The 277,462-nt window shown below is 39.0% G+C and overlaps 8 protein-coding genes across 27 annotated transcripts; 3 read left to right on the forward strand and 5 right to left on the reverse strand.

Moving 5' to 3' along the window:
• Positions 1-56,804: 56,804 nt before the first annotated feature.
• muc15 (mucin 15, cell surface associated) lies at positions 56,805-65,676 on the reverse strand. The gene is made up of 4 exons (XM_058628502.1): positions 65,602-65,676; positions 61,505-62,369; positions 60,258-60,428; positions 56,805-58,292 (listed from the first exon to the last, which is right to left on the reverse strand). The coding sequence occupies exons 2-4, from the start codon at positions 62,349-62,351 to the stop codon at positions 58,174-58,176; spliced, it is 1,137 nt and encodes a 378-aa protein (XP_058484485.1). The 5' UTR covers positions 62,352-62,369; positions 65,602-65,676; the 3' UTR covers positions 56,805-58,173.
• Positions 65,677-94,306: 28,630 nt separating this feature from the next.
• fibinb (fin bud initiation factor b) lies at positions 94,307-98,482 on the reverse strand. The gene has a single exon (XM_058630244.1). It carries the CDS (start codon positions 98,007-98,009, stop codon positions 97,383-97,385), a length of 627 nt encoding a protein of 208 aa, XP_058486227.1. The 5' UTR covers positions 98,010-98,482; the 3' UTR covers positions 94,307-97,382.
• Positions 98,483-102,560: 4,078 nt separating this feature from the next.
• bbox1 (butyrobetaine (gamma), 2-oxoglutarate dioxygenase (gamma-butyrobetaine hydroxylase) 1) lies at positions 102,561-119,521 on the forward strand. 2 transcript variants are annotated; one of them, XM_058629193.1, is made up of 8 exons: positions 102,561-102,716; positions 103,599-104,019; positions 104,820-104,934; positions 114,827-115,025; positions 115,877-115,982; positions 116,149-116,345; positions 117,194-117,360; positions 119,004-119,521. In XM_058629193.1, the coding sequence occupies exons 2-8, from the start codon at positions 103,615-103,617 to the stop codon at positions 119,162-119,164; spliced, it is 1,350 nt and encodes a 449-aa protein (XP_058485176.1). In that variant the 5' UTR covers positions 102,561-102,716; positions 103,599-103,614; the 3' UTR covers positions 119,165-119,521. The 2 variants fall into 2 exon arrangements, with proteins under 2 accessions (XP_058485176.1, XP_058485177.1); XM_058629194.1 differs by lacking the exon at positions 102,561-102,716 and adding an exon at positions 102,782-102,939.
• A 2,730-nt stretch (positions 119,522-122,251) lies between these two features.
• Positions 122,252-168,977, reverse strand: madd (MAP-kinase activating death domain). 17 transcript variants are annotated; one of them, XM_058629197.1, is made up of 36 exons: positions 168,517-168,977; positions 161,440-161,636; positions 159,019-159,660; positions 156,308-156,611; positions 155,418-155,549; positions 155,213-155,326; positions 155,015-155,095; positions 151,457-151,513; positions 150,450-150,622; positions 150,079-150,314; positions 149,812-149,968; positions 149,594-149,697; positions 149,304-149,509; positions 148,751-148,998; positions 148,361-148,500; positions 147,697-147,798; positions 142,467-142,575; positions 142,140-142,326; positions 141,773-141,923; positions 141,284-141,487; positions 139,875-139,925; positions 138,153-138,256; positions 137,959-138,042; positions 136,864-137,019; positions 136,275-136,395; positions 135,556-135,618; positions 134,254-134,374; positions 133,697-133,802; positions 133,467-133,577; positions 133,032-133,139; positions 131,682-131,846; positions 131,529-131,601; positions 131,240-131,346; positions 128,744-128,813; positions 125,912-125,958; positions 122,252-124,380 (listed from the first exon to the last, which is right to left on the reverse strand). In XM_058629197.1, exons 2-36 carry the CDS (start codon positions 161,496-161,498, stop codon positions 124,267-124,269), a joined length of 5,007 nt encoding a protein of 1,668 aa, XP_058485180.1. In that variant the 5' UTR covers positions 161,499-161,636; positions 168,517-168,977; the 3' UTR covers positions 122,252-124,266. The 17 variants fall into 17 exon arrangements, with proteins under 17 accessions (XP_058485180.1, XP_058485179.1, XP_058485178.1 ...); XM_058629196.1 differs by having other exon boundaries at positions 137,962-138,042; positions 148,751-149,004; XM_058629195.1 differs by having other exon boundaries at positions 148,751-149,004.
• Positions 168,978-170,692: 1,715 nt separating this feature from the next.
• nr1h3 (nuclear receptor subfamily 1, group H, member 3) lies at positions 170,693-182,583 on the reverse strand. Of its 2 annotated transcripts, none has more exons than XM_058629164.1 (11): positions 182,510-182,583; positions 180,128-180,315; positions 178,181-178,263; positions 177,185-177,427; positions 176,290-176,556; positions 175,984-176,189; positions 175,270-175,449; positions 174,681-174,780; positions 174,135-174,248; positions 173,558-173,652; positions 170,693-173,259 (listed from the first exon to the last, which is right to left on the reverse strand). In XM_058629164.1, exons 3-11 carry the CDS (start codon positions 178,221-178,223, stop codon positions 173,113-173,115), a joined length of 1,395 nt encoding a protein of 464 aa, XP_058485147.1. In that variant the 5' UTR covers positions 178,224-178,263; positions 180,128-180,315; positions 182,510-182,583; the 3' UTR covers positions 170,693-173,112. The 2 variants fall into 2 exon arrangements, with proteins under 2 accessions (XP_058485147.1, XP_058485148.1); XM_058629165.1 differs by having other exon boundaries at positions 180,123-180,315.
• On the forward strand, positions 182,362-186,555 carry arl14ep (ADP-ribosylation factor-like 14 effector protein). 2 transcript variants are annotated; one of them, XM_058629167.1, is made up of 5 exons: positions 182,362-182,586; positions 184,088-184,283; positions 184,577-184,705; positions 184,841-184,881; positions 185,394-186,555. In XM_058629167.1, the coding sequence occupies exons 2-5, from the start codon at positions 184,140-184,142 to the stop codon at positions 185,620-185,622; spliced, it is 543 nt and encodes a 180-aa protein (XP_058485150.1). In that variant the 5' UTR covers positions 182,362-182,586; positions 184,088-184,139; the 3' UTR covers positions 185,623-186,555. The 2 variants fall into 2 exon arrangements, with proteins under 2 accessions (XP_058485150.1, XP_058485149.1); XM_058629166.1 differs by lacking the exon at positions 182,362-182,586 and adding an exon at positions 183,317-183,521.
• A 3,559-nt stretch (positions 186,556-190,114) lies between these two features.
• On the reverse strand, positions 190,115-193,060 carry LOC131459719 (gonadotropin subunit beta-1-like). The gene is made up of 3 exons (XM_058629782.1): positions 192,595-193,060; positions 191,455-191,638; positions 190,115-190,359 (listed from the first exon to the last, which is right to left on the reverse strand). The coding sequence occupies exons 2-3, from the start codon at positions 191,611-191,613 to the stop codon at positions 190,162-190,164; spliced, it is 357 nt and encodes a 118-aa protein (XP_058485765.1). The 5' UTR covers positions 191,614-191,638; positions 192,595-193,060; the 3' UTR covers positions 190,115-190,161.
• An 8,113-nt stretch (positions 193,061-201,173) lies between these two features.
• On the forward strand, positions 201,174-204,485 carry kcna4 (potassium voltage-gated channel, shaker-related subfamily, member 4). Its single transcript, XM_058629216.1, has 2 exons — positions 201,174-201,500; positions 201,779-204,485. Exon 2 carries the CDS (start codon positions 202,368-202,370, stop codon positions 204,477-204,479), a length of 2,112 nt encoding a protein of 703 aa, XP_058485199.1. The 5' UTR covers positions 201,174-201,500; positions 201,779-202,367; the 3' UTR covers positions 204,480-204,485.
• The last annotated feature ends 72,977 nt before the right edge of the window (positions 204,486-277,462 follow it).

Raw genomic sequence — 277,462 nt, forward strand, 5'->3', positions numbered from 1 at the left:
GCTATGGCAACACTGCAAAGTCAGATATTTGTGACAAAAAAACAAACTGCTACAACTTTGCGAATCTGAGTCCAATCTGAACCAAACTTGCTGTGATTGATGATAGTCTGGCCCTGAAGACACCTATATGAAAATATTCACTTTCAAAAACAGCGCCTCCTGGTGACAGCAGACACTATGACACCTGATATTTGAATGAACTAGTCCTAGAGTTTTTGTGCGATCACCTTGAAAATTGGTGAGGTCACTGTGAACAAGTTGCCGAGCATAAGTTCCTGAAAGCTTTTTAAAATGTCGCTCGGTGTACGAGATAGGGGGCGCCAAAGTTGGCATTGATCCATATTTTTCACAACAAGAGGCGAAACTCTTACAACCCGTAAAACTTGTCCTCCTGAGGAGCACGTTGAATGTACATGCACGAAGCTTGGTACTCACGCGTTCCTTAGGGCCAGACGGTCAAAAAAGTCAGCGTAGCCGAAGCTCTAAAACTAACAGGAAAGCCGCCATCTTGGATTGAAAGTACATTTTTGGCAGATTTTGGCCATTTCGCACCAATGGTATGTGAACGCACTTGTCATAGAGCTTTTATGGGATCACCTTCAAACTAGGTGAGGTCACTGTGGACAAGTTGAGGATCTAAAGTTATTAAAAGTTTTTCAAAATGTCGCATGGTTTTCGAGATAGGGGGCGCCAAAGTTGGTGTTCATTCATATTTTTCTCAACAAAAGGCAAAACTCTTATAACCCCAAAAACTTGTCCTCCTGAGGAGCACGTTGAATGTACATGCACTAAACCTGGTACTCACGCGTTCCTTAGGTCGGGACGGTCAAAAAATTCAAAGCAGCCTATGCTCTAAAACTAACAGGAAAGCCGCCATCTTGGATTGAAAGTAAATTTTTAGCAGATTTTGGCCATTTCGCACCAATGGTATGTGAACGCACTTGTCATAGAGCTTTAATGGGATCACCTTCAAACTTTGTGAGGTCACTGTGGACAAGTTGAGGATCCAAAGGTATCAAAATCTTTTCATTAAGTATCACGGCGAACAAGAAGAAGGGCGGCAAAGTTGGCGAAAATCACGATTCCTCGCAACACACAACAATCTCTTATAACTTTGCCATGGAAGGTCAGCTATTAACCAAACTAGTGACAATCGATGATGGGCCCTTGCTAAAGATGTCTATGCAAAAACTGTACATTTTGAAAACATCGCCTCTTGGTGGTGGCAAACACTAGGAAGTCTGGTATTTCGCAACACACAACAAACTCTTATAACTTTGTGATTGAAGGTCAGATCTTAACCAAATTTGTGATGATCGATGATGGGCTTTTGCTGAAGATGCCTATGCAAAAACTGTAAATTTTGGAAACAGTGCCACCTGGTGGTAACAGAAAGTACAAGTTCACAATTTCCCTGATAACTTTAACAAATTTCCTTGTATCAAACTCAAAATTTGGGAAAACATTCAAAACACATGGTAGATGATGCGTGCCTAATATGATAACAAATTGTTCAACAGTGTTGCAATGACAACACTGCAAAGTCAGATATTTGCGACAAAAAACAAACTGCTACCACTTTGCGAATGCTATTCCAATCTGAACCAAACTTGCTAGGATTGATGATAGTCAATCCCTGAAGATGCCTATATGAAAATATTCACTTTCAAAAACAGTGCCCCCTGTTGACGGCAGACAATATGACGTCTGGTATTTCGCTACAACAACAAACTCTTATAACTTTGCGATGGAAGGTCAGATCTTAACCAAACTAGTGACGATCGATGATGGGATCTTGCTGAAGATGCTTATGCAAAAACTGTACATTTTGAAAACAGCGCCTTCTGGTGGTAACAGAAAATACAAGTTCGCAATTTCCCTTATAACTTTAACAAATTTCATTGTATCATACTCAAAATGAATGAAAACATGTAAAACACATGGTAGATGATGCTTGCTGAATATGATAACAAATCGTTCAATGGTGTTGACATAAGAACACTACACAGGATCCACTCTACTGAGTTGTTCCTCAGTGCAGTAACCTTTGTTCGCCACATGATGGAGGCATTTGCCTACAAATCTATCAAATCTAACATTTACAGTTTCTCATGCTGCTCTGAAAGGGAAAGATGGGGCAAAAGGTACTGCAAGAGTGGCCAAGGAAAAAAAAAACAGGGAAAATGGGAAGAGAGAAAAAGTAACAGAGGGAAAAAAGAGAAAATGCAGCTTCAATTCTGATACCATCAGTTGTTTTTCACAAAAATAACAACTTATAGACGAAATCACACTGTTAGACCTCAGACCTCAGACCCGCCCTGAACATGTCTGTAAAGGATGACCTCCTTACAGGAAGTACAACTCCCGAAACAGGAAGTAAAGTCTGACATTCTCCGATCCACACGAAACTTGTTCTGTAAGTCAAGGTACCTTCCCTAAACACGTTTACGGACACGCCTTTCACCCAACAGGAAGACGGCCATTTTAAAAGGACACGCCTGACATTGCGCGGGGATGCAGCTGAAAATAACCAGTACCACAAGCGGTGAATGAACGGAAGATGAGGAAGAGGACTCGCGCTGCGACGTGGACGCACGGGGACTCGCGAGCCGTCAAGCTCGAACCCGTCAATTACCGCTTGCGGTACTAGTTCTTCTTCTTCTTCTTCTTCCGCCTACCAAATGAATCGCCTTTTTGAGGCCCTGAACATGCCCCAAAACTCACCAATTTTTGCAACCGCATCAGACCTGGTGTAAATTTACGTTTATTAGTGTTTGGGGGAATGTGCGTTAAAAAATGAAAGTGGGCGGGGCAAATAACTGCTCCACCCCCTAAAACGCGTGGGCCTGAGAAGCACGTTTAATGTACATGCACGAAACTTGGTACACGCGTTCCTTAGGTCGGGCCGGTCAAAAAAGTCAGCGTAGCCGAAGCTCTAAAACGAACAGGAAAGCCGCCATCTTGGATTGAAAATTCATTTTTAGCTGATTTTGGCCATTTCACACCACTGGTATTTGAATGAACTTGTCCTAGAGCTTTAATGGGATCACCTTTAAACTTGGTGAGGTCACTGTGGACAAGTTGAGGAACTAAAGTTATTGAAAACTTTTTAATAAGTATCATGGCGTACGAGAAAGGGGCCGGCAAAGTTGGTGAAAATTAAAATTTTTCGCCACAGGCAACAAAACTCTTATAACTTTGCAATAGAAGGTCACATCCCAACCAAATTAACTAGGGTTGATGATTGACCATTGCTGAAGAAGTCTGTGAAAAAACCGTACATTTTTAGCACAGCGCCTCCTTGTGGTAACAGAAAATACAGAAAATACACAATTTCGGTTATAACTTTTACATAGTTAATTGTATCAAACTCAAAATTTGTGAAAACGTTCAAAACACATGATAGATGATGCATGCTTAATATGATAACAAATCGTTCAACGGTGTTGCCATGGCAACACTGCAAAGTCAGATATTTGTGACAAATAAACAAACTGCTACAACTTTGCGAATCCGAGTCCAATCTGAACCAAACTTGCTTGGATTGATGATAGTCCAGCCCTGAAGACGCCTATATGAAAATATTCACTTTCAAAAACAGCGCCCCCTGGTGACAGCAGACACTATGACGCCTGGTATTTGAATGAACTAGTCCTAGAGCTTTTGTGCGATCACCTTTAAACTTTGTGAGGTCACTGTGGACAAGTTGAGGATCTAAAGTTATTAAAAGTTTTTCAAAATGTCGCATGGTTTTTGAGATAGGGGGCGCCAAAGTCGGCGTTCTTTCATATTTCTCACAACAAAAGGCAAAACTCTTACAAATCGTAAAACTTGTCCTCCTGAGGAGCACGTTGAATGTACATGCACAAAGCTTGGTAATCACGCGTTCCTTAGGTCCAGACGGTCAAAAAAGTCAGCGTAGCCAAACCTCTAAAGCGAACAGGAAAGCCGCCATCTTGGATTGAAAGTACATTTTTGGCAGATTTTGGCCATTTCGCACCAATGGTATGTGAACGCACTTGTCATAGAGCTTTAATGGGATCCCCTTCAAACTTTGTGAGGTCACTGTGGACAAGTTGAGGATCTAAAGATATTAAAAGTTTTTCAAAATGTCGCATGGTTTTCGAGATAGGGGGCGCCAAAGTTGGCGTTCATTCATATTCTTCACAACAAAAGGCAAAACTCTTATAACCCCTAACACTTGTCCTCCTGAGGAGCACGTTTAATGTACATGCACTAAACTTGGTACTCACGCGTTCCTTAGGTCGGGACGGTCAAAAAATTCAAAGCAGCCTAAGCTCTAAAACAAACAAGAAAGCCGCCATCTTGGATTAAAAGTACATTTTTAGCAGATTTTGGCCATTTCGCACCTATGGTATGTGAACGCACTTGTCATAGAGCTTTGATGGGATCACCTTCAAACTTTGTGAGGTCACTGTGGACAAGTTGAGGATCCAAAGGTATCAAAATCTTTTCATTAAGTATCATGGCGAACAAGAAGAAGGGCGGCAAAGTTGGCGAAAATCACGATTCATCGCAACACACAACAATCTCTTATAACTTTGCCATGGAAGGTCAGATATTAACCAAACTAGTGACAATCGATGATGGGCCCCTTGCTAAAGATGTTTATGCAAAAACTGTACATTTTGAAAACATCGCCTCCTGGTGGTAACAGAAAATACAACACATTTCACAATTTCAATCACAATTTCGCATATAACTTTTACAGAATTTATTGTAGCAAACTCAAGATAGGAGAAAAAATTTAAAACACATGGTAGATGATGTGTGCAGAATATGATAACAAATCCTTCAACGGTGTTGCCATGACAACACTGCAAAGGTTTCACTCAAAACTCTTATAACTTTGCGATAGAAGGTCCTTTTCCAACCAAATGTGCTAGGGTCTCAAGATGGACCATGGCGGATGAAGTCTATGCAAAAACTGTACATTTTAAAAACAGCGCCTCCTGGTAGAAACAGAAAATACAACAAATTCACAATTCCCTTATAACTTTTACACACTTCTTCACATCATACTCAAAATTTGTGAACAAAAACAAAACACATTGTAGATGATGCGTGCCTAATATGAGAAGAAATCGTTTAACGGTGTTGCCTGGCAAAAATGCAAAGGATTACCTAAACTGAGCGATTCAATTATGCAATACCATTTTTCGCCACATGATGGAGGCATTTGCCTACAAATCTATCAAATCTAACATTTACAGTTTCTCATGCTGTTCTAACAGGGATTGGTGTATCCACTTGAAACTTGATATGTGAGACCTCAGACCCGTCAGGAACATGTCTATAAAGCAGTAATGCCAAAGTCAAATACACGGGGGGCAAAAATAAAAAAAGTGGAGGGCTGGGCTGGTTCAATGTTTATTAAAACTTGCAATTATTGCACATATTGAACCAATACCAATACCAATACCACAGCCTATATTGCACTTAATCATTAAATTAAATTAAATTAAATTAAATTAAATTAAATTAAATTAAATTAAATTAAATTAAGAAACAGGAAGTAAAGTCTGACATTCTCCGATCCACACGAAACTTGTTATGTAAGTCAAGGTACCTTCCCTAAACACGTTTACGGACACGCCTTTCACCCAACAGGAAGACGGCCATTTTAAAAGGACACGCCTGACATTGCGCGGGGATGCAGCTGAAAATAACCAGTACCACAAGCGGTGAATGAGCGGAAGATGAGGAAGAGGACTCGCGCTGCGACGTGGACGCACGGGGACTCGCGAGCCGTCAAGCTCGAACCCGTCAATTACCGCTTGCGGTACTAGTTAGGGTTCGAGCAACTTGGTTGCAAGAACCCTATTGAAATCGTAAGAGTTATTCTTCTTTTTATTCTTCCGCCTTCCAAATGAATCGCGTTTTTGAGGCCCTGAACATGCCCCAAAACTCACCAATTTTTGCATCTGCATCAGACCTGGTGTAAATTTACGTTTATTAGTGTTTCGGGGAATGTGCATTAAAAATTGGAAGTGGGCGGGGCAAATAACTGCTCCACCCCCTAAAACTTGTGGGCCTGAGGAGCACGTTAAATGTACATGCACGAAACTTGGTACACGCGTTCCTTGGGTCGGGACGGTCAAAAAACCTAGGCAAGCCTAAGCTCTAAAACGAACAGGAAAGCCGCCATTTTGGATTAAAAGTTCATTTTTGGCCGATTTTGGCCATTTCGCACCATCGGTATTTGAACGAACTTGTCCTAGAGCTTTCATGGGATCACGTTCAAACTTGGTCAGGTCACTGTGGACAAGTTCAGGAGCTTACGATGCTTATGGTTAGTTCAAATGTCGCATGGCGTACGAGAAAGGGGCCGGCAAAGTTGGTGAACATTTTTATTTTTCGCCACAGGCAACAAAACTCTTATAACTTTGCGATAGAAGGTCACATCCCAACCAAATTACCTAGGGTTGATGATTGCCCATTGCTGAAGAAGTCTGTGAAAAAACCGTAAATTTTTAGCACAGCGCCTCCTTGTGGTAACAGAAAATACAAAAAGTACACAATTTCGGTAATAACTTTTACATAGTTAATCGTATCAAACCCAAAATTTGTGAAAACAATCAAAACACATGATAGATGATGCGTGCTTAATATGATAACAAATCGTTCAACGGTGTTGCCATGGTAACACTGCAAAGTCAGATATTTGTGACAAAAAAACAAACTGCTACAACTTTGCGAATCTGAGTCCAATCTGAACCAAACTTGCTAGGATTGATGATAGTCCGCCCATGAAGACGCCTATATGAAAATATTTACTTTCAAAAACAGCGCCTCCTGGTGACAGCAGACACTATGACACCTGATATTTGGATGAACTAGTCCTAGAGTTTTTGTGCGATCACCTTGAAAGTTGGTGAGGTCACTGTGAACAAGTTGCCGAGCATAAGTTGCTGAAAGCTTTTTAAAATGTCGCTCGGTGTACGAGATAGGGGGCGCCAAAGTTGACGTTCATCAATATTTTTTACAACAAGAGGCGAAACTCTTACAACCCGTAAAACTTGTCCTCCTGAGGAGCACGTTGAATGTACATGCACAAAGCTTGGTACTCACGCGTTCCTTAGGTCCAGACGGTCAAAAAAGTCAGCGTAGCCAAACCTCTAAAGCGAACAGGAAAGCCGCCATCTTGGATTGAAAGTACATTTTTGGCAGATTTTGGCCATTTCGCACCAATGGTATGTGAACGCACTTGTCATAGAGCTTTAATGGGATCACCTTCAAACTTTGTGAGGTCACTGTGGACAAGTTGAGGATCTAAAGATATTAAAAGTTTTTCAAAATGTCGCATGGCTTTTGAGATAGGGGGCGCCAAAGTTGGCGTTCATTCATATTCTTCACAACAAAAGGCAAAACTCTTATAACCCCTAACACTTGTCCTCCTGAGGAGCACGTTTAATGTACATGCACTAAACTTGGTACTCACGCGTTCCTTAGGTCGGGACGGTCAAAAAATTCAAAGCAGCCTAAGCTCTAAAACGAACAAGAAGGCCGCCATCTTGGATTGAAAGTACATTTTTGGCAGATTTTGGCCATTTCGCACCAATGGTATGTGAACGCACTTGTCATAGAGCTTTGATGGGATCCCCTTCAAACTTTGTGAGGTCACTGTGGACAAGTTGAGGATCCAAAGGTATCAAAATCTTTTCATTAAGTATCACGGCGAACAAGAAGAAGGGCGGCAAAGTTGGCGAAAATCACGATTCCTCGCAACACACAACAATTTCTTATAACTTTGCCATGGAAGGTCAGCTATTAACCAAACTAGTGACAATCGATGATGGGCCCTTGCTAAAGATGTCTATGCAAAAACTGTACATTTTGAAAACATCGCCTCTTGGTGGTGGCAAACACTAGGAAGTCTGGTATTTCGCAACACACAACAAACTCTTATAACTTTGCGATTGAAGGTCAGATCTTAACCAAATTTGTGATGATTGATGATGGGCTTTTGCTGAAGATGCCTATGCAAAAACTGTACATTTTGGAAACAGTGCCACCTGGTGGTAACAGAAAGTACAAGTTCACAATTTCCCTGATAACTTTAACAAATTTCCTTGTATCAAACTCAAAATTTGGGAAAACATTCAAAACACATGGTAGATGATGCGTGCCTAATATGAAAACAAATTGTTCAACAGTGTTGCAATGACAACACTGCAAAGTCAGATATTTGCGACAAAAAACAAACTGCTACCACTTTGCGAATGCTATTCCAATCTGAACCAAACTTGCTAGGATTGATGATAGTCAATCCCTGAAGATGCCTATATGAAAATATTCACTTTCAAAAACAGTGCCCCCTGTTGACGGCAGACAATATGACGTCTGGTATTTCGCTACAACAACAAACTCTTATAACTTTGCGATGAAAGGTTAGATCTTAACCAAACTAGTGACGATCGATGATGGGATCTTGCTGAAGATGCTTATGCAAAAACTGTACATTTTAAAAACAGCGCCTTCTGGTGGTAACAGAAAATACAATTTCACAATTTCCCTTATAACTTTAACAAATTTCATTGTATCATACTCAAAATGAATGAAAACATGTAAAACACATGGTAGATGATGCTTGCTGAATATGATAACAAATCGTTCAATGGTGTTGACATAAGAACACTACACATATCCACTCTACTGAGTTGTTCGTCAGTGCAGTAACCTTTGTTCGCCACATGATGGAGGCATTTGCCTACAAATCTATCAAATCTAACATTTAGATCTAACAGTTTCTCATGCTGCTCTGAAAGGGAAAGATGGGGCAAAAGGTACTGCAAGAGGGGCCAAGGAAAAAAAAAACAGGGAAAATGGGAAGAGAGAAAAAGTAATAGAGGGAAAAAAGAGAAAATGCACCCTAATTTCTTATACCATCAGATGTTCCATCACAAAAATAACTAGTTATTTCTAAAATTCAGCTTCAATTCTGATACCATCAGTTGTTTTTCACAAAAATAACAACTTATAGACGAAATCACACTGTTAGACCTCAGACCTCAGACCCGCCCTGAACATGTCTGTAAAGGATGACCGCTTTACAGGAAGTACAACTCCCGAAACAGGAAGTAAAGTCTGACATTCTCCCATCCACACGAAACTTGTTATGTAAGTCAAGGTACCTTCCCTAAACACGTTTACGGACACGCCTTTCACCCAACAGGAAGACAGCCATTTTAAAAGGACACGCCTGACATTGCGCGGGGATGCAGCTGAAAATAACCAGTACCACAAACGGTGAATGAACGGAAGATGAGGAAGAGGACTCGCGCTGCGACGTGGACGCACGGGGACTCGCGAGCCGTCAAGCTCGAACCCGTCAATTACCGCTTGCGGTACTAGTTAGGGTTCGAGCAACTTGGTTGCAAGAACCCTATTGTAATCGCTAGAATTATTCTTATTAGGGTTCGAGCAACTGGTTGCAAGAACCCTATTGTAATCGCTAAGATTATTAGGGTTCGAGCAACTTGGTTGCAAGAACCCTATTGAAACTGCGAAGATTATTCTTATTATTATTATTTTTCCTCTAAATGAATCGCCTTTTTGAGGCCCTGAACATGCCCCAAAACTCACCAATTTTTGCAAGCACATCAGACCTGGTGTAAATTTACGTTTATTAGTGTTTCCGGGAATGTGCGTTAAAAAATGAAAGTGGGCGGGGCAAATAACTGCTCCAGCCCCTAAAACTTGTCGTCCTGAGGAGCACGTTTAATCTACATGCACGAAACTTGGTACACGCGTTCCTTGGGTCGGGACGGTCAAAAAACCTAGGCAAGCCTAAGCTCTAAAACGAACAGGAAAGCCGCCATCTTGGATTGAAAGTTCATTTTTTGTTGATTTTGGCCATTTCGCACCATCGGTATTTGAACGAACTTGTCCTAGAGCTTACATGGGATCACGTTCAAACTTGGTGAGGTCACTGTGGACAAGTTCAGGAGCTTACGATGCTTATGGTTAGTTCAAATGTCGCATGGCGTACGAGAAAGGGGCCGGCAAAGTTGATGAAAATTTAAATTTTTCGCCACAGGCAACAAAACTCTTATAACTTTGCGATAGAAGGTCACATCCCAACCAAATTACCTAGTGTTGATGATTGCCCATTGCTGAAGAAGTCTGTGAAAAAACCGTACATTTTTAGCACAGCGCCTCCTTGTGGTAACAGAAAATACAAAAAGTACACAATTTCGGTAATAACTTTTACATAGTTAATCGTATCAAACCCAAAATTTGTGAAAACAATCAAAACACATGATAGATGATGCGTGCTTAATATGATAACAAATCGTTCAACGATGTTGCCATGGTAACACTGCAAAGTCAGATATTTGTGACAAAAAAACAAACTGCTACAACTTTGCGAATCTGAGTCCAATCTGAACCAAACTGGCTAGGATTGATGATAGTCCGCCCGTGAAGACGCCTATATGAAAATATTCACTTTCAAAAACAGCGCCTCCTGGTGACAGCAGACACTATGACACCTGATATTTGAATGAACTAGTCCTAGAGTTTTTGTGCGATCACCTTGAAAGTTGGTGAGGTCACTGTGAACAAGTTGCAGAGCATAAGTTCCTGAAAGCTTTTTAAAATGTCGCTCGGTGTACGAGATAGGGGGCGCCAAAGTTGGCGTTCATCAATATTTTTTACAACAAGAGGCGAAACTCTTACAACCCGTAAAACTTGTCCTCCTGAGGAGCACGTTGAATGTACATGCACAAAGCTTGGTACTCACGCGTTCCTTAGGTCCAGACGGTCAAAAAAGTCAGCGTAGCCAAACCTCTAAAGCGAACAGGAAAGCCGCCATCTTGGATTGAAAGTACATTTTTGGCAGATTTTGGCCATTTCGCACCAATGGTATGTGAACGCACTTGTCATAGAGCTTTAATGGGATCACCTTCAAACTTTGTGAGGTCACTGTGGACAAGTTGAGGATCTAAAGATATTAAAAGTTTTTCAAAATGTCGCATGGTTTTTGAGATAGGGGGCGCCAAAGTTGGCGTTCATTCATATTCTTCACAACAAAAGGCAAAACTCTTATAACCCCTAACACTTGTCCTCCTGAGGAGCACGTTTAATGTACATGCACTAAACTTGGTACTCACGCGTTCCTTAGGTCGGGACGGTCAAAAAATTCAAAGCAGCCTAAGCTCTAAAACGAACAAGAAAGCCGCCATCTTGGATTGAAAGTACATTTTTGGCAGATTTTGGCCATTTCGCACCAATGGTATGTGAACGCACTTGTCATAGAGCTTTGATGGGATCACCTTCAAACTTTGTGAGGTCACTGTGGACAAGTTGAGGATCCAAAGGTATCAAAATCTTTTCATTAAGTATCACGGCGAACAAGAAGAAGGGCGGCAAAGTTGGCGAAAATCACGATTCCTCGCAACACACAACAATTTCTTATAACTTTGCCATGGAAGGTCAGCTATTAACCAAACTAGTGACAATCGATGATGGGCCCTTGGTAAAGATGTCTATGCAAAAACTGTACATCTTGAAAACATCGCCTCTTGGTGGTGGCAAACACTAGGAAGTCTGGTATTTCGCAACACACAACAAACTCTTATAACTTTGCGATTGAAGGTCAGATCTTAACCAAATTTGTGATGATCGATGATGGGCTTTTGCTGAAGATGCCTATGCAAAAACTGTAAATTTTGGAAACAGTGCCACCTGGTGGTAACAGAAAGTACAAGTTCACAATTTCCCTGATAACTTTAACAAATTTCCTTGTATCAAACTCAAAATTTGGGAAAACATTCAAAACACATGGTAGATGATGCGTGCCTAATATGAAAACAAATTGTTCAACAGTGTTGCAATGACAACACTGCAAAGTCAGATATTTGCGACAAAAAACAAACTGCTACCACTTTGCGAATGCTATTCCAATCTGAACCAAACTTGCTAGGATTGATGATAGTCAATCCCTGAAGATGCCTATATGAAAATATTCACTTTCAAAAACAGTGCCCCCTGTTGACGGCAGACAATATGACGTCTGGTATTTCGCTACAACAACAAACTCTTATAACTTTGCGATGAAAGGTTAGATCTTAACCAAACTAGTGACGATCGATGATGGGATCTTGCTGAAGATGCTTATGCAAAAACTGTACATTTTAAAAACAGCGCCTTCTGGTGGTAACAGAAAATACAATTTCACAATTTCCCTTATAACTTTAACAAATTTCATTGTATCATACTCAAAATGAATGAAAACATGTAAAACACATGGTAGATGATGCTTGCTGAATATGATAACAAATCGTTCAATGGTGTTGACATAAGAACACTACACATATCCACTCTACTGAGTTGTTCGTCAGTGCAGTAACCTTTGTTCGCCACATGATGGAGGCATTTGCCTACAAATCTATCAAATCTAACATTTACAGTTTCTCATGCTGCTCTGAAAGGGAAAGATGGGGCAAAAGGTACTGCAAGAGGGGCCAAGGAAAAAAAAACAGGGAAAATGGGAAGAGAGAAAAAGTAATAGAGGGAAAAAAGAGAAAATGCACCCTAAATTCTTATACCATCAGATGTTCCATCACAAAAATAACTAGTTATTTCTAAAATTCAGCTTCAATTCTGATACCATCAGTTGTTTTTCACAAAAATAACAACTTATAGACGAAATCACACTGTTAGACCTCAGACCTCAGACCCGCCCTGAACATGTCTGTAAAGGATGACCGCTTTACAGGAAGTACAACTCCCGAAACAGGAAGTAAAGTCTGACATTCTCCGATCCACACGAAACTTGTTATGTAAGTCAAGGTACCTTCCCTAAACACGTTTACGGACACGCCTTTCACCCAACAGGAAGACAGCCATTTTAAAAGGACACGCCTGACATTGCGCGGGGATGCAGCTGAAAATAACCAGTACCACAAACGGTGAATGAACGGAAGATGAGGAAGAGGACTCGCGCTGCGACGTGGACGCACGGGGACTCGCGAGCCGTCAAGCTCGAACCCGTCAATTACCGCTTGCGGTACTAGTTCTTATTATTATTCCTCCAAATGAATCGCGTTTTTGAGGCCTTTCCCATGCCCCAAAACTCACCAAATTTTGCAACCCCATCAGACCTGGTGTAAAATTACGTATATCAGTGTTTCAAGGAATGTGCGTCAAAAAATGGAAGAGGGCGGGGCTAAAAACTGACGCAAAAAACTTCTATTAGGTCATCTGCTCTCGGGTTTAACGTACATGAACGAAACTTGGCACACATGTTCATGAGGTGGGGACGGTCAAAAAAGTCGATGACAACTTCCCTGTGAATCCTACAGGAGGGCCGCCATCTTGGATTGCACGCCAAAACAGAGGCGATTTTGGCCATTTCGCACCATCGGTATTTGAACGAACTTGTCCTAGAGCTTACATGGGATCACGTTCAAACTTGGTGAGGTCACTGTGGACAAGTTGGGGATCTAACGATGCTTATGGTTAGTTGAAATGTCGCATGGCGTACGAGAAAAGGGCCGGCAAAGTTGGCGAAAATTTGTAATTTCTCGCTACACGCAACGAAACTCTTATAACTTTGTGATGGAAGGTCCGATCGTAACCAAACTTGTGACGATCGATGATGGGCCCTTGCTGAAGATGCCTATGCAAAAACTGTTAAGTTTGTAAACATCGCCTCCTGGTGGTGGCAGAAAATCTAAAAAAAAAAAATACTTTTACAATTTCGGGAATAACTTTTACAGAAATGATTGTATCAAACTCAAAATTGGTTAAAAGATTCTAAACACAAGGTAGACTATGCGTGCTCAATATGATGGCGTATCGTTACATGATGTTGCCATGGTAATGATGCAAAGTCGGATTTTTGCGACAAAAAAACAAACTGCTACCACTTTGCGAATCCTAGTCCAATCTGAACCAAACTTGCTAGGATTGATGATAGTCCGGCCCTGAAGACACCTATATGAAAATATTCACTTTCAAAAACAGCACCCCCTGGTGACGGAGACAATATGACCTCTGGTATTTGAATGAATTAATCCTAGAGTTCTTGTGCGATCACCTTTAAACTTGGTCAGGTCACTGTGAACCAGTTGAGGAACTTAAGTTATCAAAAGTTTTTTAAAATGTCTCATGGTGTACGAGATAGGGGGCGCCAAAGTTGGTGTAAATTCCTATTTTTCACAACAAAAAGCGAAACTCTTATAACTTTGCGATGGAAGATCCAATCCCAACCAAACTTCCTATGATTGATAATGGGTAGTTGCTGAAGGCGACTATATTGCCGAAAACAATAAATTTTGAAAACAGCGCCTCCTGGTGGTGGTAGAAAATACAAAAAAAAAAAAACTGTCACAACTTTGCCAATCCTGGTCCAATCTGAGCCAAACTTGCTAGGATTGTTGATAGTCTGGCCCTGAACAAACCTATGTGAAAATATTTCAAGTCAAAATCAGCGCCCCCTGGTGAAAGTGGACGGGCCAAAAACCTGCTCCACCCCCTAAAACTTGTGGTCCTGAGGAGCACGTTTAATGTACATGCACGAAACTTGGTACACGTGTTCCTTAGGTCGGGCCGGTCAAAAAAGTCAGCGTAGCCTATGCTCTAAAACTAACAGGAAAGCCGCCATCTTGGATTGAAAGTAAATGCTTTGCTGATTTTGGCCATTTCACACCAATGATATTTGAACAGATTTGTCCTAGATCTTTCATGGGATCACCTTCAAACTTGGTGAGGTCACTTTGGACAAGTTGAGGATCCAAAGGTATCAAAATCTTTTCAATAGGTATTATGGCGTAAGAGTAAGGGGCCGGCAAAGTTGGTGAACATTTTAATGTTTCGCCACAGGCAACAAAACTCTTATAACTTTGCGATAGAAGGTCACATCCCAACCAAATTACCTAGGGTTGATGATGGACCATTGCTGAAGAAGTCTGTGAAAAAAACGTAAATTTTGAGCACAGTGCCTCCTTGTGGTAACAAAATATACAAAAAAAAACAATTTCGGTTATAACTTTTACAGAGTTAATCGTATCAAACTCAAAATTTGGGAAAACATTTAAAACACATGTTCGATGATGCGTGCTTAATATGATAACAAATCGTTCAACGGTGTTGCCACAGCAACACTGCAAAGTCAGATATTTGTGACAAAAAACAAACTGCTACAACTTTACGAATCCGAGTCCGATCTGAACCAAACTTGCTTGGATTGATGATAGTCTGGCCCTGAAGACGCCTATATGAAAATATTCACTTTCAAAAACAGCGCCCCCTGGTGACAGCAGACACTATGACACCTGATATTTGAATGAACTAATCCTAGAGTTTTTATGCGATCATCTTGAAAGTTGGTGAGGTCACTGTGAACAAGTTGCCGAGCATAAGTTCCTGAAAGCTTTTTAAAATGTCGCTCGGTGTACGAGATAGGGGGCGCCAAAGTTGGTGTTCATTCATATTTTTCACAACAAAAGGTGAAACTCTTACAACCCGTAAAACTTGTCCTCCTGAGGAGCACGTTGAATGTACATGCACGAAACTTGGTACTCACGCGTTCCTTAGGTCCAGACGGTCAAAAAAGTCAGCGTAGCCGAAGCTCTAAAACGAACAGGAAAGCCGCCATCTTGGATTGAAAGTACATTTTTGGCAGATTTTGGCCATTTCGAACCAATGGTATGTGAACGCACTTGTCATAGAGCTTTAATGGGATCACCTTCAAACTTTGTGAGGTCACTGTGGACAAGTTGAGGATCTAAAGATATTAAAAGTTTTTCAAAATGTCGCATGGTTTTTGAGATAGGGGGCGCCAAAGTTGGCGTTCATTCATATTCTTCACAACAAAAGGCAAAACTCTTATAACCCCTAACACTTGTCCTCCTGAGGAGCACGTTTAATGTACATGCACTAAACTTGGTACTCACGCGTTCCTTAGGTCGGGACGGTCAAAAAATTCAAAGCAGCCTAAGCTCTAAAACGAACAGGAAAGCCGCCATCTTGGATTGAAAGTAAATTTTTTGGAGATTTTGGCCATTTCGCACCAATGGTATGTGAATGCACTTGTCACAGAGCTTTAATGGTATCACCTTCAAACTTTGTGAGGTCACTGTGGACAAGTGGAGGATCCAAAGATATCAAAATCTTTTCATTAAGTATCATGGCAAACAAGAAGAAGGGTGGCAAAGTTGGCGAAAATCACGATTCCTCGCAACACACAACAATCTCTTATAACTTTGCCATGGAAGGTCAGATATTAACCAAACAAGTGACAATCGATGATGGACCCCTGCTAAAGATGTCTATGCAAAAACTGTAAATTTTGAAAACATCGCCTCTTGGTGGTGGCAAACACTAGGAAGTCTGGTATTTCGCAACACACAACAAACTCTTATAACTTTGCGATTGAAGGTCAGATCTTAACCAAATTTGTGATGATCGATGATGGGCTTTTGCTGAAGATGCCTATGCAAAAACTGTAAATTTTGGAAACAGTGCCACCTGGTGGTAACAGAAAGTACAAGTTCACAATTTCCCTGATAACTTTAACAAATTTCCTTGTATCAAACTCAAAATTTGGGAAAACATTCAAAACACATGGTAGATGATGCGTGCCTAATATGATAACAAATTGTTCAACAGTGTTGCAATGACAACACTGCAAAGTCAGATATTTGCGACAAAAAACAAACTGCTACCACTTTGCGAATGCTATTCCAATCTGAACCAAACTTGCTAGGATTGATGATAGTCAATCCCTGAAGATGCCTATATGAAAATATTCACTTTCAAAAACAGTGCCCCCTGTTGACGGCAGACAATATGACGTCTGGTATTTCGCTACAACAACAAACTCTTATAACTTTGCGATGAAAGGTTAGATCTTAACCAAACTAGTGACGATCGATGATGGGATCTTGCTGAAGATGCTTATGCAAAAACTGTACATTTTAAAAACAGCGCCTTCTGGTGGTAACAGAAAATACAATTTCACAATTTCCCTTATAACTTTAACAAATTTCATTGTATCATACTCAAAATGAATGAAAACATGTAAAACACATGGTAGATGATGCTTGCTGAATATGATAACAAATCGTTCAATGGTGTTGACATAAGAACACTACACAGGATCCACTCTACTGAGTTGTTCGTCAGTGCAGTAACCTTTGTTCGCCACATGATAGAGGCATTTGCCTACAAATCTATCAAATCTAACATTTACAGTTTCTCATGCTGCTCTGAAAGGGAAAGATGGGGCAAAAGGTACTGCAAGAGGGGCCAAGGAAAAAAAAAACAGGGAAAATGGGAAGAGAGATAAAGTAATAGAGGGAAAAAAGAGAAAATGCACCCTAAATTCTTATACCATCAGATGTTCTATCACAAAAATAACTAGTTATTGCTAAAATTCAGCTTCAATTCTGATACCATCAGTTGTTTTTCACAAAAATAACAACTTATAGACGAAATCACACTGTTAGACCTCAGACCTCAGACCCGCCCTGTACATGTCTGTAAAGGATGACCTCCTTACAGGAAGTACAACTCCCGAAACAGGAAGTAAAGTCTGACATTCTCCGATCCACACGAAACTTGTTATGTAAGTCAAGGTACCTTCCCTAAACACGTTTACGGACACGCCTTTCACCCAACAGGAAGACGGCCATTTTAAAAGGACACGCCTGACATTGCGCGGGGATGCAACTGAAAATAACCAGTACCACAAGCGGTGAATGAACGGAAGATGAGGAAGAGGACTCGCGCTGCGACGTGGACGCACGGGGACTCGCGAGCCGTCAAGCTCGAACCCGTCAATTACCGCTTGCGGTACTAGTTATTATTATTATTCCTCTAAATGAATCGCCTTTTTGAGGCCTTTCCCATACACGAAAACTCACCAATTTTTGCAAGTGCATCAAACCTGGTGTAAATTTACGTCTGAAAGTAGTTCGGGCACAGTGCGTACAAAATTGGAAGAGGGCGGGGCTTACGAAAATGAAAAACAGCTTTCATCAGGCCGATTTTTCTCGTGTTTCACGTACATGCACGAAAGTTGGTACACATGTTAAGCATGTCAGGACGGTCCAAAAATGTCGTGCTGGCGCCGCTGTAAGTCCTACAGGAAGGCCGCCATCTTGGGTTGAACAGCCATTTTTGGCCTATTTTGGCCATTACGCACCATCGGTATTTGAACGAACTTGTCCCAGAGCTTACATGGGATCACGTTCAAACTTGGTGAGGTCACTGTGGACAAGTTGAGGATCTAAAGTTCCTGAAAACTTTTTAATAAGTATCATGGCGTACGAGAAAGGGGGCGTCAAAGTTGGTGAAAATTCACGATTTTCGCCACACGCAACAAAACTCTTATAACTTTGCGATAGAAGGCCCGATCTTAACCAAACTTGTGGCGATAGATGATGGGCCCTTGCTGAAGAGGCCTATGCAAAAACTGTCACGTTTGTAAACATCGCCTCCTGGTGGTGACAGAAAATCTAAAAAAAAAAGTTACTTTTACAATTTCGGGAATAACTTTTACAGAAATGATTGTATCAAACTCAAAATTGGTTAAAAGATTCTAAACACAAGGTAGACTATGCGTGCTCAATATGATGGCGTATCGTTACATGATGTTGCCATGGTAATGATGCAAAGTCGGATTTTTGCGACAAAAAAACAAACTGCTACCACTTTGCGAATCCTAGTCCAATCTGAACCAAACTTGCTAGGATTGATGATACGCCGGCCCTGAAGACACCTATATGAAAATATTCACTTTCAAAAACAGCACCCCCTGGTGACGGAGACAATATGACCTCTGGTATTTGAATGAATTAATCCTAGAGTTCTTGTGCGATCACCTTTAAACTTGGTCAGGTCACTGTGAACCAGTTGAGGAACTTAAGTTATCAAAAGTTTTTTAAAATGTCTCATGGTGTACGAGATAGGGGGCGCCAAAGTGGGTGTAAATTCCTATTTTTCACAACAAAAAGCGAAACTCTAATAACTTTGCGATGGAAGATCCAATCCCAACCAAACTTCCTATGATTGATAATGGGTAGTTGCTGAAGGCGACTATATTGCCGAAAACAATACATTTTGAAAACAGCGCCTCCTGGTGGTGGTAGAAAATACAAAAAAAAAAAAACTGTCACAACTTTGCCAATCCTGGTCCAATCTGAACCAAACTTGCTAGGATTGTTGATAGTCTGGCCCTGAACAAACCTATGTGAAAATATTTCAAGTCAAAATCAGCGCCCCCTGGTGAAAGTGGACGGGCCAAAAACCTGCTCCACCCCCTAAAACTTGTGGTCCTGAGGAGCACGTTTAATGTACATGCACGAAACTTGGTACACGTGTTCCTTAGGTCGGGCCGGTCAAAAAAGTCAGCGTAGCCTATGCTCTAAAACTAACAGGAAAGCCGCCATCTTGGATTGAAAGTAAATGCTTTGCTGATTTTGGCCATTTCACACCAATGATATTTGAACAGATTTGTCCTAGATCTTTCATGGGATCACCTTCAAACTTGGTGAGGTCACTTTGGACAAGTTGAGGATCCAAAGGTATCAAAATCTTTTCAATAGGTATTATGGCGTAAGAGTAAGGGGCCGGCAAAGTTGGTGAACATTTTAATGTTTCGCCACAGGCAACAAAACTCTTATAACTTTGCGATAGAAGGTCACATCCCAACCAAATTACCTAGGGTTGATGATGGACCATTGCTGAAGAAGTGTGTGAAAAAAACGTAAATTTTGAGCACAGTGCCTCCTTGTGGTAACAGAAAATCCAAAAAATTAACATTTCGGTAATAACTTTTACAGAGTTAATCTTATCAAACTCAAAAATTGGGTAAACATTCAAAACACATGTTCAATGATGCGTGCTTAATATGATAACAAATCGTTCAACGGTGTTGCCACAGCAACACTGCAAAGTCAGATATTGGTGACAAAAAACAAACTGCTACAACTTTACGAATCCAAGTCCGATCTGAACCAAACTTGCTTGAATTGATGATAGTCTGGCCCTGAAGACGCCTATATGAAAATATTCACTTTCAAAAACAGCGCCCCCTGGTGACAATAGACACTATGACACCTGATATTTGAATGAACAAATCCTAGAGTTTTTATGCGATCACCTTGAAAATTGGTGAGGTCACTGTGAACAAGTTGCCGAGCATAAGTTCCTGAAAGCTTTTTAAAATGTCGCTCGGTGTACGAGATAGGGGGCGCCAAAGTTGGCGTTCATTCATATTTCTCACAACAAAAGGCAAAACTCTTACAACCCGTAAAACTTGTCCTCCTGAGGAGCACGTTGAATGTACATGCATGAAACTTGGTACTCACACGTTCCTTAGGTCCAGACGGTCAAAAAAGTCAGCGTAGCCGAAGCTCTAAAACGAACAGGAAAGCCGCCATCTTGGATTGAAAGTAAATTTTTTGGAGATTTTGGCCATTTCGCATCAATGGTATGTGAACGCACTTGTCATAGAGCTTTAATGGGATCACCTTCAAACTTTGTGAGGTCACTGTGGACAAGTTGAGGATCTAAAGATATTAAAAGTTTTTCAAAATGTCACATGGTTTTTGAGATAGGGGGCGCCAAAGTTGGCGTTCATTCATATTCTTCACAACAAAAGGCAAAACTCTTATAAACCCTAACACTTGTCCTCCTGAGGAGCACGTTTAATGTACATGCACTAAACTTGGTACTCACGCGTTCCTTAGGTCGGGACGGTCAAAAAATTCAAAGCAGCCTAAGCTCTAAAACAAACAGGAAAGCCGCCATCTTGGATTGAAAGTAAATTTTTAGCAGATTTTGGCCATTTCGCACCAATGGTATGTGAACGCACTTGTCATAGAGCTTTAATGGGATCACCTTCAAACTTTGTGAGGTCACTGTGGACAAGTTGAGGATCCAAAGGTATCAAAATCTTTTCATTAAGTATCACGGCGAACAAGAAGAAGGGCGGCAAAGTTGGCGAAAATCACGATTCCTCGCAACACACATCAATTTCTTATAACTTTGCCATGGAAGGTCAGATATTGACCAAACTAGTGACAATCGATGATGGGCCCTTGCTAAAGATGTCTATGCAAAAATTGTAAATTTTGAAAACATCGCCTCCTGGTGGTAACAGAAAATACAACACATGTCACAATTTCAATCACAATTTCGCATATAACTTTTACAGAATTTATTGTAGCAAACTCAAGATAGGTGAAAAAATTTAAAACACATGGTAGATGATGTGTGCATAATATGATAACAAATCCTTCAACGGAGTGGCCATGTCAACACTGCAAAGGTTTTACTCAAAACTCTTATAACTTTGCGATAGAAGGTCCTTTTCCAACCAAATGTGCTAGGGGTTCAAGATGGACCATGGCTGACGAAGTCTATGCAAAAACTGTACATTTTAAAAACAGCGCCTCCTGGTAGTAACAGAAAATACAACAAATTCACAATTCCCTTATAACTTTTACAGACTTCTTTGTATCATACTCAAAATTTATGAAAAAAAACAAAACACATTGTAGATGATGCGTGCCTAATATGAGAAGAAATCGTTTAACGTGTTGCCTGGCAAAAATGCAAAGGATTACCTAAACTGAGCGATTCAATTATGCAATACCATTTTTCGCCACATGATGGAGGCATTTGCCTACAAATCTATCAAATCTAACATTTACAGTTTCTCATGCTGTTTTAACAGGGATTGGTGTATCCACTTGAAACTTGATATGTGAGACCTCAGACCCGTCAGGAACATGTCTATAAAGCAGTAATGCCAAAGTCAAATACACGGGGGGCAAAAATAAAAAAAGTGGAGGGCTGGGCTGGTTCATTGTTTATTAAAACTTGCAATTATTGCACATATTGAACCAATACCAATACCAATACCACAGCCTATATTGCACTTAATCATTAAATTAAATTAAATTAAATTAAATTAAATTAAATTAAATTAAATTAAATTAAATTAAATTAAATTAAATTAAGCAAAACATAAATAAAATCAGTTGCAATATTTTCTCAAGGCTCTTTCAGTAACAAATTGAAAACATTTTTCCTTCTTTTTAACAGGTAAACAGCAAAATGTTATTTTCCTTCAAAGCTCAATGGCAAGATAAATGCAAAAATGAAACAGCATGTGTTACAAAACAAATCAGTGTGCTGCTCTGATCCTCACCAATGTCTGTCTAATAAAATTAGAAGTTAGTGCAAACTTGAAAAAGTGCAAAACAGTTACATGTTTCATAGTGCCTTCTTAAGTTATATTCTTTCATAACGACACACTGTCTCCACACACAAGACACACAGGCTTTCCATTTACTTCGGTGAACATTATTCTGCCTCCCACCTGTCTTGAAACCTCATGTTTTCAGCGTCTACCTTTCTATTTGCCTATTTGGGGGAGAGGGAGATGAAAATTGACGGCGATGTTTAGTCCTCCACTGTGACTGTGATGCTGTTCATGAAGGATGACACGGGATCGCGCTCGCTTGGGGGCACTCGGTACGCGCCAATGCACTCGCAGTGCATCTTGGGATTTGTAGTATGATGGTGCTGAGGGCACATAATACTGAAAGCCGGTTTTAATAGTAATTAAATATCATCCCGCGAGCCAGAGATAACTCATTCACGGGCCTTGATTCTGACATATGTGCTGTAAGGGATAACCTCCATACAGGAAGTAGAACTCCCGAAACAGGAAGTCAAGTCTAACATTGTCCAATCTTCACAAAACTTGATATGTGAGTCAAAGGAACGTCCCTGAACACGTTTACGGACACACCTTTCACAAAACAGGAAGTCAGCCATTTTAAACAGGAAGTGCCCTCTAACTTAGCACATGGACGCTGAAAATAGTCCAAGCTGAAAATAACTACTACCGCAAGCAATTAATGAACGGAAGATGAGCTAGAGGACTCGCACGGCGATGTGGGCGCAGGGAAACCCGCGAGCCGTCAAGCTCGAACCCGTTGATTACCGCTTGCGGTACTAGTTATTATTATTATTCCTCTAAATGAATCGCCTTTTTGAGGCCTTTCCCATACACGAAAACTCACCAATTTTTGCAAGTGCATCAAACCTGGTGTAAATTTACGTCTGAAAGTAGTTCGGGCACAGTGCGTACAAAATTGGAAGAGGGCGGGGCTTACGAAAATGAAAAACAGCTTTCATCAGGCCGATTTTTCTCGTGTTTCACGTACATGCACGAAAGTTGGTACACATGTTAAGCATGTCAGGACGGTCCAAAAATGTCGTGCTGGCGCCGCTGTAAGTCCTACAGGAAGGCCGCCATCTTGGGTTGAACAGCCATTTTTGGCCTATTTTGGCCATTACGCACCATCGGTATTTGAACGAACTTGTCCCAGAGCTTACATGGGATCACGTTCAAACTTGGTGAGGTCACTGTGGACAAGTTGAGGATCTAAAGTTCCTGAAAACTTTTTAATAAGTATCATGGCGTACGAGAAAGGGGGCGTCAAAGTTGGTGAAAATTCACGATTTTCGCCACACGCAACAAAACTCTTATAACTTTGCGATAGAAGGTCCGATCTTAACCAAACTTGTGGCGATAGATGATGGGCCCTTGCTGAAGAGGCCTATGCAAAAACTGTCACGTTTGTAAACATCGCCTCCTGGTGGTGGCAGAAAATCTAAAAAAAAAAGTTACTTTTACAATTTCGGGAATAACTTTTACAGAAATGATTGTATCAAACTCAAAATTGGTTAAAAGATTCTAAACACAAGGTAGACTATGCGTGCTCAATATGATGGCGTATCGTTACATGATGTTGCCATGGTAATGATGCAAAGTCGGATTTTTGCGACAAAAAAACAAACTGCTACCACTTTGCGAATCCTAGTCCAATCTGAACCAAACTTGCTAGGATTGATGATAGTCCGGCCCTGAAGACACCTATATGAAAATATTCACTTTCAAAAACAGCACCCCCTGGTGACGGAGACAATATGACCTCTGGTATTTGAATGAATTAATCCTAGAGTTCTTGTGCGATCACCTTTAAACTTGGTCAGGTCACTGTGAACCAGTTGAGGAACTTAAGTTATCAAAAGTTTTTTAAAATGTCTCATGGTGTACGAGATAGGGGGCGCCAAAGTTGGTGTAAATTCCTATTTTTCACAACAAAAAGCGAAACTCTTATAACTTTGCGATGGAAGATCCAATCCCAACCAAACTTCCTATGATTGATAATGGGTAGTTGCTGAAGGCGACTATATTGCCGAAAACAATAAATTTTGTTCTTATTATTATTATTCCTCCAAATGAATCGCGTTTTTGAGGCCTTTCCCATGCCCCAAAACTCACCAAATTTTGCAACCCCATCAGACCTGGTGTAAAATTACGTATATCAGTGTTTCAAGGAATGTGCGTCAAAAAATGGAAGAGGGCGGGGCTAAAAACTGACGCAAAAAACTTCTATTAGGTCATCTGCTCTCGGGTTTAACGTACATGAACGAAACTTGGCACACATGTTCATGAGGTGGGGACGGTCAAAAAAGTCGATGACAACTTCCCTGTGAATCCTACAGGAGGGCCGCCATCTTGGATTGCACGCCAAAACAGAGGCGATTTTGGCCATTTCGCACCATCGGTATTTGAACGAACTTGTCCTAGAGCTTACATGGGATCACGTTCAAACTTGGTGAGGTCACTGTGGACAAGTTGGGGATCTAACGATGCTTATGGTTAGTTGAAATGTCGCATGGCGTACGAGAAAAGGGCCGGCAAAGTTGGCGAAAATTTGTAATTTCTCGCTACACGCAACGAAACTCTTATAACTTTGTGATGGAAGGTCCGATCGTAACCAAACTTGTGACGATCGATGATGGGCCCTTGCTGAAGATGCCTATGCAAAAACTGTTAAGTTTGTAAACATCGCCTCCTGGTGGTGGCAGAAAATCTAAAAAAAAAAGTTACTTTTACAATTTCCGGAATAACTTTTACAGAAATGATTGTATCAAACTCAAAATTGGTTAAAAGATTCTAAACACAAGGTAGACTATGCGTGCTCAATATGATGGCGTATCGTTACATGATGTTGCCATGGTAATGATGCAAAGTCGGATTTTTGCGACAAAAAAACAAACTGCTACCACTTTGCGAATCCTAGTCCAATCTGAACCAAACTTGCTAGGATTGATGATAGTCCGGCCCTGAAGACACCTATATGAAAATATTCACTTTCAAAAACAGCACCCCCTGGTGACGGAGACAATATGACCTCTGGTATTTGAATGAATTAATCCTAGAGTTCTTGTGCGATCACCTTTAAACTTGGTCAGGTCACTGTGAACCAGTTGAGGAACTTAAGTTATCAAAAGTTTTTTAAAATGTCTCATGGTGTACGAGATAGGGGGCGCCAAAGTTGGTGTAAATTCCTATTTTTCACAACAAAAAGCGAAACTCTTATAACTTTGCGATGGAAGATCCAATCCCAACCAAACTTCCTATGATTGATAATGGGTAGTTGCTGAAGGCGACTATATTGCCGAAAACAATAAATTTTGAAAACAGCGCCTCCTGGTGGTGGTAGAAAATACAAAAAAAAAAAAACTGTCACAACTTTGCCAATCCTGGTCCAATCTGAGCCAAACTTGCTAGGATTGTTGATAGTCTGGCCCTGAACAAACCTATGTGAAAATATTTCAAGTCAAAATCAGCGCCCCCTGGTGAAAGTGGACGGGCCAAAAACCTGCTCCACCCCCTAAAACTTGTGGTCCTGAGGAGCACGTTTAATGTACATGCACGAAACTTGGTACACGTGTTCCTTAGGTCGGGCCGGTCAAAAAAGTCAGCGTAGCCTATGCTCTAAAACTAACAGGAAAGCCGCCATCTTGGATTGAAAGTAAATGCTTTGCTGATTTTGGCCATTTCACACCAATGATATTTGAACAGATTTGTCCTAGATCTTTCATGGGATCACCTTCAAACTTGGTGAGGTCACTTTGGACAAGTTGAGGATCCAAAGGTATCAAAATCTTTTCAATAGGTATTATGGCGTAAGAGTAAGGGGCCGGCAAAGTTGGTGAACATTTTAATGTTTCGCCACAGGCAACAAAACTCTTATAACTTTGCGATAGAAGGTCACATCCCAACCAAATTACCTAGGGTTGATGATGGACCATTGCTGAAGAAGTCTGTGAAAAAAACGTAAATTTTGAGCACAGTGCCTCCTTGTGGTAACAAAATATACAAAAAAAAACAATTTCGGTTATAACTTTTACAGAGTTAATCGTATCAAACTCAAAATTTGGGAAAACATTTAAAACACATGTTCGATGATGCGTGCTTAATATGATAACAAATCGTTCAACGGTGTTGCCACAGCAACACTGCAAAGTCAGATATTTGTGACAAAAAACAAACTGCTACAACTTTACGAATCCGAGTCCGATCTGAACCAAACTTGCTTGGATTGATGATAGTCTGGCCCTGAAGACGCCTATATGAAAATATTCACTTTCAAAAACAGCGCCCCCTGGTGACAGCAGACACTATGACACCTGATATTTGAATGAACTAATCCTAGAGTTTTTATGCGATCATCTTGAAAGTTGGTGAGGTCACTGTGAACAAGTTGCCGAGCATAAGTTCCTGAAAGCTTTTTAAAATGTCGCTCGGTGTACAAGATAGGGGGCGCCAAAGTTGGTGTTCATTTATATTTTTCACAACATAAGGTGAAACTCTTACAACCCGTAAAACTTGTCCTCCTGAGGAGCACGTTGAATGTACATGCACGAAACTTGGTACTCACGCGTTCCTTAGGTCCAGACGGTCAAAAAAGTCAGCGTAGCCGAAGCTCTAAAACGAACAGGAAAGCCGCCATCTTGGATTGAAAGTACATTTTTGGCAGATTTTGGCCATTTCGTACCAATGGTATGTGAACGCACTTGTCATAGAGCTTTGATGGGATCACCTTCAAACTTTGTGAGGTCACTGTGGACAAGTTGAGGATCCAAAGGTATCAAAATCTTTTCATTAAGTATCACGGCGAACAAGAAGAAGGGCGGCAAAGTTGGCGAAAATCACGATTCCTCGCAACACACAACAATTTCTTATAACTTTGCCATGGAAGGTCAGCTATTAACCAAACTAGTGACAATCGATGATGGGCCCTTGGTAAAGATGTCTATGCAAAAACTGTACATTTTGAAAACATCGCCTCTTGGTGGTGGCAAACACTAGGAAGTCTGGTATTTCGCAACACACAACAAACTCTTATAACTTTGCGATTGAAGGTCAGATCTTAACCAAATTTGTGATGATCGATGATGGGCTTTTGCTGAAGATGCCTATGCAAAAACTGTAAATTTTGGAAACAGTGCCACCTGGTGGTAACAGAAAGTACAAGTTCACAATTTCCCTGATAACTTTAACAAATTTCCTTGTATCAAACTCAAAATTTGGGAAAACATTCAAAACACATGGTAGATGATGCGTGCCTAATATGAAAACAAATTGTTCAACAGTGTTGCAATGACAACACTGCAAAGTCAGATATTTGCGACAAAAAACAAACTGCTACCACTTTGCGAATGCTATTCCAATCTGAACCAAACTTGCTAGGATTGATGATAGTCAATCCCTGAAGATGCCTATATGAAAATATTCACTTTCAAAAACAGTGCCCCCTGTTGACGGCAGACAATATGACGTCTGGTATTTCGCTACAACAACAAACTCTTATAACTTTGCGATGAAAGGTTAGATCTTAACCAAACTAGTGACGATCGATGATGGGATCTTGCTGAAGATGCTTATGCAAAAACTGTACATTTTAAAAACAGCGCCTTCTGGTGGTAACAGAAAATACAATTTCACAATTTCCCTTATAACTTTAACAAATTTCATTGTATCATACTCAAATTGAATGAAAACATGTAAAACACATGGTAGATGATGCTTGCTGAATATGATAACAAATCGTTCAATGGTGTTGACATAAGAACACTACACATATCCACTCTACTGAGTTGTTCGTCAGTGCAGTAACCTTTGTTCGCCACATGATGGAGGCATTTGCCTACAAATCTATCAAATCTAACATTTACAGTTTCTCATGCTGCTCTGAAAGGGAAAGATGGGGCAAAAGGTACTGCAAGAGGGGCCAAGGAAAAAAAAAACAGGGAAAATGGGAAGAGAGAAAAAGTAATAGAGGGAAAAAAGAGAAAATGCACCCTAATTTCTTATACCATCAGATGTTCCATCACAAAAATAACTAGTTATTTCTAAAATTCAGCTTCAATTCTGATACCATCAGTTGTTTTTCACAAAAATAACAACTTATAGACGAAATCACACTGTTAGACCTCAGACCTCAGACCCGCCCTGAACATGTCTGTAAAGGATGACCGCTTTACAGGAAGTACAACTCCCGAAACAGGAAGTAAAGTCTGACATTCTCCGATCCACACGAAACTTGTTATGTAAGTCAAGGTACCTTCCCTAAACACGTTTACGGACACGCCTTTCACCCAACAGGAAGACGGCCATTTTAAAAGGACACGCCTGACATTGCGCGGGGATGCAGCTGAAAATAACCAGTACCACAAGCGGTGAATGAACGGAAGATGAGGAAGAGGATTCGCGCTGCGACGTGGACGCACGGGGACTCGCGAGCCGCCAAGCTCGAACCCGTCAATTACCGCTTGTTATACTTATTATTATATTATTATTATTACCAATGAATTGGGTGCAAACAGGTGAGATTTTGAGCCGTGTAGTCCACACTGAACCTTAGTGCACTTTTGAATAGCACTACTATTTCACAAATGAAACTTCTCAACAATGAAACTCCACTTACTTATATATAGTCTGTCCTGATAAACAATATTGCATACAGCAAGGTAAAGTGTACTTTACTTGCAGTGTATTTGCAGTGGTGTTTGTGTTGCTGTTTAGGACAGAAAGGTTGATCTTCCTGATGACTCATAACTCCCACATGTTCACCAAAGTGCCTGCGAGGAACAGCAGAATCAACTGTAGATACACACAATTAACCCCCAAACTAATTATACAAGCGGACCAGAGAGAGTGCTTTATGCTGAGGTGCTGACTCTCATGTGCTGCTGTCAGTAACCACAGGCCACCTTTAGTGCATTGTTCCTGCATTTCCTCAGTGAATGTCACATTTACTGAAGGTCAAACAATAAGGGTTTACTCCAGAGCCAGCATGTGATTTCCCACTTAATGGGCAGGTCTCTGTAGAAAGAGGGAATTAGAGTTGGTATTTATTTATTTATTTAAATAAAAAATAAAAAATCAGGTAGTATTAGTATACCTCTATGTAATACATTCCACTAACAGTAGTATGGTTCATGGGGATCAAGCGAGGTCAAAAGATCGATCTAAGCAGTCAGAAGTTAAAGAAGCACAGTAATTGTATTTTCAAGCCATTGCTTTCTGAAATGTATTCAAACAAAAGCCTTTTTGTCTTTTGAGTTGATCATAAACAGCAGAGATGATTTGAAGGAAACATATTTTTTGACCACTATTGCTGTTTAATTTAGCGAGTCACAATATGCTGCTGCTATATCAGTACAATATTCACAGTTATTCCTCACAAATTTTGCGGCACAGTGTAATTTATACTCTGTAAACCTTTTTAAACTACACAAATAAAATAGTGATGTGTATTCTTAACAAACAACAGCCTGTAAAAAAAATAAAAAAATTATAGTAGATAAAGTGTCTCATAAAAACTTTATTGTCAAAATAGAAAAAAAGACATTTATTTCATGATATTAAATGTGATATTGATTCTCATGAGCTCATGAGGGAAGTGAAGTGATGTGATGTGTGGTTTTGTTGTTTCTTTTTTTTTAATGACCTCAAAACCACTATAATTTGTAAGGAGAGGAGATCTGATCCGTCTGAATAGGAGAAGTTTGTATTCTTCAGCCATAAAAGTGAATCACAGTAAAAGTTTTTCAGGAATTTCCACCATGCCTCTCCTGTATATGAACATCTATGCTGTCTCTTTATCTAGAATGTTCTTCAAAAGGTCACAGCACCAGAATAGAACATATTACAAAGTTTTGCTCTCAGCTCCTCCTGCCTCTTTCAGACATTCACAATGTAGGACGAGTAAATCTGACATTTTGTAAGAAAATGTGTGTCTGATGAAGCTGGTTGTCATGCACCATTGCAACTTGTTTTTTTGTTTTTTTTAATTGCAGCTCGATATTATGGGCTTGTTAATATCTGTTGTCCATGTTCACAGCTATCTCTGATTGTGAAACATTGTGAGATGGGGAATTGTTTTTTTTCTGGCTTGGATTCTTTGACCGCTCTGTGATACTCTGATTGTATAATAACTTTCAATCATGCTACATTCTTAGACCTAAGCGTCTCTGATTGAGGCAGTAGAATTAGAATTAGTTTTATTTGCATACACACCGATTGAATTAGACGCCCACATTTAACCCACCCAGGACCAATGAGTGATACTGAATTTGACCTCTGCATCTAACCCATCCTTAATACACACCAGTAGTGAACACACCCCGGGCACTGGAGCAGTGGACAGCACTTATCTGTGCCCAGGGAGCAATGGTTGCTCAGCTCTGTCCCAGGATTAGAAGCCCAATTCCCCTCCACTTGGCCTTGGGCTATAAAGGGGCTTGATAACCAGTGGAGGTACACTGAAACCACTGACATTTTTTAATTATCATTATTATTATTATTATTATAATTATTTTAATATTTGATTTAAATGTTTAATTCTTGCCACTTGTTTAGTTGGGCTGTGCGGTGGATACTTACCCACTCCTTGCCTCTCTGCAAGATAAAATCTGGTGGAGAAAGAAAGAACGAAAGAAAGAACGAAAGAAAGAAAGAAAGACATTGAATAACTAACTCATTGTTAACTAACTAATAACTTAACTTTTGAATGAATAAAGTCTTATTTAGTCCTATATGGGAAATAAATAGTATTTTATTTTTGGATTTTTTAATTTAAAAACTCATTTGTATTCAAATAATAAAAAAATAAGCTCCACACACTTCTCATTCTAAAAATGAATGTCTTTTTCTACTTTTCATGTTATTAAAGTATTTATATCAGATTAATAAACTGAGGCATTTTAATTGTTTTAAATGATCTGGCATTTAGGCTAAATTACCCACCGCAGTGTTTGCACATAGTCTGTTTCTCTCACACCCACAAGGCCTTTAATTCATTTTTATTTCCAGTTTCATAGTGTGCATCTTACACTTGTTCGGTTTCTCACTATGATTTGTCTGTTGACATTTAAATTCTCTCATCCGCACTAACATTACCTGACTGTAATTAGGTTTGTAATAAAGACTGAAAATAAATGTGGTAATTAAACACTGATAAAAAATGATTTATAAACGTGAGCAAATAAAAAAAGATAGAAAGTGATAAAACAAAAAGATGTACTGTGCTTGAAGGTTTTTTCTTTTGCTTTATTGACTTACCCACAGTGGAGGCTGCAGGTAATTTAAGGGCATTTCAGGAAGGCAATCAGAGCAGCTGAACAACAATACACCTACTGTTTACTATAAAAAAAAAAAATAATAAATATAACTTTGGTGTAAATATCCATTGGTATTCGATCTTGAAGCTGCAATATCGGTTCAAGCCATTTCCATATGAGTTCACACAATGCTGTTTAAGCAAATGCTCCTCTATTTATAGCAGTGTTTTGTTCCCATGTTGCTGTTGCGGAGATTTAATTATTAGGTGAACCAAACAAGGATGGAGTTTCTGGAGCCAGAGATGAGTTAAGTTGAAAAGCTTTTTTTATAAGCAGCTCAGATCTGAGGAGAACTGAGACAATGCCGAACATGAACATGAAGTAGATGTTAACAGTTGGGCATCCTCTGCCAGTCTGCCTGTGAGTCCCAGAGTTAGGACATTTAAAGGGGTTTGGAGGCCTTTCTCTGCTGATACATAGAGCTGACCTTTGGGAGGACTGCACAGTTGAGTTATCAGTCCTCTGTCCCAGTCAGGCCAGACACAGCAAAAATATAAATAGGCACATTTTGTAGATAAATGACTGGTGCCAGTGCTACATCGAGGCCTTTGTGATAAGAAAGTTGCGGCTGGCACCGTCCTGAGTTGTTTAGGTTTGTGCTTATGAATCGAAGCAGCTCATTTTAGAGAATAATACGTTTTTCTCTTACAGTTGCCATGCAACATTCACAAGCTTCATGACGGAAGGAGGCAAGAAATGTAATCTTATGTAATGTAAGATGGTTTTGGCACTTTTTCACTAAACATGGCTTGGCATGGCAAAGCACAGCTAGATTCTACTCTGTTTTTTTGTTTTTTTTTTGCTTTTTGTTTTTTGACATAAGAATCAAACCGAACAATGCTGAACTGTAGATCAGTTAAAAACAGTTAAAAATCATGAAATGTGTTAATCTCCAACATTTAGCGAGTGTGCGTGGGTTTTCTCCGGCTTCCGCCCACAGTCCAAAAACATGCAGATTTGGGGATTAGGTAAATTGGTCACTCTAAATTAACCGTAGGGGTGAATGTGAGAGTGAATGATTGTTTGTCTCTATGTAGACCTGCGATGGACTGGTGAACCAGGGTGTGACCCTGCCTATCGCCCTATGTCACCTGAGATTGACCCAGCAACCCCCGCGACCCTCCGGTGGAGGATAAAGCAGTAGATAATTAATTAATTAATGGATGGAGGATTCTAATGATAGTTTTTTTGTGTTTGTGTCGTGTATAATATGATGTCACAGCAGTTTTGTTCAGCCGTGCTATGATGACCCCGCCCACGTTGAGGAGATACTATAGTAATGGAAAGCGACGTGCCTGGTACCCAAACCTTGGCCGTGCCGAGCAGAAGCCATTCAAGCACATTCTACCGCTAAATAAACCTATTGCAACCGTGTGGTGGAGGAGTTGGAGTGGTGTAGTGCTATTTTGTGGACTATGTTTGAGTCGAACGATTAATCAGGATGAAGGAAGCTTTGCTGTACTGCCCTCTATTAGCAGAATCAAGGAATTGTATGGGGAACGATAAACCGTTCAAAAGAGTAGATGAAATACATGCACAAGGAGGTGAAGTGTCACTTTTGTTCCATTCCAAATTTATTGGGCAGATGAAGCATCAGTATGCAACTGTCTGAGCGGCATACACTTTTAATGCTTAAGGGATGTTAAAACCTGTCACCATTCAACAGGGAAAAACATTTTAGGAAAAATGACAAAGTAGTTGAAAAGTTTAGGTTTTCAGGACAAAAAAAAACTCTTTGATGACAAACGGGGTTGTGACGCATTGCTCCTTTTGTCTGAGTTGTATCTAGTGTAGCACAATGGGAGACGGCGCTAGCTTCCTTCAGAAGATAAGGTCTTGAGGTTAAAGACAACTGAATGTTTTTGATTAGATGTTCAAAGTGCGTGATGCAACCATCGGCTGCACTGCTAAAGGATGTCTTCTAAGGCCATTAGTGACAGAAACACATTCCGTGCAGCCTGGAGACCAGACTCACTTTACTGGCAGGTAACAGAGTCTGAGGGCCCACAGCAGCTTTGGAAGTAATAAATAGAAAGTCACACCTTATTTTGGCTCAAAGAAGTAAAGAAGAGACTGAATGAAGACAAAATGTTATGTTTGCTGAAACATAAATCACGGTGTACTTTTAGAACAAAGTGCACCGCTTGTCCCGAGTAGCTCAAGAGTATTGTTTTAATTTGAGAAAGAAATATTAATCATGTACTAAAAAGCCACCATATAATGCTTAGCTTTATTATTCATAATGCTTTGTTATACAGCTGCTTTGTTAAAGAATGAGGCTACTACAGTTGTAAGTGCTTCTAAAAGTAATGTACTGCTGAGTTGCTTATACTACAACTATTATTCCTATTGCATGGAAGTCCAGGGCCGTCCTATTAAAATAACATTATTTAATACGTTAAATTGCCCTCCCACACAACACAGTTTTAATGTTCTTCATTTTATTAAAATGGTGGTAAAAGGAGAGAAAGCTCATAAAAAAAGTTGGCGAAGAACACTTTCTTCCAAAGTCACTGATATGCAAACATTACTGAAGAATTATTCACACAATTCTGCCATGTAACAAAACAACTGAAATACAACTAGACAGTGAAAACCAGCATCCTCAACATCATATACCTCACTAAAGAAGAGGCAGTTCTATCTTTGTTCAATAATGTGATGTAATACTAGGATGTAGGATGTAAAGATGTAATGAAAAGTGAAATGACCATGATAGGAACAAGGTTCCCCATACTGTATCATCATCATCACCGTCATCATCATCATAATTACAACAGAGATATTGTGTTTTCTGAGATGAGATAGTGACTCATGCTGCTGCCAATGCACTCTCTTTGTTTGGGTCATTTTTTAAAGCCGACCACATTTTGGATTACACCAATTAAGCCTTGAGTCTATTCAGACTGACCTCTTTTGGTTTGGATATGTGTGGTTCAGGGTGTCACAAGTCATTTCTGGCCCGGAATGTCTATATTCATACATAAACAAATACAGAATGGAAAATTTGAATTGGATTAAATGACAGCCTTCAAAAATTGCCATCCCATAGACTTTCATTCACTGTTGCAAGGAGCAAAATGTAATAAAACGTTCATATTAAAACTATTTTCCTGATAAATTGCTTTTTATTGCTATTTTTGAGTGGCTGCTCAAACGGCAGACTTTATAACCCCTTTTCTTGTGTGCGGCTCAGTGATGTAAATTCATATGCTTACGAGCTGTCAGCTACAGAGCTTGAAGACTATTTCATTTATGTAAAAGAGATGTGGGTTTTCAGTCCACTCTTCTACAGTAATATTGTCGATTTGAAGTCAGAGAAAGAACTGGCAAGGAGAACATGTAGCAGCTCACTGGTCTGTGAGGATGCACTTGTTTGACTAATGTATGATTTAAGTGTTTCACAGTCGACAGGACACGTGATTTGTCAATGATGTAAAGAGGGGAAGAAATGCAAGTTATAGGAAACCATAAACGATTGAATAAAACGATTATTTTATGGTACCCACATTTGCTGACACAAACACATGGAGAAACATCTTTATAAAATCATCTCTGTGTCAACTCAATTGAATCACTTAGTTATTTCTCTACTATATGGACATTTTTCATGTCTCTAGTTCTCCTATTGATAACTGATTTACTTTAAGTTATTCAGGATGGCACCAGAGCAAGACTTTCAGCTGAAAACGACATCATTTAGGTGAATTTTTCATTAAAACACAGATTGATTTAATAATCCAGTGTCCCCTAGTGCTTATTAAATCAGGCCAGTTTGAGATAATGGATCTTTGAAAATTCTACACGCAGCTCTAGCAATCACTTCCTGTTCTCCTTCCTCTCCTCCCGGTGGACTCTTCCCTCTCATATTACATGATTTAAGTTTTGGGAAAGAGGAAAAGAGAAGTGTGTGAAAGAGATTTCCAAATAACGTGTTTATAATATTAACAAAGCGCGCCAGAGCCCAAGAAACAACAAAGATTAAGGAGAATCAGGTCACACTGAGGTGACATTCGATAGCCCTTCACTGGGTGAGGCACTGAAAACATGAACGTCAACTTTCATCTTTGAGATCCATGCGAAGTTGTTAAATCTATAGCTATCACATTCACTGTCAGTATTGATTTATGAGGCTGGCACACTGAAAAGGCTGGCAGCTTGTGGCGATCTCACTGTTTAGCTATGCAAAGCCTGCTTTTAATCCCACAGCAGGTTTAGGCGCTTCCTGCTTTATGTGCAGTCCTGGCTCTGCACAGCACAGTATAGCATCATGTGTAATGATTGTAATACATATGGCTAGAGCAACGTTCTCTCTTTAGAGGTATTCTCCAGTGTTTTATTTGCATACAGAGATGTTTGTTCATTTAGGTTGCTTTTAAAGGAGCATTTGTTTGGTGGTGACTGCAAGACAAAATTGGACAAGCAAAAGATAATGCATACATCAGGGAACAATGTTTTGCTGCATGGTATAAGAAGACCACATGTAAAACTTGTGGTCTTCTTATACCATGCAGCAAAACTTGTAAGTGCACTTTGGCTTTTAACCTTCATAATGTCCTGACTGCCATACACCTTTTCTATTGGGGCAAAAATGACCCCATCTGGTTTGACTGTTATTTAAAGTATAAAGTGTTCCACATTTAGTCTTACTTCAGTCCAAGCTATTGCCACAAATGTGTCCCTTCATTTTGGCATACACATATACCCTGTTTTTTTTTAGTTAAAATTTATTATTGAGTTATTTCGACTATTGCGTGACTAAATGACTAATTGATGAATCATTGACTAATGATGCATCAAAAAGTCGTATGTCAAAGTTTAATGAGGATGCTGTTTTATTAATCATTTGAATTATAATGGCAGCACATAATCACACCTGTTCTCCTCCGTGGTCAAAATTCACCCCATCTAGTTTGACTCTGTCTTTGTCATTTGAAAAATAAAAATAAATTAAAAATAAATGAATAAAATCATCAATTATTCTGGCTATAGTTAACAATCAGAGACACGTGTGTTGATAGATCATCACAGTGGTATATGTCAAAGTTGAGTTAGGATGCTATTTTTAATCCACTTAAATGTCTGGTTAAACTGACATAAAGCATAAAGTATCAATTATCACCCATTTCTGTGTTTCAACGTTTTAGTCAACTTTACATATAAACATATTAACATTCATTCGCAAAATATTTAAGAGTTACATTGATCTGCTGTGCAAATGTTTCATCATAGTTTTAGCTTTGAGATTGGTCTTCCTTTAACTGTCTGTTCCCACTGTTTGGCCTTAAAGTGGAAAAGAAAAGCACATTTATGTGGGGGACGAGCCTAAAGGCCAACATTTAGTGCAGCAGTGTGAGACGTTAACACCCACCTCTACCCAGCAGCATCATTTTACCTTCACAAAAGAAAGCACACAGCTCATACTGTCAGTGTCACCAAATGAGGTCTTCATATACCAACACTTGCTGCTATGAACAGAATATTTCTCCTTCTTTTGTTTTGTGTGCTCAGCTGGACATGTTGACACAACCTTGGTGAAGTAATTATTCATTTCTTTACATTTTTCTTTAAAAAACAATAAATCAGGTCCCTTTTTTTCTTTTGGCCGTGAATCTGAGAGCAACCGTGTAAATATACAAATTAATGGCACAAAAGTTGCTTCATTCTTCTCTCATCACATCCCCTGACACCTGAACAAACAAGAGACAGATGTTGGAAATCTCCAAAACAAACAATTAACAGGACTTTGACTTGAGATTGTTTTGTCAGCTGCTGTTTCTTATTGCAAGCTCAAATGTTGAGACATATCCACAGGTTGAAATGTCTGGGTAAATGGGTAAAAGACCATGTGTTTGGATTGATTTGATTGAATTATAAGCCTATTCTTGCTTCTTCTTTCTTTTGATGTAGGTTGCAATATAATGTTTATGAATATTATTCTACAGAGAAGCTGTTTGCGTCACTTTAAACATTGAACAATATCCGGGAGACCCAAATAACTTAAAGCAAGCTATGTAAACATCCGTGTTTTCTACAGCAATCAGAAGCTGAATGAGCGTCTTGAATTGGAAACAGTAACACATGCTAATAATGTTCCTCTTCACAGGAACATACAGGCTTTTTGTGGATTACCGCCTTGCTGATTGCTTTGTTTTTTTATGCCATAGCTGAGATAGAGCAAGTTAGTGTGAGAGACAGAATGACGCTTCTTGTCACTGATTATTACAGATTTGTATACTTTGATGCCAGGCAGTGCACACATGGAGCTCAGGTGGGAGTAAAGGAACAAAGACATGAAGCACAAAAAAAGCCTGTTGTTGCTCTTGCTGCTGCTGCGCTGAGAATACCTGTTTTAGAAGTCTGTTTCTGAAGCAGTGTCACTGACACTTCAGTGATTTTTATCAACGAGAGCAAACTCAATTATTTCAGCGAGTGCAGAGTTTGATGTGGTCAAGGCAGTAAAGCAGTCTGCAATGGTTCTAACAGTATCTGTTGTCCACAGGTGCTTTACACTGTATGATAAGCCTCTCTTTCACATTGCCTGAAGGCAGCAGGATACATTTATTTGCAGCTTCAGACTGGGTCAGTGTGCCCTGGGCACATGGTGACACATCATTGCTTGGCACATGTTTTATTCTCATCGCATTTTGCAATGTGACAATCTATATAAATGTCTTCATCACCTTGTGGGGTTTCAAAACCTCCTAAATCATTAGCATCCATTCATTACTTTGCATTTGGAAGTTAACGTGATGAAAAATGCTAATTAGTAAGCGATCAGTGACAGTCATTTTGGCTCTCACAGGCATGATATTTTGTTGAATACGATCTGATTTGATTTATTTAAACTGGTTTCAAGGCTCTGCAATCTTAGGAAATGCAAATGCTGGAAAACCACTAGCACCACAAATCTATACACTATTGATTGTTGTGGAAACTGGTCAGTAGTAATGTAAAGTGTATCTGACTTGAAGTAAATGGTGTAACACATGCATTGATGTGGCCACACTCTTATAGCACTACAAAAGCATTTCACTCAGCAAAAAGTGGATCCCACACATCCCTCACTACACTACATCACACTAGTGGAGCTGCAAAAATAACAACATTAAATAAATGTTATTAAAGTTTAATAACTAAAGAAATAAATAAAGTTTATCAGAATGTCACTAGCATTAATATTGTTCTACAGGGCAGATCCATAACATTCTCTGCATTGGTGAATTTAGTGATTTATTTGATTTGCCAGCAGTTTTTGCAGTGCAGCCACCGTGCTACATAATATATAAAATATTAATGCGACATAAAAATAAAAGGCAACATATAATGTACCAGAGAGAGCAACTCTTGAAATAATAAAACACAGTGGAACAAACTGAGCTTTAAACTCGGTAAAACATAGAAGGAATAACAGCAGCCTAGCTGGAGATCAAAAAGGAAGACAGGAATACAATCATGAATAATCAATACAGTAAAATTTGATAAATAAGACATCAGAGGATGAGGTCTCAGCTTTGTGCAGGTTAAACAAACACAATCATAGCCTCAGTTATGAATGTGTTTGTCAGCACTTGTCTCTCTTTGTACTTTTAAACAGGACCATGTGCACAGTTGACCCTGATGTTTGGGAGAGGATAAGCACTTGTCACAGTCATACATCACAGTATATGGTGCAATCATTTTGCTGCCTGCCTGGCAGCCACAACGCTATGTCATGATGTCTAACACTGCAGGCTCCCAGGGATTCCCAAAAAAGCACAGTGTTATAAAATGCAAATACATGCTTCTTACATGAAAAGTAAGAATAATACATTTTCCTATTGCTAAAGGATTACGTGAGGAGACGAGAAAGTACATCAGTGGTTTGAAACTGAAAATGACAGTTGCTTCAGAGGAGGAGAAGTAGATATATTCCACTGCAAGAAAGTCAAACTATAAACTTCTACACTCACTCTGAATGAATAAAACCTCACCTTGACATAAGAGAGACATGACAAAAACAATGATGGGTGGGCATGCATATTAACGTGCCATTATTATGTATGTGCATGTGCACACGGAAGGACAAATACAAGTAGAAATGTAAGAAATATCAAAAGAAAACAAAATAAAGAAAGATGAAAAATGAAAAAAGTATGACTTATAATAACTGTCAATGAGACTCATTCCATGTAAATATAAAACTTGAGCAGTACAATCCAGATTATTTGCATGTCTGTTTGACTGTCATTGTCTCTTTGATATTAAGTCACTGTAGTATTTCCCTGAAGGTCTCTGCCTGAAAGTTTCAGGGTTTTTTTTATAAATTTATTTCACCTCATATTTGCTTTTCATATGAGATGCAGTTTATACAGTTTGTGTTCAACATGTAAACAGTATGATGTTTACCTATTCTCATGGGAAATGCCAATTATGTGTGTTTCCTGTGTGGAGCATTGTAAAGAAATAAAAGACATGTCTATGCCAGAGGGCTGTATATACCTCAAGTGTTTTCTCCACATTTTCAACAGGAAACTCGACCTTATGTCCTCTCTGGATCACCAAACAGACCAATTTAAATGGATGTAAGCAGAACATGTTTGTTGGTACTGACATGGCCACCGTCTATCTTATAGTGCAATTATGAAGTGATTCCTTGACAAGAATGCATCAGGAAGTGCAGGCCAGAGGGGAAGGTATGGTGAAGTCACAACAAGATGTCATTGTTTGACAGTTCGGCTGCCCCACTGTTTGATATGTATTGTACAAATAAGGGAGGGCAGGACACAGTGAATGTATTTTTGAACTAATGAGACATCAGTTAAAGGAGCCCAGAATCTATTTACATACAGTGCTAGTATCCAGTGCCACTGCAGCTACAGTGTGTCTGTGAGGATCTGCCCTTCTACATGACTTCTAAATCACATTTAAGTTCTTCTGCTTGAGCTTATTTTTGGACTTTGCCTGGACATTTGTTTGTATTGTGGACGTGTCACTGTCTTTTCTGTTTGACTTCCCAAAAGCTCAACGTGTGTTTATGTGTTCGCTTTACTTGCTTCCATTGAATTGCTGTAGTATACAAGAATGTTATTGTCATATGCAGAATAAAATAAACACAGCAGTTTAGACCCAGGTTTCTCAATCCTGGTCCTGGGGACTCACTGTCCTGCATGTTTTAGATTGTTTCTGTGCTCCAACACAACTGATTCAGCTCTTTAGCAAACACTGCAGGAGCCTGATAAAGACACATTTATTTGAATCAGGTGTGTTGGAGCAAGTTAAGTTACATCAGGCATGTCCAAAGTCCGGCCCGGGGGCCAATAACGGCCCCGGATGAGATGTTGTACAGCCCGCAGCTTTGGTTTTATAATGTATTATTTATGGACAGGGACGGACTTTGACAAAAAAAATCGACCTTGGACATGTGTTGCTCCCATTAGCTCAGCTGGTAAGGAGTTGTGCTTTGACACCTATACCAGCTTCAAAGCCCATCTGTGACAGACAACTATATGCACTCATCTCATATTATGTTATTTTACTCCAGATGTGGAAAGAAAGGAATTTTTTCTTTTCATTTTTTCACTCCGCAGCTTAGATTTGGTTACATTTCCATTTGAAAATGATAATTGTTACAATGAAAACTGAATTTTTATAAAACAGTAAATTTGTATGTAAATGTTACTGTTACAAAAAATATAAATGTACCCCTAATTAGATACAGAAGAGTATAAGGGCCACATGTAAAACAAATTAAATTAAAAAAAGAAAAGAAAAATTAATTAAAGTCAGAATTCTGACTTGTATATATATATATATGTATATATACATATATATATATATACAGTATACAGTGTTGGCAATTGTTGGCAGGAGATTCTGTATTAAAAATCATCCCACCTTGAATAAAATCCTAGGTTTAATAAAACTGTTCACCAATTACAGGGGATTTTCAGATAATTAATAGAGCCCTACGTTTGCAATGACAAACATTTCCCAAAAGACAGTAAGATGTTTTTTGGTTAAGACTCTTCTTGGCACAATTACAGTATATGTTTGTTAACAAATGTTTGTGTTTTATGAAATCTGTCGTGCCTCAAGAATAGTATGTGTCAATGAGGAACCCAAAAAACCCATTTTGAGTTTTTATCAGTAAATTATATTACTAGACAGTGTCAGATTACACTGGTTTACAGGCTTGGCCATTAAACATAGTTTGTGCATACATTATTGATAAGAGATTATACTGAAATGTTTAAATAAAGACCAATCATGCAACACCTGTCTTGGCAAGCATATTGATGTTGGTGAAATCTTCTAAGCTCAGCTGACACACACCCACACATACACAGTGCATGTGTTGAGAGTGTATTATATTCTTATGTTGTTTTCCTTTTAGTCTCATCAAGTCACATGTGATGCTCTGGTTTTGTGGAAAAGTCTTTAATCCTAGAGGAAGCATGTAGACCGTAGTACACAGCAGTGAACCACTGGCAGAGTTAGCAAAGCAAAGACATGGATACAGATTTATATGGAAAGCCTGTTTCTCCTCTGCCCTTGTGTGAAAAATGGACAGTTTTTATTCCTGCTCCTGTGAGACAAACAAGACAGAGGAGGTGGCAGTTTGTCAGTGGTTAGCAATGGCCTTTCTCCCTTTTTTTTAGCTTTCTTCGTTACATCTCTGTGAACGTAACATGTACATGTGTAGGTGGAGACGTCCTGAGACATAATAACATATATTAAGTCATGGTTTGTGCTAAATCAGGAGAACAGAGAGAGAGAGGGTGGGTCAAAATTCAATTCAAATTCATACATTAATATTTTATTGTCAGTCCATGATCCAATCCCTAACTGTGTCCTTCAATATTTTAACAGTATCTGGTTCCTGGTGTTTCAGAGAGTCTTTGGAACTTCCATCCTTCTGTTTTGGGCAGTTCATTCATCAGACATTGCTGCACATAATTCTGTCGGCCAAGTCGTCTGCAGCAGCATGGGGTCACGGTGGGGTTCCTCATTCTGTCATCATAATTGTAAATCAATCTTCTTATCAATTTTCACTTCAATCACACAAAATGGTGCAGATCAGAGCTCCATACGTGGTCCATAAACCATTTTATCACATGAATTCACACTAAAGCATAAAATCACATAGATATATTGCTATATTTAATCCAACAGAGTTAATAGTGGATCCACATTTTGACTCATAAAAGAAGAAGCTCCTGTTAAAAAAATGAATTTCCCACCACAAACCCACGGAGCATGGAGTTTTACTGTCCCAGAGTTTGAACCTGCACAGCGAGTTAGTGGCATGCATTAGCTGATCCGAAGGTGATGCAAAGGTAACTACCAGTTGTTTTTTTTCCACAATTACTTTTATTTTTTCATTACAGACAACAAAGTTATAAAAGATGTCATTTAGCTCTTCATGATTTAATGTTTTTTTTATAGTAGATTTATGCACAGGGATATCTTAATAGCAGATACAGTTAATGATACATGAAAACTACAACTATGTTGGGCAAAGTGACTAAAGCTACATCCACACCAACTACACTTTCATTTTAACTTCCAGATAAATGTGTTCATCTCTGGGGTTTCAGCTCTGGAGCAGAAACATTCTGTGTAAGGACGACGATGAGGTGAAACTGAAGTTAACTGAGCTTTTTATTCACAGCTGATAATCAGCTCATGACAGATAAGAACCATTCAGGAAGTGAATGCATGTAACGCAATTGTTGTTTGCAAAGGTCTCTGTTTTTGCCTGTCCTGACAAAAACACTGATATTTCAAAATAAAATTGAGCCGGCAGCGTTTTTGTACTTCTCAGTTTCAGAGGCTCGCAGCAGAATCTATGCATTTTTTAAATGAAAAGGAATAGCATATGTGTAGCCCAAGGCCCAGAGCTAAAGAGGAGCCGATTGTCTAAGCCGGCAACCTGCTGGTTTAGTTGACCGATTATTTGCTGCAGAAGAAACTGAGGAAAATAAACTGCTTAAACTAACTGGGATATTTCAAAAACTTCAACAATTACTATCCTGAATTCCCAAATGTGCACTGGGGTTTCCTAAAAGAATAGGTGACGTAATACTGTGGTAAAAAACTGGCTACTGCTGCGTCATGAGTCGCAGGGACAATGAAAGTGTTCACGTTCACAAACCAAAGAAGTTGTTGTAACAATAAATATGTTTTTTTTACAGTATTCAACAGAAAATAGGTCTGTCATTGTATTATTTTTCTTTTTTCTCTTTTTGCAACTCAGCATCAAACCTTTTTTAGAGGTGGGATGGTATTAATTATTGTATTCACAGCTGCTGCCATATTCTGCAGCTAAACAACCGTCTGAATGCATCTGACACTCCATAAATCAGACACAGCGAACCACACTGGGCTAACAGTCTGCAGGTTTTCACTTTAGCTATTTCAGCTGATTTTACAGAATAAATAACTAATCAATGAAATGAACCACTCAGGTGACAGTTTGGAATGAGTATCTGCAGACAGTTGCCTCTTAATGGCATATGTTTCCCTAAGGACCACAGCAGTATACAGCAGCAGCTGTATACGAACCTATCATAGAAAAGACATGCTGTGATTGAAACAGAACAAGTACGAATGTTGATTACTTCATCTTTCACCGTCTCAGGTTATTACTAGAACCCTTCCCTTTAAGTACTAATAGAAAAGTGCAGCCTGGAAGATATAGAATGAACATGAGGTTGGGGATTATATTTGGGTGGGATTATATTTCCCACAGACCACAGGGCAAAAAAATCCTTCCCACTGTCAACTCTATGAATGTACAGCATGTTACACTTACACAGACATACACACAATAATTGAAAAGTATAACGCTGGATGAAATAAAACAACACAAATAAACATTTCTCAGAGAATAAAAAAGGAAATGAAAAATGGGCCGTAGACCACAGTCTAATAAATTCAATAAATGAAATGATTCATGAGACTGCAGGGACTTTGATGACAAACATTTGATCACACAATGCCAGACACATTAAACAGTTGTTGCATTGTTATTTTTACTTTGATGCTTTCGTAACCACTTAACACATTCTGACATGTTCTGTAACTCCAATATCTTCACAGTTTAGAACTATTATTTTCATTACTGTGCATTACTGTTGTTAGGGTTGTTATATGTAACAGTCACTGCTCACATCGAAGCTCTCACATCTCTGTGCTGTAAAAACATTGTATTCAGGACCTGTTTATGGAAATTAACAGGAGTCATTTTAGTTTTTTGTGTTTTTTTGTATTTTTGTGTAAACCAGCACAAATGCCCTGGGGGTATGCTACAAAAAAGTATTCATGAACATTTATTACAATAATTTAATGTGGTCCACCCATATTTTTAGGAAAATTGTGAGCAGCATTTGTCCTGTATTTTGCTGCTTATTATTTCTGCTGCTGAATGACTCACAGTATGTTGATCGTTTGACCTCAGCTACAATCACTGACAGTGAAAGTGAGGTACGGGGACCCACTGCAGGTTCACCAGGCACTTCAGACTTCATTTTGGCAGCTCACTTGTAGCTAAGTTGTTGACACTGCGTCCATTTGTAATGGATGTTATGAAATAGATACCTGAGCAGTGGAGCAAGTGGAGCAAATAAGTATCTCTGTTATTTAATTAGGGGGAGCAAAACTGTGCTACCCTACTTTTTGTCTTCATGGTAATAAACATACAGTACCAGCATTTAGGTGATTCTTAAACAACTAGTTCACTATTTTGAGCAAGTGATGGAAGCAAGACAAAAATCAGAGCAGACTGAGAGTCAAATGATGAACAGCTGTAAATTGATTTATTTAAACAATAAATAGACAAAGTGCAGACCAATTTGATTTTAGTTTCGGATTTTGAACAGCTATATTTTCATTATCTCTGTTTTCATCCAGCTGCGCTCCACTGTGCTCCCTTCATTTTAATAGATATTCTCCAAGTTTCTCATGTCATTACTGAAAGAGCTGGTTCGGTTTCACAGTGAGTGTGGTCTAGTCCTTGATTACAGGACGTTCACTTTCTGTGTTGTGCATGAACATATTAAGATATAATTAAATAAATAAATAGTTAGAATTAACTGCATATACATATTAGATTATAGAGAGACAGACACATGCGGTGGTCTCTCATATATTAGGTCAAATTCAATTTACCATGTTGTGGTCTTTCTGGGAGGGAAGTAAATCTACAGCCTTTTTGCATTATTGGTACAAACTTTCCAGCAAAATAGCTGAAGGTGCATCTTCCAGTGAAAATTGAAAAGCATACTGCAGGAAAATAAAGTATAATTTTACACTTTTACATATATATATTGTCATTTTGAAACATGGATACCTTTGTGTTTCATGGTAGACTCAAGAAAGAGTGCCTCCCATAGGAGGGAGAGGCAGAATATTTTTAGATATGCCAGAAATTGCCATTGTTGACATGGTAATTGATGACAATGCAATAAAACTATGGGAAATTTGGGACAGAGAGCTGGTAGACAATATCACTTTTGGGACTACAGGCAGCACAACAATTACACTGTGGGTGCCATAATGTAAAGTACTGTCAAACTGTGGAGTTACTGTACCACATTATATGGTACAGTATACTGTATATCTTGTGCAGATGAAGCTGAATTTTCCATCTTGTGTGTAAAATCTAGTTGTAATGATTTCCATTTGGCAATGAGAAATTTAAATTATACTTATCCTTATATTTATATATTATATTTATGTATATACATATAACATATATTTTTTAGAAGTGTACAATCATCTAATTGTTAAATGTTTTGTTTGTCATTACCACAGAACAATCATTTTATATTTATATCAGAAGAAGGGTCAACTCTTCCAACCATTTTGGACCACCATGTTTTTACAATCGCCCATAATGAACAAACTAAACTTTTTTTTTAACTTACACTAAATCGGTTCTCAACACACTTGGAAGGGAAGGGTGAGATGAGGGATAATCAGCTGCAACATGAAACTTGACCATATAATAGACCATATAATAAACTAAAAAAAAAGAGGTAACTTCTCTCTGTGTTTATTTATTTACTTATTCATGTATTTGAGCTGAATGAAAAGACAAACTGACATCACTCAAATCTTCTCTTTGGCTTCTTCCTATGACATCACAAAGTGTAACTAATGGTACCTTTAGCTTTTCTAACAGCCTTTAGTTTCCACACAGTCAATTATCAGATTAGCCTTTTTCTATCAGTCTTTCCGTTGAGTATCTCAACCAAGCAGGCTGTAATTTAGTTCAGCTGAAAGGCATGTAATTAATTTGCCAAAAGCAGTAATGAGTCACTTTGAAATGCGGCATGTAATTACAACCTGTCTAAAGAAAAATTGCTGTGGTGTCTTTGCCTTTTTGACAAGATATACCTGTCTGAAGTCTTTTTTTTTTCTCACGAAAATAGATTCTGCCTCTTCAGTTCCTACTTTGAAGGACTTCAAAGTAGTTTCCTTCTCCCTATTTCGTCACAGTGACATGAAATATAGTGGGTAGGAAAAAGTCGAAAACAAGGTGCAATTGGGTTGATGACAGGAAGAGAAAGTGGAAAAGGAGTGTCATCCTCTGCATTGCAGGTCCCAAGTCAGTGTCCTCTGTGCATTCGGCTGTGGCAGATTTTAATCAGTTCCTCGGTTCAGCCCTGGAACAACATGATACGCACTAGAGAGCACTGGGACTCAGAGACACACAGAGTGACTGACTGACACCAAACATCTCTTAATGGTACTGTAAGGGGCTGAAAATACAGGACATCAATGGTGTGAACGTGGATTGTTTACTGTGTGGAGCCACAATAAAAGTGTCTATTTTTTTCCTCTTTTTTCCTAGGCGAGTGTTGTAAATGAAATAAATCTAGCAGCTGATGACCACTTACATAGTAGAACCCGGAAACGTGTCTGTCAGATGATCTATCTTTGAAATCTATGTCCTGGATACAGCAGGGCGATTCTCCAAATAAAACTATCAACCACTAATTAGCTGCAACTGCTCATGTGAAATGCCTACTGCTCAGGATTTGTGGCCACACATGGACCCATCCTGCTCATCTCACAGCTTCAGCAGTTTCTGCAGTGACTGCTCTGCAATCAGCTCAGACTGTCGCCTTCCAAGACAAGCTTTCAACATCCAGATGATAAATGGTTGAAGAAGAAAGTTGCACTGCTCAATATTGGGCCACTAGGGGTCAGACAAGAGGTGAGAAAAACAATTATCCAATGTCATACAGGTACCACCTCTACCTTCGGAAGTTGCATGACACGCATGCCAGCAGACATTGTTCCCCATCGCCCTGGAAATATGTATGTTTTGTATAAATCCTTTCCAACATTCCATCTCATTACAGCTACGGTTTGGTCTCTGCTTTTCTGTGAAAACATGTTGGTTCTCAGCAGCACTATGTGGTCTGGTGATGAACAATGCATTTATCACAGCTTATTTTGTCAAAGACAGACACCTGTGGCCCTTGTTACATTATTATTAAAAAAGTGAAATGTTGGATTAAAACGTTGGATTTTACCTCAGCTTTGCTGAGCTTTTATATACAAGTCTGTGTCTTAGATGTTCTAACTTTTTACAGTGAAGTTAGACCCAAACAGTTCAGACTGGGGAAGGGTTTCATATTTTATATTATACATATATTATTTGTCACTGCATCAAATTTAGCCTCCAAAACCAAGACTGTGTATAAAATTTAACAAGGATGAACAGATAAATTTTACTTTTCCACATCTTGTGTGAACTATATCAAACCAAAGCAACAAATTACTTCTGAAAAGCTGCAGAGTTAGGCATCATCCATCCTCAGTACATTTTTTATTACTGAACCACTTTCGCATAATAGTACTGAGTTACAGCAAAAGACATTGAATAATGACCTTCTGTAATAATTGTTCATATTTATCGAAAGAGCTTTATGTGATCAAATGGATACTCGTGTAACGTGTGTATGTGTAATTTTGTGTATAAAATTGCTTTTGTTATGTTAGTAATAATGTCTGTTCTCACAAAATACAGATCTTACAATCACACAAACATAAACCAACAGAACAGAGACATGTCCCAGAAGATTCACAGCCTCTTTTATAATGAAGCTGTGTTTTGTACTCAACTTTTATAAAGGCACTCGTGTAAAGGACAATGTCGTCTTTTCAATGACTGAACCCCTCAACTGATTGCTATTGTGTTAAAGTAGATACCCTGGATGATAGTTGTGATAATGAAGTGAGAGCTTGCTCCTCACTGCAACAGTGTGCCATATGGTGTGAGATTTTTATGCCTCCCCAACATTTGTTGACCTTGATTTGAGCCTACCTGCCTTCCATATATAATTAGCACCTGTTTATATCTGTATTCCTTCCTAGTCATCGTCAGTCAGATGCCAAGCAGAAAGTGGCAAGTAGTTAACCAGCCTCCCATGTTGATGAGTTGAGTTACAGTGGGGAGAAGTTGTGTGTTGCTGACCAGCTAGCTGGCTGTTGGCTGTCCCTCTGACTCACTTAGCTGATCGATAGCTAATTCCCTTAAACAATCAAGGGGCCTCTGCATTGGGTATGTGGTAGAGAGGTGTGATAATTGATTACTTTTCTCTACATTTTCCCCAGTGGGTTCACTCTGGTACTGTGCCACATTTTTCATTGAACTTGCATGAGATGCTGAGGTATGCGCCTTCCACTCATCACATTTGGTTAACGCCAATATGAGGATATACTCTCTGGTCACTTTATTAGGTACACCAAATAAAGTGACAGGAGTGGCACCCAGTGTGGCCGTCTGCTGCTGCAGCCCATCTGCTTCAAGGGTGTTCAGAGATGGTGCTCTGCGTATCTTGGTTGCAATAAGTGTTTAATCAACATGCTGTTGCTTTTTGATGATTTTGAGTCACTCAGGTCATTCCTCACCTTAAGAACTGATGTGGATATTTGTTTATAGTGTGGAGATTTTCTTTTTTCAGACCATTCTCTGCAAACCCAAAAGATATTTGTGCATGAAAATGTACTGATGTGAAATACTCTCTCCTGCCTGCAACCAACAACCATGCTACGTTTAAAGTCACATTTCTTCTCCATTCTGATGCTCTTTTTTAAAGGTTTTAAAGTCAATGATAAGACGACCTGTCTTGTCATTGTCTGCATGCCTAAATGTATGGGGTTGCTGACACGTGATTGGCTGATTAGATATTCATAATTGTTCCAAAATGGCCAGTAAGTGTAATGTTCCTTTGTTTAGGAACTTACTTTGATGTAAATGTTTCTTAGCCAACCATATAATCGTGACAAACTATTTTTCTTTTTAAGGTGAGTCTGAATTCATGCAGCTAGATACTGATGATTACTAATGATTGAGGAGCCACATGCACTGTAATAGTATCCATGAAGCATTAGTATCAGTGCATTTCAAACAGACTGGATATACTGAGTCCGATACATCGTCCTGACAGATGGACTGCAAAAGTGTATGACATTGAAGAACCCAGAAAAATCCTGCTGATCAAGATGCAAAACTATGAACAAGTGTGCATTGTGACCCCATTCAACCTAAAGTGAAACAAGGCTCTCACACAAAATTGCTCATTGATCGTAGCTTTTCTCAGAATTAAAAGAGGTGCTTCAAGTTATGTTAGCTCAGAGATTAAAAAGTGCATTTTACAGTAGCTCAGATATGCAACACGGCTGTGCTGCTGAGGAAACGAGGGAAGATGAAGAGGACCAGAGGCAAATGTTTTGCCTACCTTGCACTTCTCATGCCTCAGATCTTCTGTGCGTCATCCTGCTGCTTCTGTGTGTGTGTGTGTGTGTGTGTGCATGCTTGCATGCAGTCATACTATGGGGCAAGAACAGAGGGAGACAGCAGAGGAATAACATTTTATTGTTAAAGAGGTTATTTGAATGGCACAAACCATCTGTTGTTTTATTCTGTGGTCTATTGCTTGTTTATCTGCCAAAACTACAAACACTGTCAGGGGGGCAAAACATAAAAGAAGAAAAGCGCACAAACTCTGAGTCAGCAGCAAGTCAACACAACCGACAAGTGCAATCTCACGAGTGAACTCACACTGATTCATTACAAGGTGTATATTAGTTGCACAGTTGGACACAGATTCAGCTGAGGTGTTGTCTACAGTCTCTCCAGAACCATTTTTGTACTAAAGAGTTTTTTTTTTTTTTTATCTCTTACTGATGTAGTCACACTCAAATGAACATAATCAGTAATATTAGATTATAGCCCGGCTCAACTTCCTGCCAGATCTAATTATTTTAGAGTGTATACCACAGTTTGCCCAGACAGTCCTACATGTCTGTCTAATTCATCATGATGTGAAATGTTAATTAAAAATTCACATGTTATTACCCTGAGGTCAAAGTGTTGCAGTGTCAAGGAAAGTGATTTAACCTGATCTTCACCATATTGTGTTAATTTGCCTGCAACCACTCCATCTTACCAATGAGTGACATTGAGTAGTAGCTAGCTGTACTTGTATATAGACATAATATTATAGAAGAATGGGCTGGGTTTGTAGATTTATTCTAGCAGTCTTGCAGTTATATTTCTCATGTTAAAGTAAAGCTAAGATAAGCTATCTGGCTGTAGCTTATCTGTCGCTTAATGCTATAATGAGGATTTCTCATCTAAACGTCCAAAGAAAAAATCACATAAGCAAAAAGTTCCTTAAATTAACGTTGACCTGACAACAGAGTAAATCACATTTACTAATAAAGATTATGTGAAGCGATGAACAGCTTTAGAAAAGCTTATGGGTAAAAAATAAATTACTTTTATTAAATGAGAGGACATAAAAAGTGGGAGATGCTACAAGGTTACATTTTTCACAGTCACACTCCACTAAAGAAACCAGACTAGCTTTGTTTTTGATTTGAAAGGTTTAACCTCTTTATTTACACAGATTCTGGGGTGAAACTGTGACCATTCTGTATGTGAATATTTATGCCTTAACCTCCTGACGCCGGTGACGTTTTATTTTGAGGGGGCGCAATCGGCAAGTCAGTTTTTCAGATGGACTGTGGTAACATAGTCCAGTGGTGATATGCAGTTACGCATATCACCACTAAAACACACCAAAGCACCATTCTCATGCCTGATACCGTAATTTTAAAAGATTTACTTGAAACTAAAAATACACAACAAAAAGTTTTTGTCTGTATTTTCAGGCATTTGAATTTTGCCTTCTCTATCACTCCTTTGTTAGTGATACACAAGGATACACATTTTCCATATGTATCCTTGTCTGTTTGTGTTTGTTATTATTATTCTTTAGAGAAATGTTTTAAGTCTGTATTACCTGTCTGAATCCAGGCTTGTTCAGTGTCCAGCATCTGAAAGAGGAGGCAGGGAAAACAAAACATGCCACTGGTCTGAGTGCAACCAGTTAGCCAGTCCTTCTTCTCATACCAGCTCCTGTCGTTTGTTTGCTGTTTTATGGCGACGTTCGGCTGGTCAGGTCCGAGTTATATAAGCAGAAGCTTTTCTTCTGAAAAGCTGAAACGGCTTTTTTTTGCAGTGAGAGAAAGTTGTTGCTGGTAAAGTTAGCACAACTTGGGGCGAGCCCTCCCGGAGCCCATTGAAATGAATTGTAGGGTCCAAAATGAGAAAAAAAGAATCTCAACATGTAACTCTGCCTTGTTAATGGTTGTTTCACTTGTTGCAGAATAAATGCCCAGTGATGAATAATGTTTGTGCCATGTTTAACTGGATTAATGTAACAGGCAGTAAGTGCCTATTATTAACTTATTAGTCGTAACCTAGTTCCAGTTAAATCACACCCACCCAATTTTCATTGAGTAAAATCCAAGTGCAATAGATCCACAACGCATGTTGTTCAGCACCAGTGTTGTTGGTGGCACCTGTGGAAATAGGTTGAAACCAAACATTGTCATGAGCGGGCAGCCTCAGCATTTGTAACCTGGGATATCTCACACATTACCCTGCTCATGTTCATGTTTTGAGGTCAAAATAATTTGCATTTGGCATATTCCAATTAGAAAAATACAAGTAATAATGCCCTAATTGAGCAGAGTGTTTTAAAGTTTGAACAAAGTTTCTTTGTTCAGGTGGAACTGTATAGTCCCAATACAGTTCCACTAATAATTTAACTTATATGTATTAATGTATGTTTCCCCTGAATTAGTCTTTTATATTAATACATGGAGCAAGTTCAGCTCTACAGATGCCACCATTTTGGATGTTTCTACGGTAGCTCACAATGGACAAATGAGTATAGGTAACATCAAGCAGGTGCTTCAATTAACACAAATCAAAAACATGCAAATGCCTCTTAAGCTCACTAATTAACACTGTTTGATCAATCTGTTTGTCCTGTTGCCATGTCTGGCTTTGTAAACTACCGTCTCAAGTAGTTTTATGTCATTAATGGACATCAACTGCATTCAGAAACACAACAGATTGACTTGCCCTTTTTCACAGAGAAGGTAAATGAAGCACCCCCTGTTCTCATTGCTTACATCTGCCCACTCCAGTCCACATCAGTTTGTTTAATTTGCAGGCACACTCATGCTTCAAAGCACCTGGAAATGAGCCGAGTGATCCAGTCTGCAACAAGCTGCCGTCTGCCTTAAGCACCTGTCTGAAACTGGCTCGAGCCAGCCTTTGACCTTGTTAAAATGCCATTGTGTATAACCTGATGCAACCTGTCCTGAAAGAATGTAAAACTGATGTAATGGCATTACACTACAAAGGAGTGAGACGATATATTTTTCTGAGGATCATCTTGTATGCCTAATTAATTATAACATTAGGTGAAAGCATTTGGTCATTATCTTTGGCTGTGATGCTTTATTATGAGAACTTACAGTTCCTCAGTAGATTGAAAGCACACTTATCCCTGTAGCTTTTTATGCAAGAGCTGGCTGGAACTGTGTCTCTGTACTTACAGCACAGCCATCAGGCTTTAGTTTTATTTATTAGTCTCTTCATGGCCTTTTCACATCCTTTAAATTATACTTAGCCAGAGTCTGGTTAATGCTTTATTCACAGGACATCTTATTATCTTGTTGCCTTTAGTACAGATATATAAAGAGCTTTAAAAATATTCTGCCGCTCATAGTTGGACTTCATTGCAAAATGACTTCAAACTGCTGGATCAACATCTTGAAAATGTGCAAATCTTACAGTGAACCTTGAAGGAGATTTCCATTCCATTCATTATAGTGTTTTCAGAATGATTTATATATATATATATATACAGTATATATATATACACACCTTATCACTTGCTTGATGTACAACAATCATTCCCTGCACACCCAAACCAAACATGAAGCAAGTTGTCATTCTATTCTAAGACATTACCTTGATTCAAGTAGTTCTGTATAAAGGGAACCAAATCAACAGTGCGAACAGAAGTATATATATATTAAAAAAATAAAAAAAACATTGGGAATAGCTGTCCCTGTATATATACTGTGAGTTATGTACAAAACATGTACCATATTTTGAATGCCATTGCTATACAGGTTTACAGGTGTCTGAATTTGAATAACAGCAAACGCCCTGCTTTCTCATACACCATCCTTTAGTATTCTTTATCTGTCTATGCAAATATCACTGCCCTTTCTCTTATGTACAGTATATTTGGAAACCTTTCATATTTGTAAATCGTTCCCAGACTAGACTCTGTCAGAGGAAGAGCGGTGACCTTTCAGATCCACCCCAGTGACCCAGCAGCCACAGCAACCAGTGTGGAAAGATCAATGACAGACAATACTCAGACAGTGGCATGGTTAATGTATAAGCTGCAGAGTGACTGACCTGTACTGCATGACAGTGACAGTGACAGGAGGAGAATGTTAACCTGCTGTTTGGCCTCAAATCACTGTCATATATCCTACTGAGTGAGCTTGACCTACATACCAGGAATATCATGGTATTTATCACAGCAGTCTGAGTTGTAGGTGACTTTTTAACAGGCAAAGTATTGTCATTGTGTTGTCAGTTAACCTGGACTCATTTTGTCTAATCAACAAAAATATTCAGTTTAAATTGTTTTTAAAGCTGTAGTGTGTAACAATAAAACAGAAAGGGTTGGCACATGATTTTAAATTGACATGCTGTTCCCCCTCATGTGCCACAAAGTCTCCAAATGAACAGAGATTGAGAATGTCAGTAGCAGTTCAGGTGTTCACTTTGTTGTGAAGCTGAGTTCAAGCTGATCCTTCCCTTCACCAGAATGAGAATCTGTGGATCAGTGAGGCACGGTTTGGCAACAGAGGCAGAAGCAGCAGCTGCACATCAGCCTCCATATGTCACTGCTTTCTAACATTCCTCTGTTATTAAGTAAAACTTGGGAACTTTCAAGTTTATTCCAAATACCGGCACACTGATTCCATCACATGTTCCTCATCAAAATCAATATGATTTATTGCATATAAAAAAAAAAAAAATTGAAACAAATACCTTTTTAGTAGTGCTACATTGTGTCCATCCATACATCAATGTGTTAAAGGTTGAGAAGAACAATTAAATCATTTGCAATTATCTTTACTCTGGTTTCACAGCACAGCATCTGCAAATTAAATTGGTAAATGGCCCATATTTATATAGCACAGTTTTTGCTATTTACCCATTCACATCATATTCATACCGCACATTTTAAATACCCATTCACCAGCTGCCCGCCAGCTCTCAGAAGAAGTGGGGTTAAGTGTCTTGCCCAAGGACACATTCGCATTTAGTGGAGCCAGGAATTAAACCCACAACTTTCCAGTTGAAAGATGATTCACTCGACCACTGAGTCACCGTTGCCAAATATAGTGTGTGGTGTTAGTGGCGTGTTTCCTGTGGCAGCTGTTGAGTAACAATACACATTTTACTTCCGACTGAAGCATCCCATGGATCATTGTAGCCGGCAATGCTGATTAAAGTCATTCATTTCAACAAACCCACAAACAGCAATTAGGTTTTTGTATAGTTCAGACAAGTGTTTCTCAATCGTGGTCCTCAGGGACACACTGCCCTGCATGTTTTAGATGTTGCCCTGCTCCAACCCACCTGATTCAAAAGGTCAGGTCATCGTCAAGCTCTGCAGAAGCCTGATAACGACCCATTTATCTGAATCCAGTGTGTTGGAGCAAGGAAACAGCAGGTCCCCACGACCAGGTTTGAGAAACACTGGTGTATATACTACATCATATTATTCACCAAACATATAATAATGTATTTTTACTGTTATTATAATAATACATTGTTTCCATGAGAATCTTTCTGGCCACTCAAGGATACCTTACACATCATATATACAACAATAAATACGGGAATCTATCACTCAAGTAGGGACTAATAATGATTCCATTATCAAACATTATTGCAGTTTCAAGCCAGTTATTTATTTACAAAGAGTATAGAACTAAATATTTCAAATGAGCTATAAATTATAATAAAAAAAGTTATTTTATTATAAAGAATTACACAGTTTGCAAAGCTATTGACCGTTCAAAGTATAAACACCACATGTGAACACAGAAATACATGGCTGAATTTAATTATATTTGTCAGTTAAAAAAAGTCTTTATTGTGATTCTGTCCCTTTGCTCCATTCCATTCTGATGTTACAGTTTTCATTAAAAAGGAACGTCTGCTTAAACATCTGATCAAGACTTGTGATTTTTACCATTAACAGGCCAGACTTGCAGGTTAAACTCATTTCCAAAGGGTTAGCTTGCAGAAAAGGAATTTGAATTTAGCTAATAATACATTTGACATAGCCTCAATTTAGATAACAATCATTTAATTTCATTCAAATTAATTTGGCCCAGATAGAAGTACAAATTAACCTGCTCATAACACCATTCCAATGAAATATGTATATGTTTTAGCAAGTCCTCAGTTGATTGATTTCAGCACCCTGCCAAACAATTATTGGGTCTAATTAAAATGAGCACAGTCTCATAGAGAAACCTTTTCTGAAAAAGGAAAATATAATGCTTGCTCAAAAACTGTGTGTTGGTAGTTATATATTTATGAAGACCATTTTGAGTGCTTTTTTAACTGGTCCTTACTTTAAGGTAAGAATTTTGTTTTGTATGATCAGGAGTGAGATTTATATTGTGGTTAAGTAGTTTAAGAATAAGGTTGTGTGCATGCAGGTGTGCATTAGTGTGTGTGTGGGTGCGTGATGTTAGGACAACATGTCCCATGTTAAAAAAAAAAAAGGCAATTACACCCCAGACATGACATGGAAGAAAATGTCAAGAAAATGTCAAGTCAGAAAATGATGAAAAAGGAAAAAACATTAGATATTTGCTTTTTGTTTATTAAGGCATCATCAGATTCCATTACAATTTCCAAGAGGTTGTAACAATTCTTTAACACTGTGACTCAAAACTATTCTCTCCTCACACTGACTGATGTTTGAAATTAGAGTGAGAAAGCAGTCCCACTGAGCGTTTAGTCAGAATAAAAAAACACCAACAGATCTCCAAGTTAAGTTTGCCTAATTTAAGAATATTGTAAAGAATATTGATCAAGTGCAAACGTCAATGATGAGAGATGAATATTTATTCGATAATGTAGTATAATGCAGAAATATAACATAATGAGAGCATGAGGAAATGAAAAAGTGCAGTTTATTCCACCCAACCACATTGTATCAGTCAAGTTAGAGACTCTTGCTGAAGTCAAATAAAAACACAGAAGAAATTGTGTAATTAGTAATAAGTTTGTTTGTATTTTTTAAGTCACAATTCAATAGATTATAGTTTGCAGCGGGTAAACGCTACAAGGTATAAATCTCTGAGGTGCCCGCTGTCGCTATACGATAAACTCAACTCTGTTTGGACACCTGGAGGTCAGAAGATTTAAGAAGGATAATAGAGATGCCGCTACTGAGTAGTGCTGAGACCAAGTACACAACTGCCTTCATGAATACTAAAACCTAAGTATATGAATAACAAACCAGCAGCCAGCAGCCTTCCCCCAGCGCTCACTTTGAAGCGAGACAAACTCAAACCTTTGGTTTGGTCAAATTTTCAGTCTCTGGCTGTGTCTGTCGGCCGTGACGCACAGTTCAAATGTTATTCTTATTTCCTTCCTTGTGCCATAACAACAGGTGAGAGATGCTATGGAAAATGTTATTGTTCATAAGGCTTTGTAATTTTGTTGTTAAGGCCACAGTAACTCTATGTGAAGTGCCTTGAGATAATACATGTTATGATTTGGCTCTATACAAATAAAACTGAATAATTAAGATTTGTGTTTTTTTATTGTTTTTCCCTGCAAATGTTTTGCATCTGCAGGAGTCAAATTCTACTTTCTTCTCTTCTGATCATATTTGTAATTAAAATGAAGGCACAGTTATAGTTAAGCAAAGTTATAATAAATATGCATTTTTACATCCTTCATAGATAAATCATACTCTTCATTTTATTCCCTTTGGCAGCATACATATGTAAATGGCTGACAGTAATGGCTACAGAAGTAGACTTCAGATAGATTGGCTTCAGTAATCCCTCTATTTCACTTTCATAAATCTACTTATTATTATTATAATGCATAATCTCATATAAGAGCTACACCATCTCATTTACGTATTTACAGAAAAATCACTTAAGCCAGAAGAAGGCAATCGGAGGAGTTCATGACTTTGGTCTCGGGAGTCTTCTTCATCTCCTGTGTCCTGAAAAGTTGGACATTTGGATGTTGTCCCGCTCGAGTGCTGGATTGTAATAGGCTCCACCCCCAAAGTTCAAGTCCAAAGGTTCGCTGTTGTCTAACCTGAGAACTGGAAATAAGACATGACAACATTTTTTTTAAAACTTGAACCACTGACCTTATCATTACGTCATTGCTATGAACAGACATTATAGGTCAGTAGGTCAGAGTTATTAGGACATTCATGAACACTGGTGATGGTGTAAACAGCATTTTGTCTACTCTGCAGATAATGGAGAAACAGTGATGTTGAGCCAAGTAAAAAAAAAATTGGATTTCTTGAACCAATGACGAGGTGAAGTGTTAGAAACATTTAGCATTTGCTGCTGGTTGTCCTGTCATGACTGATAGGAACCAATCTGGAATTAAATGTTATCACTTTTAAAGCTCTCTGTTTCGAGACATGCAGACCAAAATGCAGCCTCTGTGTTTTCCTAATTAAAACAGGACCAGAAGCATTTACAACTGTCTCCATTTTAGGGTCATAAAAACTCCAGGCGTAAACATAATGTTTAAAGAGGACTACAGCAAACTAGTCAGTTACCTACTGTATCTATGAGTCAGTCTGACATGCGTGCCAGTCTGCTGCTGCAGTAAGTGAAAAAGAAAAACTGCAGTTTATTTTCCGTTGGACCTAAACAGAAACTTACCATATGTTTGAGGGAACACGGGGCTAAAAGGAATAGGTTAACATTTTGGGAAACCCACTTAGTGCTAAATGAGAAAATCCATTTTACTCTCATATAAAGCCGCGAGCAGTCGATGGTCTTAGCTTAGCATAGAGAGTGGAGATTGCACTGTTTATCAGGAGCTTTTGTTACAGACCTTTGTGAATTTGAACTACAGGCTCCGTGTGTGTGTGTGTGTGAGTTTACAATCTGCTGACCACTTAGCAGGTATTGTTGCTGCTTTGTTTGTCTGTTTGTTTGCTACCCTTATTGATGGTACAGTAGGCAGGATTTTTTTTGAGGATAATCTATAATTGTATAATAATCTTTCAGAATAATGTAAATGAAAGGTTCTTCTTAGTGGAACATGTGGCCGTTGGCAAAAGTCACTTTCCTTTTCAGTCAGTAGGTCTGTGAGTCAGTCTACAGGTCACAGGCAACTGAGGAGGTTGCGGACAATTGCATAAAAACATTAATTCATGAATACTGTTACATACAGCCCATTTAGGTCAGGGGTGTCAAACATACGGCCCATGGGCCAGAACCGCCAGGATGGATTTGTTAAAATTAAAAATAATGTGATAACCATATTTGTCAGTTTCAGATACCTGTAACTAAATGTTTCAGGCCTTTGTAGATCCACTGTGTAAATGCTAAACTAATTTTTAATTTCAGGTTGTTAATAATATAACAATACGTTTTGTTAAAAGATACTTCATTAAATGAAAAACAAATGTAAAAGATCTTGTTGTTTATAGGTTATTATACTACTATTTGACTCGTCTGGCCCACTTGAGATCAAATATAACCCTTGATATAAAATTATACCCCTGATTTAAGTGATCTAAACAAGAATAATACCTCGTGTGGTTTCTGTTTACACCTTCCAAACTAAATCTGTAGCAGCATGAGAGGCTTTGACCAGATAAGAGGGCAGATTATTAGAGAGCGAGCGGGAACTGTATTGGAACTGTTCCACTACACCTGTTCTGCATTCAGGTCCCTTGCAGTGCTGGATTGCTTCTCAACATCCTGTGTTGTAAGAAATCTAAAAGAGGAACGATTCTAAGAGGGAATGGGACAATAAACGCATTAAAACACGAGTCAATATTGGCAGATAGTTTCTGGGATGAGAGATTGCCTTAAGTCATCTGTCGCATATGAAATCAGTGCTTCTCTCTGCCCTGATCTGAAAAGAGGAGTTCAGGACAGTGAGCCACTATCAGAAAACAGTGAGTATTTTAATCATATGGGGATCAAACTCAAAAGACATGTATTTGTCTGTGACCAAAACCAAGACAGCCAATCACAGGCAGAGGTAGTAAGTATGTTGTATGTTAAAAATGAAAACTTCAGACCTAACTTACCTGGGTCTGGATGAAACTCCTCAACCAGTTTCCTGTGAGAGAAATCCCTCTGTCTCTTCTTTTTCAGAATGATGTAGGCCACCAGTCCCACACAGGTCACAGCCACTCCTGTTCCCAGCACAGCTGCCCACGCTCTATTACTTTTACTGCTGCGTACATCTGATGCAAATTCTGTATTGAATGAAAAGAGGATAGAGGGGGTGGGAGATAAATAATATGTCCAAAAACCAGCATCTGTCTTTGAGCTTTAGTTGTCAGATAATTATTGCAATAGTTAATAGTTAATAAAATGCCAAAATCATAGTACATTTAAATATGTTAAAGCAGTAGGCTGTGCTGACTTGTCCAAAGTGACTGAATATTACTACTTTTTGTTTTACACCGAAACACACTGCACAGAGTAAAGCCTGATCAGGTGAGAAGTAGGCTCATTTTGCCATAGATTTTAATTCAAAACAGAGTCGCCCCCTGATGGTTTTTTAATATTGCTACATCCAGAAGGCTGCATCCACTTTTTAAGTGTGGTATCTCTGAACAGTCTCCAAGTACGTCCAGCGTATTTGCCCCTTTTCTGGCCACCTGTTACTTCCATCCTACCAACTTGGCGTCACTTTTGTAAGGCTATTTTTATGCTTAAGAGCTTTTGGCTCAAGATAACTGTCTGTCAAGATTCAGACAGACAGACAGACAGACAGCACTTCTAGTGTGGCTATTCTCTAGCTCCTGCAAAGAGGTAAGAGTATCTTTGACCTCAGTCTCTGACTGTTTCTTTCTGACTATTTTACCACTAAAACAGGGTTTCATTGTTCTGTTCAGAAGGCAGTTGAAATAGATCCCTTTAGTTTTTTGCAGCTACATCGATAGCACCCGAAACCCAATCTTACCCTTTCCTTTGAAAGAAGGGACATTTGTCCTCTGCCAATGGGAAAACACATGCAGGCAAATGTGGGTCAGGGAAAGGGTGGAAAAACAATGTGTAAAGGAAGTAAGAGTGATATACTGTAGGTGACACTGAGCAATGAACATACAGTTAACCTGAAACAACATTTCTCTAAAATGTGCCTGCCTTGTTGATGTATTGCCCTTATTCTCATATCTATCAAACCGCCTTGTGCGACTCAATTAGCTCTGGAAATTCCCCTCGTGTTTTTTTTCCTGGTATCTGTTTTTGTATTAAAAGGGAGACATGCAAAGAAGACACAAAAATATGCAGCACGAAACTGTGACACCAGAGAACGAGGCAGTACCTCTCTCTTCATCGTCTCCCAAGGCTGTCCTGTTGACCTTCTCAGGTGTGTTGAATGTAGCAGATGTCGTCGTCTCAGGGATTAGTCCTGTGGTTTCAGGAGAAAGAGTTGTTGTAGTCGAATGTGTGTTGGAAGTCTCTTCGATCATTGGTTTTGCTGTGGTTGTTACAGTTGTTGTGCGGGGAGTTGTTGTGCTGGGAGTTGTTGTGCTGGGAGTTGTTGTGCTGGGAGTTGTTGTGCGGGGAGTTGTTGTGCTGGGAGTTGTTGTGCTGGGAGTTGTTGTGCTGGGAGTTGTTGTGCTGCTGTTTAAATCTCCCATTGATTTAGTTGTGGACGTTTGTGTCGATGAAGCCGTTGACTTTGGAGTGGTGGAGGTTTGAGAGGTCGTAGCTGAGCCAGAAGATTCCTCCTCGGTTTCTGTCATGTTGACCGGGCTCTGCTTTGTGGTAGCTGTTGTTGTGATTGTAACTGTGGTGTTGGACAGTTCTGGAAGCTTGGTTGTATTACTTGAAACTGTGGAAGACAGTGTGGTATTGACAACATCAGATCCATTATTTCCCGCTGTTTCATGTCTTAACACGTTCTCCTCTTCTAAGTAGTTCACTGCCATGGAGCCAGATGCTGTGCCAACGTAATCGATGCTTGACTCCTCACCAGTATCACTGCCGGAATAATATTGTGCCTCTTGTTCTGTAGTGTTTTGACGTTCAGCTGTATTTTGGAGAAACACACGGAGCCAGTCTTGGTCCAATGTTTGCCTTGGTGAGTCGGTTGACTCTTGTAACGATGCCAGGTGAAAAGCATGGACAGTCAGGAGGAAGCTTGCTGTGATTTTTAAATAATGCATTTTTCCTTTGTTTTCACCCTGAAATACAAGAGATGACATAAAACTTACATTTGGTGATTATATTACATTGTTTTTGTCATTTAACAAGATTTTGACAACTCATGTTAGGTCATCAATACACATTTTCATATATCATTTGTTTACTTGTTATTTTCCCTCTCAAATGAAAGAAGGTTTTGATTCATCTCTGGTACCTTGGAAACCGCTGCTAACACATATAAACAGCTACAATCTCAACTTAACCTTAACGTAAACTTATAACCTGAGAAAGCCATATGGTTGAGACCTCCAGAAGAGATGAGGACTTTAGGAGGAGAGAGAGACTTTACAAACAAAATCCCATGTCGCATAAACACAAAGGCCACACTGGGAAAAAGGTTTTCATTTATCATATAGTTATTGTCATTAAATTGATTCCAACCGTATTCCCTAAAGCTTGACTTACTGCAATGTTGACAATATTTTGTCTTCATTATGGACTAAGTGGATCCTGTTGTTCTTTCTCAAAGAACACAAACCCATTCCAATATATTCACACAATGCTTCTACAGTGTTAACTGCACTTTTTCATGATTAAGAAAAATGAAACACCATCAGGGTCATTTGAGGTTTTGCCTCTTGTAACATTTGAGGAAACTTTTATTTGGTAAGGTTTCTTTTCACATCGCATTCCCTAACATAACCAGGTTACTCTGACACAGTTGAGCTCTTTTCTCCAGTGACTGACAAGTCTGTTTACCTGCTGCCAGTATAAGCACCTTCAGGAAGAACTGACGGAGGTTAAATCTGTGTTGAACACAACCTTCAACCCTCTCTGACCAAATGCGCCAAATCTCTGTTTCTTCCCATTTTCCAGGGGCATGAAATCCCATGCATTCAAGAGCACAGGTCATCGGCACTGACACAAGTCATAATGGAAATCTTCGAAGGTCTGATCCTGTTCCACCTCTCGACTTTTAAAGAATTGCTCAGTTGTTGGTGCAGTGCACTTGAGTCAAAACACTACGAACATCACATCCCCAGCTGCTACTTTAGGAGTTTGTTGGTGAATTTCGACACAGTCATCCACGCATGGTTAGGCAGCGACTCATGGAACAATTTCCAGCGAGATCTGCGACATTTTGACAGCGCTAATGTGTATGAATACCCTCCGAGGTATGTGTTGTCCCCACAGCTTCACACTAAGGCACAAATGTCTGCAGCTCCAGTAATTCCCTGCAGGCCACTCTTACTGCCACTCACTCTTTTGATCAGTTGTCAGTGGTGCAAAAGTGGTTTTAAAATGCACATTCAAGGGCATTCATATTTCTGGTTTTACCTGTCAACACATTTTTAGAAAGCTGTGTAAGTGCACCACTTTTATATGTGTGTATTTTGTATAAATGTGTGTTTGTGTGTGTGCGTGTGTGTATATTTAACAGATTATTCATCTCTCTCTGGTCACTTTCTTAACCAGTTTTGATTATAACCAATAAATCACAGTCATTTCTTTGTGTTTCCTGCTGTGTGGGAAACAAATGGAAAACCTGTGGGTTGTTGATGGTGCTGTTTGCTGTGTGAACACAGAATCAATCAAACAGCTCATGTTTGTTGACTATATGGCGCTAAGAACACACCATCAAAGTAAATGGCTCAGTCCAACGAGACAGAGAGAGGGTGTGAACCATATAAGGCTCATAACTGTGTGGCAGTGAAAATAATTAGCTGACCTGTTTGTTTGTGTCGTGTGACAGGATAGAATTGCATGCTTTTCTTTGTAAAAACAAACAAAGAAATATCCAATCACATCACTTATGACCCCAATACTATATTGAGCAATTTATGTTGGTTTGGTTTTGTATCATCATTTTGTAATATTTATTTGTATTTATTACAGTCCACATGTAAAAATAAAAATGGAAAGAAAGAAAAAAAAATGAATTCTGAGATTAAAGTCAGAATTCTGAGAAATAAAATCTCACTTTAATGTCAGAATTCTGACTTTTTTCTCAGAATTCTGACTTTAATCTCAGGATTCCTGCTGTTTTATTTCTTTCAAATAGTTTTTCACATGTGGCCCTAATACTCTTCTATATCATATAACTCTGTACGTCTGGAAAAAAGTCTAAAGTCATTTGATTATTTAGAAAACTAATTTGTCTCAATCACAGAACACTGTAAATGTCATGAAAAAAAACTTTCATGTTTGTATTTTAACCACTGCCATGACAGTGCAGTGTTGTGAAATAAAGGCCATATCTTGTCATTGTTTTTTATAAAGATGTATAAAACTGCCTTGTTATTTTAAAGCAAAAACTCCAGCAGTAATTTGATCTCAATAATAATAATAATAATAATTGTAACTGAAGCGTAAATTCCTGCATACTCTGTGGAGTATAATTATATTGCAGGAATCTGAGGATCAGCTGTAAATGAGACTAATGTGAAACCAGCTGAACAGGTTGTTTAGCAGAGTCTGTGGTTGTTTTGATTAACACACAGTAAATGTGTGTTTGTGGTCACTAAGTTCACAAAAAACCCAGGGTGTAATCTTTGATTGTGTGATGCAGGTAAACTCCAGTGATCCATGTCTGCCACAGAGTAATGTCTGTGTGGCACACTGGACTGCACAGCATAAATAAAACAGCATTTCCTGTTTTGTTTGTCACTTTCTGTCCTCACATCCCATCTCACACTGGCTGTGTGGAACATGTCTTCACTTGTTTCTCAGAATCACAACAGCTTTCCTGTCCTGCTGAGTGACCATTCTAGCCGTCAGCATCCCACCAACGAGTCTCAGCGCCATGGCAGGTCGAAAGAAACAAGGAGAGATGTACACGTCTCACCCTTAGAGCGCCAGAGAAGCCGACAGTTGAACAGAGTTACTATTCTGCTGGTTTGTCAGAGCGTGTTTCAGTTTTTACCTCAACAGGTGACTTTAAACACTTACTAGACTTAAAACATACACAAACACCCAAGTCCTGTCTGATGTGTGTATGTGTTATTTACTTATATATATATATATATATAGTGAAGTATATAACACTTTAATTATTACCGTAAAACTTGCTAAAGGCCACTGTGTTCACCTGTTTAGTTTATAAAAGGTGTAAAAGTTTGTTGTGATGTAACATGTTTACAACTCTTTTTACCGTCACGTTTAAAAATAAAATCATCTCAAAACAAATGTACCATATTAAGACCTGAACAAAATCATCCATATTATTTAAAGAAAATTCAATAATGAATTCCCTCCTTGGTTAATCCTTACCTTTTTCTTGTATCAGATAAGAACAGGTGCACAGGCAACAAAATCTCTTCACCGAGCTGCCAGCATTTGAGAGTGAATCAGCACTGGAGACGAGAAGGGAAGGAGGAGGAGGGCCCAGCAGAGTGGCATTCAGGGAACAACCTGTTCAACCTGCTCCTTCACCTGCCAGCAATAGCAACACACCCTCAACTGTGTCCAGTTGCAGGCTGTGAAAGGGCCACGTTCAGAGGATGAGAATGAAACTGGGAAAAACAGAGGCAAAGATTGCTGAGGGGTTTGGGGATTTCAAATTCATTACCACCTCATTATTGTGTTTCCATCTAAATAATGTGATTGTATTTACATTTGGTTGCCATGTTGCATGGTCGCCAGGTTGGATCTGTGAATTCCCCTAAAAGGCGGAGCCTCTGGCTATAGGTCCTCTGAGTGTCCCTCTCTCTCTTTCTCTTTCACACAGAGGTGCTAGAAATGGCTACTGTCGTCATGGCAACAGGAGGCTGGCGTGCTCAGGTTTCATCCACGCCTTTGTCTCTGGTCTATATCAGGCTACCAAGTGACGTGTGACTTTGTGAAGTCACAGATGTAAGCCTACTGTGTATCAACTGAGACTGGGTTTGTTTTCATGTCATTCCTGAGTTACCTGTGTCACTCATCCGCCGAATTCATGTGAGCGAACAAGTGAGGCGGATGAAGTGGCACTCAAAGCCGGTATGCTTTGGTGAGTTTAGAACAAGGAGTGGTGGTTGTTGTTTTTATTGAATCTGAAAAGAACAAGCTTCTGTGAAATTGTTGGAAAATCCAATCACTTTTTACAAAAAATAAAAAAGCCTGAACACACCTCTGTCAAACATGAACGCTGTTTTCCTGTTGCCACACATGTTCACCACAAAGACGACATGATCATACAAAGCAGTCAAGAGTCAAATGCTATTGTTGTTTCACCACAACGCTCAACATGTGCCACCCTATGTAGAAACCTAAACACACTTTATAAAGGACTTGAAGAATGTAATTAAATTGAATAAAAATTTGAATATTGACATTAACTATGGCTTCAGAGGAAATAGAGAAGCAGGAGATGTGGCTTCAGTGTAACTGTTTTACAAATATACTAACATCCCAGTACAGACGAACATGTCCTTTTGTTGTTGTTTGTGTATTGTAACCAAATGACATTTATTTAAAAGAGTGCATTATTTAAACAGCAGTTTAACTCTCTCAGGAACACAATCGTTCCTCACACACAGCTTGTCGCTGGCACTTCACGTGGCCTGCCAGCTACTGCCTGAAGCTAATGAGATCATGTAGCCTCATCAGGGATGTGAATAATAGAAATGGCTTGATCTTAAACAGAGGAGAATAAACAGGCTTCAAACATCAAGCTCGTCAAGGTGGCCGTATGGTGGCATACCAGAAAGGATGTTAAACCGCTTTTCCACTATACAGTTGAAGGAACGACTGCTTGTTTCCTTTATTTGATTTTCCATTTGGGATATTACCTGGAACATGACACTTTATAGTACCTGCTCTTGTGAGGTTCCAAGCGAGCATAAAAAGACGTAAAAATCCCGAAAACATGCGTTAATCTCCAACATTTAGCAAGGGCTTTTCTAAAATCTCAATATTTAACAGAGGAGTCTGGTGTGTTTAGCGACAGCACTGCTGAAAGTTGGCGATCGTGAGCCGAATCACAACCTGTTCCATCGTATTTCAGTTCAGTGACTGTGTCAGACGGAGTCTGCGCTCCGTTCATGCAGGAAATACTGAACTATAATACTGAATGAATCAGTACACTGAAAGCAACTGCTTTGCTCGTCACTAGTTTGTGTACAAAACAACGTCATGCAGCCGTGGTATGATGACTCGCCATTATTCTCCTTTGTTTAGTGTAGTAAACTTTCTCTTATTCCACCTGACCTAGGCTGCAAAAACCAAAAAAGTTTTTATTTATAGTTCATAAGTGATTACAAATTGATAAAAACATGTATGGCGTAGTATATTCAACCCTCCACCATGTTACACACTGACCCTTTCACTAAATTTGTGAAATACGTAGTACTGCAATTGACACTGTACTCTCCCATTTGAATTAATCTTTGACTGGATATTCAAAAGTGAATAAGTAATAAGTAATTTTCTATTGAAGACCAGTTTTCTTGGTTATTATTATTATTTTTTATTTTTTTATTATTATTATTATTGGTATTATTATTATTATTATTACCGTCATCATCATTGTTATTATTAATAATACTACTATGAATAATAATAATAATAATAATTCATATAATCAATAACATGCAGATACAACATGTAACATACTTCATGATTCTGTGGTGTCCATATTTAATCTCACAAAACACATGATGTAGGTGTTTCTATTATTTAAACTGTGGGAAGTGAAATAAAAACCTTTGTATCATCTGTTGTGGATACTTAAATACTGTATTTTCTTAGATAAAGGAAACAGGAAGCACAGAGGTTCATCTTCTTCATCTTCTCCTTCTGGAGACTCCAACCTGCTCTTATCTTGAATGAAGTTGGATGGAAAGATTAAATACATTTTTTCCTTCATTTATTCATCCATACATACTGTACTCATTCAGACATAAAACGGAACAAATCTATCCATGCAGGTATCCACGCATTCATGTTTTTAGTCAGTTTGATGTTGCTTTTGAACAACAGGTTCCTGAACAACAGGAACATGCTTGGCTCACTGATTTAACTTTGTGTAAGTGATGGTGATATTAATGTTAGTGTCTCTTATCCTCAGCAGTTTGAGTGATGCTGAAGAAATAAGGTGCTAATATGTGGACTGGCTTTTTCAGAGATCTGAGGCTTACTTGGTTTTTCCAGAGAGAGAGAGAGGATATTTGGAAGATGAGAGGGAACAAACAATGATGTAATGGGTCTGCCCCAGTCTGTACTTATCTGTATGATCTGAAGTAAGCTTTGTGCTATTACAGCTTTCAATGTTGTTTATTCTGAGCAGCAGGAAACACCAAAACACATCACAAAAAAAATTGGAAATGGTGATGTATAATATATATTTTCATAATTAAAATGTTTACAAGCACTTTACATCTGTCTCCGTTTTATTTCCAATCCCAAAATGAACATTTTGAATTTAAGTTTCATGTGTGAAATTTCAATAATTTTCTTTAAGGAGAATTGTCTTCTTTTTAGATTTTAAAGATAAACATATGCAATGCTTTTTTTTGTTTCTTTTGTCCTGTATGCTGACGATTTCACGGCTTGGAGTAAACTGAAACACTTTGCAGATTTTCTGAGCAGCATGATGAAAAATTTAGACTCCACTTGCTCCTGCTTATTTCCTCAGTTGATCATATAACATAGTGAATAATTTATTCCAAGTCAAATCCTACATCCTTCTTCAGGCCATGGTTTTTGACTCCGATCCATTGAATCGGTTTTCTGTCAACGAGCATGGCTGTGGCGTTTGACTGACACTTCCACTTCCTACGGTTTTATCTAATAAACATGGCTTCAAATTGTTTTTGTAAACCAAGTCATGGCTTTTTGTGTCGTGGCAGCTGTGGCATCCTTGTGCTTCGAGTGTTCTCTGTGAGCTTAGGGCAGTATTACATTTCCACAAACTCAAAAAAGCATCAGTGATGTCCACCCTATGAAGGCATTTGACATGCGTGTACATGTGTGTGTGTGTGTGTGTGTGTGTGTTTGTGTACGTTCATGGGTGTTGGTCTGCTGGTCTTGGAGGATACTTCAGTGTCAGAGTTGAATTATCTTCATTCACTTTGTCTCTGGCAGAAACCAAGTGAGATCCAAACAGCAGGAGGGGGCGGCTGGACGGCTCTGCCTTGATATTGCTTCGGTTTAACCCCACAGATATGTACTTTACCCTGTCTAACGATTCTAACGTCTACCTCAAGAAATGTACTTCAGATTGTTTGAAATGCCTCTATTGTACAACCTAAATGATGATGCTGAATGTCAGTGTTGAACTTCTCAAAGTCTCAAAGCTTTCTTCATAGTCTAAAACCATGGGCCAGTGGGACATTAGAGGTGCTTAGGGGACAAAAACACAACTCTGAAAAATTCCGACCATTTGCACTTACAGAAATCTCCCACAATTTATTTTAGTTATGATTCTCGACACCTAGAAATAAATATACTGTAGGTCCTAAAACAATATTTGGTGCCAGGCGGACAGTACTACTTATTTATTTACCCATTTGTGTATTTATTTATTGTGGTTACACTTATTAGAAGAGCAAATCTATTCTGTTGTTGCCAATATAAAATGATAGTTATATAATTTGTGTGTGTTTGTGTGTGTGTCCGCGTCAGTCTGAACAAATGCAGGCGTGTGCCTATGAGGCAGGTGACTGGCTCCTCCCTGGCTCCTCCCAGTATAAAAGGAGTCCACCAGGCACTGAACATGTGTTCCTTTTCTCCTTTTCCTCCGTACAGACTCAAGATGTCATGCACTAATGCCACATTGAAGGTTTTGTCTTTTCGCAACTTGCAGGTAAAGCTTTTAGTGAACTGTGTTCTCGCCTGTTTACTCTAGTGTGGACGACTTTTGAAGCAGTTGGATTAAGTGAAAAGGCTTTTGTCCAAATATGTGTGTGTCAGGGTTAAGACCTGGTTTTTACGGTTATGATGTGTCCTCACACTCAGATATGATGAAAACAAGTTTGGGTGTGTGTGACAGAGAGAGACAGCAGAGATTGTTTGGTCAAATACGTCATTACTTCTCTTCACCAATCACCAACTCGTCCCAGCAACTTCTTCGGATTCCTGATACAACAGACGTCAAAGCATAATAAAGGAATGTCTACGTACAATACCAGCAAAACCGGCAAAACAAATTCATGGTTATTAAAAGACCTTTGTCATCTTAAAGAAGAGACACACACAAATGAGACACTCCTTCACTTGGTCATCTGATATTTACATTATGAGTCATCTCAGGCTCTGAGTGACAGTGGCTTAAGTTTTATTAAAAATATGTTTGTTCGTCCTTTATTTTCCGTTGGTATATTACAGCAGCAAACATTAATAGATTTGTACTATTGTTGTCAGCAGCACTTTTAAGTGGCGCTAGTCCAAATAAAAAAGATTCTTCCCAGACATTTTGTCTGACTGACTGAAGAAGGCAAACGCTTTTTGAATCATGTTTGAAGCAGACGAACGGTCATATCGTGTAGTTTCAATTTAAAAGCTATCACTGAATTCAAAAAAACTAAGGTACAAAGTGTACGGGTGGTTTCTGTGACTTTGAATGTTTGTGTGGTGACCCAAAAATAGCAAAAATGTCAGGATAAAGCGATTATAGCAGAGGAAGCAAAAGCTGTAAGATTATTATGTGACAAATGGGAAGCGATCGAGCAGGTTTTAGTTCAAAATTACTCTTCTTTTCTATTAACCATCTGCTCACTAATAACCACAGAGGGATTCAATCCATGAAGGTTCATTGACAGAATCATGACAATGATTAAAATGTATTTTTTTCAATTAAACTGTTAAATACACACAATAGTAAAGTTTACATCCAAATAACAACTGTGCTTTTTTAAAAAGGTTAGTTAATGAGGTCATTGGTAGGCAAAGATTTAAATCACATTAACTAACAAACATCAAATACATGATGATATATGGGGGACGTGACACAGACATTAAAGTAAAACACGCATAACCTCCTCTCGTGGAACAAATAAAGACTCCTGTTTGTTTTGTTTTTTGAATGGTTGACCCCGTGTGAAGCAAAGTTTGGCTCGCTTTACCACAGGAGCCTGAATGTCCACTTAAATCTTAGTGTGTCCCCAAGGTTACCGGGCAGCCTGTGTTTATTTGTTTCTTCATTAATTATGTATTATTTTCCCCTTCAGGGATGATAAGCTGTTGCCGGTGTACCTTTGACCACTAGATGTCAGCATGAACCAATACCTTCACCTGTGATCACATACCGTTATAAGGTTATACTGGTGTTTAGTGGCAGGATGAGTTTCAGTCTTTCCTCTTGAAACACTGATCAGGGGTGGGGGCTTTGTTGAAATGCAAATTGGATAAAAACATTTTAGAAAAAAAAGCAGTGGAGCAGACTTGTAGGACAATGCAGACAAAGGAAGCAGCAGCAGAATTATAATGAGAAGCAGGAAACGCAGAACACAATTATGGTTCTAAGTATTGCACTGCAAGATACCATGGCTGTAATATACTGTTCCACAAATGGCTCATTTGTAGAGGAGATAGCTGTTGGTAGTGGATGATAAATGCATCAAAATACATTAGGAATTCACCAATGGGCTTCCTCTGCTCTCCTGATGTGAACACTTGCACGATAATGCAACACACTGAAGAAAAAAGACCAGTAAAGGCTGAAGACACATGTCTAAGAAAAACAAAAGAAAGAAAATTCACAATCTAAATTAAATGAAGAATTAAAGATCACATAAGATAGAAAAAGATATGTAAATAAATAAATTCAGGTTTAATGGATCCAATGACATTTTTATGGAAGACCATTTCCTCCACTTGATGGAAAAAAATTATGAGATACTAAGTCATAATTATGAGATACTAAGTCATAATTATGAGATAGCTAAGTCAAAATGATGAGATAAAAAGTCGAAATTATGAGATAAGAAGTGCGCATGCGCCTCAATGGCAGTGTTATCAATGGTCCCTCATCTTCATCTGGCCTAAACATGCTCACAATATGCAATCCTAAATGAGGTAACTAGAGGCAACTTTAGTTGTCGGTAAAGATCGAGACGATTGTAGATTGTAGTAGATCGGACGTAATTGTTAAGTCATTTAGTCTGTCGTTGCTGTTAATTTAGCTTTGGATATGTGAATATGTGATATGTCATTGATTGCTTAAAATCCTTTCAAGGGTGCGCTTGCTTAGTAGAATCCCATGTGAATCCGCAAGCAAATGAAGGATTTCATTTGTTGTAAAGCCACGTTTGAAGTAGTCCTCAATATACTCGCAATCCATGTCTGTGTCAGTCTCCCCACACCACACATGAGCTGCTATTGAACTGCTGACTTTGTATCTCATAATTATGACTTTGTATCTCATAATTTTGACTTTGTATCTCATAATTATGACTTTGTATCTCATAATTTTGACTTTGTATCTCGTAATTTTGACTTTGTATCTCATAATTATGACTTTGTATCTCATAATTATGACTTTTTTGTCTCATAATTTTGACTTTTTATCTCATAATTTGACTTTTTATCTCATAATTATGACTTTATCTCACAATTTACTTACTTAGAGGATATTTTTATTATCAAGGCTAAGTTTTATCTCTCTTTTTTTTCCTGGCAGAAATGGGCTTAGAAAAAACAACCAGAATCCTACAAATTTAATGGCAGCACAGAACGTCAAGAAAGACAAGAAAAGGATGTCAATTATATACACTGTACTCAAGAAAAATGCACTGCATCACCAATTATAGAACAATGTATGGTCATGTAAGTACAACATTAATCCAGCATGTGCTGCAGAGTGGTTTGTCTATTTTGTGACTTCTGGACAATTATGCTACCTTTTCTTTCTTTTTTTTAATCCATCTATCCATTTTCTACCACTTTATCCTGCTATATAAAATGAGGTAGATGGCATGACCTATGTCAGATTTACCACAGTCCTTAAACTCAACAACACATAAGCAGATGAAAAAAAGGCATTTTTTTGTTTATTATTATTTATTGTTACAATTGTAGCTCATTTAAAACCAGAATAATGAAATGTACCAGCGGAAACATTAACGTAAATGTCAAGAGATATCGTCAATGTAGCACATTTTCATCTCACAGAATACATAGGAAGTACAAGTCAGAGAATGACATTATGTTTAAGGGCTATATATGTTGGCACTGATGGTAGGGAAATTCATTTAAAATAAGGATTTACAAACAACAATTACAAAAACAAATAGTTACAACAAGTGCTTTTAATGATTTATCAAGGGGTGGGTTAAATATAATATTTGCTTGGACTGTATTCTGGATTTTAGATATTGTGGGGAAAAAAAGGTATTTATTATGCAGAGTAAATCTTTACCCCTCATATAAAGCTCTGAAATATTCCACAGCAGAGAAGAAAATTAAGAATTGTTTACACAATTATGTTTATGTTTGTTCAAACCCCTTTAGATTTAGTTTGATAGTCTGTGGAATGACTCCAAGGGAACAGGACAATGCTTTAGTGTAATGAATAGTGTATGAGTGAGGTTGCTGAGTGTGTCCTGTGTGGAAAGATGAAGAGCACATTCTGCCAACACCTCTTGCGTCTTGCATGTAACAGTGTCTCTTTTGTGCAGCAGCTTTAGTGCCTCATGCTTCTTGACACGAACACATGCCGCAATCCTCTAAATGATTCCAGGAAAATTACAGCGTGTTTTAATTTAGTCCCAGATTCCTACTCAACAAATAGACATTGTGACTTTGCTCTTAGATATTGAACATGCAAAGATGAAAAGGAAAATATGGGCTTTTCTTAATGTGTCTTTGAACCGCAACATTTTCAGTCAAGCTTAAAAAAACGGAGGCCTTCCACAGAGATGACTTCATCATTCAGTCATGTGCTGAAACATCTGAAATCCAGACTCACACAGACAATGAGGCATATAAAGAAAACAGACACGTACACATACAAGGAGCATCAGACCTGTGAGGAAAATGATGTTGAAAGACGGACAAAGGAATTCACTGGATTTAACTCAATTGTTCCTTTGGACATTTTTTTGGATGCTCAGTGTGTCCAATCTGTGCTGGCAGTGGTTCACATGGATGAGGTCCTTCGTATAATCTGTAAGATTTTTCACAGTCTTTACAGTCAGGACTTTTTTTTCCTCTCAAAAAGCAAGAGGCAGCATTTTTGGTCTTTCTAATAGTGTGCTAAATCAAAATATGACCTATTTAAGTTTCTATTATATGATATGTATATTGTGTTAAAAGCATCCCTTTTTGTCACCCTTTGGACACGGAATATATTATTTTATATTCATTTTGCATCTGGAAATCCTCTCCTACCTTTTCTGGCATGCAAAGATTTTTTTCTACTGAGCTGAGACTGTTTATCTTGGGTAATGTGTCTTCTTGATTTCTTGACAAAAACTGGATGGGAGAGCATGTCTTTTCAAATGTGTTCTTTTGCAATGTATCTTAAGTAAAATATTTGTATATATCACTGTGCACTTCTGGAGTTAAAGTGCAGATAGACACTGACTTTCAGTTGAAGAGAAAAGTGGTTTACCACACACAGTGATTTTATTTCCACTGTAAAGGAGGAAGCTGTTTCATCTGACTCACCATTCACTCTCACACTCTCACCTGTGAGTGTCCAGTCAAGCTCTGCATGGTTTTGACTGTGGGAGGAAACCAACATACTTGGAGAGAACACACGTGCACATGGGGAGAACATGTGAAACTGCTGTGAGGCAAAAGTCCTAGCCACTACCACACCATGTGGCTCTCCTGTGGTCTCAAGTACAAAATATATGGAGTGTGTCGTGAGACTAAAAATATAACAATTGCCTGTAGAAATATAGTTTGGATCAGATGACTTCTGTTAATTCAAATAACCCCTGATGTTATAATAACATTTTGCAGTTTAGTATTTGCACGGATATTTATCGCATTAAAGTTTTAAGAAAAAAAATTATCGCTTACCTCCCAGCAACATTCCGTCTATAATAGATTTTTGAAGTCGAATAAGTGTTTAAAGACAAACACAAATACAGATTTACAGCAAAGGTGGAACAAAAAGAAACTGATTAAACTTTCCATAATCTCCTCTACAATACCTTAATGTTCACTTACAGTAATGTTGGTGCATTATTGTTGGTGAGTCCTGTTGAAATGTCTGAATGTAACCTAATGCATCCAGGAAGTGTTTTGAGAACTGGTACATTTGAGAGTCTGGAGTCATTAGTTGTTATTCAGTGCTGGTGATAAATGGAAAGAATTGTGTATTTGGTACTTTTTTTTTTTTTCTTTGTCACGGGAGAAAAGCTTTGGAAAAGCTTTGCTTCATGATAGTAAAACCACAACACTTGGCTCATCTGTTCCTTTGCATGGTTACCCTGTAATTCATATGATTCATCACTGGGTTGTGCAGTGTCACCGAAAAAGACCATTACAGAATGGTTACAACCAAGATTAACAAAGGTATTCAGAATTCTTCATGGGAAATTACATCATTATTAAATAAAACTAAAATTCACCAAAGAAATCACAAACCAAAACCAGGAAACCACAATGTCAATAAAGTAAACCATAATGAATAAAATTGAAGACAGAAAGTACATAAAACAGCATGAAAAATGAGGTATGAGTATTTAACAAGATGTGTGCACAGAGGGCATGTTTTGAAGTGCACATGGAGAAAATTCCATCAACACAGACTTTAAGTTTAATGTTTAACATCTAATGGCCAAATGTCCAGATGGAACTCCATTCTGACTAATGTCACACAGATCTTTTTTAACTATGTAATTTATCTAGTCTCCTCCCATGAAGTAGCAATTTTCTAGGGTGCCCCCTACAGGTATCCTCGTGTAATACATGCAATTCAAGTTTATCTTCAGCCTTAGTCCTGGTCCTAAAAAATGTATTCATATTCTTCTTAATCCTAGTCAATCCCAGCTGACATAGGAGATACATCACAGGGCCACATACAAGCATTCACTCTCACACTCACACCTATGGTCAATTTAGAGTGTATAATTTGCTTAATCCCAATTCTGCATGTTTCTGGACTGTGGGAGGAAACCAGAGAACCCAGAGTAAACCCACACACACAGGTCTTCGTGCTGCAAAGGGAGTTATACCACTACACCAACTGTGTGGCCCATACTAAAAAAGTTTTATCTTCAAAAGTGAAAGATATTTTTAAAAACACAGTGAAGCATCAATCTATGCTGTTTTGACTGTTACTACGACTACTACTATCTTTGTTATTTACCTCTGTCTTTGTCCAGTTTCCTGCTCTTGTGTTCGTCTGTCCTGCTCTGATGTGTCCAATTACCTTTGCCTCCCTTGTGTATTTAGCGACTGTGCTCCCAGTTCTCCTTGTCAGTTCATCTGTTTCTCACCCACAGTCCTGCCAAGTCTTGCCGCTCCATTGAGTTAGCCTCCCTGAAGGTCTCTGAGTTTGGATTTTCTGTTGATATGAGAAAAAGAGGGCTTTACAAACAGTTCAAAGCTGACAAGGATCTCAGAAACAGTGGCACCTGGTGTCTCCTGAGGACCAGAGGTGTGCAGTGGAGCCAAACATTTTCCTCAAGTAAGAATATTGTTACTTCAGATTAATAGGACCAACTAAAAGTAATCATCCAAATAATGACTTAAGTGTAAGTAAGAAAACAAAACAAACACCTTGAGCATTTAACAACATATACAATCAAAGTACACAAATATACACACAAGTAAATAGTATGTTGCATTAAAAGTTATGGTATGATTTATCTAAACGTAGAAAATGTGACACATTACCACCCACCTTTCATCTTCCCCTTCATGAAATTGTTAATTTCTGCATATAATTTAAGCAAAAATATACAGAAAAACATTTTCTCAGCAGACCATTCTGTCTCCGTTTAGAAAAAATTTGTGCATTAACAGTGTTGTTCACCGACAGACAGACAGACAGACAGTGGCAGGGACGGGCTCTTGGTCTGGCAGACAGTCAGGATACTCACAGATCCACAGCCACCACTCATGTAGCAACATGGTCCAAGATTACCGCACTGGTTCAGTTGTCTTGCCAACTACCACACAAATGGCTTACAGCATGTGGAAAGCATGTGTTCAGGCTGAGCTCAAATAAGTGACCATGTGGCAGAGTTTCAAAAACTCCATTGTGCTGTGTTTGACTGGAAGAAATAAAAGCTCCAGTATATATAATGTAACTACAAAGCATATAAAGATCTGATAAAAGTTTTTATCTGTGTGTGTGTGTGTGTGTGAGTGTGTGTGTGTGTGTGTGTGTGTGTGTGTGAATGTGTGTTTTTGCTTAGACTTGGTGTAGTTTTTTTTACTCATGACAGCAATTTATTACTTTTTTGTATATTAGACAAAAAATTAACCACACATGGGCCAGTTCAAAAAAAGGAACTAAAATGTAAACACTGATTTTTCTGTAGTTTAGAGAGTTGTCCCAAAGGTTAGAGGTCTAACAGTTGAGTGTAATTTCTTCACACAGGCTCCCACCATCTGTGGTAATAAGTGCTTTCTATAATTACACGCTGCAGACGCGTGCACGGCAGCAATAAAAGCATAAGCTTCATTAAAGGACAGCCATGGTTTCTTTCAGAGCTGTCAGCACTAACTTGACTCTTGCCTTCTTTCAAATAATACTGGCCAGACAAGGATTCCTGTGACAGTGTCCAGAGAGTGTTTTTGCACACAATGAACTGTGTATTAAAAGTCATGTCATATTATTGTCATGGCTCTGTGTGATGTCATTCTGTTCAAAGACATTTGCATATTATTATCATCCATCAAAATATTATTCATTACCAGACAGCAGGGGCGTCGTGTTCCAGGAAATGAAAGTTTAGGGCCTCAGTAGTTTTCAGTCGCCCCTGCAGGACGGAGGATATTTCATATGCAGCATACTAAAGCAGAATCAGAATCACTGAGCAAAGTAATCCTTGAGTTTTTAAATGTTTTAAGAAGTAAGACATTTTCTGATATTATACTTTAAAACAAATATACACTAACTGCATTGATAAAAGTTTCAAAAACTGTGTTCTGTTTAGTTTTTACCATTTCAATGTTATTTTCCCTTGTAATCTGCTAAATTAGTTTCCTACTCTCCTATAAATCTAAATGCAAATGTGTTGTGAAAGCAACTGGAATAATATAAAGAGTAAATTCTGTGGAATTTACATTGGAATTTGATATTAAATATATGTGAATTGTTCACAATTCGTGCAGCACAATGTCTATTTGCAATAACAGCATTTCAAAGTTTGGATGGTTGTGTTTAGTCACACACTTCACTTTGTTAGGGTTAGGGAAATCTCACAGAAAAGAGAAAGAGCAGGTTTTTTTTATATATATACTAAGTGTGTAAAAGTTATTTTATGTGCCAAAAATTGAAGTGCTTTTGATACATAAACCTAAACCATGGATGGGACTCTGTGTATAATGGTCTGTATGGTGTGATGGGTTGTCTGCTTCATACACACGCCATCCACCCAAACCACATCCTGCTCTGTTGCCATTAATTTATAATACTGTTCCATTCATTCAGATGAATGAATACTTCCAATGTTAATTCAGCCAACAATTACATTGCAAGCCAAACACTGTGGTTTAACTATTGCTCTGAAGACTTTGCACCTAATTTTACAAACAAAAGATTCCAATGTACAGTGCAGTAGGAGGGGGTTAGTATTCTCACAGTGACATCATTGTAACGGCTTGTATGCAGCATTTATATGGTACAGTATGCTCTTGATATTAGAGATGTTAGAGAGACGTCAGAAGGAAAATATTTTAGAATTGTGCTGCCTGCTTGACGTGAGACAGATGATACTGTCATTTAAATGTGTTCCACCAACACTGCTGACCTGTGTCATCTTGCAATATAATAAAAGAAGGTATTTTACACATGCAAGCTTTTTATTGCAGTTAACACATAGACATAACCAGGGGTTTTTAATGAAGTAGAATTTGATTAGATTTTTACTGTGTAACTATAATGCTGCTACTGCATACTAGTCAATTTCAGGATCAGGTATCATTAACCTTGTATCTGCAATGGTTGCTGTGGTAACAGCAGGAGTATGTGCACACTATGCAAATAAATGAAAAACCAAACCATCAAGCTGCGGGTGAGATATGATATACAGATGTATCGTTGTTGGAGCAGCAGTGATGGAGGATGGAGAAGGCTGGTGAGCAGCCATGGTTCATGCAGCAGTCCCAGTTGTCTAATTGTGTTTTGGATTTATCATCGGCATTTGTCTCTTGTGGTATAAAGAACATTTTGATTTCCAAGGCCGAAATGAGACACACCTCTGCTTTGATGTGCAGCGGTTGTCAGACGTTGATGAAATTTGCAAAATATCATTTTCAATGCCAAGCCATGAATAATGCAGTCTGACTTGTATTTGGCCTGCCACTGTGGACATGCTCTAGCTCTGGAGATTTTCACACTCGTCCCCATCACGACCCGTGATTTACACACAGCCCACTATTCAATATGAGGTACAATTAATCTCTGTTTCTGTCCAAGTGATTCCATGGTTTATATCAACTCTCCCACCAAACTGCCAGATAGATTTACTGTGGTTCAACGAATCATATTTCACTTTCAACCAATGCTTATTCCATTCTCTGCTTTAAAAATCTTCATTTACAGTTATCGTGTGTGCCCGATGCTCTGGATGAATCTGTTTGTGAAGATGGTCAAGTCAACATATGGTTAATAATAATGAGCCTGACTGTTTGGATCTAATTCTTAATGTCTTACTTTGTTTCTGTTGGCACGTGGAGTTTCATTCTTCTGCATTTCATCAGCTAATCAACACTACACATGACTAAAAACTCTTGGACACCACATTTGTCACGTTTGAGAGAGACGACAAAACAATTTGATTTGCCATTTGAACATGCACAGTGACAGTAGGAGTGCCAACAAAATGTTGTTCAAGCTTTTAAAACAGCAGTATAACAAAAGCTGAATAAATCATATAGAATAAAAACATAAAAATACTGTTAAATGCTATAAATATAATAAAATACACTTGCTGCAGTGTGTGACTTATGTGTGACTCTTTTGAGTATTGTTCTCCAGAGCTGGAAAAGGCAGTTTCATAACAGTCTTTGGTAAACTTCAACACAGTAAATTTGTTGTAAATACAACTGAGGAGAGCACCTCTCACGCCTGCACTACCCAAAGTTTACCCTGTGACTGCATGCTCACTTTCAAACAAAGTCTTTTTAACTCTGCACTAGAGATAGACAACAATGCTGTTGTATGTTTTTTGACAGTTACAGTAAGTTCTTACACACAGGAGAACACACAAAGCACATTAATTACAATGGAAATTAAGCAAATACACATTAATCATACACAACACAACCTCAACTTTACATAATAATACAGGAATTGGAAGCTAATCAACACCTTCAAACCCTTTGAGAGTTTGGAGACCAGGGTGAGTCTCCCACTCTGAGTGATGTAGCCTTGGCAGAACCTGAAAGAACTTAGTTTAGAAAAATAATTATGACTTGATTTTTCATTAACTTCCTAACCTCCTGGCGCAGAGTGCATCATACACTATTACAGATGATAAATGAACACTCGCTCTATTTCATGGAAGGCTTAAAGCATAGTTGATACCGTTCTTTGAAATGGCACAGAGCTATGCTCATAGGTGCTATACTGCTGTGGAACTTTCCATGTTCCACCTCCACCTTTGCTCTCAATATGTACACATTCATATGCTATTAACTCTGCATCTTCTCTCCCATGGAGTATTGTGCTTTGCCGTCTCTGTCCTCTCTCCTGCTGTTGCTTCTCCATTTTGGGATGTACAGTCTGGATCAGGGACTGCTGCAGGATGCTATAATGATCATATCAACCCACATCACTAAATATTATTGGTATTATTATAATTATTATAACACATCTCTGTGTGGAACTGACACCTACACATACAGCTTGGCAGAATCTAAAGAGTCTACCTTTTAAGTTGTTCTGTACCACTAACTGCTTGCTTAAGGGAAATGTTGGGGCTTTATATCGTCAACAGTACAGTTCACACTTACTTTATATGAAAAATGCACTGAGATAACTCTTGCTATGACTTTTGCACTATTTAAATAAAACTGACTGATATTTCTGCAAAGATTGACCAGGCTCAGGTCAAACAAAGAGAACTTTGGAAAACCACTTTCATAGTTTGTACCCTGTGTGTGTCAGCAGCTTTTGCAGAGTGAATTATTATCTTGAATGCACTTGCAGTCACCTATTGAGATGCAGTCTTCCATGATTTGTCCTCTCTCTCCACTCCTTGGCTGACAATATAAGCTGATTGTGGCTGCTTGAGGCTATGCTCATGGACAGGTTGCTGTCCTTCATACTCCCTCGCACACTGGCAAAGAAAGAACAGAGAGAGTGCTACAGGGCTGCATCATACGCAATCTGTCATTCAAGATCTTTAAGCTGAAGCATTTTGTTTGGAATCTCAAGGACAGGAACATTTTAGCCTCACTCTGTTCACACAGAAAATTTTAGAAACATGGCACTGGTACTCTAAAGATATGTTTTCGCATGTTATTTAATTTATTATTAAATCAGAACATTCTGTGATAGTAGTTGAGCTTTGGTCTAAAATGGGTAGGAATTTGCAGGTGCAGAAAAAGATTCAGTAAAAATGCAGTACAGGTTCAGCTGAATCACTGATCACGACAGATGTATCAATTGACTTTGTGGATGTATTACAAAAAAATGATTGTTGTATATTTTATAATTATAACATATGTATTGTACATTTCATGTACAGTGCGATACTTAATTTGTGTTACTTGCATATTATTGTCTCCTTTTGATTCTTTTTTTTTCTGCCTTGCACATTTCCATATGATGTATATATGTTTTCATTTAATATGATCACACGGTTGGTGTAGTGATTAGCACTCTCGTCGGGTTTTCCGACCCGATCGGAAAAAAGGGCCTTTCTTCATGGAGTTTGCATGTTCTCCCCGTGTGTGCGTATGTTTCCTCATGCAATATGGGGATTAGGTCAAATGGACACTCTAAATTGACCAGAGATGTGAGAGTGAATGGTAGTTTTTCTATATTTCTATATGTGGCCCTGCGATGGACTGGCGAACTGTCCAGGGTTGTCAGCTGAGATTGACACAGCACCCACCGCTAGCCTCATGTGGAGGATAAAATGGTAGAAAATGGATGGATGGAAGTTTAAAAATTTCAGCTATCCATCACTCATTTATTGATTTCTCCTCTTATTCATTCATTCATTCATTCATTCATACATTCACAGTTGACCTCAACATTATGTAGCACACTGAGCGTAGGCCTGTCTGATAGCTTATTACCAAGTAATGACAATGGAATTATTTTGAGCTAACACTAAAACTACAGAGGGCCACACGGTTGGTGTGGTGGTTAGCGCTCTTGCCTTTGCACCAAGAAGACAAATAGTTGCAACTGAATATGAGACTACAGTGAAAACCCCTAAAACTGTGGCAAAGGAGAGACTTTACAATATTGAAACTTGGTAAAAGGAACATGCATGCATGCATCCCTTATGAGTAAATATTAGTCAATCCACGACAGCAGCAGGTTAAAAGTTAAATTGCATGTAGCATCAGAGGACACAGCAGTGACTGTGTGACCCGACACCCAACATTAAGCCAAGTCTGCACGACTGCAAACCCATTTTCCATCATGTGCTTGTAGTTCAAGACTGTAAAAGTGTACTTTTGTGCACTTTCAACCTATTGTACTGTTTAATGCTATAATAAAATAAAAGTCACAAAGCTACAGTTTAGGTGACTGTATTTGCTGACCCTGTAGATCCTGATCCTGAAAAGGCTCCTGACGTGATGTGGGGTGACTTAAAATCCTCTGTAACAGACTAATCAAGCACCACTAGCCAAGCTTAAACCTTAACATTAACAGCTTTTACAAACTCTTTTTTTGTCAGTATGACTCCTGCCAATTCTGTGGCTGCAGCATGGAACCATAATCATGAAATGTGGCTCTTGAGACTCACTGGTAAGAACTGCATCATAAAATTGACTTGTGTAGACTTAGCTGGCTGGCTGTGTATGTTTATTTTTCCAAATTTCCTGTGCTTTGAGTGAAGTAGTGCATTATTTATGCCTCCCGTGTTTAAAAACCACAAAGTCTCTTAAGTCATTATCCTCTGAATGAGATGCACCGAATGACGCAACCTCTGACTGCACATTACCCGTTTATGATTAAAATTCTCTGGACATTGTAGACAGCGTGTCATCCATACTTTGGGAAAAAGCTGCTGTCTCTATCATTTATTTTTTATATATACATATACATATATATATATATATATATATATATATATATATATATGTATGGAGAGGGGGGGGGGGGATACCCTATAGAGTATTAAATTACCCCCAAACTCAGCTCACCTTTCATTTATTCTATTTTCTTTAAGAATCCCAGTGCAATTGTTACAGTATCTTTCAGTATATTGTGCTATCAATCATCTTGATAAAATTAATTATCTTATCCATGTAGCTAGAGGGGATTTATCTCAACGCTGCTGATTTAACTTCAAAAATCACTGTTGGGACTTTTATGGGTAAACAAACCAAGCACCAAAATCCCTTAATAAAGAGATTTCTGGCTTTTTTGCTTTTAAATGTCTGATACATCCTCCATAGTTCTGGTTGAGTAGGTTTGTTCTTTAAGTGTGGATTGAGATGTAATTGAAATGCAGTTGTAAGTGAAATAAGAGGAGATAAACTGTGTGTTATGCCTTGTAATTAGCCTTAAATTGGTTTTATTTTACTGGAGATAGTAAGTGGTGGTACAGTATAATATCAATTATAAAGCAGTGTAATTATATTAACTGAAAAAAGTTTCATCACTGAGATAAAGATTTTACACTTTTTGAAACACATTTATGTAAGCTGCACAATATCAAAGCAAGTCCTGCTTTTAAAAGCAAATGTTTCATTAAATTAAGTTTATTCTAGTAACACACATAAGTATGAAAAAGCATCATAATACAATAATATCTAAAATATTCCAGCACCATTCCTTTATACAACAAGCAAGTAGTTTGAAAAGATCTCTTGAATCTCTGCCAGACACATTTACTTGGTTTCATTTATTGTATTCATGTTGTGTAGAGATTTTTGTTTTACTCCACACTGCACATTTTCCTATGATTTCAGCGAGAATTAAGTGTAGAAAGGTGATGCCCAGACAGAGTGCAAGAAACAGCACAGGAAAGACGGGGAGTATAAACTCATCAGAGGCAGATTGTAATCTGAAACACTTCTATCATGAAAAGTTATGCTTCAATCTGCTCAGTTTTTGGGGGTGGGAGGAGTTGTTAGTCAGGGTGTAGTGGTTTCTAGTTGGCTCTGCTTGCCTTGCTGTAAAAGTCACTGCACGCCACTGATGTAAATGAAGTCCAGTCACTGTGTTTCACTGCACTTTTATGTGGAATGAATAATTTTTGGCTTCAGAAAAATTGTCTGAACGTTATACAGCACTTGGAAAGAAAGAGCCACAAAACAGAAACATTAATTTCCCCTGGAAACATTGAAATCTAAATACCTTTAATTTTGTATTGGCCTTAACAGAAAATGACGAAATAGCCACTGTCATGAATCCAGTTCTTTCCTAGTGTAAAGTCAAGTTCACATGGGTTTCATTGTGGTGTAGTAATCTCTGTATTATTTATATCAATCAAGCTACACATGTGCATGGACGCAGTGCCAATACAAGTCTGTGCTTTGCTGCCTATTAGTCAGACAAATCCTTTGTTTAACATAGTGAGTCAAAGGATGTGAGCGAGCATGAAAAGCAACAGCTGGAGTCTGCCAGTGGCTGAGGGGAAGAAGACCATGAACACTAGAACTAGGACTAGAAGGAACTTGGTGGAAGCAAAATGCACTCAGTTTTTTTAGGATTGTTTTTAGGATTTTTAGGAGAAATGTCAAATCGTAAAAAAAAAAAAAAAGGATTTGATAGTCAAAATAAACTACAATTTGTGTCTTAAAACACCTCATGAGTTACACCATGAAGAGAGTTGTGGATTCATGTTTAAATATTTTACTTGATCCAGACCTCAGGAGATCAACAAAACAGAAATAATTTATACAGCTTAAAATATTGTGTTACTGGTGCTTATTTTGTCCAGTGTTTTCAGTCTTAACTAGTAAAAGTGAACAGTTTGTGGTCATATAAAACTTTATTTTCAGATAGTCAGAAAGGCTTATTTAACTTTTAGCCTCACCAGGAAAACAACATGTAATAACTACTGTTCATATACGATATATATACACTACCGTTCAAAAGTTTGGGGTCACCCAAACAATTTTGTGTTTTCCATGAAAAGTCACACTTATTCACCACCATACGTTGTGAAATGAATAGAAAATAGAGTCAAGACATTGACAAGGTTAGAAATAATGATTTGTATTTGAAATTCGATTTTTTTTACATCAAACTTTGCTTTCGTCAAAGAATCCTCCATTTGCAGCAATTACAGCATTGCAGACCTTTGGCATTCTAGCTGTTAATTTGTTGAGGTAATCTGGAGAAATTGCACCCCACGCTTCCAGAAGCAGCTCCCACAAGTTGGATTGGTTGGATGGGCACTTCTTGCGTACCATACGGTCAAGCTGCTCCCACAACAGCTCAATGGGGTTCAGATCTGGTGACTGCGCTGGCCACTCCATTACCGATAGAATACCAGCTGCCTGCTTCTGCTCTAAATAGTTCTTGCACAATTTGGAGGTGTGTTTAGGGTCATTGTCTTGTTGTAGGATGAAATTGGCTCCAATCAAGCGCTGTCCACTGGGTATGGCATGGCGTTGCAAAATGGAGTGATAGCCTTCCTTATTCAGAATCCCTTTTACCCTGTACAAATCTCCCACCTTACCAGCACCAAAGCAACCCCAGACCATCACATTACCTCCACCATGCTTAACAGATGGCGTCAGGCATTCTTCCAGCATCTTTTCATTTGTTCTGTGTCTCACAAACATTCGTCTTTGTGATCCAAACACCTCAAACTTGGATTCATCCGTCCACAACACTTTTTTCCAGTCTTCCTCTGTCCAATGTGTGTTCTTTTGCCCATCTTAATCTTTTTCTTTTATTGGCCAGTCTCAGATATGGCTTTTTCTTTGCCACTCTGCCCTGAAGCCCAGAATCCCGCAGCCGCCTCTTCACTGTAGATGTTGACACTGGTGTTTTGCGGGTACTATTTAATGAAGATGCCAGTTGGGGACCTGTGAGGCGTCTGTTTCTCAAACTAGAGACTCTAATGTACTTATCTTCTTGCTCAGTTGTGCAACGCGGCCTCCCACTTCTTTTTCTACTCTGGTTAGAGCCTGTTTGTGCTGTCCTCTGAAGGGAGTAGTACACACCGTTGTAGGAAATCTTCAATTTCTTAGCAATTTCTCGCATGGAATAGCCTTCATTTCTAAGAACAAGAATAGACTGTCGAGTTTCAGATGAAAGTTCTCTTTTTCTGGCCATTTTGAGCGTTTAATTGACCCCACAAATGTGATGCTCCAGAAACTCAATCTGCTCAAAGGAAGGTCAGTTTTGTAGCTTCTGTAACGAGCTAAACTGTTTTTAGATGTCTGAACATGATTGCACAAGGGTTTTCTAATCATCAATTAGCCTTCTGAGCCAATGAGCAAACACATTGTACCATTAGAACACTGGAGTGATAGTTGCTGGAAATGGGCCTCTATACACCTATGTAGATATTGCACCAAAAACCAGACATTTGCAGCTAGAATAGTCATTTACCACATTAGCAATGTATAGAGTGTATTTCTTTAAAGTTAAGACTACTTTAAAGTTATCTTCATTGAAAAGTACAGTGCTTTTCCTTCAAAAATAAGGACATTTCAATGTGACCCCAAACTTTTGAACGGTAGTGTATATATTATATATAATATGAAAATGATAATTTAATTGGACAGTGCTTAAAAGGGAATTAGCAACAAGCATGGCACACTTCCATTACAGCTGTCAGACACATGCAATTCTCAGTTACAAATCATGTTAATTAATGATGATGTGTATTGTGTACTAATTAATGAACACCAAAACAAGACATGACTATTTTAATCCTACAAATCCCATGGGAACTCTAATTAATGTTTTGAAAACCAGACAGAATGCTGCAGTTAAAGTTCATCAAACAATAAACATCCTCAGTGTGGAAAATCTTTAGTTGGTTTAAAAACAGACATTAAAAATGTGTTTTCATAAGCACGGACAGAATAATGTATTTAAATAAGTTTGAAAGAAAAACTGAAACACCAGCTATTTTGAATTGTCACAGCATGACAGTCTGTTGCCATGCTATGAAGCTGCGGGCACTTTGAGATGAACACTCAGCTACCATGCTAAGATGCAGAGACTCAGCAGGTTTAATGTTTATGATGTTCACCATCTTGGTTAATGGTGTAAGAATATTAAGTGCTTCACAAATTTGAATATAAACCAACAGCAGTTTGACAACATTTTAACTTTGTCAATTAAAAGTAGCTCTAGCATAAGTTCAATCAGAAAGTTGACTCTTGTTGATAGCTTTGGTTGTAGTACTAATGTTTCATCTTGTCTTATCTGTTCTCGTGCATGCACACTCGCAGTTGTTGCTGTCATTTCCTGGGACTGTCAATTGAGATATCAGCAGTTAATCGTCTCTGTTAATCTATCATCCTGATGTTCTGATGCTGTGCTGTAATATGCACCCACCATGTTCCATCACTGTCCAATCTGCACAGTATCCTCAGATTCATCATCACCCAACATCATTACCACCAGTGTCTGCAAGGGACTATTTACCTAGTTGCTGCTCAGGCCAGATTCATTCAATCCCAATATTTCTCTAATGGATCCAAGTGCCAAAGACTCTGTAAAGACTTTATCATCTTATTTCATTTGTACAACCTGTAATAAAAGCCAGGGACCATTCAAGTTCATGTCTGCACAACAGTTTGTGCCATCTCCAGAAGTTCTATGATGACTCAGCTATTGTTGGCTATGTGTCTGAGGGGAATGAGCTGAAGAATAGGTCATGGACTGTGTGGACTGGTGTGAGCGCAACCACCTGTGCTTACACAATAGTATGACGAAGGAGATGGTGATACTTCCCTGTGAAGGTCACTACCTCATACACCGGTGAACATCCAGGGCTTGGACATTGAAACGGTGAACAGTTTTAAGTACCTGGGTGTTCACATCAAAAATAAACTAAATAAATTTTCTCTACTTGTATATTTGCACTTTATTCCGATTTTGTGAGCTGCTTTAACAAGTGAATTTCCCTGCTGTGGGATAAATAAAGTGGAATCTAATCTAACTAACCTATCTCATGTGTGCTATGATACTGTATTTCCCACAAAACCTGCTGAAGGAAAAATCATGGGGACCATTAAAGTGAAGAGACTTCCTCTTATGGACTGATTACAGGTCTACAAAGTCCAGCAGTTGTTATATTCCTGGGCATAAATGATGGAGTGACAGCATATAATAGCAGTTCTCCTGCACTGCATAGGCTTTGACCATGTATATGTGTGGTAAGCTGGTGTCTACAACATCAGTCTGTCTGAAAAAGCCACTCATCTGTTTGAACTGCATCTTACACAAATTCCAAATCAAATACCAAAATCCCTTACATGCTAACAAACATGCTCAAAGGGGAATTTTGGGGATTATATGGTCCGTGCGTTAAAGCAAGCTCATATCTCAAATTTCTGACAGCTTTAAGAGGAGAGACGACAGCACCCATGCAAAAGCAGCTCTGTCTTGCCAGAGCAGAAAAGATTATAAAAGTAAAACAATATGAAAGAAACTGTTTCATGCTCAAAAAAGTATAGGATTGTGGACTTTATAAATACAAAGGACTTTTGGCTATACTGATTCATAATTTGAGGAGTCTTAGACAAAGCAATGTATCTTCAGTGTTGGCTGTCTTCCTACTGCTATCTAAATCCTCCCTTGGCCGCAATCTGTCAAGAAACACAATAGATTCCCTGACTAGGAGAAACAACTGATAATGAAAAATGGTAAGAACGAATATTGGAGTTTCTCTTTGTGTTACAAGTGAAAGGGCATGAGTTGCTGCACAGACTCTTGAAAGTCCATATGATGTATGATGTCACTGCCGACATTCTAAAGTCTGGCTGGGTCCTTGTTTCAGAGCCAGATGGTTTGGAGCAGCCTTACAAACTATGACTCTGGATATAGTTTGAATTAAACTGTGACAAAAGGGCCCAAATATGCTGAAGTATAGCCAAAACAGTTCTTGTAGATTTTCAGTTACGTCTAATTGTGTGAGACTGAGTGAGTGTGGCAGAATTGCGTCGCAACATTATACACAGAGTTCACACAAGTAGATTTTCTTAATGCAAAAACTGAAAATGAAAAGTATTTCCCATTTATTCTCCTCGGAATCTCCAGTCCTGGAAATGCCTTGGTATCCCTCCTGAACAGTTGGTGGAAGTGGCTGGGGAGAGGAGTGTCTGGACTCCTGCCCCTACTACTTGAAAAATGAATGATTATCTGACTAAATCAGAAGAGTTGTGTATTTGTGATTGAAAAACAGCCCATTGGGAAAACACAAAACAAAACACTGCACTGTTTTTGGGTAAAAGCAAAAAGGGAAGTTTCCTTCAGACATAACCTTAAGATCCCAAATTAACCAATCAGACTTTATTTACATAGCAGTTTTCATACAAATATAAATTGTAGCACAAGGTGCTTTACATGATAAAAATCAATCAATTCTGAAACGCATAGGTAGCCAATGCAGAGACTTCAGGATAAGGGCTCGCTCTTGGTGTTAGCCAGCGGACGAGCTGCTGAGTTATGCAGTAACTAAGAATATTATTCTAATATTCTTTTTTGAAAGATCAGAGGAGCAAAGCATAACAATAGCCAATGCTACAGGTGATAAAATCACAAATTAACATCTCTGCATTGGCTTTGGAGATATGATTGAAATGATAAAATCCTGCCTTTGATATTTTTTATGTGTGATTTAAAAGAAAGATCTGAATCAATGATAACACCAAGGTTTTTTTAGTTGATCACATGGTTTCAGAGACAGAGCTTTTAGTTCACCATTGAGTTTCTCTCTGTGTCATTACAGATGATTAAAACCTCCTTTTTGTCCTGGTTTAACTCGAACATGTTCTGCCATCCATGACTTAACATCTATAGTGCAGTTAAAGAGCATCACTTTGTACTGAGTCATAAGGAGACACGGCAACATAGAGCTCTGTATCATCAGCATAACAATGGATATAAATGCCATGTCTCCTGATCACATCCCCAAGTGTATAGATGAAAAAATTGAACCCCATATTTCACTAAAGCTTATTGATGAAAATGCATCCATATCCATATTTACTATAAAGTCTGTGTCTGTGAGATAAAAGACAAAGAATAAAAAATTATCAGAGAGGTTAATACAACTGTGGAGTCCATCTAAAAGAATTGAGTGATCTACAGTATCAAAGGCTTCACTTAAGTCAAGCAGGACTTTTTGTTATCCATCATCCTCCTGAGGCCATTTACAATTTTAACAGTACAGTCTGTGATTCATCCTGAAGCCACACTGGTATTTTACTAAAATATAGCATGTGATAAGATATTCAGATAACTATTTAAATTTAAATTGTAATGGTTTGGTTGGTTTAAAAATGGTAAATTATTAGGTATTCTTAATTATTCAAAGATGTAGCACTGAGGTCGTTTCTGTTCAGGAGGGTTTTAATAATGGCATTAATGGCAATAATGAGCAGTGGGGGAGACACCAGTCTATAGAGAATGCTTAAGAATACAAGCACATCATTAAAATGGCTATAAAATGTTTCAAAAAAGGTGTGCGAAAATGTAATGACACAGGAAATACCTGCATGATGAAATGCAAAGCTCAGTCCATTAATAACATTCTATAAAAGTTAAACTGACACTGCCATACTTTAGTTTAATTTCAACCTGTACCTATTTGGAAAAAAGAACAAATGTAATTAATACAATATGGATATAGAATACACAACAGTATTATTTGGTCAGAGTTGAGTCTATCTCTCTCTCCCACACACAGTGTCACCAAATAACAATTCTAAACGTCACATTTATTGCAAGACAGTTGCACCGCATTGCATTATACTGCCTTCTATTTTCCTGGTTTTCTTGTCATAATCCACACCCACCAGTATAATATGTGCTGCCTTTTCAGATCCCACCATTCTCTCCTTTTCCAGTTGTTAAGCAGTTCCCACAGCATTCTCAGAAGATTATCACCTTTAAGCACACCTGCTGTTTTGTAACACACACAGACTTGCACAGCTATCCTTGTTAAGACACTGCACTGACTTCCATTCACAACCGGAACAAAGCTTTCTCTCTAACCTCAACCATAACCAGTTAAGGCCTAACCCTAACCTAACCACAATCCACACCTTAATCCTACCTTTTACCCGAGTCTCATAAATGTGGTTCTGCCTCATTAGGAAAAGGCTGCGGTCACCATGACTATTGGTCCTGACAAGGTCTGTGGTTGTTCCAGAGAGGTCCTAAAAAGGTGATTAAAAACACACACTCACACACCTGCCCTGCCCACAGGAAGTCTTTGAAAGATTGATCTGTGTGGGTTGGTGCAGCTGTACTTCAGTCATCTGCCTCCTGCCTCAGCGTTGCCTGTTTGCAAGGTGTGATTACACCCTTCATTGGCCTGCCTGCTCCCCTTTGAACGTCTTCCCTCTGTGAGAGCCAAGTTCTCCTCTGAACACAGAACAAGCCAATACGATACAGCTGTATCTCACTGAAACTGTCTTGGAATTGAGCTTTTTTCCACACTCAACACCTACTGTTATATATGGGCCTATTAATTGTGTGCTTCAGTCTAAAAATTTATGTATGAACTCACAAGGTTTCCAACAACACACTATATGTCACTGTAGAAGTTAATTCTTGGTAAGTCAAAGAACAAATGGGACGTGTACACAAAAACACAACTCGACAACAGTCTCAGTTTGAAGAGAAAAACACCTTTCCAGACCACTGGTCTTGAAACAAAACAGGTTTCCAAAAAAACGCAAGATACAAGACAGCGACACAGGAAACATGGAGGTTAAATACACAGGTGGAGGGATAAAGATAAACAGAAGAAACACATCAGGGCGGGGCAGGTCATCACAGGAGGGAAACTTTACAGGAAGCAGACACTGAAACGAGATGCAACGGTAATTATTTCAAAATAAAACAGGAAACAGAACATACGACTACTCAGGATGTCACACCTCGACAGCAGCGACAAAGTACTATAACAGCTCACACAAAGCAAACCTCATAAGAGGAAGAAAATGTCTGGATTGTGTTTTGCGTTCCAACTTAATTGCATTTTTTAATGAGACTGCCTGATGTGACTTGGACACTTTTTTTTCAAAAATGATTTAATGTAAAAAAATAAACATACTAAAAAGACTTCAAACCACGGCAGAGTGACACACCCTAAAACCAGAACATGACTTCATTTTCCATTCCTTTTTTTTTTTCTATGTCTGACACCACATTGAAATTCCTTCTACAGCATCACGGGGATGATTATGTTTCTCCAGGCTGCCACTCTCATTTCTGTTGCCTTTCTACTGGAGTTAGCACAGCAAATAAAGGTTTCAAATAAAAGTGGAGGCATCCACATGTCCGTGCATATTATAACAGTTAAAGTGAGATACTGTGAGATTTAAATACACACAGTATTTATTTTTAAGTAAAGTGCAATTTAACATACAATGTAGAACCTTACATTAACTCTAAAAAGTCGGATAAATACAGTACAATACAGTAACTTACAGAAAAGGTTTGTACTCTGTTTATGTAAATGTCTCCTCTCATGGAAACATGCAATGTAGGGTAAAGGTTCCAAGGCTGCGGCGTGAGCTGCATATCATGTGTCCTTCATGTAGCCTCATGAGTGTAATCTGTGCGCTCAAAGTATACAGACTATGTGTAATCACAGGTGACACTGTGCTTCTGTACTTTGTAATGTTATGTGACATCACCTGACCCTTTTCACTACATGGTAGAGTTGTAGGTACTTGTGATGTTTTCACTCCTTCTTAATCAAGATATCATAGTTTTCATTCACCTCATTCTCAACAGACTGAAGTTTTGCCTCAAAGATGTTGTTTTTAGAAAAACAAGCTGTTTGTATGGCCCTCCATACCATTCAAAATCCCATAAACACAACACCCTTACATCTCTGCTCCTCATAAATACCAACAAGCAACTTCTTCCTTCAGAGCACTCATAATTAGGGGCCACTTCCAGTGCATAAAGAAGCTTGTAAAGCAAACATGAAGGAGAACTTTGCAATTTAATGCATGTGGCTATGCAGTATTGAGTTTCCCTGTGAGTATGAAGTAATAGTCTTGGAACCTCCAGATGTAACTCCATGTGGATCCATACAACATTTGTAAGGGTTTAAAGGTGCTATTTGTTATGCTTTACTTCCTAATATAGAAAAGAATGTTCCTCGTCATATTTTATTCCACTTTGCATTGAGAACTATCTTCAGTGATGGAAAAATGACACCGGTGTTAAGTTGCTTTGCTTTAGCACTTTATTATTTTTTTGGTTCTACTGAAGTTATCATGCTAATGAATCATCTCATCACTACTTTGATAGTGGGTCACTGTGGTTCCCGGGCTGCAAAATTGTGTAATGCTGCTCGAAGGGCTTATTATAACCCCATATTCTTTACAATCAACGATGGTGCTTGAAAAGTGCAGTTGGAAACCATGTTTGACGCAAAGAAAACTTGCATATTGTATCTTTAATCTTTACTGGTGAAAGGTTTGATCCAATTTGGAATCCTAGACCAAAATGTAACATATTTTCCAGCAAATATCCTAAGATATAAATCATTTTAAATAATTAAACGTTTTTTCAACAACAATGTACTTTAAAGACAAACTCTTTATTTGAGAGGACAAAACACAAACAGCTATCACACAGATTAGTGTTTAACATTGACGTCTCCAAGTGCTGCCTGCAGTCTTACCCATCACACATACTGTATCTTACAGGTAAACAATAATAGATATATGTTGCTCAGTTATCAAACTTAATATAAACAATGAATACACATTAATGTGTTCTGTAATAAAGATATTGGCACTCACAGTATTTACTTACTTTTAATAATACACTGTACATTTTACAAGATTATACTGCCTAAAGCATTTTAAACCATGTCACACAACATTTGGCATCGGAGCAGTAAAGAACTATGCAAATTCTGTAGGCCTGTGATGCAAACAATTTATAGGTTACCACCTGTAAACATTGTTTACTGATTTCTGAAACATTCATCTGGAGTGTCAGAGAGGAGCAGTGGCTCGTGTTGGGAGCTTTAACCAAGCTGCTACATAAGGTTCACCCCATCCACTGCTTCAATGCCATAGGTGCAACGTTTGACATAGTCCTCATTTAAGTTTTTAAAAAGATTTGTAATCAGACATGAGACTACAGTTATGTTTTGAAAGTCCTACTGTTTCTTTTTTTAATTTGCAGATCTAAGTTTGAAGCCATTGTTTTAAACAAGCAAACTCATATACACCCATAAAACCTGTGACTGTATACTTAAATCAGTTCAACAAACATCAGAGCTGTATATTATTTACTTTCAACCACGTTTAATGTAGTGATGTAACAATCATGGCATTACATGCTGCAGAAATCACAACAGTCTCCTATTGTTGGTGGTGTCACAAGTAAACTGTCAGATGAATGTGCCTACTAGCACTGTTGAAGCAGAATAAGATTATTTGGTAGCTCACTGTGTTTAGAGTTTTCAAAGGGTCACTTCACCCAAAATAATCAAAGTTTTCTTACATACCATGACAATTTAAATGGATTATGACCATGTTTCTTTGACAAAGCTCCACTAGATTGACCTGAACAACTGGGACATTGTCTCCGGAGAAACAAAGTGCTTTTTAAAAAGCAATTATTGAATGCTGAGGCCACCACAAACAAAAATGTACTGCAGGTTGACACCACAACTTTTCCACAGACATGGTAATGATGAACAGTGAGGGGGCCCAGGGCAAAATGAGCTCTTGCCCTCTGTGCACCATAATGTTGCCCCTGAGGTCCAATCTGACTATAAGCTGGCTACACATGAAAGCTTCCTTGTATGACTAAAAACCCAGACCTTTACATAGTGGGGGAAAAAAATCAGTGTATCAGGCTAGTTAGTTGACCAGCATTGGAGGCAGAAAGTTTTTTTTTTGTTTTTTTTTTTTTTAAAAGGGTGGGAAACAGGTCCCTGTTGCCCCATAGACATCAGCTTTTATTCAACTGTTAATGCACTGCCAAGTTTTCTTAAGAACTCATAATGTGGCATTTAACTGTAAATCAACACTCAGTAAATCCCTTTTCGGCAGATGGCTTGCAAATGCATTTTGTAGCCAATGAGCCTCTCTGTACTTTTTCACAGGTCACTTCAAGTTCTGAGACATTTTATACGCACAATGTGTTTAAGATCAGTGTTGTTTGGATCAGGAGACTCTCAGGGCAGTTCCAGTAGCTTTTCTTTGTCTCCCTTGATGCTGTTCATAGTGGATTATTGGGTCAGTATTGGATCACTGGTCTGTTGTAGAAGCCAGCCTCTTTGTTGATATCATTTTCTTTACTAAATGAAGGACAAATGTGTTCATTATTTGTTGATTTTATAGGAATCTTTTTCTATTACTTCTCTCTACTGGATGTTTTCTGTGCAACTGACTGCTGCACAAAGTACAGCATTACCACACCATGTTTAACAGCTGGCAAAGCGGGATTTAATACTGGTATGTCCCATTTGAACTGGGAAGCAGGAATTTCCCAGTTCCCAGGAAAGCCACCCTGAAGTTGTCTTTCTGACTTGGAAAGAACCTCGCCAACTTCTGACCTCAAAATGCAAGATGGCTGCCCTGCACATCAAAAAGCAGTGGATATTTACTGTATGTGTCTTACTCCTGTGGGCCTGCTGGATTGGAGTCAACTTGGGTTTGACTCAGAATTCTAAATCGAATCATGAATGATGAATTTGTTAGGCTCCCAAAACAAAGACAGAATATTGCAGTAGATTCAAATTAGACAGGGTATATTTTAATGTTTGCAGGATGATTTGTATTTATATATTATTCAGTGTGTTTTTTTCTATCTAATAATTTAAGTGAAATTACAATTTTATATTTCATAACTAATTATTGATATGAATGTTCACCCTTGTATCTACCTCATGGTCTGGCTCAACCATAAAAGCAACATAAAAAAAAATGGGGTAAGGCTTTATTATACAGCCATAAAATGTTAACTTTATTTCCAAATGATCTAAGAAGTTTGCTGGAAAGAACCATGCAATTTTTAGTACCTATGTCAAGAAAGTAATGTTTTTGCCTGGACTTGTCTGTTTGCTTGTTTGTGCGTAGCTCAAAAATGAAATATTGGGGGGATGTAAGTTATCATATAATGTGTTATTTGATTTAGGTGGTGATCCAGATCTGGATTCAAGATTCTTAAATTTGTGGATTATGGGAGTGTATTGACACTGTACAGGATTAACATTGGTGGAGGTTTGTACTCTTGTCCTTGTACTGCACATGCTTTTTCCAGTTACCTCTATCAACAAGGTTATGTTTTTGGTTACAATTATCTGTCATTGAACAGTGTAAATAAAAAAGTCAATGATTAATTTACATTTTTCGGTTATGGCACATTTTGAAGAAACTATTCGATGTTGGTGTTGATCTATGGACACTGGATTCAGGAGTGTATTGACCTAGGGGTCAGTTCATAGTTATTTGAACTAACTACAAAATAAATGAAACTTTTTTTTAAGTTCAAATAACTATGCCTGTGATTATCCCTGTAATGAGAAATCCACCCTTTGATTCCAGGAACCGTTCAATAACTTATTCGAAAATACCGAACCAGTAAAGGTAAACTGTTGCCTGCTATATGACACTTCTATGGGAACTTATTTTTCTCATATCTTCATGTACTCGTTCTTCAGTCTGCTCAGTCTGGTGCCGTGGCTGCGGATGATCAGGGACAGCAGCTCGTGTTTGTCCTTCAGTCCCAGGGAGATGTCCAGCGTCTCCTTCAGGACGTCCCGCGTGTGCACTACCATGCTGAGGAAGTCGTCGTTGAGCCTGTGCTCCTCTCTCAGCTCACTCTCCTGGCTCTGCTTGAATTTCACCTCCAGTTCCAGCAGAGACTTCTCCGAATTTGTGAATGCCTCGCTAATCTGAGCCGTCTCCCTGCGCAAATATTTCCCGTAGCTGTCCTCTCCGTCCAGGTCGTAGGAGATGCTCTTCCCGATCCCCTCCAGCACCCGAGCCGAGTCCTCGATATGTCGCTTGATGATAGTGAAGTCGTCCTTTATGAGGGCTTCCTGGTCCTCGTCGGCACCGCACTTTCGCTCGTCCGTCATTTTGAAGAGCACCTGGCATTTCTCCGGATCGTCATTTTCCTCGTAGTTTCCGTCCGGCACGAAATAATGATGGAAAGTGCCGTTAGACATCTCCGGGTGTAAAGGTCCGCTGTAATAACTTCCACACCTCGATACCAACGACAACATCCCGGCACATAGGAGCAAGTGAAGCAAAGCCATGGTGTTTCACTTGACCCGAAACTCACACAAAAAAGATGAAAGATTAGACTTTAACTCAACTCGAGTGTCACCCAAAACACTATTTAATTCCAGCCTGGTGTAGAAACCCGAACATTTCAACCGGGTTTTAACGTCCAAACTGCGCAGTTAGTTGTGGCTTTGTTGTTCGGTCCTTCACGATATCGTCTTCCTGCTTTTCACACAAGTTTTCAGCGACCTAGCCTCTGTTTTTTAATCTGCTCCCATCACTGGTTAGTGATAAAGAGAGGAGAGACCGGCTGTGTCAGCGTGCTCAACAGTTGAAGACTATATTCCTGACTTCACTCGGTGCCTCAAACGCAACATCTGGATGCCTCTAGAGCCGCGTTTGAGTTTTTGGCTAATAATACCTCAGTGCTCCTCTCAAATTACAGCCCCTCCGTCACTTTAAAGGCTGCATTCAGTCTGGACCACGCTGGCCGCCCTGCCTGGAGAGCCAGCCGCCTCTCTCTCACACACACACACACACACACACACAGGGGGAAGAGGGAAGACCTACTTAGTCTTCATTCATTTTAAGTTGGCGCTTATCAAGGGCGCTGCTAGACATTTGGGACCCCAGGACCCCCCCCCCCCCCCCCCCCAACACACACACACATGTATGTTTTATAAAATAGTACATTTCTTTTTTGAACTTCGTCAATTAATTTCCACCCATTTACTCTCCTCGGCCTACCATGTGTCCCATGGAAGAAAGTGTTACCACACTTCTGGGGCTGGTAAGTATTCTTCCATTTGGTGTTGTAATACTATTCTAGTACAACGCATAGTTATGTGAGCAGAGGAGAAAATCGATTTATTGGCCGTGTACATCTGACTCTGCCTCCATAAGTGGCGCTGTATCTCTGTATAAGCTAGTGTTTATTGAATCAGTTTCCTATTGACCTTTACATCACAGCACAACAAACGAGTAGATGGATCATACTGTTTCCCCCTATCTTTATATTGGGGTTTATGGAGTTATTGATCTAAGCGAGGATATTTCATTTGTACATGAATTTGCTGTACAACCTACAGGCTGACACAGAGAGAAGAGGACAACATGTCACGTCGCGTCGACCCCCACTGCTCGAAAAACAGGCGAAAATATCCACAATTTTTTAAGTGCACCCAAAGTGATTCTGGCGAGGCAAACGTTAGCTCTGCTGCTAGTAGTAGGCAGAGTATCTCTGCCGCTGCTGGTTCAAGCACAGAGCAGAGTACATCCATGGAGCAGAGCAGTCGTCTACCTGCTGCACCTCCTCCCCCAGAGAAGCAGCACAAATCCCGTCACCATAGGGTGACAGAGAGGAAGTATTAAAAAAGAAAGAAAGATAAGTTAAGATAAGAACAGATAAGAAAAGTTGTTGTAATTGTAATTGTTGGAAAGAAAAGAGAAAATATTGTAAAAGAGTGTTCTAACGTATTGTTATTAAATATGAATCCTGTTTGTTAACTGGTAATTATCTCATCACCTTGTTTGAAACTTTTCTCTTTTAACACTTTCTGTGTTATCTTTCAGCAATAGTTGTCAATCTCAAAGCAGAAATCCTCTCATCGTCACGTTATATTTCTCTGCACCATTGTGAGACTGTGGTGTGTTAAAGTGCCAGGAAAACAGCAATTTCATTAAAACTTAAACCAGGCGACCAACACACAGTCAAACCAAAATCATGTGCTTTTTAATGGCCACATGCAGCCTATGAAATGAACAGTAAGTGAAGCTCCTAACCTGCTTCAACAATGCACTGCTACCACATGAATAAGCAGATTTACAGGTGTTCATAATAGCATGCTCAGTGAGTGTTGAAGAGTTATTACTTTTGGCCACAAGACCATCAGTTTAATTGTTGCCAATTAAATAATGTAGTTTGTATTACAAAGGTTTGATTTGTTTATTTATCTTATTGGTCTGCATTATATGAAACCGTATAAAAAAGGTAATTGTCAAATAGCAGAAGTCACACTGTAGAATGTATGTCTGGCCTTTGTTGCTGGTAGCACACTGAATTACGAGCTACCTTTAAATGGACCACCTGTTTTTAGTCACCTCCTGCTATCAAATTACAAGCCAAGTTTATTTCAAAGGGAACAAAAATACACGTGACCATCACCTGTTGAATAATGTGAACTGAAAAACCTTGGTTGAACCTGTTCGTAGATAGTGCTTCAAGGTGAAACTCAATGTGCTTTTAAATGCAAAACCTGTATTTTAAGAACTAACACACTAACAGTATTTTAAACCCATAATTATGCTCAGTGTGTGCATATCTTTCCAGTGGAAACAGCAGACATTACCCCATCAGCTACCTCTGCAGAGTCCTGCTCTCAGTTTTCCATTACATTAGTGATTATTCAGGTTTGTGACCTACATAAATTAATCATGATCAGAACTATTTCTACTGGTAAGAAAACAGTTAAAAACAGGTTTATGTTCAGATTTATTGTATAAATAAAATGTCCGGAGGTGAATGATTGTCTTACATAAGCCAAAGTCTGCAGTTTGCATCAGTCTGACTCACATTGCACAAAAATGCATCACTGCTCATCTTGAATGAATCTAGGTTTTAGATGTCTACTAAATTGCTGAGTGCAAGAACTAAATTGCAATGGACAGTGACATGCAACCCCTCCTCAATCTTCTCTTTTTCCACAGTTAATGAGAAAACAAAAAAAAAATCAAAATTTAAAACATCAAAAAAAAAAGAATTGACTTGGAGAACCTTAGCTGTCCTCAAATCAAATCCATATGAATATACCACAACTTAAATTTGTATACAGAGAGGATTCCTGGTACAGTTCACATGCAGACAGACTGACCAAGAACCCTGACCATACTGACCAAGTACAATAAAAGTCTTTGAGTTTATATCATGAGAAAACAGTCCACATCAACACACGTCATGTCAGGACATCTGGAGCCAGATGTGTTTCCCAAACCTTTTATATAAGGACCACTTGATGATCGCAAACTGTAGGGGCCCAATTCACAAGACAAATCATTACAAGAGCAAATTAGTGTCAACCATGTTATACACTAGGGCTGAACGATTTTGAATAAATATCTAATTCCGATTAATCTGATAAATATTCTCATTTTCATTCGGGAAACATATTCAAATGATTACTGTGTGATATTTGTGCAGATCTGTGCGAAGCAAAGATGTTATCTTCAGTCTGTAGAATAAGATGTGTATAGATCAAGACAATAATTAATCTAAAATTATATTTTGATTGCGCCTCCTGTGATTTAAGAAATTGCAGTAGGCTATATTGTGATTTTGATAAAATTTCAAGTAATTGTTCAGCCCTTTTATACACTTGGTGACACTATGTGCCTGGTTAATAATTGGTAACTAAATAGTCCCTACTATTCAGCTTTTTAGCTACATCTGTTTTATATGTTTACCCATTCAGGACCTTATACATGTAGGGTCCACATGCGTACAAAACAATTACAAGGGTATATATATATATATATATATGTATATATATATATAGACAGACAGACAGACAGACGACTTTATTATATATATATATATATATATATATATACATATATGTATATATATATATACATATATATGTGTATATATATATATATATATCATGGATGTTTATGGGAAACTCAGACAGAAAACAAATCATCAATCAACATTTCACCTTTAAAACACATTCAAATAATTTTAATCTTAAAATTAATAATTTTAAGATTAAAATTGACCTATGTATTTTGTTTGATGTATACACTGTGGAGCTCCTGACCACCATCTGCATGATTTTATGTACTGCACGTCTGATTGCATGACTGTACAGTAGTACATGCTTTTCTGATAAAGCGTGCCGTGTAATGTCAACCTGACTTTTTGCCTCCTTACCAAACCTAATCCCTGTCAACAATAGAACAAAGAATAACAAATATTAACTGATTCAAATGTATACAATATATGGTGTATATATGCTGAGTTCAGTCCACAATATCACATTACATATGTTATATATATACATATATATGTGTATATATATATATATGTATATATATGTTATACCACCTTTTGACATATTTAATTTTGAGAATTAAGAATACTTTGAATACTTAAACAAATGTCAAGGAGATGTACTGTATTCTGCAATCTGCAACAAAAATACAGCTACAAAACTACAGTATGAGTGATGCTGTCATTGTTGCTCTACATTGACACATCTACTCTGATGTACAGAGGTTGCAGAGGTGACTGAGCTGGCGTTGTCACTTACCCTTTGACACTCAGGTCTGTCATGTTATAATTTGGGTGGTGCTGTTTTTCTGGTTAATAATTGCACAAGGAAGCAGTTTAAAATCTCACCTCAGGTTTGTGTTTGCATCATTTGGACTGAAGGTATGACTTTTGTTGCCACTGATGGCTCATTAAGGTGTTTAGTGTTGACTCTTAAGTAAATGTGTTTGGTGATAAAAATAGTATTACAATTACAATATATATTGCAATAAATTAATATTAATAATACATATGTAATAACTATTTTCCTAATTTTAGCCTTTGCACTGAGGAGAGAGGAGAAGCTTTGGCTGTGCCACGCAGCTCACATTCCTGGTTGACCTTTCACCCACTTTCTCGCTGTCCTCGGTTCACACACGCAAACATAGATCCACGCAGCGTTTGTGTTGACGGACCGTCCAACGCTTTACAGGTAACGTGACTTGCTGTAGCACACGTTGACCCTGAACTTTCCTCTGTGAGCTGTAGTTAATAGATGAATGTAGACAGACGAGTCAGAGCAGACGCTGACAGCTCAAACGCTTCCTCATGGGCGGTTTGTTATGAAGCTAGTCAGCTAACACAGAGTTAGCCCGTTGGTCAGAGCGTTAGGTGATTTAACTGTATGTGCTTCACAAGAGGAGCTGCTGCTGCTGGTAATATCTATGTCATTTGTTTACCTGGACATTGTAATGGCTGTTTAATTATGTTACCTCTTTGAAAATGTACTATGATGATGAAGATGATGATAACTTTTATATTCATCCATAACCAGGAAGAGAATTTGCTTGGTATAGATTGTTTTTTAAATGTCTGAACAGTAAAAATAAACTTGCTTTGACATGTTTGTTCGTTTTTTAATTCACACCACATTTGGAGGTGGTTTGAAATGCAATCCAAACACTTAGGCAGCTCAAACTCGATTTTAAATTGTCTTCTTACTTTTCATTTTCTATGGAGTTTAAACACAGTTTGTGTCCATTATGTTGCATTACAATCTTGGTTCTTATCTTGTCTCCTCAACTCCTTCTCTCCTTGTTTCCTTCTCCAGTCATTCCTCCTCAGCTCCTTCTTGTACCCATCTCTTTCTTTTCTTCCTTCCATCCTACCTTTCCCTCTTCCCTTCAAATTTTCCTTTGTATGCCTCATAATGTAACATATTAAAAATTGACAAAAATGCTGAGAGAAGTGCTAGATCTCACCCTCCCTGCACAATTATTTGTTTACTTATGTATTTTACATAAGTAAATGTAGCTGGGTTAGAGCACTCCTAAACTTATTTTTTATTATTATCCCTCTCTTTCTTTCTTTCTAGAGTTAATAAACCAGAAATGTGGACGAGCACATTTGCACGTTTGGCCCGGCCTGCCCTGCAGAGGAGCACCGCTGCCGTGACCTGCCAGGTTCTGAAAGCTTGTTGCAGATCGGGGCAGGCTGCAGGTCGTCTGCCCCCGAGTTTGACATCAGTGCAGCTTCGAGGGCAGCAGTCTCTGGTGTCAGCCTCCCATCCTGCATCTCGCCAGTTAGTGAGACATGCCCGGGCTCTGGATCAGGAGAGGCTGGTGGAGGTGGAGTGGGAGGATGGAGGTCACAGTTCATACCCATTCACCTGGCTAAGGGACAACTGCCAATGCCCGCTGTGTACTCTGCAGTCAGCTCAGGCCCGGGAGCTCCTGATGTGTGATCTTGATATTCACACAGGGGTTGACACTGTGGAGGTTACCAAGGACAACAAGGTAGGCTGTTGCCATTAGCTGTGTTTTTTGGCATTAAACACACTGTATGGATCATCGAGGATGTGATGGATCACTGAGCATCTGGTCTGTCTTACCGTTGTCAGATCTAATTTTGTCACATTATAGTGGGAAAATTAACTAACTGGTCAATCCACAGCAAATTAATCTGCAATGATTTGGATTTTAGGCAATGCCACTTTTAGCTCACTGTTAAGGAGAATTGACTGGTTTTCTGTGTTTTGTAGTACATTGTAAATTCAATGCAGTAAGTTTCCTTTATTGATTTCAGCCTCTTGTACAATGGGAAAAAATGAGGGATGAGTGAAGGAGTCCACTGTTTGATTCTTCAGTCTCATTATTAGATGTGTCTACTTGTTACACACAAGTTTTTTTTTTTTAAACTCAATTTATGACAAAAAGTGTACTGTATTATTCCATATCCAAAACAATACAGGGTAAAGTGTTCACCCAACATCTGCTATGTGTTTCAGGCAGGATTAATTATTATGGTATAACACAACATCAGCTCTAAGGAAAAGCACCTGAACACTGGTCCTACTGGCAATTTGCTACTGCTACGCGTCTTAATGACAATAACCAAACAGGAACTGCAAGGGACACAAAAGTTATCTATTGCTTCTTAAAAATAAATTTCTTCTTACAAAGCATGAAGACCAATCTTCTTTCTGTTATGTTGAAATCCTACATTGTCTAAAAAAATGAGAATACCCGATTTATATTGCAATTCTGTTCCATGACTTATCAAAACAATTTTGAAGACTAAGATTCTTGTCTCATAGGTGTCTATAGTGTGGCCAGACCAGCACACCAGTGTGTTTGACCCAGAGTGGCTGAAGAAAAGATGTTTCTCTTCTGCTGCCAGACAGTCACTGCAAGAAGAGCTTTTTCTCAATGGTGAGTGAGGCTTTTATGTTTTTCATTTAACGTATGATGCACAAGAAAGGGTTTTTATTTTATGGATTAGTGTGGTGAACCTCCACATTTATTATGGGTTATTCTTTGTTGAATCAAGATTAAACAGAATGATATATATAGGAGAAGATAATGCATTCACATGCTCCAACAGTCACCACCATTGTCAGAACTACAATACAAAAGGTGTGAGAAGGTGGAAGTTGGTGCTCAGTCACCATGTAGGACATGAGGGTCCAGCGATACACTAAGGGCAGCTAATACTACTTTAATTCGAATATACAAGCATGAGATTTGCCAGCATCCTCATGGCAAGCCACAATATAAGATGCCAAGCCATGATGACAAGCTTCCATTCGTGTCTCACAGCAGAGCATAGCTGCACTGCTGTGGTCCTGTTTGGTAGCAGGGTTGACCACAGCCAGCCTGTGACCGTCTCCCTATCCTCAGATGTGTATTTGATGGCTAAACATGTAAGTCTGGACAACAGAGCTGAAAAAAGCTGTTTTTGTAGCTTCTATTTGAACCCATGTGGTCGGGAGTTGTAATGTCAGTCCTGTGTGAAATGTTTGGAGTTTACTGTGCATTCATCATTTTTGCAAAGGAGTGTATTTGAATAGGTTTTGCTGGAAGCAGTAAGCCTTAGTTGTAATGCACAACATTAAAATGATCTAAATTAGGTGTGTTTATTAAGCCGCATGTGTTTTTGAGGCTCTTCAATGAAAATGAGTGGAGAAAATGATGATGCCCCCCCCCCCTTCTCTGTAACTTTACAGGGTTTTTAAAAGAAATAGGTTTCTCTATGGATTAGACTAGACTACACTTTTCTCTACAGACTAGAAAGAGAAGTAATTTTACAATACATTTACAATGACCCAATACACTTAACAATCTGCCAGACAGCAGAGGAGTCAGTTCAACTGTGGAACAAGGTAGCGGAACTTCAGTGGAACGGGGGGGATGGACTAAAGTCAGTTTGTGTACACACACTTGGTCCTGAAGGACCCACAGGGCTGAGTGGCTGCTGCTCACACTGATAAAGGTTTTTTGTCTCTATGTAATCTCAGAATTCATGTTCACACAATGCAAGTTGACATATACACACCCAAAAAACAGGAGAAAACTAAATCCTCCAACAGATGGCAGATGAACAGCTTTGATCTCCTGAGGCTTTTGCTGCAGAATATTGTTCTACCTCTCCTGACTTCTTCATGATAGTAACTCACTGAAGCATAGTCCACAGTTTGAATTTCTGTTTCCGTTTTCATGCAGTGCACCTAGGATTTACAGGCCCACGTCTGCCTGTTAAAGTGCTCTCAGCAGCGAGAGTATAGTGCACACAGGACACCGTGAGGTCAATATCATAATTGGAGCTTTGGGGATATTATTCATCCAGCACCATACCTCCTGTTTTTATGTCTGGAATGATGTTTTTTCTTTTGCTTTTGCCGTTTCTATGGAGTTGTGTAACTCAAACCACAGAATGTAGTTCAGCACTGGCTATTATTGGACTACGACATGAACATATTAGCTCTTTTCATGGGCTCTTACGTTATACTTTGCGAAGAAAACTTTTTTCAATGTGTTATGGAGGAATATTGAATTTGCGGTTTTCACAACTTTTGGAATATTTTTTTAAGGAGCAGGAACATGTTGAAGTCAATCTTAGAATACACTTAGTAATCCTGTTTGTCATTATTCTTGGACATTTGGTTTTGTTTTACATGCACAACTACTGTATTGAGACAGTTCAGACAGTACTGGCACATGTTTATTTTCACGTCTATTCAAAGGTGTTAGACGCAGATGGAATTTGTCAGCTGATTGTCTTTGCATGTCAACAACATTGAATAGAGATGTAGTATATTAGGACATGCAGCGTTTAAGCCATTGCTCCTTCTGAATGGCTACATCTGTTTTAATATGACTGCCTTATTCAGAGTGCTTCTGCCACCTCCATATGGAAAACCGATTTTAGACTGAGGGTCAAGAAAAGATCTGCACGTTATCTTAGTGGAGTGGAAAAACTCAGGCTCACCAGTATTTCCTTCCCTGGGAATGAACAAATCCCTGAGCCTGTAGGTATGTGTAACCAGGAATTCAAACTGCCTGGCGTCAAAACTCAGCAGCATTTACAGACTTTTTCCGACTAAATCGTTAATGGCTAATATCCCTATTTTGAGTCAGTGTGACCAGCATGTCACATATGCAACAACAAATAGAACACATTGTATATGATCTTCCAAATGGTTTGGTATCGTCCCCGAAACTCCCTCTAATGCCACGACAGGTTGACATTTGTCTTGGACATTTTCATTTCATGGGTGGAAACAATGTGGTGCAGTCATCCAGTGACTTTGTGAGAAGTTGTAATCTGAGTTTGTTATCAAGCCAGATTTTGAATATGTTTTCCATCTACTAGTTTGGATTTTTGCCACATGGAGTATGATATAGTCCTAGTACAGCCACTAGAAAAGCTGCAGACTCTGCTGTCTATTTTTAATTCTGTAGTTTGCATCTTTATTGACTCAGTGTGATATTCTTATGCTCTGTTTTTATCAAACACACCTTCATCCATGACTAAATCAATCCTGCTCGTCACACCTCCTTTACACATACAGTATGTTCATAATCTTAAGAATTCATTGTGTCATTTTCTTGCTGGCATGTGAACTTTGAACCTGTTCCATCACTTTGTTCTCGGTGACACCAAAAGCCTGTGTCACCCACATCCTTATCTCTAATGACTGTTCCTTTGTTTTTCTTTTTTACTGAAAAAGTTGTCAGCGATTTACTAAAACAAATGCAAAACTCTTTTTTTTTTCTTCAGAAAAGTGAGAAACATTCCCAAATACATGAACCTCAGTTTTCTCTCTTTCAATAACAATTAGACGTTTAGACAGGAATTAGAAAAAACAGGATCTGAGAATTTATTGTGTTGTAGATTTTTGTGGTTAAATGTATTACGGATAGATCCTGAGAATAGAGGGGGTCACAATCTCTGCACACCCATAGCACATGTGATGTACAGTAAGTACATAGTGTCATATGTAGACTTAGTCATCAGTTGTCTACTTCAAAGTAAGATATATGCTTCTACATATAGCAATGATTTAAATAAGGAGAATAACAGCAGATATGGAGGCAGTCAAGCACAGGGAGGTGCTGCTGATGAATGACACATAAGGTTTCACAGCCCAAAGCTTACTCACTCTCTCACTCACTCACTCACTCACTCACTCACTGAAACGATATTCACTTCACCCAGCACAAGGCCTTCATCTGGAATTCTTTTTTTTTACAGAATGAGTAATACCACATAAACACCATATAATGGCTGACTCTTAACCACTTAACCATTGACTAGACACATATGCTCTGTGCTGATTCAGGAGCTGGATCCTGTGAAGTCATTCAATTTTGGACTGAATTGGCTGTAAGTGAAGCTTCTTGTTTCCATATTTGGAAGGAAACTGAAACCTGCTGTTGTCAGTTGTGATCTAAAGTGAAGCATCACAGTTCATACTCGACGGAAATCAATGAAGTACAATTTCCGGGTGTTAGATACTATCTATTCATTGTTCCATTATTTTGGGGCAGAGCCATAAATGCCCTCTATTAATGTCACTTACAGGCCTTTCTAAATCTAAACTCACAAATGGCTATATAAGTAGTACATACACAGAAAAAGGGTCTTTCTAACAAGTATAATTGACAGCAGTCAGTAAAGATCAAAGGTGTAATGAGTTTTCTCTTGGTGTACTGTAAGAGCTGACTCCTCCCTTTCTCTCATGCAGCAGGAAACTGGCTGGCTGGTTTGCCCATTTAGTGTATTTTTATTGTGATGATGCACCCATGCAAACACACTTATGGGTACCATAATACATTTCTGCCACTAAACTCTCCTAAATGTTTCACACGGGACCTTTAATCAATTTTGGCTGTATGAACATTTCCATGAAATTGTCAAAACTCTGACAAAGGCCATACACGCCACAAATATGAGGTGGACAATCTTCCATACTAGTGTTCACTGTAGCAGACTGCGACGACACTCCTTGTGGTCTTCTGTAATACATTTTGATGCTGTGCAGACAAATTATCTCAGAGCAAATTTGACAAATAGAACATTTCTGTTTTTCTGACCCAAAACACCATAGATTAGTTTTTAATCCATAACACGGCTGCCCAAGGAAAAGGAAACATTAGACCCAGTTTTAAACATTACTTCACAAGCTTTTAATTATTTAAAAGTTCAGATGGAAAAGTTTTGTTTTGTTTAGCAGCTTTTAGCTTTTGATAATTTCCACATTTGATCAGCCAATGTCAATGAAGATCTTTGCCTAACTCTGTCCTGAACAGAAACACAGTGATATATAGAAGTATAACATAACATACATTATCTTTTGGTGGTTATATACTCTACAGTATGTTTTGGAGCATAACAAAAAAAAAGAAAAGAGAAATGGTGTTATCTTTTTAAAAATCATGACACAGTTGAGATACATTTTTATGTATTGTATACATTATCATTATTATTATAAATTATAACTTGCATATGTTGTTGTTTTACAGAGAAGGTTTCACCTTTTATGTCAGTAGTCTTTAACACTATATTATATACATAGATAATATTTTCACTTATCTGCTCAGTGTCGGTACACATGCTAAAAAGTTTGTACGTCTGCCCTGTATAAGTGTTTCTTTATGGACATTTGCTGTTTTGAATACCTACCGTATATGTCAGTTAGTATTCCATATAAATTGGGATGTTAGTGTAAACTTCCTGATGAATTAGTCTCTCAAACAGACTGACTCAAGTTTGGACTTTTTCCATTAAGTCTGCTGACTGATTCCATAATTACGCCAAGTAGCAGAAGATTTGTCAGTGCCCTGTTTGGCTGGTGTTTCCTCTCTGCCATCTGGTCTGAATTTAGCCTTGTATGTCATCACTCGTCAGTTGAAGCGATGGCTTTTGGAAACATAGCTGTGGAGGCCCATCATCAGCGGAAAAACTAGCACTTCCCTCCAAACCTGACCATCACTTCACACGCCATGCAGGACCGACCTTTCAAACACATTTTCTTACACCTCGATGCCGTGCTGTGTTGTCAGTCTGAAAGGTATTTGAAGAATCCACACTATACACGAGTACTTGTGCATGTTCATTTGCCAAATGAACATTTATCACTGTGCAGGGTGCGATAATGGACTGCTGAGCGTTTGTCAGCGGTAATGGTGGTCATACAAAACCTTTTCACATACCAGGTCTCTTTCCAGAAAATGTCATTCCTGTAACTCCTTATCCCTTTTACCTTGTCAACTTTTTTTTTTTTTTCACATCAGACTGCATGGAAAGATTGGTCGATTATAGTGATTGGAGTTTTGATGGCTTTGGCAAGCCAGACCTGCTTGGCTTGTCAAACAATACTCAAGGCAATATGAGTATAAATTGGCAAAATAGACATAATTTGACAAATGACTGCAGGGCTCAGTAGAATTTTGGAAAACCTAAACTTGCTGATGGAGAGAGTTTGGATTAGTGTGTGAAGGGCCTGTAGTTCTTTAGTGAGAAAACACTGCACACTCTGTCTACACCAAACTCAGAGCAGAGGTGGGCTGCCCTGCCATCCAAGCTGGTCTCATAAATAAAGGTGCTTTTGTGGAATTAGTACTCGGTGGAGTGAGTTTCCTGAAGCTCCACTGAAACAAACACACACTCTAAAAAAAATAAAAATAAATCTGTACTGATGAAGACGATCAGTATTTGGACTCACTCAGTTTCGCTCAGTCTAAAACTTTCATGAAGTCTTGCAATTACTGCCACAACAATACTGTTGTTTAAAGGTGGAGCATGCAGTGCCACAGTTCCCTCAATAACCATAATATCTCAAAATAAAACTCTTCAGACAACATGCTGGCAGTTGGCACTAATTTGTCTATAATTTTTATGTTTATTGACATAAAAACTACTTTTAATGTTTTATTACATGGTGTGAATAATGAAGTCAGCCAAACAATTCTTTATTCAGCAGTGAGTGATTCTTAAGTAGTACTTAAATATGTTCTTTTTCTATAGCTTCTCAGTGACAAATATATACAATATGGGAACTTTAGTTTGCCAAGAACTAGTCACTGACACAGTGAAATAAATGGAGTAACAGTCCAATATTTCCTTCTGAATTGTTTGGAGTAGAACTATAAAATAGCAAAAAATAGAAACACCAAGGTGAAGAACTTGTGCTCCAAATATACTTGAGCACTAGAGTGTTTTATTTTGGGATTAAACAGCTGCTGAAATAGAGAAATGTTATTTTATTCCATTTTGTGAAAATCTCTTAAGTGTGCTCCGTGTATAAACAACAGCTTTGATCTGATTTAAAAAACTTTTATTCAAAAAGTAGTTTTTTTTATCCTCTTGTCTGTCTGGCTCTGTGTCGTCTGTCCTCTGTGCATTACATCAGCAGACCAATGAAGTGAGCCGATCCAAGCTCAGTGATAAAACCAAGTCCAAACAAAAGTTCTGTGGATAAATACGGTGATTGAAGCCGAGCTTTGAAGGGGCTCCCAGCTGCAGGGCAGAGCGTCGCAGCCCTCCGAGTTTAAACAGAGCACAGTGAGTGAGGGAAGAGCCAAACTGCCAAGAGATGCCTGACAGCCACAGGAGCCATGGCTTCAGGTTTCCTCATCTGGAAAAGCCACTGTAACAGACCACAAACGAGGGGGAAACGGGGGAGGGAATTATGCACATATACTATCTTGTCAGACTGTCAGAGTTGTCCCTTCATGCACATGCCAACGCAGTCCTTCCTGTGAAAACCACAGTGGTTTTAATACAAATCAGATCTCGCCAGAAACTCAGAGCCGTCTCAGTTTGTCACTCCCTTACCTTTTTTTCTATGTAAATACATAAAACACATGCTTATTCTGATATTGCTCCTGATGAATGTGTTGAGTATTGGACCTACATGGCCAGGTTTACTGAGGACACGGAAGCCTACGTAGCCAATCATCTAAAATTATTCACTTTTCATTTCTTATTCAATCATTTTCTTCAATTTTTCCTGCTTTAATATTTTTACTGTGGCACAGATAGTTTAAGTCATTATTCACTTCTCCATAATTAGTCAGTTTCCTGTGTCACAAGTATAAATCTAAATCCTCACAAAGCCCTGCGGTGATGAAGTATTCAGATCATTTACCTGGCGACTCAGCTCTAATCAGTAGATTCAATAGATCCATTGATCTGTGAAAGTTGTAATGATGGAGCCAATGCACAGACTCACACGGTGAAAATGATGCCAGCCTTCTTTAAAGTAACCGTGGTCATGAATTAGCAGTGGATAAACTTCAGAGGTGAAGTAAAGCAGTCACAAATGGGCCTCAAAACTGTCCTTGAATGCATCGCTTTTAAATCTACATAAAACCATGAAGGATGTTCTTCATCTGTTCTAAATGGAACCAGATTTGTATCTGCCACATTTCCAATGACAAGGCCTTTAATTGTTTTTAATCTGCAGCCAGCGTGAGCTGACGAGATAAAACAAAACAAGACAATGTCATCATTATCCTTCACATCTAACACTTTTGATCAGTCTTCCCAGTTAAAAGGCAGCAAGTGTGTGGAGATGGTTACATGATGAGGAGGCAGATGTTCATGCAATGTTCACGTTTTTGTTCAGCCCTGACCACCACGGTGTCAACTCACTCGACGGCAACAAAACGTGATGTGTTTTCCCAACGAGGACGGAGCTGAACTGCAGCCAGGGCTGCACAGCTGATGTAGACGCACACGCTCCAGCCAACGCTCTGTAGCCTCTGTTGTCACGGCTGACACCGTAAACTGTGTTGCCCTGTATACGACGTCTGAGTCCAGTTTCACGGGAGTAATTGTAACATTTTGGCTTGACCTTCGCCCCAGTTTCTCAGTCTTTCTTTGTCTTCGTTTGCCTCCGCCCTCTCGTCAGGTTTTAACAAGCAGGGGGTTCTTGACCCTTTTGAACTGTGCAGCCAGAAACTCATTGTTTGTGGCAACAGCCTGGAGGGAGGTTTGTGACTCATGATGATCACTGTGTTTCTGACGTGTGCGTGTGTGGAGCTCAGTGCCTCGCTGAAAAATGGACGGCATTGAAACTCCACATCTTGTTTCTTCTGCCAATCCTTTACGGCCTTCAGATTGAAGGAGTCACAATTCTTTACACTTAAGGTGATGATAAATTAAGCCTGGCTTTTAGCTGGTGCTTCCTCAGCCAGCAAGCGTGAGCCTTGTCATTTGTTTGTGATGCAGCCACATGGAAAGTTGTTGTCAAGTTGGTGGGCACTGAAAAGAGACGTAGAGGAGTCATAAACATCAGACAGGTACACAATCCCCCCAGACACTGGTGCACGCACACATGTACACACACACACAAATGTACTTAGCAGCTGTTTCTGTGGAAGTCAGTGGAGAGAAACTGCATGGAAAACTGAGTGGAGCCAGCTGGGTGGAGAGCAGTGGGAAGATTTCTTTTTCTCCAACTCTGTCTGTCTGATGGAGACATGCTGATTTTACTCTGTGAGCAATTTATCTTGAAGTGTGCCGACTATTACATGCAGTAGCAATTTGCAATGTTTATAGATGAAATGGGCTCTAATAAGCAGGTTGGCCAATCGTGGACTTGTACATTGATTGTTTCCCTTTTTTTGTAGCAGCGCTAGCCTAGCCCAGTCATCCTGTCACCACTTCTGTAATATGTTAAATTAAAGCTGCTGTCAGTGAAATGTGAAATCATGGAGTTTATATTTCCAGTCACCTCCGTGTGCCTGACTGTGGGCAGCTCAAATGAAATAGAAGAGGATGGATTTGATGTAAATATCTGGGGACGTACGATGGTGGAGGAATAAATAGTTCGATTTCGGCAGATGTGGATTCAGCATCAGTATTTCTTTTTAAATAAGCAACTTTGCAATATAGGGGAGTGCAGTGCATTGACTCTGAAGCCAACTGAGTGACCTTGGCAGAGGTTTGCATTTTCCAAGTGCTTTCTATATTTGAAATATGTGATACATAGGTCTATACTCTGATTCTGAACTCTCTTTGGATTCTTCTGACAGAAACCTTTCTATCCCACAACACTTTATCCACTCAGAAGTCCCTGACAACAGTAAATAGTTTCTATGTGAAATTTTAACATCTTTTTCAGCAGAATATACCCGTGTTTGGGTTAGAGCATGGTGTAACTCGGCATGACATTTAGACCAGGATAAGTTACTGCAACAACAGCTTAAACAGGTACAGATTTAGAGTGGACAGGGGAAAGCTAAAAAACATCCGGTATCACATATCACCATTGCAGGCATTAAACCAGAAGTATGTGTGGTAATATCCTTCAAAGTGTTCACATATGTAACATGGAGTAATGCAGTGCGGCTTTTAGTAATAACAATAATAATAATGATGATAATAATAATAATAATAATAATATATTCTCTTTATATAGTTGTTTAAAAGGCACTTTACATCAGCCAGTAAAAACAAACTAAATAACCAGCTAACACCTCTTGTAACTCCTTTTATTATTTGAAAATAGCAGTCATCAAATAGTAGTAGAAGGTGGTTTTGTCCTCAAGTTTAAATGGGGAAGAGGGTTCTTGACGTAATCCAGACTAGTAGGTGGAGCGAGTGGTGTTTAGAGCTGCTTTGTATTTGTATTGTATGAAGTCCTTGTACGCCAGGGTGTGTTTTGTTGTATCGCAAATGTTTGTTTGTCAAACAAAGCAGCTTACATGTCAAAACAAAGGTCTTTCTTCATCTTTCAGAACCGTTGTGTTTGCATGTTTTATACTCGGCCAAAACCTAAACTCATGTGAAATGTCCTCCTGTTTCTCATTTCAGAGCGTTATTATTGGGATTCCACGCTGTGTATTCCCACCGCTGACTTCCAACAAGTCCTCCAGGATGATAACGCAGCACTGGCCTGGCTCTTGGCCATGCGCCGCTTTGGCGTCGTCTGCCTGAAGGGGGCTCCAGCAGAGCAAGGCCAAGTGGCCAGACTCTGTGAGAGGATTGGCTTTCTCAGGCTAACGTTCTATGGGTAAGACAGCGTGACATTCATCCATTTTGCTCCAGTCTCCCTCGGCCAAGCCACTGTTTAATAATCGGACTCCACGCTAAGTCGAATTTTCCAGCGATCCTATTCTGACTGGAGCAGAGCCCAGGCTGTTGTTAGTCAGGTTTAAAAACAAAGCTCATTATTTACATCATTTTCCAGGGAATTGAACAAGGCAGACAGATTTTTTTGATTTCAGGGTTTTCACTTTATAACTCGAAGTGTTTAGGAAAATGTGCCGAGGGTTCAGTTATCAGCAGCTTTGATTAATTTAGCCTCTATGGGTTAGGAAGCTTCGAGAGAATCTGTTGGCCCTTTCATCACATCAGAGTTCTTTCTTTTGACTTATTGCACTGCTGATTACTTGAGGATAGAGACAAGGAAAAACAACATAAAAGCATTCCAGCTTTTTTTTTTTTTTCCCTCAGCTAGAGGAATTACCTGGTGCACTCAGTCAGAACAGAGGTTTGGAGCATAAAGGCTTTCCACTGCCAGCAGATGAGCTCATACTGCTGGAAGTAAGGACTGCACACTGAAAACTAAAGGTCTGCCATAGGAGAAACTAGACTGTTTTACGAGTCGGGCATGCAAACACAACATGGAAGATAACTTTAGCTCATTAGTGCTTTACTGCTTCCGCATCTCAATGAAGGATCAACTTCAGAGGCTCCAGTCTAAGCATTCCTGTGAAGCTGCTCTGCTCCCCCCTCAGGGATTCCTGCAGAGTTCATCTCATCCCTTTTCTCCGCACAGCCTAATTGTTTCTGCTGATCTTCTAAAGCCAAAGTTAAATAATTAACGTGGGGTTTATTAATGAATATTATCTTTGTCCTCAGGCATACATGGCAGGTCCAGGACAAATACATGGCAAACAATTTAGCCTACACTTCAAAAAAGCTTAGTGTCCACACGGACTACCCTGCGCTAAACTTCCCACCAGGAGTGAGTAAAACTTTACTTGTACGGTCTATTAAAAGGATTTAAATGCACTAAGCAGGTGGCACTTGAGAGTGCATGCACTTTTTTGTTTGAGCTGTTTTTATGTCCTTAAAATGAGCATTTGTGTGTGTGTGTGTGTGTGTGTGTGTGTGGGGGGGTGCTACTGTAGGTGCAGTTCATACAATGCCTCTGCCCTGCTGTGGAAGGAGGGGAGAGTCAGTTGGTGGACGGTTTCCACATAACGCAGCAGCTGCAGAGAGAAGACCCCGAGGCCTTTCAGATACTCACATCGCTCCTCGTCAACTTCCAGGACGTAGGACGCGACTACTGCGACTTCCACCTGCTTTCTAAACACTGCATTATTGAGTAAGTGAAGAAGTAAGCTTCAGATCACACACACACACACACACACACACGTGCTTCTTTTCATTTCTCATACATACGTTGACTTTTACCATCTCCGTATGAGGATGAGATTCAGCCGGTGCAAAAAGAACAGAAATGAAGATCTCACTAGTGAGCGTCTTAGTGCCATTTAAAATGGAACACTGCCATCTGCTGTTTGGAGTCATTATGTCCAGATATTTTCATGTGGAAGTGAAATGGCTGCGTTATAATCACCACGTTTGACTCTAATGCTCCCAGATTTGACCACACGTTTTAACATGAGCATCAAAATCACACGACATCTGCTGAATAGAATAAACGGGAACTAATTAGACAAATCAGTGTTTTGTTGTGTAGTTGATAAAGGATGAAAGTTAAAAAAATTATGCTGTTTGGTCTCCTGGGAGAGGATGATGATGATGATGATGATGATGATAGAGAAGAGAAAAGCACCTAAAAACTGTTCTGTTTTGCAGTTTCCCATCTTCCTTCCATCACTTATGTGACTGTATAATAATAATAACTTTGATTTATAGAGCGCTTTTCACAAAACCCAAGGTCGCTGTGCAAGTAGAAAAAAGACAAATCAGAACACAACACAAACAAACAAACAAACAAACAAACAATCAGATGGCAAAAAGTGTCTCTTTAACACTGACTCCAGAATTGGTGCCTGGCGAATAGCCAGAGGGTATTGGTCCCATTTTATGAGCAATAAAATAATTGGTCTTAAAAAAAAGATATATATTTTATGTTTTTACACAATTGGTCGAACAAAACAAGACATCATTTTAAAAATGTACTTCCTCCTCTTCTTGTACGAGCAGCGTGGATCGTGACGGCCGAGTTCACAGGATTAACTTCAACAACGCCACCAGAGATTCAGTGCTGGACCTCCCGCTACATCAGGTCCAGCCCTTCTACAGAGCAATCAAGGCCTTCACAGACCTCATGGACCGACCCGAGAATGTGGTCTCCTGCAGACTGGAGTCAGGTCAGTGGGCACTGAAAAACAAACCTGCCTGAGGGGGATTTGAGTTTCAGCAGACGTAGGTGGTGATGATGCACTGAAGTGCTACAGCGATGCACTGTCACTCCTTTGTCCTCGTCAAGGTCACTCTGACATCACAGAGTCGGCGCCGGCTCCAAATTGAAGTTCTCAGGCGGAAGCAATCAGTCAGCGGACGACCTGCAGCGTCAGGTGACAGAGATGAAGTCGCAGCGTGTGAGATGTTGGGGTCATGAAGTTGTAGCAGGATGGATCCATTAGCAGAGAGACAGTGTTTTGACAGCAGTGGTCATTTCTCCTCGTGACACGTCCTCCAGGTTCAGTCTCCTTCACACTAAGCTGTTTGTACTTGTCGTCCAAAAGCTCCAAATTGATGATAACTGTTAAAGACCTCAAAGTCCAAGAGGCTTCGAATCAAACCGACTGCATTGTTTTATGGAGACGCAGGTTATTTAGAAAATAAAATAACAAACGGCAGCAGCTGCTGGTTTTTTCTCGGTCTGTAAAACACTGAGAACATTTTCTGAACATTTTTCTTGATTCAGTAATATTTGGACACGACAGGAACACTAGTTGTGTTTCCACTCGTCTAAATGTTGTTTATTTCATTTTAATTCAATTCAAAGAACTCTATTTTTGCATGAGGAACTAACTTTATGACTTCAGTGACCTCTAAAAAACAAGCACAGGAAGCCTCCGTGCACGTCAGACAGAAAGTCAGCTTCTGCTTTTTAAATATGAAACACACACACACACACACTGAGCGTGTCCGTGCAACAGTGGACGATGGTGTTCTTTCTTTTACAAAATAATTAAAATATATGGTCAGATTTGTATCCAAATGAATCCTAACATTTTTACCTTATGTTGTATTTAGGGCTGTCAAAGTTAAGGCGTTAATCGTTGCGTTAAAATCATTTAACGCAGCAAGTTGTTTACTTCTGGCGTGCGCTGACCTCTGACATGAAAGCCATGAATAATCCGCGTGAAACAGTCAGTGGTCTGCAGTCAGTCAGTCAGACAGACAGAAGAGACAGAGATAGTAGCTGCAGACGGAGGGAGGGGAGGGATTGTTGGGCGGAAGGTTTCATTTTAAGAAGCGGAGCGACGGAACCATCGATCAATCACACGTTTTCTGAGAGCTACCTGAGCGTCGCGGCACAATTTATTGACGACGACTGGAAGTTGTGATCCTTTGCCTTGACTGTCAAAAAAACACGACTGCTGAGACCTGTGCAGGGGAATTCCTCCACATCGCCAACAGGTGTAAAATACCCGGGTTGTCTCTCTCTCTCTCTCTCTCTGTCTGAGTTTCTAAGGACATTCTCAGGTGCATTTTTTTGTTGTGATGTTAACACATGTTCTTGTTGCATAAAGGACGGCAGTCATCCATGTATTTTAACATGACCTGGTTGACACTTGTTGGGTCTGAGTCTCTTTGAAACCACTTAGTGTTTAAAAAGAAAGATACAATTGAACAATGGCGTCTGATGACTCGTTCATTTAGTCATTAGAAGAACTGCAAACCTATAAACCTAAACCTAACAATCTAGATTCATTCATTTCAAAATGAGACGCTAAGACAAGTGTAACTTTATGTCTGATTTTTGGACGTTGCTGCGTTTCAGGTGACATCATGACCTTTGATAACTGGCGTCTGCTGCATGGGCGAAAGAGCTTCGTTTCCAGCCCGGACAGTTCCCGACACCTGGAGGGCGTCTACCTGGACTGGGATGTGGTCATGTCACGCCTCCACATTCTCCGTAACTCTGTCCACAAGGACAGTTGAGTTTCAGAAGCTACAGCTACATTTAAAAAAAAAAGAAGGAAACATTTGAGGGGAATTTAGTCGCAGAGTCTGGAGTTGCTAAGATGAAGAAGATGAAGAAGTGCAAAGACGCTGAAATGTTCAGGTCATCACGTTTGTTAACTAAAGCTGTTTTATTAGAGTTTCAATACGTACGTTTAGGTCCAATGTGTCAGAATTAAGGACATCTAATGAGGTGAGGCTGCTACAGTTGATGCCAAAATTATTAGCCCCCCCTTGTGAAATTAGACAAAACTCTTTATTTCTCTCTGGAAATGACCATTAACAACAAGTGTCTGTATTGCATTTGTTTCCAAAATAACAAAGACAAAATGTCCACTAAGTTTGATTAGAATATTTTATTGATACACTGAATTGAAACAAGAAAGGGCAAAAATGAGACGTCCAAAATGATTATCCCCCTGGCCATTAATAGTCAATAGTGTACCCTTTCTGAGCCACAACTGACAACAACCTCTTAAAGTAGTTCTTTACTAGGTTGGCACAGATCTCCTCAGGGATTTTGGCCCATTCTTCCATTGCAAATTGTTCCAGCTGGTCCAAATTGCGTGGTTTCCGAGCATGGACATTCACCTTGAGCACCCGCCACAGATTCTCAATAGGATTGAGGTCTGGGCTCTGTGCGGGCCACTCCAGGACCTTGGTTTTGGTATCCTTCATGAACTGTTGGACCAATTTCGATGTGTGCTTCAGGTCATTGTCTTGTTGGAAGACCCAGTGACGACCTATGGATAGACTACGAGCAGATTTCTTCATATTATTCCTCAAAATTTCAACATAATTTTCTTTTTTCATGATGCCATGCACCCGAACAAGGCTCCCTGTGCCCAAGGCTGCAAAACAGCCCCACAGCATGATGCTCCCACCACCATGTTTAACTGTGGGAACTGTGTTCTTTGGGTTGAAGGTCTCTACCTTTCTTCGCCAAACATACGCCACATCCATGTGCCCAAACAGTTCCAGTTTAGTCTCATCAGACCAAAGCACAGACTTCCAAAACTCATCTTTACCTTTCAAATGTTCACGGGCAAACTTCAGTCTTGCTGTGATGTGCCGCTCTTTGAGTAAAGGGGTTCTTCTCGGACGATGGCCGTGAAGCCCACCAAGATGAAGAGCCCTCACAACTGTGTTCCTTGAAACATCAACTCCAGAAGAGGCCAGGTCAGCAACAACAATCTTGGCAGATGTCCGGGGGTTCTTGCTGACATCTCTGACGATTTTCCAGAGTTTTTCTCTCCAGAGTTCTTGAAATCTTGCGCTTACGACCACACCCAGGTTTGTTTCTTACTGAATTTGTCTCCTTGTACTTGGCAATGATGCAACGTACAGCGGTTCTAGACACTGTGAAACGCTTGGAAATGGCAGTATAACCTTCCCCCTTCTCCTGAGCCTTCTTTCAATCTCCTTTCTTAGCTCAAAACTGATTTCCTTTGTCTTTGGCATGATGAGTAAAAGTAATCCCTCTCAATGTGCACATGTGCCCTGTTCCTTGGATTCCTTTTATGCTGATTGAATGCTCAGGTGTTGTCAGGAAGCCATTTGACTGCACAGGTGTGGTTTGAAACCTGATTGGTTTATTAGGTTTGTTTTGAAAATAAAAATTCATATGGGGGCTAATATTTTTGACCACCCCATTTTTCACTATATTTGATATAAAGCAAGCCAAAAAATGTATTTTATATCCAAAATGTACCAAAAGCTACTAAACGGCACTGGTGAATGTTTGATTATATCAAGTTTTGTCAATGCTGCAAACATTGGGAAGAATTTAGGAAAATGTTCCATAACTAATAATTGTGGCCTCAACTGTAAATGCTCCCTTTTCCAAGCACATCATGGTTCTACATGTCATTGCTCTTTCACAACTCTCCACTCTCCCACTTTGTGTCACTTCCTCCTCCCTATAAGTTGGTTTATGCGTGTGCCGCTGCTCCTCATTCGCGTTGTTAGAAATGTCAAAATGTGAAAACAAACCTTCCGTTCAGGCTCTTGAAGAAACTCCTGCCCTTAAATTCAGATTTTAAGGTTTGGCGTCAACTGTTCTTTTTAAAGCTATTACACACTTATACAAACATAAAGGTCTTATGGGTAGATTCAATTTCTGCCAATAAACCCACCGAAATGTTACACATTGAAATGGTGCAACACTACACTGCAAAGATTAACGGGCATTAGTCAGTGATGTTTTCTTTTAGCTTACATTTCTTTCAGGATTTGTCTTTGTCTTTCAGGATTAAACTCTGGATTTGTCAAAATCTGACACAAGTCTTATAAGTCAAGTCGTCATTCCAGGGTTTCCTGTTCAATATTTATTGCCATATTTATCAAAACAGGTTTTTACTATGTTCTATGGGAGATATGGTTTCTTTTTCCTCGTTAACATTGTAAGGATAACCGTCAGCCATTTTCAAATATTTTAACACATTGCTATGTTAAACATCCATTAACACATTACAGCAGTGTGTACCTACAGAGATTTCTTAAATTTGCTGAATTTTTACAACCTTTTTAGTGAAGATTTATGTTTATGTTTTTAAATAACATCTCTTGGAAAGGTTTCATTTACCAGTACAAAATTGTATCAGGTGTTACAGCATATTATGGCCGATCGTTCGCCATCTTTAGAGAAAATGTAGAAAGTTTGGGAAACACTGCTTTACAGTACAAACTGTAGAAGTAACTTCAGAAACAGTTTCACTGTAATTTAGAAGTACGCTCTTCTTAGTGCCACGGTTTCATGCTTTAATTTTTAATGTTTGTTGAGGTTTTGACTTACACAGCACAGTAGCTGCACACAATGTGACATGGAGTATCTGCAAATGTAGTCTTAAAGGCTCAGTTTAACTAAATTGCAGTCACTCCATACACTTGAGCAGCATGTGTCCTTTGAATAATGGTACATTTCTTCTCTTGGTGGTGGAGACTGGAGTCGTGTGAGCTCACTACATGTTGGTGTGGGTTACAGTTGCATCACCTGCAAATAAATCTTTAAGCTTGATGAAATGTGTCATTTTATTCCTCATAAAAGGACAACAAACCACACCAGGCTTCATTTGAGACAACTTTATTATATTGCCAAAGCTGTAGATATTCTATAAATAATCTTCAAATACTGGAATACTTGCATCTCGTTTGTTGTCTTCTTGTTAACAGCAGCGAGCATAAACAACGACAGGAGATGAGTTGCAATAATCCAGTAAAACAAAAAACTTTTTTGACTTAAGCAGAAAAGAGCTGGTCCCATTCCCAAGATTTACATCTGTTCAGATCAGGTTTGGTCGCGTTTACACCAACATGTGGTCAAAGGAATTTCTTTCTCGTTTTCCTTTAAGCATTTAAACTTCTAATATATATATATATAAGGACGTCAGAATCAAAATAAAACATCTTTCAGTGACATGGCTGTACTGATATTGCTGATCGGGAATAAACTGTTCAACACACACACACACACACGCTTACACACACACTTACACACTGTGATGGGACCAGACTGAACAGTTGTGTACTATCACTGAACAGAAATGACATTAACCCTCTGGGAGCAGGAGACCAGAGCCTGAAGGCTTCAACACGTCCGAGTGGTAAATCAACAGTCAATCACAGGATGGAAACGTGCTGCTGTGAGTTGAAGTGATGGAGAAGCAGGTGCTTCATCTTTCATGCTCCTCAGGTTTCAGTTTGTCAAATTTGAATAATAGTTACGTTTGCTATCTTGTGGATTGTTGGTTTGATAAACTGGTCACTTATGACTTTATTCTGACCAAACAAAGATTTAAATAACAGTCTCCTGCAGCATTATTCCTCATGCTGGTATTATTCCATTTTTTTTAACATGATTTAGTATCTGGAAATGCCCAGATACAGTTTATAGTTTTAAATTCACATAATTAAAACGCAAAAATCAATATTACTGCCTCTGAAGTCACTTAAAATCTGTGAGAAGACAACAATACCACCCATTTAAAAACACCTGCTGTGACATCACTAATTGTGGTGTATATGTGACCTGGAGTTAGTTTTACCTTTTAAAAACAAAACTTTAAATAGTCACTTCACTCTAAATCATCAAATTCACACCAATCACTATTAACTTCTTTAAAGAAGACATTCTCCACCCTGTGAAAGCCAGTTAACTCAAGAAAACCTGGCTCTGGCAATGGCTAACTACTCAATAAGTATTGCACATCTAGCAAATAAACAAGTTGTAACATTTTTTTTTTCTCCAGAGAAATGTACAGTCAATATATATTAAATAAATACTATATATAGAAATATATATATAATATTTATTTTCACCCTAACATGCAGTGGATAAGAACAGACCACAGACGATGAGTTTTACAGTAGAACTACGACAGTAATTCAGCCTTTGGAGAAGCTGAGCTAGAGCAAGAGAACACTCGTGTCTGAGAACAAACATTATTCTAGGGTTCCAACACCGTTAAAGCCGCGTGTACATGCAGTGCTCTGGTGCAGTTAACAGGAGCATTTTCAGAATGGGATGGTTTTTTTTTTGTTTTCCTTGTTTGTTTTTAAATCACCAGTTTATACTTGGACAGACTGGAAGTTTTACAGTAACCATATAATCACAGAGTAAGTCACACAGACGAGACAGAGGGCAGTTGGAAAAGGAGGGTGGGAGGCGGAGGCTCGGGGGGGGTTGGGGGTGGCCACTCTGCGGTGAGTGTGTCAGAGCTGTGCACGGGACCTGCGTGCACTCGGAGCCTCGGGGGGATCGAACCTCCACAGACTGTTGAGTCAAAAGACTAAAACTCGAGCGGAGAGGAGCACGGAGGCAAACACTGACAACAACGACAGCAGTTGGGGAGTATTTACATGACATCACAGACCAAACACGTCTACACAATACTCGGGGCTTGTATATACAGGAGGAGGAGGAGGGAGCAGGAATCGTGTGCTTAGAATATAGTTATGGATTGTCAGAAGTCTGTGGTTTTGGAACTGAAATGCCGTATCAAGTAGAGAGGCACTCCAAGGACATTGGGGCGGGAGGGAGTGGGGAGATTTGGGGTGGGGGGGAGAGAGAGGGTGGGTGTAGACTAGCTAGCAAGGGGTCTTGGCGAAAGTATCTTGGGTTTTCCTTCTGCTTCCTTCCCCTTCACTGCTGCCACGTAAGAGAACAGACAGAGGACGGAGTAACAGATCTGATGTGCCTGCAAAGAGGGGACAAACATGGCTGTGAGGACGATAATGCAAGGTGTGAGCCGACATCTATGTTCAGGCAAAACACAAGAGAACGAAGCAAGTCAAAAGGATCCTGTCCTGTGAACCCTGTGTCAATGTGGACTGCTGCATTATTCATGATATAAAAGATAACCTGTGGAGTTTCTCATTCCAGATGATAGACTGAACATAAACGTGCACACGGTCTCACAGGAAGTGCAGTCAGCCACCAGTTGTTAGTTGATATACAACTACTGCAGTACTCTGTCAACTTTGATGTTTGATGTCAAGTGACCTGACGGTACACTCTGTGTATTTAGCCAAAAATCCAGATTCTCGGACTCTGGTTGGGTTTGGTCACATGGTCATTTCAAGTTGGTAAATATGGTGAATTCAAATAGCAGCTTTGAAATTGCTTGATTGAAAATATAGTGTAAACATACAATAGATGTATAGCATGTAAAAAAAGACGTGATAATAAGTGATTGACCTCTTGTTTCTGTTTAAAACCGTTTAACGATTTACCACAGGTCAGTGAACACAACACAGGCTTCTGAAACTCGTTTTCCTGCACAACAACTCACAATAAACCAAGACAGGTGGATGATGTCAACAGTTATCAGCAGTTACAGTTCAACAAGAGCTAATAAAGAAGAACTGATGGTCGTTAACGGTGAGTCTGATAATGTATTATATTCATGAGTGCTACTGTGTGTGTGTGTGTGGTCATGGGCTCTTATAGTTGCTTCCTCCTGGATATAATCATAACTTTGGTCATTTGCTAGAACTATAAATAAAGGCTAACGACCACAGCGACAGTCAGAGTAGACTTCAGCTTACGCTCACTGTCACTGGCTGAAGGCGGCTCTGTTAGGGATATACTGTACGTATAATGCACTTCTTATCCAAGCAAAAACGTTTAAAGCCTTTTTCAAGCATTTTAAATTCTGCATTTTCTCCTGTGGCCACCAGACTCTTAAACCATGTATAATATATTTCATCAACAGAATTTATAACATTTCTTTAAGCTTGATTATTAACAATTAAAGCAAACGTGTTAACGTTCAAAAGTTACACCCTACAGCTTAAAGATTCATACATGAAAATGCCAATTGTGTGTTTTACATTTTCATTGGCCAATGAGTAATAAATACATGAGGTTTAAACAGAGCAAACATGTGGTGAACAAGAATAAACGCAGCACAACTAACTGAATTAACTAAGAGCAAAATCTCAGTTCCTTCCAGGGAACCTTTAAGAAATGATTAGACAAAAAGGGACATTTAAAATATGGCAGCCCATCATAGACAAATGTGTCCCGCCACAGTTTCTTAATGAACCAAATAACTTTGTGTTTTGTTGTGCAGTAGAGCGTCATGGCCGTTCGCTTTGAGCTCGCGCGCTTCATGTTATCAAACACTTTTGATGTTTTTCTAGTCTGGCTCTTCTAATGTGCACCGTTTGTGACCAGTTGTTCACATGCACCGGTGAAAAGCACCGACAGAATCTGTGTCGACTCACCATGGGCGTCTTGTACTTGTGGATCACCACTTCTTTAGTTTCAGGAACTATCAAAACAAAACAAAGAATTCAAAGGCAGCAGGAAACTCAGTGAGATCAGGTTTGAGAGCTGGGGGGGGGGGGGAGTGGTCTACAGAAGTCAACTGTCCACAAGGTGCAAGACATGATGTGGGCCGAGAAGAGTTCACCAACATTAACAAGTACAATAAACCACTGGCAGGCAACACCTAGTCAAGGTTATATTAACATATATTAACATTATGCCAAAATAAATTATTCTACCACATCTTTCAATCAATTTACAATCAATCAAGCGACCCAAGCTTGAAGCTGCTGGTGAGATGTTCAAGGCCCACAAAATGGTCGAAAATAAAACAATAAAAAACACAGATGTCTTATAACAAGAGACTGTAAAGAATAAAAGTTTCAGTAGTAAATGAATTAGAGCCAGACTGATATATTGGTCGACCAATTTTGACCCATGACAGATGCAACAATATCAGCATAAATTGTTGTCCGATGTGTATAAAGTGTTAAATTGTGCTGAACAAAGACATCTAATTGTTACAAGCAAAACAAAGAGGCCTTGTACCAAACTTAGCCACAAGCTAATTTCAATTTGTAAAAAGAAACAGCACTTTTTTTAATGTGCATGTGTGTTTAAAGAATATTGGTCAATGGCCGGAAGCTGTTTATTTTTCCCTTTCAGTCTAACTCTGAAACATTCCAACACCTTCCACCTCAGTGAACTGAAAAATCAAAAGACTTCACAGAAAAGCAGATAGAAAACGCTAAGAATCCTTAGACCGAGGACCATGTGTCATGTTGACTTTTCATTAGTAACTGTGAATCCATAGCAGAGATGAGGAGGCTGAGATCTGCAAAGATGAAGGGGGTGAGGAAATGTTACGCCCCCTCTGCTCACTCCACCCTCAGCCCAGAACAACAGTCCCACCAACGATCACTAGAGGCTGACTGTCACAGAGTGATGGCCATGGTGGGGAGGGTGGGGTTGATGGGAGTCTGGAGTGATCTCCGAAATGAAAAGCAAGTGATTGGAGAAGCAGAGGACAACTGAGGAAAAATTGAACGGGTGAAAGGATCGAGTGAGGAAAATACTTTGCACACAGTTCATTTGAATAAGTAAGGAGAAAGGTGACAACACTTTACCTGCTGGAGAATGAAGGTTTTCATAGTGGCAAAGATGAGGGCAACATTACAAAAGCAGCACAGAGACACGACAGTAACCCAGCCTGGCTCTCAACTTCTCAACCTCTCATCATCATCGTATAATAACGTCTTTCTGTGAACTTACCATCAAAATGACTCACGAAACCGCACGACTCTTCTTCAAGCTATGTTTGCTATCTGACACGTCTTATCTTCAGTAAATGCCTTCATTTTCAGAACTATAAAATATTAAACTAGATTTTAGATCCACGTTTTTCTTTTCTTTTTTTTCTCCACCAAAAGTGGATGCATTTCTCCTATATTTAGTGCTGCTAGGCACTAACACATTGGTTTCCTGACATTAAAGACATGCTCAGCGTGTCCTTGACATTATTGTTGTGTTATAACTCGATAGCTTAGTAGTGGAATGAGAGATTGGCATCTTGTTTGTTGATAAAATAAAACAAAAACAGAATTAAGAGGGATGGATGAAGGTGGGTCGTGTTGGGGAATAAATGTGGGCAGTGACTGTGTTACAAAACAACAATGGTGTGAAGTACTTGGCTTGTTTTGTTGATAACAGGCTCCATGTAATTCTTAGTAGGCTATTGAGTGTTTTGAATCGGTTTGATAAAACAAAAAAGACGTCTCTCTTCAGTGTACAACTGTTCACAAATCTCAGGTAAAGGCTGAAAACCAACATTAAGTTACTTTCCTACAGTGAATGTCTCTGATCTCCACACCCACTGGAGTCTCAAACAGCACAGTTTCATAGAGAGCTACAGAGAGGTATCAGCATTTCACGGTGGAGTTACACACATCAGAGTATGTTTAGCTGAATCTAAATTAAATGACACGTGTTTGTATACGTGTGTGCAGGGTCATTTGTTTCTAAAAGCTACTATGGCACAAACAATAATATATATCAGTGTTTGAATACACAGAAAATGCTAAAGGATAATTACTAATTACTAATTTCTAATTAGTTCTCTTATTTCTACCTTTTCTTTTAAAATTCTGGAAACGGTTAAACCATGGTTTACAATCTGAAATGTATCCTGTTCATGATGGAACAGTATCATAAGTAGATGTGAAGGAGCTGGGACTCTTTTATAATAACGTATAACTTGATACAATTGTTGTGTATCTGCTCCTGGTCTCTTTTTTCTCTCTACCTCATCTCCCTCTCATCCTTTCTCTCCCCCATTTGTCCTTTCATCCCAACCGGTCTTCCTGTTAAAAGAGAGTTCTTTCTCTTGTTGGGTTTCTGTGCTCTCGATGATGTTGTCTATGCACAGTGCCTTGAGATAATGCATGTTGTGATTTGACGCTATACAAATAAAATTGAATTCTATTCTCCCAAATCTTATATTATTTTATGAAGATAATGTTATTAAATATTACACTGCAGAGACTCTGACCAGTTCCGTCCTTGAACACCTTCATGAAACGTGACTCGCTCTAAAGTTCTGCTGAAAGAAAACCACATCCTGTGAAGAATGTATCCCTCGCTAACAAGTGCAGAAATCTGTGTCTCAGTTTTCCCATGAGGAGAACAAGAATCCAATTTAGTAATCCCCTGTTTTCGTCTATACATTTGCCATGAAGCTGAGTTACTGTCGTGCCGAGTACAGGCCTAGAATCAATAGATGGTGTAATTACCAAATTCCTCCAGGACAAAGACTCCCTTCACTGTATTGCACTTTTTAATGTGACTCAGCTCTATGAAAACCTAAAAACAAACAAAAAACAAACAAAACAAGACACAACATTATTAACTCAACAACACTGGATGAAAAGCAAACACTTTATATTCAAAAATTAACCATGTGAAACTTGTTGTATTCAGTATGAAAGGTAAAAAGAAAATAACTACACATGGATGCAAGCTTTTAACAGCTAATGAAAGAAAAGTAAGGCACACCATGAGAAGTTTCCATGATCAAACGCATACATGGGTGACAGTTAAATGAAGGGAAATGTATTTATTCTGCTCAAAGCTCATTTCATCAATGAAGTGTTTCACCACTGAGAAATGTGCAGTTATATTTGAATGTAAACTGCAAAAGGTATTTAAATAAAACATTCTGTTTTACAGTCAGAGATGCATTATGGCCCATATGATGCAAACATGGAATTTCCATATAAAAATGTAGTCAAAGACACAAACTTAGGTTTGCCAAACAGCTACAACAGTGAAAAGAAAAGATAGAGGAAACAAAAAAGGAACCCAATAAGATGTTAACTGCTAATAAGCAAACACAGCAGTGGTTGTGTACCTTCCGCTCCTTGCAGGGGGAGAGAGCATGGGAGAGAAATGGTTTGGATTATTATCGGACAGAAGAGCACAAACACTCGACGACACTCCGAGAGGGCGCTATATACACAGGAGCCTCGTATGGATTCAGAGCCTGGTTAATAGAGCCAATGTGGGAAAAACCTGTCACAAGACGAATCAACCCCAGAGCTATTGTAAAAAAGAAAAAGAGAGGACTGTGGGGGTTTGACAGAGGGCATTAAGAGCTGGATTCACCTTTGTTTTCCTGGACTTTTAACATGTCAGTCCTCCATGCCTCCTCCTCCAGCAACAAGGGCTGGCACCAACAACACTTGCTCACACAGCAGGACAGATAAACTGAGGGCAGTCGCTGATGGAAAGTAAACCCTGCCACAATGTGGAATATCACCGCTGACACCATCTCAGTGCACAATTACACTCGTCTTCAGAGAAAACCACCATTGGTTTCATTGTCTTTTACAATGACAATAAAGGCAATAAAGAAAATTAATTTTCCATTCCATTCTATTCTATTCTAACTACCCCAGAGCAAGGACCAGGACTCATTCACTTCAACAATGAATTTAGTCATTTAAAAAAAAGAAACGACTGTGGAAGGTTTGATGACAGCTAATTTACTAATACAATCCAACAGTTGGATTGTAAAAATAATGATGAGAAAAATTAGACTGTACCCAAAGCCTGTTGAGGAAACTCAGCTTGGTGAAGATAATAATCACAAAAAAAAGCCTAGATGTGGCACTTGACCTCTATGAAGATCAAAATTCTTGGGTGAGGCAGAAAAAGCAAAAGCAGGAAGAAAAAAGCAGGCAGTCACAACAATGGTTCATTTGGAGACTTCCTAAAACCCTTTTGAATCATACACCTGACAGAGACCTGTAGATTTTCACACACCTTTAATGCACAGACACTATGCCTTTTGGACTACGTGCTTAGACCTAAAAACAAATCTCAAAACCAGGTCAAATTCAGCGAAAACTGTCTGTACAGCTTGACACCACAAAGGCACAAAGTGACAATTTGTCCTTGTAATTTGAATGAACGGATGCTAAAATTATGTGTATTGTTGATAAATCAGTTTGAAGATGTCGGGTGTCTGTTGGGGAACATTGCGGGTTTCTTTGTTTTGTTGTTGTAAGATGCTCAACCCTTGCTAAGCATGGTCACTTGACAGACTACAGTACATTATACAATCACAGCTTCACAGGAAGTAATAAGAATCCCCACTAACACTACCTGCACAGTCTTTTACACAATACATGACATGATGATGTTCAAGGGGCCAAACTTAAATGTGAAAGTTGCTATTAAATAGCCAATTATTAATGAAAAGTCTTTGCTCAAGATCATCCATCTTACCACTGATAGACAACACACACATTAACACATCATCTCCTCCCACACAGGAATGAACATTAGGTTTAATCACCACAAATGTCAAAAGAAACGTGTGGAAGGATGTTTTAATATTGTTTAGGGAACTGCATGCATACTAAAACACACACACACACACACACGCACACACACACACACAATTTCAAACTAAAAGAAGCAATTTCAAAAAAAGCAAAAGCACAAACAAAAAATCTTCCTCTATGGGAAAAAATCAGTTGTGAGTAAATGCCAATTAAAACATTAGTAAACAGTCAGCAATTTTGTGTAAAATTAGTTTTTAACATCAATAGAGGAAGAGGTGATGAGATGAAAAGGAAATTACACGGATGCAGATAGGAGAGACGACCAGAAAGGTGGACAGAGGGACCCAGGATGGACTCTGAACCAACATGAGGGATTTGGATTTTTTCATACCCTTGTGTGAGATGGGAGGCAGTTTCTCTGCTGTGGTGCTGCCCTCTTACCTGGCTGTGCATGAATTTAAGGTTGATTCCTTCCAGTGTGACCTGCAGCAGTCCACCTTCGCCAGTTTTCATGTCTTGGACGGGAAATTCTCCACCCAGCTCTGGACCTGTAGGAGATCACAGTGGAGTTTCGAGCAAATGAAAATGAATTCCCGAAAAACAAAGAAAAGAAAAAAGGCCTTAAACTGACAAAGTTTGTAAAAGACAAAGAAATCACAGCACTGGTGCCAATGAACAACAGAAAGGTAGCGGTGGACTTGTATTCTAGGCTGAGCCCCTCACTCCATACCTGGTTTAATGCTTTGCTGTCTTGCTGCAGCTCTTTCCATACTGTCTTTAACACAGTAGTAGAGTTCACGACACTAGAAAACAAAGATGAAAACGTCATTTGATAATCAATTTTCTTCTTAAGTGAAGAACAGCACACGATGCAGTGACTGACCTTTTTGGTATAGAACTTGTTGAGCTGTGTCTCCTGGCCGTTGCGTCTCCAGAGACACAGCACCTTGGTCTTGGGGCAGTAAGTCATGTTGATAAGCTTCTCATACCACCAGCGTTCATAGACTGTGCCGATGTTGCTGCGCAGGACTATACAGTCATCACAAACCTGAAATATTGAGTCAACATCAATTGTAATACTGCAAATCATTAAAAAGTCAGTTTTTAAATAAATAAACGCCTCGACTCATACCCAACAAGTTAAAGGCATGACAATAAAACAGCTTATAAGGAAAAGCAGAGACTTTACTGAGAAAATTCTGAAAGAAGTGTAAAATGTGCTTGACTCATGCACATTTTCATGGAATTAAAAACAAAGTGAATATTTGACATGACTCTTCTTGCTATATAAATACATTATCTGTGCTTTGGAAATGTAAATCATCATTGAGTTAATCAGATAAAAAAATGAAGTAAATACAAATAAAGTCTTGGGGCAGATGCACAAACATGTTTATGCTTATTCAAACCTTGCAGACAGGCAAATTGTGCTTACATCCATGGGAGGCTAGAGGGGGTTTCACACTAAAATGTGGGAGGAGGACTCATAAAAGCAAATGATTATGTATTTGAAAATTGTATGTATGAAAACTGAGAGTGAAATTGTGACGTTTGATGGTAACATGTCCTCCACCTCTTAAAAGCTGATGTAAATAATTTTGTAAAGTAGAGCATTTGACTGCAGTTGCAGATGGGAAACTTGTGGAGAGAGAATCAGCAGTCATCCAAGCAAAAACACAGATCAATCAGATGCTGAGAGGACTTCCTAATCAATGAATTTCTTATTTCTTTTTCTGGAAGGTGGCAGCGGGAGTCTAATACAGTTAATATAGAGTAAGCTTCTGCTCTGAAATTGTTGCCTCGTCTATGCACTGTAACATCAGGCCCGCTGTTACAGTGCGTGTGGTGTTAACAGATACTCGTAATGTATAAGTTAAAATATATGTAAAATAAATTACACATAATAATTGGGCTGATCCAGCCAGTGTGACTGAACTTGACCTGCAAATAACTTCAAAATGTTTGTCCAAACCCGGATTGACCCATATGTTTCCATTAGGTCCTGACGGGCTCTTGAGAAGTATTCACATAGTCATTTTAGTCATTAGACGTGCTGATTGCACAGTAACCTGCAGGCTCGGTACATCCCACGTAAAAAGGAAGAGGCTATATCTGCAACACAGTGCAATCACTGTGAACACTCACAAACATCTGTATCTGTGCCCTCTGGTTCTTTCTGTCTAGTATTTCACAAAGATGCTAACCACTTCCACATGGTCAGAGCATTGCCTACCTCCATGAAGAAGATGTCTCCTGTGGTGTCAGTGCCAGCATGAACGACAAACGTTTGCTTTTTGATATGTCGGCTTCCACTGGGCCTGATGGACAGTTCACGACCATTCTACAAAAAACAGTTAAAATGATTACTAACTACAAAGTTTACATAACACAGGCTTTATTTCATAACAGAATTTCCAGGAAAGAACCAATTATTTGGTGTAAATTAGCAAGAAATCCAATTGTACAGAAATGTGTTAGTAGATGGTTAACAGATGTTGCATGTTTGCCCAAATTAGAAGTCTCCATGTAGTACTAGTTTAATATTTCAACAAAACTAGAGGTACATTTTCAGATCACTCACGAAAGAAAGGTTATTTTCAGGAGATGATTTGGGCATGAACATGAATGTGATGTGATTTAATGGAATAAACAAAGGACACATATTCACCGTGTTAGCCAGTTTGTCCAGCATCTCATTGATCTCTTGGCTGTACGTGAGGCCGATGTGGGACTTTCCCATCAAACGCCTCACTTTTTTCCTGATGTCGTTTTTGGTCACCTAAGCAGACATTCAAGAAAAACCAAACCTAAGCTGGAGGGTAAACGGTTACACCTGGCATCTGAGAGGTGATTCTGACAGTTCTGGGATTTAAATAAAAAAAAAACAGAGGTGCCTACTTTCATCATTAGCATGTATGCTATCATATTGTGCAGCAGCGTGGCCAGAAGTCTGTCTTCATCGTCCTCCAGACGCTTACGGTCATGATCTCCCAGGGACAGGTATCTGTGTCGACACAAACGAAGGTGCTACAAGTTATAAATTAAAATTACAGTTATCCTGGTAGAGTGAAAGGGATTTCTCTATCATATCACAACCTCGGGTATCTACTAATATCAGTCCAGTATTGTCTTTTACCTCTTAATGTTTAATTAATATAATGCCCCAACCACTGCAGCGCTCACTCATTCCCTTATTGCTCGATGATGGAGGCTGACATCTCTCTTTACAGTGTGTTGCCTGTGTTGAGTGAACCATTTACGTCATATAGATTTAAAGATTTATGGATTGAAAGGATTTACCAACCAGACGCAGTGATTTTTGCCAGTACTGGACCAATACTCCGTATCATATAAACTCATCCACAGAAAAAAGTTGATGCTACATAGTAATAATGAAACTTTGGGCAAAAAAGGGAAAGGCAAACATAAAAAACAGGATTATTATTATTATGAACCTTTCAATCATCTCCTGGGGGCCCTGGTCCATCCCCATGCCCTCACGCTCCAGCATCACAGCATCTAAGAAAGCATCCTCCCAGAACTGCAGCTGGTCCCACAAGGTGGAGCGCTCCTTACCTGGACACGTGAGGACAATCAACATATAGCTCAGAATCTCAAAATTTCATCCACATCACAATTCGTACATTCAAATATAATGCTAACCATATTGTTGAAGCCACAATCATACATTCAACTAATGCCTCTGTATCAAAAAGCAAGTTCAGAGCAACACTCTTCTCAGACCGTGACCAATCTGACTTGTGAAAGTTATCTTCAAAATGGGAAGAGATGTCACAGCAAATGATGTCAACGACTATCAAACGATTTGAATTTTTCAAGTTGCTTTTTTATAGCTTGGCTGTAAGCTGTATAGCTTGGTTTACTGCTGGTGAGGAAATCACACTTTATTGTAACAGAAATCTGCTTCAAGAAACGAAAAGACAGTTTATTGGTCTTTTACTTGTGTATGAAAACAACACTGGAGCCAATTAGATCAATTTCAATTACTCATAGTGTACTTTTGTGGGGATTTGTGATAAAACCCCACAACAAACAGGTGTACTTAAAAGCTTAAAGTACTTTTAATAGACACTGCTGCATTTTTACAAGGTGTCTGATGGTGCCTTTAAGTGCTTTCCAACTGAGGAAATTAAGTCGCAAATATCTACAGCATAATTACAACCTTACAACTAACTCAACCATGAGATGTAAAATATGTATTAGATATATCACTTATTCAGTGGCAGAGGTAGTTTATATATTCCCAACCTTGTCACCACCAAGAAAAACCTACTGGAAATGTTGATGGTGTCATTTCCTAATCTTTAGTGGTGGCTTACTCACAGTAGTGTTCAGTTCAAATCAAAGTTACATTTCTGACAGCACCTGAAGGCAACATGCACTCATACAATATGCAAAACCATGAAATGTTGAGCTTTTAATTGACATGAAGTTTGGTCAGGAAACTGGATGAAAACATCTGAGGAAGAACTAAAAATAAACTGAATGGAAGTACACACACTCTGCAGTTCAATCTCTGTGAGGGAACAATCTGACCACATGTGCACTGTTACAACAGTGCTCATGTTTTCCACCTTTATGTTATGTCAAAGAAAACACGTAAATGTGCAGCACCAACCAGTACACAGGAAAAGCCCACATCAAAGATTAAACACAGAGCTTGTTTCAGACAAACAATGAATACACCTCACATCCACACACAGGAAAAGAGTGCAAAGGCATGAGATTAGCCCTACTTAGAGAAAAGGTTTCCATGGCAGCATCCTCTAGTTGATCCCAAACGGAGCTCTTATCACGGCCTGGAAAAATGTCCCAGGAGGAGCAGCAGAATGGTAGAGAAGCAGCAAGAGCAGGAGGAGGTTAGGTGAAAGTGAGTGTGATTAATGGCAAAAACCAGAGCAGAGCGATTAAAGAACCACACCAGAGGAACAAGAACAAGGATTTAGCAGGACACACAACACCCACTTATTCTCTCACTAATTTATAGTCTGTGACTTGAATGAAAAACAAAGCTCTATTTTGTTCATTTAACATTGAATTTCATAACTGTTTTCAATTCGCTTTTCAAACCTGTGTGACAAGCTTTCAACTTCATCATTATATAAAACTAGACAATTTCACGATATTATGTTACATCAGACAACAGTTCTAAGTCATCACATGCCTGACTTCTGCTTTCTCCTCTTAAAAATAACTTTCCTCTATCAACAAGTTAATTGTGGTTACAGTGTTATTAAAGGTTATGCAGTGCAAAAGATTTTCACTGACAACCAACAAAGCTGACAAGGTTAGTGTTAGTTTAGCCATGCAGAACATGTTACAGTAGGCACAGGACATTAAAAAAAGCAACTCAAACAGCTAAGTGTTTTACAAGATAGGTAATATTCTCTTGAAACTTAAGCTTGAACTGTAACATTTTGACAAAATTCTCAAGTATCCAAACTAGACTACATACCCAGCAGGCCTTCACAGAGGTAAATCCGCATACTGTAGTCCTCCATGGGCTGCACAGGCAGCCCCTTTGCCACAGCAGGCATATGTTCTTTCGCACCTGGTTTCAGAGTGTGGGTTTTTCCCTACAGATACAGGAAAATGTCACGTTTCTGCTATTAGCAGACACTAAAAACACAAGTGTAAATGTTTGACAACAGCAACCCCCCTTGCACATTACTGAGGTTTAATATACATGTTATACATGTTCAACATCATGGGAGCAGTTTTGTCTCACTAACAACATTTGAGCTTTAATTGTTTACACTTACCGGATTTATGACAGTTTTTTTGTTGGAAAATGTTTAGTTCATAACATTTTTCTCTCTATATCAGGTGTTTTTAAGTGGTGGAAATTGTTTTCTTTTAATATTTACAGTTTTTATAGAACACATGGACCAGTGTCAAGCCCTGGCCCCTTCTGTAGAGCTTTTTAACCTATGTCATTCATTAGTACAAAGTTAGTCATTATTAAATTAACCCACAACACATTTAAATTCCATTTACAAGCTGGATGATATCTGCATATTTCACTTTGTGTGTCTTTTACTCACAAACACTGAGCTTGTGGCTGGATTGGTTTCAATCTCACTGTCAGACAGAGTCCCTCTGGACTGCATTAAATGAGGAGCAGTCCTGCCGAGGCCATCTCCCGCTGTGCTGCTCAGGTCACTGTCGGCACCGAGAGTCTCTCCAGAGCTATTGCTTATCTAAAAGTAAAGATCCAGGTGTAAGAACAACACACTAGAGCACAATATTGCGTATAAACACAGCTTCTGGCATTCATTTCCGTTGCTCATCATTCATGGTTTAAGAGAAATGTTTGAAGCATATTATTGCACTAAATCTGACATCGTCATGTTGTTTATGATTTACCAGAAATTGTGAGTTTTACATGGAATGCAGTAGTGGTGGGAAAATATGCTCTTGAACTGAACTGTACTGTAATCACAATACGTTGGTGCCAATTCCATTTGTATTGTAATTTTAATGAATTGCAATTCTACAAGTATTGCAATTGCAAGCCCATAAGTAACACTTTTTTTTTTGCTTTGCCTACTTACTGTTTACTGAGCTAGTGCTGTAAGAAAATAAAATACTGGGCCACAACACAAAGATCAAATTGCTTCAAATGAAACAGAAAAATGTCTTCAAAACCCTGGGTTGCAGCCAACACTGATAAACAAAAAACACCACAATATATCTATTTTTCCTTCTAATACAAGACTATGTTTGTACAAGATTTCACCTAGTTCTGTGAAACACACATTATAACAGCCTTTAAAGGAAACAAATGTCCCTGCAGTTAATCCATGAACTTTTCTATACGAGGGTTAGCAGCAGTGACATTTAAGTGCATATACTGTACAAACATGGTATACTCATTACTTAAGATTAGACTAATTTCACAATCCTAAAAGAGAGGGTATAGAACAATCAAGAATTTGTCCAAATAACATGATATTAATAGTAAGATGGAGCAGTTTCCTGTTTTAAGGTTTTTTTTACTAACATACTTTGAAGGGCAAAAAAATATTTTAGTTTGTATTACAATTATTCTATGGGAGCTTACAATCAGTACAGTGATGAATATGTATCTGAAAGGGAAAGGAACAAAATGCACAGGATCCAAGTTGGCCGTGCCCTACCACTGTGCTGGCCTCAGAGTCCTGGCTGGTGGTTCTCGTCAGGATTGGTGGCTCTGAGCTTGTTACAGATTCAGTGTCGCTCTTCTGTAAGTCCAGAAAAAGAAAGAAAAAAAAACTCAGAAGAATGTGAATGAATTGTCAGTGTGTCTGCAGTATTTGTATTTACTAATTCACACAATCCTCCATTCACAAACCTGCGATCCAGATGTGACACTGAGGCCACTGTCAGCACTGATCTGTGATTTCTTCTCCTCTGCATCAGCCACCTGGGGGCGCTGCTGCTTTGACCCATCAGACCCTGAAGGGCACAGGTGTAATCAGCTTATTATCAGGAGCAGGACTTCATTAGCTTCTTACCTTAAGGTGTCGCCTCCCTCAAAGCCACCATAGCACAGCAACAATGACGCTACATACATTTAAAAGTGCCAAAGCCTCTAGTGTAACACTACAATTATGACACAGCAAAGCAATCACTGTAACACTACCTTACCCATGTTAGAGTGATTTTTGTTATCAAAGACTAGGAAAGTTAAGCTTCTGCTACTTAACAAACAGGAAGACTTTACTTCATTTTGCAATTTTTTCACTTTCTGTATCAAGTTTTTGTGATAAACCGAGTCACATAACACATGGTGTGTTTTAAAGAACAGAGAGAAGTGACAAAGGGGCAAGCAGACGGTGCAATAAAACTGGGAAGAAGTTTCAAACACAAAAAATACATAACTGCAAGAGCGTGACATTAATTGTCAGTCAATGCTGCAAATGTGGCCCAAGTTACACCAAAAACAACAAACACAGGCAGTTAGGCATGCAGACAAACTGATGGACGGTAAAGGAGAAAGTTTCTGTTTCAAGTGAGATTAGTACTTCATTATTTATCACTTGCGTAGTTGCAGATATGGTGACAAGTAGATTGTGACACAATCTTTGTTTTTCCGTTTTCTTTGTCTGCGACTCTTTAAGTTTTGAAAACCTTTAAATAAATCCATAAATGTTGGCTGTAAACACATCATTTACAGCAAGCCACTTGAAACTGGAAAGAATAAAGTTAAAAGAGGTTGGATTGGGCAGCGGGTATTCATTTCTGTTCATCTTGATGCATGAAGTCAAGGAAAATGAAGAAAAATGCAAGAAAACTAAATAAAATCTTGCTCAAGCTGAAAAAGAAAGAGACTACAAAATGTAATTACCTTTTTTTTACCTTTCTATGACATATTGTTCAACCCTATATCAAATAAAGAAGATACCTGCCTGGCTAACTTGTAGAATTTAATTTTTTTTTACTTAGTTTCTACAGTGAAATGCTGCTACCAAAGATGAGCTACAGCTATACAGTAAGCAGAGGGGATTGTGATACAGAGTGCATTCAATTTACAGTAGCACATACTATAGTAATGGTTGCTGGAAATAAAAACTCATGTGCAGAGGAGAAAACAAAGAGTCGCCGTCATCTCAACTCTGGATCAAACAACATGAAATGCTGAACGATGCATTTGTCACAGCCTTTCATCTGTGAGAGGTTGTGGTAAAAATGCTGACTATGTGATAACTAAGAGATACCAACAATACTCCAAAAAATAAGTCCACTGTCACATTCTCTTGAGTCTAGAACATCAGGTTATCAGAATATACTTTCATTCTCATTCTTCTGAATTTACCCCAATCTACAGTATGTCTCTTTTATGCAGTATCAATCCATCCAATATAAAAACCTTTAATTTACAATCTCACATTAACACTATGATGACTATTGTCAGATGTCCATAGCTGACATGTTTACTGGTAGCATTCATTTCCCCTTATTCATCTGTAAAAACACCAGTGAATTTGACAAGTTGGGGAAAGGTCGACAGCTGAGCACCCCATTTTTGTTTATTCTTTTTCTTTATTTTTTGGGTGTGTGAAAAGTGTCTTACTCTGTGGTTTTTCCATAGCTTTTTGCTTATCCTGGTGCTTGCTCCACAATTCTACCCAAGATGCATTGCAAGCAAGGAGAGAAAGACAGAGAGAGAGTCAGAGAGCTGATTGAAAAGGCATGTATGGTGGATGAGCATTAAAATCAAAACAAGGCAAATAAAAAAAAGCATTTAGAGTTTGTCATTACTGAATTAGGGTAGTTTGAAATGTTAACATGTAGTTGTGCTTCAATCTGGACAACAGGACAAAAATCTGAGTTTTGTAGTCAAGATGGATCCAGTGCATGTAACAGCTACTATGGTAACATTACAACACCCATAGCTCCTGGCCAAAAGTCCTGGAGAGCCACACAGTGGTGTCAGATTGAATTTAGCTCTGACTGCAGGCCCCTGATCAGTTGCATGTGTGCAGCTCTCCAGAGCAATGGTTCGAGAGAGTGAGAGAGAGCTGGTAGGTCTAGAAAAGGGCATGGGATGGGGTTGAGAGGCCGACTAGCCAGCAGGTGAAATGGACCAGTTGCAGAAGCCGGGATGCAAGTCTCACAGCATTCTGTAGAATTGAAGGTGCAACTTCTAAAAAGGAGGAAAAGGGGTGCAGGTAGGAGAGGAGTCAGGGTGGCTGACTGAAGAGTGTCCCCCGTATACAGACCCAGAACAATTCTGACAGGATTAAGATGTAAAAAGATTAGGTCAATTGATTCTTTGGTGACCAATCACTGAAATTTGTGTCTTCACTGGGACTGTTTACTGGGGAGTGATGCTTCCACCCTCCATGCTGAGAGCAAAGGAGCTTCCATTTTCTACAGCACGCCTTGCAGAAACCTGCAGTAAAAGGCGTAGACAAGCACCGATTTGACTATCGATGCGCATACCTCTGGTTTCCCTCGCCTACTACTGCAGATTTAGGTATTGGAAGACCAAAACAAAGACATGCAGTCAAGGTGCTAAGAGGCTGACAACGGAATTTCAGAGGAGGCAAACACAGGCACAGATATCAAAGGAAGGGGTGACAAACACACGCAGTCCAGGCTGAAAGACAGGGAAATATTCCAAACTCTTTTTTAAGCCTCTTCATGACTACAATGGAAATAAGCCCAAATTCTAACTTCAGCTTTCCTTTTAATAAATTACATTCTTAAGCTGATATACCACAATCCTATTTTGCATCTATCAGTAAAAGTTGTGGTTTTTTTTTGCTACCATCACCACAGCTTCATGTCAAAGAGTGTGAAATATTGTAACACCTGTAAGAATCTGGGTCTGGGACAAGTGAGGGTATCTTTATTTAAGATGGTTATGATGGTGGGAGACTGGTATTAGGGAGGTGAGCTTGTTGTTGGGGGGGGGGGGGGTTGGGGTTGGAGGATCTCACAGTGCACATGCAACAGGGGCTGGAGTGGTGTACACACCAATCGAGGCAATAAAGTTCTCCTCATTCAGACTCCTGGTATCAAAATGGCGGGCTCCTTTGCCCGTTGAGTGATGTGGGAGCTGCAGGTGGGGAATATTCAGGAGGCCCTGAGGTCTGGCAGTCTCCATACGACCAGAAGGACTCTCTTTACTTCCCGGGCTGCCAGCACTGTCTGTGGGGCTTCGCTTGCGTTTTTCTGGGTCTACCACGTTACCAAAATTAAGGGTCCAAAAACAGAGTTCATCAGATTTGTAGTTTAAACTGGGAAAAGGTTAGCAGAGTTAAACAAAGAAGGAAAAACAGTGGTGAGATGCTCTTGCATGCAGCTTAAAGCTTAATATTAATACAATGGATAAGTGTTAGAAGCACAGGCCCGCAGCTGTTACACTTAATAGCACAAAATGTCTGGGAAAAAAAACAACAAAAGTTTAATCTTTCAATAAAACATTGCTCAACACAGCATTAAATGTACATATACTTGACTTACCTTTGGTTTGATAATGTGTGCGTGCAATTTCAAATAAGCTGAAGACACTGGCCATTCCTCCAAGGCCTGCATTAGTGTAAGAGTGCTCCAGACTTGAAACTGTGCACTTCAAGATGTCCAACATGCCTTTGTAAACCTTTCTGCTCACCTCCTGGAGACCAGAAGAGATGGTGACATGGGTTGGATTAATTCCAAAACAACACAAAAAAGAAGCATCAATACAAGTCACCTGGTTTAAAGAGAGAGGGTACAGAAGTATATTGTGCACAGGTTACAATGCCTTGCTGTACAAAGTATTGTTAACACTGTTAATACACATTGTATTTCTTGGCATATCATTTCACAGTGTAAAAACAAAGCCCCTCACCACATCACGTATGATCTCCTGTCTGGCATCTTCCTCCGACTGGATGACTCTATTCAGCTTACTCAGGACAAAGACACGAAGCTGCTCATTCTCCAACAGACGACGCACTTTCTTCATGTTAAGCCAGCCGACTCCCTGACCATCCAGAACACTCTGCACCACTTCCTTCAAGAACTGCTGGTTCTCACTGAGTAAAGACGGCAGTTTCATTTAAACAATACTTACATAGATGTCCAACAAATGCAGCATTATAGATTTAAAATAAAACATGGGTAACCGTATCAATCTCTCCAAGACAGAGGATGAATTTTTGAAAAAACTCATTACCTTGTGTTGTTGACTCGACCCTGAGGAGATGGAGATTCCCTCTTTACTGTTGGACTGTGCTTGATTACTGAAGACTTCTGGTCCACAAGGGCTCGCGGTGGACGTACGCCTGGAATAGGAGCCAGAACAATGAGGATTTTGAACCCCACAGTGCAACAAATGCTGCAAACTACTAATTCAGTAGACAGGAGAGTATTCAGTACAGGTGGACACAAAGGCACTTGCTCATCAGGAACTATGCACCAGGAGAGCTTTCAAGCTACACTTACCAGCCACTTTTTTAAGGTACACCTTTTTCATTAATGCAAATACCTAATTAGCCAATCACATGCCAGCATCTCAGAACATTTTAGCCATGAAGGTCAAACCAAGCATCGAGACAGGATGTACAATGGTTTTGAACATCACATGGCTTTTGGTAACCGTCGGAGTATTTTAGAAACTGCTGATCTACTGGAACTTCGGTACACAACCATCTCTAGGTTTGAAGAGAGAATGGTTTGAACAAATAAAGTATTCAGTGAGCAGGAGTTCTCAGGGAGAAAATGCCTTGTTGATTCTAGGAGTCAGAGAAGAATGATTTGATTGGTTCGAAACAATAAAAAGGCAACAGTAATTTAAATAATCACTGATTGCAACCAAGGTTGCAACCTCTAAATGCACAACCGATCAAACCTTAAAGCAGCTGTGCCACTCCAAATATATGAGGTGTCCTGTGTGCCTAATAAAGTGGCCATAAGTGTAGATTTTTTTAAGCTACAATAGAGTACAAAGCAGTTTGTGAAGAGGATAGACACACGTAATATCTACTAATGGTTTGCTGCTGCTGAGCAGACAAATTACTTGATATGCTAGAATTAGGGAAACAGGGATGTGGTTCTCTCTCACACACACACACACACACAATTCAAATGGTGCTCTTGGTGGTGGCATCACACATTAGCAGCACTGTGATGTGAGGTCAAACAAAGGATAGTGTGTGCAGCAACTACAATAATGTCATGCATGAAGGAAAATAAGACGTGAGTGGACAGTGGTGAAGAAGATGAGAAATTGGAAAGTGTCCTTGCTGATGTGCTCAACTCTGATGGATGTTGTTTTTTAAAGTGAAAATCATATACAATTGCAGCGTATCAATCTAGTTATTGCATTACCATGATTTCTCTCCCACTGCAAAACAATATATTCTAGACATGTGAAATGAAAAACAAGAAGTCAACTATTTAGGTGGCTGGCAGACCCAAGTGATCCAAATGCAGTAATGTGCTGTGCTGCTGCCCTACACAGTTATTAATACAATTAATGGTATCACAATTCCAACATTTATTACTGCAATGGTGGTAGCATGGTTGTGGACATAATGTATCATGGTTTTGGTCTCAGAATCATCACACCCTCTTAAACAACAATAAGTTCAGCGGCACAAAGACTCATTGAGGTATCATCACTTGCACTTTACCCTGATCTGAGCTAAAACTCATCATTAATTCAACAGGCAGACACTCAGTTCAAACACTGTCAATCACAGTCTATCATGATGCTGACTGTTGACAAATCCTTGTTTTTTTTTCACAATAATGACCTGCACATTAGCCCACTCCATTACATGGTGACAAATCTTTTTTTTTGAGATTTAGAAATGACTATATTGCTTCTGCTTAGTAAAATAGTTCTACAGGGATGAAAGTGTATCCATGGTTTCTGATCGTGTGAAGGAAAAATAAACAGTTTTGACACAGTGTGTCACTAGTAAATTGAGGCTGGCAGATTTACTAGATTGAAATGACTTGGAAAGAAAGAGAGAAAGAAAAGAAGAATGTGAGAGCCAGAGACCCTCTGTAGTCTGTAGAGATCTCAGTACTCTTATAAGCGTTTGAGGGGGTTAATGTTCAATCAAGAACAGACAACCGATTACATAGATTTTATGAATCACCACCATTTGTGTATATGTCATCAGCTGCTGAGTGAATGAGTTTAAGACAACTGATTATTGTGATCGATCACAGAACATGTTTACAGTTACATTTCAAGCACTTTGCAGCAGCGATGAGGTGCTGTCATTCCATTATTTATTTATGAATTGGTTTATTAATTATTTTATTTATTCATTCATTTCTGTGTTCATCTACTCATTCTTGTATTTCTGTATTTCGTTTTTCTCATTTATTTATAGATTTGTTTGAGTTTAGTGTGATAGTTTTAAAGGTTTTATTACACATTTACTGCCTCAAGTGTTTACTGTTGTTGAGGTATTTTAACAGACAACATATATAAATAAAAATATAAACATTATGACAACAACAGAGGAGAAATCCAGCAACAAATGCCACAATGTGCAGCACATGAAAATACATGTATTGTGTTTTACAAAAGCAAAACTACAGTTGAAAATGGTAAATCAAGGTGATTTAATTAATTGGAACCACTTTTCTACTTCTTTAATATGATACTGTCCATTGTATCAACATGTATTACATTTAAATGCTATTATTATATGGACAACTACCCTTGAGATTAGTTTATTACAGCCGAAAGACTCCTCGCAAACCTTCTGAAGGAAGATTTATTATCGCACTGTTGTACTAGTCTGCAATAGATTAATCCAGGTATATCTAATATTTTACAACCTGAGTATGTACAACATCATATTATATCAATAAATGCAGATTCCAAATTAATAACTGCAATCCTGACACATGACAACCAGTATCCTGGTATGGCCAACGCCCCTCTTGCTCTGACAAAATAGAATTTTCATTAGATGAAATCAAAATTAGCATAATAACAAATGTAGCCACTGCTCATTGTGCACTGCATAATTACAGCTTGATCAGGCCAAACTCCATCTGTACTGAACAAGAAAACAATGCCAAACAATGGATGTAGGATGTGGGTAGATTAGCTTGGTCTATTCTTAGTCTTCTTTTCAACATCATCCTCATGTTGCTCTTCATTTGCTTCCCCGTGGCTTTAAGTTGCATGCGGTATTGTTTTTTACGTTTTCTTAGGATTCCTGATGTTGGTTCAAAGCAAGCTTTCTTTAACTTTGATTTACTTGTGATAAAGTTAGTTCAATAAACAAATCACAAAATATGGTGGAGTGAAAAACAGCGTGAGGAAAGGGACAATCACTATGAATGGCAGCATGGTAAAACAAGACTAGTTGCTCCACTGGATCTTTGATGACATACATAGTGACTGGAATGAGGACATAGAAAAGGAATGTTGGGAGATGTAGTTGACTGGCTTGGAGAAGCATGCAGCTCACTCGATTGAAGGGCAAAACCCACCTTCTCCGCTCCCCGGGCCGGCCTCAGTAATTATCTCCATTAGAGAATTTAGCCCAAATACTGCACACAAAACCCAAAATTAGTGCCGTGTAAGGTGGACAGAGAGAGGGACACCGGCCCAGACACAACCAGTCTGAACATCAACCCACTATAGACATGCACACTAAAAATGGTGCCAAAACAAAGAAAGTAAAATAGACGGACAGGGCAGACAAACAAAAAAAATACAAAATGTATTGATGATGGTATCAACCCGATGTGTTTGGCAATGGCAACACATTCAACATTCACTGATCAGATAAGAAGGTACAGCTCATACCCCGTTAAATCCACCAAAACATGAACTATGTGAATAATACTGAGAAGTAAAAATCCTTAAATAAGCAGCACCAAAAGCAGTTACTGGAGTTGTTATTTAGTATTAGCGTAATCATTAGACTGACATCTTATTTTGAGCAAAACAGAAACGTTGATCATCATAGACAGTTAAGAATTTAAGTTTTTATCACTGGTTTTGTTAAAAATATTCAGTGACCTCAAAAAAGGAAGAACACACTCAATAATGGAAGCCACCACACAGGGAAGAAATGCAAAATACACAAGAGTTGGGAAGAAGATGGGAAACAACTTCCATTCAGGTGAGAGCCGATTAGGCTGTTAATGCCATTCAAATACATACAGTATTACTGTATGTAACTACATTAAAACACTTAATGGGAAACATCCTCCTGTAGTAGTGAGGATTTGCAGATGCCACACCACAAACGCACCAGTCACACAAAAGAAATGATAAGGGAATAAAGGGTAAGGTACAGATCTACATAAATGGCATTAGGAGGTGTCTTCTATCTTAGGCCAGGGTGTCAGATAGGAAAAGATCACTTCAAGGATAAAGAATTGCCTAGTCAGGGGTCTAAAACAGAGTATCACTCCAGACATAACATACCCGGGCTGTCAGGATCATCTGAACAACAAAGACAAAACACATCATAAACAAAAGGAACACAATATTTTCTATGGCAGCTATTCCACATGGAGTGGAGCTATTGAGTTAGGTTACCATGCTCCACCTGTATTTTTTCTCTCAGTTAAATTGAAAATCCAGCCCAAACATAACTCATGTCAATACTGTAAAACCTTAAATATTAGCCAATAAAGGCAATTTCAGTTCTTCAGATGAAATTTGGGGCAATATTAACTTAAACGAGCTGAAGATCAGCGTCAGCTGCAAATGCAAGTGGACTGATTTTAACGTTTGTTTCCATTCTTGTTTAACTTGTGTTAATATGATGGTGTAGACTCATTACTCCTCTGTTCATTTGGAAAAAGACTGAGACCTGGCACATATGTGTTCCAATATTCACATCATTAATTACTCAATTCTGATCAATTTGAACAACACTATAAATAAAACGGCTCTACAAACCTGCTCGCTCCATTTCCTCCTCCATATCAAAATTAAAATATTATTTTAGCCCAAACAAATAACAGAGAAAGATAAATTAACACAAAAAGGCAGAGAAACAGCAAATACTGTTAAAATACAGTGGAATACTATGTAATTCTGTTTATACAAGTGCACTGTGCACAATGTTGGCCATCAACAAATTTATGACTAGGTTTAGTTTATTTTACCCCCTAGAGATCTGCCATGAAAGAACATGTATATCAAATGAGAGCATTCAAATATACAAGTGATGTAATGAAAAAAGGAAATATATTCATAAACACATACAAAACCAACAAGAAGCCAATTATGAAAAACGTGAGGACATTTTTTTGTATAATATCCGTTTTGTGGAGTCTGCACCTTTAGATCTAGAATAAGAATTTTAATACGGATTCTTAATACCTTTGAAACCACACTAGGGAACTGGGGCAGACATTAAGGATCAGCTATACGTAGAGCTTAGTTAGTCACATTTGCTGTAATTTCCTACCTTTTAAACTGGGGAAAGGTGTTGCTTTCTCCCTCGCTGCCTTGTTGGGCAGGGCCAGATTGGACAGACTGAAACTGGTGCCGTGGTTCTTGTATAGATTGCCTGTGGAGGGAATGATAAAATCAGACAACAGGAACAACAAATGTAATATTTGGGGAAACAACTTGAGTCTTGTTGCCCTTTCATGCAGAAAAAAATTAATACTCCAGGCTTTTTCGGAGCTTCCTGCTGTCAAAAGTAATTAACACTTATAAAGAAGTGACAGTAAACCAAACCGCAACAGAGCAAGAAGACACACTCCAAAGAATTTCTGTTTTTCTTTTACAACTATGTCTCCTTTTAGATTATGCAGTCTTACTGTCATAAACATCAGAATAGATTAAAGCAATTTACATAAATTAACACAATTTTTTTAGTGTGTTTGTGTGTGAGTAAACTGTGACCATCTTGTAAGTTCCATAATAATTAAATATTGGCGACTCCACTACACTCTTCTGTATTTCTTTATTCAATGTGTGAAGAGGCATGCTGAAGCCTAAACAGGCTGTTAAGTATTTACAAAACAGCCTTTGGTTTCTGTGAATCCATACAATCAACCCACTTTCTATGTTTTACAGCATGTATTTAGCTGAAATAAAGTCAAATTAATTGCAAATATGCTTACTAGCAAAGGACATGAGTCCTCCAAATCCGTCATTGCTGCTATTGGAAATAGTGGAGTTTGGCGAGCTGTTGCGGGAGTCTCCCTCCCCATCAGACTCTCCAGGGAGCCTCAGGCTACTAGGACGTAACGGACGCTGAGCCCTAAAGAAATGACCACAAGATATTAGTGTGTTACAGACAACAGGAATTTAGAGTTTACAGACAATATGACAAAACACTCAAGCACTCACACCCTATAACAACATCACACCACAAATGATATGGGACCACCATGAATGGAGAGAGTAAATTTGACATGCGGGATGTGGAGAGAGAACATTGAATGGTTGGTCAGAAACCATATGAATGATGATAACATATTAAATCAAGTGATATTCAAGGTTAAACACACTTGTTGCCATTGAGGTTCTGGTTGAATCGAGGGGTGTATGTCTCTACTTGCTCCTCTGCATCAGGGTCATCCTCTGATGGGAAGCCATACTGAGGCTCAAAGTATGGGTTGTCATACTCTTGCTTTTTGTTGGCTGGGTCCATCAGGCCAGCATCAGCTGGAGGTCTGAGGAATGGCTGTGTGCCCAATCCAGTGACTGGGTTCTGTAAAGCTGCACTTGCTGACGCTTCAATTTCAGATGCTTCCCCCTGCTCCTGAAAAAATTAATACAGTAATGGGAACTGTGTAAATTACTTATAATCAAACAATTTAATACTGCTTTTTCTTTCCTTTATTAGAATAAATATTAGATACATTTAAAAATCTATATTGTTTGCCCATGCTCATTTTTTCTGAGAAATATCCCATTTAAATGCAGTTTAAAAACTGTAATTATGAAAACAAGTGCAAATAAAGCAAGACTATCCCAGCTATTCGTTAAATTATGAAGTCTATTCAAAATATATGTTCAAAAATGAATGGAAACTTTTCACTTATTAGAGAGGTCACACACATTGTTGACTCCCTGGATGATTGTACTGGGACTTGAACTTGCAGTTGTGCTGGAGCTTGAGCGTAGAGGTTGTCCATCAGTAGATTCAGCAGGTCCCTCGCCAGCGGATGGAATCTCCGAGCCGTGACCATCCCTGTAGTCCTGAAAGTCATGAAATTCAACCTCGCTAGCATCTCCCAGTGCAGCATGGGTTGGAGGGTCCAAGCCTAACACATTAGAGTAAAATATTACATTGAAGAAAACTACATAAGCACGGTCAATATGTGAACTTCAACCAAGCAAACACTTACTTGGGGTGTCTCCCTGGATGTCACCTTGGATCATCTCACTTACAAGGTCTCCAAGTGAGGAATAAGATGAGCTGGAGTCATCATATGCCTCACTGTCACTACCACTGCAACACATATATGTTGTTTATAACCAAAAGCTGCCTAAATGAGATTACCAACAGCAAATAAACAAAAACGCAACTGAATGGTGGTACTGAAAAGTACGTTGATTTTGTTACCTGTCTGTGGGATCAGATTCATTGCCCTCATCCTCCAATGGTCCGGCCATAGCTTCAACCAACTGGGAGCTTCCATCATAAACTCTGTAGACCACTGGCTGTAGCTGGTGAGCATACCACTTGGGCTTATCTCCGATTAAGGAAGGGTCAAACACATCTGCAACAGAAGTGAGCAGAATATTTTCTAAAACTCTTCAAGACTTCAACAAATTTTTGAAAAGTATATCAGGTGAAACAGAAACTACAATAATTTTAAAAGAGTCTTACTGTTATGTATCCTCTGAAAGGCAAGATTAGTGGGATTGAGAGCCCACTCTCCATAAAACTCCACTGCCTGTGTGTGAGAAAGTTTGTCTGCAAAGCTAGAGCGCCGTGGCCGAGATGCAAGAAAAGACGACGACTGAAAAGCCACCACTGGTCGGGGGAAAAGACGCAAGGTGCGTGTGTGCATCTGGAATCCCTGAAGAACGTTTGGGGAGTTGAAGAACCGTACCATGGCCACCCTACAAGACAAAGAAGTTGTTACATTTCAGTTTATGTATATTTTGTACAATTGGACCTCAGGGTTCCTAGCACTACACAGAGACCGTGACAAAAACCTGACAGAGAGTGAATGGGAAGAAACAGTCAAGGCTTGCCTGGTTGCGACATCTACAGAATCCACATCATTTCCATAAATTAGAGGGTTGAACTCCGTGGAGGACGGTGATGCTTTATCTCGTCCAGGTGGGAGCAGGGGCATCTCCTGACCTTCCTGAAACTTCTCCAGGTTCAGGATGGGTTGGGTGTTCAAACTCATACTGGCCAAGGCCTACAACAAGTGACAGTGACACAAATTATAAACATTGCAGTGGATTTAAAGACAAAAAAGCACAGCACTCTGATTGACCACTCCCACATTTGACATCAATATTTGAATATTAGCAATTTCTGCACTTTATAATTTTTTGGCCTCTCTAATGGAGGGTTAGACATGGAAAATGTTGATTAAAGGGTTGTAGTTGCTTTTTTTGGATTGAGATTGGGTACCTTATCCCTTAACCTGGTGGGGGTTCAAACCAGGAACCCTCCAATTACAAGCCCAATTCCTTTTCACTCAGCCATGGGCTGTCCTAAAATTGATACGTATGTATAGTAAGTAAGCTACCAACATTTTCAATTGTCTTCCAATTTTACTCTTATCATATGCAGTGGCTTTAGGATCCGTTTCATGCATATTGATGCCTGCAGTGGGTGTGTCATTTAGGAGAGGAAGAGCACAAGGGAGGTAAGTCACTATGCATGGTTTGCTTTGAGGGAACTGCTGCGGACTCAAGTGTCAATGTTTAGCTTAGCATTATGAAACATTTAGTAACGGAGTCTGGATGAATGTTAAATTTATTAACGTGATAAGCTTCTTCATATCTTGTTTTGGTTTACGAAAACACTCACTGATGCCAGGATAGATGCACGCACATTCAGTCATGCGGAAGCCAGAGCTAAGCAGTGTATCGAAGTACTGGTCCGAAACATTCTGCAACACTGTTATGCATTTTATTCAAGTCTTGAGAAGAAGAGACAAGTAATAGTGACAAGCCAAACAATGTGAAAGAGAAGATATCCGTGCAGGGGCATTACACATTCGACAGGAGGAGAAATGAGTAACCTTATTTTCAGAGGAGAAGATCTGCTTTTGGGTGATCACGGTCAACCTAACCAGACACTAGGAAGGGGATAAGAGAGATGCGAGGAGAATCACATGAGGGCCTGGGATGAGAACTTTGTGGCCAACACTGGAACAGCACATGATGAAGGGTCACAACAATTATGGCCCTTTCCCTTTCTTTTCTTTCTCCTTTGACTGCACTTCCTTATGTGTTGTCTTTTACTGACAGCAAATAAGTACATGGTGGTAGGTCTAATAGACCTTTGTTTGTGCACTGAAGAGAGTTTAAATTAGACGTTTATTTTAAATAAACGTATTTATTAGATGTTTATTTTATTTTTTTTTTAAATCAATCACCATTAGCTGCAGAAAAGAGATAAGAAAAGGTTAATCCATATTTGTTTTGATAAAGTGATGAACAGCCAAAAAATCATAAGAGACACTGCAAGTCTGACAGTGAATAGACAGACATTGGAAAGAAAGACCAATAGAGACACAAATATGAGTTAAGATAAAATGCTTTTTATGAAAACATGAAAGACAGTGAAAACACAGAGACAAACCAGACTTCACTCAGAGAATCCAGCCACTAAAAAGACACATGAAGACCATCCATGGTGACCAACTGGAACAAACCAGTGATTACAATGGAGTGGTGATGACAGATAGAACACAGCAGATCTTTTCAGACACATAGATGAAATACTTGCACAATTAAGTCCCTGTAGCAAAAAAGGCTTAAATTTTAACTCCAAATAAAATGACTAACAAAAAGTAAATATATGAGAACCAGTTAATTTTAAGCCATTTGCTGACTAGTGCAAGTATTTTCAGAGGGTTAAAACATCAGTAGCATCCTGCTTTGGCATCACAACCATCTAAAATCAGTTCAATCATCTTCCATGACATTTTTGTCCATTCACAAATATCAATACTGCGAGCTTGTTTTAATACACGTCTGCTAAACTGAGGCTTTGCACACTCCTACGCAACAGCTCGTCAGTCACACATCCACACACTGCAAAAGAGCTGTTAATCTCATACAGCTAATAAATCAGGTGTGGTTCAAGGCACGATTTACAAAATAAGTATATGCACAGGACATTTTTAAAATGTATTTGTTGGTGTGTGTGTTATATTTAGTTAACAAGTTTACTACATAGCTTGTGAAAATGTGGCTAGTCCTTAAGTGCTTAATTTTGGTGCCGAATTTAAGTGTGTGTGTGTGTGTGTGTGTGTGTATATATGTATGTATGTATGTATGTACGTACATACACACACACACACACACACACACACACACACACACGTAGGAATTGCAATAGGAATTAAAAAAAAAAAAGACAATTCTTAAAGGACTAATTAAGTTTCAGAATAAATGTGGAATACATGGATACATAGCAGTATTTCCCAGGCAATAAGCAAACTGAATGATAATGTGCTTCCATATTTGATGTGATGTAAAGGGTTTCTGTTTTGTATCACAGGCCATTAGTGTTGCTCACAGAGTGAAAGTATGAAAATGTTTATGAAGAGATGTTTCCATGAATTGGAACCAGATTCTGATATTATGTTAAAAGGTGACCAATTATGCTTTTTATTCTGAACTCCACTAGAGTATTTTTACATGATCCACAGTTCAAGAGAGTCCCCATTACTCTCAAATTGACTGCTGTGTAACCCTTCAGTTGAGCCTTTGAGTGAAACTGTCAACATTAGCTCAGGCTTCCTTGGAGAAGCCTTATTAAAAGCCTACTTTCTTCTGATGAGCTGAATATGTGAAAGTAGGCGAAGGGGCAACTAACATCATTAAGCAATGCCTTACCGATTACTACTGCAGACTATAGAAACTAAGTAAGTGTTCATCCATCTGTACATGTTTATAGCTGAATATATGAATATGATGTGAAAATAAAGCACGGATTTCTAAAAACGGGCATTACTCCATACTTGAGTACATTAAACTAGAGAAAGAACCTAATGAACACAAAGCCTCTCTTTTTTATATCTGGATCACAATTAATGCCTAATAATTTTTTCTTGGGCCATAAATTATATCCTTAGCAGGGCTTTAGTGTGTGACCAATATCTAGCTCTGGCCGCACTGGTGCACCTAACTTTTCCAGAATTTCCCATACATTAATCAATGCATGGTGACAGAATCATCACCGTCACAAATTGATTTAGCTTTTTTCCCCCCCGAACACAATTTAAAAACACTACGTTTCATTTCACTCATTCATCTTCCTGTCCTCCGCTCTCTCACTCCCTCCCTCTCTGTCTCTCACACACACAGACTAACAGTTGCTTTGTCTGCCCCTTCCCTCCACGCACAGGCAGTTCACCCTAAATCAAACAATAACGCAGAGTAAACGATGTCCATGTTATTTTTCTTCTACACACAGTTCAGTTTGCAAGTTTGGTAGATAGAATAAGCTTGCTAGTCTCCTCTCTCTATTTGTAAACCCAAACACGGCATAGTATCAACATTATCTCCCTCCCAATTTATTATCTAATCTGCAAAGGACCATCCCTAGTATGCATGTACAAGCACGCAGGTGAGAACCATGCAGGAGGGGTGGGTGGTGACTGACAATATACTACCTACAGTAGACCACACTACACCACTAGTAGTATTCATTATAGTATAGTAATCATATAGTATCATATTTTTAATAAGAGTTAGTTAGTAATAATATATTCACCATATAACCACTACAAAATGGTCAGGATTTTCCTCGATCTAACCAGCGAAGCCTTTAATATGTTTGTGCTTCAAATGAAGACAAACATTTACCTACACCTTATTTTTGTTTACAATAATTTAGTATGACTGTATATGGGAAATGACAAAAAGGCAACCCTTAAAAATTGAAGGTGGTACATTGAAAAATATGTGTGCACCTAAACGAAAAAAATAGGCTTAAAACACCAGCAACCAACAATTGAATTCTACTTGATGAGACTGTATGACTGTATTAAGAAATTGACAACCTAACATAGCAGCACATAATTAGTTTAAGTGCAGTGTGACGAGAATTTATCTGATAATGAATGTCTTTTTTTCACCATACAGTATTTAATAAAGGAGGCTAATGTAACTATATGGCAGAAAATAAGGAAAAGGTCCCTTTAACTAATCGGGTTAGAGGGGTAAGAATTACTAAAGGTATTTCTTGGGTAACAGGGTTCTAGAATCTGCTTTTACCTCCAAGAGCTAGAGCATGCATAGGAGGAAAAAAGAAAACAAGAAAAAAAATGTATTTATGTTAGTACATTACAAAACCTTTTTCAAATGCTGACACACTCATAATACATACAAATGTGCTGAAGAAGGCTTTCAAGCTGCTGAAAGAGAAGTTTTAGATTAATTTAAGACTTGAATCAGTCTCACAAACAAACAAACAAACATCAAGCATGGGCTCTGCAGGAGTTCCCACATTCCAGAAATTCCTCAACATGTGCCAGTTCTCACTAGTTTTGGACTGACTGCCAAGGTGTAGAAGAATCAGAAAATGATACACTGATCAAACCCAAGAAAAATCAGACATGCAGTACCTGTTTTAGATGTTTCTTTAGCTCAGCTGCTTCAGGCTCCGGAAGAGGTGGTAGCAGCTCTGCATTGGTGGGTGCGACAACCTACAAGCAAATGCAATGTCCTAAATGTTCCTCCAGTGATAGGTTAATTAAACATTATCTTTATCCTTATCTGCAAACAAAGTAAAAAAGGAAAGAACGTCCGGCTGATGTACCAACCTTGCTGCTGTCAAGGTCCACAAGCCACACATCATCTGGCATTCTGAAGTCAGCTTTGTAGAGAAAGAAACTGGCTGGTACACCGATGATGTAGGGAGTGGGTGCAAGGAGGAGCTGTGAAGAGTAGAAAACATACCAGTTAGTCACAATTTGATGGTAACATCACAAACAGCATTTTAAATATATTTGGAAAAAATGAGTGCACCTGTTCAGCGGAGGCCATGCATGTTGGCAGTAAAGGGATGACAGGGAACATGTACTCCAGAGGGTAGATCATGGCCACAAAGGCCATAACACTCATAGATAACGCATTGTAATCTCTGGATTGAAGAATGACCTAAGGGGAAGAAACAGAAGTGTTTAATTAAGCAAATATAACACCGTCTCCTGATTGATACAAAATCAGTGTTCATTAAGAAGACAGACGCTGTCATGTTGAATTCATAACCATAATATTTAATTCCTGTAGGATAACTGCATGTTGCATAAAATTAGGGGAGAGGGGTGCACTAGTGTTTGCACATGTACATGTAGGAAAGACATACAAATAAATGTTAAATTTGATACATATTGCAGAACAAACTAGTATCAAACTAGGGATTTTCATCACCATGGTAGAAGCTAACAAGTGGAGGTCTGTTTAAGGATTGTTGCAAATGGATCTTTGTATTTGTGTCAATGTAAACCTAGAGCAACAACGGAACACTACACAAGCATCAGCTAAACCCAGGTTTCTTATTACATCCCTGCTAATGTTTCTCGTGCTAAAGATCAGAGGGAAGGGACGGAGGGAGAGAGAGAGAGATGGGGAGAGACATCTTTCAATCATACAGCATATTCCATCTTCTCATCCCTTGACCAAACAATAGCCAAAAAGGCAGAAAATAGTAGAAAATGTCTGATGAAGGTCATTCAGTGCATTTGAAGAAGGTCTTTGTCTGGACATGGATCAAGAACCAAGCGGGAATCACTGACTGATCACTACATATTAAATATAGCTTTGGTTTCCTCACATATCTCATGTTCCTACTCATAAACATCAATACAACTGAAAAAGAGACCCAACTAATAATTGATTCGAGTCATACTCATTACCTTGTGCTCTAGAAGTATACAGCTGAGAACCTGGAGACAGGCATCCACACCGAGTAGCTCTAAGGGCAGGTGCAGGGGAAAGTCGACCATGGCGAAGCGGGAGTTGTCAGGCAAAGCAAAGGTAAGAGGACGTTTGAGTTCATGGGGCAACACTTCCACATCCACACGTCTGTGACCAGCTAATGGTACTGGTGATCGCAGCAACCGGTACACCCAAGATTCAATCTCCCGCAGGTCGGCCAGCAGCTGGCTGCCTTTCTCATCCACCGACATCGCACCAGTGAAAACTCGCCACATGGTGTCCCTGAGAAAGAAACAAATCAAGTTTGTTTATTAGACTCAGTGTGCAAGTCTGTAATGTTTGTACATTTCTCCTAAGAGTGAAACTAAAATGTGAAATTACATATTTTATTGTAGATGCTTTTAATCAACTGTTCATCAATTAAATGTGATTTTATTAATGTTTCTGAACTACAATGGGATGGCTCCACATTGCTTGAGCTGACAGTCCAACCAACAATCAAGCATAATATTAAGGTTCTTAAAGAATAGAATATAAAAAAGTATAATGGACAGTGGCAATCTGTTCTTCTAAGGCGTTTGCTTAGATAGCAAGTGCTTATAATCCAACTCTGCAACACCAATAGGTTGCGAAAACAACTAAAATAAAAGGGAAGAGGAAAACATGTTTGTAACTGCACTAGAAACCCCATTTAGAATTTATGATGACATAACAAATGTCCAATTTTGTTATCAGCGGTCAAAAAGAAAACAAGAAATTTACTGTGATGTGCCTTGTGAAATGCAACAATCTCACAAGTTGTTCAGTGAATTTTAACCTTGATTAATCATTTGGTCATAGCATAAACTATTCAACCTGAAAAAATTGCCTTTAAGAACAGGTCACATTGTGAAATGAATATAATTGCCAACCAGAGACACTTAAAATGCAACACCTTTTGCAAGTGATGGTATTGAGTGTTAAGCCAACTACATGCAATCTCAACTGTTGTGAAAAACTGTAGGAATATAAGAAACATTGCACATTCTTTAACAGCTAAAAGGTGTATAAAAGTATTGCTACAAAACAAAATGTTGGCCAATGTATCTATGAAATGTAAGATATGCTGGACAGAAGCAAAGTGCAAGCTCTTGAGCATTTGGAAATTGTAAAAAATTATGTAAAAGCCATCCACTCTGTGCAAACATCATACAAATAAACTATTTTGAGAGTGTATACATAGTATGTGTGGTAAAAATGCAGACAAATCATTAGGCCTTCAGAGAGCTCCCACCAACTGCAGCTGCTACCCGAAGGCAATAACAAACCTCAATCTGTCAAAGCCACCATAGCATAATGTGCTCACAACCTAAGGCTCGCCTCTTTCTTAGTCACCAACACCCCACATCTAAACCAAACGTGTAAGAAAAGAGGTTTCTCGGGTCTTGAGGTTTTCAAAAGGCTGTCAGGCAAATAACATATGTGGATTCAGCACAGAAATATAATGCCAATATGAGATTAGCTAAGCACCCGACACTCCTAAAATCCCTGAGAGTAATGAGAGGGAAAGCTGCATTGCTGGTTCTACACCTCTAAATACACGAACATGTGCAAACCAACCCTACTGTGACATGACAGCCTAATTAACACTCTGTTGCTCTAAAACTGCAATCTATAGCATCACCCATTGCAACACAACAGCTCAACGGGCACTGCAAATTCTGCTGCATCACACCACAATGTCACAACAATATGCGGTGCGTAGATGTAAGTAATTTTTGCAGCTTTCATAAAATATAAATCATTGCACATCATGGTTAAATAACAATTATCAACGGAAATGTAATAATAATAATAATAATAATAATTCTAATAATAATGACAGCTCCTCGACATTTAACTAATCTATATTGTGTGTTAATGGAGTTTATATTGGACAATTTATCTATTTTATTTTAACTGTGTATTTCCTTGTATAAAAGGTGCCAAGAAACTTCCACATACTGCCACAAACAAAGGCTTTTGTATTAATAAAGTAAATACAAGGTGTTCAGTAACAAACACATTGAGACAAAAACCTTCAATCTCCTGAAACAATTACAGAAATGTTTGATAATATACAAATAAAACAGCAAATCATGAACACAGTGACCACAAATCATTGCCGTGCTTAGTTTTCTAAGGGAAAAATCTGACACATTTATAATATTTCGATTTGGTCATAGGAGGTGGGAGGAATGATGCTGATGATTGCTGTTGCAGCTTTTGTGGCTACAGCTGTGTAAAAAGTACATGTGATGAAGTATGAGCTGTTGTATTTTTATAAAGAGTAATAAGTAAGTTATAGATGTGCATGTTAATGATTAAATAATGTTTAATAAAAGCCAGATGATTTGAACAAAACCCTCAACTTCAGTGGCGGTAATTACATTCCCAAAAACATAAGGGCTGAATGCACTAAAATCGTTAAGGCGATCAGCCTGACACCCTCTTTTGTTAAATCATGTGATCAGAGTTGGCATGTGGCCTCAGGGTGACACAACAAAAAAGGTTGTTTGGTTGGTTTGTTTAGACTGTGTTTCTCAGAATTTGATCAGTCAGACCCACCAGTCTTGAGAAAAACAAAAAACAAAAAAAACACAATAAATTAAAGGCCAACAACCAAAAAAGTAATATAATCACTACTTGCAGATGCAATATTGAGCCTCACCTTTGGGTGGCACGAGGGAGCCCAGCTCGTTGGGTAAGCCTCTGACTGCAACAGTCGACCAACCTCTTGAGAATATATAAACATTCCCTGAAGGTGGAGAAAAAGGGGTAGTGGCTGAGTATGCACAGCGAGGTTAATGTGCTGTTGCGATTCCTAGCTGCCATCTTAGCGGCACTTCGTCTGTGTTGTGGGGATTTTCCGGCATTTTGCTCGGCACACGATCTTCCGCTCTGTTCTCCAGAGGCGGGCGGGGGTGTAGAGTCAGGATTGGTAGGTGGAGATAACGCAGAGTGCGGGCCTCCACCACTGCAATCAGACCCTTCGCTCGTGGTCTCTGCTGCCTGTGCTGCCGTCTCTGAATGACTGCTCTTGTCCCCTCGAGTGCGGTGATGTCCGCGCTGAAAAGAGCGGTAGAAGTTGATGCAGATTCCGTAGCGGGTGGTTCCTGAGTCCTTGTCCGTCAGCGTGAAAACAAATGAAGAGTCGTCACGAAGGCTGACCCTACGCTGGCGTATGCTTAGGCAACCCTCTGGTTGGCAAAAAAACACCACATCTGGTGGGAGTGGGAAGTCATGGTGGTCCTCAAGCGGGTAGCGGCGGAGGAGCTGAGGTGTCTGGGCCACACTGTCACTGCTTGGTTGCCTGGAGATGAGACAAAAACAATTGTTTTGGGGGGGTTTTAAATAGCATGAGAGAACACTTTCATAAACAAGGAATCAAAACCGCAACCTTTGGCCACATGACTGTTCAATTCAATGGCCACTGAAAATTCACAGATACTTGGTAATCTTACCAAGTTCATATGAGTAATTTTCTCCTGTGACTATTCTGCTTGACACAATGAGCTACTGTGCTGTACTATGCACATCACATCATTTTTAAAGCAAAACATTGAAGTGCTAATATTGTGGGGAAACTTTGGCCTCCAGGTACCAAATGCCCCAGAGAGCCATACACAAAAATTCACATGACCAGGGCTTGAGATTAATATTGCCCACACTCCAATATAAAATGTGAATGAGATGAGCAGACATGGAGACAGAAAAAAAAAAGTGATGAATGAATGGCAGCCATACTAGATTTAGTCTTTGTTTTAGTATATTGGACGAAAATGCTTATTAGTTTAGGTCAATAAGTACTATCTCCATATATCAACTTTTCAACTGTTTTTTTCATGAATTGATGCCTACTTCATCATACAAGAGGGTCACACATAAGTTGTGAAAAAATGAAATTTCCCCTGCCGGTGGTGTGCCGCGACTGACTCTAAGGCGGCTTGGAAAGGCTCGGGGCAAAGGTGGTTTACAGCGAACCCCTGCCCGGACCTCACCGCTTCCTGGGGCGATGGACATATGCAATAGCTGCAGCTTCTCCCACCCGCCGGCTGCCCCCCTCACCAGGGGTTGTCGGTGGACGGGCTCCCTCAGTCCCTGGCGCGACTGTCGATCAGAGCAGAATGTCCTCAGTGCGCCCCAACCACGTCGCATAACCAGGGTGGGGAGTGGCCCACGTAAATCGGGTGCCAGGGGTCGGTGGCGATGAAAAACCCACCTGACCCGTCTTGAAACATGGACCAAGGAATTTTTAGGTGTAAATTGACAGATTACGCGCACAATATGGCATGCATTTTGAACGTCTGACAAACCACCCACTAACATTACGTACATTTTCGTCTCGTCAACGAAAACTCACACACGTCTTGTCATGTTTCATCATCAAAGATCCATGTTCATTTTGTCACCGTCTCGTTATCGCCATGAAAAAAAAGGCATCAACGAAATAATTTTGTCATCGCCATTGTTGACTAAAACAACACTGAATGTAAATGATTTTAAGCAATTCTTGGCAAACAGCAAACAGAACCAAACACTGTCGCATCACTACATAAGAATAATAATAATGCTTTCTTTCATTCTGCTACAATAGTTATAATCATTTAGCTGATTTTGCTTGCAGGATCTCCGCTTTACAGCCACTGTGGAACATGTTGAATAAATGAGAACACCTTATTTTAAGATAACTTCTGTTTTGTTTTAAAAATATTGAGCACCAAATTTCATAGTTTTTCATTGTGCCAGTAATAACAAGTATTGATAACAGCAAAGAAAATTAATATATATTTTGATTGGGGGCAGTTTCCAATCAATTGGCATAACTATTTCCTGGATAGTTTCTGAATGGAGTAGTGGTTTCTGATATCAAAGAAAAATAACATTTAAGAGTTTAACATATTCTTCAGCCAGGTCCCATTGAGGTGAGACTTCGAAATATTTTGGAATCCAAATGGTTGTTTATCGGTAAATATCTCTCTCGAAAAACCTGAAAGATATTCAACTGTCAACTGCAGCATTTACAGCCTCCATAATGGCTGGTGCCCTTAAACGCAAAATACTACTTAAAATTAAAAAAAATAATAATTACCTTGCTCCAACCACTACCAAGTAGTCGAGGAGACGAGGGCATATTTTCTTTTTCTCCATCTTGGATTCACCCTGTCCTGTATGTCACGGCATCCAGGATAGAAGTTCCCTTTTGAATCAGTGGTGCTTTTCCATCACAACACGGAAAGTTGAAGTATACAGATGAAATACTGTGCCATGGCTTGTTCCAGAAATGACCTGTTAACACACAGAAAAGAAGCAAAATTGTATTTATTTATTTATTTTTATTTAAACTCATGCACCACAATAAAAAAGCATAAGTACATACATACATAGATGTGTTAAAAAGGTACATGGTCTATTACAGCTACACACAATAAAAACTGATATAAAATGTAATACCTAAGGAAATTACATGCAGTCTTGGACTGCATGTCACTGTGATATTGTTCAGTCAAACAAATAAATAACCAAAAAGGAGACTTAAGTTCAAATGACCAGTGACAAATCAGATACAAGTAGATACAATGAAGCTGCACTGAATATTCATCATTTATAAAAAAAAAAGGCTCTGAGATATGACAGACTTATTTTAATAATATTTTCTTGCTATCAAATACGACTGGGAATACCACTGCAATGTCAAATCTACAATTACTTTGCAGTACATCGACAATCTCTATAATAATAGCAAAGTCTTCTTGCCCAACAGGAACACAATGAGCAAGCACTTGGTGACAGTGGAGAGAAACAAAACTTCTTTTTTTAACAGAAAGTAAAGTTATGCAGAACCAAGACACAAAGTGTACAGCCATCTACCTTGACCAGTTGGGGAAAGAGAGAGGAGAAAAAGGATTAGGTGGGTGGGAGAGGGAAGGAGGGTAGTGAAGGACAGGTGGGTGTAAAGGGGAATGGGAAGGAGAGAAGAAGATAGGAGAGACAGAGAATAGGGGCCTCATTTAAAAAGCTTGCATACGCCACTTTCAACGCAATGTTTGGGATTCTGACTCCAGATCAGAAGGTTGTATGTTCAAATCCATGTCAGGGTCAAATTTCTTGGCCAATGTGTGTTTCTATTACTCTTTGTCGGCCTCTGTTGCTCATATTGCAAGCAAGTGTGGAAGCACACACAAACAGACACACAGAGCTAACAAAAACAATACTTCACTCCCACTTTGTGAGGTGAAGTAATGATAAATAAATAAAATAAATTGCATTGCAATTATCACAACGTGATTTTGTTGATGAGGAAGGTATAGAGGAAATGTAATCACAATGTGCAATCAGCATAATGGCTTGTTTAGCTCTGCCAGAGAATGAGGCAAATTGAAGCTTCAGAGGAAGAGAATTTCAGAGACCAGTACGATGTGCTTGCCAGTGATGATGAATTGATTGTGAGCCAGTTACGACTTCCACGAGCTGTCCTGTTGGAGCTCTATGCCACACTGGATCCAGCATTGGAGAGAAGCACACAAAGAAAATGTGCTTTTAGGTATGGAAATTACTGTATGTACACATCAAATTTGACTAATTTGACCCCTCTAACCATTAACTAACCTTGCGGGTGACTGTAGATACGCACTAAAGCAGTGGCTTGTCACTCCTTTTTCTCTAAACCCAGTGTGCAAAGGAGTGTACCTTTAATGTGCACTGTTGTGAGCGCACCATTGGCTGATTTCTCATTGTTTGAATTCCCCTTCTTCCCTCTTCTGCGTTTGCCATTACTTTCCCATTATTAATTAGGCCCCAGGAATTGTTTGAATGTGCACATGTTAGTATACAAACTATATAAGCCTTTTAAAAAATTTAACAATTACCTTCATGGTTAGCTAACACAAACATAATGTTAACTTCCATTACAAAAAAATATTTAGTTATTATACTGCTTACAACGCACTCAGTTGTCAAAAATCTTCTTCGAAACAATCTCACCAAAACAATCTCTGAATCAAAAGGCCAATTGAATCTTACAGCAGGCAACCAAAGCAAATCCGGTTTCTTTTACTGGTTCTCGTCAAACAAATATTTCCTTAAATCATTTAGAGAACATTTGTTTACACTTACATTACAAAATTAAATGTATCCACAGCAACCCCTAGGTCACAACCAACACAAAACCATTGCTCTACAAGAAGGCTCTTATATCTGCCTACGACAATTGCCTGTAGCAAAGTACGAGCTCTTAATCAAGCACACAAACTCCTCTGTATTTTCTGTCAAATCAGTTTGATATATGGTTCAGCATAAAAGCCGTATTTAATTTGAATGCAATTTCAAAGCTTTAACTTACATTCCTATGCCCACTTGTTTTGTTAAATGTATTTACCTTGCAAATCTACAATATAAATTAAAAATTGTAACAGCAGTGTTGAAGTGTTGCAGCCTAAATGTCCAAAAATAATTGTGTGCACAATCCTAGTTTTCCAAGATCAACTTTTTGGTTGGTCTCCAATTCTGGCAAGCGAACAAGGTGTTTCAAAACATAACTCCTCTTCCATCTCTTTATCACCAGCTTACTTATCAGTAAATACATACAACCCAACAAAGCATGAACTGATATGATTGTATTGTGAACAGCATTTGTGACAGGATAAGCTTAAAAACCTATACACTTACTGTATTAACCAAACTAATGCCACTGTCATTAAATGTTACCTGAGATCTGCAGATTTGAGGATGGAGTTTATTACAGACTTATTTCACAGCAATTGATTAACATTGTAGAGTGTGGCGGCAATAAAAATATATCAGATACATCTTTGACAGGATATTGCATGTGAGCAGGTTGCTTCTTAAGTCAAACAAAGTTGAACAATCATCTCATAGGAACAGTGCTCTGGTTAAGGTGATAAGGAATTTAAAAAAAAAAATCAAACCACCAAACGAATTAATTAAAGCAAAACAGAAGAAGGCACAGATTGCCTCAACATTTTAAGACATTAATTTTAGACAGTATTCAATTTTCATTTTCACAGAGAAGTAGCATTGTCAAAGGAAAATTGTATATCTGATGTAAACAAACGTACGTAAACATCGACCATGTCACCAACCCACAAAAAGAGGTCAGAGTTCAGGATTGGACTCCACCTGCTTCACTTTAAGCCTGTCAGTTAAATGCTGTTGCAATTTGCTTTCCACCAACAGAAACACAACCAGCATCGACAGAGCATAGCAAGGAGCATTTCGTTTCAGAGAGCATCTTGTTGCCGAGGTGAGATCTGGCTTACAATACTATCACCTGAGGAGAATTTGATATCTCTTTTGCTTCCACAACATTTTTCACTCAGTGCCATTGTTAAACAAAATGGCGGCTCAACAAAGGAACACCCTTTCTGTTTTGACCCTGAAGATATGAACCACAAAAACTGAACTTTTGAATGAAAAAAGAAAACAAAAACATGTTTACGTTATTATACTGTACAATAAATTGTGAATAATGAGTCAAATGTGACTTAACACATTAGCTGTACTGTTGTGCTATGGCCAACGTGAACAAATGTAACTGCACCCTGAAACACAAACACAGAAAACCCAGAGCAGTTTTTCACTGTATCTCAAAAACAGTTATCTCTGCACTGACAAGCTAATGGATCTACAATAATTTAGCCATTAGTTTATGCTACGTACATATTCCAGCTGAAATCCCTAACTGTAAACCAAGGGGAATCAAGTCAGAACCTTTTAAATAAGATGATGAGTCACTAGTGTAAAATTACCAATATCTCTATTGAATACAAAATCCATGGTGAGGAATAAAGAATAACACCCTAAATAATCAGATGTGATTCTATCGTGGCTTGAAGCTTGATTTTATTTACTTACTTGTATATTGACTTAATTCGAAAAGCCACAGCCAATTAACAAGATAGATTTGTAGGCTCATTATTATATTGACATACAACATAAAAACAAGTGTAGTATAAAATCACCCCAAATCACCTTTAAATACACAATGTGGCCAAAAACATGAATGACAATGAACTGGCTGCATTTTAGGTCATGAGAAGGACAACCCCCAGCAGACCCAATACAGCCACAGTCGGGTGGCTGCTTCCAGTGGTCATTAGGACATTATAGGTGACTTCATCTCATCACCAATAGTGTCAGATGCATTACAAGTCTGATTATGTCTAATAGCTTTAATTTAAGGCCTCAAAAAACAGTGGCACAGACTGTGGCACAGGCGCATTGAGAACACCTGCCATGTCCACGCTTCACAACAAACCAAACCAAGCTAACATAGCTGCATGTATGGATGAAGTTAAACATGAGTGAACAAACAGCGCCAGGAGACAAAACAAACTCTACCAGCCTCAGAATCGACGTCGTTAGATTTAATAGCTAAATGTGGATCCTCCTCACTCACATGGAGGTGGTTTGGCTTCAAAAACACTGATGTCACTCGAAAGACGCAGAAATCTGCAAACTATGTCGGAAAGCACTTGCCCTCAAAGACAGCTCAACAACAAATTTGTTTCACCATCTGTGAATTAACCACCACACAGAATATAAAGAATATGAAAAGCTTCAGCAGTCAGCGGTCGACCACGACCGGCCAGCTAAGGTACCGACAAGAAAACGCATTCAGCAAACTTTGGCAGCAGTTAAATGTGTATCCACATTCTCATGTTAATGCCTTGTAGTTCAAATATGATGAGTATTGTTTACATTAGGGGGAAGTGTCAGTGTTTAAAATGCTCTCATGATAGTTTTTGTTGGTCGTTGTGCAATATTTTATAAAGTAAGTTTAAGTTAATAAATAAGACCTGGTTTTCTTGAACCAGTTGTTTTTTTTTCAATATTATCATTCACATCGAATATACTATTAACAAGATCAAGCTGGAACAACAGGCCTTGGATGCTTTTACAAACACATTTTTGAGAAAAAATCCCAAAAAATATCAGTACATTGACTTTAATCAATATCACACACCCCTAGGTAATACTGTAAATAAAAAGGGAGCTGCACTCAATCCCAATCAGGTTGTCAGACTTGTGTTTCCGGCAAATTAAGTCAGAAAATAAGTTGGACCGTTTGCCTTGACTATCAGTTTAGTACAATTTAGTTAAAAGCTGTTGGAGCTTCCTCCTGTCATCCCTTATTTTCCCTGTTAAGGGAGTGTTTATGTCATCCTTCTCTACTAAGTGCTGTATGTTATGAATGCCAGCAGCAATGTAAATAAAATAACATTGTTAATAAAGTAATGAAAACTATGATTACTTTTATGGTGCATTAGGGAGTGGCGACAGCAGGGGAGAGGTGTTCGAATTATGGGTCATTGTAAATCTGCTCAAACTTGAAGTGACAGCCCTACACTGTACAGTATACAACTTTGAGGGCTCAGTCTATGCAGAGGGCTACACACTTTAAAAACCATCAGGACTATGAATCAACATAAAGGTCAAGCAGCATAAATGCTTTCTGGTGTAAAGCCAAATGCCTACTTTGTGAAGCAGGGACACATACAGAACCACATCATTATTTCTAGAAGAGGATGCAAGTATAACATCAGTCGTTATGAATGACTGGGTTTGGTATTGAACTCTGCTCCTCTCTACCACCACTCTACCAACTGCTCATGTATAGTCTTCAAAGGTAAGATAATTATGTAGGTTAACACAACAGATGAATCTGGTTGGAGTGGTTTGCAGACAGCACTCAGTGGTTATGCAAGCACAGAAAGGAGATATGATTCACGGGCCTCCAACATGGACAGCGTTTCTTGCCAGTCACAGTAACCAGCAGTAACATGATGGTGGAGGAGGCTCTGTTGAATTGGTTTTAATTGAGCCAGGACACACAAACCAGAGCGAAGTGAGTACAGATTCATATTGTATAGATCACAATTAGATTGCAATTACAATCTTTTCTTTCTGAATCAGTGTTAGAATATTCCAAGACAACTTCCAGACTGTAGTGTTCATGTTAAATTGTAACTCACATAACCAAAACATGTATGTAATGGTGGGTGTTTGCAACTAAATATGTTACTTGCTTTGCATCCTCAAGGAACACTTGTATACTAATAGCGGTTATTGGGTGCAGCAGTGCGATGATGACAACATGCATTTAGGCCTTGTGCCATCACACAAGCTGTCATATCAGATTGAGTGTGGTAAGCGCTTACTTTTTCCTGAGTAACGGAAAGGAAGCTCAGCTCAGAGTATTGCATCAAGAAAATGAAATGCAAACCTTACTCAGAAATAATCATGTACCAAGACATTCATTTTAAGCATTCCCCACTCATCCATCTGTTTTTAATAACACTCAAGGGTTTGCTGAGAAACCCTTCACCAATAAAACAGTTTTTTTTGGGGGGATTTGTCAGTTATTTATACGTATTAAACTACAGATCAGATTAAAAAAAAACAATAGTTGGGCTATGCATTCCGACCTAATAATAATTATAATAATAATAATAATAATAATAACCATACCTTTACACTTAAGGCATTTGTTTTAAGCCCTTCATCTCACAAGCATAATTTTAGATCTCAAACTGCATTTCAAATAAGCTATGCCAAAATAGCTCGAATGCATTGATTTCTATGTTCATTATGATAGATAGATAGATAGATAGATAGATAGATAGATAGATAGATAGATAGATCTCACAATTAGATTTACATAAAGACATACACCACAGCAACATAAGTGAAAAGGACGCTCTGGAGGACGATGAGTGATAATGTCAAACGATTTCAACAGAGTGGGTGTCAGTGTCGAGGAGATCAGGTTTGTAAAGTGAACGGTCAAAGACAGTCCCGTGATAAACGGTGAAGAGAATAAATTAGATAAGCTCGGAGAGAGATGTGGTCGTGTGTTTTCCCTGTCATGTTAATGACAGGCAGCCAGGCCTTGGTTCGTCCTCGATGTTTAACCTCAATGATGCATCCTCTCACCTCCACTCTGCTCGCTTCACGGTTTCCTACGCCACTGGTGGATTAGCTAGCTAGCCGCCTAGCTGCTAACACTAGCTTAACCAATTTGTCTCCCAAGCAGTTATTATCTGTCTCTTATGACAAGCGGTGGCGATATCAAACACGTTTGGTTGCACAGGCAACAGACACGGTTGGAGGTTTTAAAGAGCAAATATGTTATTAGAAACAGCATTACCTGTTTACGTGAGCCGGTTAGCCGCTAACACTCAATGCGAAGCCAGCTGCTGCTGCGGGTGGTGATGATGACGGCGGCCTGGCTGGTGTGTACTCCTCCTCGGACACAGAGGTGGAGAGGCAACGGTGAGCGTCTGTATTCAGTGTGGAGTCCTTGAGACTGCGGTGGTATATCTTTGGAAACGACGGATATAGAATACGAAGGAAGACTAGCTGCTAGGTCGAACTGGTTGACGGCATTTGAAAAGATGCGAGATGTTTGTCCGCCTCTCAACTCGGGGTCGGGTGGCTCGGTCAGTTACAACCTGCCTTTACAAGATCTCTTTCAACATCATCATCATCGGTCCGCAGGGAGTTCCGCATACTCTTATTCCGATGAACGCACCTACTGCTAAAGGCTTCCTCCCGCAGTCACACCAGTCTCTACTACGAAGAACACCGTCAGGACAGACAGCCCTCACTTTTCAGTTACGCACTTATGCACGGTATTACGGTAACAGCATGTGAGCAACGATTTCACAATTAAAGTATCGCCTCGTTAAACATTCAGTAGATCTATTATATTATTATTAGTATTATCATACCAATTAACTTTATTTACAGCACTTTTCAAAACAAAATTACATAGTGTTTCACAAAATAAATATATGTACATATATATATATATATATATATATATATATATGTATATATATATATATATATATATATATACATATACATATATATATATATATATATATATATACATATACATATATATATATATATATATATATATACATATACATATATATATATATATATATATATATATATATACATATACATATACATATACATATATATATATATATATATATATATATATATATATACATATACATATACATATATATATATATATATATATATACATATTGAGGGAAAAGTTCACAGTTGGCATAATTTTTAAATATGAACAAATATATTTTACATTCAAACCATTGACATTGTTCAGACAATGCTGATTAGGCCTAGTAACTCCATACAACTTTTGTGTATAGTATAGCGGTGTTTAGATCTCTTGGCGACATTCCCTCGCTGCACACAGGAGGTGATTCAGCAACATTGCACTACATGAGCTATTTTTTTTTTTGTTGTTGTTACTTGAAGATAATCCTACCCTTTACTTTGAAATCCGGAAGTATTATTTGGTGGGATTTGCGGCAGATTTAATATGGTACTATGCAATGTAAATACGTGTTTAACTGTATTACAGATTCAATATTTATTCGGTTAATTTGTTGTTATATTATACGGAAGCGCATTGCATTCACTTGAAAAAAATCATGGTTTCTTTTTCGGAGTAATTTATTTTTAAAAATTACTCCGAAAACCAGAAAAAAATACTAAGAAAAACAGGGAAAAAAATATTCAATTTTTTTTCAAATGAATGCAATGCGCTTCCGTAATATTAAAACTGAATTGTATTTGTGAGACTTTATCTCCGTTGTTATGTGATAACCGTAAATATCCAATGAATTGCGCACTCGAAATACAGGGGCGGGTGTTCCACCACGCATACGCGGATGGCAGCTGACAGTTGCTCCCTGTAGATACGAACGTGAGTCTTTGCATTAGCGGCAGTGGCTCTCTCAGTAATCACTCTGAGCCGTTTGCAGTATGTCACGGTGTTTTGTCGTCTAACAGGGCCGGCTTGCTAACTGATGTAGTTTTCAGGCTGTGTATGAAAGGCGGTTTATTAGTTTGCCTTAACTTAAAGACAGTTCATGACTTAAGTTGCTTCATGTATGTTTTAGAATAGACATTGAAGTGCCCTAAACAGTTGTTTTTTCTCAATGTGAAACTTGAAGGTCTTAACTTGAAACAAGATTATGACATTTTTGGATATAATCATGATTGTTACTATTCTAAGGTAGTATTTAAGGCACATATTATAACGCATTTTATAAAAACCAAATAAAAACTCAGTAAGGTATTGACATTTTAAAAGCCAAACCAATCATACTGGTTTGACCACATCTATTTCTCGAGTCCTTTTGAACCACAAATGACAACATCATGGAAAGTGCTCTATTTGAACATCAAATAAATCTGAGTATATGCAGACAATCCCTGAACATCATCTCGTGTAAAGCCTGATCGGCACACAAGGGATTCTAGTTCCAAACAAATTAGCACTACAGCATTGCTTTAATTTATACTGAGCATACAAAACAGAAAGTCTTCAGGAATTACATGTATTAAAATAGGTTTGTATTTCTATATCATCATTATTTTTTACAGTGTCACCCTTTTGAGGATAGTAATTAAAAGAGATCAGATGTCAGTATATACAGTATACAATTAACTGATACCTACAGCATTACCTTAACATGAATACCAAGAAACAAAGATTTAAGAGCCAACCACTAACATTTCTGCTTTTTTGATCAACATGCAGCACAAGAACATTCATGTTGCATGAAATCTATCATACTAATCACTTGTATGTTTGAAGCTGATTTCAGTGTCATGAAATTAATAATTTCTGCTTAAGTGTCTAATTCATTTACTTGAAGCTTCTTTTCAATTGGCTGTGCAACAGATGGAAATGAAACTGCAGCATTTGGTCTCGTCTTTAAAAGCACCAGTTGGGGAAAAGGGAGGAAATCTCACCAGTTGGACGACTGTAAGTACAAGCATTTATATTCATTTAGTCTTCCCATAGAATTTTATGGTATTAAAAGTGTCAGTCTGCCAGTGATCACCAAGCTGGCAAGGTCAAAGACGATGCACCTGACAGAATCAGTATATTATGGCCTGCTGGTTAACTTGCCATTATTTCACTAAATCAAAGGAAACATGAAAATCAATTATGGCTGTAGAGCTAACCTCTACCATTATTAGAGTTGTGTTAGTAAGTCCTGTAGCATTCCCTTGATCTGTTAAGACTGGGTTTCAAAAACATGGAAAAATGTGATTTGACCGTTGAATCACCAAAGTCTTTTGGACAAGATTAAATAATAAAATTGCTGTACGTTTCCTTGATGTTGTTTCAAAAACAGGCTGCAATAGCATTAGTGTCCACTTGTCAGCGTTCCTGACACAGGCGTATGAATCGAGACTAAATTTTGCATTACGCAGTAAGTTGCAACACACACTGCAAGGGAAATGTATGAGAATGGCAGAATGAATATGAACATCTAGATCTCGGTTGTTACGTTCGTTATTGTTTATATTAATTAAAATGGTTGTACTCTGCTCCATAATGGAGATTTTAAGTTTGACTTTAGCAAGTATTCCGAAATCAAAACAATTAAAGCGGATTGTAGAAAGTACTCAGACAATAGTAGTTTTCTAATGTATTTTCAATCATAATTTTTGTGTATCACTAATGAATGATCAAAAATAAGACTGAAATTCTCTGTATCCTGTTGGAACAGTTTCTTACACACCACGTGATCACCTTTAAACTGCTATACCGTCATGAAATGAATAAAATCGCATCTCACTGGTTTGATTCATGAAGAACTTTGTGAGTATGGATTTTTATTCATCAGGAAAACCAGGGGTCACAGAGATGGTTGACTGACTTTACCTTTTATAAACAGCAGTTCATCCTTACATAAAATTTGAAGACACTTGGGACCAACTATTTCAAGGTACCAGTGCTTTGTGATAAAAAAATGTGTCACAACATTTCTTGTAAATGAGGGCACACGCTGCCAATCACCTGCAATTTTACTTTCTCTTGTGCGTTATGTGATTGTACAATCTCATGGATACATCCCATGTGTGCAATCTACTCATTTCTTTCTTGTGAAAATAAATATACAATTTTACATGAAAGTTTATGGACATCTATAAATTACCAAAAGGGTCCCTTATGCATGTGGAAGAAAACTTAAGATGTCTTAATTAAATAACCCCCTTATTCAGTCTACTTCACATTACTTTTCCTGAGCAACTACACAAATGGTTTGATTTCGGAACATTCTTAAAAAATAGCTATTTGTTGCCATATCACAAAGCACAATACAATCCAGATGACCTACCATTTCACACAAAAATTAATAAAGTGACTAGCAGATATGACTCTGCTCATGCCCAACTCTGGTTTCATTTCCACCAATTGCACAACTGCAAATCCCCATTTTAACTGAATGTGCATCTGTGACACAGCCAGAGCTGCAAACATCTTCTCAACGTTCTCATCATTTTTATAGGATAAGTACAGAACTGCACTACAGATTGACATTACTTTCAACAAATATTAAAATCAGAGATAAACAACTTCAAGAGCCTGATGCTGGTATTTAATATTGCCCCAATCATATCAGCATCTACTCCAAAGGAAGAATAACCAAAGTCCCTTCTCAGTGTTCACGTTTTTCCTGATGAAGTCTTAAGTTAGCAGTCTGTCTGAAAGCAGAGGGCAATGATGCTTTCCTCCCACAAGAAAATAGAATCTCAAGGCTTAAACCAGTCTCTGTTTGACCAGATGGGCAGAAGTCTGCCCGCTGGATACCATGTCTGTGTCAGATAAAAAAAAAGAAGAAATGGAGGGGGGGGAAAAAAAACAACAACAAGGAGTGCGACATCAGGTTTGCGGTCACTCATTGACGTCCCAGATTTCAGAGAGCAGTGGGGGAAGCTTCTTGTCCTGGAGGCGAAGGGCAAAAACCTGCTCCGAGTGGACGCTACTTAGTGTACGGAGACTCACTAGTTTCATCAGCATACGTGGGAACATCAAATGATCCTGTGGAAGAATGTGGAAAAATGTAAAAAGACATTTTCTTATGCTCACATCTGAATTCATCTGTTAGTTTAGATGTGTTAAAATGCAGCAACAAATGATTCCGATGGCTGCTCTGGAAGTACAACACTTTCTTTATGTCCTTTCTCATTTAACACATGGCTGCTCTTGTGACATCTGAACAAAGAAACATCTAACCTCAGCCCTGACCCAATGTGCTTGTCGTTATGACAGTTACCAGGTTATGCTGACATACTGCCGGTCACAAGACAACAGGTTACAGAAACCACTCTGCACTTACATGCGGTCTCTTTATCATGATGTAAGAGCGCAGTGCGTCCACATACGGTTGCTGCAGCCTCTCCACCAGATCATGATCCTGCACATTTGGCCGATCTGCATAAATTTCACAGAACAAAAGAAAGAGATACTTGTTATAGCGTGAAATAGAACTCAGTAATATTTTTTATGGACCAAACAACTAATTGATTCATTACGAAAATAAATGACTGATTAAATGATTATAAAAATAATTCAATATTCTAAAATTCAGTAAATACATAAATCACTATTTTCTTCAATATCAACACTACAAAAGGTTCAATATGTACAGATATTGACATTAAGATACATTTACATGGAGTAGATAATATATAACATAATATGTGATGTAATTATTAATATAAATGCAACTATAAAACACTTTGACACGAACATGTCAAAAATGGTCAATATCAAAAAAAGCTGCTGAAATTATATAGCGCTGTTGACCATATTGTCCAGCCCTAGTGTAGCATTTATTAGCTTTGTATCAATTTTTCTATTTGAGCCACAACACTGAGGATTTTCCGCAGAGTAAACAGTCCATGAATTCTGACCTGCAGAGAAGATGTTGATAGCAATAAGCAGAGCATATTCGGCCTCGTCCAACTGTAGGTCATTCATTCCTTTTGAAAACTCAAAGATGGGGTTAATGAACTCAAACTGAAGCCCTGAGAGAGAAAGAGAGAGTAAAAAAAAAACATTATTACAGAAGGAAATGTGGTTGTGGCATGAATATACCTAAAAATGTTTTAGTTTATCAATTACATATCAAATGTTAATTTTTTATCACATCAAGATACAGCAGTCTAATTTAAACAGGTTGTGTTTAAAGTTAGCTTTTAAAGTTCCAATTTTTCCAACAGTATTTGTGATGTCATGGGGGATTAAAGATAATTATCAGTATTATGTATGAATTGCTGTTTTATTGAAATTGTATTTTGATAATGCATTTTCTGCCACCTGCCAAGAGACTACAGACTTAAATCAGCAACGTCATATTTACATGTGTATTGTATTGTTTGTTCATTAATATGCTCTGTCCCTTTATATAAATAAACATGAAATAAACAAAATTAAAACAAATAAATGAGCACATGCACCTGCTTTGGCAAAATCCTCCTTATTGTAGCTGAAATCCTTCAGGAATGTTATGCTCTCAATCGTAGAGTTGTACCGCCGAGATGTCTCAAGCAGCATGATCTGACAGAGACACACACATAGGTGAATGGATTCTGAATACATGCGTACAGGATAACAGACAAAGCCAAACTGGCATATAGGTACTGTATATGCAAAGACGTCAAAACATGAAGCAGGTAGCAACAGTTTTGACAGCAATCCTAAGGAGTAAAAATGTCTATTAGACTTTTGAATTTAAATGAAATTACAAAGAATCAACACACATAAAATATGTATTCTTCCAATATCATGAAAGGAAATACAAAAGATAAGTTGATGTTACTCTAACTTGAATATAAATAATTTAGCAAATCGAATATATCTGACAATTTTCTGTTACATGTTTCATAAAGCAAAGAAAACAATGTTAAGGTCACGTTAAGGTTGTGTGCAAAGTCACTCTAAGCTGTACAACTTTACTTATCACTTGTATGAAACTGGGCCAACAATGGGTGTCTGTTTCAGAGATGAACAAGTTGGATTGGAGCATCTCCATAAATCACAACAAACCTCAATAGTCGACGTCTTGAGTAGAGCAATCTGATCCTCCCTTGTGAGCTCCAGGAAACCGGGAAGCTGCTTAGCAAAATCCACAATCTCCTGGACTGACATGATTGCTAACTCAGTGAAGTGAGCGAATCGCTGTTGACGCACTTCTCGGTTCTGCAAGTCCTGACTTTGTGGCCAAGGCTGTGAGATGCATACACAAAACAGCACATCAAGCACATTAATGAATACATGGAGTAAACAAGTCATACCAGGGAAAGTATGACTTCTAAAACTGCAAAAGCAGCAACCACTGCATATTTTAGATTAAATCCAAATTCAATTCAAAGGGGTTTTCAGCAAAACAGATGTCCTGACTCTGTGTGCCCACCCACATCGACAGTTGCACAGAAACTAAACTAGACTTCTATAGCAGCTTTGTTTTTCTTGTAAAACTGCCATATTATGGCTGCATGCTAACAACCCAAATGCATCCTCGCTTATGTATTCCTTAAGTAAAGCTAATTTTCAGTAATACCAAAAAAATCATTGCCACTACAAACTGCACACCAGTTTGAAGGTATTCTTGAATATGCTCATAGTAGTCTATGAAGTCTGCTGAATTCAGTGATACACATGTAGTAGAGTAAACCAAAACATTGGTCAATATTTGGTTAACATTGCGGGACAGCTTGAACAACCAAACAAACAAATCTATTCTGCGAGACGTTCACCTACAGTAACTTTTGGTCGGTCAAGGAAAGACCTCTTGTTGCATTGCTTCTGCATGGCCACAAGCTTCTCTATCATCTCCTGTTGCTGAGGATCGAGTGAGGCCATATTCTGTTGAGGTGTGGGGGTGACGACTGTGGACGTGCGTGCTGTCTCCTCCTCATGCTGCTTCTTCATCTTCTTTACTCTGATTTGTTCCTCAGAGAGGACACCTGTAGGTCAAAGAGGATGTACATCTAGATTGAAGCTCCATTCTCATGATCTCTACATGCAGTCTGAATTTTCTGCATCGGATTAGGGTTAGTAACTCACACTGCTCCAACATGCCCGCCTCGCGACACTTGCGTAGGCGGCACTGCTGGCACTTGCGACGCATATACATGTCCATTTCACAGCGCCCATTGTTCTTGCAGGAGTACTGAGCACTTTTGATGACGCTGCGTCGAAAGAAGCCCTTGCAGCCTTCACAGCTCAACACGTTGTAATGAAAACCAGAGGCCTTGTCACCACATACACTGCACACCTCATTGCCCAGCATCTTGGGTGCAGGACCCTTCTTTCGCTTTACTGGCTGACCATCTATACACACAGAAAATGAAGTAATTAAGTTAAGGCATAATTTGAGGCAGCAACATTATTCAGCCTGCACTTCTATAGTATATTACAATCCAACAACTCAAATCTAGAAATGGAACAGGTATACTGATTCTTCTCTGCACAAATATATGATGGTGTTAGCACATGGGCTAATGGGTAGCACTGCATTTGTTTGTAGATATAAATGTTACTGTAAAAGAATATCTGAAAATACCATTCTGCAGTCTGGGACAGTGTTGTTGTAGTGCAATCACCATTTCCCCTAATCCTGATCAAATCTAGGCTAAATCTTTTTATACGATTTAAGTATTGTGGTCTAATTTTCACCATTCCTGCTCTCATTGAATCATTTTCAGAAGAGTGATGTGCTCTTTTCAATGATGATTAATTGCAACAACTAAACGGTAACAGAGGACTAGTTTATCATATTCGTAATGAGACATTCCTAAACATGTGTGCTATGTAAGTCACTTATTATGTGCTTGGTTTAATTCAGTTTCATAAGACGAAAACTACCATTCAGTCTTTAATAAAAAAAAAAGATACAACTCAGCACTTGAAAGTCAATATTGTGTAACAAAGCTATTTAAAACAAGTACTTGACTCTCACCTATGCTGGCGGATGTGTCACCTGCAGCAGGATCCAGCTTGATGTCACTCGGCTCTACCGGCAGAGGGCTGCTCATTTCGGTCAGTGGAGGCCCGTTGTGAGGAGGGACGTGGAAGTCATTGGGGTGGGGGAGGTCAGCCAGCGACAGCACACCATCAGGCTTCACTGTGGAGCTCCCACTGCTCTTCTCAACCATGCAGTCCAGCTGCAGCTCAGAGGTCCCTTCAAACACCTTAGTCTCATCTGATAGATGAGAAACAAACGTCAAACTACAAGTCTGTATCAGTTTTGGCCATTGTCCAAAACCAACTCCTGACGTATGTTAGTCAAAAGATTGCACACAACAGATATGTGCATACAAAACACAAGTTATGGAATAAATACTATTTAGTGTTTCTCCTATATTTGCCACTGCTGCTGGATTATGAGCATCACGTTAAGATTTCACACAATCATTAATCACAATGGCCTCACTGCTTCTGTGTTTTGGGGTGGAGTGGAACTTTTTTTCAGTTTGGTGTGTGTGTCTATCTGTCCTGTATCTCCTCTGCCTGGCTCAGATTTGATTTAAAAGTACATGAAAATGTAAACTTAAAAAGACTCAATACATTCTGTAGCACTGCCCTTATAACATAGTTACAATTAAAGCAAAGCTACACTACGTAACAAAAATTCATTACTATTCATAATATTAAAAATTAAATGACATAAACAAAAGATACAATTATCCACATATCATGTCCTTTAAGTTTTAATTTAGTGCATTTTATTTTCCCTGTGAGTTTATAATTCCACTTGATCTCAGAATTTAATGTTTATTTTTTAAACAAGAAACAAATTCATTAAAAACATTATAAAAAACAAAATAATAGATAAAACAATGCAAGGAACAGAATCTACCCACCCACTAAAATATACAGTAAATAGCACGTTGAGACTGAGTCACATTTAGAGAATTAGACTTTGGGACTAATATGTAAAAGAGGCTCTTCTTACCATGACCAACATCTGGGATATCAGTCACAGACAGCGTGGACATCTTCTGCACAGCAGCTTGTCATTACGAAATCAACCTGTACCTGTGAAAAACAAAAAAAAACCATTTGATTATGGTGCCAAATCTCGTGAAGTAAAATTAAGCCTACCACACTTCTTCAATCTACAGTAAAGACACTGCAACCAGTAATCCAAATGTGAGTGTAGGTAAGTAACAGCAAATTCAGAGCAGTTACTATTTTCTTACATGGCAGATTGCAGTTCTTAGATGGATTTTTAACTTCAAGTCGAGGAAATCACCACAGAACTTGCCTTCTGTGGCTGCAGAACAACCAACCGACTATAAAAGCAGAACTGAAAGATTGTCATGTGGATTTCAGGGAAATGATTCAGCAGACACCCAATACACGAATATTGGCTATTCTTGGCATTCCTAAAAGACAGAGAATCTGTTTATGTAGTGTAGACATTTGTGTAATGTCTTGAGCAAATTAGCCTCTAGTGATTTAAACTACAACTGTACTCATTTGTTCTTTTTTTAAATGTAAAGTCTGTATTGTGGGGTTAGTTTCTCTATATTTAATATGTACTCTTGTGGGACTGATACATATTCTGACTGTCAAGTGTGCATCTTCTTTAAAATCAGCTCAATACCATTTGTCTGAATGCCTTTCTCACTGACTTTTAAGTGTTCTAATGCAACTAGATATTTAAAGGATCAACTAATTGATATTCATTTACACAGTAAGGTCGAGGTTTTAAAATATTACAGAGACTGTAAGTACAATGAACAAGTACTTCTCAAGAGTGGGGAAAAACCTTTCAAAGGAATAAATCTGTTGCAGAAATAAGGTCATATAGTGAAGAATAACTAAAACCCTTCTGTCATCTCACATCATATTGTCCAAAATAATTTTGTTCTCACATAACCCAGAGAAAGGTTTTATTTGTGACATCTAATTTTATTGCACCTCCAAACCTGAACAAAGCATACTTTCTATTAATTTGTTGTTAATTGGTAACACAAGACAGGAAAGCACACCGTGGAAATCATCAGCATTTAAAAAGAATAAATGAGCTTTAAAATTGTTTTATCTGAATAGCTGTAATGTGAACAATGATCCACAGCTATGCAATAGAAATACAATTCAATTTTCAAATTGAATACCTTGTTTATCTTGCAAGATAGAGGAGTGTTTTCTCACTTTATGAAACTGAGCAGTCTAGGCAGAGTGCTTTCACTAATGTATGTTTGTTTTTGAAACAGAAAGGGGAGCCAAAAAGAGGGCTGGAAAGATTATGAATCTGTTAATATGAAACTTTTAATAATCATTTACTGAATTAATTGTTAATCATTTTGATAATTGATCTGTGTGAGTGGTTCCCTGACTTCCACTTCTTTAATGTGAATTTGTTATAATTATTTGTCCCCTATGACTAATATTGTACTTTTTAAGTACTAAAATACAGGTACATACATACATAATTACTTGCCATCATTCAGCTAACTATAATTCTGTGATTTATTTCTGTTGTTGTTTATAAGCAACAAAGACAGTTAAAGACTCAACATATGCCTGTTTTAAATGAGATACATAGATTACTCTAATCAGTGTTTAAAAAGAAATCAACAGACAAGACAATGACAATTGAGATGGCTCTTGTAATAATGATTATTGTTATATATGTCCTATATATGTCTAGCACTTGTAACTGAAGAAAATAAAGGCAAAATAGAATACTCTGGTAATATCTAACAAGTTCTACAAATGCATACAATTCAGTGCCATGAATATGCTACTTTCTCCAGGCAGATTTATTATACATATTAACATCAGTGAATCCTTAAATAAAACTACAAGGATCACATTGTGATTTAAAGCTCCATTTAGCTAAAATGAAACTGCCTCAGTGACTTTGACAAGCACAGTGTTGGACTGACCTTACCTCTGAAGTGGATGTCTTATTTATCGCCCATCCATCTTGGCATGTGAATCCACAACCTCTGTCAATGTACCCGTGCTGACAGATCACTTGATTACCTGTAGAGCCTTGATGCCAGAACCACTGACTAGGTGGACGCTTAATGACTTGATATCATGAAGAGAGCGAGACAAGTTGATTTCTACAATGCCCTATGGGAGACAGGAGGAAAAAAAACACGAGGGGGGGTGGGGGGAGGAAAGAGGAAACATAAAAGGTTACTATTGGTCATTTGCCTAGCTTCTTACTCCCCACAGGGCTGCAGTGCTCCAGCCTTTCACTGTGAGAATTAAAGCAGCTGATCCTACTAAAAACAGCCTCAAATCAGACAGACCCACATGGACAACCCCTTCTTTTCTCATTCAACTAAAAAGGCAGACTTTAACCTTATATTCACATGAGGAACTATAAATCAATGTTGAATGTCATGTCAGAACTGAAGAACACAATGTGCAGTCTACATTTGGATCTGAAGCTATACTACAGTCTGTTTTATAGACTACTTATATCTACTAACCACTTATATATGCATGTATAATTTTGTAAAGAGAATACACATTCTTTGGTTACTTAACATTTCTACTCTTCCTATGACATTATATCATCCCTACCCTGAACTCTCTACTCAAGTCCAATGTCCCTTACGTCTTATCAGTAAGTTACCTTTGTCCATGTGCATGTTGTCATAGATGACTGGAAATGAAGCACCAATAAAAAGTAATTAAACCCAGAAAAAAACTAAAACTTTGAAACTTTTTTGAAAACCTAATGGTATAACTAACTACAGGCAAAAGTAAGATAATTTTCTTGCCTCCATTAACATAAATCTAAACCACTTAAAGCAGTCCTATAGCTTATAATTACTCACAAGCCAATGTAAACTTAATCACTTAGCCAAAAAGACATGGCGAGTTTGTATCAAACACATCATCAACTCAAACATCCCATTTTGATTATTTAAAAGGACATGAGATGGAAAAGAAAGAAAGAAAAAAAGAATGAATATGACAGACTGGTTTCTAACTCAAAAGATGATGGCTGTATCGCAATATCATTGATGCAAGGATTTGGTTTCCGATTTTATGAGAAAAATATATTCTGGGGACAATAAAAAGGCCTAAAAGGAAATGCAGCAATGTGACTATCAGTCTGAGAACATGGGTTGGGTGATTTCAGAATGTTTATGCTTACTGAGTAAACCTGTCAGCATTACTGTTGGTGGGAAATTTCACTTTCTCAGACTCTCAGGGTACAGATGGATGAAACCCTCCATGCTTAAGCAAACAGGGACAAACCCACTCAGCAACAACTTGGTGTGAAAGCAAGGAGTCAGTGCTTACTGCCTTTAAAATTAAATGTTCCCATAGATAATCGCGACACTACTGGAAGAAGAAGTAGTAGTAAATGCAGTACTTTAAGGCTCTGCAGACCCACCCAGTGTTTTCACTTCTCCTGTCTGGGGACCTCTGATCAGAGGGGTGCAGTCATGCAAGGTTAATAAAATATGATAGGGATAAAGGTTATCCAACAACTGACAACAGTCTGTGCACGTCAACACAGAGGACTAATTGGGCACAAATACAAGAAAACACAAGAAAAACACCTGTGGGGTTGGACCTGATAATTAAAAACAATAACTACAACAGTAGGGACCAAGACACAGATGCAACGACACTCTATCATACTTGTGAGTTGGCTAGCTGGTTAGTAGTCAACTAATAAACATTGTAATTACGCAACTGTGGTAACTTTGTTGGCACTCAAGAAGAGCAAATGGTGACTATAAACCCTCGTGACAACTGAAGATAGTGACAGTGTTGAAGCTGTCACTATCTTATGATGGTTAAATATCGTGGTTGTTCTGGCCACAGACTCGTTACTTATATTAGCCAAGTTAGTTTGTTAACAAGTGCTGCAAGTTAGCAGGTGGACTAACACACTGCTAGCAACAACTTCGTCGTCACAGACAGACATTGTTTACCCCGCGTTAACAATATTTGATTGTGCCAGTCACTGCTGGTGAGGATCATTAGAACAAGGTGTCTGAGAGAGGTCAAGTAAGATTAGATTCATGACAGACCCGAAACAAGGCCGGAATTGTTAACGTTAGCTTAACGCAGCCGCACTCGAAAGGAACTCCCTTTTATCAAGTTCGGATTCGCTAGTTTAGCTAAAATACTACACGTATTAATGAAGCAGGCAAAAATGGTTGACTTGCCGGTGACTTCAAGAGTTTCAAAGTTATTCTTAGCGGGGCCAAGATACTCCGTCCGGTCTGGGTACGTTGTTGACAGCGGCTTTGACAACCGAGGCTAGCGCGTTAGCTCGCTAAGCTAGTCAGCTTACTCCAGTGTCATGTGATCCGGCGGCTCAGGCAGCTACAGCAGCAGGAAGCGGGTGTGTGGGTGATGGTGGTATTCATGGTGAGGGGTGGACATTTCTACTTCTTCTTTTGTTATTTTTATCGGCGCTTGACAACCATTTTTAAATGTGCACTGTCGCCATCTTCTGGAAATACTTAAGATAATAATGATTAAAAAAACAACAATACTCTTACAATAACTAAATGAAGATATAAACATGAAAAACAGCACTGATGATCTCTTTCTCAGTTGTATGTATGTAATATTGAGCTTTTCTTTTTTGAGCCATGAACACCTTTCTCTTTTTTGCTGTCTATTCTGGGGCTGTGTGGTCATTTATGTTTTCATTTGTTTCATGTAAAATAAGAACACTGCTTTGTCCATTTCCTTTTTTAAAAACTAACATCCAATTTCTTTCAGTTAATATTGATCCCACTTAAAAGTCCAGAAGAATTTACATCAATACATTTATACATTGAGTGCATTTTTTCCCTGCACCAGTATAACAGAGTACACAAATATAATTTCTATGTGTTTAAGAAAGTGTTTTGTTAGGAAAGTTTATTATACAATTTAAAAATCCACTTTACATTTATTAGAAAGCAAATATTTGTTAAACTGTAACTCCAAATAACATTCATATTAAAGTCCTCAAAGTCATTATTCCAATATTGTTTACTCCAAGATGATCGAATGTGAACGTAGTCAAAGAAGAAATCTGCCTGTGTGAGCAATTGTGATTTTACAATCTGAGCTGCCGCTAGAGGGCAGTTGGGTCTAAGGGCAAACGGAAGTGGAAGTAGATGTACACTTTATTTCCAACGAAGAAGAATAACAAGAAATTAAAACAATCACGTTTGATCCCTTTCCTGTGCATTTACAGCGTTTTTCTGCATTACTGCACATTAACATAAGAAGGATAAAATGCCGGTAATTTGTGCGGCAGCCGGGTGCAACAACAAGTTTGTCAAAGGGTCGGAAATAAGATTTTATAGGTAAGTGTTTACCGATGGAGCAGAGGCACCATAGCTTAACTGTAACCTTTGTATTATAAAACACACTGGATAGAAACAGATACGAGCAAATGTTAAAGCATTCATTTTAACATGAATTCAAAGTCTGTTTTTGGACTTCAGTTATCACGTCCTGACTACTAATTCACAGCTAACGTTAGCTTGAAGTCTCGTGCCTACTACAGTCGTAGAATACACTAAACATCTTATCATAATTTCGTGTGGCATCTTTACTGGGGTTGTGATCTGTTTTGTGCCGAATCACGTTGTTGACTTTGAAAATCGCCATGCTACTGTACAAACTATCCTGCCAACGTTGGGTGAAAATAAGTTTTGCAATTCTTTTTATAATGCACTGTATATACGAGTTTGTTTTTAATGCGTATTAAAGTTGCCTTGTATCTGCATAGTTACAGAGTGCTTTCACAAACGTAGTAGAAATAATCAAATCTCCCTCAGTTATATAGCACCTAAATAACGTCAGTAATTTAAAAATGTCAATTAAAAGATGATTGAAAATAATAATAAATAATTCTCCTGTGTGCCAGGTTTCCACTCAGCAAGCCTCAACTTGCAAGCAAATGGGTGCACAGCCTGGGGATGAAAAACTTCATCCCAACATCCAACACCTGCCTGTGCTCGGAGCATTTCAGGACTGACTGCTTCAGAGACTACAATGGTAAACAGTTTCTGAGGGAGGATGCTGTGCCCACCCAATTCAACCATGGACAAGATTCATCAAAGGTGTAGGCTCACAACATTGTTGAGATGTTTCCTCTACAGACTTGTATTTGCATCTTATTTCATGAGGATGGTCCTTAATTTTAGAAAACTGTTCACTTAAAATCTTCACTTTGCTCTTAAATATCTCCTGCTCTGATACAGATTTCATCTTCTTTTGTTCAAAACGCTCTCAAAATGAAAGACCACACTCTTGAATAATGATGGAAAGAAGTGCGGTATTCCTCTCTAACAGCAGTTTGTTTTCAAAACAAGCTGGTCCGTGAGAATAGATTATGACTGTGATTATTCTGCAGATTGAACTTCGTAAAAGAGTGGTGGTACCAAAGGAGCCAAACACCGTAAATCAAGTGGGATCACAAGTGGACAGAGACAGAGCGAGAGAAGCTGCCAATATACGCAGGGAGAAACGAGGAGGAATGAGGGTGAGTTTTCTGAAACGACTTGTCTCTACTGTGGGTAAAACATATGTCACCTCTCCGACCTTATGAAGCTAACCACAATCCATCGTGGGAATAATTTACTTCAGTTTAAAAATACTCATATTTATTTGGCCTCAGGGTGGACGAGGTGGTCGTGGAGGAAAGCAGCTGTCTGACAGGTGAGACAATTTGAGGCTATTTCTTTCATTCTAACAGCAAAATTCAGTGTTTGGTTTTCAGCTCTTCATGCATAGCTTATTTTAAATTGAGTTTTTATGTTTTATCATTTATATTGGTATATTTTTTATGTCTGATTTTATTACTGTATACATTCATTTCGTTTCATTTGCAAAGGTTGTTTTTAAATATGCTATAGAAACAAACTTTGACAGTTCAAAAATGTAATCTTTTCTCTTTTCTGCACTGTTGGTCATAGTGGCCTGAAGGGAGTCTAAATGTTTGATTGCAGGTTTTGGGAACTTGCAGACAATGTTTCCGTTTAAGGTCAAACCTCTTAAATCCCAAACTACATTTGATTGTTGTTTAATTTACCCCTATAGGACAAAAAGCCTTAACCCTTTACCGAGTGCTTCTAAATTGTAATTGTGGATGTAGATTTACACAGAGGCATCAGACGGAACAAATCACACATTAAGATAATTTTCTTTTCTTTTTTTTCTGGATCCTACAGGCTGAGCAATGCAGCCAAAAGCAGAGTGTACGACAACAAGGGTCGACTGCTCTCTAACAGCGTTGACATGTGTGACTGTCTGGACGTAGACTGTATGGGCTGCTTTTATCCCTGTCCCGAATGCGGCTCACGCAAGTGTGGGGTAGAGTGCCGCTGTGACCGGAAGTGGCTTTACGAGCAGGTGGAAGTTGAAGGTGGAGAGATCATAAGGAACAAGTATGCAGTTTAGTTTGCAGTGACTCTTAGGTTTTAAATGCTTGATGATAATGGAACCAGCTGGGGTTCTGGGAAGTTTCTAAATGCTCCAAGTCAGACTGGTTTAAACATTCAAGACTGTGATGCTGTTTAAAGCAGGAGCTTTTTGATAACAAGGTGCAGACAGCAGTTGTTTTGATAAGCTATGGAATGTATTTCAATCCACAGTCCCCTTCATTTTTCACCAAGATCTTGTATTAATGATGGGAGACACAGACCACTGTGTAAACACCTCTAGAGCATATTGCAAAGTTTCTCGGAAAGTTTCAGGTGTTGCCTCTGTGGTGGTCAGTCAATGTGTGAAAAAGATGACTCATGTTTCCTGAACTATTCTTTCACAATTTGAGTCTGATAAATCCTGGCATTCTCGTCTTGGAATATGCTTGAAAAACCTGGTAATTCGGTATATTAAGGTTGTCAGTTGAACTCTAATTTTTAGAGGCATAATGTTGCTGAATCTAGGCATGACCAACTGTAGCCACCCCAGATCATAACACTGCCTGTACAGGCTTGTATGGTGGGCAATAAACCAAATATTAGACTTTGACTTGCTTTTTTGCCCGGGAAGTGTATATAAACGATAAGAGCACAATTCAACTTTATCCACTGTACAAAACACAGAAAACTCAGTGCTTAACTATCAGCTAAATATAAGCAGTAAAAAGTAAATAAAATAAACACAATCCAGTAGGTTTGCTTTCTCTGGGTTTTTGCAGCCCTGTTTCTCCCAGTCCAAGACTAAGTATTGGTCCACGGGTTTAAAGGATGTCTCATTTAAGATTTCTCAAAACTTTCTCAAAGCATTCAACTGAATGTTGAGTGTGCATTTCCTTATTCCTGTTTTCTCTGTTTTGTTGTAAAAATATTTTGGTGTGTCACCATGTGTTAATAAACTCTTTTATAGACATCTGTACTGTTGAATTGCTTTAACATCTGCAGAGAAGGGAATAATCAACATTTTTAAATCCATCTGTCTGCACTGAAATCCCAATTTCCACTTTGTTGTGAGCTGCTGATTTATATGTAGGAAAACATTTGCAGTCACACATGTTGATGCACTGTGAAAATTCTTGATCTTTAACAAATCTGTATGTAAAAAGTTGAGGGTTGACTGATGCAAATTTGGAGTCAGAATTGAAATGTACTACGATGTAAAACGATGGACTTCACACTTTGCACTAGATTACAGTTAATCTGTCAGCAGCTGAAATTTACCTCCAAACTTAAATTTTATTATTTTGCAGAGATTCATGTTGTGCCACATATATATATTAAAAAAAACGACCAGAGCTTGATACAAAGCCAATCCACTATGTGACTGCTGTCATTTCCTCCCTCCAGCAGAGGAGGTAGAGAGACAGACTCATCTGTAAACTTGATAAAATGCCCATCTATATATTGGCAGCCATTAGAGAGGAGAGAGCACAAACCTCCAGGGAGTCACAGGATAAAAACAAGCAGCTCTTAAAGAACAGTAGTGAAATTTGTCAGCAGATGTCCGGCCTTCAGAGTTCCCACTGAACTGGAGACGTGACGGAGGAGTCAACATGAATGTTTCAGAGTTTAAGGCTCAAACTAAAGAAATTACAAATGAGTGTGAGAAAGTCTGAGGGCCAGAAAAGATGAAGTGACAGGACTTTCTTGGGTCTCAGTCCTATATGTTGACAGTGTTGAGTATAAATGAATCTGAAGTGCCAGCTTGAGGAAATAAATTCAGTATGTGTTGCAACAGTCAAGTTGAAGATAAATTATTTAGATCTTCAACATATTTGTTTGTTTATAATATTAGTATTGTATGTTGCACAGATTTTTCCATCATGGTCTTTGCATTGTTTCGTCAAATGTTGGGCAAATTGAAAACGCCACAATTTGGTTGTGAGCTGCTTTTCCAGTAAACCATTACGTTTTCCTTGATTGCTGTTGGCCAATGAAGGGTTTCTTAGAGGTTGGTGTTGATGTCGTTGCAGGATTATCTGTAGCTGTTAAACTAACGGAGATTAATATCTGACAACCTTTGCTTTGGTTTGGGAGTGTTTCATTCAATTTTGATTTAAATGTAGAAATGATGTCTTTGGGATAGTAATTTAGCACCAGTGTGGTCCGGGCCTGTTATCTGCCAATACAGCTGCTTTATTTCTATCCTTCTCAGCCTCTGTATGTCACATCCATCCTCTGCTGGTTACACACCTCTGGCTGCTTCTAGAATACAACTGATGATACTGTGATCTAGTAAAGAAAGCAACAACCACACACAGCATCCTAAGGGCAAAGTCCATCTTTACATGCCAGCCTCAACAAATCTTAACTTTTTCCCTCTGTAAACAAACCTAAAACTTGTCTGTCCAAAAACCACTTCAGCTCGTCTTCTTCTCATGTTTTCCTCTGAGCTGTCTTTAGCTGAACGATTTGTGTAAAGTATCTAAATGTGACTGCGATTTGATTTCATTATATATATTTAAAGTCACGCTTCAAATTAGTAACAACTCAAGGTTAGGAAATGATAGAATTATTTCCAATATGAACTGATGATTATTTTTTATTACCGATTAATCCGATGATGACTTTCTTGGGAAGGTTTTTTTTCAATTTCTCCACAAACCACAGTTATTCATTTTGTTATCATATAAGAAGGCATGAACATATTTCACATTTAAGAATCTGAAATCAAAGAACTTTTTATTTTATAATAGAGTCACTAACTGGTTTATCAAAAACCATTTATCAAAATAACAACTGCAATTTGCTAATTGGGTTTCTATTGAACTAAGTGTAATGTTAATAATGAAATGATTAATCCTTCACCCTTACAGCTGTCCTATACACAACTGACCTCTTTTTTAATGTTATTAATTATATATCATTAATCCCTGAATTTCATCTTTTCATTGTAACAAGTGATTGAAATATTGTAATCATGATCAAACCTAAATTATATCATGCTGAGACTGTTGTGGTTAACCCTCATGTGGCTGAGACAATGCAAAGGAACGCATGACCCATCATAAATTCTTTGTATTTGTATAAATTATTCTGCTTCTGTTTAGTCTTCTAAGAAGTCGATCCATAAAAGTGAGAATATCACAATCTCTGCATCATCTCCCTGTTTAATCTGTCTCTTAAGAGTCCCCATCAATGTAATTCTTGATTTCAGAAGTACCCATTGAAGAGAAAAATTTTCAAATTTGGAAAAAGATTTCAGAGTGGTACAACAATTTAATTATCTTTCATTCCACTTGATGGGCAATAAAAGCAAATATCTAATGTTTTAGAGTTTTTTTATTATTTTTTTTAAATGTGGGGGAAAATCCTCCATATGGGTCATAGTTAAAACACTAAATACAAAAATAAATCATTACACTATTGTGTCCACCAGATCCCTCTTTTATTCCCTTGGTAGGTGTATGGATTGGAATTATGATTAAAAAAGAAAAATACCCCTATACCCTTGAATTCAGCTCTCACGCTGACCACACATTTATATCGTTAATACATTTTAAGCACTGCCCACAGCAAAGGAGACTGTGTTAGGTTAAAGCCGGTGAGTTGTTCAGTCACACTTCAAGAACAGTAATTAACAGTTCATCATGTTAATGGCTTAGTTTTCTGTCATGAGCAGGGGCCTTGGGTATTTCCATGGTAATAAAGAATAGCAATCTGCAGAGTCAGGAATCGGCACCTTCTTTTGAATTTAGTATCATCCTTTATCAACAATGTCACTCAGCAGTTGATTTAAAGGCAGAGAGCAGCTTTGTTGTCATTTATCTGCATTATCCATTAGTTCTGTCCTGGTGCAACCTTGGGTCCTAGTTTCTTATATAATAAGAATGTGTAAGAATAAGAATAAATATGTTTTGCTTAATCCAAACATTTCTACTCTTTCTGGCAGCAACATAAGATAAAATACAACATTGGCTGGTAATGCTGTATGAGCTAACAATTGTATAATTGCTAATGTTGTGTAAGAATACAATGTGTAAAAACAGTTCTGACTTTTTGTTGAATTATGCTTATTCAAGTTGCTTATTTATGCTTATTCAATGTAAAATTCAGTGGAGGTTTTAGGGCAAACTATATTTTACTTCTCGTCTGTCAAAAAAGCAGCTCACTATCTCAGGTTTATTGTATTTTTGAGGTCAGTCATCTTAGTCAGGAACAAAAATGGACTTTTAATCTCTGTGAATACAAAGTCACTCTGTTGTCTGACTGTCAGCCGATGTCTAGACATGTTTGTCTGCACAAACTTATCAGATTTGCTCCGTGTTGACAATTTGCTCGAGGTGTCACTTGCAGAACAGAGGTAGCTGCTGATAATTCTAAATGACTGATGGTTTGGATTAAGCGCAGCTGTGTGGTTGTTGCTGTTGTTACCGCCCCCAAATTGAAAGATAATGAAACTTGTGAAAAAAGGACAATACCCAAAAACTTTAGCAGCGAAGCTTGTTTATTTCAGTCCCATGTCAAGGGAAACAGGGAAATATAAGAATGTACACTGTTTTTTTTGTTTGTTTTCTTTTTAAAAGGCCAGACAGCTGGTAATCTCTCCAGGAAAGCGGCCACAGTGAGTGTTGTCTTGATTACATGAAGTACAGTGGCAGTTTCTGGCCACAGGGTAGGTCACTGCCTGTGGACATCCATTAATGCGTTTCACTTCATAGGTCCAGTCCCCGTTACAGATCATCTGTCTATCCATGCCATGGACGTAGTTTGGGTCCTGTTACTCACACAAACAAGTACAACTGTTAATAACAATGTAGTACATGTATAACACTGTCATTAAAGTACAATAGTGTAAAATGGATGACAGGTTCTTCTATGTACCACAAACGTTTAAATGATTCATTGTTATGTATGCTGTTTAATAACTCAGCAGTTCTTTTGATAAATGAACTAGTTATTGACAACAACAATTTATAATGTGTGATTAGGATTTTTACAGCAGTAATGCAAGACATTTTTCAAAAAGCACATTTTGCAGAGTTCGTGCTGCATGCAGCAGGGGCACTCTGCAGTCTGAGTTAATGAAGTGGGTATTGCCCAAAGTCTTTTTTGTGCAGGTCTCCCCTCTTTGTGTTTCCAAGGTCAGTGTTTCTCTGCTGTGCTGCAGTAGAAGTGTGGTGGTGCAAACAGAGGGAAAATGTGTCTATCTACCTCACACTGCATACGTTTATCATTAACTTCAGATAAACACAAGTGTGAGTTTGCCACATCACTTACAGGTAGCTTTTTGGGAAGGATTTTTTTAAACACTGATGCAGTGGCAGTTTATAGCGAGCATAATCAGTTTTACCTTAAGCCCTCCTTAACAATTTAACACCATCTTTAAGTCCTAAAGGCCCAGTGCGCAACATTTAGAGGGTGTATTAAAAGAAATTAAATTTACTACCATCAGTACGTTAGTGCATGTTAGTGTATAATCACTCTCATCTTCTCCACATGAGGGTCGCGAATTATTGTTTTTATAATAATTGTTTTTGGTGTTCGCCTCAGAATAAGCCTTTTATATGCAGCATAACATTATCCTTTCTCTATATGACGTCTGCTGTGTAGTTCCCTGTCACACTTGGTAAATGAAGAGAAGTGGAGTGGAGAAGTTCTGCTGTTGTCATAACCTGCCGTCTCACCTTGTTTGTGGTGTGCAACTTTAATTAAAAGTCTGTGGGTTTATAACATAGGACGTAATCAATAGCAGTTCAAAGTTAATATAAAAAAAGTAAGGCCAAATTCAGATGCCATGGCATACAAATTAAAATGCACACACTTGACATGTGTGATTATGAACGAGCTCTGGAGCAGAACCGTCTGTTACCTCGTGGTAGCACTGTCCTGCACACATAGTGGTGTAGATATACTCGGTGTTGCCACAGCTCTGCACGGGGATGCTGACGTTGGCTGGACGACATCTGGAGCTGCAGCTCTGCCCCGCCCCCGCTATTGCCAGCACTGCTGCCATGACAACCAGCTGCATCCTCTGCTGGTTGCAATACTGACGCCTGCCACAAGAGGGAATCAGGCTTCACATTAGATACAGTGTTGGATTTTTTTCAATAACATCACAGTGTGTTAAAGGTGGTTATAGATAAACAGGAGATAAACAGAGGTCAGTCTGTATTGTACACTTGGCCTGTGATCTGGATCATAGCATCCAAGCTGTAATACATGAAGATAAATTAGCAAAATGTTTGCAAGTCCATCAGTTTTGCTGAAAGATGAATTACAAAAATACAGTTTAAGTAAATCATTTCAGTGAACAGAGGTATTTTTGTAATTCCTTTCTGCATCCCCTGCAACACAACAGGGTGAATACAAAGAAGGTTTGTGGGGTTAAAAGTATTAAAGATAAAGAGTAATCAAAACACTGAAATGTGAACAAATTCCCTCATACATCTATAATAAAAGACAAAACTAATGTTAAGGTCCAGTGAATAACTCCTTAAAACCTCATCTTAACACTGAAAATCTTGTTGTTTCGAAGAAATAAGTAGATTCTAGTTGTATTTGGGTTTAATATTTAAAGTCATGGAACACCACAAAAAGTGGATTATTTTTTTTCAGATGTATGTCCCTATAAATTAGGAAATAAAACCAAAAACTGTATCTGCATGGATGCAACAGGAATATGTTGTTCTTCTTTCAGTCCCACTCTGCACCTTAAACCTCTGTCCTTGCATGATGTTTGTTTGGGGAACAAGTAATAAAAAAATGTGAGAGAGTAAGAGAGTAACAAATAATGCCCCAGACAAAACCTTTCCAGAATCCGTAATGCTGAACTGAGGTCATTTAAAAGTCACCAAAAGTTGTTTTTCATCATGTTGTCTTTGCTGCAGTGACAGCTCAGCCAGTAAAAATGATACTGAAATGAATTGCTCTGAAAACACTGCAGTTTCTGAGAGAAAACTAAACCATTACTACATTTTATCAGTTTGCTCGTAGTCAACAGCAGACGTACCTTTGAAGCTCTGTTGAACCTCAGGTGCAAATCTTTCTCCTTCTTTAACTCTCTGAACATCTGTACCAGCGCTCAGCCCATGACTGTTCTCTCTGTTATTTAAATAGTGCTGCTCACAAATCCCTTTAATCTGTTTAGCCTTGGTCAGGTGATTTTTTGTTCCTACCTGTTGAGACTCAGAAGTGATTCCTCATCTCTTTGGCGTCAGCAGTCCAGGGATTGCCCATGGGGCCAAGGCCTTTCCTCCTACACATGCGGAGGAGGAAGATGGTATCTTGAGAAATCTTGTTTAGATTAGAGGAGTTAAAGGCTTAGGTGGCCCACACAAATATGAACATGAACCTGCCCCCGCAGTCAGGTGGAAAACACTGGCATTAGTATTAACTAACTTGCTTCGCTCCATTTCAAGCTCTGAATAAATCTGTAGGCAAAATCAATTGGGAAGTTTCCTCGTGTTTTTAGGTGATATTCAATTTTCTCTGTTCTTAGTTTAATCATAGAAGGATTATTTAAAGGTCAATTTTGTAATATGTATGAGGGTTTATTGTTATCGGTACTTCTTATTTTTGTTTCCATTAGCAATAGCACCTGGTTCTTCTTTTAGTATCTGGTCTGATGAGGTTCCAAGTGAGCTGAGTCAATACTAAAATGTGACGTCAACAGACTGCCAGCTACTGATTGTCATCACTGGAAGAAGGCTGAAGGACGAGCAGGACGTCCGTCACAAGAATCAAATTGTAGCTCAGTTAAAAAGACTTAAAAATCCTGGAAACATGCGTTAATCTCGAACATTTAGCAAGGACATTTCTAAAATATCACTATTTAACAGAGTCTGGTGTATTTAGCCACAACACTCCTGAAAGCCGGCGATTGTGAGCCGAATCACAACCCGTTCAGTTGTATTTCTGTTCGGTGACTGTGTCAGACGGAGTCTGTGCTCCAGTCATGCAGGAAGTACTGAACTAATCCTTTTAATTAAGTGATTCTAATGATTCAGTTACACTGGCAAAGGCCTTTCTTTATGGAGGCCACCATTTTGTTTCTGCAGCATCCCAAATGGACAGACCAGTGAGAGAGTGCATTTTGAACCTTTCTTTGCAAACAAAGAAGAAGAACTCCATTCTTTCTGTGAAGGCGTCTGTAGCTCCTCGACAACTTGAGGAATGGAGATGTCGTCTGATTGTTATCAGGTTGCAGTCTCACCTACCATATGTCCATGTACCATACTAATTCTTACACACTGGACCTTTAAATAATTTAGGAAAAAGTAGCATTTTATTTAAAACTGAACTAATAAACTGTGACAGGTCAGAGTCCTGTAAAATTGTAAAATTATAATCAAAATGTACTTTGAGAGTGAGTGAGTGAGTGAGTGAGTGAGTATATATATTATACAGTACAACAGTATCCATATACTGTATAAATGAGCAGTAGAGTTTACTTCTGAAACGTTTTGTGAGCACCTCCTTGGGTTTGTAGTTGCATTCCAAACTGCTTGCAGCTGTCTCACTTTACTAGCACAGTGTTGCTTTCATGTTGCTGGGCAACACGAGATCTAAACATCACTACACTGAGAAACAACTCATTTGGCAATGGTTTGAATAACATTTGTTTCCATTCACAATACACACAACAGCTTGAATACAGTACCCCCCCCCCACCACCACACTTTTTTTTGCTTATAGCTGAAGCTGCATGTAAACCTGCTCCTGCCTGTTTTTCCTGTTGTATTTGGTTAAATGTTAGCACTGCACCACAGGCTGGACAGTCTGCAGTGACGGGAATAAAACCACTTGGGCAGGATCCACAGTTCATCCAACTGCTGCTCTGCGTGACCTTGCAGCCACTGGGGGACTCGGGTTCTCCAGCACTGTGCTGAACTGTCATATTTGCCAAAGAACACTGCAAGGATTTAAAGAGAGCATAACCCCTATGTCTTTAAGGCCTCATTTCCTTGAGGAAATCTCAGGTGAAATACATCATTGTTGTTGTTGCATTGTGTCCCTAATGAACACCAGCCATAGTTGATTAATTTTGTATTGAGAGTGAAACACACCATTAGTCATTTTCTGAGTAATATTTATTACAGCTGGTAGTTCCTCTTAAAACGAGCGCAACTGTGTTGAAAACGGATTCATTATGTATGCAGCTGAAAGCATCACAACGTTGCCTGTGCTGTGTTGATATGCTAATCACATTAACACCAGTCTGGAATCCAAAAGGAGCAGGTGTCCCTTTCAAGTACACGTTAATATTGTGGTGTTAAAATAATAATAAAAAAACAAGCTTCTTTTTTCTTCTTCCACTAAGTTTCAGTAGGCTGTAAACTAAGATGTACAATGCTTCCCACCGCAGTTTGAAGTCCAGAATCTCAGCTCGAAGTTCTTCAACACAGACTGAAGTTGTCCCTCGTTCTCATCCTCTCATTACCAGTTCTTCCATCCAAGTTCTCCATCCGACTGCCCCCGTCTCCCCAGACCCCCCCATCCCTCAAAGTTCACACTCAGTATTTTCTCTTTTCCACAACAAACTTAAAGAAAACAATATGAAAGAAGCACTGGAATAACTATCTTTCCCATATGCAGTCATAACAATACAGGGCCTCCCCTGTGATGTCACATTAATGTTCACTGCAGGGAATCAATTTGGAAATGACCGATGATGTGATAGTTTTAGTACCCAGAATGATTTTCTGGTTCCTAACTCTTAGCACTGCTATAAAACACACCTTTAGGCGCAAAAGCTAATACAAGCTTTATATGAATCCACAAATAACAGCACAGGGCTGACATCACAAATGTGAGTCATGGGTCATTGGTTTTGGGCTGTGTAAAAAAAGTATTTTTGCTTTTTATCAGCACCGCATTCACACTGCTCTAACAGGACAGAACAGCATTTACAAACCCACTCAGTCCCACTTCACTCCCCCTCTCTTGGAAGCCGTGCCTCCTCTGCTGCTCCACCTGCTACTGTTTGAGATCGTGATCACAGTCACTGACAGAAACTTACTCCATGAGATCATTGTGTGCAAAAAAACTTCCCCAGAGCATATATTTAGGTCTGGGAAGATAAATATCTGCAGACCTCTGCAAACATTTTCAGTTTCTTTGCTTTTGATATTTTATGTGTTTGAATATAATGTTTTTAATTTCAGTGGATTCAGTGACTCCGCCGTGGACCAGAGTGTAGAAGCTTGAAACTAGAGCTGGTGCAGGACTGGAACTACTAGGATTGGCACTGGGAACCTGGGGCTGGAGCTGGTTTTCATTCTGCGTAAAAAAAATCTGTATGTGAGGATCATACTTGCTCCAGGAAACATAGAGTGGAAGAGGTAGACTGACTAAGCTTGTGGTGAAACCAACTCCACATACACAAGCTTTATGCACGATAGTTCGTCAGAAGTGCTGCTTCATCCTTCATCCAAAATATCCAACATAGTCCTGTGTTTTGTCTCTCCATCCACACAAGAGCCTTTGCACAACACACTTGGCCTTTGAATGAGAACTTTCCACAGACACTCCCCCTGCATCAGATCTAAACAAACGCCTCCACAGTTCTGCCAAGGACAGGACTTTTGTTTGGTGACTATGCTGGAGGTTTCTGTGTGGAAGTAGGCGCTAGGTGTGTTTATGTTTATCGGCCGCTGATGATTACTCACTGCTCTCTGTTTTCTTTGTTCTTATTCCATTTATATATTTTAACACTTACTGAGATAGTCGGTCCAACTCAACCAAACACGCATGAGAGATTTCTGACAAGTCACTACAAGCATCTGGCAAATTTTACCCTGCATTTTATCTATTAATTTAACTGGTAACACTTTATATTTATCACTTATTAGTACATTATGATCAACTGAATAAATGGTTTTTAACAGACTATAATGCAGTTGTGGTCATGTGATGTAAGTGTTAGATTATTGTAATTTCTCTATAATAAAAGTATTTCATTTTGCTGTGATGATAAGCAAAGGATGACTTATACATATATATGCATGTACTGGCTATAGGGAATTTCAAAATAAAATATATAATTTGTGCAATCCTTCTGTGGGCTGTAGGTGTATAGTACTAAAAAGACTTAAACTTAGACTTCCTTTTATTGTCATTGCACAGAAAACACAGCAGTGAAAACTGGCAACAAAATTTCATTGCTTGGCAAGCAGATAAAAACCAACAATTTTGAGGTAGATTATTGTGTACTGTGATTAATAAAAATAAAATAAAAATAATAATAAGTAAGTGTTTATGTATATAAATATATATAAAAGTAGTGCAAAAAAAACAACACAAACAGGAATGAAATCTGTAAGCAGCAAAAAAATAACAGTTAAATATTGCACAGATAGTGTCGCGGGGGGGGGGGGGGGGGTTGTTATTTGGAATTTAGCAGTCTGATGGCCAGCGCAAAGTAACTATTCTTGAGTCTGTTTGTTCTAAATAAATAATAATGAAGTTTTAAAAAAAGGAGCAATAATGTGATCCTCATAAGGGGAATTTATGAATGTTGCTGTCCAAATTCAGTCAACTTCTTTTTTTCCAATTTATGTACTGCTTTTGTTAAATAAGTATGTCTATCAAACTAATGGTGCTTTTGTCAGTCAGGCAAGCACAGCAAGTCTTCAGGACATTAGATTATTTGAGAGAGATACTGTCTTTTTATTCAATAAATTCATCTTCCTTGCTATTTTGGTCTATTTGGCTAAGTGGTAAAGAGTAACACGTTTTCCTTTAGGGTGACAAAGTCAGAAGAGATATTTATTCTCACTTAACATGCACTTTACAATCCTGTTAAGAGCTCACCAACAAAAGTACTAACCAAGTTATTTATACATACACATATACATAATATGAAATATACAAATATACATATACATAAAAGCAATGGCAAAAAAACAATAAAACAACAACAGAATTAGAATGGATACAAAATATAGTGCAACTTGTAAATCTATAATATTCTATTGATTAGAGTACTTCTAAGTGTACATTCAGAGAACTATTGTAAACAGGTACATAAAAAAACTCCCAATGGACATAAAATACCAAATAAAACAACACCAGTGAAGGTTAGTGAAGTTATTGTAAATCCATTTTTCACAATATTCATGCTAAAGTCCTTTATTGTCCTTTATATGATAAACAAGTGGGTGACCTGTTTACAAATGCATGTTCTGGCTTTAAGGATTAACAACATGCCACTTCACCACGTCTTTTTTTGCCTAGTAAACTGATTTCAGTGAGCTGAATTTGTCACAGTGTCAGTTTCAATGAGACACAGAGTGAAGCTGTAACAGATGCGGCTGTGTTGCAGCTCTGGCTTCAGTTCAAAGTGCGTATCAACTTATGTATAATGAGGCATCTTGTGTCCTCTCTCCACCACTTTATATTATTACTGACCTCATTGCTCCCCCTGGAGGTGGACGCTCTACAAAGTGCAAGGGCAGGATATGTGTGTGTGTGTGTGTGTCTGGTGTTGCTTATGTTATGGGGACCTCAATCTGTTTACATAGTCACATTGTTTGGACTTGTCTTCCATACAGGGACAACAATCAAAACCCTATAACATAAATTACTCCATTTAAGGCCTGTAGTAATTATGAGTATGAATGTAAGACAATGTGTGTGTGAGAGAGATGTGCAGATAAACTTCCCCTTATTTCTGACATCTGAAATACAGAATTAAAGAAACATTACTGTGAGGATGAGCTCTTGAAAGAATGCCAGTGACATTGCACCGTCAGCATTATAATTCCACAAGCGTAAACATCTGAATTGATTTTTATTTTCTGGTTTTAGATTTCCTTTCATACGCATAGATTTTTTTAAGGGAGACTGTGCAAGCATCCAAAAATATCTACATTACAACTAGAGATTTTAAGAATAATACCTCAGGGAATGACTGGAATTCCTTAGAGGAATATTGTATCTGTTCTCTGGTCTGGAATAACAGGCTGCTCTGTCCTAATTAGAGTTTTTTGAGCCAAATGGATAGGCTGAATCAAATGGACAGGACCTCAGAGGGCTGTAGTGATTAGTGTGTATGCCACCAGACCCGAGGGTTATACCTGCAGACCCCCTCCCACAACAATTATCTGCACCATCAGATTAAGCTGGGGGGTTTCAAAGGTGCAATGAATAAGACCTTTAACGTCCCAAAAAGAAATCCACATAAATCTGTGGTGGCAATAGGAAGGTTGATCAATAACAGTGACTCGATACAGGAGCTGAAATATCTGGGTTTTAAAATGAAGGTTTTGTCCACTGTGGGGGCAGATACCAGCAGCACAGACATCTTATTTACAAAGAAGTGACAGATGTTTCATGTTTTGTTTTATCTGTATCTATTTGTCTTTTAATATCATCATTAGATTTTATGTATGTTTAAGTATGTAAATACACCTTGTGATTGTGACATTTTGTGTTTGTGCTGGACCACCTCAAAAAAATCTCATCTTCATCTCAAGGTGCTATCCATTGATAGACTTGTTATAATTCTTACAAAAAGTCATGATACATGATAATAAAGTATGTGTGGTTGATTATGTGAGAGTCATATCTACAACTGGTTTTCTTCAGGGTTGACACAGTAAGTGTACACTAACTTTGTCTGTAGTCTGATCAGTAAACAGTGCTAGAAAACCTGCTTTCTTCTTTCAAGTATCATAAATAAAAGTTAATGCTGCATGAATGAAAAATCATCACAATGGTCGTTTCATGGACTTGGCTGATTTTTTTTTTGCCTTTATTACCCAAAGGGAACACAGTCTGAAACATATCATACCTGAGCACAGCTGTGCATTGTTTTAACAAATTGACGACTTTTCTCTCTCAGATAATATAATTTCAGGTCAAGTGAAAGTAAAAGAAACGAGAGCAAAGTGTTCCTGCTGTTTCTCTTACAAGCTACTTCAGGCTCGAGAGAATGACCTTTAATTACCAGAGTATGAATTGCCATCCTATAGTTTTAAATTATATAATTCTAATTAGACAGTTAAGTGTGTGGAACTGCTCTAGTTACCACTTTGCTCATTACATTTTAGTCACTGTGATATTTTCTGGGGCACAGATATAATGTTGTTTCTGCTGTTGGGGGCTTGTAGTTACCCACAAGTAAAGAATTATGAAAGTATTATGCTTTTATGTCCCACCACTTAAGCTTTGGCTGACATCTGCACAACACTGAAACGTCCACAATATGGAATGCAACAAAGAAATAACTGGGGAAAATGGGATCAATGTGAATCTGTACATCAAACAAACCTGTTTCTCAGATGATTAGAGAAGAGACATTTATTCTTGCCTTCCTGTTGTTGGCTTGTTCATTATAGGAACATTTGTCCAAATAAGTAACACACGTGATTGTAGCAAGTATTTAATAATTACCATTTTTGTTCAAAGTTTACCATTTTTTACACATTAATAATTCAAAAGAAATCAAGATTGACTTTTCTACTTACATTAACAGATCTCTAAATATGCCTGGATCCTAATCCTGTGTTCTGATCGTCGGTGATAGGGTGACTCAAATTAAACAAATAATAAAAGATTTGTGAAGGTTTTTTTAAGCAGGCTGTCAACTAAATACAAATCAATTACGGCTGCCACTTACAGTTCTTTTCATCAGGGACTCATTAAGTCACAAAAAAAGGAAAAGGAGTCAAAGATGACAGCTTCAGATGTCTTGTTTTATTATACAGCAAGTAAAAACACAAGGCTCATCAGATGATCTGTTCAGTGTTTGCGAGACAGAAAACAGGGTTATTGGGTTATTTTTGCCTAAAAAATTATTTAGACAATTAATAAATCACATAAAAAAGCAAATTGCCAGTTACTTTGTGACTCTAGTTGACTAATAATTGCACTTGCTGAGCTAGTTTTTCTTTTTCCTGTACATGCTCAAGCACTTGTCAGTTTTTCCTGCTGAGCCTATGAATTGTTTTAAAATGTGGCCCATAATAACAATAATAGTGATAATGATTCCCCAAAATTGCTTTTGAGTTGTAATTTCTTTGATGCTTCAGTCATTTTCCTCCACATTTGTAGACACTTTTGAGTCCTATTTTTGATTGAGCCCCTGCTCCCTGAAATGTCTGCACACACCTCAGTAAGTGAACTAAAACTTGAGAGCCACATCTGTGCAGGATGACATGAAACAGGGATTTGTGGTGGGGTACAGGACACTGGTTGGCACTGAGTTGTACGTGCAGGGCAGAGGAGGCTGGGATGTGAGACTGCAGTACGATGCGCAGTGACCGTCTACATCCACTGGGGGAGGACCGAGCACCGCCTGCACGCGCTGCGGTACATGGACGACTTTCTCACCGAGCCTCTCCATCACACACACACACACACGCACACACACACACACACACAATGGGAGAGATACGGAAGCATAGGTAGGGCTACAGTGGCAGACAGACAGATGTGTGATGCTCTGAACCGTGGGGCCATTTTCACTCGCCTGACTGAAGGTAAACTTTTACCCACCCTCGCACCTTCTCGCCTTTTCGGACGCTGCTTGCACACCTGCTTCTTCTTCTCCCTCTCTTTTTTTTAAATGATCGCCGTTGCCATCGCACAGGAGGAGCGATGCAGCACAACGGGGGCTGAAGTGGCGATAGATCCTGTTGAATTGAGACAAGACGTCGAGACGCAGCCCAAAAAAGTGTCCTCCTCACAGTGCGTCAGACCACGGATATACAGTGTTGTGGATGTTATAGTCGCTACGTGGACACGACGAGGGATTTGTGATATTACCACCCTCCCAAAATGAAGAGGGGAATTTGGGCAAAAGGGAAGAACTGCATCCTCACCTAGCCTTCCTCCTCCTCCTCCTCCACCTCCTCCTCCAGCAGATGTGTTTGGAGGGGGACTGAGGCGATTTCGTTTGGCCCCCTTTCACATGTAAGTATGAATGTCAGAGTGAAGGTGGTTGTTTTAATGTGTAGAATATTCTGTGCGTTATGTGTATGCTGAACATTCATTCATAACCGAAACCCTACCTTCACGTTACCTAGTCATAATAATAACAACAATAATAATACGAATAATAATAAGAAAACAAGCGTGCGTAATAACCTGAACCATTCAATCGTCAAAACAACGAAGATCATTTTGAAATGTTGAATTATTTGTCGTTTATAAACAAAATACTTCCGTTTTCTCTTCCTTTTCTCCCGCAGCTCCAGCACGCGTCAGAGGGATAAAGTCATTCGGATTCATCGGAGCTGCAGAAAACAGTTTCTATTATTTTTTTTTTCATAAAATGGCAACCATGAGTGACCACTGTATATCAAAGGACGCATAGGGCGCGAGCCCCGGTCGTGGAGGATTTAACCACCTGATGGGCACCGGAGGAGAAGACGAGGGGAGAGGAGACTGTTTTGGCCTCGCTTGTTGACTTGGTGATTTATAATGCTGAACAAATAAAGGGCGCTGCAAGTTTTGACTCTGCGTAACGGGCTGTGTATGCGCGCGCGCCACTGGCCATCATTCACATACTCTTATTGTATGATGTCATAAACAGTGAAGGCCTGAACAGGCTGATTAACATCTCCTGTCATGTAAGTAGCCACATGGACTGCACGCAGCATGAACCCAACTGAGGTGCGTGTTTTACTGTGACATTCTCTTCAATCACAACTCATCTATCACAAGCGTTGATGTCTCATTTCGTCTGCGCGCGCGCTCGGAGCTTCAACTTTTATCATCTGGCCTGCTGCATCCACGTCGCGCTGAGGCGGTCACTGTAGAACCGCTCACTGACTGAAGATGGAGTTTGCCATGGTGGGTGCGGACGGTGGGTGCAACAGTCACCTGCCTTATGGATATGCCCAAGCTCGCGCACGGGAGAGGGAGCGCGAGAGGGAGCGGCACGCGGCACAGTCCAGAGCGGCGGCAGCGGCGGCGGCTGCTGAAGATGGATCCGGCGCGGAGGGAGGAGGAGGCGGCGGCGGTGGCGGTGGCGGCGGCGTTGGTGGGGGGTCTACCACCTCCTCATGTGCTCATCTCCTTAACAACCGCCAGCATCAGTCTCGCGCCGCCTCCTCCACGAGCGCCAACATCAACAGCGGCGGTACCGCCTCGCGCCCCTCCTCCTCCTCCTCCACCTCCTCCACGCAGCCGCCACAACACCAGCAGGAGCCCGAGCAGCAGCAGCAGCAGCAGCAGCACCACAGAGTTGTCAGAGAGCGCAAAAAGCAGCGCGGCGTCGGACGCTGGAGACGCAGCCGCACGACTTTCGGCGGAGATCTGCGCCACTCGGAGCTGGCGCTGCTCGGATCTGAGGAGGACATCATGATAGAGGAGGAAGAGGCCGAGGGAGCGGAGGAAGAGGAGGAGGAGGATGAGGAGGAGGAGGATGAAGAGGGCGGCCGGGGAAGCAAGAGGTCAAGTTTTCTGTGTAACATGGGTGATGAGGAGGAGACAGTGTCCATCACTGACCGGAGACCTCAGTCCGGGTATGAAAACGCTTACAGTGAGTGCGGCTGCTGTGAGAGAGTTGTCATCAACGTGTCGGGACTGAAGTTTGAGACGCAGCTCAAGACTCTCACTCAGTTCCCGGACACTCTCCTGGGAGACCCCGACAAGAGAATCCGGTACTTTGACCCGCTGAGGAACGAGTACTTCTTCGACCGGAACCGACCGAGTTTTGACGCTATTCTATACTATTACCAGTCAGGCGGGCGGTTGAAAAGACCCGCCAATGTGCCGTTTGACATCTTCTCGGAGGAGGTGAGGTTTTATGAACTCGGGGAGGAGGCAATCCTGAAGTTTAGGGAGGATGAGGGTTTTGTTAAGGAGGAGGAGAAACCTCTGCCCGAGGACGAGTTTAAGCGCCAGATCTGGCTGCTCTTTGAGTATCCGGAGAGCTCGAGTCCAGCCAGAGGGATAGCAGTAGTGTCCGTCCTCGTCATTGTCATTTCTATCGTCATATTCTGCCTGGAGACGCTGCCGGAGTTCAGGGATGAAAAGGAGTATCTGCAGCCACGGCACAACTCCACACAGCAGCAGGACCACGGGTTCACTCCTTTCAACGACCCCTTTTTCATCGTGGAGACGGTTTGCATCATCTGGTTCTCTTTTGAGATTATAGTCCGCTTCTTTGCGAGTCCCAGCAAAACCCAATTCTTTAAAAACATTATGAATTCTATAGACATTGTTTCCATTTTGCCTTATTTCATAACTCTCGGCACGGACCTGGCGCAGCACCAAGGCAACGGGCAACAGGCGATGAGCTTCGCCATCCTGAGAATAATCCGCTTGGTCCGGGTGTTCCGAATCTTCAAACTGTCCCGACACTCCAAGGGTCTGCAGATCCTGGGTCACACTCTGCGCGCCAGCATGAGGGAGCTGGCCCTCCTCATCTTCTTCCTGGTCATTGGTGTCATCCTCTTCTCCAGTGCGGTGTACTTCGCAGAGGCGGACGAGCCGTCGTCTCAGTTCACGAGCATCCCGGACGCTTTCTGGTGGGCTGTAGTGACCATGACCACAGTGGGCTACGGGGACATGAAGCCCATCACTGTCGGTGGGAAGATAGTGGGCTCCCTCTGCGCCATCGCTGGTGTGCTAACCATTGCGCTCCCGGTGCCAGTGATAGTGTCCAACTTCAACTATTTTTACCACAGGGAGACCGACAATGAAGACCAGCCGCCGGTGGTGGAGAGCATGCCGCCGGGTTGTCCTTATTTCCCGGACTTTCTACGGAAATTTAAAGGTTCGCCGTCAGGATCCTCACTGGGCGACAAAGCGGAGTATATGGAGATGGAGGAGGGGGTCACTGAGTCTCTATGTGGTTTGGACAAGAGCCCGAGTAAAGGAAACGGCACAGATATAAGCAGAAAAAACAGTACTAACTCTAAATCCATTCAGACTGATGTGTGATTACAGGTAGAGTTTTTTGTTTTTTATTCTTTTCTATTTCTAAAGAAGAATACTCCCTATTATGCCTATAGCAGCAGGTGGTCCCCTCTAACTCAAGTCTCTCTCTCTCCCTCTGTCTGTCTCTCTCTCACACACAAACAAACACACACACGGGCAATTGGCAATTTTCATTCTTAGAACAAAAGTTTCTCTCAGTTTTTCAAATCAACCATTAGTGGGAAATTATGACCAATATTTGCCAAATGGATAATTCATCCAACCTGAATGGGCTTCCAAATCTGACATGAAATTTCAAATTCTAGAGAAGACAACCTATGCATTCGCACTTTATGGGTTTCATCTGTCAATAAGAGAATGGATAGGGATGGTCGTTTTGCAGTTATGCAATAAAAGTAAAAAAAAAATAATGTGTTTGCACTAATGTAGAAATGACGCTGGGTTTGGCATATTTTTATTGTAGAGACAAAACTGTAGGCCATGCAGAAGGCAATACATGTGTCATCCTCCAACCACTAAGCAGAAGAATGTCTGAGCAACTTCCTCAATAAGAGCAAACTTTAAACAACCCCCTCATATGCTGCTACTTAAAAATTGGACTCAAATAAAGGAAAATTCTAAAATAGATAAAAAAGGACTTTGGTCCCTGGTCCAACACATAATATCAACGGCTGCTCAATGATAAGACTTAGTATTTAGCAGTACATCAAATAAACCAGGGCTAGAATTATTTTTATAACATCTTCACAAATATTCTTTTCCACAAGAGGCCTGAAAAGCCTTGTATTGTTGACCCACCATGAAAGTTAAGCACATGAATCATCAGAGTCAAAAATGGCTGGAGAAAAGACTTGCCCTGCCAGCTTTTGTTTGGACAGGCTCGGAGCCTTGGCATATCAACCACCTCAAAATGACAAAATCCCTTTACATGGACACAGATGGAAAGCTATAGCAAAAATTACTTTTCTTGTGGAAACTCCTTGGAGAGGCGATTATGAGGACCTTCCTCTCCTGTCCACTGGACTTGTGCACAAATCTTTTTTTTTTTCCCCCTCAAGAGGACTATGATTACCTCCTGAGCTCAGAGGATCTTCAGGATGTGGATGTCTTCCAAGGTATGTGGCCTGCAGTTTGTGCATGACAGCAATGTGATAAAATGTTCACTGATATGCAGCACCATTAATACAATCTTCCTGTAATGTTTAAAGCTTTGTTTGAAAGAATGGTAGATGATTATGTGTGTGATGACTTCACTTGATAGTCATCATGTGGTCAGGGAACATTGACCCTGCACGTTTGTGCTGTGTATGGAACAAAATCCACCTTTTCTCTTTAAACAGCAGTAATGATCTCATTTAAGGCCAACATGGTGAGAACTAATGCCAAAGGTTTTGTAAGAAAGGATTATGTAGCTCATCATCTAGGTTGCAAATGCAGCTTGAGATCAACAGTATTAATGTGACTGAGTTTACTTCATGCTCTGTTTGACACGTTTTGATTGTGTTCACAACAAAACAAAGGATTTTAGTTCAGTTTGCCTCTGCTATTCTATTGCTTCATTGAATTTAGTTAACCTGTTTTTGTTGTTGCTATTACAAAATTCCAAATGTAGTTTTGCCTTTTGCTACTTCTCTTGGATGTTTGACCTATACGTGCAGAGTTTTACACCAATGGCTGTTTTATCTAAATCTGCAGGGAAAGGTTTCTCTGTGCTAACTTTCAATCTTGTTGAACACACACACACACACACACACACACACACACACACTGGTTTCCATCACTTCAGAGGACAAGTCCCCACAGTGAGTGTGTGAACAGATTTAGGTCCCCACAACATAACGAACATCAGGTACACACACATACACACAGTGAGTCCAGCAGTTCACATTTGAAATGAACAACATTCGTATATAGGATTAAACATGATTTTATGAAATGTTAACACTTAACAGGTAACTGAATGTCTTAGAAATGTGTGGCATGTTTAAAGTTTCTACTCAGTCAATGAAAGATGTCTTTCCTGCCATAGAGCCATGACACAATTGGACCTGAAAAACAGAACATTTACGACACCAAACTGTGATTTAGCAGCACTTTGCAATGAGCGATAGAATCATAACTTTATTTCAAGTTAGCTTTTCCAACCTTTGTCATTTGTTTTCCTTCCAAACACACTGTCAGTTACTTCATCATCAGCACAGAATCATTTATTGCACTCTGTGTTTGTCTCCTCACAAGAACCTTTCATACTAGTTATATTGTTGTACCCACAAACATGCACACATCACCCAGGCACAAAGCCAGAAGTACTATTCATACCTCACACTTAACACTTACATAATATGGCTTATGGCAAGAGGCGCGATCCAAAACTATTTTTTTTGCAGGCAAAGTGTGTGGGTCAGGCATATTCTTAGGGTTGTAGCTGCTGAGCTGACTGTGAAAACAGCCTGTTCCATCCTGAGCCACAGAACACAGCTGAATGGTTTATTCCTCATTGTGACCTGTTGTCACGTGTACACCAAGTCTTTGTTGTGCAGATTTAGAACATATGGCTGGACCATGTGACAAAGTGAGAGGTATTTATTCTTTCTCAAAAAGGTATTCCATGCCTGTCAACTGACATAGTGGAGAGATGAGGCAACATAATGTTAGACCAATTGTCCGTTTCTCAAAAGCAATTGCCGAAGCCCATAGCTGCAACACTTTCATTTACCAAATATCTGTGTTTCCCAAAAGTAAAGTTCCACATTTGTAGTTTTAACTCCAGTTCCTGAGCCCATGTGAGTAAACTGAACATGTTCAATGATCACATATACACATTTCTTAGTTTATCGTTCGTATATATATTATACTACTATAATTATTGATATTATTAGTATTTAAATGTTTTTCATATATGTATATATGTATATATATATATATGTATATATATATGTATATATATATATATATATATATATATATATATATATATATATACATATATATGCATACAGATAATTGTATGTAGCAACTTTCTTTGATAGTCAAACAACATGGGCGAAAAGGTTATCACAAAAGACAAACAAACAAAAAAACTCAAATTAGTTAGATAATCACTAATACATTTAAACCACATAATTTTCTTCATGGTCAGGACATCAAAATAAAATAGAGTAACATTTAACAAATCTGAGGTAATATCTGTTATACCTCTAATGTGTTTGTATATATACAATTTTCTGCATTTTATTGATGAAACCACAAATTGATTAATCAAAAAAATTAATAATTCATTACATTTTCTATCAATTAATAGGAATAAAATAATAGGAATAATTGCACTCCAATTAGTAAATGTATAGCCTAGCCTCATTGTACAACATGAATATACTGTTGTAAACACAAGCTACAACAGTTTTAGGAAACTTTGTGAAAGTTTTGCGTCCTGCCTTTATTTTATATTATTGTGTAACAAACAGTTTAGTTTTTATCACTTTAAGGAACAGAAGCTCCTGATGTATCTATGTCTCATTAGGACTAAATGCCTCATTGATTAATTATCTTGACTTAAAGTGTCAGATTTACTCAAATTAATTACACAGACACAGGATTATACTCTTGTGAATGGACAGCTCACTGATACACTGTGTTGTTTTTTTTCTTTTCTTTAAAAAAATAATAATGCTCCTTTATAGAACCAAGTGCAAACAACAGTAAACTGCAGAGAGTCAGTAAGTCAGATTTTCTCATAGAATAAACCCAGTGGATAAAGCAACATTTCTACCAGAGCCAAAGCTGAATGAAAAGCCCGGCATTGTGTGCAAATGCACAGTGGCCCCAAAGGCCCAGGTTTTCACTGCAGCAATTACTTTGTTGTACTTAGGTTAATTACAGATTCTTTTAGTATTTAATTTGAAAATGAAAGTTAGTACTATGTAGTGACTCCAGCTTTTTTTTTTTTTAACACAATAAGTCTATAGGCAGTGAGATAAAGTTAGTTAATGCTAGTTAGTTGGTTGCTCTGCCTGAAGGGGTGAAGATAGGGACATGAAATGTTGAAATCAGTTGTGACTGTTTATTACTTTACTAAAACATACTGTAGTGTAAAGCTGTCAAGCATGTTGAATTAACTTCTATCTTTCTACAACCTTTACTAAGTTGAAGAAAAACTCTAAGGCACTCTTGATATGTTTCAGGCCTCAAGTTTTGAAGGCTAAGGCTTTTCAAAGATTAGTTTGAAATGTTCACTGTGAAGTTTGTCCCCGTTTTTTGCTGGTGCATTGCCACGTTTCTTGCCACATCAATAACCCCTGCCAAGCAGTGGAGTAGTGTGAAACCTTTGGCGTGACTGTGTGTTAGGTCCCTGGGACTCTTGGGTGCATGTGTGTGTGTGTGTGTCAGAGCCAATCATTCAAACGTTACTCCATAGTGGTCAGAAACTAGTGAAAAGAATCTCTGCAGGGCACCGTTCATTTGATATCACCACTATGGACCTAACAAACTGACCATTAATGCTAAAATGACAACTGTTTTTATTTGTTAATTAGTTTCATGATCAAGTTCAAGTGGTGGATGAATGTTGGCCATTATGTGTTTAAAGTTGCAGTGCTTAACTTTTGGTGATTTTTGTTGTTGATGTGATTATTCTGTTTCGGTTTGGAACCAAAATTATGTTACACTATTTATATGCTGTGTGCTTCATCTTAAAATGAGTTCCGTCAAAAAATACTATCAGACCTGACCTGATTTTCTGTGTATAAAGGAGCAGGAAGCATCAAACAAACTCTGAGCAGTAGAATTCACTTCTGGAGCTTATTGTAGAGCATGGAGTTTGCATGTTCTCACTGTGTATGCATGGGTTTTCTCTGGGTTCTCTGGTTTCTTCCCTCAGTCCTAAAACATGCAGATATGGGGATTAGGCAAATTAGACCCGCTAAATTGACTGTAGGTGTGAGTGTGAGAATGAATGATTGTTCGTCTTTTGACAATGAGTTTGAATGTTATGGATATTTGTTCTGACTCACAGTTTTAAGGTTACGTGGCGTCTTCTGTCCCTCAAGTATCAAGGGAAGCTTTGCTCCATAGCAGCTACACAGCCAGTGTAACAACTGCTTACCTACCAATCTAACACTGTAAGTTCAATGGCAATCATTCCTTTACCTACAAACAGCTGTGTCCAGTGGCGGAGAACAACTCTAAGGTACACTATTGTTTTGCTTGTATATCATCTGCATATTTCTGCTGAAATCATCAAGCAAACCAGCTCGCTCTGGCCTGACCAGCCAATCAATCATTCATTGGAGCGTCCAGTTTGGCCTGCAGAAGTACTGCTGATCACACAGCGTATTACATAACATTCACAAAACTCACAACTGTTTTGTGAATGCATTTTTACGCTTGGCAAACGACCATGACCTCCACTGGCTTGTGGCTAGAGAGTTTGGCAGCAGACAAAAATGAAATACAATACTATTAAGATGTTACGTGTGTCACCTGAACAAGTGGATGAGAAGATGATGTCAAATCTGCAAAATAAGTGAAGGACATGCAGGAGATTAAACATTATGTCAGGAAATAAGTGCCTGCAAAACAAGGACGTAACAGTTTTTTTCACCAACCAAGCTGGTCTTTTTTTAAGGTAATGATTTTATGGAAAATCATCAACTGAACAAAGTTACAGACTAGAACAAAATAATGATTTCAGCTTGTTTGAGAAAATAATCTTGAACGCTTTGTTTTAAGTCGTTATAATTATTTGAGAATTTCTATGAGCCTCTGTGATAAAATATTTTCCTTGGACGTAACCAAAGCAACATGAGAAGAAGAAAAACAGAGTGAGATTTCATGAGGCTGGAATGTCTCTCCATTTAGGCTGTCTTGCCAAAAACATTAATCAGACCTGATAAATGGTGGTCAGCGAGCTGCGTTTCCAGTGTAAACAACAGACGATCCTAGCTGTTGTCATCACATGTGAATTTACAATAAATGTCACCTCCAACCTGTGTTGAGAGACCTTCTTGTAGGTCATTAACAATAAGGGGATCAGTTTATCAATTTGAACTTGAGGAGACAGTTGACTGTTAATTGCTGAGCTGATGTCCAAACCATTTGGTCAAAGAAAGCTGAGCCTGAGCTAAAAGTAGAGAGAAGAGCTTTTAATCAGCAGCAACCTGAAGGGATATTTCAAGTATTCTGAAGTGTGCTTCTCTGGTACTGATGCACAGTAAGTGTCTTACCTACAGCTGATTGCCTTGTGCACACCTGTAGTGGCTAGAACACATATGGGACCAGCAGGCTCTCATGCAAAAGGAGAATTAGCCCACACACTGCGCCACAAAAACTTTATTTGAGGACAAAATGTGTTGATCTGCTGTGAATCTTTCTCAGATAAGATTGATTGGAGTAAGATTGATCTACCTCCATTTGCACTTAATATACTTCTGGCCCTGGACCTACAGAATAAAAGGGGGATGTGCATGTAATTTCCCCTTTATTAACCAGCAGTTGAAACTAACATGCACACGTTTACATGCATGTTATAAGTCCAATTTTAATCAGCTTAAGACAATAATTAATAAATAGACCGATTTTCTCCTCAGTATTTATACTCGGACTCAGAAAGTTGTCCAATTGCCTGTCTTTGTTGGACTATGGCCGTATTATAGCTCGATTGAACTGCCAGGAAAAGAGGCAAACATAATCTTTACTTCGATATCATAGACTTAAGCAGGTGTAGATTTTATTATGTGAGCCTTTGGTCAAGTTGTTAAAATGTTCTCCTGCTGTCCCTGCTGGCAGACATGTTATCAGTGAGAGCGGGTGTCTGAGTCCCAGGTGGGTTCACTAAAACAATGGTGTGTTTGGCTAAGTCAGTGTTAATAATGTATCAACACTGTACCTCATACAACCAAACTTAAAAAAAGCCTGAAATATCCCTTTAAAAGGGCACAGCCAGGGGAGTTTTGGAGTGAAGTTTGGACAATGACATCTGTAACCTCTAAAACCTTCTAAAAATGTATTACATTAGGAAAACTGTAACCATTAACATGTCATGCAAACAAGCGTACGACCAGTTGAAGGAACCTAATATTGATACCTCATTAGCTGCTGCTGTAATGCAAATGCATTAGATTTGAATGGGCAAGTTGTATACTCCTAATGCATAGATGTTTTTGAGCTAAGAGCTGATGATTTACATTAGCTTCAGTCTTTCAATACATTTCTAGCTATCAAATTAAAATGGTAACACATCAAAATATCTACCTGAGACAGTGTTTTCATCTGAAACGTGATATCACCCTCATTAACTCGCTCACCACCGGCTCCAGAGTTGTCACTTCAGTGAACAAAAAACAACAACAAGCTACAAATCAGTGAGAAACCTAGTACATTGCCACAGTCTGAGAACATCAGTGGATTCTTCTAAAAAATGACTAACTACAAACTACAACAAGTGCTCTTTCTTTTGACTAGTTAACTGATCCATGTTAACATTCTTATTGCCCAAGGCTACCATAAACTTGACAAAGATTGTTTGTCACCTCCAATTTTTCCATGTAAACATGATGTTTACAGCCATGTCTGATGAGAGCAGTTCATAAAACACACTCGGGATTACAGCCAGTGTAAGTTTAAACCAGCTTGTGGTTTCCATGTAGCTGTTGCATAATGTCGCTCTATTGAAGGATAGAAACCTGAGCTGTCCCTCCTCTTTCTTATTGGCTGCATTAATCTGACAGTATCCTCGGCTTTATTATGTTACTTCACTCTAGACTTACACATATGCCCCAGTGTAGTGTTTCACCAACCATAGAACAAGTGGCTGTTTGTTATGTGCTTACAAGAAAATGCTGATATGGTTGGATTCTACAACAATGGGAATGATAAAATAAGATATAGATTGTAAATCACTATGGTATCCCGTTCTGTGACTTTACCTGAAGTTTGCTACCACATGCACACATTTGGAGCAATAGAGGATTACAGTTATGGTATTGGCATCCAGCATGATACCCAAAGTTTACAGCACTGCAGCTTTTCATGACCAAGTTTGAGATTTGATTATGTAGAACAGCTGCTCAACCATAAAAAACGTTTTCTTTCTCACTTCCTGTGAAGACAAGTTGAAGATGGGTGCCCTGCTGGTTCTGTAAACCTTTGAGGGGCCACAGATGCTCATCAGCAGCACAAGATTTAAGAAACAAGCCCATCCGTACATGAATAAAACGTTCCACAACTGTGATGTTGGTCACTGCAGGTAATCAGAGTGCAGGCCAAAGCCAAATATGTTTGTGGATAGTATAATGTCACTATGACATGACTGTAAAACATGGTCCCAAAGATGTTGCTGCTCCTTGTTCAGATTTATGGAATATGACCTACATAATATCCAGAAACAAAAACAACATTTTTAAGTGTCTCAAAAGTAACATACATGTGTCCATATCTCTGCACAAATGCATGCAAATGACTTTACAAGGACTTGCTTTGCATCTTACCAGGCTTGTTTGACAAATAGTACTAAATAGCGGTAATAATATTCTTTTTGGAAATGGTTTGAGATGTGGAAGGCAAACAGTGGAATTAGGCATAAAATCCTGTGTACACAAACCAAAACCATGTTTATACAAGGAGACCATTAGAATCATATCAGCTGCTTATATCAGGGCTGCAGTTAATGAAAGTTCATTTCGGCCTTTGCACGTGTAAATATAATAAAATAATAAAAGTATTTGCAAGTATACACTGGATTCACTCTATTTTACTTGGTTTTCATCATTTCTCTGTGACAATCAAAATCACAATTATCCATAGACATTGTGCTCACAAAAGTGTAAGAAAAATACCTCTGCTGGAGCTTGTCACGGTTACATTAGATGCCAGACATATTCTTCTTCCTTTAATGACTCTTGTAGGATAAACCAAACCTGATGAGGTGAGTGGGGTCAGGCTACATTAATGTTCTGTCATTACAATTACAGTCCATAGTAGGTTTACAACAATTTTGGCCTTTTTTCACATATAAGAGGACTAGGATGTGATTATGATGAGTCATATATATGGATGTCCCGATCCGATATTGATATCGGATATCGGTCCGATATCAGCCAAAAAACACATATTGGATTAAATCGGACTGCCTCTAAAATCTATACAACAGTCCATTCCGCTCCAGCACTTCTATCCAGCAGCGCCCGTTGTGATCACGTGGGCTCTGCGTGTTGGATGTATGTAGAGCCCACATGATTACAACAACAGGGGGGTGTTCTCTGAAGACACGCTGTTACCTGTGGAACAGGGGTGCTCTGAAAACACCCCCATTAGCACTTGGCTAATGGAGACTGTATGAAATTAACACGGCAAAAAAAATCGACTTATCAGAATTTGAGTCTTAAATCGACCTGTCGACCGGAACTTTACAGCCCTAGTAAGGGTACAGGTGATACAGAGACAAACATTCACACTCAAATTCACCTGAGGTCATTAAAGGCGACATAGACCGGAAGCTCCGATTAATGCTGCATTTGTGTGTGTATCTGCGTCATTACCTCGTTTATGAAACCCTAAAGTTTTAGAAAAAACAGTTCAGCCACTGCTGAGAAAATAGGGTTTTATTGTTTTCCTGGGCTCTGCGACCGACTGACTGTGCATAAAAATGGATGTATGGATGGTTGCACAGAGAACTCGTTTGAGTTTGAATGTGAAAAGGAGCTTACTTCTCTCTTGATTTCTAATGTCATTAAACATTTTCCTGAGGAGTTAATTATCTCAGCTGCTAGTTTCAAAAAAGACAATAAAGCATGGCACATATGAGTGGATACCATGTGATTGACAGCTGGTATTGTCTAATAGGAGCCTGGTTGCAGGAGCCATCTGTGAACTTCTGGCTGTCGCCACTGAGCGGACTGCCAGTGGCGACCTCATTTACTAGATACCACTTCCAAGGTACCAGGTTGCTGTCATGTATACAACCGCTAGGGGCACTGGTTTTGAAAATGTAGACATATGTCGTAATTCCTGCATACGACCTATATGTACGTTTCATTGGATGACAGGTTCTTGCAGTGAGATGGAAGCCTCATCGCAGTGAACAGTACATTGATTAATCATCACCCACAATATTATGTTGCACAGGGTGGAAAACTCAATCGCTCCTTTTATTTGGCTCCTTTTTCTCCAAACTTGTGTTTGATTTCCCTGCATTTGTCATTGGTGTGTCAGATATCTGCAGCTTGACAAACTGTTTCAGCGATTACATCTTACACAGTTTGGCGCAACTGTCAGTAAGAAGTATATCACCATTATCTAACAGACATTGCAGAGACATGGTGTATTAGTCACTCATGGCACTATGGAATAATTTAGGCTTAAATCCACACCAGAGCAGGGTGTTACTCAGTGTCACGTGCACCTGAATTCATGCCTCTTATGTGAATGGCTGGCTCCTATAGTTCTAGACAGGTAATATCCAGTTATGTAGGCGCTACATGTGACATGTCAACATCAGTCAGATGACCTCAGGTTTCACCCTCTGGTCAAATTTTGTGGACATGGAAAACACAAATCCTAGCTGAGCCTGGATCAGGGTGCGTCTCCTCCTGTATCGATCACTGTTACATAAACTTGAGCATGACTCTCCAACATTAGGGTTTACTCAGCTTTTGTCATGCCCAAGCAACATTTGCAAGTTTTGGAAAATGGCTGCCATGACCAGACCTCTGCAGACCTCGTCTCCCACTTATTCTCTTTGCTCTCATGCTTTGGAGCGACTAGATGCTTTTATGTGGATTGACTAATGTGCACTCCAAAGGGCCTGGGGTATATCGCACTGTGTGTTCGTGTGCGTGTGTGCGAGAGCACAATTGCTTGACTCAACCAATCAGCAAGCTTACATGGAGATGAGTCAGACCGAGATCCCCCCCCCCCCCACACACACTTCATCTCAATCCATGCAAATGGTTTGATTTGCAATTGTGCATAGGAGATACTGGGCATCATAATACTGTGGTGCCAATTCATGCGCATTTAAGGACACTGCCATGAGAGTTACAGTGAGAGGAGGAGGTTAGAGGGGACATAAACAATAACTTTCACTGTGTGTGACGGTGTTTGTTCTCTTTATTTGTTGCTTCTTCTGGCACAAACACTGACCTTGTCAGGACCAGTCGTCAAAACCTTTGACTTGACTGACAATAGTTAAGGTTAGAGGTAATGCGTTGTATAGGCTGTACAAATGAATGGAAATCAATGAGAGTCCCCAAAAGGCAGCTGCACAAACCTGTGTGTGTTCCAGGTATTACTCATGTTGTGGGGACCTTAATCTGCTTACACAGTCACATTATGGGGACTTGTCTTCTTTATGGGGACAAAAAGCAAGTCCACATAATGTAAATTATTACATTATAAGGTGAGATGTTGAATGGTTAAGATGAGGCTAGGTTAAGGTAAGGCCAGTAGTAGTTATGGTTAAGGTAAGAGTAAGTCTCCAGGAAATTTATCTAAGTCAATGCAATGTCCTCTGAAGTCATAGAAATCAGAATGTGTGTGTGTGTGTGTGTGTGTGTGTGTGCTTACAGATAGCTACATACAAGATCAGTTGACAGTATTTTCAATCTTCATTTGTTTTTTCATTCATTCATTCATTCATTCATTCTTACTCGTGAACATAAACCACGCTTCAACAATCAACTTTGCAACTTTATTTCTTACCTTACAACAAACAGCCAACATACTTTTTTTATTGTTTTCACAACATAACAAAGGAAGCACAATCACACATTGTACAAACATGTTAAATCTAATTTAATTCATTTTGGTTTTAAACTCGTTTTCAAATTCAGAAGCTCAGGAGCTTCATGGCTTGACAGAATTCAAACAATAGATGCTATGCCTCTTGGCCTGTTAGCTGTGGGTGTTGTCTTGTGTATGTGAATGTGAATCCTGCTCCGTTTGGGCTTTGGAAAGCGATATACTGTAAATGAGGTTTGTTGAAAGGTACAGTGTGTAAGAATTAGTGACATATCAGAGTGCAACAAATGGAGAACTTCTCACTTTCCCAAGCATGCCAAAGAACTATGGTGGCCTTTGCATGCCAGAAAGGATGTAAAATGTTCTTACACAACTTTCTCCACTCTCCCACTCTCTCTGCCAATTCCTATTTTTTTTTCATAGCTTGATGCGTCAGGTTTTTTATGCGCAGAGCCATTTTTCTTTGTTTCCAATCCGTTTAGGCTGCTGTAAGAACATGCTGCTGCAAGATGGCTCCATTAAAGCAAAACCCTTGCCTCAAGTACACATAAAATATGTCTTCTAAAGCTATGAAAATCACATTTTTTTATTTGCAAGAAATGATTATACTAAATATACTATTAATATCACATAAGTCACACAACCATTTTGCATTATTACTGAAACTCATCCCCACTGTCACCACATGATGATTTATCTCTGCTGCTGTCATGATGCAGCACTTACCAGAGATTAGTTAGATGTTTGTGTATTCAGTGTGAAGGTACACATATTGCATCTAAACTATGCAAACAAGGCACATAAGATTTAAATCTACTGGCACGAGTCGGAGTTTGAGGGTAAAGGTTGTTAAGACACTTCTGTTCAAGTGGTGTAATCATGGTGGCTGCAGCCACTATGCTGTATATATATTGCTTAAATTTACACTGATTTCACAAACTATATGTATTTTTTTATGATTTTAAAATGATCCTAATTAGTGTTAATCGATTTTACAATCAGATGTAGCATTTTAAAAGCACATAAATGGACATACTATAGGACCCACTGTTTGAAAGGACATTTACACTCATTAAGATGAAGCTTCAGGGCAGAACGATGTCGTTTCAGACATCATTCTGTATATGATTTCATTTTAGTTTTCATTTCAGTCATTTTGCTCGTTTTCATCTGCAAGTATGTGAACTCTAGAACTGTGTGATTCACAAAACTCTATGAATGTTTCTCTCAGTGGGTCACTGCAGCCTCCCTCCCACTTCCCTCTTTTCCCCTTTTGATCACTCACACTCTTACTCACATCCTCCTAGTAGCTTCTCTGTTGTCCTGTTTCATTTAGTGACGCAAGTTGCTTTTTATTTATTTATGCTGCTTTACCTCTCATTTGTTATCAGGCCTTCTTGGTCCATGTATCTCTCTGCTGATCCTAATGAAAGTGTTCTTTGGCTCTTATTTGAGGTAGATTTATTTTCCCAGCTAGGGTTACTGAATAACCCTCTAAATGACCTTTTGATTTATAAAATGTTTTAATGACTGCAGCAAGGTTAACCTTTTTCTCGCATGTAAACTCCTCATCAGCTACTGTTGTTCTAAGAAGCAATGTTTCGGGTAGCTGTTTTTGTCGATGCTATTACATGATGTGAAAATAATTCTCCCTGAGGACAACTGTTGCCAGTTCTGGCTTCATTTTGATGCCTCAGAGGGTGAAAAACATTTCTATGTTTGAGGGACTTTGCCATTTCATTTTTCTTGGGCCAGGTCCACGCAGCTATTTTGGAAAGCTTTCAGTGACGTCTGTTGGAAGATGCAGAGAAACCACAGCGTCGTCTTTTTAGGATTTTTGTTTTACTTCTCAGGCCACCAACAGTAAATCCTTTTTCCCTCCAGCCAATTCCTAGTTTTATTCAGTCACGCTTTTCTGCTTCTTCGGTAGACATTAGACTCTGCGGCTGGCAGATTTACATTGCTACCACAGCACAGATGGAAAGTTCCATTTAATATTTGTAGTTTACAAATGGTTGATTTGTTGATTTTTCCTGAAGTCGGTCTCTGTGAGTGGGCCTGAAATCTTCTGCACACGCTCTCTGGTGTTCAGAAAACAGAAAGTGTCTCAAAATAATACTCAAGAGACAACAGTGACAACAGTTTAGATTTAATATGAATCACTTATCTCCAGCAGCCTATGTTTTCTTACATACTTCAGGGGAAACTCAGTGCATGAGGTCTTGTCAGAGAATCGTTAACTGACCGAGACAGTTTATTACATCTATAATCAATTTGCTTCAGTTAATTTTAATGGAATTGCAACCAATCAATGAATGAAAGGGTAAGAATGAAGGAATAAGTGAATGTATCATTGAGTGAGTCTGTGAATAAATGAAAAAGCAGACGAAAAAATATGAAAGGATGAGTGAAGTGAGGCTTTTCCTTAGATTTGTTGCATCTTAAAAAAAGAATCACACTTAAATTGAAACCATTCATTCACCAAGTTAAATACTTACATCCATATGGACACTTGGCATTTGATATAAGACATAAACTGGACTCATAAATGAAAATGATTTCCACTACTGTAATATCTCATAGTAAGAAGTAAACCCTCCTTCTCAAACCGAGATCTTTGTAGACATGACGGATGTCTTTCATTCTGGAGCAGAGTGTCAGCATGTGGGGAGAGACACGTAATTAGTTATTCCAGTGTTTGCCTCTGTGGTTTTCCTGTGAGCTAATTGGAACCCTCCAATGTGCATGTTTGTGGTTAAAAATAGTTACAGCATTTCCTGCAGTGTGTGGACAGACCCCACCTCAGCTCAGACTGTTATGTTTAGTGGAAGATGTTGCATCTAAAACTGTGCCATTGTGCCTCGACGTGAACAAAATACAATATGCACTGTTACATGTTTCAATCATTATATTGGAATCGATACATTATTTGGAAATTAGCACCTCCTACATAGTAACACCATTTTATCACAGTGGTCTTTGTCTAATTAACACTAGTGGCTGTGTACAGTAAACCAGTCATATGATCTGTGAGCGCAGGTCTACTTTTAGAAAGTGCCTTCAGAAATGACATGTGACACGTATATGACAACGGCAGACAGGTAGAGACAGAGTGCCGGCATCTCACATTATGTGACACTGTGTTATGTGTTCTGATTTATGACTGACCTCTTGATATGACTACCTAACCCTGAGTCAGTGGCAAAAACAATGGCCAAGGAATTTGACAAACTTATCGTCAGGCAGGTTTTGTTGCAGAATAAAAATATTTGCATTAAGATATAGTTTTGAGTCACAACATTTTGGGGAATATATGTTTTCTAATTTTCCCCAATTATCATCAACACAACACACCAATGATAATTTCACTTCTACATGACAGTGGTTTAAATGAATTGAATCTATCCTCCATCAAAACAGTACAATGATGCTTCTGAATTACTGCTCGTTGTATAACTTAGCTGCATCATATATCTTTACAAATGACAGCATTAACGTGTTAATGTAGGTGTGCACCTACATTCACAACCAACTGACAGTTACTGTGAATCTAAGTGTGAAACATACTGGTCCACGACATGTGCCTCTCTGCATGTGCACACCAGCCTCTCCACACATGTTAGACTTGATCAGCTGGCTCCAGAAAATGTTATGCATGCGTTAGTGTAGGAAAGAAGGAGGAAGGCACACAAAGTCATTAAAAAAGAAACATATGTTTGAGTTAATTGTAATCACTGTCATGGCAACAAGGACTGGAATCTCTGATTAGGAATATTTGTCTATGGAAAACACTATCCTCAAGTGTGTGTGTGTGTGTGTGTGTTCTTGTATTTGCTACCCCTTTAAGGCCATTTCTGGCATTAAAATTGACCTTGCCAGTAGTCTTCATGGGGACCAAAACCTGGTCCTAATGAGGCAGAAACTAATTTCTGCGGGACTGGTTAAGTTTAGAGCTTAGATAAGGTCAGGGTTAATCACTAACTGGTTATGGTTAAGGACAGGGGTAATGCTTTGCTTTGTCTGTCCACTGCAGTGTCCTTAAAAGGATAGCTAAAAGAATAGAATCTGTGTGTGTGTCAGTGTTGGCATTTAGACTTTTCTTTTTTTCCATTTCTCACCCTTAGTTTGGAAAATGTGTCTTCATGGAGAGGAGAGATTTTTCCAAACAACACACCAGCAAACACAAGTAACTTTCAATCCTTACTTTATCGGTAACTGTTCAGGGTGTTAACCTGTTGTGTGACATGCTGTTTTTAAGTGTTTCTCTGGAACAGCTGGGGAGCAGGGTTTAAACCACAGTGCAGGGCTGAATTGTGATTATACTGCTAATGTTACACCGCATCTAGTCAAATGCGTTGCTTGGCCTGTGTATCTCAGCTGTGTACCTGTGGCCAACACAGTTTCTGCAGCAACTCATCCATAGATGTCACATGAAGAGGGAGGATGTGCAGCCGAAATGATGGAGTATTACGAGCGAAAAATAGATTTTGCCATGACGAGATTTAAGTCGACACGTCCAGATTAAACTCGAAATTCCCGAGAACAAAGTTGGAATATTATGTCGAGATTTAAGTCGACATGTCGGGATTAAACTTGAAATTTCAAGAATAAAGTTGGAATATTATGTCCAACTGTCTTGATTCCGTGGCAGCTTTTGTGGAGCGGTCGCTCTCCTTGATGGACATGTTGAGACGAAATGTCACGTTTTATCTCAACATGTCATCATGAATCTTGACATTAATCTTGTTATGGCAAAAACAACTATGTCTTCATGTTTTAGTTTTTTTCAATAGTTCTGTGCATATAGTTTTATAGTTTTTACTGGACGTTTATGTGCTTAGTCCTAACTTTTTTTAACTTTTTATATTCTCTCTCTCTCACACACACACACACACACAGACACAGACACGCACACCCACAGATGTCATTTAGCATGTTGTTTGACAGTCACAGCACACCTTGAAAGTGACTCACAGCAGCTTCACATTAAAGTGAATAGTTTCCATAATGTAGTGAGCAGAATGAAGAGCAGCTCAGGGGCAGAGCTACATGCTACATTACACTGTAACAACAACAACAATCACGGTACTAATTCTCAAGGCAGGTGTCCTCATCCCCTTTGCTATTTTATACTTAAGATTCAGCAGTCGAGGTAATATTAGAATTCAGGGGAGAACAAATAGGAACTTTTCCACTATTTGCCTTGAGAGTTAAAGTTTCACTATAACTTAACCTCGAGGAAATTGAAAAGCAGCTGTGGCCATTTCAAATAAAAGTGTTAAACGTAGTTAAACTTATTGTTTAACTGAGGGTAAATTGAAAAGCAACATTTGTCATTAGAAATAAAAATGTGTTGAGACTCAGCTACAGACAGAGAAATGCACATGAACAACAACAAGTTAGGGTATTTTGGTGTGAAAATGCTGTACATGTTGACCTTAATGAAGAGGATATCCATACACACCTGGACTTCAGCTTTTTTTCGAGAAATAGAAACTGTTCTCATTTCTGTCAATTCCGTTTGAGCTCCTAAATAAATTGCACATTTTCAACTGTAGGATTCAATGCGAGACCAGAATGAGGCTTAATGACACTCCTCATGAAGCTTGTTCATAAAGCAGTCAAGCAAACGTGATCACCTTTACACCACTGCAGTTAACCACAAGTCTCCAATCAAACAATACTTGACCCCCGTCAGACGTCCACATCAGCTATTTACAGAGCCTTTATTTTCCACTCACTTCTTTTAAATCTTTCTTTTTAATAGCGGAGTTCAAATGTCTGAATCAGCTGCCTTGACCTGATGCCAAACAATCTAATCTTTGTTCTGCTCGTCTGGGGATAAATCCAGAAAATAGTGCATTATGTGTCTACAGTAGCCGGCTGCTGTTATGGCATGCACCAAAAATGCTTAATGTTATTCTGACACTATTGAATATACTGTATGTGTCATCTTGTAATGTAGAAGTAGAAACAGTGTGCTCCACATCCATGGTTTGTGGTTTCATGAATATAAACACAACTCACAGCTATGACATGACACCACAGCGAGTCTTCTTCTTAACGACAGAGGAGCAGCTGCCGTGTCTGTTTACAGTGCAACCAAACAAACTCATGTTGTTTTAATAAAAAAGTCAGTCAATAATTTTCTATTTTCTTTCCCATCACGCCATGAGCAACCAAAATCTGATTTCATACCGCGCACGACGCAAGCAGATTTCCATACAACACGAGAGCACAGTGAGGTCACGACTGTATTGTTGGAGGTTTGCAGCTTGTTGCAGCTCAGTGTGGCTGCTCCTTCTTCTTCTGGTTCCATTATTACATGTTTAGATTTAGATATAAGCATCTGATTATTGATGCACATCCATAATTAGTGTTGTCTGGCATTCACTTATAACGTAGTAACGAAGTAACGAAGCAACAGAAGGGAGTTAACATTTTTCATTTGTGCATTAAAAAACCCTGAATTGAAACACAATGTACAGTATTGGATTTTTGGATTGTATTGGAGGTTTATATCACTGAGGTAAATACAGTAATGCTTCATCACATGCATGCGTCATCATTTCCTGATCATCATCACCATATATGATTTGTTTTTTAAATAGTACAGAACAAATCATTTTCCAGTGCAAATATATTAAATATTAAGATTTTGAAAAATTGATTTTTAAAATTTTTGATATTTGATTATTATGACAGTGTTAATGCCGGGTTGTTGTTTTTTTGTTTTTTTATCATGCAGTCCATTACAGGGCTTACAGTACACAATGAGGTGGAGGCAGTAACAGAATCATAGAGAAGTTTTGAAGAAAAAAAACCCAAAACTGAATGAAAAACCATTTCAGTAGGAAATCTACAAAGACTTCAAAGAGACTGAGGTGTTGAGGTGAGGAGCTGTGTCTCTGCCTCAGTTTAATGAAAGAAGTATAGTGTCTTCATGTGTGAATACAGTCAGTGGTCTGTCAAAACAAGTCAGAAAAATACTTAATGGAGCTTTTTTTTCTACAGAAACAGAGAAGTATTTTTGGACAAAAATGTGCAACAAAAAGATTCATTCTAAGAATGAATCTACAGTGTTATGTTTTTTAGTATCCCCTTCTTAACAGGGATTGAATAAATCAGTGTCAAGAAGACACAAACCTGACACGGGCCTGGAGTCTCAGGTTAAATCTGGGGGTTACAGCGTGACTCCAGTCTGATGCTCAAACATTTAGGGAATGAGCTGATACACAAACTGCTGTTTTGTGGGAAATTTAGTTTACTATTAAACATGAAGCTGTGACTAAAAATAAAGATGTACCAAAATATGTTCGCAAAATGTAATTGTATCGCTTAAGAGCTGAGATTTTTAGTAGATTAATGTACTTGACGACTGAATTTTGAACTGATTAATAATTCCGGTCATTGCTGAAATAAGATTTGTTCAGTTTTTTGGACAAAAGTTATTGTTTTCTGACATTTTATAGCAACAATGACTGACTGAATAAAGACAGGATTGACACATTACAAGAAAATTAAAACCCTTTTGTTTAGAAGATTTGAAACACTTAATCACAATGACTCAAGCAGGATTCACATTAAACTAATTATATTGGTCGCTTAGGTCTGATTTCTTCATGTGAGACAATTGTGGAGAATAATTGATGAAGGTTTTAAAACTCTGAGGTCAAAACCTGTGTGGAGGGGGTCAAAGGATTATAAAACAATGAGGTAATATCCTCTTTCATGAACACACAGACATTACCGCTGCTGTTTTTACCTAGAAAATGTACCTAGAGTTAATATTACTGTATCATCTTCCTGTTTAGATGATGCTTATTACATCATTATTTACAATTGCAAACTGCCAAGTGTAGTTCTGAGGTGAGCTGCAACTCAAACAGTGAACAGTACAAACGTCTGAGTCACTGTACTCATGCTGATACCTGGCAGCTTTACAGATTTTTGAAGTTAAGTAAACTGTCAGCTTCCTTTGCTCACAAAGATAGTGTTTAGACATAAGTTCTCAATGATGATTAAGAAACAGAGGGAATGTTCTCAGCAGCCGCTACACAAGAAGCGAGGAGAGGAAGGCAGGAGGAAGAAGAATTATGTAATATTGTGGATAAAACTGAAGTAAAACACTAAAGAAGATACAGACAATATTCCTTTCTCTGTGACACCTTAGTGCCAGAGATTGATGACAATGTTAAGCATGGCCACAATTCAATGAAAAAAAGACGTAACAAACAAACAAAAGTAAGACAAATGAGACAATAGAATGTATCCATTTATTAAAAGAATTGCATGTTTTTGGAAACTTTGAAAGAAAGTACAATTGAGATTTCTGAGAGACACATAATGTTGGGCAGGAGACACAGGGACAGCTGTGAACTACAGTTGTGAACTTGTGTAACCACAGTTTGACAACACACAATGGTGTAGACCTGCCATGAGGAGACGCAGTATCACAGCTGAAACAATGGCTATAAGACGCCATGGTAACTGTGAGAATGTTTGGTGTTGTTTTACTGCCATTAACACAGAGAGGATTGAGCTCACATCACACAGTTTGATGGGTAAAATTAACCCGTTTTAAGAAAATTTGAAAATATTGCATAATGGCCAATGTTTGGTAATCATATAGTATCTACACAAACCTCCAGCTTCAGCGACATCTGACACAAGTGTTTTGCTGTTTTTACTGAGAACTGTTGCACAAAGTCTCAATATGTTGTCGTAGGTGCGTGATGCTGTGAGAGCTGATGCTGAGTGGGCAGTAATGTGATGTCTCGTCTCATAAAAGCTACACCTCTGCTATGTCAAGATGAGTGGGTGGGTGGGTGGGTGGTGACAAACGGGCAAGAAGGGCAAAACCATCAACACCATCATGTTGACAGAGCTCAGTAAACTAGTACTCAACTGTTTACAAAGTCATCACCAGCAATATCACTTTGATTCAGCAAATTTCTATGACAGGTGGCAGTTTGACTGATGCATCACGAATCACAATCCATTTAATTCGTTCGGGCCGTTCAATATGATTGGATGGTGTTTTATGTCTGTTCCACGGCTGACTGACATTTTTCATTTTTGTGACAATGCATTAATTAATTGGTTACGATCGGGGTGTGAAGAGGCTTTTAAGCGATACAGTAAACCGTGCTCCAGAAAATGATCTACCTCCCTAACACTTTAAACAGTGTGAGATGCATAACACCACAGCTCAAAAAACTAGTCAATAAATGATGATTGACAAAAACATATTGACACTTGCATGTGGTAAATTTGGATAGGATGTCAAATTGGGCATTTGAATGTTGTGATGTTTTCTTTTTTCTTGTTTGTTTGTTTTAAATGTTATAGACAAAAAAAATCTCCTAATGCAATCTATTAAAGTGATGAGAACTATTCTCTGTTGTCTGCATTCGGAGTGTGAGGATTTTCTGTTTCTCTCTAAAAACTTTTCAAATAATAATAACAGTATTGTGAGACATGGGTGGACATGTTTTTTTTTTCTCTGTAACCTGTCAGGGACATAATTAGCGCTCATATAAAAAAGGACTATGATCATCATAACAAGTAAACTATTTCTTATTTCTTTTTTTCATATGTGTTCAAATTAGAAACAAACAGTGGTTATTGATCCTTTTTAAAGAAGTAATGTGTGTAATTAATCCAATATATTGTGTGAGAGGGGGCCATTTAAATCCTTAAAGACACAGTAATAGATTTTTGCCTCTTGAGTCCAGCAGGAGCAAGTTGTGAAAGCAATAACGTAGTATATTACTATTTTGTTTGTTGATATAGTGAATTGTTTGAAGCAATTGCGTGTTCAGCAAAGACGTAACAATATTATTAGGAAATATCTGTAGCTGCTAAACTCTCCACTATGTGGTTGCTGTTGTTTTGTGCTGAGCAGGTAGAGTACAGTGGCCTTTTAAAGCTTTCTCTCTGAGAGCAGCTGCTGGCGGCATTTTAGAGCTCCAGAAAAGGAGAAGGTTGGAAACGCTGCGGTCTCCAGGCAGGACAGGCAGATGTGTATTCACCTTTTGATTGGTTGGTTCTTATCCGCTGCAACCTGCCAATCAGCTGTAAATGAATAAGCCATATGTAAAACTTACCATCAGTTTGATCTTGTTTTTCAGTCTCGTAACAGAAGTCCTTGTTCATACTAGTGTTCATCCTGTTGGTTTCTCATTAGAAGTTGAACAACTGCAGAGAAGAGAATCACCAATGTTCACACCAGCACACACATGCCCATGGATCTGAATAGTCACATGTGTTAAGCACCGTAGTATGTACACAGGTTACTTCTAAAAGTCATTTCTGGATGCACATATTTTTGATCTGAAGTCACCATTTTGAAATTAAAACATTTCTCTGTTTGTTGTTTGCCTCTAAACTGGATACTGCCCATGCCATTCAGAACAAAATGTCTGATTCAGAGGGAATCTATTTACTTTGATATTATGAATTTATTGATTATTAGATAAGGACTTAAAAACTGGCATGTTATTTTTCAAATTTTTTCACTATGAATGCAACAACTCTGGGCTAGACACTCTAAATTGACCATAGTAGTGAGTGTGAGAGTGAATGGTTCTTCATCTGTGTATGTTGACCCTGCGATGGACTGGTGACCTGCAGGGCGTACCGCACCGTTGGCCTTATGTTAGCTGGGATTGGCTCCAGCTCCACCTGTGATCCTCATGTGGAGAAAAAAGCAGTAGAACATGAATGGATGGATGATATGAAGTCACAAACCACATCCATTTTAAAGTTGTTGTTGAGATTAGCACTGCGTTTAGATGAGGGTGTAGCTAACTGTAAGTGACAGACCATCTAAGATTCTTTGAGTTTAAGTTAGGGGCAGCTATAAATAAGAATTACATTCTTCTCACTACTCGTTCCCAATCATGAAAAGTAGTGCCTCAATAGCAATTAAGAAAGAAAGAAAGAAAGAAAAAGAAAGTGTAGCGTAGTTACACAAACATTTAGTTTTGCTTTTCTTTTTATTTGTGTCCATGTCTTGTCACTAATTCTCCTGTCATTTCAGATCCCGCCTTTCCTCCATGCCATGCAATCAACTAATTTCCCTCACCTGGTTTTCCCCGCCCATCTCCTCACCTGCAGTCCATTGGCTCATTAGTCCCTCTGTGTATATATACCAGTCCATTTTCATTCGACCCCTGCCAGATTGTCTTGTGTATTAGTTTTTCTGCCAAGCGTTCCAGCATTTTTGAGATTGCCTTTTTGTTCTGACCCTGTTTGCCTGCCTTGGATTTCAGATTACTGCCTGCCCCTTGTCGGATTTGTTTGCCTGTTTCTGGACTGATTTACTGGTTTTGTTTCTGACTGTTTGGACAAAGTAAAGTGCCTTTTCCTCCACAAACTTGACTGCCTCGTTGTCATGCTTTTGGGTTCTCTCTTGCCTGTTCCTTGGACCGTGACAGAACAATCTGACCACCATTAACCCAGCCGACTCCGAGACACTTCGTAATGAGCTGAGAGCACAGGCCAACGCTCCTCAGTGCCAGGACAAGCAACTTACCTCCATTTCAGGCGGTCTGCAGGAAATGGCGGCTCGCCATGAGAGGAGTTTGGCCAGCATTCACAAGCTCCGATTCCGGTGCTCCAGGTTCCTGTCGGCCATTCCTTGTGCAATGTTCCCTCGCTTTTGAACTCCAGCCGTCCGCTTTTCCCACCGAGAGGTCCCGGGTGAATATATCGTCTCTCTGCTTGTTGGCAGAGCTAAAGACTGGGGAACTGCAGAGTGGGAGAAACAGTCCGCCATCTGCTCGTCTGTTAAGCTCCGACGAGCTACGTAAAGTTTTTGACCACATCACACCCGGAAGAGAGGTCGCTTGTTTAATCTTACACAGACAGGAAGGTCTGTGTCCGATTACTCTATCGAGTTCTGTTCTGTACTGTAGCAGCTGAAAGCAACTGGAACGCTGCCTGGGTGACATCCCTGAGCTGATGCAGCTGGGCAGGACACGGCTGTCTACAGTGGAACGACAGCGCCACATAAGGGAGAACAGGTGTTTGTACTGTGGTCAGGACGGCCATTTTGCCTCTTCGTGTCAGTAAAAGACACAGACTATGAACTTTGAAATGCCCTCTCGGCCTTGTTTCACGCTCAGCTGTTTTGCGCTGGGAATTATCAGACCGTCTCCATCCTCATTGACTCTGGTGCAGATGAGAGTTTTTTGGACCGGACTCTTGCCTCCCAGCTGGGCCTTGACCGGGTGGTTCTGGAAAAGCCTATCAATGCCACAGCCTTGGATGGTCGCCTCCTCTGTTGGGTTACACATCGTACGATTCCCCTCCAAATGACCTCTTCAGGTAATCACAGTGAGAGTCTTTCTTTTCATCTGATTAATGCACCACAACAACCTGTCATTTTGGGGTATCCATGGCTTAGGAGACACAATCCACACATTGACTGGTCTTCAGGAACTATACTGCAGTGGAGTGCTCATTGCCACACTGTCTGTTTGAAGGCAGCGCGGTCATCTGTTTCTGGTATGTCTGATCTCTCTGAGTTTCCAGATCTGTCGGGAGTTCCCAAGTACTACATGCATATTAGGGAGGTTTTTAACAAGGCTCGGGCCACCTCATTGCCGCCGCATCGCCCGTACCATTGTTCCATCAACCTCCGTCCGGGTATATCTCCCCCTAGAGGACGACTCTACTCCTTATCAGTCCCAGAGACAAAGGTAATGGAGAAATACATTAATGACTCTTTGGCAGCCGGGAACATACAACCATCATCTTCTCCCGCTGGAGCAGGATTTTTTTTGTAAGCAAAAAGGACAACGCGTCTGGCTGTCGACACGGGATCTACCTCTCAGAGTTGACTCCAAGAAGTTGGCCCCCCGTTTTGTGGGCCCTTTCCCGATCTCGAAAGTAATCAACCCTGTGGCTGTCCGCCTTCGTCTCCCATCATCCATGAGGATTAACCCCACATTCCATGTTTCCAAGGTCAAGCCTGTCAATGAGAGTCCACTTCAGCCGTCCTCCAAACCCCCACCACCCCCCCGGCTCATTGACGGGGCTCCTGCTTACACTGTCCATCATCTCATCAAATCCCGGCAACGTGGTAGGGGAGTGCAGTATCTGGTTGATTGGGAGGGTTATGGCCCCGAAGAACGCTTGTGGGTCCCTTTGGCATCCTGGAGACTTCCATCAGGCTCATCCTGATCAACTGGGTGGAACGGCAGGAGCCTTCCCTGGGGGGGGGGGGGGGGGGTTTCTGTAACGTGGTTACACAAACACTTAGTTTTGCTTTTCTTTTTATTTGTGTTTACTTGTCCTGCCCCTCGGATTTGTTTGCCTGTTTCTGGACTGATTTACTGGTTTTGATTCTGACTGTTAGGACAAAGTAAAGTGCCTTTTCCTCCACAAACTTGACTGCCTCGTTGTCATGCTTTTGGGTTCTCTCTTACCTGTTCCTCGGACCGTAACAGAAAGAGATTAGCACTGCATTTTGAGGCTTACAATCAAGTATTCAAACCAGAATCACAGTAACCACTTCTAGTTTGTAGTTTAGTTTGTAAATTGGACAATACATTGCCAGCAGCTTTTATTACCAAGGGAAACAGCAGGTGATTTTAATGCTTGGCAGCACAACTGTCAGGCATCTACAGCTGCTAAGTGATTGTAGGTGTTTCATTAAGTCACTGTTTAAGAGCACATGTGAGAAATGGCTGCAGGGGCACAAAATAGAGGAGGCTGGTTCTCATGACTGATCTGGTAGTTCGACATGACTGAAGATGGATGAGTACAGAATGGCAGTATTCATTTGGGCTAAAAAGCGTTGTATAAAGTATTGAAATGGTGCTTTATGTATCAAATTACAGTATGCTGTTATGTGGAATTATTTTAGAGTAGTTGGAAATTTGGTTTAAAATATTTTATCCACCATAAAAGTATCTAATTGCTTTCAAATTCCGTCTGCAGCATGACATTGACCTCCAAACACTAAGAACTAAGAGCTGTCTCAAGGAGACACTGAGACACTCAAGTTCAATACTGTTCATTAGTAGAAGAGATATAACATATATATCTTATATATAAATTGATTGAAAGATATAAATTGATTGAAGTTTTTATTTTTGATCAACTTTTTTTTATAAAGTTAACCGATAAATTAAAAAACTAAATGACATGAGTTTCGAAACAATCTTATTTAAGTGGTGATTGGAAAAAAAAAGTATGTGTGTATATATGTATATATATATATATATATATATATATATATATATATATATATATATATATATATATATATATACACATATATACACACATACTTTTTTTTTTATATATATATATATATCAGTGTTGAGATATTTCTGCCCTGACATAATCAGTCATCAATTATAGATGAGTCCCATGCAGGGATACAAACACACTATTTAAACTTGATTACTACTTAATAGTAATTAAAACCCTAAACACCAGGGCTATACCATTTGGGGAAAAAGATCTTATTGCAATTTTTCTGATATCAATTTATTTGTAATTGTGATGTATTTTTAAATTCATCCCTCAGTCAAATATTCATTGTATAGTGGTGGAGCATTATCTCATGAGATGAATATTAACCACTTTATGCTGTAATGCGAGGATGAAAGTGTAATGATATTATTATTCATCAACTATGAGCAGTAAAGTGTAAACCCTGCACCATATGTGCTGCCTTACATGTATAGCTGCTTTTGTGCTTTGGTAAATTACATTGTTTCACACTGTGATTTTGATTTGAAAATGATTAATATTTCAGCTCTACTACTAACGTTGGCATCGTGGAGTGATTCTCTCAGTAGGTTGTGGGGCTCAAGATAAGAGCAGTTGTCTCTTCTTCTCAGCATCAGAGAGAAGAAAAACATGTAAACTTATAGATTATTTGCCTGCCGGCATGGACGCAATTGGCACTAACCCAGTTTTCACTGCTTCCACTCTCCCATATTATTCTACATACAGTATACTTTATATTTGTTATGTAACTCAGAGGCGGAACAGAACATTTGGATGGTGGATACGTTTTGTTCAGGGTTCAGTGCTTACAATACAATAATAGTAAAAACTTTCTGCCAAGAAAAGGCTTTTTTCTTTAAGGTGAAGATCTTAACATTAATGATATTTTCTGACCGATGCTTCCATTTGAGTCCTGCCTTTAATTCACCGTGACAGTCTGTCACTGTAATGTGACTTGCTGTTTCTCGCATGTGCTCTGCAAGCAGCACCTCTCACCCTCAGACACAAACACAAACACAACACCTGAAGCTTGGCTTGTCATGCAGCAGCTAACACATTTAATGAGGACTCTGCAAACAGATAAGAAAACTGTTGTAGGCTCGCTTGAGTTTGAGCTCCTTTACAGCACATTCATGGACAAGTCAGCCTAAATGAATGCCATCAGACGAGCAGATATGCTAGTTTTTACTCCCACAGAATAGTGCTGACAGAGAGCTCAGTGGCAGGGTTGAAATGAGCACAGTGTGTGTTATGTCCCCAGTGTACATTGTGCTGCACATACCGCCGATCCTGGCCCGAATATTTATAGTCTATCATGCGTTCATCTGTGTATGTGTGCATGTCTGTGTGAGACTGGGAAAGCCAGTGTGTATCTGAAAGCCCTGCAGGGGTGTGAGGCAAGAAGCAGCAAGAGGCAGAAAATCCCCACTGCCTTTGGATTAGTGTCAGCAAGCAGGAAGCCAAGCACCGTGCTACATGTGCCTGTGCACTCCCCTAAAGCAAGTCCCTTCAGGATTATTTATATTATCATGTTTCGTTTTAACCCTTTAAAGATATAATATGAAATTATATATAATATTTTAAAAGACATAATATATAACATTTTTGGATTAAGTATTCCTATTCAAGGTAAGGGACCGTTTCATTCCGGTCGCCTTTTAATGGCACCGTCCACTTTACCATCTCTGTTAGAACTTCTAGGTCAAATCCCCATGAGGAGTCAGAGAAGGGAATATTTGGTAATACCTTTTATCTGATGTGATGTCTTGTGGTTTTTTCATTTTACAGTGTGTATATGTCACTAAAGGATTACGAATATTCATTGGCGCTTGCTGTGCATTCTGCTGCTGAAGCTCTCGACCAACACATCCCATGATCCCTTGCTGCATCCTGACGTCATCAAACTAGACCTTTGTTATTGTTTTGATTGAGATAATCTAGAAATGACATACTGTGCATTTAATTTTGTGTCAACATTTGCCATTTTGCCTTAAAGGAATACTTCACCGATTTGCATTTAGCTTTGTATTACTAGAATAGGGGTAGTATTTTTGAAAAATTGTGCTTCCCAACCTCAGTTTCCCCTGAGTCGAGAAATATTTTCATTCTTGTTTTTGTTACGTGCCCACCAGTGACACTTGGTCCGAGGCTTGAAACTGCAATGCTAATTCTGCACTTTTTAGACCCACTCTTAGGTGATGGGACCTCATTCCCAGAATGTAAACAGTGTCCGCCATCTTTGCTAACAGGACCAAGTGTCACTGGTGTGGTGGGCACATAACAAAGAAAGGAATGAAGATGCCTCACTGTTGCCAACAGCACACACAGCCTTTCAAGATTTTTCATTATCTGACCTCCTCTTCTCACAAATCCTGCCATGATAACAGTTCACTCCTAAAACCCTTATCAAAGAACAGTCAGTGTTGTGTGTGTTATAATAACATCTGAGAAGTAGGCTACTTTTAACAAAATGCAACAGGTGACTTGCTTGTGCTGATGCTTTGATGGTGACAGTGTGACAGAGCACATGTGACACACTGATCAGAAGATTTAGATGAGAGTATTAACAGCAACACTTTGGTGTCAAGCAACTTAAGTGCAACTTGACACTAGAGAGGTTAATTTCTGAAGAAAATGCAACGGGATTGCTGCCTTCTGCTTGAGCTGAAGCCAGTCTGGCATGCTGCTTTGAATTGAATGTTGAGAAAGAAGTTGAAAATTTGTGCAAAATGATGGATGGAATGTAAGAAATATATATCTAAAATCTGAATGCATCCATTAGGACTGTCACAGCAATCACAAAAATGAAATACTGTGTTATGAACAAGACTGTTGCAGAGGAAGACAAGATACAGCACAACCACTCATGACATCACCTTGTATTAAGACACTGGAAAAATGGCCAATGCACCGGTGGCTTAACAGGTACGGTGTCCCTTTAAGAGCATCAAGGCATGACAAGCTGACATGCTGCGACAACCTAATGTAGCCCTCTGTGACTGGCGTCATACTGTGTCTATTACTGCTCTCTACCGAGACCCGACTGACTTTTACTTTTAATTACTGTGACTATCATTTTGCTGGAAACAGCCCTCACTGTTTTTAATTGGCACTTGCCAATTAAATGGACTTCACTGTGTTAAGTCCATTTTATACTCTCTTATGCCTTTTGTCTGTACTTTACTTTCATTTCATATGTTGTTTACGATGACAGACGAAACCAAATCATGGGATTTCCGGTGGGTCAATAATCCAATCAGTCCAGAAAACCTACACTTGCTAACCACTGTAAAACATAATGAAATGCCGCTTGTCATTGATCACTCTCAACAACTAGAGAAGCTCTGTATAAATACAGACCATAATACCAACTCTTCTTCTGATCTTACTTGGTAGTAACGAGTAACAAAGACAGTTACAGGAAATGTAGTGGAGTAAAAGTAAAAAGTTGCTTGAACTATAAATAAAGTAAGGTACAAAGCCGTGAATATATATATATATATATATATATATATATATATATATATATATACTTATATACTTATACTTATATATATATATATAAGTACTACACTTTGTATACAGAGTATTTATACTTTGTTACATTTACAACACAACATAATTACACATGTGCATTACAAGGTAGAGATCACAGTGGATCAACAAAAGGCACAAAATATTTAGTCACAGGTATCTCACACTGAAAAATAAACAACACAATTCATCCTGTGGGCCGGATTGGACCCTCTGGTGGGCCGTATGTTTGACACCCCTGCCCTAGACCCAACAATGTACATATAAAAAACAGAGTTGTCCTTAAAGAAACAGACATAGACATTCACACACACAAAGTGTACATATATATAAACATAGCTGTGGGGTTGCTGTACAGGCTAAGTAATAAGTGATGAGACCATGTTATGTCTCATTTCCCACCTTGATTCAGCAGTAAAAGTACTCACTGCAGTGTCCTCACCTATTTGCCCTCTCGAGGAGAGTCTGTTCCAGTCGGGGCTACAGACATTACTGCTCTGTCCATGTGGAAAATATTTCTCCTTTTCACAACACTACAGGGCCCCGAACACATAAATCTGCACAAGGATCTCAACTAAAACTAAAATGTTACAATTTATCACAAATCTGTGCTACTAGTGCCCGGTCACTTTCTTCATTTGTTTTGGTTTTTATTTGGTCTAAACAAGTATTGTGTTGTAATTGTACATAATTTGACCCAGATTCTGCAACAAAAGTTGGTGTGTTAGTGAGTCCGAAGCTCCAGTAGTAGTAACAGGGATGCACAACTCACCAGAGGATTCACACTGAAGCAGACGGAGAGGAAAATTAGTTGCAGGAAAAAAACCAGGGTAAGAATACTTGGACTAAGCACTAGGGAAAACTTGTTCAAAGAACTAAATGGGCTGATCAGTGTGCAAACAATGTGACGCTGAACACAGGAAGCTCCAAGACTTAAATGCAGGAGTAGACGAGCTGATGAGCAGCAGGTGTGTTGTAATCATCCAGTCATCCTCCAATCATCCATCCTCCATCCTCCATTGCTCCCCGGGCGCTACTCAGTGTGGCAGCCCACTGCTCCTAATTCTAGGGTGGGTCAAATGCAGAGAAAGAATTACCCTAAGGGGATTAATAAAGTATATATTATCATTATTATTATTATTAAGGACCAGAGAGTGAGAGGAGCCAGCAGACATGCCCACACACACACACACACACACTGGTTCACATGACTGCAGAGGACGTTGACTTACATTAATTTCCTAACCTTAACCATAATTACTACTGGCCTAACCCTAACCTCAACCTAACCTTTAAATATGTCTTCACTGTAAAATGTAGTAATTTACGGGAGCATTCAGGTGTGCACACATGCAGCTGCTGGGCCTGGTACATGATTTACAGATCTACAGTTATAGCACAAGTGATTCCTCGTGGATTTTCCTGTTTCAGTAAATTAAATAAAACTATATTGTTGGAACATTCATCAGAGAGTAATTTAGCTAGAGTCAAACATGGTGAGATATTTAAGCTGTCCAGCCCTGTCAGGAGAGCAAATATTTCTCCTGGTGGTTTATTACTAAAGCTGTGAATGTCCTCTGAACTGTGGTGGACAGCTGACTATTGTATATGGGTGGAAATCACAAGGTACCACATGATAAATGATACATACACAATCAAATAGCGACACATGACAATATCTGTCTGATTGAAGAAAACAAGATGTCAGTGAAAAGTTAAAAGTGCAGGATTTCTCTATTTATTCACAACACAGAGAACAAAGTCTATGTATTGAATGTGGATGGGGCATCTATGGTGGCCCTGAAGACAACGTGAATGCAAAAGCCACAACATGAATGCTAAAGCCCTCACAGATAACTGTTTTCCAACAGTGGAGCTATAGTCGTTCCGCTTGACTTTGTATTGTTCGTGTTGCACATTTCTCTGCATATATTTAAAACTCATATTTCCTTTCCTTATGTCTATTTTTCTTTTATTTCTACCTTGTGATTGTTGCCTGCTGTAAGACTGCAAGTTTCCCCATATGGGAATATGTATTGTTGGTATTGAAAATAACAATATTTATGAGCAGTTTATGCTTTTCAGTTATTTGGATTTAATATTATGTGTATCACATGCATAAATAGTATGAAGTACCACTATTGTTATTAGTAGTTTATGGTTTCAATTTTATTGGACAAAGTACTTTCCGTACTTCATGCATAAGTAGTATAAAGTACTTTTACTGTGTACACCTGTTGATTAAGGATACTTAGTTATACATCATTATGGTAATATGGCAACCATTCTCATTATGTAAGCCTGCCAACAGTTTCTGAAACTCCTGCTTCCTCTGCCCCAACACTCTTTTTTGATAAATCATATTTAGTAAACTCATTCCACCACAGCCTCCAATTAGAAAGAATTTAAAGGGGACATATTACGCAAAATCAACTTTTTAACCATTTTAATACTTATATTTGGGACTCTGGGGGCCCTACCAGTCACCAAAGTGTGGAAAAAGAATACTCCGTCATGTTTTCGTGGTTCCCCTAAGTGTAAGTATAGGCGATAAAACACTCGATGTTGAATTCCCTGCGCTTATGACGTCAGAATGCGCATTTCACCGCAAATGTTACCGCCCCACCATTAAGTTTACTTCGAGAGCTCCACCTTAGCTCCACCTTGTCCCTGCGAGAGTGCAGGCGAGGGAGGAAGAGCGGTATTATGTCAACGCGGAGGGACAAGTGTGCTGTTCGTGGCTGCACAGTGGAGCACAGTGGAGCACAGTGTTTTACACAAACTTCCACAGAGGATTTGATATATGAAGCTAATGTGCTGGATAAAGTCAGCAAACGTGTGTTCGTGTGTTCGCACTAGACAGCGGTCGCCGTATTTAGTCAGGGGACGTATTTCACCGACGTACAAACACACACACGTTGTTAAGAAAAGGTCACATAGAGCTCATAACTAACCATTCTGACACGTCCTAATTACAAATATTTGTTCAGTACGTCCTCCATGACCGGAGCACAGACTCAGTCTGATACAATCACATATACAGCGGCGAGCGGCAGTTTATGCCGCTCGCCACTGGCGATCAGCGGTGCTGCACTCTCTGTGCAGAGGTGCTGCACTCTCTGTGAAAATCAGCTGATCGCCAGCGGCGAGCCGCCTAAACGGCCGCTGTATGCGACTGATCGCCAGCTCCGGTGCAGACCGGTGACTATGCTCCGGAGACCTCGCCACCGCGGCACCGCTGATCGCCACCGCTGATCGCCAGCGGCGAGCGGCGAGCCGCCTAAACGGCCACTGTATGCGTTTAGGCAGCTCGCCGCTCGCCGCTGGCGATCAGCGGTGCCGCGGTGGCGATCAGCGGTGCCGCGGTGACGAGGTCTCCGGAGCATAGTCACCGGTCTGATACAGTAACATACAGCGCCAGCTTATGCAGCTCGCTGCGCGCCGCTGGCGATCAGTGGTGCTGTTCCTAAGTGTTTTTAACTGATTAACAGTTCGGCACTGTTCGGCTCGATCCTTATGTAGAACGTCTCTTCCTGTGACGGCACTCTGGCTGTTTTCTGCGCACGCTGCCATGTTGATATTGTCAGAGAACTAGTGGAGGGAGGGGGAGACGAATAGAGCTGTAAAGCGCTGTAACGAGGACAAATCAGAAACCCCCTGGAAGAAGTGGGTGTGTGTTTGCCTGTGTCTCATTTGCATGTAAAGGGCCCATGCACGAAAACCGAGCGTTCTGAAAGGGGCGGGCTTAGCAGGGTTATTGAACTGCTATGATGCTTCATCCTTATGGTATTTTGACCAAGGCATGTCACTGACATGTTCATTAGGACACCAGGGAACTATTTTAATGGGGGAAATAGGGTATAATATGTCCCCTTTAAGCTTCAGTTCTGCTCATAAAGTCACAGGCACAGTCGTTTTAATGCCTTTGTACACTTTACTGTGATAATGGTTGTAAACCTGAAAAGAAACCTGAAAAGAAATCACAGCTCGGTTTGCCTTTATCTCACTGTCTCACTGCCTTGTTTCCCTCCAGCTGTGGGTTGACTCCTTACTGTAAAACTGTTCTTTTATTTTGACACATGCACCTGAGAAGAAAAAACAAAAGACTTCCACTGCACTCTTGTTTCTTTAATTTTCTTTCCTCAGAGTGATAGCTTAGCCTCACCAGAAGAAGAGACATTGTATGTTGTTATTTTATTACGGAGATCCTCTGTTCTTTCCTCAGTGCACCCTATCACGGTCCAGTGTGTAGGAATTGGTGACATCTATAGGTGAAAACAAATTGTAACAAACTGGGGACATCCACCCTTCTGGAGACTATGGTGGCCTTCAGAAAATGTTTTTGTAGTAAGCTTCCTCTTCAAAATCTGAGTTTGTCTGTTCAGGCTACTGCAGAAACATTGCGGCGCAAAATAGCAGCCTCTGCAAAGCAAGACAAGGCCTTAAGTACATGGTGTATATGAGGCTTAAAAGCAGTTCTTCACCTATACAGAGACATATTCATTAAACACCTTTAAATGTTACACACAGGACCTTTAAGCAATTTAAATGCGTCTTGTTAGACTGTACACTGAATATTTAATTCTATATTTGTCCTTGTATTAGTGCAAAAACAGGGAAAGTCCAGGACACGATACCTGTGTGTATTTACTAAAGCAGTTCACCAAGCAAACAAAACTTGAAATGTAAACAACCACAGATTTACCTCTTAAGTCTTAATAAGGGAATTAGGTAGAAACACTCAGTATGTTTGCTGTAATTGCCTTGTGCCTGCTGCAGCTATGATTGCATACAGAATGTCTTCAACTCCTATGAGACTTTGTGGAAATCCTCAGATTACTGAGGTAGAGAATTATACAGCTGCTCTGTTTATAGTGCACACTTGTCTCCAACAGTCTGCATCTTAATAAACACCAATAGCTTTGTAACAGAACAGTTATTCTGGGAACTGTTTGGTCCTACATGAGTGGCTCGAAAAACATGAACACTTAATGATGGAGAAATTTAACTTTGACTCAAATCAACATTACAAATAGGTGTGGGGTCAAATTAGGCTGGATGCCGCTTCTGTCAATGTCCCTAGTTTTACCTCACATAACAGCAACATTTTTACTAAACTAGTAGTTTGGACACATGTATTCTAACACATTTTATGCTGCTTATTACCATTTACTTGAGAATAATGTGCATGAGTCGCCCACTGGTTACTTTTATCTGAAACTAAGCAAACAAGTGCAGAGATGGAATTGTGCTTTCTGATTGGGCATGTGCATGCCCCATTTAAGTGAATGGTCAGCTGTAGTAAATGTGTTTATAGGAGGGTTGTCAAAAGAAATGAGATATTATATACTAACAGTTTGTTTTGTTATTTATTTATTTCTGCCTCGCTGTGGTATGGAAAATGGTATAAGAATCAAGTGTTTTAATCGTTATCGGTATCAAGTTTGACCATCTATATATTATGACAACCCTGGACACAGATTACTTCTGATACGAAGCTGAAACGCTCATCTGATAATTATCTCGTCATTCATCATTTTAAAATGAAAACTATTGGCCTTTAAATAAAGTGTTATTCTGTGTGTGTGTGTGTGTGTGTGTTAGCATTACTAATGAAGCTATATAGAGCATTGGCACAGTGTATATATATATGTCACCCCTTCAATGCTTTTCATGGACAGTTGCTTTTCAAGATAATAATATTGAAGTCACATTGTGCAGCCAAACTCTTCAGTGCTGTTATACGGCTGCTTTGAAATCTGGAGTATAGGACATTTGATGGACTAGTGCAGCCATAAAAACATACTTGAGTCACTGGCTTGAATATTTTCGAGTGTAAACATACTGTAATCTTCAATAAACAACTTCAACAAGCTAATAATGACTAAAATAATTTCAACCTTTCAGCCACTAAGCGGAAACACAGAGGAGAACTGTATATTAAGAAGTTAACAATGACAAATTATTTATTAAGTACGTAAATCTGTATGTGAGTAGTTCTCACTGGTCTATGCGTTTAAATCTCAGTCCTATCTGCTCGCCTTCAGAAGCAGTTGCAGTTTAATGACTGTGATGATAATCTGTAGCAGGATGCATCATGATCAGTGTCTGGGTGGGAAAGGAAAATATGTTCAAACTGCTCCATCTTCATGGTGCATTTTATCAAGAATGATGACAGACAGTGGTATCTGTTTCCTGTTTCTCTGTCTGTGTTGCAGCGCTGCCAGTTACAGGGAGAGGGAGTATCCCCCACATCTGTGGAAACCCCAGAGAACAAGCAAAACATTGTGGCCGGTCGTCATGAGCACGGGGCGGACACTCACAACATCAACAACAACAACAACAACAACAACAACAACAACAACTGGAAGAGACTCGACATTGGGACGAGTGGAGATGAGAGTTACTGTGTGACATCAGTAAACAAACCCAGGAGGGTTGGGACTGGAGATTGCAAATGAGTGAGTCATGGCCCAACATGATTGCCTTAATTACTACACATACACAGACGTATGGAGCGATGAAACTAAGAGACTTAAACAAGTTCAAAGATGTTTTCTTTACATGTGAAAAAAGTGTCTTGTAAGGAACAGATGTGAATATTTTAATATGATAGAGTTAATGTTTGGTTGTAATGTCGACATAATGTTTTAGTTGGGTCGGCTTTGTAGGTGTCATTGGTGACTAAAGTGGTGAGTTTGCTCTCTGCTTCTGCGCAGTCAGCAGTATGACTTAATCTATTTTTATCTTGTTTCATATTGTCAACCAAACAAGGCTGGCCTGAGTTACTCTCTCAAACGCTGGCAACTTGAAAACTTAAGTCATAACACATGAAAATCCTCATTCAGAAAAATGTGTATTGTGAGCGTTGGGAGAGAAACAGGAGACAAATACTGACTGATTAATTGCAACACACTGAGAGACATCAGAAGAATATCCTCTTACATTAAGATCCACTTACACTAAAGCAAAGATGTCAGGCACATTAACGTCATCATCAATCTGCCACATTCACTTTCTATCACAGAAAAACAGCGGATGTCACCGCCCGAGAATCATCAACATAAAGATGAAATACCTTAGGTTTTTTTCTCAGATGCAAATTTAGAGCTGACCAGCTGCTTTGTCGATATGTTTTCACTTTGACTTTAACTGTATGCAAAAGTAACATGGACGTGTGTTCTATATTTTTTTAAACCTAGCCTTGATAATTACATAACCAAAGGTAAAACCCTGAATTTATTGTATGTCGTGGACTTCTGGAGATGTTGTGACATAGATGCACACTGAATAGGAAAAAAAATGTAAATAACAGACGTTTATACTTGTGTGTCCTAAGATGTGTTACAGATAGATTCATTTGAGATTTTGTTTTACTTTCTTTGACTGTTACAACCATCAACCATAATCATCTGTGTTTGTTTTGTCCTCGCTGATACAATCACTTTCTTCATATTGTTTTGGATGCTGCCTCATCTTTAAGTCTCATTTAAGCCTCTCATTCCCTGTACTCTTTTATTTGTCATATGAAATCATACGGTTGCTAATGTTCGTAAGCGTTGTCATAAAAAGCCCTGGAGTGTGTTTCCTCTGTTAGACCTGCCATGTTATCCATAAATGAAATGATAAGAGGTGTTTTCTTTCACCTTTTGGTAGTAGTAATAAGTTACATATTATACTTTTATGAAGACAGTGTTTTATTTTCCTACATTTTGCTTTAAAATGATATAATTAACTGACTGTGTTCAAATAATGGCACTTAAAAGGTTGAATTTAGAGCTCTTTATCATAGTGTCTGTTTCCTCTATGTCAAAAAAATAATAATTGACTTTTCCTCAACAATGTGTATTTGTAATTACCTCAATAATTGTTTCATTAGGAAAAGTTGTTAGCTTCATGTTCAGGTTTTCCATTGTGTCAGATAAACCAACAGGATAGTCACAATACTTGGATGTCAGTACTGAGAAATCAGAAAAGAATAAATATAAACCAATACCAGCAGTTTTTTTTTTTTACAAGTAATGAAAAGGGCCCTCATAACAGCGTAACTTTAAAGTTGAAAAGAACAGATAGATATTTTATTTACTTTCTTGAGACAGTTAATAATATCAAAACCACTCTGCTGCCACTTAGCTTCCCTTCACACTTATAATTTTTGTTTAAGTTTATTGACTTTGAGGTTTGGCCAGGACAGGATATTTTTGCCAAGTTGTTGCTGTTGCGCTGGATTACTTTTTCTTTTCTTTCTTTTTAATATTCAACAAACTTTTTACAACATTATAAATAACAGATCCGTTGAGTAGCTGGTAGACAGTTTTACTATTTAAAAGATCCAGGCTGGCTGTTTCCACTGTTTCCAGCCTCCAGCTACTTTCTCTATCTACATTTTATACAGACATGAGGGAGGTATCGATCTTTTCACTTGACCCCCAGTAAGAAAAGAAATACTCCCATGTCCCAAAGTCCACACAATTGCTTCATTATCTGAAACAAAAAACATACAGCCTGTATGAAAGAAATACATTCTGAGAGGTGATTTAAAATGAGATGTTACCAGATTATTAGTTCCGGAGTTTCAATTTGCAAAAGTGTAGGAGGGATGTAGCAGCGAGGCCGCTTACACATCTATCAATAACCAATAGTGGCCAGAAGCTGCAGTGCAAGGATTTTGATGACGTTGTGAGAGACAAATCTATCTAGTGAGGTATTCAGCTACAGTGAGGTATTAACACAGAGCAGCACAAAAGAAGCACAGACATAGAGTGTAATATGTCCACAGGTTAGTGCAGAGAACAACATCAGCCTGAGAACTGATCCGAGAGGACAACGCACCAAATCAGGCAGAAAACAAAACAAGCACAAAGTGAGAACTGAATGAAATCTGTGTAACTGGACACTTTAAACCTCAATCTAGTCGTTAAAATAATTTGTTTAGAGGGTGCAATCATGTGGAGATCACTCATAAACCAGACAAGGGCGGTGCACTTTACTCTACTGTACTATATGACGGCAGGAAGAAGATATTAAAGGTCAATTGGTAGATTTTGAAGAGGATTAAATGTAACAGGAGGAAAACTAATTTATCTCCGTGTGAGTTGAATGAGACTCGTGCAGAAAATGAAAATGTCATAATCCAGTGTGAGGAGGGCATTTATCATGGTTCTAGGTGATATCAGGATGAGTGGGCACAGCAAATATCATGAAGGCCAAACAACAAATGAAAATGTCTGGAACTAAGTATGTTCCTGTGGGTGTTACCATTACCTCCAGTGATAGGCTACATCCATACTACTCCATTAAAAAAAAAAGAAAACAAAAAAAAACAACAACAACCAAAAAACCCACCTCCAGATACACCTGTCGGCCACTAAATCAAAGACACTGCTTGCTTAATTTTCGTGTACTTTCAGTTCCAGTTTCTCCTTGTTCTACTGTTTGCTGTTGTGGTTTCTTGTTAGTAAGACTCTCTAAAACTTAGCAAACAGCTGCAGAGGAGAGACATTGGCATGTGCATGCCCATTGTACCTGAATGGTCGCATGATATACATTTTTTTGGCATATTAGTATAAACATAGGTTGCTTCGGAAACAGAGCTAAAACGCTTGTCTGGATGCAGAACATTTTTTTAATTTCAAAAGGACATATTTCAATGAAAACGTGTAGTATGGATACAGCCATAGTGTGTGTGGTTAGTCCTCACAGCAGCTGGTGAGTAAATCTTCAAAGCTGTTACGGAGGTTAACAGTTTAACAGTCTGTGAGAGGACAGTAGCTATCAACACACAGAACAAGGTGAGAGACCATTTTAATTATTATCACCTCTGAGCTGCAAAACTCACTGGGGAGACGTTACTAACGATCCCAGCTGCTGGCCAGAGGAAGAGATTTCACCCAACAGCTTTTAATCGTTTTCAATGATGCTGTCAAAAGAAATGTAAGATATAAGATAAATAAATAAATAAATAAATAAATAAATGAATGAATGAAAGAAGAATTTGAGTAATTGGGAAGACAATTCCCACTGGAGATTGATTTTTACTTTGTCAGTGTCCACACTTTGAGAACCTGCTTTTGTGTTCAAGCTCACATAATTCTGTGGCATAAACAACTCAGGAACCAGTGTTTGAATTACACCCTGACATTTGGGGGAGCCCTATTTTCAGGTGGCACCAGTACTTAAACATGTCACATGGAAGTGTCATTTTCAGAGTACTATGTAAACATCATCACACATCATTCCCACTGCCATGCACGGGTGGCAACAACAGGAAAAGCATTAGGTATAGACGAATCTGGCGAAGTACCGGAAGTAAACAAGCCGCCATTGCTGCGGTGGCGTCTCCCTCCAGTATACGTGCAAATGGGAGATGTCACAAGAAGTGTACATTCCTACTTTTACCTGTACTTTTTATGCAGCATTCATTTGTTTTGAAAAAGAGGACCACAATGTTCAGTGGATCAAAACTATTAACAGTGGGGACTTTGTTCCCAACAGCAACAGCACGATAACTTTTGGTTAACACTCACAATGAACAGCATGCGGCTGCCTAGGTTAACACAGTGAAAGCTAAGCTAAGCTAACTTCGCTTAGCTAGCTAACGTTAGACGCCTCTATCATGGCTGCCGTGGTCGCACAGAGTAAATGAACTCAATGTGGTGTTAAAGTGTGAAATATGACGTAACTTGCGTAACTAGGGCAACCTAATAACCACAACGCAAACATCAAGTAGCTGAGTTAATCAGTGGTGGAGGTAAATAATTACAACTACTCATATTACTGTAATTCATTGTGGAGTACTCATACTTTTGGGAGTTTTTCTCGCACAAACGGCTCGCCGGATTCGTCTATATTAGTGAAGACAATGATGTAATAAGCCAATAAACACATATTGATATATTTCACTCTTATAAGTAGGATTTCAGGGGAACTTGTGTTCTTGTGTCCCCCGTAATTTGAACCACGTCAGGAACTCATTTAATATTCTGTGCTTCCCACAGAGCAACACAGGCAAGATTAACTTTAAGTTGAATGCCTCCATTAATCAATTACAAATGATTTTCTCCACATTTAAGACCGTTGAAGACAACAGCCCAGTTTTGCACTTTTACACAGCTTTCACTGTTGCCAGATTTGACTGACACACAATCAGACCATGTGCTTCTCACATTTTATTTGAACTTTCTGAACATAAAATAGGTGCTGAGATGGGTCAGGATATTTCTTTTTTATTTGTACATTTAGGCAAAGCACAAACCATCCAATATTTTAGTGTAATGGTGAAAAGAAATCGAAAAAATACCATTGGATATTGATTAAAACATTAACATCCAACAGTTTCATTTAACTCTTTTCACAGTGATATATTGTGACTAAGAACTTCAACCGGGGAAATGGTTTTATTATCGACCTGGCTGTGATAAACTGCGATGTGTTTTTGCTTTTATTGAACACCTGGACGCTGCCAATTTTAATTTTACAATTGATCGAGAAGGAGGAGCCAAAAATAACCAGAAAACAGCCTGAGGCCACTGATGATAGTATAGCCAAACTGGCAACACTGAACTTTGACGTTTGTCAGTGAGTGATCAGAATTGATGTGATGTTAAAAATCATTAATGTACTGTTTATTCAATTATTTAAAAAATGGACAAACAATTATCAAGTATCACTTCACATTACAGCACAGTTACGTCTAATGCAATGTTCAGCTTTGTCGTATCAGTGTAATAGTGTAAAAACAGTATAATAATTTTTCATTCATTACATTTTAACTCCGAAATAATTTCCAGTTAATACCCTGGTAATCAGAATTGATATTTGATGTATTACAAAGTTGAAATGAAATGCCCTTTACATCCCACATACATTTTCCACTGTTTTAGCAATTATTTGGTGATTACTATACAAATAATACAGAATTGTTATAATATTAAGTCCTAATAATATGTATTACTAAGCTATTACCATGTGCACTGTAATGTAAAATGTTGCCAAACAAAAAAAATGACTAAAAACAACCCGACTAAGCCCAGTGTGTGCACTCAGGCTCAGTTTGAAGTCACATATACAGACAAAGGTATTGCAGCGTGTTTACTGTAACATCCACAGAGTTAGAAAACACCAGGGAGAGTTTTATGTCTTAATCTCCTTATAAACAAGGTGGAGATGAGGAGCGCTGCAAAACTGTTGTTTCGTATCTGCATTGGATTTCAAGTCGTTTAGCACCATCTGTGTCCTGGAAAACACTATTAATGCTCAGCATTGGAAATTCAGTCATCACAATGTTTGTCTGGTCACATTTGTAATGAGGAAACTTTTCCATTATATGAGACAAATACATTAAATATTCAATACTAATAGTCAATACTAATTAATAATGCAAAAAAAAAAAGAGTGAACACTTAATCATCACAGTATTTGATAGTCTGTGTGATTTTAAATCCAGCCCTTAATTGGTTTAAGTGGTTAGTGAATGTATATTATTTTGTTGGCTATCAGCAATTAGGGATGGAACAATACCACTTTGCCATGTCCGATAGTGATATCACAAACTGGAGTATACCGATATCAGTCCGATGATGTTATTTTAGACTTTTTCAACTTAGTTAAAAAACGCATTAGTGCAGCCATTTTAAGCTGTTTCAAGAAAGACAACTATCCAACTGTGTAACATGCATTAAAGAAGAGAAGTAATAAACAGCCCACAACATGACTTAGCTAAAATGCCGTTGCTGTCTGTGCATAGTGAAGCATGCGATATATAGGATTCTTGGATTGTATCACATTTTACATTTGAGTATCCGAGTAATAATGTTGATTTAGGTGTTCCCTGAATTCCCCCCTTTTTTGAGCAGTATACTTTTCAGAATATATGTTTTCTGAAAATGTGGAAAAGTCTTCCATAGGAAATATAAGCTCATCGCTATAAGTACTGGGTTATTAACAGCGTTATTATACACACACACACACACACACACACAGACACTTGTTATGAGAAATACACAGTGGTCACTTCTTAAAGTTGTAGTTTTGACTCAGCAGATTGCATTTTTTCCCCCAAAGATCATTAAAGTGATCAGCTTCGATTAGCCTTTATTATCTTAAACAGCTTAAAAGTATTGCGACACACTGTAGATTACACCAGGGCAGGGAGGAGATGAGCTTAGGAGGGCGTTTCACTAAATCAAAAAAGGAAAATGATATGCTCGTGTGCTAATCCTTGAAAGTGAATTAGCATTTCCACATACTTAATGAAGGCCACAGAGTTGATATGGTGTAGTGAAGGGTGTGGTTGGAATATAAATACAATTACACACTGCACCCTGAGAGTTCAGTGCTGCCAGAGCAAACATCTGTTCGCTTCAAGGCAGTTGCTTTTCTTTTCTGGGCAGATATGTTGGTGTACTCTCCTATTTACATCAACCAGGTCTTTCATCACGCTGTGGGATTCATTATTTGTTTACATCTTATTTTCAAGGAAGTAAAGACAACTAAACAACATCAGTTTTGAAGTTTAGTATTTGAAGCTGAGGTGACAGTGGCAGATCTTCTGTGTGTTCCAGCTAGAACTGAACGTCTAGAAGTTGAAGATTCAAGTGACCAATCCTCCCTCAGTTCAGACCAAAGTGTTCCTCTCTGACCCTTCAAAAATATCTGCAGATTCAAAGCTTCTCATTGCTTCAGTGACCCTTAATTACCGGTGTAAAAATTGTTCCAGTACATCAAGTTGTACTTTGGCAAAAAAGGACCAGGACAAAGAAGCTGCTCACATTTATTTCAATAAAATATAGGTCATGTTATTGTTTCATATTTAGTGTCGGCAAAAATGTTGCGATATTTCAGATCGGTACATAAGTCATTTCCCACCAAACACAATTTAAAAAAATCTGGCAGTTCATTACAAGCACGGCTGGGCATATTATATATATTAAAAAAGAAAGAAATGATTGGATATTTGTACTGAACACCCTAATCTGATTAATCTGACAAAAACTATAGTGGGGTACAGCTGTTTGATCATTTTAAATGTGTATGTTTCATGTTTGTAATTTGCCACAATGTCAATTACTCTATTTGAGCAATTTAAATAATTAGTAGATTGCAGATTTTTCAGCAATGACAAAAAAAATTGTAGTTGTAGTTATGGCACCAATGGCAAAAAAAATAGGGATTTGAAAATATTATGTGAGGTCTGCTTGGTAATTAATGGTCAGTGCTCTTTGACGTGGCAGTGTAATGTTTCATGTCACTTAAAATATAAAAGAAACTCTGGGAGCTCAATGCACTATATCTAAGAAAACACATGGAAACAGACAAAAAGGCGAACAATGATACATTTACTGACAACAGAAAACATTGTACGATACAGAAATTTATTTTTTTCCTTTTACAGTGATGCATTGAGTTCTCAGGGCCACTGTAAATATGACATTTTGAGAAGCACAGAGCTGAAACAGATGACCTGATGCTGGTTACTTTAGACATAGTTAAATGTCCCATTAAATGTCTCTGATTAATCCCTGCTGTGGATCATTTTCTTGTAATTTCTGACTTTAACCCCACAAGAGCTTGATTAATGATGGCCAATTATGTGCAACATAAAAAAATATTTAAACAGACAAACTATATAAATAAAGAATATATTAAAACTATCACACATCCATGAGAGTGGAGTGTCTATGCAAGCTGGGGCAGTTTGGTCAGTTGAAACCATGGTCACATTTTGAAGTTCAGTATATCTTACATTGGTTATTATGGGAGTCACCGTCATCTCCTCGGCAGAGAGGTCGACTTTCTGCAAAGAACACAGATGCGACGTTGGTGTGTGTGTGTGTGTGTGTGTGTGGGGGGGGGGGGCATTTGTTTAATGTTGCTGCTTCACCTATGTGTATGCTTCATGTTCAGTAAGTAATCATTTGTCACTGCCTTGTCTTGAATCACAACAAAGTCATTATCAACAACAAGGGAAACTGACAGTAACTATTAATGAACATGTATAATATTTCTACAGTTCAGGTGTTGATAAATATCCATGTGAGGTTTTGGCCAGCCTTGCTTTTATCCTGCATGATGCTTTGTTTTGAGAAAAATGCATCTTAACCCAAGGTATGTTTTCTGTTTCCTGAGGGTGCTCCTCTCCTTCTCTTTCACTATCTATCTGTTCCCGTTTCTTTGTTTGTTTGTTTGTTTTCTTCTTTGTTTGACTTTTTGGTAAACCTTCCAACTTCTGAATTTTCTACATTCATAACATTTTGTAGACAGCAATATGAGATGTGATTGAAATGGAATATGTGCAATGTTGATTAAAGAAAAATATAATATATTCAATAAAAATTCAGAAAACAGACTTGATAATGATGTGCCTTTTTTATTTTTTTTTATTTATATAGTTCTTTGAAGGTATATAAAGCAATACCTCACTTTTAGCAACACTGTAATGTATGCTATGATTTGTCTGGACCATGCTTTTTCTTATACATGCTTTTTAAATCATGCTCAGTATATATATATATTTTATATATATAATTATTGCACAATCAACAGTCATAATAAAGCGTAAAACTTGTATTTTATTAGATTTTAGATTTTTCATCTGTGATTAAAAAACGAATTGAATCAATCACATGAATGGTAACAGACGAGGATGCACCTGCGTCTGGTTCTGGTGTAAGTTTGACAACTTTGTCACTGAGGACATAAGTGCAGGAGGGAAAACTCAAGTTATGTTCGAGGTCATTTGGAGACAACATCCTGTGTTGCTTCATGGGCAATAAGAGTTTTCTTTTAGTTTTTTTAAGTGCAATGATTCGACTGATGATTTGAGTCAACTCAGGCTCAACTAATGTTTACAGTCAGCACCTTTTAGTAGGAAGCACAATGGTCTGTTTAATAATGGCAGTGTTGCTAAATGGCACAATAAATAATGTAACCAAGAAACTATTCTGTCCACAATTGGTTCAAATAAAACAATCAGGTTGGATGGTATCAGCAGTGTGATTCATAGCCAAATTGATTCTTTATAAAATAAGGAAATAAGGTTAACACTTTTCCTTCTAACTCTCAGAAGTGTACAGCTGTGAAAACAGAAAACATGTTATGTGAAAAACATGTTAACATGTCATGTTACACAACCAACCAACAAGAAATGTACTATATAAGCTTGACTATAAAAGCCAAAGCAGCAAGCTTGTTATAACATGATTTTATTTTAATATTATAAGAGAGAAACCATTTTGCTAAAGCTGAGCATCACTTCCAGCTCGACTGAAACTGTTTTGTTTTTCTGTTAGTTGAACTGTTTGGAAATGTTTACGTACACAGCTTATGTCCCTCACGCAGAATCAGAGGCTGAATTTCACAGCAACAGAACGTTTTCTTCCACAGTGGCCCTCCACGGTGGTTGCTTTTGAAACCCGACGCCAGCGCTGTTCATGTTTGACACTGTTTAAATATTTTAAATGGGTCCATTGTGGCGCAATTACTTGACTCTTGGACAAGCACCAGTTCATCCATCATACTGCTGATGAACACGCTGCAGCCAGTTCGTGGTCTGCCTCTTCACTGCAAAAACACCAAACCCTGCAGGGATGCAACCTGTTCGCCTTGACTAAAACCTCCAACGACCAGTAAACAAGCACTTTGCATTATTTATTACAAAGACCAAAGCTCCACAAACTAAAGAAGTTTGTCATGAGACAGTGAGCCTGAGCGGTCAATGCATGGCACTGGGATCACACAGAGGAAAATGAGAGCGTTAAAGTTATATATAGGTTGCTCACCCTACAGCTACCTCCACCGGCCTTTCTTACGCAATCACAAAGGCACATTCACAGCACACACACACGCACACACACATTCCTAAAACAGCTATAAACAATAACAAACAGAAAATGCTTTCCTCACACCTACACCAAGTTACTGTCAGTGAACTCACTGTCATGCTTTCAACCTGAAATTGACTTTGAATTGATGATCCATAATACAATAGTCAAAAATATGTATCTACACACATATATTTATAAATATATATATATATATATATATATATATATATACATGTGTTATAATATATCACACCTATGGTCAATTTAGAGTGTCCACTTTACCTAATCCCTATATTTTGTGTTTTTGGACTGTGGAGAACTGGAGAACCTGGAGAAAACCCACGCACACACGGGGAGAACATGCAAACTCCATGCAGAAAGACCCTTGTTCTGACCGGGTCACAAACCTGGGTCTTCTTGCTGCAAAGGCAAGAGTGCTAACCACCACTATACATGACATGTCTGTGTGGATTTATTTTATGGGAGAGTGGTGACTGACTTATAGGGGATCATTAACACTGTCACAAGAACTTTCTTAGTTCTGACCACATTTGGCAACAGGCACCTGCTGGTCTTGACAAATCTTGAAACAATGAAATAGTAAAACAGCATATGAGTGATCATTTACACTATGGTACACATTTTGTATAAAAGTCATACAGAGGTCAGAAGGTGGCTTGGCACAGACATGAGGCCGGCACCTGCATGCAGCTGTAATGTAACATATTTTTGAAAAATTAGAATCCATTTATTCAGAGCTACAGTGACTGAGATCAAACTGAACTGCCATTTCAGTGATTGATGTCATGGCAGCCAGAATTAATGTGCAAGTGGCCCTTGACCTGATTTTCCAGGATGAGGAGAAATACAGTGGTTTGGAGGAAGGAGACAACATTAATGTTAAATAATGATTCATTAATATAGATACTTGAGATATATTTATGAATGTTTAATGATAGAGCAGTGTTTTTTTTATTATTATTATACAGCAGTGACGACATGGCAACACCTGAATTGTTCTTAACATTAATATGAGATAGGCTATTTATAGATTCGAAATAAATCTGTTTTTCAAAATACAGTATCAATCACCATCAGTTATTACAAGGGAACTCTTGGCCGTGGTCGAATTATACTGAATTATATTGTGAAGGGATGAAATATGACCAGTAAAGGCTAGAAGTGTCTTCATTTAATTATGTCTGCAGCACGCACAGGTAAACAAGTCAGAATTCTGCCACAGCAGGTCTGCAGCTTCAGGCTTCAGTCTTGTCACAGTTTCTGCTGCCTCAGTCAGTGTCCACTGCTATCTTCCAGGAAAAGACCCCATCACTCAGAGGTGTAACGCAACACCTGACAGAAAACAATATCTTTGGCACATGCTCGGAGGCTGCTCTCATACATTCATGCCAGTGAATTTGGCGTTCACAGTTTCCCCTCCACATGGAAACCCAATGCCACCGTACTGTACTCCTCTGGCCCCTGAAACCTAATCCCAAAAGGTACCTGCCCTGCTCCTTTAAAGCAGCACTCCTGTCGCACGAGTAGGGATGGAAAAATTGTCAGCAGCAACTGGGCTTGCTGCTACAGACAAACTGTTCTTTTATAGTCAGAAAATATCCGTCGGCCCTTTGCCAGACAAACACAGCACGACTCAGGGCAGTGAACCTTCCCAGAGGAACATTTACTAGCTCCTGCACTTAGATCCAGTGGCGCTGACCTTGGACTTACTTCCCCGGCATAATCCTTTCACTGTCAATTTATTAAATGTGACAGTCAGTGGCATTGGATAGATGTGATGCCATTTGTCAAGGAAACATGCATTTATCTGTGTCTGCAGTACTAGATTTACAGGATAGAAATATAGGGGTAGCCTGTTTGACCTATCCAACAATGTATATATAAATAAAGTCCACTAAATGCAGAACATCCTGACTAACTGCAGTAAGATCAATTTTCAGGAAAAGTGAGGGAAAGTGAGAGCTCGGAAAACATACATTGCAATATTAAATCAACCAATTCCCATCAAACATCAGTGATTTCAGCTGGATTTATCTCACAGCCCAAAGGCTTGAGCAGCTTCATACATTTCAAATCTTTCCTCACACAAAGTGATAATAAATCACAGTTTGCATTGTCGGGAACAGTGTTATTAAACTGATCAGACTGTCCTACATGTGAATTCATTCCAAATGTGTTTCTCCTCCTTGGGTTTTTTTTAATAATTAACAGTGTTAAACGTCTATTTCACAGTTACACAGGCTTTTGGGTCAAAAAGTGCTAAAATGTCACATTTCAGAGCTGCATATTTCCCAGAATAGAGCCTTTGACGGATCTTCATCTCCTCTGACACTTCAAGGTGTGACAGCAGCAGGTCACAGGTCAAAGTGTCCAAAACAGACCCATGTTCTGGCGCGGCATCTGTACTTAACAGGTCTGGCATCTTGGTGTCAGGGCCTCCCATGGTGTGTAACTGTATCTGTGCTCCCAATCATCACTGCTATCTCCAAGGGATGTGGAGGAGAGTCTATTTCTGTTAAGAGAGTAGAAAAATGTGTTTGCTCATGTGGCGTTAAAGAGCAAGCATGTAACTGTGTGTCCTTTTCCACCTCGCTCTCCCTAGTCCACTGCCCACACATTGTTTATGCACATGGTTTCCTAAGATTGGGATGATTTTAATCATACGGCGGTCAATGTTGAGCACATGGATACTCTAACATGAACAGGAGCTCCGCTTCATTCTGCTCCACACTGCACAATTCAATCACCCCCAGCGCAGACTTGAAAAAAGAGAAGAAACGAGTCACTGACATGACAAATATCTGAATTAGTCATGTGATCAGTCTCATTCCGCTTATCTGCAGGAGATCAATATGAGTATATTCTCTAAACTCCTGAAGATGCTGGAAGCAGAGAAGCGGGTGGTAAGTTTTGGGGGAGTGGGGAGGTGTTGAAAAGCACTTGGGTGAAGTGTATTGAGAGGAAATTTCTGTTTGTTGTCATGGTAACAAGCAGTGTGGTCTGTGGCAAAAACATCCCTGGCAGAGAGGCTTGATCAGGATCCAGCGGCAGCTCCTCGCCGCACAGCTCTCCTCCTCCATTTTGAACGTGGGAGCGCTGATTGAGCTGCAAATGTTGAATGATCCGTGATGCTCCAAATCATATGAAATATACAGATTAGCCGAGCTGAAGACAAACAGGGCGACTTGAGGCATCAGAGTGAATGTATAGTCTTCGTGAAGGAGCGGGTGAGACACTCAGTTGTTGTGGGGAGTAAGTGAGCAAGACATTTCTTTTTATAGTGTGTTAAGATCTCAATGAAATCATGTGTAAAGACAAGAGGCTGAAACTATTTTTACAACCGAGAAATGTAATATGCATGTTCTCATAATAAGTGTAAACATTGTTTCCAAAACATGATTCCTGATCAGATACAGGATATCAAGAGAGATATCAAGATATTCAACAGTTTGTGGGGCTGGTTGATATTTCTGCTGTACAACTATCAGCGGGCTCTGAATGTTTATCCTGCTTCTCCTTGTTTCAAAAGTCATTATGAAGGCACTTAAATGATAAAGGTGATAAAACCTGAGCACAAGAACATATTTTTAATACATTTTAGTGGTTATCCAGCTTTTGACGACAGAGTCATGAATTTTGTTTTCCATGTCACTCACCTTGGGGTTTTATGGTGTTATGCATTGCAAAAACAACTTGTAACTAGTATGTCCACGTGCCATTATAGTTACATAAATGTTACAATTACATTTATAGGCAATGCAACATCCTGGCATCCCATTTTGATGATGAGTGGTTTTATATATAATTATATACATTTATATAATTTCAGTGGCATAAAAAACAAGGTTTCAAGCCTCAAGCTCAAAAAAAGGTCCATGAGTCTATAGAGCTGAAATTGGAAAATGACCTGCCAACTGACAAAATAAGGATTAAATTGATTCTGAGATGGGGGATTAAAGAAATGGAAACAGACAGGGCTTTGATACAGGTTTGAATGTCTTCAGTGAGGTCATCAGAAGTGTAAGACAAGTGTGTGTTTGTGTGTTTCAGAGGAACAGAAGGAAAAAAGTCTAAATTGGAATCAAAAAGCAGGGAAGCCAACTCGTTCCCTTTATAAGGATATATCGAGAGCTCTGGGACTCACCATTTTTTAAATCTGACAACTTCCAGACTTCAATATGAATGTAGTGAACACCAGGAAACGCACACAAAAATCGGTGCCTCTGCCTTAGTCAGACAGACAATAAAGGAGAAGCCTGAACGACGTAGCATGTGCCTGCCATTCACTCGTGACTGTAAAGTCCTCTGTGCAACCACAGCTGTGAATTGACTGACATTTGCTTTGATCGTCTGTGCCTGTTTGAGAGAAAAGCCACACATCTCCCCTCCCTTCAAGAAAAACACATCTAAAATTAGCATGACCTTTTTAGAATCTTGTTTGTTTTTCTGACACAGAAATAGAAATAAAATGACTTGTGGGGAAACAAAAGCCTTCCTCCCAGCCTGAACATCACACAGTCTGTGCCTGCAGGAGCTCGGGCTTTGCATAAAATGAGCATTGATAATTTTAGCGGCGCTTACGTAACACACACTCAGTTCGAATGTTACTCATGAGGTGGAAAGAGACGCCTGTTTCATTTCTTCTTCGCTCTGCTCAGGATTTTCTTTCCCTTTTTTGTGGTAAAGCCTCAAACAGGCAACAGCGCTTGACAAGCAGCAGTTACGTGGATTAACTCAGCAGACAAAATGCCCTGTTGTGAAGGTAATGTTACAGAAACAGTTATCTGCAGTTACCTCTGCACCCAACCTGCAGCCTCCACATAAATATCCACATCTATAAGCCCTAGAGAAGCTGTCAGTGTGCGTTGGTGTTGACAGTGTTCAGATTGTGCAGAATAAATAGTGCAGTGTTAATATTTAAAAAAAAAAAAAAATGCCAACAAAGAATAGTTGTTTTACAAACAGCTCTGACGGAAAAATAATAAACTCAGTTAGTTTTTTGGGACGTGTGTGTTTTTTCTCTTCAGTGCATGCACTGGACCATGATGGTAAGAGATACCAATCCCAGGGTGTGTTAGCGGAGGAGAGACCACTCTTCGTCACATTGGATGGACAACGATACTGTGTCAATTTGAATAGTAGACATAATCTCAAACCTGTTCCTTGTATAAATAAACAGAGGTAATGCATTTCAACACACACAACATCTGATTTAGTGTAAATGGCGTCAAAAGTTGAAGTCCACCGTCAGCAGGAAGCAATTACCTATGCTTAATTTCTATGCTTTTGCTTCTCTGCTTCTCTGCTCCACACAAACATCTAAAGACTTGAGGGGAGAACATACTGAAGGGCTGCACACAATCTCTTCCAGTTCTCCGCTGGCAAAATGACCATCCAGCCATGCCAAATGTGGATCAGGAGCGAGAGAGACAGAGATAAACATAACCCAGGCAAAAGGAATTCTGGGTAATAAAATACCAACGATGAGCCATTAGATAGTCCTCTGTCCATTTTGTTCACCATGAGGAGACTCTGTGATGGTTGTGGTCTCGCTGAGCATGAGGTGGATAGAACCCACTTGTGAGTTCACGGGGATGTTAACACCGACAGAGCAGCAAAGTGGAGCAACACGAGCTGAGAACCTGAAAATGTGCTAAAATACAGGGTTAGAGACATTGACTATTTTAGATATTGTATAAAAACCACTAAACACACTGTAACCACATGTAACCATATAACCACAGCTATCAATGCAAATGCACTTGCAGGCTGTTCTGTAAGCCACGGCCGCTTTATAAAGGGTTTATTTACTTTTTATTCTATTTTACTGTATTATTATATACATACATTGTATTATAATACATGCAGGAGCCCACTGACATGCTGAAAATAGTGATGATAAAATGTGTCCATGAGTTGAGTTTAGATTCATGAATAACAATTCATACTATTTCTTGCTTTTGTCATTGACTGATAGTATGATTATTGGTGGACAAAAGCTTGATATAAAGCTGACTGAGTTTCACACCTGGAAAGTTAGATAATTAAGACCTTTCCTCTTCCATCGTCTCAAAATTTTGAAGAAAGACAACTTCTAGTCTAGGAAAACATGTTTTACTTTTTCCTTAAAGATAAAATAGTTACTTAAAAAATATTTGGGCATATTGATAGGAAGAAAATGTATGTATTATTGTATGATTGAATCGCCAGTGTGTAACAAAACAATGCTAGTGTTTCTACCCACCCAGAGTTACCCCTCAGGTGAACCTGAGGAACTTTCTGAAAGGACACCTCCATATTCCAACTGTTCTCTTTCAACATTTGTTTTGGTTTGTCACGACCTCGCTCATTTTTCAGAGAACCAGGGTTTGTTCCATAGCCTAAAGTTCTCCTTTAACATTCCTTCCAGCTCACTCATGTTTCAGAGAACTGGAGGTAATTCCTTGACCTAAAGTTCACTGCTGTCTCGCTTCAGTAGCATAGCTGTGATGCTTCTGACAAAAAGTTTAGTTTAAAGTTCCACACAGCTTTAATAATGAGATACTGTTTGATGGACAAGCAAATAATGTTTGTAATGTAAAAACATTTGCTCTCTTCTCAGCCACTTAACTGTGACATAAGTGTTACTGTGTAGAAGAAGAAAGACTGCAGGTTCATGTGAAACTACTGTAACCACACCGTGACCTACTGTTAACAAGAGAAAATGCATTATTAATACACTCACAGAGCTCACAGTGACAGACAGACACTCAAACTTTCTTCTTCTTGATGAAGGGCGTCAAACCAAGACAGATGGACACTTCAGATCCCTAAAGTCCACTTTACTAATTAAAGTCTAATGATCTCATCACCACATGTCAGGGTATCTAAGACATATGACCTCTACAGATGCTGTTACCAAATGACAAGGGGCGCCCTTTTTGCACCATTTACTACCTACAAGTAAGAGAGAGAGTGAATGTACAGGAATATTTGCTAGTTGCTTTACAGTGGATCATTTGTATGTACGATGCTCTTTAACTCTGATCACATTGCTGCAACAGGTAGTTTGTGTGCTGACATGTCCCACCTCCAGTAAAAAATCATTTAAACCCATTTACATGCATACATGATGTTTTATCTAAAAACACAATATCCGTGGACTGACTTGACACTTAAAAGTCTAAAGAGGAATCAGTTTTCAAACCTTATCAGGACTGATGCAATTTAAGTCTTGAAATATTAGGTAGATTATGTAATTAATTAGTAATGTAGATTAAGTAATAATACATGACAAGGTATCATAATGGTGTCATGTTCATATATAAAAATAACACAACAGATGGGGGTAGAAACTAACGATCTTCCATGGAGGCTGTCAGCCCAGTGAAAAAAAGGCTTATTGAGGTCATTCAAAGCTGCTTGTGTCCTCTAAAAAGGAGTTACGAGAATGAATTCATCTTCAGAAAACTAGATGAGAAACTTAAATCCAACTGTCTGTTTTCACCAGTAAGAGGAATTTAAACTTTGTTTGGTGTGAGTTAAGTATCTTGATGCACACATTTAACAAGGTATTATATCGGTGTCAGCCAACCACAATGTCCAGTGGCTGTATCTGGTGTTAAAAGAGAGTAAACATGATTATTTATTAAGCTAAAATCTACAAGCATATGTGACACACACCATTGTCAGAATCAAATGGTGTATATGTTGGGAACCAGAAATATCCAAGACTATTATTATTCTATTATCCAAAAACATATGCTGATGCATTGTGGATGATTATCAAACAGACTGATGCACATAAAGATGCAGTTGAAATGAAAGAGGTGGAGAACTTGAGTCACTTGACTTGACTCAAGTCTGACTTAAGTTGCAAATGAATGACTTGAGACTTGCTTGACTGACGTTGGTAAAAGGCTTGACTTGACTTAGAGTTGACACTCATGACTTCAGATTTGAGTAATAGTGTTTCTGTTACAGGTAAAACTATTTTTTAGTATTTTAAAATATCTGTGAAATCATCTTCATCTTCTATATTTATATGACTTGGCTTGATTTAAAGCAGGGACTCAACTTGACTTGCTTGATTCTTAGAAGAATGACTTGAGACTTGCTTGAGACTTGAAGATTAATAGCCCTGGTATACTTCCACGCATACCGCGTGCGGGCACGACACATACTGCGTCATCAACACGCCCAGATTTTGGAACCGTGCGCTAAGAGTGTGTTGTTTGTGTTTGGACAGACCATGAGCAAACTGAATTTCCGCCCCATCGGTAGGTGGAGTATTAAGCCCCGCTCATCAAGCAGAAAAAAACATTTCGACAACAGAAGAAGTAGTCGCCAAGGATAATCTGAGCCTGGACCTAGCTGACACCCTGACTCCGCTGCTTGGTAGACCTTTCAGCTGTGAGCCATCCAAGGGAGCTGTAGCATCCTCATCTTTGGTAGGAATGCATCCTGTTCCTGCGTTCAGACTTGTACCGCCACCTGATGGTGAAGTCAGATACTACAGGACCCTGACGCGGCAGTATACCAGGGGCCGCAGTATGCGACATGTGCGTGGAAGCATACCAGGGCCTTAAGACTTGTGACTTGCGTATGTGTCACTTACTCCCTTCTCTGAACCTCAGGCTGCTTGTGCTCATATGCAATTATCTGTGGGAATCTCAAGAGCCACAGCCAAAAAGGTTTAACGTCTACATGACATATAGCTCATTTAAATGAGATGGCTTACTGTGTACTGAATTACAAACAGATAGAGTGCTGCACAGAGAGCATGTAAGGCTCATAGTAATGTGAATAAACACAGGTTATCAAGAAAACAGGTCTAAAGCAATGGAATAGTCCACAGAAATGCCTTCTCAGAATGATTCACTATCCATTCACTTGACTGGGAAAGAGTCCACCCTCCATAATAGTGCAGTGCTTTTTAGTGCACCATGGCTCATGTGCATTTCCTAGCTTTAATGTGTCAGAACTTCCCTTTCATGTGTGAGCAGCAGTCACTCTCTCACAGGTTCCCTGTAAATGCAGAGCATGATTATATACCAGCGCCAGCTGTGACAATCAGCTCACCTGCAGCTGCTCACGTGAGCCTTCTCCACACCTCCACACCTCCACACCTCGACTCCCCAACAGCTGACAGCCAACCACACTCACCTCCATCAAGGTTTTTTCACAGTAGAGTCAAACTCCGCCAGTGTATTAGGTGTGACGTGCAGAAAGAGTGAGAATGACATACTCACAGCCATCACCCCACTGTGCAGTGGGAATATTGAGAGAGAGAGAGTGAGGTTGTATGTGTGTGCGTGTGTGTGTGTGTGTGTGTGTGTACCTCAAATAAACCAAATCCCAACACACACCAAGTTCCTGCTGGCTGAAAGCTTTTCAGTCATGTGCAGCCGTGCCGTTGGTGACGCTAAGCTCCCATAGTTAATATGCACGCTCACTCCCCCTTCTTTTTATTATTTGTCAGTTATTTCTGCACTTTTTTTCTATAAATCTTGTTCTCACTGGCTGTTCAAAAACACTGTACAGTATATGGAGCAACGGAGAAAACATTTTTAGATTTCCTTTGGCCGTGTGCAACGTTTGTTTCAGCAAAGCAGTATTTATGTGAGCAATCAAGCAAATCTTCACAAGCTGCTATGAAATGAATTCCTCACTCGCCGACACGTTAACGGCGATGTATAAAATAGTTATTTATCTTTGATTAACCCCACATGTTTTCGCTCTCAATAAATCTCTTTTTTTCTGTCATGCCATTTTTTGCTCATTTACATTCACGTTGTGTGCTCGTATTGTGTTCCTTCTTTATTGAAACCAATTACTCTACTGCAGCAGTGTCACAATTTCCCCAGAGGGATGAATAAAGTTTCATCTCACTTTATTCTAACAACTGTCTCTGACATAAAAGTGATTTAGAAGTTGAAAAGAAGGAGGTGACCAAGAGAAGCCCCCAGACTTCATACTATATATATGTTTTGTTTTTTGTTTTTTTTCATAACAATGACTGTCTTCCCTTTGTATATCCAATAGAGCAGTCACACTGGGTATATCTGCAATTATTATTATTTTTATCATTATTTAACCTTTATTTATCAAGATAAAAGACCCATTGAGATCAAGACCTCTTTCACAAGGGTGCCCTGGCCAAGAGAGGCAGCAGCACACTTCATAGTTAATAAAAACAGGGAGAAACAGTTACAAAACAAACACTGAAACATAAAAGTGTGAGTAAATAGACAAAGTGCAGGAGTTATGGTTGCAGTAACAATTTAAGAACACAGGCACTGTTCAATGGGTTCCCGTTGTCGGTCGACATGAGTGGGGGAAATGTGACCAGTTGTCTGTTTAAGAAGAAAGAAATGTGTTTAAAAAATATTTTAAGACTTAAATGATTGAGAGGGACAATCCAAAGTTATATTAAAATGCTTTCCCCACAAGCGAGCTGACTGTTCAAACACAATCGACTGACCTAATTGATGGGAAACTTGGCTTTACTCGAGAGATTTAAGTAAACACGTAATCTCATATCATCAGGAACTCAGGTAGAAAAACATTAGAGTTTACTCCACTGAGTATTCCATTCCTCGCTGAAAGCTTTGTTTCTATTGGATATGCAAGTGTACATTACAGTGCACTGTTTGTACAATATATTCAGCGCAGCAAAAAAAACAACAACAATCCTGTGCAGCACTACAACAGTTTTTTCTTCTGAAGCTACATCTGTGATCAAGCTCAACCACAACAGGCCAAGTTCTCCAGCAGTTCTTTGTCAATCCTGGTCCTGTGGACCCACTGCCCTGCATGCTTTAGATGTTGCCCTGCTCCAACACACCTGATTCAGATGGTCAGCTCGTCATCAAGCTCTGCAGATGCCGTTCAACGACCCAGTTATTTGAATCAGGTGTGGTGGAGCAAGGGAACGTCTAAAAATTATTCTTCTGTGTAAACACTTACGAGTGCAAAGCTATTCATGATGCCCCATCATTGTAAACAAGAAAAATAAATAGTTCAGCTCCAAACAAAAACTTGGATTACTCTCCTTTTTAATCCAGTTCTAACACGGATACTAAAAATAAACACCAACATAAGTTATAGCATATAATGTACAACCATCTCAACATTGAATGCTTAAAAACTGGCGAGACTGCAGCTCATAAGTTTTTAAGCTCACTGAGTTATTTTTGCATAAGCCATAAATAATGTGCAGAGATATCCACAATGTCCTGATTTTTCACTATGCCGTCATACAGTTTATCAGCTGACAATTTATTTTAGCGAAGGCCAGTCAGGTTAAAGACTAATTGTGGAGTGCCAACCAAAATGAGTTGGCTCACCGCGAAAGTTTTGAGAAGCGAGCAACCGGCTGCCTTCTGTTCACTGCCATTGATCATCACAGGAGACAGACTGGCAGGATGTAGTGGTGGTTTGCTGGTCCAAGTCTCTGGTTTATGCATCAACTGTCCTACGATTTCTTCTCAAGAACGCTTCAAACATCTTTTTTTTTCCCTACATGTTAAAAAGACAATGGCACAAGGGCAGCGCAGCACCTGGACAGACTGCAGTACCATCACTGCAAAGTTTTGAGAAAGGTGGAACTCAACTATAACAAATCTTTCTACACCCTCACTTTGACACTATAAACAGAAACTATAACACGGAAGGTACAGTACATTGTTCAGAAAATACAGTTTCAAGAGTAAAGATGTTGCTCTCCATTATGCAATCCAACACACATGTCCATACCCACAGACACATGTTCTCAAATGTCTTTAAATAATGGTATATGATTGTAATAATGTTATACAACCTAATTTGAATGGCTGTTACAGCCCAGTGTGCAAAATGCATACATATACATTTGTGTGATACAATGTGATGGAATTTCAACATTATAAGGTTCACAAATGGTTTCATTGCTATGATCCCAATCACTGAATCACTGAAATATTGATTTGGTTTCCTCTTCACAAACTTGAACAGCATTTTACCCAAAACAGCACAGAGCATAAACACTGACATATGTGCTGTTATTTATGTCTCTCTCTCTCTCTCTTGCAGGAATGGTAAACATTATCTTTATATTATGTAAACAAATGCCTCTGAAGATGACCTGTGCATCAGTGTACAATGTATTTATTGTGCACTGCAGTGAAGCCAATTTTACTGTGATCAACATTGCACATAACAGTAACAGCACATATTACATTCACCTATAACAGCATAATATCATACCTGGATCCTAAAACTGTAATTGATATCAATGACATAACCCAACACATAAAGGTTGACAGCTCTCTCTCTCTATCTCTCTCTCTCTTTACACAACTTTGTTTTCTCTTCCTAATGGAGATTTTCCATATCAACGACAAACTTGAAGAGTGTGACAGGTGCTTATCTATATGTTACATGTTGCACTTAGTTCGATTCGTCTAGTTGCTTATAAACAGTTTTGTGATTGGTCAGAATGTTATGGGAAATGTGCTGGATGGTGATATACCAGTGTTCAGTATATGAACATGAAAACAATGCCTTATATCTGCACTGCTGCTTCATCCAGACACCACTGGAGGAGAAGACGCATCAGGTAAGCTGCTTGGTTATATAGCACATTTATAGGCCTAGACTCTTTTCCACATGGAGCTCAAACTCTGTTTACTAAAGTTGTTTTCGGCAGTGTCCCTGTTGCAACAGTGCTGTTGTTCGTACCACATTTGTGGGTAAATGCAGCCGCATACTACACGGAAATTGTGTACACACTGCAAACACACCGGTCCGTGGAGTGTAGCATTTGTGCTGGAACGGCGTTGCTATGTTCACACAAGCCCATTAGAACTGATCTAGGGGGGAAACACCACAGGGTTTGGAACAACAAGCTAGGTATGAAAGCATTTTATATGAATGGGGGGGGGGGGTTTAACCCTTTTTTTGGCCCTATCAGTGACACAGATGTCTTTATTTTCCCACCCAACATCACTGAGCACTATGTGCAAAGATGTAACAGAGCATGGAAACAAGCACCTGGAAACAAGTACTATGTGTCCCCTGAGACAGTGTTTCTCATCCCTGGACCTGGGGATCCACTGGCCTGCATGTTTTAGAAGTTTCCCCTGCTCCAGCACACCTGATTCAAATAAGTGGGTCATTATCAGGCTTCTGCAGAGCTTGATGATGAGCTGATCATTTGAATCAGGTGTGCTGGAGCAGGGAGACATCTAAAACAGTGATTGACATTATTTGTCATAATTAACACACATATTGTATTCATCCACTTTGTTGCAAGATGTCTGTGTAAATTCAAACTGAGTTCTAAAGGATCATATGTGAGCCCAGCTGTGTAGCATATTCTATGACTTGGCTGATTCATAAGTATTTTGTTGTTTATTCTGTATCTAACAAAACCATTCCATAGTAACACAAGCAGTAGTGCAAAGTAATTCTGCCACAAGAACTCACTCAGAAAGTAGTTGCACCACCTCACATATCTGATCTGGAGATGAAAAGTGAACATTGTACTTTCAGTGGCTCATTAGTTCTGTAAAGGTTGCAGGATTATTTGTACAAAGACCAACCTGTTTCTTTATTCTTACTTAAAACCAAACAAACCTGATACCACGAAAACTGCATGTTTTTCCATCACATCCTTTAACAGGAGCTTCCGAGGGTATTAGTTGGTTTGCTTTACAGAGAATTTTGAGTAAAAAGACAGTTGTCATCCTGTTGAAAAGAGGGATAATCTGTGAGCTTGCATTGTAAATGTTGTGTGTACTTTGTGTGTTTGTAGGCAGCACACAATACATGAATTAGTCGCAGTTAACAAAAGCCAAATTTGTCTATGGGGAAAATGCTACATCACTAATAGGCTTTGAGTTTGTGTCTAAATGGGTTCACAGGCTTTCACAGGATGGGATGGTGACATCATTTCATCAAACACAGCAGGAAAAGTACATCATTGACTTTTACACTATACTGAGCTATACCTCCAAAATAATGTAGGATATTAACATAACCATCCTCTAACATGCATTAAAAACTCCAGGAGGCCACCAAGAAATTTGCATTTTCCTGAAACATTTTAAGAAATCTGCTCCTCAGTCTGAAATTAAATGAATCTCAGTAAAATAGAGCAGTTACAAGTATAGTTTACCAGCACAGACTATAACTTAACCCTGCAGTGCTGATGCTCACTCAAGCTTTATCCTCCACATGAGGGGTGCGGGAAGCTGGACCCAGTCCCAGCTGACATAAGGGGAAAAGCGGGGTACACCCTGGACAGGCCGCCATTCCATCATAGGCCCAACATAGAGAGATGAACAACCATTCATTCGGACACTCACACCTCCTGTCAGTTCAGAGTGTCGAGTTAACCTTATCCTCAATCTGCATGTTTTTGAACTGTGGGAGGAAACGAGATTACCTGGAGAGAACCTATGTGGACATGAGGAGAACATGCCACGCCACACAGGAAGGCCCTCCGTCAAACTAGGATCCAAACCGATTACCTTCTTGCTGTGTAGCAATAATGTGGACATTGCATTGCAGTTGGTGATGCTGTATTTTGGACGGAAGAGCCTATCAAGCTCGTTCATCCTCATCTCTTAATACACCAAAGCTGCCTGCTGGACTGAAGTGGATTCCCCTTAGGTACTTTTTCTGCAGCGTGACTAAGACCCTGTTATTTCCTTCCCCAACTAGTAACAGCTTCTGTTTGCTTTTTTAAACAAACAGCAAAAAAGGGGGCAAACTATTGTGTAGTAACTGGGATGATCTGTGGATTACCTGCAGGTGGTTGCCTCCACATTTGGTTTACCCTTCTTTTGACTCTATGTGTGTATGTGTGCATCTGCAGGGAAGACCAAAGCTTTTATAATAACAAGCACCGCAGGACAATCTCCATCATGAAAGATGGAGGTTACAGAAAAGAGACAAGTTATACCCCATCTCCACCCAAACCAAACATTCTGACTCATTGGATTTAAAAACATACGCGCTTCATACAAGCATCCCAAAGGAAAGATTACTCACTTTCCAACTGCTATAAACGTGTTATTGTTGGAACAAATGAATTGTTTGAGCAAATAAACTATTTTATTATTTAAAAAGCTCAAGTTCAGAAACCACTGGAAATGTAATAAAAATGCTTGGAAGAACTTGAACTCGACTAACTCGAACTTGGCTCAGTTTAAGCACATGATTTATTTAATGTGACTGCAATTTAAAAAATTTAAAGAATAAAATAGATTTTAAAGTCTGAAATAAAGTTAAATGCAGTAAAAATCAAAGAGGGACTGTGGTCTGGATGAGCAGTTGCTATAGTTAAAAGGTCGCACATGCGTCTAAGTGTGTCTGTGTGTCTCTGTGTCTCAAATTCAGTATTTACAGTTTAGGTTTTCTGAGTCATGCACCCCAGCGCAAGATGATGCCATGACGCTGACTTCAACAGAGACGGCTTCATTAAACACCTGATGGACACTGAGCAAGACATTTACAGACATGGATGAGGAGCAGGTGAGTATTTAGATCTGTTTGGATCTATGACTGAATCCATATCAATTATATTTTAAACAAGTATTTGTATTAATTGTACTAGTGTCTGTTTCTATGGGCTTACATGGACTGAAAATGCAGATGTTTGAATCCTTTCACTTTTAATTGTTATTCCACTAATTTGAAATCTTTTGAAATATATTGATGTGCAAAACCCCCTTGTCACTACCACCTTTGTTGTTATTTATGTCTGTCAAAACCTGTCATCACTGTCACATTTAGAGTGGAATGATGTGACTGAATGTTGGTCTTAGATATTAGCAAGCTGCCAGTGGGTTTAACTCTCAATGTTTTAGATGTTTCCTTGCTCCACCACATCCGATTCAAATAAATGGGTAGTTAAAAATGGATAGACAGACATCTAAAACATACAGGGCAGTGGGTCCCAAGGACCAGGATTGAGAAACACTCATGCAACACGCTTAACGGTCATTATAGATTTGCTAACACAACACATCGGATGGTGGCCTTGGACTTTTGCACAGTTGTGATGCAGAAAAAAATATATTGTTCAAACACATGGTGTCAGACTGATGATTTTGAATTGCTCAAATTTCAGAAGTTGCACACTCCCATATACCACCATGAACACATCACAGTCAGACAGCACCAGAGGGGGTTACATGATGCACAAGGAATCTGAGAAACACTACAGGTGCATGTATAAATCTCTGACTCAGACTCTTTGAAGGGAAATGATAAAAAACAGTCTTATTCCCTCACATGTTTTATTTTCTGTGACCTGTAAAAAGTTCAGAGCTGTCAGAATGACTAAGCTGCTCTGGTTAAGTGCAGCACAAAATCCTGAAATGTCCCACTCAAACGCTGTGAGTCACTGCACATAAATAAAATGTTGCTTAGTCCTAATCAGCTGAAGAGGCAGCCAACACATGGTAAAATGTACATGCTGTTATATTGTGCATCATGTATACAGAATAAAAAATATTGCAGTCTCCTCTTATGGCTCCTTGAGTGATCCAATGGGTTTGCTGTTACGCTCACAAAATCTTTTTCATGTGCCCTGAAATTGAGATTTGAATCTATGATCATGCCAATATATTTAAATTCTTTGACAATCTTGCGAGACAATCGTTTGAGACACGTTACATTGGAGACAGCACTGATGGCAGCCATTTTTACCAAGGCAGTTGAGATGACTGTGTCATCTGCAAACATCAGGGTATTGACCTCAGGACACACAGTTGGCAAGTCATACAACATACTGACAAAATAAAAGTGGACCTAATATGGATCCCTGTGGAACACCAGTGGACAGAGAGAGGGAGTCAAACTAATGGTTATTGATATGCACACTTTGAGATCCGTTGAAGGGATTTAATAGCATCAGCAGAAAAGTTGAAGGTGGGTAATTTGGACAAAAGAACACTGTGATCCATAGTGTCAAATGCATTTCTAAGATCCTGAAAAACTGCACCAATATGTATCAAGCATTGATTTGACTTTTTCACTGAAAAAAACAATCATCTCTCTCAGTTGAGTGGTTGGAAGGTTTGCAAAGTTTATTACGTTGAGATGATTCTGGACCAAAAGGTTTAATGTTCACATAGACCACACCTGTGTATTTGCCATGTGGGGACAGACCAGGAGTGTTGTTGGGAGGGATTTGGGGACACACACATACACACACTATATAGAGATTGACCTGTTGAAGTTATTGAAATATATGCTACTCATATAAAACATAATCTGCAAGTGTTGTGAGTGTCTGTTCTCATCACACTGTGACTGTGCAGGCGTTTGTTCTGGCCAAATGCCAGTTGAGTTTTGGAATGATGGCCGATGCCCAGAACATCAGTCAATTTCAGACCCATGCAGATTAATTTGATCACAGCAGGATACAAATGGTCAATTGGGCTGTAATATAGTTGTAATATTGTGCATGACATTGGGTTCCAACCACATAAAATAAATGGGCAGCATGGGACAGGAAGCAGTTGCCAGCAGGGAGTAGTTTCATCAGTAAGTACGTTCTCAAAAAACTGACTTACAATGTTAAGATCTTATGAAACTAAAAACAACTGACATATGACACATGGTGAAACCCTAGGCACATATTATCATTGTTTCAAACCATGAGGGTCAAACAAATTGTATTCTCAGGATGGAAAAACATACAGTTTTAGTAACAGAAAAAAAGTTCTTATTTCTTTTGATAAACACATTGACCAATTTGAAGTTCTTTAATTTCACACTATTTCATTTACATATCATCATACCTTATTAAATTACTACCTTAAAATGACTTATATCCTCATTTGGAGTAATTATATTTTGAGAATTACTCCAAAAACCATTTAATTTTATGTAGGTTTATTATAGAGACTGTAATAAGGTGTGCTATTGATTATGTGACAGTTGGGCTACTGTCATAATAATAGTGTGAAAACCAGCCCAATAGTCAGGGTACATTTCACACATCCTCATATATACTTCTAACAGATGCTCCAAAAGTCAAAAGACACTGAACCAGGACATTAAAAGAAAAGATTTTCACAGGTTCATACAATGATGGTAACTTTTGGTAACTCAGTGAGGTCAGGGCAATAAACCTGTTAAAACTACCCTAGGAGCAAACTGGTCTGTTTGAGTGACTGTGGCTGAACAGGGAGTGTATTAACTAACAGATCAAAGGAGGTCTTACAGTTCAAAGTGGCCTGAGAATCACAATAAAAAGCAGAAAGTGTCTCCAATTGTTGCATCCACCTAAAACGAACTCTGGCTAGGTGACATTTGATCAAATTGAAAAAGTGTTAGGCCTGGTTGGTAAAACAAAAAAAAACAAAAAAAAAACATGTGTGCTAGACAGAAAAGAAAAGAAATAAAAACATGTTTCCCCCATTGGACACTTTCTGTATATTCACATCACCTAATTCATAGGACATTCATCTGCTCAAAGCTGTTTTCACTAAACATAAGCAAAATAATAAATGTTCAGATGTTCAGCCGTTCGTGGAATACAAATGTGTTTGACAGTGCAACACAACAGTACAGCAAATTGTCCTTGCTGTCACATAGAGTTGACATTAGTGAGCACATCCTTCTGAAGCTGGAGCCACGTCACAGTCAACTACAGCAGCCCAGACTGAGACTAACATCCTCAGATGCATCTCAATTGAGTCACTGAAGCTGCCCTAACCCATTTCTAAATGAGTGTCTGGTAGGACCCTCCTTGTCAAGTCAGATAGGTTGACTGCACAGAGTCGTGTTGACGAATAGTGACGGCGTCGAGCTGCAAACAGAATGAAAATGACCAAGAGAGACAGAGAACAAGAGAGACAAAGATGGAAGGAGGCAATGTTATGCAGCTCCCACACACATACTATCTCCTTATTGTCATTTGCTCTGTTTTTGCAAGGCTGACTCTGCCATGAATCACCCTGTGACCTACATCCAAGCAGCCAGCCTTACACAACATTTAATAGATATCATTAGTTGACTATTCCCATTCACTTGTTCCAGATTACAGTTGTTTTTCACAGCTGACCGCTCTATTAGGAGGTTCATGCTTAACTGCTGAGTTAAGGGCGTGTGGTTGAGTGTATGCACTTAGCAGCTTTTTTTTTTTAAATATAAATTTTTCCCGCTCACATCCTGCACAAAGTTGCAAAAACAACTGTTATGTGATCACGTTGTTTTTAATTTGATGTCAGCATTCCCTCAGACTTTTAAATCTAACCCTCAGAAAAATGTATGAAATAGATTCAAAAACCAGATCACAAGGCAAATAAATTACAAATTTCACATTCACTTAACAGAGAAATACCACAGCACTTGAGCCATTGGTTCTCAGTTCAATAGTTTTACAGATAATGAGAAAAACATACACCAAACATTTGAGGAAGGCACGCTAAGCTGCAGGATCTGAACAGACACACTATGATTTCAGGACCAATGAATTATCATAATGAGTCGTCCATGGATTGCAAAGTGTATGTATGACAAACGTGCTGTTGCAAGCCTCCCTGAGGCTCTATGTTCATATATATGTACACTGCATATCTTCATGTGAGTCCACTTTACTGTTGACTGAGCGATTCCGTGCAATGCTCACTCCAAGAAAGTAATTTTCTTGCTCAGCATGGGAGAGGAGGCTGTAGTCATCCAAGACCCAACACCACGTTACACATGAATATTATACACACACACACACACACAGGCAGGACAATAAGCTGTAGAAGCCAATATGAAGGTGGTGTTAGAAGCTGGTAGACATAAAAATGAGGAGAAGTTGATGCAGCTTTGTGATTTTTGTTTTTCTACAGAAAACTCTCCAATGAAAGCAAAAGTGTATTGACAGGAATAAGTAGGATTTGTTTTTGTGATTTAATTGCTGAGCTTGACATTTTTTAATCTAATCAATCATCTCACCAAACCAAACGACCAATAAGAGGAAGAGTAGGGACGTGTCTCTGTCACATCTTCAGCTTTTCTCCCCCAAGTTTGTGTGCAGTCCTAAAAAAGTTGTGCGACTGTGACACCAGACGTCACTTCTTTTTTTCCTGTGATCTTCATCTGACTCTATATACTGTGTGTGCTGCATTTGGTCAGAGCTGCCAGACCCACCACACCCCCAGCTAGTAACAGGTGGAGCAAATAACATAACATAACATAACATAACATAACATAACATAACATAACATAACATAGCATAGCATAGCATAGCATTGCATAGCATAGCATAGCACAACACAACATAAAACACAACACAACACAAAAGAAGACTTAAAACCTATCTTTTTTACTCTAGCCTTCAACTAGCTCCTTTTTATTCCACTCTGTTGTGTTTTTTTTGCATTTTGTGTATATTTCAAAGTTAAAACACTGTTTTAACCTCTTGACTCTAGCCTATTCTATTCCACCCTGTGTTGCATTTGACTGTTTTATTTGCATCTTTTGTTTTATTTCAAAGTTAAAATAGGGTTTTTATTATCATTACTGTTATTAATAACACAAAACAAAGCAAGTGAGGATCCTCCCGGCCTTCACACACAGTCACATGGCTCCCTATCAAGAGCTTAACAAATCACTATTACTGTCAACTGTCAACACTAAACATCAAGATAAACAGGATTCAGGGGCTGTTGCTGTTTGAGGCACTGTAACATTCACTTAATGGGATGTGAACACGGGCTGACACATCGGGGAACCCAGCTGACCTCCAAAGTGACAAGGACTTCACTGAAGCTGAACAGTTCTCCACTTAGCTTTAGCTATATGTCATTTCAATTACATTTTACAATAAAACGATTTGTGGTCCCTTCATAATAATCACAGGGATGGCAAAGAAGCCTACCTACTCCAGGCAACTACAATTTTGATTTGTTCAAAAACTATCAATATTTTTTGGGCACGATTAAAATCAATTATAGCTGTAACCCGCTGATGTTTGATCTGTCAACTGTCTGAAAAATAAGTCTAAGGCAGCCTTTTTTAAAAATTAATAAATATTAAAAAAAACATTGTCACAGTTGTTTTTGTGTTTCTCTATTCTTTTTGTAAACTGAATATCTTTTGGACAGTTGAATGCCATTGCTAGATGAAAAAAAGGATAAGATAACTCAAAAAAAAATGGAACTGAGCTTAAACACACACATACAGTACATGCACATATACACATTTGCACAATACACTGGACACATGTACACACTTTCATGTCCTCTTCCAGTCCCTCAGTTATGTAACCTTAATGCAAGAGACAGGTTGACTAAGAAATCCTGGGCTGTTTACTTCGGCATGATGAGGATGAGGATGATGGTGGTGGTGTGTGTGTGTGTGGGTGCGCATGTGTGATTACCGTGTATGTTTGAGGGCAGGAGACGCTGCTGCTTATCTTCATTGCTGCCTGCTGTTTTACATTAAGTACAAATCTTTTCATACAAACACACACGCCCTGCTCGTTCTTTCATGTATGTGTGTGTGTGTGTGTGTGTGTGTGTGTGTGTGTGTGTGTAGCTTACTCTGGTGGAGACACTGAAGACCCACGAGGGACTGCTTGTGACAAGTGACAAGAAGACCCAAACAAACCAATAAACAAACCAATTATGGCCTAGGTATCTTTGCATCTATGTCTACTTGTACTGATGGTGATTATCCAATGAAGATTCCTATTAACACAGTTAGTAAAACAGTAAAGCAACCATTTTTTCTGTTTTTGTTTTTTTTTTTTAAACATATTATGATTTTTTTTTTACACTATATTGTCTAGTAATAATTGAATTGTAATAATCACTTTCTGGAAGCATTTGTCCATTTGCTAAATCCCATTGTATAATACTGTTAGAGGTGCAATGAATTAGTTAATACACTAATTATGTGGTTGCTCTACCTCAATACATTTGTCAGTTTGTCAATGTGCGGTGGTATCTTTGGATTCCAGGCACTTCGGTTGGTGGTGAGCTGTGGCACCCCAGAGGGCTTTGCCACAGCATGCAGGTGGCAACTATGCCCAAGAGATAACGGTGACGAATAGTGCGGAACTTTTTATGCCATGGCAACTTGCAAAACCCCAAACACAATTTACAACTGCAACACACAGATTTTGCACCCAGACCTCCTTCTCCTCCATATTTTCTCATAACAGTGAACAAACAGATTGAAGGCAGAGCTCATCAACAGCATGTAGCTTCTCAAACACAGAAGGAAAAATATCAGACAACAATAAGTACAAACAAATGAGCTAAAACTGCAGAACTATTATGCACTGTCATGTTCCTGGCTAAGTCGGAAGAGAGAGAAAACTCACAGGGAGATACAACAAAGTCATCATCAATAAAGCTGTATAAAGCGAGTATAACTTGATTAGCAAACCTGGATGACTCATCATAAAACTTAATCTAATTTGTGTGGATGTTTTGATTTTTTTAGATGCATCTGATAGGCAGAAAAACTGGAAATGTAAGAGCCAGAGTTCCTATATCTCTGTATTACTGTGTTAGGAAACCATGTCATCCTATAGTTATACTTTTTCCTCAGGACTCCATCCACAGGTAGCACAGACAACCATCAACACTGCTGCCATTATTTTAATTTGGTTAGAGAAAGACTGCTCCAGGAACACATTTTTTTTGTGCCGATATAATGTGACACGCTCAGCCAAAGAGCTCTTTGTTTCAACAAAAAACAAACAGGACAGTGCAGTTGTGTAAATCTGCTCTATGTGAATTAAAGTGGTTGAGGGAAGATACTTAAAGGCATCTTTTGCACTGATCAAAACATTTAACATGATTATCTGGCTTGTTTTGGGACGTACTCGCAAATGTATGGCAGTAATGTACAATGGATCTATAAATGTACTATGGAACTTCTCCCCTTGCTCATATCTCCTCCCCCTCAAGTTCCCACCGAGTGCACCTGAATACACTATTCAAAGCTTCATTTAAAACACAATAGCATATATTTTTCTTGGCCTGTGGTTAAACTTCAATTATGATTTTTCCTGCACGAACACATATTCTTATGATTGAAAGTTGAATACATATTAAAGGGTACATCTACTTTACCATCTCACCCTAATGGCCTAATGCCAATAAGCATTTTATTATCCCATTCAGAAATGCACATTTAATGTTCCTAGTGGCTCTGATCAGGTGTGACTCTGAACAGGAAAGTGTGCTTACTACTGCCCTGCATGACGGTAATAAATCCAAACAACCTGTAATTGTAAATAAACATTAAGTGTAGTAAATTTCTCCAGTGGATTGTAAACACTGCACAGGATATCACCAGGACTCAATCTACACCTCCATGATGCCTGCGGCAGGCTGACAACACCATTAAATACCCATCCCACACGAGCCACCACCTGTTCAAACTCTGGTCGTCTGGAAAGAAATACAGACTCACTGCAAGTTGAACTAACAGGATGAAAAACTGTTTCTTTCCCAGGACAATGGTGCTGTTATAGAAAACCCCACACTGCACTACATGTACTCTGAGGTTGGGATAATTGGAGCACCAGCACAGTGCTTTCATATATATATATATATATATATATATATATATATATATATATATATATATATATACATATATATACATATACATATACATATACATATATTTAATTTTGCCTTTTTATCTATTTTCTGATTACTTTTACACATATTTACAATTTTGTACGGTGGTCTTGAACATTACTTCTCGTTCATCACTAGGAACCAAACAGGTGTGTCGACATTTTCAACTTTTCCCAAGCTATATAACTATTAAATCAACACAACATGGATATACATGATTTTCAGTGAATTGACTTACTTCTTTTAAATTAGTAGGAGAACGCATTTGACAAAGCCCGAGGCCTTTATAAATGATGTGTACTTTACATATCTGCAGCACATCCATCTAATGCTACTTCCATTCTACTTTATTTCAGAGGCACACAACATATGCTACACAAAGTATGATGCTGAAAAGAAGGTCAAAACAAAGGAAAAGCCATAATAATTAAATAATAATACAATGATGCTTTGTTATTGTTTAAACTACTAAATTAGGGGGCAGTAATGCAACATCATGGGTGCCAAGAACCGTCAAACACCAAAGAAGAGGAAGAAGCCGTTTAACCAAACATACTGTAATTGTCTGGCTCACTCCAGAAAGGTCACAAAATAATACAAATGGGGATGAAAAGGGAAATTTTACAATATTAATCTCCATTTTTTTTGCTATAGTAGACCAAAAGCCAGCTGGTTGAAGTGCCTTTGATAATGTCAAAATACCTCAGGAAACAGAATCTTAGATGGGATTTGACCCAGAAAAGGAAGAGGGTGGTGAGCCAGATGTTGGGGCCGCTACGCTTCAAGGAGCGAGCAGGGGCTGAAGTGAGCCTGAGCGAGCAAGTGAGTGACAGAGTGATATATGTAGTGTACAGTACTGTACCGGCATTCAGAGGGATGCGAGTCATATGTGAGCTTTCTGTCAGCACACAGACTCCTCACCCCGATGCACATCCTTGTAGTGGCTCCTTCCTTCAACAGATGCTCGAGTGACATCTGCTAAAAGCTGAGAGGCAGCTCAGTGAGAGGTTGTAGTTCACACAGCTCAGTATTCAGAATTAGTCTGAGGAGGAGAGCCTGGAAGCTGCTGAGGCTCAGTCGCTCACTCCACTGAGCCAGCACCTCTAAAACTTACCCTAACCTTAATCATTACAACTAAGTGCCAAACTCTAACCCTAATCTAAACCCAACTCTAACTCTAACCATTTAAAGCCAAAATGCCAAAATGTCCCCACTTTGCCATAATGACCTCGCTCCATATGGTTTATACAATTTTTGGACCTCACAAAGCCACAAACACAAGAACACACACACACCAAAAATGTAAAACCAGTACTTTACAAACACAGTTAGTAACGGTTCAAAATGCAATTAGTTGTGTGCAACAACTAAAGTTACAATTCAACCAAGTGAGCAGAATAAAACTAACATTTCACTGTATGTAGCTTACTTTGCAACATAATGAGGCTCATCACCTGAGTAATGATCCTGTGGTTGAGGCAGAAGCTATTTCTCCAGTCCAATGTTTGAATCCACTTCTAAAAATGACAGCAGATTACACTCTGCTATTTAAAGGAAGTCATTATTATTATTATTATGCATGGATGGTGTCACTCTTTCTCCAAAGTAAGCATGACTGTCGATGATTTTGGACTCTGGATGTGCGCAGGTATGAAAAGACAGTCTACGAAACTCATTCGATTCATTGCAACTGTGCATTTTTTTTCTTTACATTGGATTTTCCTATTCATTTCAATTTCAGTTAGCAGCCCTTGACAGCCTAGACAAAAGACCTTTTTCCCCCCATTTTATTGAGACTGATTGGCCAAGAGTGTTGCTGCCATCTACAGACTCAAGATTACATTTACTACCACCATCTCCTCCTCCTCCCCCCTCCTTGTCCTCTTCCTCACACATACACAATGTAAACAGCCTTGAAGGACTTGAATGGAAATGAAATGACCTGAGATGTTTGTGCCTGTAGCGGAGATGTCTGGGATGCAGCACATTCTAAAAGCTAAACATGACAGCAGATTATGTTACGACCTGCAGAATTCACCTGTGGTAAGAGCACAGGATTAGTTGCCTGAAAGTCACAGTCACTGCTTTAGTGACTTAGAGTCCTCACTAAATTTTCTAGGAATAGAATTCTTTGCAGTGCTTTGCCATACCCGTTCTTTTTATATAGTGGCTATATAGGCCACATAATAGGTTGACTTCTTGTTTCGAGTCAGTTCTTCATTCCTCACCATTAAGACCTTCTGTATATGATTTATTTCTTGGGTTGTCCTAATCCACAGGTTGGGCACCACTGTGGTGTTTCCCCTCTAGGATTTCCATTCATTCCCTTGAAGGTAAAACAAAAGTCAACACTAACCATTACGTTACCAAACTTCAACCTTAAGTCAACCCAAGGGAGCAATTTTTAGCCAGAAACCAGATTAGAAACAACCAATTCTTGGCCTTAGGAGTTCAAAGATCAACCCAAGAATTATACAAATGATGTCCAAAATTACACACAGTTTTGTTTTTTTCTACCCTTGGCTTCCCCTGCCCTTGTGGTGCTGATGATTATGTTCCTCCTCCTGTCATCAGCTGCAGATAAACTGTGGCACAGCTCACTGTTGACCGTTTGTCTTGTTGGCACAGAAATCACATCACCTCGAGGAAAAAGGTTTCAGGTGGAGGAGGGTGTTCAACAACTCCCACACCCGCTCTGAAAATAGCATCAAACAGGCCAAGGTGCAGCAGGTGACATGTTCACCAAATGGACAACTGCTTCACAAGAGTGTTGAGATATTTTAGAAATGTCATGCAGTGGCATTATTAACATACTCCTTATGTTAGTCTGCATGTGGGCTGTCACAAGCATAAGAGGCAGGGAGGCCTGCATGAGGAGGAGGGAGATTTATTATAGCAAAATCAGAAGGGCACAGTTGCTTGGGACACACTGGTTGTTCTCGGGCTTGTCATAATTTGTCCTCTATTTAGAGGCAATCTCCTCTAACAAAGCAAAGGCAGAGGTTGCATCAAGAGCAGAGCATGAGACTTGCATTCCACAGATGTTCTCCCC

This window comes from Solea solea, chromosome 5, assembly GCF_958295425.1.
Source record: "Solea solea chromosome 5, fSolSol10.1, whole genome shotgun sequence".
Taxonomy (NCBI): domain Eukaryota; kingdom Metazoa; phylum Chordata; class Actinopteri; order Pleuronectiformes; family Soleidae; genus Solea; species Solea solea.

Bases quoted from the DNA above. Each gene is read 5' to 3' on its own strand.
- muc15 (XM_058628502.1), bottom strand. From the start codon at position 62,351: ATGCATTATTTAAAAATCACAGCAAGCTTCCTCCTGACTGTCCATGCT. The intron at 60,429-61,504 runs GTACTGCCTCGT...CATTCAATACAG, and splicing joins GGGAGACGATGAAGAGAGAG to AATTTGCATCAGATGTACGC. The intron at 58,293-60,257 runs GTAAGTTAGGTC...TCTTATTTCCAG, and splicing joins GGAGTTTCATCCAGACCCAG to TTCTCAGGTTAGACAACAGC.
- fibinb (XM_058630244.1), bottom strand. From the start codon at position 98,009: ATGGCTTTGCTTCACTTGCTCCTATGTGCCGGGATGTTGTCGTTGGTA.
- bbox1 (XM_058629193.1), top strand. From the start codon at position 103,615: ATGTGGACGAGCACATTTGCACGTTTGGCCCGGCCTGCCCTGCAGAGG. The intron at 104,020-104,819 runs GTAGGCTGTTGC...CTTGTCTCATAG, and splicing joins AGGTTACCAAGGACAACAAG to GTGTCTATAGTGTGGCCAGA. The intron at 116,346-117,193 runs GTAAGTGAAGAA...TTGTACGAGCAG, and splicing joins TCTAAACACTGCATTATTGA to CGTGGATCGTGACGGCCGAG.
- madd (XM_058629195.1), bottom strand. From the start codon at position 161,498: ATGGAGAAAAAGAAAATATGCCCTCGTCTCCTCGACTACTTGGTAGTG. The intron at 131,602-131,681 runs GTCAGTCACTGC...TTTGTTTTCTAG, and splicing joins ACAAGTTCTATACCAAAAAG to TGTCGTGAACTCTACTACTG. The intron at 128,814-131,239 runs GTAAGAGGGCAG...GTTTGTTTTTAG, and splicing joins TTAAATTCATGCACAGCCAG to GTTTTCATAGAGCTGAGTCA.
- nr1h3 (XM_058629164.1), bottom strand. From the start codon at position 178,223: ATGTCCACGCTGTCTGTGACTGATATCCCAGATGTTGGTCATG. The intron at 176,190-176,289 runs GTGAGTTACTAA...TTTGACCTACAG, and splicing joins GGCGGGCATGTTGGAGCAGT to GTGTCCTCTCTGAGGAACAA. The intron at 175,450-175,983 runs GTAGGTGAACGT...TGCATCTCACAG, and splicing joins TTGACCGACCAAAAGTTACT to CCTTGGCCACAAAGTCAGGA.
- arl14ep (XM_058629166.1), top strand. From the start codon at position 183,451: ATGCCGGTAATTTGTGCGGCAGCCGGGTGCAACAACAAGTTTGTCAAA. The intron at 184,284-184,576 runs GTGTAGGCTCAC...ATTATTCTGCAG, and splicing joins ATGGACAAGATTCATCAAAG to ATTGAACTTCGTAAAAGAGT. The intron at 184,882-185,393 runs GTGAGACAATTT...TGGATCCTACAG, and splicing joins GGAAAGCAGCTGTCTGACAG to GCTGAGCAATGCAGCCAAAA.
- LOC131459719 (XM_058629782.1), bottom strand. From the start codon at position 191,613: ATGCAGCTGGTTGTCATGGCAGCAGTGCTGGCAATAGCGGGGGCGGGG. The intron at 190,360-191,454 runs GTAACAGACGGT...TGTGAGTAACAG, and splicing joins CAGGACAGTGCTACCACGAG to GACCCAAACTACGTCCATGG.
- kcna4 (XM_058629216.1), top strand. From the start codon at position 202,368: ATGGAGTTTGCCATGGTGGGTGCGGACGGTGGGTGCAACAGTCACCTG.